The sequence below is a fragment of the Marmota monax genome, unplaced genomic scaffold (assembly GCF_021218885.2).
Source record: "Marmota monax isolate L192 unplaced genomic scaffold, Marmota_monax_Labrador192_F-V1.1 WCK01_AAM20220418_F8-fsc00038, whole genome shotgun sequence".
NCBI lineage: Eukaryota > Metazoa > Chordata > Mammalia > Rodentia > Sciuridae > Marmota > Marmota monax.
Window position 1 is genome coordinate 12267848 of NW_026692498.1, and position 288358 is coordinate 12556205.

Here is a 288358-nt window from a genome sequence, read left to right on the forward strand (position 1 = left end):
AGGAAAGGTCAGTCTATTGTCAACAAATTGTTGAATTTGTTGAACAGCTCAATTAAGTTATACACGAATTCTAGATGAAGAAATTGCATGTCTTCACATTCTCTAGGAATAAAAATGTTTTTAGCTAGATGGGAAAGAGGTACTTTCATTCAGATTTAGCAAGCACAAATTGTGTCTAATGAACAAAGCAATGTTTTTCATTTTCCTGTGTCATGAGTTTTGCTCCCGACACTGCTACCAGGAATAAGGAATCTAGACATAAGACAATGTTCTACCCCAAACTACCAGTTTTTCCCATGGGAGAAAATTTTTTACTTAAAGGAAATAGTCATTTGTATAAATGGATCCCTTTGCATGTCTGTGGTACCCTCTGGTTTGGGCTTAAACAGTATACTCAAAGGCACAAGATTTCACTTGCAGAATGAACTGGGTAATTATATTCAGAGGAGAACCTGAGAGCCAACCCATGAGAAGAACAACTTGAGTTGTGAGTAATTTTGTGTTGGGGAAGCAAGCCACTGTACAACCCAACAACACAGGCAAGCTTTCATACGGTAGCAGCTTTATTATGAACTTGACTTCACATACAAAGTTGCAATGGTAATGTCACTTCCAATGAACTCATTTAAAAGGTTTAAACATCACATTAGAGATGTAGACTATCCAAAATTTCAGAAAGGCATTTAAACAGACAACACATATTGGTACTCATCTTAGGAAGACAGAACAACAGGATTATTGAAACTGAGTCCCAGACGAGGGAACAGCACTTTTTCCTAGAACTCAGGGAGGAGAGGAAGTCTTGATACAGATATTTTTGGTCCAGGGCTTCATGAATAGTTGTTCCTATATGATAAGGGTAACAGCAATTAAAAGTTGCTTGCAAGTCACTCTCATCCAACAGTTGCTCACAGAAATCAGAGATGCTCAACTGGAAATAGTGTGATGAATGAAATTTGGTATTTGTTTGTTTGTTACCAGGGATTGAACTCAGGGGCACTTAACCACTAAGCCACATCCCCAGCCTTATTTTATATACATATTTTTTTAAATTTAGAGACAGGGTCTCACTAAGTTGCTTAGCGCCTCCCCTTTGCTGAGGCTGGCTTTGAACTCACAATCTTCCCATCTCAGCCAGAGCTGCTGGGATTACAGACATGCGCCACCACACCCTGATGGAATTTATACTCTTAAATGCAATCTATAGCATTACTCAACTATATCAAATATATAAGTAAAATATGCTATTGAAGGGGATTAGCATGCATGTTTGTATAAATATATCAAAATAGGTTCTACTGTCAAGTCTATAAAGGTTTTTTTAAAAAGTGATTAGCGTCTAAGTATTGGCTGGATTACTGCTTTCCTGAGACTCAAGATATCAAGCATTTATACGTCTTAATTTTAAGTGGCTATCAGATTCCTAGAACAAAGTTCATTTCCTTACCAAATGTCAATTTCAAAATTGTCTATGCACAAATTGTGTGGCATACTCAAACCCAGAAAAAAATATTTACTAAGAAAGGTGTTTTTCTGAAGGTTTATTATTATGAGAAATACTAATTAGACTTAGCAAATTCCTCCAAATTTTCAAGCCTATTTGGCCTATTTCCTACTTCTATTATTTTTGTTATCTTACACATCCAGACACATATGTATAAAGATACTCCCAAGTCTACAGGGTTCAGTTTAAGACCAAAGCAATTTGAATATCCAGTATTCAAATAGGGCTTTATATTATTTCTTACACTGACATTACACCAAGCAGATCACAGTTGACCATGAAATGATGAATAAACTAAATATCCTCACCTTACTGTAACTGCTAAAGATAGGTTCACATTCTTTGCTTTGTGGGGGAGCTGACATTGGTGGCCTTTCTTTTGTCACTTCAAAGCTATCACCCAACATATTGGCATCATACCCATTCATTCCAAAAGGCATCAGAGATAATTGAAACCTAAATGCAAAGCAAATAAAAAATACATACACATAGGATCAATAGTCTTTTCTATGTCACAAAAACTTTTGTGGGAAATTATGTATACATTTTACATATGTAAATACATATTTATAGATATCACTAACATAAACCTGATTGTATTTTATAAGTAAAAAAAAATACTCAAAGTAACTAACTTAGAGCAAGGCAAATTAGTTTGACGAACCTAAAAAATGTTTATAATAGGATCTTGAATAGGATGATACCTATTGAGCCAGAATTGATCCTAGAGCCCCAGAGTTGAAGTGTCAAATGTCAAAACAATTGTCAGGTGTGACAAATATGCTATGGGACTGAACAGACTGACACTTGGCACCAAGCCAGCCACAGGTAGGTCTCTAATGCACAGAAAGAGATGGGGAATTTAAAATGAGACCCATGTATGTGGGGAAAAGATTCCACCACCCAACTCGTAGCCTGGCAGGAGAGATGGATGCTCCACTCGAAAGTTACAAAGCAGTTAGTTTCTGTCACCTTCAACAGCCATCCCAACCCTTCTCCATCCTATTTAAGGAGTTACAGTGTCCCTTCCCTACTGCTTTCCCCTGCAGAGGAGGGAAGGGAAAGGAAGGGGCTCACCCATCGCCCAAAGCCAGGACTTGGATAGTCGCAGGAGGATGAGGGTGACCAAGCACATGTATAAAGGGAGGCTAAAATATCATTCATATTTTCTAGATCCCTTTGTGAGTATAACAGGCTTTATTTCCACATTTGCTTTTGAAAAAGCGAATCCTTTTCTTGAGAGCTTAGTGGATAAAGTAATCGAGTTGCAACTTGTGCCAAGATCCTCCTTAAGTCCAGCATAAGGAAATAAATTGAAGAATCCAAACTGCGGTTTGTCACAGATCCATTCGTAAAGGCACATAGGGAGGAGAACCAGTGTTTATACTGACCACCAAGAAGGCATCCATGGCCAGTCAGAGTTGGCCAGGAGAGACCTACAACCATCTCAATGGATGGGCATCTCCTCTCCCCGTCTTAACATCATTACCCTACTCTAACACACCCAGAAAAAGAGTAGAGAGACTTTTAAGACCACAAAAAGAGATCACCTTTAGGAATCTACAATCAAAAACCTCATACCCTAGAATGGCTGAAATTGTGGGAAGGGAAAAGAAAAAAATAAGTCACATATGAAATTCTAGTGTTAAATGGTACTCCCCTGTCAACTGACCAGAGATTGAACTTCTCAGGATGCTATCAAGAAGTGGGGAAGATGTTACATTGCAGTTAAAAGCAGTGACTACCAACAAGAACTCCACTTTTTGCATATTTAGATTATCTAATAACTGATTAAAAGATGAACATAGCAATACCAGTCACAAAAAGGCAACTAGAATTGGAATGCATCGTTGCTCATCGTCTTGATTCCATTGCTGTACACCACTCCTATTCACGAGCCAAAAGAGGAAAACTACTTTTCTGAATTGTTATGTTTTGTATTTTTTTAATCTCCTAGCCTTTACCTGACCAGAGGCTGAAAGTTTACAAAGCCTTGGGATGGGGGGACTGACTGGCATTGTTCAAGTTAGAGGCTAACCCCTGGATCAATTCAGTGGGACAGGACATGAAGTTCTTATAAAAATATAGCAATTACTATTGTAGCCACAGGGGTTAAAAAAGAAATTGGAGTCTGGAAGAACAGAGAGTTCCTCAGATTAAAGGAAGTTACCCCAGACACATTTCACATCTATTCCAGGAAGTATAGGCAACTCAGACCAGTTTGTGAAAACTTTTCATGAGAAAAGTATGTTTCTTTAGAACACAAGCTTCAGGGATGCACGTTTTCCTAGATAACTAAAGACTAAAGTATTCGTGCATTCAAACTTGAGGATTTAGTTCCTCTAGCCTCAGGCCTAATGCTAAAAGCCCAATACCTTGTTTGTAGAGAACCCTAAAGACCAGATTTTCAGAGATTTGCAGAAGTTTCAAGTACAATATGGTATCCATCAACAGGTGTCAGATCTTGACCCTAATAAGCAGATCATATAATAGCTAATTGCTTCAATGCCTTCATTAATAAAGACTAAAGATTATAGCACATACTTTATGGCATTAAGATTAAGTGAGATGATTTAAGAAGGATGTTTCCACAGTACCTAGGATGTCAGAAATATTCAATGATGTTCCTCCTCTTCCATTACTTAGTCACCATTTATCCTTCAAATGATTTTATATTTGTTTTCAACTCTAATATGATTATGCAATCTAAATGTAACTAGCATCAAAAAAACACAGGACTCAGGGAAAGGCTATTTAATGTTCAGGACCACATAAAGAAATCTGAATGCTTATGATTAATCAGTAGCTACTGTCCAGTTAGAAATGCTATTTATTCCATTTAGCAACACTTTCCAGTAACATTTTCTGTGATAAAATAATTGCTTTAAATTTGCACCGTGTAACCCTAGCCACGTGCTGTCATTGAGCATGAAAAATAGCTAAAGCAACTAAAGAACTAAATTTTACTTGTATTTAATTTACTTATTCATTTATTGAGTTATTTTGGTACCAGGAATTGAACCCAGGGGCACTTAACCACTGACCCACTCCTCAACACTTCTTATTTTTTATTTTGAGGTAGGGTCTCCCTAAGTTGCTTAAGGCCATCCTGAGTTGCGAGATTGGTTTTGAGCTTGCCATCCTCCTACCTCACTCAGCCTTCCAAGCCACTGGGATTATAGGCATGTGCTACCACACCCCGTCTTAGCTGTATTAAATTTAAATGTAAATATTGCATGCAGTTACCGACTCCTAGACAGCATAGGTTTAGAGATGATGACTATTAAAATCTAAACACAAATTTTTTAAATGTTGGTTTCTTCCAAGGTGCCCCAATTTTGTCAGGAAATATGAGGATATAGTGAGAATATGTGTGAAGGCATCCTGAATATCTAAAGCTGACATTGCTAAGTTGTAAATTAGAATAGGCACGACAGATTAATTAGAACATAAAAGACAGTCCAGAGAAATCCAAACTTATATGGTCATTTACTTCACAGAGGAATCAGTGCAATCCAAGAGGGAACAGAAAGTCATTTAAATTGAGTATTGTATCAACAAGATATCCATATGGAAAGAGAAAATATTTTATCTGCCTCAATGCCTATAAAAATTAAGATGGCTTACAGACTCAAATCTAAAACCACAAAGTTTTTTAAAGAAAAAAATTTGACAGTAGGCAAGAATTTTAAAACAGAAACCAATAATCATAAGAAGTCTATAAATTTCAAAATGAAGTATGTCTGTTCATCAGAAGATACCATTAAGCTGGGTGCAGTGGCACCAGCCTATAATCCCAGTGACTTGGGAGGCTAAGGCAGGAGAATCACAAGTTCAAAGCCAGCCTTAGACACTTAATGAGGCCCTAAGCAACTCAATTAAACTCTGTCTCAAAATAAAAAATAAAAGCGATGGAGATGTGGCTCAGTGGTTAAGCACCTCTGGATTTAATCCCTGATACCAAAAACAAAAAAAAATGGCTAGAAAACAACTATCATCATCTGATAAAACCATCAGAGTCTCCTTCATTCCTAGTATAAGTGCAAACACTACACCCTATTTGAGAAAACAGACATGTTTCTTTCACAACTAAGCTACTCTTTCCCTATGATCAAGCAGTCCTATTCCTAGGTATTAACCCAAAGAAAACATGCACCTGCACAAAGAATTGCAGAACTATGGTCAGAGCCGATTTATACATACCTGCCAGAGCCTGAGAACAACATGTCTTCATTACAATAACAAACATGCAATGGAGAGCAACAGGTTACTGGAATATATATACAAGGCAAAGGAATCTCCAATATTATGCTGGGAAATAGGAGCCAGACAGAGGTACACACTGTGACTCCATTTACATAAAGTTACAGAAGAGACAAGGGCAGTGAGAGGTAGCAGAATCACTCTACAGTAATCATAGTCTGATGAATGCTGATGGGGTTTGGGGCCAAACATATCAATGAGATGACAAATGCATATACTCATGTAACATCTATATGTTTAATAGTGGGTAAATTTTTGTTCAAAGTAAGAACTTTAAGTAAATATTGATCCCTTATTCACGACAGCATGAAGTACTTAAGGGAAATGCACTTGTGTCTTCACTTAGAAATGCATCCAAAAAATTGGTGGATGGAGAAGTGGATGCTGGATAAAGTTCAGGAAAATGACTGGATGTTAGTTATACAGGGGTTCACAAAAACAAAAGTCCTTTCTACTCTTCTATGCATTTGAAATCTCTCCTATCAAGGATTGAGAAAATTTTAGACATCATTTTTGTTCCCTAGGCATCCTCTGAGGCTGTGTTCTTCACAGAAACACCTATCAGCCAAAGGATAAATTTAAAAACATGTAAGGGGAATAGTGGACTGTACGTACCTCTTCACAAAGCAAACCACCTGAAACGAATAGGTGATATTCAATGTTGGTCTGTAATTGATCTTGGATAGTATGAAAACATCATTCCCAGAGAACACCTGAAATGATTGAGAGTTTTAATACTAGAAGCATTGAACTATTTCAGTGGTTGAATAATTTGAAGAGAATGTGTCCTTTCTAGAAAAATCTGAATATGGCATTTTACATTAAGACAGTAGATCTGAGTGAAAACACTTTATCCTCCCTTTGTCCCTATCTCCACAGCCAGATGAGGTGATAAGAGACAAATGATATCTCTGGGACTAGTTTAAAATATATTTGCCCTTTCCAAAATAGCTTGCCAGGTGCACATATCCACACCCAATTCCCACCAAAAAAAAAAATCTTAAAATCTGACAGCAGGTGAAAGGAGAAAAATGGAGATGACATTGTCCATAACTTTGAACATTTTCAAAACCCTTCATCTGAAACATCATCATTACATAAACATATACTTGACCCCTATGTGAGAATTTATGATGCAAGTGTTATAGTTGTGCTTGAGATTTTTTAAAAGAGATCTTTGATACTATGTATGCCTGAATAAAAATGCAGAATATGTTTTAGGAAGAATCATGAAGGCACTTACAAATTTATTGATCCCACAGGAAACGACAGGATAAGAAAACTCATAGTTGAATGAGAGCTTCCTTGTTACAGGACAACCATCTCCCAGGTTAATGTCACCAATTTTAACTTCTGTGTCATTATCAAAGGGCCTTATTTTCATTCTGACTATCAACCAATCATCAGAACAGATTGAGGTCACTGCTAAAACAAAACAAAAATCCAAGAATCAATGTGGTATTAGCACGTCTTTACCTTAAGACATAATGGTGCAGTCTGACAACAGTATAATGCAAGCCACACAGGTATCTTTCAGTTTTCTGGTAGCCAGATTCAAAAATAAAAAGGACCTATAATTTGGGGGATTTAAAAATTATTTTTAGTTATTTGCAACACCAGGATACACCCTGACATAATCATGAAAGCATTTTTAAATTTAATTCATATAACCAAATGTATCCCAAATACAATCATTAACTAATAATAAAACAAAAATTGTGATTTCACTTCTTTCTTATACAGATTTTCTGAAATCAGGGTGCATTGTCTCTTTGTAGCACAATTCACATTCCAAGGGCTCAATAGCCAATGGACAGTGGGGGTAACTTTGGAGCTCTGTATTTTACACTGTCATAAAACCCATCTTAAAAGATAATTTGTTATTTAATTCTTTGCAGCCATTCTACTCATATTTAAAATGAATATAGTGACTATTACCTACCTTTTGAGGTTTGTGCCTAGAACTTAAATGCTCAATAAAGTAAAAGCAATTTAAAGATATGTATAAAAGGGGACTCCCACCAAAAATCCCTTCATATAGATAGACCTGAATCTTAATACTACATAAAAGATTGGTACATGTAGGTTCAGACTCATGTTGACCTGAAGCAGCTGTGGCTATAGACCAATAACATTTTTAAGAGTAAATATAAGGCACATGTTGCCATCTATCCCTAAATATCAAATTGCTTTATCCCCAGCCACATGGCATGCATTTTGTCTTCAATGAGGATTTTAATTAAATAAGTGATGTGTCCAACCACAGGGATAAAACATTAAACTTTTTTCTCAGGACACTTGGAAATATTCAATGATCTATAGACGTCTTTTTGTAAAATGTTGGCTGAGGAAGGGGGCCTCATTTGGGCTAGAAACATGAACTTGAACAACTCAACACTGTTGCTTACCGAGATAGCTAAAATAGGTTAGAAATGCAAGCGCAAGGTGCTTATGTTTTGGAGGGGAACTGTATTTTTGCTATGAACATTAATAGTACAAATTATGTAAGTAGTTTGACATATACTGATAGCACATATAGTGATAACAGTTTAGAAGCAAGATGTGGGATAGGAATGAAACAAATCTGCAGTCCTTGTAGCAACAGGATCATAGTTCAATACTCATGGTCCATATTAGAATGGGAATCACAAGCACCATTCAAACTAAAATAGATGCTATAAAGTAGGCAACCCAACAATGGACGCATTAACTTTAAAAGTAAACCATTCCCAGGCAGGCTCACTATCATTCCGGGGAGAATGTTAGACTACAAGCTTTGTTTTTCCATTGGAGACTCCCAAGTTTATTGTCATCACATTAAATAAGCAGAGTTTTGCTATTGATGTGCCAGTTTCCAGGTCAAGTGTCAATGCACACACATATATTTTTGTTTTTGAGTACAACAGGAGATTTTGGAGACAGGACAGTTAATCCCTTCATTTCCCAGATGAAAAATGAAATGCTCCAACCATCCAATAACTTGAGCATGATATCAAACAGAGTACATAGTGTAGCTGGCATTAGCACCAAATCAGACCAACGCTCTTGGCCATCACTAGTCGACCGAGTCATTACTGGAATCCAGACTATGTTCTCTATCTACTGAAGATCTGTGTCTTAGGAGGATATGGTAGAGTGAAAATTAGAACAGGGAATGCCTGACTCCCTTCATCAGTTAATTATCCTTTTCATAGAGAATCCTCTGTCAGTAAATGATCTAAGGCCTTGTTAAAGTCTGGTCCATGAAGGGGCAACATCAACATCCCCTGAGCACTCATCAGAAATATTGATTATCAGGTCTAATCCCTGACTTATTGAATCACTGTACACTTACAAAGATCTCTGATGACTTGTATATACATTAAAGTTTGAGAACTGGTCTAATGGGTACCAACACTGAGATCTGCAAGATGGCCAATAAATAAAACAGAATCAGGTAAAAAAAGATAGGAAGAGAAATAGATGGGAGACAAGATTTCTTTTTAAGCTATTTGTTCAGTTTTCATTTCACTGATGATCTCCACTGAGGGACCAAAGTCTTTGCCAGAGCTGGATAGAGTCAACCACAAATATGTAGGTGGTACTCGCAGAGCAGGAGCTAGGTTTTTAATTCATTTTACTCCCATTTCCCAGGCCAATCTGATGTGACTCAAGTACACTTAATTTTCCATCCCACCCCCAACCTCACACCATGATTTTGGTCTCATGGAATGGCATAGAGAAGTCAGACCCACGTAACAAAATGTATATTAAGGTAAAAATCTCCAAATAAAGAACGATCAAACAAACAAGGTATGACAGGCAAAGTCTGAAGACTAATAGCTTGACCACCCCAGAGAAGCCGAGTCAGAGCACAAGAGAGGGATCAGAGAAGGATTAGGGTTTCATAGCAGGTGTCCCCACTCATTCTTATTTACTCAGAAACCCACTGGAAAGAGAAAGTCACTGTCCTTAGTCATTAGAAATCAAGATTATCTGAAAGAGCTGTGGTTGGAACTAGTTTCTGATCTGGTTTTGCATAGAAAACAGTCTCACAAACACAGGTCTTAAAGCACTCTAAGCAGAGGTAGAGCACCACGAGGCTAGCTTTCTCGCCTCAGTCCTGTGGACATTGGGTTCCTTTGGTGGTAGTGATCTGGATGCTCTAGACTGTACTCTTGACCAGTCTCCACCAGATACCACTAGGAACCCCAGTTGTAACAACAAAAAAATGCCTCTAGAAGTTGCCAAATCTTCCCAGGAGGAGGGGGGGGATGTCACCCCTGCTGAGAACCAGTGTTATAAAGAGATGGAAGAGGAGCCATGCAGTGGCAGACATGGGGAAGGTCTACCAGCGTCCCCTCTAACCCCTCACTGCAGCATGAGCCTCGCGGACTTCAGGCTGGGCCCAGAGGCAAACCATAGACGGCCTCTCAAATTACCTCACTGAAATACTAAGTCAGACTCGCGTACATCCCAATAACTTCTTGTGGACGGCCAAAATTAGACACATGGACTTCAAATCACTCACCCAGGTCCACACCGCTAACAAGTACCAGAGTTGAGGTTTCTGGAAGCTCAGCAGATGAAGGAAACAATTATGATCTCTCCCAATCCAGCTGCTCACTTCCTTCGGTCAGTATCGCATTCAGTTGAAGAGTTTATACCCTCCCTTCCCAGAAACCCATGGATCTCTGATCCCTTCTTCTCCTGGTTCTTTTATAATTGGGGTTCATATATTTTCAAAGAAATATAGAAAAGGGATAACAATAGAAGATAATTAAACCTGAGGGGCCCTCAAATTGGTTTGTAAAGGCAAAAAATACCTTGAGCAAAGGTTAAAGACACTTTTTAAAAACTGAGTCTAACCAGAAATAGGCAGCCCTTTCTGTTGGTTTATCATCGGGGGTAAGGGGGGGGGGGGACAGGTCTTTGCACAGCTGAGTTTTAGAAAACAATCTTGTCACTTTAAATCACTATCCTCCAAAGACATTTTTTATTTGTACCTGGTTCGAGTCCAGAAGAATTCCAAAATATCAGAAAAAGGAGGAAGGACCCGCCTAGGAGCACAGAGGTCTTCATCATGACAGCCTCCAAGACACTGCAGCCAGGGGGGGCAGGAAGTGGCCAGGAACTGGGCGTCCTCAGGTGTTTATAAACCTTGGCCACACTCAGCTGTCTGCAGTTATCCTCTACTTGGTTAGCACAAGGAAACTCCTTTGCATCTTTGCTCTCAAAGTCAGGTCCATCTCTTAGCAGTAGCTACATGATCTCACCTGTGAGGTGCTTAAATGCTACAAGATCAGTCATAGAATGCATTTCAACAATCGCCAGGTGGGTCATTTGCATATTAAATTTCAGAGACATCTCTCACAGCTTAGTCTTAGTGTGGTTTACCCTAGTACTAACTTTTTAAAAAGTACCTTAATATGAATAGATAATAAAGATAATTATGTTAAAAAATAAGGATACCTATAAAATTTCCTATACATCTAGGTACATGGATGTACCTAGGTGATATCCTACTTATCTGTATGTTCTTATTAATTATATTATAGTGAACAAAAGCTTTAGAGTTTATCCAGCAACAAGAAGCTGACATAGGGCACACATTTCTGATTGGATTTCTCATTCTTTCATTGTGTTTTAGATTTTCTGAACTACTAATGAATAGTTCATATCATAACTTTTTCATATCATAATTTCTGGAGAAATCACATTTATTGACCATGTGGATGTCTTCTCTTAAGAAATGTTTTCCTGTTTCCTATTTAGTCGTATTTTTAAATTTAGTTCGTAAAGATCATATATTCTAGACACGACTCTTTCAATTTATGCTTATTATGAATCTTTTGTGCCGATTTCTAGGTGTGATAGTTAATTTTATGCCAATTTTACTGGTTCACAGGGTTTCTGAATAGTTGGTTAAACATTTTTCTGGGTGTGTCTATGAGGTTGTTTCTTAGTGAGATTCACATGTGACTCAATAATCTGAGTAAAGCGGATTGCCCCTCAGTGTGGGAAGGGCTCACCCAATCCACTGAAGGCCTGAGTGGAACTAAATGGTTGATTAAGGGAGAATCCGTACTCTGCCTCGCTGTCTCCATGCTGGGACATTGGACTCCTCTTCTGACTGGAACTTACACCATTGGCTCTTCTGGTTCCCAGGTAGTTCATGTGCATAATAACTTTGACAGACCTTTCTCAAAATGACTTTGGACTTGACCTAGAAGTAGGGCATCAGTTCTCCTGGATCCCCAGCTTGCCCACATCACATCCTGGGACTTCTCAGGCTCCATAATACCAAGAGCCAAATCCTTATTTTATACATGTATGAAATTTGATTCTGTTTCCATAGAGAACCCAAACTAATATGTATGTAATCCTGTTCATTTTCTCATGGTGCATTCTTTAATTCTTCTGTTAAAACAGAAAAATTAAATATTGATGTGATCTAAGAAATCAATCTTTCCCTTCATAGTGTATTTCATTTCTCTTTTAATATTTTTTATTGATCTGAAATCCATATTTTCTAATATTTCCCTCTAAAAGCTTTATAATTTTATTCATCCTATTTAAGTACTGGATCTACTTTTATTTTTTTAACATTTCAATTCCCCTCTTAAATGAATTCTTGTTAGCTTGAATGTGAGGGAAATGATTAAATTTGATCAGAATTTTTACTGCTATTATTCTATAGACCACCAGCATCCAAGACTACAGATAATGCTTGCACTTCTTGACTCTGGCCCTTACAACCTCATAATCAACAATCAGTAGAAAGGGGTAACATAGCAGAGAGGTACAGAACGTGTAAACAGTGCAGGCCCCAGGACTCTGGTAGTGTGGCCCTTCCATCCTGCTGCCCCTGTCCTAAATTTGTTACCTCTCACTCACCCACACTTCTTTGCCTCTTGCTGTAAGTATCATGCCCTGCGTGATTTCAGCATGACTTTTGGTATGAACTTTTGGAAGTTGTATGACCTCCAGAAGAGCTGATCTAACATAGCTAAAGACAATTTCTAATAGTGCCTTTTTCATTTGGACCTTTATTTAATTAGAAATCTTTGGGTTCTCTCCATCCTTTGTTTTTCTAGAATTTCAGCAAGTGCAGCTAACTCAAATACTTTGGTAGAAAACCCTGAGAAGTAGGAAATATATAATTTTTAAACACAGAACATTTATTTACAAAAGGAATTGCAGCCACTCAACTAGCTAAATCAAATTATCTTCAGTTTAGTCTCCATGGGTGACGGATATTCTAATGATTGGCTCCCCAGAGAAGGAAAAAAAAAAAATTCTCATGAACTGAAATAAAAATGTCCTTATATTCAGTATTAGACACATTCCATATTGTCAGTAAATCCTCTAATCTGTATTTTGTCAGGAAGCAAAAGGGAGCAGAGGGAAAACAAGCAGGAAGAGAGGAGAGACAACAGAGCCAACAGCACTTAGAAAATACATTATGCACTCTCCACTGCCCAAGGAGGAGGTGCATTTGCAACATCATTCTGGGCTTTCTCCTTAACACTTTCAATTGTTCATAAGGGAATTCAGTCCTCGTTCCATTCACAAGTGAGAAGGGAGTCCCTGGACCACTTCATCTGGCTTGCTGGTGGCCTCCCCCAGTTCCTCACAGTGTGGAAATTCTGTGAGCCTGAGGTCCCATCCTATAATTGGTTGATTAAATCCAAGACAGCACAGACTGCAGGATTTTTTTTTTGTTTACTTATGAGAGATTAAATAAGATTCACTTACAAAGCTAACAGAAATTGTGACAGCGAGTATAATTTTTCCCCCTAAAAACACTAGCCTCTTTGTATGAGCAAGATAGAGGAATCTGAAGTTACAAACCGAGTTGAAATTACTACCACATAATAAGATAAGTGATGCAAAAGTGGGGGTGGTGGATTACTGAAAATCCAAGAGTAGCAAATAGAAGAGTCCACTTTCTTTTAGCCTTGTGGGGAGAACTCTAATTATTTCATTTTATTTTACACCCATAAGAAGTGAAATGGGTATTAATCAGAGAAACACCACAGTATAATACTCAAACATTGTCTGTGCTCTTGGGTGGTGAGCACACCCTTTGCTTCCGCAGAATACAGTTGCCTGGTCAACTACCCTACAAGTCAGGATTTCAGCTTTCTTCAAAGAAGAAAAGCAACTCTTCCGATTGTCAAAATTTTATTTTTAAAAATCACTTTCACCACAAATTTAAGTCTGGAAAAAAACTGCATAAATATGTGCAGCAGAGCAAATTCATTTTTAAAAATAACATTATTTAAAAGGTAAAACAGAACATCCATAGACATCTTCTAAGAGACAGTGCGGTCTTCAGATGACTGGAGTTCCAGGGTTGGTAGAGTGTACACCACCGGAATCTATAGCTTAATCCCTCCACTTCACATCAAGCAATAAAAATTAGACAGTGCAAGGGAAAAACTGGTCCTGTAATGAAGCAAAAGACATAGACAGTGGCACTGACAGGAAACTATTACAAAAGTCCCTGAAATATTTCATTGTGGCTCAACAGGAAGGAGGGCATGGACTGTAATGACTCAAGTAGAACCGATGTACTCACTACTTGTATATACTTGTTATTGATTAATAAACGTAGGTTTTACATAACAGTAACTCAAATCTTAAGATGGTTACCAGATACCTGAAATAAAAATTAACAGGGTCTGTCCCTTCTGGGATGCTAAAGTTCAAGGGCTCTAGGTCATTTGAACAATTCTTAGGATCTCCTTCCAATTCAAGAAGGATTTTCTCTTGCAGACATTTATTTAGTCCTTACAGAGCAAAATGTAGATGTTAGAACACACACACATACTATCCTCATAGCAACTCTTGTCAATTACCAGCTCCTTTATTCATGGTAGGGTCAAAGTTTTATTCTGTGGTTGGTTTGGGATCAACCTAAATAGTCATTGAAGCCTCCTCAAAAATGTACATTTTTACCTGAAAGAATAATGAGAAACAGGCCTGATGTGGTGGCACACGCCTGTAATCCCAGCAGCTCGAGAGGCTGAGGCAGGAGGATTATGTGTAAAAGCGAGCCTCAGCAAAAAAAAAAAAAAAAAAAAAAAAAAACAAGGCACTAAGCAATTCAGTGAGACCCTGTCTCTAAATAAAATACAAAATAGGGCTGGGGATGTGGCTCAGTGGTTTAATGCCCCCGAGTTCAATCCCTGGTATCCCCCCCTAAAAATAATAAAAAGAAACACATGACAAATTATATTCCTGATCATCAGAAATGCATGGTTATAACAAACCTAAACTGAAGTCACATGGGTACATGGTACACAATATGCCACTTTGAACCCTTACCTTTTTTTAATAAGTACATTTGAAAACATTTACAGTACTAAGTCAAAATACCTACCCACCTGATATTCCTGGAAGGATCCCCAAATTTTCCACTTGAGATGATGTTGACTCTCTGGTTTCCACTGGCCCTTGGGTTGCTTCCCCAGAGGCGCTACTATTAGTTTCTACCCGTTTTTCTGGAAGGGAGAATGGAAGCTTTCTGTAAAGGAAGGGGGAAGAGGGTACATGGAAATGAGACCAATGCAAATATCACTATTTTCATCACGGCTGGGAATATAAGGATAGAAACTAAATACTACTTTTGGGATAGAAGGGGGGCAGAATGACAAATCAAGTAGTTTAATATAAAAATAGAAATTGGGTATTGCACAGATATTCAAGGAGAAGTTTCTAATAGAATGTGACTAGGACTTCCGATTATCCCCAGAATTACTTATGGTAATCCACAGCTAAAACCAAAGCAGCAGCCAAAGCCAGCCACACTTTAAAAGCTGATGACCCTGCTGCTACTACAACCAGCCCACCCCGTATCTGTAGAAAATGAAAGGAGACACAGTTTTGTGTTCCTGGCCTGGCAGGTGAGGGGGATACTGAAGCACATCTCTTTTTAATGAGGCCAAGTAAAGGTGCGTCAAATGAAGCCTTAAATACTGACAGTACCCACCCTGGAGACTGACATCTGACTTCCCGTATTGCTGTCTGCTTATTCAATATGGACTAGTGTATATATTTCATATGGTATAAACAAAAACAAGTTTGTGGAAAGACTAGAAAAAGGAGAACATACTACCAAACACCTGGTAGAAGATTTTCCTCCCAATAAATACCCGAATTTGAGCTATTTCTCCATTATATCTACCAACATACTTATTATATTTATGTTATTTATCACTTGTACCCAGTCCCCTCCAAAATAAGAGGCTCAATGATCAATAACTAAGTTAGGAACTGGCAGAAGGGAGATGCTATCAAAAGTGACATTTGGCTGGAGCTGGTTAAGCCTTATCTAGACTGTCCCATCAAAATATACCCAATGAGCATCTCTGTGTCTTATAATGGCCCTTAACCCAAGTGTTCATAATTTTAACTGCATTTAGGGTTCATAGTGCACATTTAACTAGTATTACTAGAAACAGAGGACGATAGTACCAGGTTGATGTATTCATCCCTCTACTCTTTCCTCCTTTTACTTTGCATGAGATGATGAAGAAAAGCAGGAGAGAAAGTATTCATAGATTATGTGGCATCCTCTACCTCACCCATCATTGGTACCTGGAGAGGGCAATTGTGAAGGAGGATAACATTAAATTTGATATGACATTGAATTTTTCATTGGCTTAATTTCACTTCTAATGGGTGGAAAAACCAGAAATGTTGTGAAGGTATGAGGGAAGGTTTCACATAACAGAGCTGAGCTCAATTGCTGTAAAATGAATACAACCATTTAATTATTGTGTCTTCACGGATCTCAGATTATTCAAACAATCGTTTAGATCTAAAACTTCAGCTGACCCATAATTGGTGTCAACAACCCAAACAAGGACAAGCTGAATGGCCGCTCTTCAGCACCCTTAGGCACTTGGGTCTCATTCTCTCATGAGAGACCATTTCATCGTTAACAAGTCTTGATTTTTATAACTAAAGATAAAAACTCTTGATTTTTACACATCAGAGGTTCACGGAGCTCTCCTTTTGAAAAATTTAGGAGAAAAACGATAATTTTAACTTCTTAGGCCTTCCTTCTCTACGGGACCATCAATGGCAGAGGGATAGTATGTTCACAAAATAATTTCATTGTTCTTATTTAACCTTAGGAATGGTAGATGTAGAAAAGGAATGCTTTGCAAAGAGAAGGGAAGTTACTAAAACACTTCTGATATATTCTCTTTGCTGACTCTACTATTCCGATCTAATAGGCCAAAGAAGTCTTTACTAAGGGATAGAACAAAATTTGGTGCATGTGTGTGCAAGAGATGGCAAGGTAACTAAGACTCTGAACTCATCGTTTTCGTATAAATCTTTTATCAATTGCCATAATGATACAATGAAAATACAGCATCCAACCCACTTATCTGAGGATTATCAGCATCTTCTTATTCTATACATACACACATATAGAATTGATGGCAAAGTTGAAAATACAGATTCTAGAAATAAAAGAACTGGCTTCTTGATCAAAATTCCTGTCAGTTACCAGTGAAGCCTAAATTAGTAGGTTCATTTTTTAATTAACAAAATACATTTAAAGGATTGATTTGACATATAAATATGCATACTAGACATTTATTGTGTCTACTAACATGACTGAACAGAACCCAGTAATCAGACAATCTCAGAGCTGTACCTCAGCATATTTTCTAACATCTCTATCTTGTCAGAAACACGTAGCAGCCAAAAAAAAAAAAAGTTAGATAACAATCTCCATGGAAAGCTAGACTTACCTTTCAATAAAGCAGGATACTGGCATGTAACCTCCGATATTTAAAATCAGTGGCTCATATGTGATGAAACTTTCAATGAGAATGCCCCACAGGCGTTCCTGAAGGAGGGGGGATACAGTTAAGTCTGACAGTTCAAGTTAGAAAAATTGACAAATTGTCATTTTACATTAAGAAGGAGGACAACAGAACTAAGTGATAAAATGTGAATGTTTAGAATAGATCTCAGCAGTAGTTCCTGATGTGGTGTCAAGGACTTTATAGCTGGCTGGTGACCACCATATTTATTTAGAATAGAGGTCTAATTTTGGAAGAACTAGATTATAGGACCAGCTTTGCAACTTATTCTGAGCCTGAACTTTAACTATTCACTAATTTCAAAGATTCCCTACTGGTAAAATAGAGATAATTATAAGTCAGGGGTCAGCAAACTTTCTAAAACTGGCCAGAGAATATTTTAGTCTTTGCCCTGTACTATCTCTCTTGAAAATAGTTCTGTCATGGTAGCACGATAGCTGTTAAAGAGTGCTGAGATGAATGTGTCTTTCAATAAGACTTACTTTAAGAACATAAATAGCTGGCTAGAGTTGACCCAGTTGGCCATAAATACCAACTCTAGATATGAGTTATTATTTGTAAATGGGAAAATATATAGTACATGCAACATAATATTTCTAGAGAAAAAAAACAAAGCTATGTACAGGCATGCTGACATAGTAGATTTACAGAAAGGGCAAGCCAATAAGTGTGTATCTCATACATGATAATTTAAAATATTCAGATCATACAAGGTATAAGCCAAGATTAAATGGAGATAATCTTTCTGTTCCATGCAATTAGCCATAGCCAAGATTTGGCTATATTTCAACTTTAAGCATATACATTGAACATGTTGGATGTCTGGTATTCAAGAATTCTTGTTAGTACCTCAGATTGCTGAGGTTCAAACACCACTTTGGGCATTTTCTCTTCATCTGACAATAAGGAATAACTAGGCTTAAGCTTTTTAACATATAAAGTGACTGTAGCAAGAATTTATAGGGTGGAATTTCATACAGGACCATATTACACATAAGAGATGCTCCATCTACCCTGACATGAGCACAAGTGAGTCTGTGTGCCTAAGTTTTACTTAGCACTCGTGCAGTCCTTGTCACATGCTGGGCCTTGTTCAAGGCATCAGCAGAATCAGCAGTGAACAAAGGTGTGGGTCACCAAACTGAAGCCAGAAGTAGAATTAGTCCAGATAAACCACATATACTGTAAGTGGGGCGGACGTGGTCCCAAAAGAGGAAAACCACGCTGCCATTGTCAAATGCAGCAAGAATATAACATAAAGCAAAATCAGTATAAGTGTCAGATTTTAATGAATGAAGAGCTACCCCATTCAAATCCCAACTCAGATCCCACCTGCTCCATTTTCTGTGTGACACTGGGACAATTACTGGTTCACTTGGTCCCTTGATATGGTATTTAACCAGAGGATAATATTTAGCCAAGAATGCTACTGTGGAGATTAGATAAGTAAAGTATCTTACATGTGACAACCACTATTTATGACATAAAATAGGAACTGAAGGTCATGATAATCAAAGAACAGTAGCCTCTAAAATGCTTATTAGCATGATGGACACATAATTATTTAGGAAGTGTTATTCTTCCAGTTTTCTTTTTGAGCTAGTGCACGGTCTCTCCCTCTCTCAACTTGATCCATTTTATTCAAGCTAATTATTAGAATTCCAAGTACTTTAGTTTCATGAAAGAGGATTAAATTCTCTTATTTATACAGTAGCTATATAACTAATTTCCCCTATTCTAGTTCAATATTTAGATCAACAACAACAAATGAGTGAGGGATTGTGGTGCTATGCCAAAATAAAATATTTTCTGCAAGTTCAACTATACCCCGCAAAATACAGAATCTCCATCAGGCAAGAGAGAGATGTTGGAGAAATGGAAGTTTAAAAAAAATCATGGCTTTGAAATCCCCACATCATATCTGATAGTTCTTCATATGAAAATCATCAAAAAACTTAAGACAGAGTAGTCGTTATAGAAGGTATAACCTACTGACAGTTACAAAATAGTTGCACAATGCTAATAGTAGAACTTTAACCCAGAAAAATAAAAGTCTTTTATTAAAATAACAAGTACTCTTACAGATTTCTTGATGCCACAGGAGGTGACAGAATACATGAATTCGAAGTAGTCATGCAGCATTCTGCTTACAGGACAGCCAGTTCCTAGGAACAACTCTGAAGACTGGGGTAGCATGTTATCCAGAAAAGGCGTCTGTCTAATTCTGACCCTGAGCCAGAATTCAGTACAATCCACAGATACTAATGGGAGAAACAGAGAAGAGACGTCAGAAAATACAAAATTTTCAACCCCAGAGACCAGAATGCCCAGCCCCAGAGTGAAAACGCCTTGCTTCTATTTCTATTTTTCTACTGTGAGATCTTGCTTCAATATCCAGGTCTGAATGTGGATGGAACCATAGGAGCTACCTCCTGGGAACCGGCAAAGGACTTCAGGAATGTTTAATGATTTCTTGATATTGTCAATAAGAAAATTTGTCTCTTATCTGGTAACAAAAGATGGTTTCTTCCCTCCAATAGAAAACTTGGTTCTCCAGTATGTACATATTGCCCAGAGAGACACCAATGAACAATCACCTTTTCATCAGAAATGACATCCTTTTGAGAGCATTTCCAGCAGTAAATGTGACATAATTTAAGATTACTTTTTATATTATTCGCTTCTCCCTACCCAATGGGACTTTTGAAATGTACCAGTTACTTCGGTTTCCTACAGTCCCAAAACTTTAGGTTTCACTAAGAAAACTCTGTACTAATTTCAATTTTTTTTGCAACAGAGCACATACTCTGAATCCATGGTTCTCCAAGTTTCATCCCTGAACAAACAAACAACATCACCTAGGAACTTCTTAGAAATACAAATAATTAAGTACTCCCAGGCCTACTGTGTCAGACACTGAGTTTGACACCTGCTAACTTGCGTTCCGCGTGGGACGTGCCATTTGACAACCACTACTTTAAAGGATGCTTTAATACCTATTTTATCATAACCCTGTATCGTATCATGTATTCACAAATACACGTATATTTAGATGGCAATAGTCTTTCTTACAGACATTGTTCTCTCTTCTTTCCTCTTATTTGGCCCTGTCTTGAGTTTCTGCTGACCATAAAGCAACTGTTGGATTTTTCTATGTAGACATCCCCATGGCTCCAGACAAATTAATTTTTAGTGGTGTGCTTCTGGTGAGAGGCTCAAGTGGGATCCAAAGAAAAAGAAGAGAAATTGGAGAGTGATACAGATCACTTTAAAGGGAAGAAAAGTGAGGCAGTAACTGGAAGAGGACACAGGATCAAGGAGCCAGAGTAGTGTCACAGATGTCCACACAAACGTGCGGAACTTAACACAGAAATGTTGAGTTTTCACTAGGGCATAAGACAGCTAAAAGCTGAGGCAATTCAAAGCTTGCACGTTGGTTACAATGATGTTATAGGTCAGATTCCCCCACAGGTCATTCAGAAGTAATACAACTTTCACATAGAAAAGGGCCTACCATAGAAAACATGGATCTCACCAGGCCCGGCAGCACACTGCTGTAATCCCAGCTACTTGGAAGGCTGAGGCAGGAGGATTTCAAGTTTGAGGCCAGCCTTAGTATCTTAGCAACAAGCTGCCTCAGAATAAAACAGGACCAGCAATGTGCCTCAGTGGTAGAGTGCTTACCAACCAGAGACAAGGCCCTGGGTTCCATCCCCAGTGCCACAAAGAAAAAAATAAATAAAAATAGCCACTTGGAACAATGCATTGACTACTTTGATTTAAAAATTTTGTTTAGACTCAGATTATTTAAGCAAATTAATGTTAGCATGACATTCTATGTAGATATAAGCTCGGAGAGAAGTGATTTACCCTGACATGCAATTAACTGCTCTGTCCAAACTTCATACCTTGTGGCCAGATAGAGGAGGACCTAAACAACCCCCTTTCCTAGATACCTGGCCAGCTCTCCCGACTTATCAATTCACTAAAAGTATTTCAGCCTAGATAAGGGGACAAGCATCTCCAAGAAAAAGAAAATAAAAACTTTAAAGATGTTTCCAACAAAAACAAAGAAAACCAGCATGGAGAAAACTACCTGGCAGCCCTGAGATGTTAGCGGATGACATCAGAATTTAGTAAAAACGCAAAGTCAAAAATACATAACAGAGCATCCCATTGTTTGAATTGAATCTGCCACCCTCCAGAATTCCCACTTTTTCTTACACTCAAAGCCATGAATCGACACAAAAAGCAGGAGGAGCCCTCCTAGCACGCCAAAGACCTTCATCACTTCAGATTTCAAAGCAAGGTATCACAGAAAACAGGAGATTGAAAGGAGAGGACCTGCACAGGTGTTTATAAATCTCTTAGCTCCTCAGCTGGAATGATTTACCATTCTGGTAAATTCTGAGAAACCCTCAGTACACAGCCAGCATTCCTCCTCACAGCTGAAGTCATTATCATCATCATTTAGAAAAATTAGAGGGGAAATGTGAAAAAAAAAAAACTGGTCTAGACAGCAAGTCCCCCACTCCATGTCTTCCATGAGCTTACAATGGTGCCTGGTATATGTCTTAACATTTGTCTGTTGGAATATTGTCAGGTGCAGGGCAGGCTGAACTAAGTTGTCTGCAGGGGAGGCTGAACGAATGTTAGCTGCAAGATAACCCAGGCACTCAAACCCCCCTCTGTCTGGTCCTTTATCACCTGTTTGGGTCAAATCTGAACATTCAACCCCACTCAAAGCAGAACACTTGACCCCCACCCATCTGGTGCAACAGAAACTCACATCTGACCCCTGCCCCATTTGCCTGAAGGCAGAAGATGACACCCTTAGCAACTACTGCATGATCCAATCACTGTACACCAATGGGGCAGCTTGCAGACCCAAAGACCCCATTAGATTTTGGCTATAAAACTCCCTTCTGCCGGGCCCCTCTTTCTTGCTCTCTCTCTCTCTCTCTCTCTCTCTCTCTCTCTCTCTCTCTCTCTCTCTCTCCTCTCTCTTTCTCTCTCTCCTCCTCCTCCTCCTCTTCTTCCTCCTCCTCCTCCTCCTCCTCCTCTTTCTCACTGCTTCAATAAAGATCTCTTGGTCGCTCTAAGTATTGTGGTCACTTTCCTTTCAAATATTAAAAGCAGGGTTTTGAAATATTATTTGAGGAGCTTCAAGCATATAATACAAAAGAATCATTTATGATTTGATTGAGAATTTTGTTCATCACAATCACTCTCAGGTCCTGTAATTAATGTTTATTCCCCACAGCCAATGACCCTGAAGCAATAAACTCGTCAATCTGGCCTTCCAACAAGCTCCAGGAGATTCTGATTCAGGTAAACAAATTCACAAAAGTATGGTTTACGCTTTGAGAAAATACTGCTTTCTGTTTTAATGTTGCTTTCCCCAAAGTACCTTATCATGAAGGTGTACATTTCCAGTTTGTCCAAGAGAAAGAAGTTCTTGAGAAAATTGTGATCCAATAAAACCTAGGGATGCAAAACCCTGATTAAAGTATTGATGAGGGTGAAAAATCTAACCTGGCTCAACATTTTGGCAGAAACCACCTATTACAGAAGCTCCTTCTCAAGAGTTTAATGGGTTATTTCTAGAAGTTGCAAAGTATGTCATATTCATTATCTTAGCTTCTAAGTGAAGGATACTTGCTGATGAAAATTCTCAAAATCAGCTGCAAGAATCTGCAGCACAATGTGTCGATGTAGCAAAAAACAATTAAAAAGATATGTGGTGGTTGTCACAAACCTCAAATGGGGCCTGATCAAGGATGATTCTCTGCCTCTCTAGGGTCTAAGGCAGGTTCCTTAACCTCAGCACTACTGACATTTCAGGCTATTGCGTAACTTCTTTTTCTTCATGGTTAGTACTTTTTGAGTTTTCTTCTGTAAATCTTCCTTATGCTAAACTTATGAAGAAATGTTCTGCTATTCTCTTCTGAAATTTTTACAATTATTACTTACCATCCTATGGTTCTTAATCCATAGGAATTCATTTTTCTGAATAGAGTATTTGATGTACAAATATTCAAGGGAATGTTCAAATATCCCAGTCCTATGTTTTAAAGTCTGTCCTTATGAAACTCTTTGTAGTCTGTTCATCATAAATCAAGCATCCACATATGTGTCTATTTCCAGACTCTGTTTTGTCTATGGATTAGTTTTATATTCTTATACCAATAGATGCTATATTGATTATTATCAATTTATTCATGTTATACAATAAGTTCCTTTCTATTTCTGTTTGAGTAGACTTGACCAGTTGCCATTCCATGTAAATTTTAAAATGAGCTTGACAAATTTCAATTTTTTTAAATTGTGATGGGGAATTAGAATCCATGTATAACCCATAAGTCTCACAAACTATGAACATATTATCTCTCCTGTCCATTTCCTGAGACCTTCTTCACCAAATAAATAATTTTCTGTTTTGAGTTTAGAGTTCTTGTACATGTTTTCTTAGATTTACTCCCAAACATGAGATACTCTCATCCTAACATAATATTTTCTATTTTCTTACTGTTGCTGGGAAATTCCAGTTGCTTTTTGTAAATTGCTAACTCTTATAGTTCATATACAAAGCGGTTTATATTTTTGTTTTGTTTTGTTTTGTTTTTTGTGACTTGTTGGTGATGCTTGATTTATTCATTAGAAAAAGTTCTTATGTACAAAATGAGCTAATGTTTATTTCCAGGAGTTAAAAGCACTCTTTAAAAAATTAAATAAAAGTCAGGACATGGATTACACGGAGCTGTTTTTCTCATAAGCACTTAAGTGAACAAACACGCCACAAGGAAGCTATCACACGCACATCAGGATGCTCAGGACTGGACCACAGCTTCGCCCAGCAGACGCTCACCCTGGATGGGAGTCTGCACCTGGGCACAGAAGTGGGTTCCTATTTATACCCAGGGGTACAGAAGGTGTAGAAGATTCACATCCTCGTTAGAATACCAACATCACTGGCTAACAGTAGACTGCCTCACAGCTGAACCCGAGTTGCAGAACTTGGGGTGGCTGGAGGGCATCAGTGGCCAGCATGGCCTGTCCTCACAGTGGCCATAGGTACCTTGGTACCACAGGGCAGAAAGTGAGGAAACCAAGGCAGCAGCATCACTTGGCCTTGACCCAGGGGACCAGAGGCCACGACCTACAACCAGTGCCCTTCTGCCCCAAGAGGCGGGCTGGAGGTCATCGACAGCACTGGCTCCGCCACTGGTCTGACCCTGACTGGGGCTTTATATTTTTTGTATATACAATTATTCCTCCATGAACAATACAATTTAATTTCTATTTTATCTTTGATTCCTTAATGTTGCCATATACTCTACCTAAAGCCTATGAAATGGAGTTAGATAAAGGTGGTAATCATGGGTAATTTTGTCTCATTCCTGATCTCAGAGGGAAAGTCATTAGCATTTCACCATAAAAAGTATGTCATCTTCTGCCTTCAGGCAGATGGGGCAGGGGTCAGATGTGGGTTTCTGTTGCACCAGACGGGTGGAGGTCAAGTGTTCAACCTTGAGTGGGGTTGAGTGTTCAGACTTGACCCAAACAGGTGATAAAGGACCAGCCTGGGTTATCCTGCAGCTAATATTCTTTCAGCCTGTCCTGCAGACAACTTAGTTCAGCCTACCCTGCATCTAACAATATTCCAACAGACAAATGTTAACACATATACCAGGCACCATTGTAAGCTCATGGAAGACATGGAGTGGGGGACTTGCTGTCTAGGCCAGTTTTTTTTTTTTTTTTGGTATAGGGTATTTTAGATTTTTCCAAATTAAGGACGTTTCTTTGTGTTGTTTGTTCACTTTTATCACCATTGATGAATTTTGTCGAATATGTTCACTGCATCTACTGAGATGACTCTTTCTTCTGTTAATCTGATACCATGAAGAAATACTAAAAATTTCTCCAATATTTAGTCCAAGTTTCATTATTGAGGTAAACCAAATTAGTTATGCATTATTTTTGTTTACATTTTTCTGGATGGGTTTTCCAATATTTTGTTTAAAACTTAACAAACAAGAACTGGGGGGTGTGGCTCAGTGGCAGAGCACTTGCCTAGCATGTCTGAGGCACTAGGTTCGATTCTCAGCACCACATAAAAAAATTAATAAAGGCATTGTGTCCATCTACAAATAAAAAAAAAATTAAGCTTAATAAACAAAATTATATATATATGTATATAAATTGATAAAAATGACTTGCTATATTCTTCTCTAATTCCTCTTAATCAAGTTTTATTAACAAGATTGTCCTAGCTTCCTAAAGTTAGGTAATAATTATTTTCTCTTAATTTGTTTGAAGATTTTGATTTAGACTGAAACGATCGTCTTCTTCAATGTTTGGAAGAATAAATGAAGCCATCTGAACCTGAAATCTGATTTATGAAAGGATTTTTGATAATTCATTTAATAGCTATAAGATTATCGATTTTTAAAAAATGATTCCAGAATTGTCCTTTCAGTGATTGATGTATTGCAGAGCCTTTGTCAAATATCACATAACACTTCAGATTTACTGGAATAAAATTGCTCATGTTCTTTTATTATTTTCTTAATGTGAAGATACCCCCTCTTTTTTTAATATACTGGGGATTGAACCCAGGGAAACTTTAGCACTAATCTACATCCCCATTTTGAGACAAGGTCTTGCTAAGTTGCTAAAACTGGCCACAAATTTGGTATCCTCCTACCTCAGCTTCCCCAATTACTGAGTTTATAGGTATGTGCCACTGTTCCTGGGCCCCTTTTTCATTCCTGGTACTGAAAGAAACGCAGTTGGCTTTGTTAAGCTTTGTGGTTGGATTTCAGTACTATTAACCCATGTTCTTAATCATTGCTACAGAGTGGCCTATATTTTTGCTGGTCCTAGAATCTGCCTGGCCTCAGGTCCCTTATATCACGGAAATTATGAGGCAGGGCCCTACCCTGTTATTGGCTGGTTAACTAAAGGAAGGATAGAAAATTAAAAAATAAATAAATATTTAACCAGGGGGACTAATCTCTGATTACAAAAGCTTCACCAGGTACTTGATAGTATATTGTGGCTGGACCGGGTGGAGCACACCTGTAATCCCAGCAGTTTGGGAGGCTGAGGCAGTAGGAATACAAGTTCAAGTGTAGCCTGGGTACTTTAGTGAGATATAAGGCAGGACAAGATACTATGGTTAGGCTCCCTGAGAATTCCAGCTTGCTATGATTTAGTGTGCATTCAAGTCATGAACACCCCGATTCAGCATCTGTACTCAAGGTTTTAAATATCTGCTAATGAGCATGTACTCACTTAGCTAACCCTTGGCACTGGGCCTTCTTTGTTTGGCCTGCACATAACAAAGGCCTATGGAAAGACTTGGGGCTGCGGCCTTGGAATAAAACATATCTACAGTCCCAACAGTGCCTCACATTTTTTCAAATGGTAGTAGTTAATCCACTACTTCTAAAGTAAAAGCATTTGGATAAAGAAGATTTACTTTAGGTGTGGAACAATAAATTGTAAAGAACATGAATGGAATTTTATGTCCTCTGTAAATTCTAGGCTTTTCATGAGTAAGATGGATGAAACTAATTTGTCAAACTGACTTGAAATGACTGACATAGAAAAAGGAAAGGGATGCAGCGTAACAGAAAAGATAGGAAAAACTGAATAGTCCGTTTTCTGAATTAGCTATCAAGAAGAGTCTGGAGGGGAAACACTTTAAGACATTGGTATAGGAAATAATTTTTGAACAGGATCCCAAAGGCACAGAAAACAAAGGTAAAAATAGACAAATGGGATTATATTAAACTAAAAGGCTTCTGAATAACACATGAAACCAACAGCGTGGAGAAATATCCTATATTAATGGGAGAAGATATCTGACAACTCTACATCTAATAAAAGAATCCTATCCAGAATATATAAGGAATTCAAAGAATTAACAAAAAAGTAATCCAATTAAATAATGGGCAAATAAATAACCTGAATAGACACATCTCAAAAGAAGAAATCCTAGTGACCAGCTGGGCTCAGTGGTACACACCTGTAATTCCAGCAATTTGGGAGGCTGAGGTAGGAAGAATGGAAATTTAAGGCCAGCCTTGGCAATTTAGCAAGACCCTGTCTCAAAACTTTAAAAAGGTGGGAGGCCTGCAGGTATCTTCCAGTGACCAAGCAACCCTGGATTTGGGAAGAAAGGAGGGGAAAAATGGGCTATATACACAAGGGAATATTTATTTATTCATAAAGAATGAAATCCTGTCATTTGCAGCAAAATGGTTGGAACAGATGGACATTACGTGAAATAAGCCAAACACAGAAAGATGAGTACCACATGTTCTCACTCGTTTGTGGAAACTAAAAAAGTCGACCTGATGGTAGAATAGTGATTACTAGAGAGTGAGAAGGGAGAATGGGTGGATAAAGGAGGGCTGGGTTTGGATCAGTGCACAGTGTAAAAATGTGTTAAAACAACATACTGAACCCATCAATATGTATAGTTAATACATGTTAATTTAAAAAGCATTTATAAAAGGGAATTCTGATTTTATTTTATACATATCATTAGAAGGAAGTGAAATGGGGATTAACTGGAAAATTAGATTACGGTATATTATTCAATTGCCACCTAGAACAGATTATGATGAGCCAACCTGTTCATAAAAGGCAGTTGCCTCACACTTGAAAGTGCCCTGTGACTCTGGACTTAAGCTTTTTTTCACAAAATAGAAATAAATATTAAAGGGGCTGGGGATATAGCTCAGCTGGCCGAGTGTTTGACTCACATGCACAAGGCCCTGGGTTCAATCCCCAGCACCACAAAAAAAAAAAAAAAAGAAAGAAGAAAAGAAATAACTATTAAGAACAGCAAAACTTGTTGATTGATTGTATGTCCTCCTCTGAGAAGTGTCTGTTCAGGTCCTTGGCCCATTTGTTGATTGGGTTATTTGTTTTCTTATTGTCTAATTTTTTGAGTTCTTTGTATACTCTGGATATTAGGGCTCTATCTGAAGTGTGAGGAGCAAAAATTTGTTCCCATGATGTAGGCTCCCTATTTACCTCTTTTATTGTTTCTCTTGCTGAGAGAAAACTTTTCAGTTTAAGTAAGTCCCATTTGTTGATTCTTGTTATCAACTTTTGTGCTATGGGTGTCCTATTAAGGAATTTGGAGCCCGACCCTACAATATGTAGATCGGCGCCAACTTTTTCTTCTATCAGACGCAGAGTCTCTGATTTGATATCTAGCTCCTTGATCCACTTTGAGTTAACTTTTGTGCATGGTGAGAGGAGGGGATTCAGTTTCATTTTGTTGCATATGGATTTCCAGTTTTCCCAGCACCATTTGTTGACGATGCTATCCTCCCTCCATTGCATGCTTTTAGCTCCTTTATCAAATATAAGATAGTTGTAGCTTTGTGGATTAGTCTCTGTGTCCTCTATTCTGTACCATTGGTCCACCCTCCTGTTTTGGTACCAGTACCATGCTGTTTTTGTTACTATTGCTCTGTAGTATAGTTTTAAGTCTGGTATCGCTATACCGCCTGATTCGCACTTCCTGCTTAGAATTGCTTTTGCTATTCTGGGTCTTTTATTTTTCCATATGAATTTCATGATTGCTTTATCCATTTCTACAAGAAATGCCGTTGGGAGTTTGATTGGCATTGCATTAAACCTATAGAGAAAAAAAAAAAAAAGAACAGCAAAACTTTATTTTTAAAAAATTGCCTTTGTTGCAAGTTTAAAAACAGGAAAGGCCATTTTTCCAACCTAAAGACTTCATAAATATGGCCAGTGTAGGAAGCATGTCATTTAAAAGGATCATGTTGAAAATGGTAAAAGAGGATATCTATGGGCATTTAGCCAACTTGTCAGAGGCGGTGAGATCCTCAGGCAGCCTGAGCACCATGGTTAGGTTACTTCACAGTCCAGCAATTACAGCTTGATTCCTACACTTAATAGAAGGGAATGTAGTTTTTAGGATCCAACAAGGGAAAAATGTCCCTGAAAAGGAAGGAAAAGAAACAGTCACAAAGTGCTGATGAGAAACTATTATATGACCTCAGACCCACTGAGGCCCTCAGGCCTCACGGGGGGGAGAAGCCAACAATTTGAAATCCCTGAAGCCATTACAATATTCTGATGATTCAAGTATAATAGGTTACATATAAATATATATATATGTAGACCCACACACAAACAACAGTATATAAGTTCGTAATAGATCTACTATATGATATACATTATATATATATATATATGCGCATATATACACTCATATATATAAAGAGAGATTATTATATTTTACATATAGTGATATATATAGAGAGAGAGATGAGGGAGAGAGAGAAATAAAGCACATGCTATTATCTGGTAAGTTCTCAGTTAACCAGTGTTTATAAACTTTACATGGCCACCGTATCTCAAGTTTTAAATTATGAGTGTCAGCTGATACATTGGAAAAAAAATAAAGGTCTGTCCTTCTGACATAACTAAAGTCCAAGGAATAATTCTTATGACTGATTTAAGAGGAGTGTTCAATTTTGGCATTTAAATTCTTCTAGAACAAAAAGCTGATTAAGAGTTGGCAAACATATCAGTTACCATCTTCATGGAAATTCACAATCCTATTCCATATTTATGCTATAGATGCCAAAGATTTTTTTTTTTTTTGCAGGCGTAGATTGATAATACAAAATGGCTCTCAAGGTTGCAATTATAAAAGTTTGTTCGAAAGAATGAAAAATGTTAATGAAACGTATACCTAATAACCGTAAGAATACATGATTTCAACAATCCTGAACTAAAATCTCCCGAGTATCTGGTATACAAAGTATGGTGTATGTCATTTAACAAACCAATACCTATTTTCACCAATGTAGACATTTATGGCACTAATTCAAAATACTCTCACCTAGATAATGTTCTCGGAAGGTTTTCCAAGTGTTCGACTTCACATGACAGTGAGCATTTCTGTCCCACCGGCCTTCTGGATTCACGACTACTATTACCTCGTATTTTCATCACCAAATTTATTGGAAACTTTCTGAACAAAATAAAAAACAAATATATAGATTTGAGCACTGTTTTAATTAAATTTTTGGAGACAAGGAACATCTCATAAATGGAAAGTTTGACAACAGAACCTCTCTAGTATCATCTCTTTGATGATTGTAGATCAGCCATATACCAACTGACTGAGTATCATCTATTTATTGACAGAATCAACTGATTTTTTTTTAGATCTACTCACTTAACTAACCAGAATTGTATAGATCAAATCAGGCCCAATGCTCAACTTCAGTGTACTGTGCAATAATTTTACTCTGATCAGACCTGGGTGGCCAAAGACAATGTCAGATAACCTTAATCTCAGTGATCTACTACACTTACCTTTGAATGTAGCATGATATTGGGATTTGGCCAATGAAATCTAAATGCACCGGATCATATGTGATTGAACTTTCAATGAGGATTGCTAATGGGTATTCCTAAAGGTATAAAGAATATAACTTCAGTTTTTTTAATCATATCTCATTTTAATGGTTTCAAATTCAATTTTTAAAATGCAGCATATGAAAAACAAGGTAATAATCATGTTTAGCTTATGAAATAAAGTAGATATAAGTACAAGATAAAATAGAACAGAATAAATGACAAAATATGTTTGTAGCAGACATTAATAGTTCCCAGCATAATATATGCCTAATTTTTTAGTTAATATGTATTTATCTAATTGTTTTTCTTCAGTAGAAAACACATAATTTATATATTTCTTATACATGCATTTATCTGATGCTCTGCCTTTTAGTTACAGATATTTGAGATAAATGTATTTTACTATATATTCACTTTCGAGAGATCAAACAACCATCAAGTGATCTCATATTATTATACAAACTGTATAAGATGCTAAATAAATATAATTCTGTCTACAGAAAAAAAATAGTTCCTGGCATAGTCTAAGGAATTTATTTGTTTGACAGTGAGTCTGCATAGACAAATTTGCTCATCACATTTTAAGAATCAGAATCTGACTGAGGCAGAACTAAGTTACTGAGTGTGACTTCTAGTTAAATATTTGAAAACTTACATCCTGCCTATTTTCAAAATAGAGATAATATAAACCAGGAGTTGGCGAATGTTTTCTAAAATGGGCTTAAAAAATAGTCTTTGCAGACCATACTGTATATCACTATACCCATTCTTCTGCCTTTGTTAGCATGAAAGCAGACATACGTAATAACTAAATGAAAGTGACCTTGTTCCAGTAAAACTTACTATACAGGGCTGGGATTGTGGCTCAGCAGTAGAGCACTCGCCTAGCACCTGCAAGGCACTGGGTTGAATCCTCAGCACCACATAAAAATAAATAAGTAAAATAAAGATCCAACTACAACTAAAAATTATATTTAAAAAAATTTACTATACAAACAACAGAAGCTGACAGGATTTGACCATTGGTAATCTAAAGCTACTAACTTTAGACCTTATTTTTGTTGAATGTGTTAAAAATATTTCTGAGAACAAACAATTGAAATAAGAACTTTACTCATTTATTTACCTTCAGAGGGATGAATTCCATTGAGTGAAAAACAATCAGTATGCTCTAATTAAATGCTACAGTTTAGAATACTTACATCCTAGAATTGAAAAACAACTATCAAAAATCACACATTCAATTAGAGAATATCATGCTAAGCAAAGGAAGCCAATCCCAAAAAACCAAAGGCCAAATGTTTTCTCTGATAAGTGGATGCTAATCCATAATGGGGAGAAGTGGAGGAAATTTGCATTGGGCAAAGTGGTTGGGGGATAGAAGAGGAGGGGGTAGGGGAATAGGAAAGATGGTGGAATGAGAGGGACATCATTACCCTGGATACACGTATGATTGCAAGAATGGCGTGACCCTACTTTGCATACTTCTCTGAAGTGAAAAATTGTGCTCCATTTGTGTACAATGAATGGAAGAGCATTCTGCTGTCATGTATTAGAATACTTTTTTTAAAAAATGACATACTCAACTCTTCTATGCATTCAGATACAGTCAATATTTTACATGATTCATCTTTAAACATTCCATTTAGCATCTAGAAACTATGGTATTCAAGAGTGCTTGCTGGTACCTCATATCATCCAAAAGCAAATAAAATGTCCATGTTAAAAACTTTTAGTGTTGAGCATTAAACAGGAAATGTTTATTATACATTAAGGAAGTTCATTTTAACTTGGAGTTCTCACAAACAGGAATATGTGAGTCCTGGGGTCTTGTGATACAATAAATAGGAAGATAATAGAATACAAGTCACATTATCAAATACCTGTTCCTCCTCCTGCTCTTACAACTTCATATCTTTTCCTTTCTCTGAATTTCCTTTTTCGCCGCCCCAGGGAATTTCTCCCTTCCTGGGTGACAAATGGAAATCTCAGCACCTATCTGCTTAAAAATTACCTATCTATGGTATCAGTGAGAAAGAGAGAGTCTTCTCCAAGATGTCCCAGCAAATATCCTAGAAAGGTTCCAGGTGACCTAACATGATTTTCTAAAGTGAAAATTGGCATGGACTCTTCGTTTGTTTCCCAAATATTTGAGTTCCTACATTTTACTAACCAACAATTACACTTGGTAATTGAGTCCGCCATGTGCTAAGTTGAGTGCTTACCGTGTGCTGAGCATTGTTTTAGGTACTAAGGAAGAGAAGCCAAGAAATGATGGGGCCATGCACCCAAAGCCAAGAATAGAATCAGTCCCCCCAAAATCATTTATATCAGGAGAGGTGCAGGTGTGGTTCCAAAAGGGAAAAACAAACTGTCATTACCAATCACAGCCACAAATTAACATAAAGGAGGAAAATTAAAGTTTTCTAATTTCAGAAAAGACTGATTCTTCTCATCAATCAATACAGGGGAAATATAACCTGATAGACCCTATATGTCAGTTGAAATTTTAAGTCAACAACAACAAAAGAAGAGGGGATTGAAGAACTGTTCCAAAGTAAATGTTTCCTTCAGGTTAGATTTTATCACAGAGAACATAAAATCATTCTAGCAGAGGCAAGAGAGGAGGTAAAGGAATACATAGTTTTTTTTTTAAATTACAAGTTCTGTATTTCTCTTCTACTGTGGAAAGAATATAAATTGAGAGAGAGAAAAAAAATCAATTGACAATTAAGTTTCAACAGCTCAGTTTTAGCCAGTAGTTTGTGATCCTAAAATAATTGAAGAATATATTATTTGCTCTTAGATGGAGAGGAAAGGAGGAGGGACAGGAAAGGGGAAGAAATGTAGAATGAATTTGACAAAATTATGCTATATGCATGTATAAATATACCACATTGAATTCTACCTTTAAGTATAACTATAAAGCACCAATCAAAAATAAATGAGTGGGGCTGGGGCTGTAGCTCAGTGGAAGAGTACTTGTCTTGCACGGGTGAGGCACTGGGTTCAATCCTCAGTGCCACATAAAAATAAATAAAATAAAAACATGCTGTCCATCTACCAAAAAAAATTTTTTTTAATGAGTAGAGGGCACTGGGGTTGTGGGTCAGTGGTAGAGCACTTGCCTGGCATGTCTGAGGCAGTGGCTTTGAGTCTCAGCACCACATATAAATAAATGAATAAAATACAGGCCCATCAACAACTAAATATATATATATATATTAAAAAATAAAATAAAAATAAATGAGTGGAAGGTAGACCAATAGAGTAGAAGAAAGGGAATAGGGAGGGGGGTGGGAGGAGGAGAAGGAGGAACAGAAGAATGGGTATAGTGATATACAACAGGAGTGGGAGACCAGGAAGATAATTCATTTTGTGTGTGCTTTATAATTATAATCATTAATTATTTGATTTTTTATAAATTATATTTTATAAACAACATCAAATAATTAATTAAGTCCACAAAATCATTTATACCAGGAGTGGTGCAGGTGTGGTTCCAAAAGGGAAAAACCAAACTGTCATTACCAGTCACAGCCACAAGTTAACATAAAGGAGGAAAATTATAGTTTTCTCATTTCAAAAAAGACTGAATCTTCAGGAAAAGCAAGTATTTTAAAAGATATTGCATTTAAGCACAAAAACAGGGTCTAAAAATAATTCTATTTAAGGAATATTAATCCTGTAGAATGCCTTCAGACTGTGTAGTGTGATTTCTGCCTTTAGATGTTTTTCAGGGATTCATTAGTCTTTAGACACAGTCTTAATAACTCTGTTAACATGGTCCAAGAAAGGTATCCAAATTGTTTTTAAAAATAAATAAACAAATGCCCTTACATAAACCCTGATGCCACAAAAAGCTAGAAGATAAAGGAACTGGAAGAAGTCCTCCTTGACTATGTTCACAGGGCAGCCATACCCAAGGTAGAGCTCATTTGACTGAGGTTGCAGGTCATTTATTATAGGTGTTCGTCTAACTTTGACCAGGAGCCAGGAAGCAGAACAGGTGACAGTCACTGTTGAAAGAAAATAACAAAAAGGGGAAAATATTATATAACATGTGTGTCCCCCAACAACAGCTTGGGAAATTTTCAGCCTGTTCAACTTGGTTGAATTCTCAACTACAGAGTGAAAATGTTTTCTATTTGTATATTTTCCCACTGTAAGATATTGGATCAAATACTTCATCTCTGTGACTCAGTTTCTTCATCAGAATATGGAAAAATCTTAGGAGAGTTATTTACTGAGATGTTCTAAGCCAAAGATCCGACCCCCTCCCCCGGGGTTTAAGAAAGCATTCAAATTTTACCAGTAGGTCTCATGAATATGTTTTTGAAATATTTCCCATTGTAACAGATCTAGACCTGAAATAGGAAAGGAAGAGCTTTTATAATTGGTTACACACAAGTGAAAATTTATCATGTGCTCCTATTTAAATTTTTCAGTTACAGTGTTGGAGCCTGCTAATATTACCTGCCTGATAACTAGATGAAACCAAAGAATTCTAAAATTGCCAGGTGCAATGGTACATGCCAGTAATCCCAGTGACTGGGGAAGCTGAGGCAGGAAGATCGCAAGTTTGAAGTCAGCTTGGGGAACTTAGCAACACCCTATCACAAAATAAAAAGGACTCCAGATATAGCTCAATGGTAGAGCCCTGGGTTTCATACACACACACACACAAACACATACAATAAAATAAAATAAATAAATCCCAAGTTGAACAAAGAATTATAAGATAAATAATATTTCGGTTACCTCAATAACTTTTATGACTGCTAACAAATTTTGGTCTGAGTCATACTTATTGTGTCTCTATGAATTCAAGTTATTATCCCATACTTACAGATGAATAAACTTATGCCCTTACATAACTGCTAAGTGGCAGAGCAGAATTAAAACCAATGCAAAATCTATTCAGAGTCTCAACTCTAAAAAGGAATCATTCACAGCTGAAAACAGCTGACTACTCTCTGACCAAACTTCCTAACACATGGCTAGAACATGCAGACCTAAGGAATTTTCTCTCCAGGGGACCTGGCAATCTCTCCTGATTTTGCCAGTCAGTGCAAGTATTTTATATTCTGCACAGAGACTAGCCAGTCTCTAGACAAAAGAAATTATGAACTTGGAAATTTTTTGAAAGTGTGGAGAAAAATATCTTGAGATCAGCTCAGGGGATAGATTCAAAAGGAAGAACTGTGCTGAAGACAGGTGGTCAAAACCCTAGCTTACTGCAACCTAGCAGTGTTTTAGCAACTGATCACCAGATGATACGAAACAAAACCCAAAAGTCAACAGTATGCTTTAAAAGCACCCTCACTGCTTGAAATTGCCACCTCTGGAATTCTCTCGGTTACTTACAATCAGCAAGACCCTTAACGGACACAAAAAGCATAAGAAGTCCTCTTAGCACGCCTGAGAGCTTCATTGTCACTTCAAGTCTCAGTCCCAGGTATTGCAACAAGCAAGAAACCAAGGTAGTCGGGCCTCTGCAGGGTTTATAAACCTCTTGCCTCCTCAGCTGTGAGTGATGATTTACCATTCTGGAAGACACTAAGAAGCCCTTAACATAGTCTTGGCCTTTTCTCCTGGGAGCCAAAATTACAATTATAAATCAGAAAATCAGGGAAGAGAATATAAAAGTGATCCTGGGTGTATCCCCTATGGTGTCTTCCCCAAGCATGTATTTGTCTTACATATTTTATGTCTATCTATTGGATGATTAAAGCAAGGATTTGCAAGGTTAGGAGAATCCAAGTAGTAATGAAACTCAGTTTTCAGATGGGACTAGATTTCCCACTTTGCCAATTTCCTTTTGGGTTCTTGTCTTGCAGATTTGAGGAATAAAATCCATGGACAAAAAGGGAAGGCAAGAGTAAAATGAAGTAGCATTTATTTAGGTGAGAAAAGACAGAACTCCTGCAATGCAGACAGCATCGACTTGCTAACTTGGGGGCTTACATGGGTTTTGGGTATGAGCATTGATCAAAATCTATGTTAAACAAGCCTGAGAAAGTATCAAGGCTATTGGTTGTGTCCTTCAGCCTGAGTTTCAATCATTCCTATAATTCCCATTGGGGTTCACTCCTTTCTTCCATTCCTGCCTCTCTAAAACAAAGGAGTTGGCCAGAGTGTTTCCACAGGTGAGTCCTATGGTCTTTTTTGAAACAGGCCTTGATGGTACCATTGATATTTCTACCAGTTATCCTTCAGGTGCGGTCTCTGCCTTTAAATAAGACCTCAATTGAGGCCAATTACCCATTGCCTGACCCTTATTGGTATTCATTAATACCAAAGAACCATTTGCAAATTGAATGAAAATACTGTATACCATATTATCAGGTTCACTATGGGATTTTGTGAGAAAAGAACAGGAAAAAAAAAAAAGCCAATGCCCCACGTGCAAGCCAATGATTCAGATCCAGTAAGCCTGGGCCAAACAGCACTAACCACCTCCAGGAGGTCCTGGTTCAGATAAACAAACCAACACAGCATGGTCTGAGGGCCGGGAAAATGCAACTTTTAGATTTCGAGGCATTTATCATGAATATGTACATATTAGGGTGCTGACGAAAGATTCTCTAAGGGATTTTTGGACAACTAAATCTAGAAATGAAAATTCCTAAGAGAAAGGGCTAATGGGAAAGAATAACAATGCTGCCCAGCTCCAAATGTTGGAAGCTTCAAATTTTGAAACCCCTAAAAAGTTCCATCTCAAAACTAAAAGTCTACTGTTTTGCCTTAAGATATTAAATGGCATGTCACGAAGCCTGTGTCAGCTCTGAGTGCAGGATGATTGCTGGTGAATAGTGTCAAATCCCGATACAGATCTCCAGGACGGTGAGCTGACGTGACACAGAACTAGCAAAGAGTTCCATCTGTGAACATCAGAAACCTCAAGGTGATGTCCTCGCTAGTATTTATTTCTATTACATTGCATATTCTTAAAATCAATAGGATTTTAGAGTGTTTGATGCTTAACACATTTAGGAAGGTCAAGGACTATAATCAGTCAATTTTATTCGACAATAATTTTCTGTTCTCTTAATCCGACAGGTGAACATGTTTTTTTACAAAGTTAACAAGAAGCTGGGTATGGTGGTGTGTGCCTATAATCCCATTGGTTTGGGAGACTGAGGCAGGAGGATCATGAGTTCAAAGCTAGCCTCAGTAATTTAGCAAGGCTCCAAGCAACTCAGTGAGACCCTGTCTCTAAATAAAATTTTTAAAAGGGCTGGGGATATGGCTCAGTGGTTAAGTGCCCTGAGTTCAATCCCTGGTACCAAAAATATAAATAAATAAACAGTTAACAACGTAAGAATACATAATTCTGAAATCTCTAATTCTAATAACTTACATGCTTTCTTCCTCTGTTAAAATAACCGCTGAAATTTTTTAGAGGTTAAATTTGCATAAAATTAACCATTTTAAATACACAATTCAGGGTATTTAGCACATTCACACATGTTCAATCATCAGTAGTTCCAAAATATCTTCATCACCCCCGGCCTGAAGAAGCACCTAAAGCAATTAAGCAACTCCCCACTCCTCTCTTCTCCCAATCCCCGGAAACCATTAATCTTTCTGTTCCTGTGGATTTACCCATTTTGAATATTGTATAAAAATTGAATTATCTGTGACTTTTTGTGCATAGATTATTTCATTTAATGTAACTTTGTTCAAGATACACTAAATCCTAGTCTCGGCACATCATTCCTCGTCAGAGTTGAATAAAACCCCTTTGGATGGATATATCATATTGTGTTTTTTTATTATCTACTGATGCACACTTGAGTTAACATGTTTGTGAACAGTGCTACTATGAATCTTTCTGTACAATATTTGTTTGAATATTTGTTTTCAATTCTGTGGGCTGGAGGCCTATATTTTAATTGCCTCTATTCACCCCACTGCTGAGGGAGAGCTTCCCATGCCAGGGTTGCAGCGATCGCCAAACACTTGACAAGTGACACAGAACAGATTGGCTCCTCAGCAGTTCATTAGGACTTGCCGTCACTGCCTGGGGAATGCCCCATGTCACATAGGGCCACAGGGAAGCTGCACTTAGGGTAAAGAAAGTGGGCAGCCAGGTGGTACAAGTCACAGTCCTCACAGTCTGAAGAGGATGAGATGACCCCTGGCTCCCACAGGAGGACACAATGGCCTCCTTTGAATGATTCATTAGGCTGTCACAAAACAGAAACTGCCATTCAGAGATAAGTTTCCACTCACTGGCTTCCACGTATCTGCTCCTCCTGGGGACTTAATCCACAGGAGCAAAGAGGGGAGATATCTGTGAAGTCAAGTCAGTAGAGGCCCTCCCCATCTCACCAGACATGGAGAGCCTCATGGAAATAAAAGCACATAACACGGGGCCTTAATTTTAGTCCTGATATGACGAGTTGATGGTGGAACCCACAACTTACCTCCTCCAGCCATGTACAAAGGCCCCAGTTTCTCCGAATCCCAGCTAACACTGTATATTGTGAAACTGAGAGTTATGTGTCACTGTTTCTCATTGACAGTTTTGTGGTTGGTTGTGAAGAGATTGTCTCATCGTGTTTTTTATTTGCATTTCTCAACTGATTCACGTCTTTTCAGGTGCTTGTCCGGTCCTTTGTAAATCTTTGGAGAAATGCCTACTCAAGTTCTTTTCCATTTTTGATTGTTTGTCTTTTTGCTATTCAGTTGTAAATGTTCTTTAAATACTCTGAATACTAGACACCTTACAGGCTCAAGGTTCACAATTTTTTTTTCCCATCCTGTAGAATATCTTTTCACTCGATTGAGGTTGTTTTAATTTTTGTCAACTCCATTTTTCTATGTTTCCCTTCATTGCTTGTGATTTCAATGCTGTGCCTAAAATTTGACTGCCAAATCCAAGGTCATGAAAAATTTCCCCTAAGTCATATAGCTTCATGTCTTATATTTAGGTGTTTGCTACATTTTGAGTTCGTCTTTCGAATGGTAAGAGGTAGGAGTTCCACGTTTTTTCTTTTCCATGGGGATATTCAGTTGTCTCAGCACCATTTATTGAAGAGACAATTTGTTCCCCAACTAATGATCTTGGTACCCTGGCCAAAAATCTGTTGATCGTGGATGTTTGGGTTTATTTTTAGACTCTCTATTCCATTAATCTATATCTTTATCCTTATGCCAGTCACTATTTTTATTACCGTCGGTTGTGGTATATTGTGAAACTGAGAGTTATGTGTCACTATTCTTTTTCAAGATTGTTTGGTTATTTTGGATTTCCACATGTGTTCTATGGTCAGCTTTTTTCTTTATGAAAAAAAAATGGCATTGGGGATTTTGATAGAGATTGCACTCAATGCATAGATTGCTTTCAGTATTGTCCTCATAGTAATGTAAGGCATGTATGCCTTGTAAGGGTCCGGCGAACGTCGGAGGAAGAGACCACCAAGAGACCGGCTCATGCAACAGCAAAAGGGGATTTATTGAGGATCCAATCCAGCACGCTGGGGCTCCAGGCTCACTCAAGAAGGGAGAGCGGCCAAGAGCCCCGAGCAGAGGTTAAGCAGTGCTTAAGTACACTTTTTGGGGAGTGCGGGGACTTTGCATACATCAGAACAAATCATCATGAGGCGCGGGAAAATCAAACAACAATTTTTAAACATGATTAGTACATTCATTGGCGGGAACAGGTCGGGAGGGAGTGATAGGTCAATCCTAAGAAGGGGGGTACATTCAAACTGATTGGTTTGGGCCCTGAGATGCCTACGTGCCAAGCTGCACAGGGTCCTAGGTTATTAAACAACTAAATGGTCAGGGGGAATATCTACTGGGCAGTCCCGGGAATTGTCCTAACAGCTACAGGAATTTCAGGTTTTGGGTGTAGCATAGGAACTTAACAATACCTGGTCCTTTACATTTTAACTCAGGCTTTGCAGCTTAGAAACTTTACAATACCCAGTCTTTTACACTTTAACTTCAATTTCTTTTACTCTTACAGCCTGAGCACAGGATATATTTGGTATTTATTTAGGCATTCATTTCTTTCAGGAGCCTTTTGCAGTTTTCAGATGGGTTTTTGTCTGCCCTTGTAGCTGTGTCACGCTATCTTGATAATAAATTTAGGGTATGTTTTGATATCTGGAACAGTAAATTCTTCTACATTTCCTATAAAGATATTTTGAGGCTATTTGGCCAAATGTCATTTCATAATTTTTAGAGTTTACACTTGCTTATATTTTCCCTTGTTTTATTTTTACCTTCTTAACAAAATTTTAAGTCTATAGTACAGTGTCATTAACAAGGTTGTACAGTAGGGCTCTAGAACTTTTTCATCTGCCATTCCATAATTTTTAAGGTTTCCCAGTAACAAAAGGAAAAAAATAGAAATGCAATCAGTATTGGAATCAATCTATAATCAATGGATCTTCAGTCCATGATCATAATCTCTTCATTTTTTTATGTCTTTTTAATATGTAAGAGTAATGTTTTACAATCTTCTCTTTAGTATTCTTGCATATTTCCTTAGACTTTTTCATAGGTATTAATACTTTCATGCATTTATATTATTTTTCTTACTCTTGATGGTACAATGAATTGCAGCTGTTTTATATATTAATAACCAAACTTATTTTTCAGTAGGTCACCTGCATTTTACATATATAAAATGTTTCTTCTGTGAACAAAAACAGTATTATTTCTTTCTAGATAGCTGTTTATTCTGTTGTACCTTTATGTTACCATATTCTCTACACAGAACCTTCAATAAAGTCAAGTGAAATGGTAACAGTGAATACCCTTGTTTTATTCCTGATCTCAGTGGAAAAGTTATAGAATGTTTGATATTTTGCTTCTATATCATCATTGATTCAGAAATGCCATCAAAATTTTTCTGCATTTACTGAGATTATACCATCAATTCATCTGATAAGCTGGTAAAATACTTTGATATTTTTCTAATGTTAAGTGCAACTTTCATTACTTATGCAAACCCATCATCCTTATATTTCTGGATAGTTGGACTTGGCTTTTCTAACATACTTTTTAGAGCTTTTAGTTCCATGTATATCAGTGACAATGGTAACTGGTTATTTTCCTATTGTCCTTTTCAGATTTTTTTATCAAGATTATCCTAGCTTCATAAAATGAGGTGGAGATTATTATCTCTTTACCAATTCTCTCAAAGAATTATTTCTTCTTAAATATTTACTAGAGGGCTGGGGTTGTGACTCAGTGGTAGAGTGTTCACCTAGCATGCATGAGGCACTATGTTCAATCCTCAGCACCACATAAAAATAAAATAAAGGAAAAAATATTTAGTAGAAATATACTGGCCTATTTAGAGGCCTTAGTGGATACTAAGCACATAACCGAAAATTTCAATTATGTTATGTGTTCAGAGACCTCAAATCACCAAGTAATTCAGGAACCCTCTGTAGTGAAATGGAAGTGTTACACATAGGATCAGACCAAAAAAATAGTCAAGCTGAGGTCTTGTTGCTCCATAAAGATGTCCCAGGAGTGTCTCTTTTTCTCTCAGCATATCACTCAAGAAGTTCCTGCCTCCACAAACCAGATGAGGACTCAGATAAAGAAAACTCCAAGGTCATGCATGGGCCTGGGTCACTGATGGCCCCTCCAAATAATGTCTACAGGAATGGATTAGAGTGAGGCTAAATCCTGTGTCCTTTAGTGGGCACAGTAAAGGACGTGGCACAGTGTGAGGCTTTGTGCAATATGGATGGCTTTCCTAACTGCCCTACCAAATGTCCTGGTTGTTTGGTCAGATTAGTAGCAAGACTCAGAATGGCATATAAAATAAGTCTGTCTGGAGATGAGACAGCTGGACAAAAATCAACTGTGCAACTAATAAGGTGTTTGTTACCAATATGGACATTCATAGAAAAAGGGAACACAATCAATGAGTAGTCTGGTTGTCAGCTAAATTTAGACACTGAATCATGTTTCATCTCGGAACAAACAGATATGTGACCAATTACCTCCTGGATTTGCAAGATGGCGGCTCATGAAAATTCAGATACTGTTCTAGACTGGGCCTGTGTGCAATAAACTGCTACTATCACCAGAAGATACTGAAACAACATGGAAGAGCAGTCCTGACTGCCAGCTTCTGGATAAAACTAAAGGTACTGCCCAGGGACAAAGCCCTCCCCCCCACAAACAGGACGTTCTTAGCAAACAGATCACACTGGGCCTCTCTTCCCATCATCCCATCTAGACTATCCAGCTGGATCCTGACTGCAGCTGGGACTTGTTCCGGATTTGGCCTAAATATGCTTATACGGTCTACTGATTTAAGCCACACTGTCTAGGCCCTACAAGAACACATTTGTTCCCTCTTTGGGTTCCCTAAAAACATTGTATCTGATAATAGCTTTGCAATGTAGACCACACATCAGTGGACCCAATCAAGGGCCATATTATGGACTCTCCATGCTCCACAGCACCCCAAGTCACTGGTACAGTTGAGCATTTTAGTAGACAATTAAAGAACCAGTTTAAGTGGCTAATGGGAATAAGATAACCCTATCCTATAGTATAGGTCTCAGGTTGAGTAATCTGGGGCTTCACAGCAATTTGCCTAAAGGGTAGTTCTCATTTCCACCACATTTGATCAGGCTATGCATCCTTTTCCTCTTTTACAATTATTTACAGATCAATCTCCATGAGAAATCCTCCAAGAACCTTTTATTCCCTCAGAGATTCAAATCAATGGTAGATCAGGATGCTCATTAGAAAAGCAAGATCTTGGAGAAACTCACCTTCTCCATTTACTTCACTGGTATAGATCATGGATTTTGCCTACAAGGATCTCAGGTATAATGACTATCAATTTGAGGTCTCTGGTTCAACATTTTCCTTCAGCTGGCCCTGCTCCTTAATGAAACTGGCAGGAGAGAACTAGTCTTAGGTTGGCCTCCTAGTTCTCTAGAATAGACCCTAATGAGCTATGGAACATCTTTTCCTGGCTTGCTAATATTTAGGCTTATGGCCTTCAAGCTCATGCCCCTTGGGGTAATGCTGAGTGTAGCACTAGTCTGTGATTTCCTCTGACAGATTAATGATTATGTTCATATCCCCTCAATGTCCAGTTCACTCAAATCCAGGGTCCTAAGGATTAAAGGGTAGATTTGAATGCTCTGGCTCCAGGACTCCCAAGCCAGTCTTCGTCATTTGCATATCTACATTCCTAGTCCAAGTATCTCCATTCAGAGGCCTCCTTGTCAATGACCTTGGCTGGAACAATTTTCTCCACTTTGACTCAGTAGCTTTCCCCTCCTAGCCCTTTCAACTGCTAGGGAGCCAGCACCACTTTTTGCTTCTTGGAAAAAAAAAAAGCTTCATTTCAATGTGGCCTGTCATCCTAATTGACCAATTTGATACTTGTTTGCTCAACAGGTTGTGGACTGATTAAAAGGTAAATTTATGAAAGCCACTTAGAACAGTGCCAAACTATGACCAGTTCTTTTCTGTTTAATTTGTTCCTGTAACTAAATGCATTGTTGGAATGCTTAAGATTAACATAAATTCTTACCTCATATTTTAAGGTGTATGTACAATATTTTTTAATACTGTACATTTTGGAGTATGTTTTCATAAATGTTTTATATAATTATAAATGGAAATTTGGTATTTTTGGATATCTGTATTTCTAGCAACTTAACATGAATTGGGAAAAATCCTGTTTTTCTAGATTCTGAGCATGATAATGAAGCAAACTTTCATTTTTATAATATTTAGTAGACTATGCTATGCCATATTATTTATAAATGTGATGTTTTATAAATGGGCCTCTGATTAGCAGTCTCATATTTTAAATTGAGTTTACACAGTGATTGATGTATCATTTTTTTGGCCTATATACATGCAGATGTTAAACCACAAACACAAAGAAAAGACCACCAACTCCAATTTTATTTATTTTATTTATTTAGCTTTTTTTTTTGGTTCAACTCCAATTTTAAATCAAATTAAAGCAAGCTTGTAATTCCAACCCACCGGGACTCTCTCTCCAAAAATCCATGGGTTAAAAGACAGTATTCCAGCTCTCTAGGAGCACAGTTTTATAGTACAAAAAGTTGCAAAAAGGGGGCTGTCTTGAGAACTTACAGATAACAGGATTTTGACAAGCATAATACAAATGCAGGTAGTAGGTTAATGGTCTAAATGATTCAGCACTTAGGGAGTAAATTTAGATCCCAAAATAAGAATTTATGAGGTGCCATTAGGGTTTCAGAGAGGATTGTTATCTGGTCAGGGAAAACCAGGCATGAGTGAGTTCAAGGCAAGGGCAGGCATTCCAAGCAAGTTTAGAAATTGCAATAATTTATAGTAAAACAGAAATTAACTTTTCATGACTTTGTGATGAAATGGCTCCCAATCTTAAGATGGAATTAGGCTGGGTTCATCAGTGACAACATGGAGAGGTTGTCCAGTAGGTATTACATCAAGAATTTTCCCATAAAACACCTCTTTGTACAACACCTATTTTTGCTTTTCTTTTGTTTAATTTTTAAGACTTCTCTTTAGTTCTTAGTTTTCTAAAATTTCCACCCACATCAATCTAACAGACAGGTTGAAAGGATTGAGGTAGGCAGGACACATACTTTACATGTATGGGGCAGATGTTGATATGAGGAATTGTAGCAATTCCAACTGGTATAGTAGAAATCAGTTCTATTTTCATATCTCCCCAGAGGAGAATTAAGAGTATTTCCTTATGAATTGAAATAAAAATCCTCACATTCAGAGGTAGGTATACTCCATATGGTGTCGGTGACGTCCCTCAGTGGTTTACCAGAAAGGGAAAGGTGGGAAAGTAGAGAACAGGCAAACAGGCAGGGAAGTGGAACTACACAGGAGCAGGACAGCATAGTTGCTTACTGTGTTCCCAAGAAGGAGCAGTTTTTGAAACCTACGTATGGAATTTCTGTTCAACCTTCTCTCATAAGAAAATTCAATCTTCAACCCATTAGTGAGAAGGAACAGTCTCTCCACATGCCTGTGGGGATTTTCACTGGTCTCAGTTGGAATCTTCCTGGCCCTTGGTCTCTTGCATCATGAAAACTATAAGGCAGGGACCCCCCTCCTTGATCTCCCTGATTGGTTGGGGAAGTTAAGGAGGGGCAAAGATCTGGAGCAATTCTCATTTTTCCAGGGGGCTAATCTCTGATGTCAACAACTTTACCAAAAATAAAGAATACAGTGTGATTATGACTCCCTTATAACTTTCATCCATTGGTTCATAATCTATAGACTAAGAGTAAATAGTTTCAAGAAAACTCCTAAGAGCACATGATTTCTTACAAGATTTTTCCAATGCCACTAGTTAATCCACTGCTTTATCAGTAAAGACTTTTGGAAAATGGAATTTAATTTTGGTTCACAGCTAACTGACATAAAAAAATCTCTGCCTAAATTTCAACTTCTTATGAGCAAGATGGATGAATCAGTTTTTACACTGGCTTAAAATTATTATTACATAGTAGAGAAACAGGTAGAAAGAGGAAAAAATAGAAAAGACAGAAATAAAGAGAATAACACAGTTCACTCTCCTTTCAACCAGGTACAGAGACAACTTTGATTTCATCTTGTGTTACACAAGTCATCAGAAGGAAGTGATATGGGCACTAATAAGAACTACATCATAGTGCAGTAGCTACTCAGCTGTCACTCAGAAGTATATGATGAAATGCAGTCACATTTTAGTCTACAACACCACATTAAGTCATGACTTACACTTTTTTTGAAGAAAATAGCTACTAAAAATTGCAAAATGAGGGGCTGGAGTCGTGGCTCAGTGGTAGAGCACTTGCCTAGCACATGTGAGACACTGGGTTCAATCCTCAGCACCACATAAAAATAAACAAAATAAAGGCATTGTGTCCATCTACAATTAAAAAAAGATTTTTTTAATTACAAAACTTTTTAAAATGCCTTCACTACAAATTTAAAATCTCTTTCTCCCCCACAAGAAAAGTTCTTAAATTTGGACTGCAGAGAAAGCTATTAATTTTTTAAAAAAATAGGCAAAAGATGATATCCATAGGAATTTAGTCCAACCTCCAATAAGCAATAAAATCTTCAGACAGCCAAAGTACCAGGGTTAGTAAGGTAACCTCCCCATCTACAATTTATACTTTCATTCATATATTTAATCAGGAATAAAATGTATGTATTCTACAATCCCTATAATGAAAGAAAAAAATCATGAAGCATTATTGATAGGAAACTACTGTATAAGTAGTCATTCAGACTAATCAAGGTGGGAGCATATAAGAGGACATCAATTTTCAATCCCAGAACCCATTAAAATATTTTAATGAATTAAGCTTAGCAGTGACATTATATTTACAGTATCATTAATAAATGTTTATCAATTTTTCCATAAGAGTAATATTTCAAGTGTTGACTTAAATGCACCAGTTGACATATAGAAAGGGCTGGGGGGAGTTGTATGGAATAGATAATCCCTAATGGAACAATCTAGATAAGGTTTTATCTTCCAAAAAATTCATTCTTAACATGAAATGTGAGACTTCAGATATAGGGAATAGTATCTATGGTGCACCATTGTACCATGTGACCAGGAAAACTTCTACCCCTCAATCTTTCATCCTCTATCATACTTGAACACAGTATGGTAAGGGAAAGAACAAGGGAGAAAATATCCATAGATGGGATATTCATAGAGCCCTCTTACTTTGCAAGTCCTTCACACACAGATTTTAAAGTCATTATTGTTTTTTCAATGCATAATCACTTTAATAACAAAAAGAAACTAAAAATCAAAACCTTAGTAAAGAACTATCCAAAAATTGTCTTAAGGAAAATGGCAAATCGGGCTGGGGTTGTGGCTCAGTGGTAGAGTACTTGCCTAGCGTGTATGGGGCACTGGGTTCAATTCTCAGCACCACATATAAACAAATAAATAAAGGTCCATCAATAACTAATAAAAAAATTTTAAAAATGGCAAATCAATAAATAAAGAAGTTTGAAAAAGTGTTTTAATCATGTACCAATTCAGACAATTCAGTATTTTTTGGACTTTATAGTAGGCCTTCAAAAATTGAGGTCTGACAAAGCACATGGTAACCCAGAAATAGAGAAATATCTCATCACAGATTGACAATGCTTCAGAAGAAGGGGATCAAGGGAGGGAAAAGGGGAGATACTAGGGAATGAAATTGATTGAATTGTACTGTTTTATTGTGTGCACATATATTATAAAAAAAATCCCATGGTTATGTATAATTATAATGCACCAATAAAAAGTATAAATTAATAAAAGATTTGTTAGACATTACCAATGTAGAAGCTTTCCATTTTTCACCCACAATCATCTGCATGCGATTAATCCTTTGTTTGGGGTACATAAACATTATTAAAGGAATATGTTAGTCTGGATAGGATGTATGTTAAACCTGAAGTTTCGGTTGCCTGACATATGTTTGTTACTCTTGATATCTATCAACACAAGCAAGGGACTCAGCTCCATAGAGTCACTGAAGGCCCCAAGCAAATGAAGGTTGCACCTTCCTACACTCACTCCTCTGTTTTATCCGGGAAGAGCCTCTCAGAACTTCAGCTCACAGCTTACTGACCAGTGATAACCTCCAGCCTCCCCTAGAAGGGAATGTGATGATCACTTGCATATATAGTGGTCATCAATATCTTTTTCAGAGAATTACACAGAACTGTTCTGATAGCCATCATTATACCACTTTTTTTAAAAAATGATAACCCGTAAACCTACACACATAGGACCCTGGCCCATCTGAACCACCACAGGGCAAGCTAAGGATCTGCTTTGATAAGGGATCCTGAGGTTTTCAATTTTAAATGTTGTAACAAGTTTTGTTTAAAACAGTCAATATTTTAAAGGCCTAAATAAAATATGTAAGTACAAAAAAAAAACAGAACACAAAACACAATACTCATAATTTTTTAAATGCCTATTAACAGATTTGAGGTTTTATAATTATATAAATTATGCCTAGGTCTTTGTATCCTTGTGATAGATTGCTCATAACCACATATTCTTCTCATACAAGTATGTAAATATCTTTTCAGTGAGATTTGACTATTCCTCCCACACACAGGCAAAACAAATTTCCCCAGCCACTTGAATCTGGGCTGTTCTGGGACTCACCTTGACCAACAGAATGTGATCATAATGATGTATAAATCCTAGAGTTGAGGCTCAGCAAATCGCAGTCTCTGCCTCACCCCCTTGAGAGTATTATATAATTAAGCCAATTGAGGTAACAAGAGAAGGAGAGAGGGGTGCAAGTAAATCAAGGCCCAAGTGTACCAGCACTAACTATCCAATATGTGCATGAGACCATCTTGGAACTCCCATGCTACCCAATCTTCCAGCTTAATGCAGCTCTTCACTGAAGCTAGAATAAAAGCCCAACCAACCCACAGAATTATGAGACATGAAAAGTGTCATCATTTTAAGTCACTAAGTATTGGGATAATTTATTACACTACAGGAGTGAACTAATGACCTGTATAAAATAATGTAGTTTATGACAAAATAAATAAGTAAAATTTGCTTTTCCATATTAAGATATTTCTCATGGCTATGCCATACTAACCAAACTATTCATCAGTATATTTTAAATAAAAATAAAACTATGATGAACAGGTAGCTATTTACTTATTTTAAAAATGAATTTGTGTGGAAATTGCCCTTGACATATATACAGGATAAAAATATATTTCAACACATAAAATATGAATTTACAAATGTTCAAGTAAATACAGTAAACATATAAATAAATGAAGACCAGACACTCTAACCCTGGGTCCTGCTCCAGTATCCTCCCTCGAGTCAACTCAAACTTTTAAAATTTAGGAATCCTACTATATGACTTTGTGAGAAAGAAAGATTCCTGGAATGAAGTGAAATTTGTTTCCATCTAAACTCCTGAAACTATTTCTACTATTTATCAGAGGAAAAGGGGGAAGGTTATAGTAAGGAACCAAGTTATCGGCACAGTTTTCTCTGTTGTTTATCTAGAAATTTTAAGGCTAAAGAAACTTTTGTAGCCAATCTGGAGAGAATATATGCAACCAATATTAGTAAAACCTCAAAGCACTTTGTACACTCTATTAACTATGCTAACATATCAAGCTGGGTGAAGTGGCACATACTTGCAATCCTAGTTACTCAAGAGGGTAAGATAGAAGGATCCCAAAATCAAGGATGGCCTAGGAAACAGCAAGATCCCATCTCAAAGTTTAAAAAAGCCTGGGGATGTAGCTCAGCAGTAGAGTGCCCAATTCAGAAAAAATTCCCAACTACAGGAAAAAGAAAATGTTAATAAGAGTTCTCTCTCTGTGGTGGTACTGAGACATATTCTCTTATTTATAGAAAGCAGCACAGAAAATTTTATTAAGAATTTTACAGATAAATATGTTTTAAGAAAACACAAACCTAGACTTTTGGATTATAGGAGGATAATGACAATAGCCTAAAATATCTTCTTGGATGCTCTAAAAAACATACATAACAGAATAAAGCTATTTCCTATGCCTACAGCAAACTGAGAAAATAAAGAGAATGCTGTATTAGTCAGTTTTCCATTACTGTGATCAACATACCTGACAAAAACAACTTAGAAGAGGAAAAGATTATTTGGGGTTTGTGGTTTCTGATATTCAGTCCTTGGTCAGCCAACTCCGTTGCTCTGGGCTTGAGGTGAGGCAGAACATTATGGCACAAGAACATAGTTGAAGAAAGCTACTCAGTACATGACAGCCAGGAAGAAAAGAGACATATCAGGGACAAGATATAGTCCAAAGTCATGCCCCCATTGACCTTCCTCCTCTAGCCACACCCCACCTCCTGACAGTTGCCACCCAGTAGTTCAAAAAAAGTTGTTCATCAAATGGATTAGTTCACTGATGAGATTATAACCTCTAAAATCTAATTATCTAAAATCTACCTCTGTACCTTGCTGGCAGGAAGCCCATGCTTTCAGCGCATAAGCTTTCCAGGGACATCAAACATCCAATCCATGACAATTACTAACTTGAAGCTGCATTCCAGTGGGGAAAGCATGTCTAAAACCAGACCCAGGGGTCAATCTAGAAGCCAGACACCTTCAAAAAACATATACTGTTATTCCCATATTACAGATCAGGAAATTGAGGCCAAGAGAAATATATAAGAAGAATGTGCAATGAGTAACTTCCAAAACTATTTATTGAATTTGATTCCAGTATAATTTTTAAACTCCTTTCTCAAAAGGAGTCATAAAATAAATGTCAATTTTATTAAAATTACATATTTATAAGAACATCTAAAAACACATGATATCAGTAAAAGCTATGCCATTTCAAAAGATTGTTATTGCTTCTCTGTCTTCAAGAGACTGATGTTGCTCTGTGCATCATTATGTAACCCATTTCCATTTCCCAATTGAAAATAAAATGAGGCATGTGGTGGTCAGTGTTCTAATGTTAGGCACTTCCTAGAAGAGAAAAAGAAAGAATTGATAAATGTCTTTCATATTAGTAATGATGGGATAATCTGGCTAAACTAGTTTTCTTATTGGGATAGAAAGGAGGGAAGAAATTGATCTGTATCCTCAAGACTAACCCATGAGAAGACATCACATCAAGAGCTATAAATACTTAAATTTAAAAATGCTCAGGCACAAAATTTAAGTACAATGTATTAAACTGTGTGCAACACAATTCACAATAGCTATGGATGAACATCAGATACCCATCAAGAGGTGACTAGATTAAGAAATTGTAGTATGTAACTGTGTATATACATACACACACAAAAAAAATGGAGTTCTACTCAGACATAAAAAGAATGAAATTATGGCATTTGTCAGTAAATGGATGGAAATGGAGAACATCATGCTAAGTGAAATAAGCCAAGCTCAAACTCAAAGTTTGGGTGTTCTCTCTCATATATGGAGGCTAGAGTCAAATAAAGGAAAGGGGGAGGGAGGGCAGGGTAACAAGGGAAATATCAGGGATGTAGGAGGACATGAAGAGAGAGAGTGAAGGAATGGAAAGGGGAGTAATGAAGAATAAATCCTTAAATCATCTCATGTGCACATATATACTACAGGGAACGTCACCTTTAAGAATAGGTAGAAAGTAACCATCAAATATGAATTAATAGACAAGCAAAAGGAAGTCTAGTAAAGTAGGAGAATGGGAAAAGGGGGAAAGAGGGACATCATGAACTGAAAGCAAATTCCACATATGTATGAGTTTGCTGGGATAGACCCAACTGCTGTGTGTAACTATAGAGCTCTAGAACAAATAAAATGAGTGCAACATTCCAATTTCCTAGAGTAAATGGCTTCATTTCGAACTCTAGCTTTAAAGCAATCTCTGTAGAACAAACCCCTTTCCCTTCAGGGTCATACCTTGTCCCAAGTACCCTAAACATGTAATATTTTTTTTTAACAACTTCCCTTTCACTGCTGATTCAGTGGGAAAATTCCACGAGTAGGGAACATTCTTCTGAACAAGTTTGATTTTAAGAAAGACGATTTATCTCTAAGAAAATGCCAAGTTTGTACCTTTAGTGATTGCTTAGTGACTGACTGCCTTCATAGTAAAACTAAAATATTTCTTGTTACTATATAAGTTTCAGTGAATGTTGAAGTGGCCAACTATGCACACATCAACACCAAGATTACAGATCTGGTCTACTCTACAAAGCCCGAGAAACCCTACTAGAGATCCCCCTATAGGGTCAGATGAATGGGACAATATCATGAAGACTAATTCACAAGATGACATAGTAACACATACATCTTCCATTCCTGAACTGGAAGGCTGGTAAGTACCTGATATATGAAACCACACATTTATGCAATTTTCTTTTCTAAAATCTTCCTTTTATCATAGACCATACCTGAAGAATATTAATAAATTGATATTTAACTACCTTGACTTCATTGATCTTCGTGGATAGAGAAGGATCTAAGTATAGGAGTATGACAACACAATCACAAGTATTTAGAAGGGCACCGGAAGTATTTTTGGAAAAATGGAGAAGCCAATGATTCGATCTGCCTAGAAAATAAAGAAACAAACTTCAAACAAAGAACAAGAGATAAAACATTTTAATGTCTATTTAGGCCCCAGTGTGATCAAACTGAAGTCCAAGTATTATTTCTATTTGCTGACACTAGGATTTTTTTTCTATTTTTTAAATGAGAGGGCCACTGTGTCCCATTGCTGTTTAGACACCAGAATGAGATCATAGATTCTTAGTATAGAATTTAAATATGAAAACATTTATGTAAAAGTTGCCTTAAGAACATCTTCCAGACATATGACATTTTATAACTAGATTAAAATAATGATTGGTAAATAAAGGCTCGACATAAAATTAGACCTATTGAACGTTTCCAAAAGTATAAAAACTGAAAAAGTTCATCTCATGATCCTGAAGGCATATAACTGTCATTAGAAACTAGGAAAATTAATTAAAAATATAATTCTTCTTGCTGACAGTTGTGAACCCTAATGTGCTCATGTAATTATTGCTAGAGAAAATAAGACAGGAAAAATATAGAATGTAGAAATTAAATGGAACCCCAGGTTGATCCTGACATGAAAAATATTTTAAAGAAATTAGAGGAATAATGATCTTCCCATTCATTTACAAATGGCAGACACCTCTTAGTATTTGCAAAGATAAATGCTTGTTCTACTAAACACAAAATAAAAAATTTTAAAAAATCAACTGTGTGTCATCGCAGTCAGATCTTGGTGTGCAAGAAAACATCCTTCTTATTTTCAAAACTATTTAGGAAGTAGAGAGATGATTCAAGATCCATTGAGGATGTATAACAACATGCTTTAAAAGAGAAACCAGGGCTGTCATTAAAGGGGGCTTTCGGGGAAGGCATTTTTCAATACTTTCTCTGAACACAAGTACCTTGGGTGGATGAATAAAAGCGCAGGCCATTTGGGGGGCGGGGCTTCATTAACAGCGCATGTGATAGGCATGATTCCTTGCCTTGGTGATGTTTTCGAGATAAATGATAGTGAGGTCCTAAAAATAACCTTCCCCTTTGCAATCTGAGGGCATAAAATAAATTTTAAATAGATAAATCAACATATTATGTTTAAACAAATTGAACCTGGAACACTACATCCAATACAGGATCCCCTAGTAAGTTTTAATTAAATCTGAATTTATTGCTTCCAAGAAACCACATGATTCCTCAAGGACCTTTATTGGGAAAGCAATTAAGCCTAATTGTTAAAGAAATGGTTTATCTATGTTTAAATTCTATGGTCTTTCTAAATATCTTACTATTTCCCTGTTTTCCTTAAAGTCATGGTTTCCTCCCTAAAGGTGGGACTATGCCAGACTCATACTAACTGAAACCAAAAATATTCATCAATGCATTGGCACATAAGTCAGAACACATTCACCTTAGACTAATAACACATTAGTAAAGGAAGTTAATTGTCAGTCAAATGCTTTCTAAGCACCTCTCTGAAATACCTCATTTTCTATTCTCTTCAGCAGAAAGAATTCTCCTAATTCCTACAGGCAGAAGTAGAAACAAACTCTCTGGATGAAATGAGCATGCACTTAATGACCCAACCAAGTAAAATACCAATTGCTCTTACCCGAGTTTGGATGCCACAGTCACTTGTAGGGTATAAAAATGTGTAAATATCCTCCTGCACATTGGTCACAGGACATCCAAACCCCAGAAACACCTCATCAGGAAGCAGATACCAATCTTCAATTGTTATTGCTTTAAAGTCAACTTGAATCCAAGCGAGACTACAGTTGATCTTCAAGACTGAGAAATCCAAAGAGAACACATCAGTACACCTGTGTCCTAGGAAACAGCTCAGAATTGTGCAAGACGGGGGTAAAGCATCTTCTCAACAGGAAAAAGACCTAAGGTCTGCAGCTTACAATACTGTATCACTATTAATTCCCTAATCTTGATAATTGTGAAGCATATAAGAGAATGTTCTTGGTTTTAGAAAATATACAGTGAAATGCTTAGCAATAAAAGACCCAGGAGAAATCTTAGAAGCAAGGCAGCAAAGTCAGGGTACCAGTATCTGAACAGCAGGAAACTGAGCAAATTAAGAAGTTGTTCCAACTCCAATCGTCAAGCAAGAGTCCTGTGTAAATTCTAAAGCACACAACAGCAGGTACAATGCCATCATATGGGATTCCCACTCCAAGGCAGACCCACCAGAGGCTGCAGCCTTCCCTCAGCAGAAGGAATTTTCCTAATTCCTACAGGCAGAAGTAGAAGCAAACTCTCTGGATGAAATGAGCACACACTTAAAACATGAAGACAAAAGAAAAACAAAAAGTTTTTAAGTAATCCCATGGAAAAAGAAAGCACACAGAATAGCTAGAGGAAAATGTGTATCAATATAGCTACATCAGACAAAGTACAGAGAGGAAAAGGTGGGCCTAACATTTCTGAGGACACCACCTGCTAGAATAACTGGGGGAAAAAAACACATTTGCAGCCACCACATTAATAATTACTTTTGGCCAGAATCATCAATGATGCTTAAAACTAGTAAAAATTTGAGGAGAAAAAAATGTATTTTATGTAGTCTCCCAAGAAAATATTACTGTTGACAAACAACTTTATAATGAATAGTAAATGACTATAACATGGCAGGTACCACCATAACCATGTGATCCTCCTGTGGGGCAAACAGGTACCTTGTACATCTGGACACAAGGCACTGAGAACAACAAAACAGGACTTCTGGGTATTTCAGTCAAAGATGAAGAACCTGGACCCATTCTTGAGAAAATATTAGATAAGCACCCAAATTGACTAGTAATAGTCTACAAACTACATAGCCTGCTCACTTAAAAAGAAAATACTGAATTCTGAGACAGATCGAAAGATTCTAAAGAGATCTGATGTCTATGATACTGAATTTGATCCTAAACTGGATTTTTTCTTTTTGCCATGAAAGACATGATTGACAGAACTATGGACATTTGAACAGGTCTGCAGCTTACAATACTGTATCACTATTAATTTCCTAATCTTGATAATTGTGGATCATACAAGAGAATGTACTCGGTTTTAGAAAATATACACTGAAATGCTTAGCGATAAAAGGTCATACTTTGACTATCAAATGGTCTAGAGGAAAATACATAAGTGCACACAAGAGAATAATTAAATGGTAAAACGTTAACACTGAGAGAATCTTAGGGCAGCTATATGGGAATTTTGTGTACTATTTTTTGCAAAGGTTCTATGAGTCTGCAATTATGTTAAAAAGTTCAAATTTAAAGACTATCTTCTACCTTACCTCAGGTATCTATCCCCAGACCTTTGTCATCACCATCCACCTGCTTCATAACCTCAATTTCATATACCATAGTCTCTCTTCCAAGATTCTAATATCCAGTCGATCCTCTAAGAATTATCACCAATAACTCACTAATGTCTTGAGACATCAATCTTTGATCCTACCAGCCCTCTACTGTTAATTATCTTGTCTTTTACTCTACGTTTGCCTTGCCTAAACCCCACAGTCAAGCATAACTTCCCCTCCCCAAACCCCATGTCATCCTGACTTTGCTGCACTTGCCTGGTGAAATCATAACCTAGCTCACTCCAATGTTCTGCTATCTTGTCATGCATGGGGACGTGCATTGACTTGCATGGGCCTCTTCTAACAGATATGGTGGAACACCTGTGATCTTTCAGTGTTTTCATACAGTCAGTGAACAGCACTGTCTATGTTCACTTAGACATTCTGTTTCTTTTTTTAAATTCCTACTAGATGGAGTAACCCAGGCATGTTGTTTGATTTTTCTTATTCCTTTGCTTGACTTATAATGCACTTATTGTACTGCTTAAGATTTGGGGGAAAATGCTTCAGGAAGAAAACTGTCTAAGCACCAGGCTCACTTCTATGTGCTTTCACCTTAGGAACCTTAGTGCTTCAAGTCCTGAGTGCTTTGGTCAAATGTGATGAATTCTTATTTCACCCTTAAGCCCTATAAGCCACATTCTGCTGGTTTCTCTGCATCTCCCTCCCACCATCATCACCAAAACATTTTAAATATCCTGAGATAAAAAAAAGAAATATGCAGAATATTGAGTTCACTTCTGAGACCTTAGCCCTCCAACTACTGGCCACCTTGCCAGGTCCCCAGTGCCTTCAAAAAGGTACATGTGTACTTTACCTACATCTTCAAGTTGTTCTCAGGGAATATTACCTCCTACAAGCTACTTTCTCCATCAGAACCAAAAACACAAGTTCTTCCTAATGAAATTTTGAGGTAATTATATTGCCATGGAAACCACAACTCTTACTTTTTAAAAGCAGTATAACAGATTGATTTCAAGAGCAACTCCAGACCCCAAATCTGCACTAGGAGAACATATAAAGTAAACACCATGCAGTTGCCCTCAGAGGAGATAGTCCCTAGTGCCCATTTCTGATGAGGCAATATAGAACAACAGATAAGGAATAATCATTCCAGAGTCACAGCTAGTGGCTGTCAGAATATAGCACCAAAGAACTTGCTTTCTGGAGCCATAACCGGGATCTGATTAAGAAACTTAATTTCACTGTCAGGAGAGAAATTCTGTGCAATTACTGCCCTGGAGAAATTGATGTGGAGAGTGCTCATCCCATTTTCCTCCATGAGGGTTTCCATGGCAATAATTCCGCTCCTTCTGAACCATATATATGTATATTTGTATGTGTATGTGTGTGCGCACACACACACACACACCCCCACATAGCTTATATTTCCCCATACATGAGAAACCATAAATAGACAAAACTAAGGTCAGCACATCCCCCAATAGCCTAAACTTCAACTTATTTACTATAACTACTTAGAGCACTTTGGGTAGCTCCTAAATGAAGGTGAATATATCATTATAATGTGGCCAGGGAGATCGACTATGGCAGATTCCCCAGCATATTCCCCAGCACTCATTATTGCCTTTAGTAATAGAATGCTCTGATATTCACCCTCCGGGAAAGGTTGTGTAACTAGAAACCATCTGTAGGAAGCTGTGTAACTAAAGACCATCTTTCCAAACTCTCGTGACAGTAGGTATGGCCACATAACCAGGACATGGCTGATGTAATACATGTATACAATATCTGGGTAATTTCTCTGGAGAAAAACCACTGATCTAGACATCCTCATTTCCCTTTCTTGGTGGCTGAGAAGTGGTATCAACAGAAGCGGTCAGTTGGGGACAGAATTAGGACATTAGTACTAAGGAATGAAATCGTGGAGCAATCATGCTCTGGGCCACCTGACCATCTCTGGACTCATCCTTCAGCAAAATAAATGGCTACTTAGTCCACTGTATTTTGAAACCTGTTACATCAGCCTAGTTTAACCACAGTCTTTATACCCAACAGTGTGGTGGAAAATGTTAACTGATTCTCTGGGGTGGAAAAGCATAAATATGGAGCGTTTCCTCTCTTCCATAGTGTCCTGATCTTTTTGCGCTGCTATTAAAAGCACAATTGGTCCTCAGTACCCTTGGAGGTTTGGTTCCAGTACCCCTGGGGACAACAAAATCCTTAGAGGTTCATTTTATCCTTTATATAAAATGGTACAGTATTATACATCCTCCCACATACTTTAAGTCATCTAATTATTTATAACATCCAATGCAATATAAATTCAATGTTATTAGTTGTCATGTTGTTTAGGGAGTGACAGGAAAAAGTCTGTACATGTTAAATAAAGGTGAATTTTTAAAATTTTTGATCAGACATTAGTTGATGAATATGGAGGGCTGACTATACCTGAGCCTGGGTAATTTATAAAGAGGAATTTGTTTTCCCACAGTTCTGGAGACTAGCTGATCTAAGCTCCAGACCCTGGCAGATTCCATGGCTGGAAAAAAATGTATGATGTGAGGAGGAGGAGGGCCATGTCCTCACACAACAAAACAGAGGTGCACAGGAGCACAAGCCCACCGAAGGCTGCATGCAGCCTCCTCTAACTAAGGGCCTGGATCCCATCAGTAAGGAGGGAACCCTGGGGGCCTAAGCTCCTCCTACAGTCTCCGCTTCTCAATGCTGTCTCACTGGCAGCACTTGAATTCTGGAGGTGAAGCATTCAAACCATAGTATATGTTATAAATCCTCCCAAAAAAACTAATTTCAAGCATTCACTGAACAAGAAGTTGGGAAGAAATATGTACAATTGGCTCTTATGATCTAGAAACCAGGTACATAACAATTATCATGTCTACAAATCTGGAAAATTTATAGAATTCTTTGTTTTTGTTTTTGTTTTTGTTTTTTTAATGGGTGTATTTGTGTGAGAGTGGTGCTGGGGATTGAGCCCATGGCCTTGTGCATGCAAGGCAAGCACTCTACCAACTGAGCTTTATCTCCAACCCTTGGTTTTGATTTTTAAGTAACATCTACTATTTAGGTAAATATCCACAATTATGCTTCCACCTTTTAAAAAAAAAAAAAAAAAAAAAAAACCTCAATAACCAGATTGTAAAACCTAATCAGCCTGGCTGGTTCCAGAGGACTGATTGTGCAGGCCAGCAATCTCTACCTTAATTTTAACCAAAAATAGACTATAAGGAAAATACTTTTAAATTTCCACTAACATTATATTTGGTATCTGTCAAATCTGAAGTTCATGATTAAACCTGATTTAAAATGGAGCACTCCATATCAACTATTATAAAGACAGCATAATTAAGCTAGGAATTGAGGATAAACAGACCAACAAAACATAAACATAAATACCCATGAATTTATGGACACTTGATTTTGTATAATGATGGTATGTAGAGCAGAAAGAGCAAGAGAAATTTTGCAATATCTAGGATTGAGACAATCTGTTGTTATGTATAAGCAACTTGATTCACATGATACACAAGAATAAGTATCAGGCCTAATGTTGAGCTAAATGTTCACAGCAGGACAAAGCTGGGAGAAAGTAAAGACTTTCATTGTTTGGCCTGGACTCAGGCAGGTTTCTTAACCTTCAATATAAAGGAAAAGGTGGATAGAATGAGTGACGGCAACATGAAGAGCTGTGGATTAGAAAGATACCACTAAGAAAGTAAAAAATAAAGCCAAAGCATGGAAAAAATGTGTGACACATAAACAACTGGTTTGCATCCAGAATATTACAGAAATCCTATGATTTCAAGAAAAATTCAGTGGAAAAATAGTTGAATAAGAGACTGGTACAGGCACTTCCAAAAAAAAAAATCAAATGGCAAATAAATTTATGAAAAATGGCCGACTTCATTTTTAACATGAAAATGCCAATTAAAACTACCATAAAATAATACTGAACATTCACTAAATACAATAATTACTGATAAATCCAAATTTGTGCCAAGCTAGGAAGCAACCAGAGCATTCATAAACTTTTCAGAAAACTTTTGTAGGATCAAAAGGTTGAGCCACCCTCCTCTAGAGACAAGCATCAAAACTGCATATGTGGAGATTCACAACCTCTGGGACAGAAGTCTCCTGTGCTTCTTCTTTGCTAGCAAAGCAATAAAACTTTCCTTTTTCTCAAAGCCATGTCCTCATTACTGGATTAACATCGAGGACAAGGACTGAGCTTTCAGTGACAAATTCGCAATCCAGATCGGACCCCATTGCAGCCCCTGCTCCAACTTCCTTGGGCAGGCCTGGCTCTCCAAGCAACCCCACTTCCGTGCTGAGGAGCAAGATGGCTGGCGAACTTGTGGAGCGCCAACTGCTGGAGAGGTAGGAGACAGTGAGTTTGCCTAGTGTCCAACTGGGTAAAGGGAGGCACTTTGGGATCATCCCAGTAGCTGATTAAACTGCTCTTGTTTGCCTCAAGGAAGTCCCAACTTCTCTTAATCCACTTAGAAAAAGGAAACAGAATGCAGCAATGTTGTAACCCCCTTGCCATCTGCATGATCTCTGCCCTATGTATAGCCTTGTCCAGTCACCCACCAACTGCCACAGGGACCCCTGGACTTCCCTGATGCTGAACACCCTTAACTGTCTATGCCCAACCCATGGAGACCAAGAACTTCAGGTCACTTCCCCCACTTTACCCTCCCTCAGCAGGAAGCAGCTTGGAGAAGTCAATCACCCATTTATTCATAGAAATGGAATGCAGAAATTGACAGGAAAGATAACAACGGTCCACTTCATGCTTTGAATATAACCCTTGCTGCTCTGCCACTGCAACTTATTTTTAAAACGGACATGTTTCTTTCTCTTCCTCCCTGCTCCTCCCTAATCTCTCCCTCTCTCTAATCTCAGGGGAAATAGGATTACCTTTCTTCCCCATCTAGGCAGAGTCATCTGTTCTTGTGTTGTGGAAAGCTCCTCCTTATCCCCACGCCAATCCAATAATGAGGACATGATTTTGAGAAAAAGGAAAAACAAGGTTTGTTGCTTTGCTAGCAAAGGAGAAACACAGGGATTCCTGTCCCAAAGGCTGTGATTCTGCCCATCTGCAGGAATTCAGAGGTGATTCAGAGAAAATGAGATCAGGGAGGAGAGATCAGGAAGAAATAGTTTAGGGAAAATAAGATCAGGGAGAAGTCTAAGGGAAAAAAGATCAGGTAGGAGAAGTTTAGGGAAAAGAAGATCAAGTAGGAGTTTGGGGAAAAGAAGATTGGGAAAAAGAAAATATATTATATATATTATATACACATATAATATATAATATATATGTATATGTTTGAAAGCCACAAGGGAAATAGTCAAAACATCAAATTAACCCCTGTTACACTTGGGCACACACCCACCACAGGAATGAAGTAATTCAGATTTGGGGAGGCACCAGAAGATCTCAGAAATGACTACCTCCCAAATTAACAAGTGAATTACAACTCTAACAGAGAACACATGGAATGTACCTTTGAATCACCTCTTTAAAAACCCCTTGTTCCCATTGATGGGCAGAATCAGCCTCTGGGACAGGAATCCCCTGTTTTTCCTTTGCTAGCAAAGCAATATTTTTTTTTCCTTTTCCTCAAAACAAAAACCTGCATGCGTGTGCACTAAAAATGGGTGTGAGCCTACAAAAATTAATTATTGGTTAATGACCTGTAGTATATTTATACAACAGAATACAGAACATAAAAACAAGCTACAACATGCAGGAGTCTCACAACAATCATGGTAAGAGGCCAAAACACAATCATATTTATGAGAGTGAAAAACATACAAAATTAACTCATAAACTTAGAGATGCACACTTAGCATAAAGCAACACAAAAAATGATCATTATAAACTCAAAGTAGTGGTTAAATTGGGGAAGAGTGTGGCAGGCATTACATTAGGAAGAAGCTTCTCCAGGTGTTCTGAGTACTGCTCCTGTTCTTGACCTGGGGATAGTCAGGTGTTCAATTTATAGTAATTCACTAGGCAAAACTTCATGAACTTTTATATATGTGTTTAGGTTAATGTTATTTAAAGTAAATTATTTCAAAGGAACCCACATCTGCTTATTAAGATGTCAGATCTTTAGGATGGAGATGGGGAACAAATTCCTGTAAATTTAAAGTAATTAAAATTCCTTCACCTGAGAAAGCTAGAAATTGCAGTCACCATTGATTCCTCCTTTCTTCCCCCACACATCCGCAACTCCACAAGACCTCAACAAGCCATTCAACTAAGACTGCCAGCCAGTGGCCAGCTTTTTTCAATTCATACTTATAAACATCATACTTTCAGAAATATATTTGCATAACAAATGGCTAGAATTCACCTTACGCTTTAATACTTATTGCTCACTCTCCTTCACAGTACTCTGGCTAGGAGACACAAAAAGCTCATATTTACTGGGTTCCTAGGAAATCACTCCTTGTCTATCTCTGTTCCTAAGGCTGTGTGGTTTTCTTCTTCCTATGGGTTTGTATATTTAAATGATCTCATTCTTTCAACAATGGTTTATCTTAGAGGGTTGACCCCTCAAGATTCAGGTCCACAAAACCATATTCTTATTATGCTCCAACTGTTTATGGCATGCGTGGGCTAGACGTCTCAATTCCAAAATCCCTTTCATATCATCTTCCTTACAAGTGACACACACTGCTGCAGCCATCAACAGAAGTTGTAACAACAAAATCCTATCAATTAAAAAAAAATCAAATAAGGTAACTGCCACTGAAGAAGTTTTGCTAGATATAATAACATTAAAGTCTAATTGATTAATTCCAGGTTTAGTCATTTATTACAAATTATCTCAGGACAAGGGCCTCCTGTCTGTCAAAACCACTTTGCAGACAGATCTGTAAACAAGGTTAGCAGGGAGACCATACACCTCATGGGCCCCTCCTGAGACTTACTTAGGTGTCAATCAGCTTCCTAAAGCCACACAAAGCGTACTGACAGGTACTTATTTCGAGTACAGTTGCTCACTGCCAAGATGACTAGTGATTTCCTGATCTGCTATATGCAAGAGGGGTCAGGGAGCTAACAATGAAATAGCAAAATTCAATTTTAAAAATGTTCCTGCAGAAGCTGGAGGAGGAACAGTATAAGAAAATTAATTTAGGGCAAAGCATGGTGGCACAGGCCTGTAATCTTAGCAATTTAGGAGGCTGAAGCAGGAGGATCACAAGTTTGAGGCCAGCCTGGGGTACTTAGCGAGAACTTGTTTTGAAAAAATAAAAAAGCCTGGGGGGTTTAGCTCAGTGGACAAGGGCCCCTGGATTCAATCAATCCCCACTACCAAGTGAGAAAAAAATTAATTTAAGAAGAGCACTGTGGATGAGAATTGGGTAATCAATTCTGCCCAGTGAGAGATTTCTTGAAAACTCTGCTGGTGTGAAGTTCAAACATGGAAGAACAACATGGCAGATGAGAAAAGACAGAGTTAGAAGAAAATATCTGATGCTTAAAAGTGTTTCATAAAAGTAAAAATAGCATCAATTTGAACTCAGCACATTGATAAAAAGGAAATAGTGCCGCTTATTTGACCCTAACTGTAATTAGAATCAGAAAATCCTTAGTATCAGCTGAAATAATAAGAGTCAGACAGTCAAATTAGAAAACAGTTCATTCAACACACATATGGAGCATGTCAGTGTGCCCAAAGGTCAACAAAAGCTGTGAGCAAAATTCTCTTCTATACCTGCTGGTGCACTGTATCCAAACAAAGTCACAGCAAGGAGGAGAGGAACTAAAGCTAGCTTCAAGGGAGACTTCATGACACCAGACCAGAGACAACAGCCTCAGGACACAAAGACAAAAAGAAGCTGGGCTGCCTTGGGTTGTTTTATAGCTGACAGGGAGCTCAGGTGTTGCCCATGGACTCGTCCTTAGGCCTTTCCTAGCATTCAGCCCAGAATCCTAAATTCTGACCCTTCATCTATCACATGAGTTTCTTTTTTTTCCCTTGGGGGAGGGGTATTTTTTTGTACCAGATATTGAACCCCCAGGCACTTAACCACTCAGCCACATCCCATAACTTTTTATTTTTCGTTTTGAGACAGGGTCTTGCTAAGTTGGTTAGAGCCTCACAAAGTAGCTGAGGCTGGCTTTGAACTTGCAATCCTCCTGCCTCTGACTCCTGAATCACTGAGATTACAGGTGTTTGCCACAACAACTAGCTCACATGGGTTCTAAATTCCAGAGAGTAGGTAAAGTAAGTAAGAACATCAGTTGTGACAAGAGATCTGTTTCTTCTTTAAGTCTATGGTACTGATAGAGAAGAAAGCATGTAGAATTCTCAAACCATGTTTTTGGATTCTAGGATCTTGTTCACTGTGGGGTTAGCACAAGGAAACTCCACCTGCCTCTCAGCTGTGGCTGACCCTGCCACCCGCAGCCTGTACTTAGCATTTTGCAATCCACCTTACTCCTTCCACCTGTACACTGGTTTCTAGCTCCACTTTCCCTAAGAACTACCCTTCTTCTATTCTTACAGTGTTGCTCTCCTAGGGAGAGCAATTCATAACTGCTCTTTTGGGTTCCTTTCTTCTCATCTTCTCTTAAACAGACTTTCGCCCCAACCACTCCACCAAAACTGTTGTCAAACTATCAGAGCCCTCTACATTGCTGGATCCAATGATTAATTCTTAGTTCACATCAGATTTAACCTTTCAGAGATCATTAATGTCATTGACACCCCCATCTATGGGCTGTCAGGAGCCCCTTTATCCTGGTTTAACTTCTACTCTTCCTTGCTGACTTCTCTTTGGCTGGCTTGAAGGTTCTGTCCTCTCTAACTAACTCTTCACACTGGAAATACCAAGACTCAAGCCTTGGACCCATTATCTTCTTTTTCCTTATTTGCTTTGAACTTAGTCAGTCTCTAAGAATATTACATTTTAAGGATGAATCCTAATTTTCTACATCCAGCCTGGGCCTTTCCTCCTGAAATTCAGATATATGTATATTCAAATACCCAGTTGTTCTCTCCTCTTGGAGATCTAACAAGCATCTAAACACAGTATTTTCAGAACAAAGTTAGTTCATGAGCCACACCTTCCACATTCTCATCTGATTTAGAGGCATCTCCCACTTCATGGTAAATCACAGGTCATAAACTCTCCTGGATACCTCTCGTTCTCATACCCCATATCTAACCATCAGCAAATCATTCTCAGATGATGGATGGATATACAGGTGGATAAATAGATCTGACCACCTCCTATGTATTCCACTGCTGTATCTAACACAGGGTTCTCAAACTCAACATTATGGACATTTGGGGCAAAATAATTCTTGGTTGCCAGTGGCAATCCTAAGCACTGAAGATGTTCAGCAGCACCCCTAGCCTGTGTCCTCTAGATTCTCTTAACACAATAGTACCCCACTGTGGCAAACAAAACTGTTTCTAGATATGTCTTCTAGAGGGCAAAATCACCCCTGTATATGGAGCACTGGCCTAAGAGTCATCAGTATCCAACCAATCTCCTCGCTCCCTCTTCATATCTGATGACCCAGCTCATGTAATCTTGGTAAAAACCAACTCAGATCATGTTACTCTTCCATTTGAAGTTTTCCAGTGGCTTTTCCATCTTATTTGGGATAAAAGCCAAGCTTGTAATGTTGTGGTGTGAACTGATAAATACAATCAATAAGTGTAAATTATAGGTTATAGATTAGTAAAAAAATATAGATTATATATAAGATTTTGATAAGTGAGATAAGACAATTATAAAGCAAAAACTGTCATAGACAGGCCTGTCTCCATTTTGCTGCCTTCTATAAAAAACTGTTACAAGAGCTGTTTCTGAGAAACTGAAATGAAAGCTGTTTTCTTATAAAAAATTGTTTTTCTGTACTTTGTACCCCACAAATTGTACCCTACTCAGGATGCAGCAGTGGTCATGGTGAGCTGCATCCTGAGTGTGAATGCCCTTGTGGGTCTACATGACTTTGAAGTAGATTCTCGCCCCACCGACCCTCACCCAAATTCAGGATGAGACTGTCTAGCACTTACTTGAACCCAGGACTGTGGGCAACTGAACTGCAAAGCTAATGCTATTTTTTTTTTTTTTTTGCTTCTGTTTATCACTTGCTTGCTGACTGGAAAATTCCAGTCCCGCTTATTAATGTTCTAATTTCTGTAATTGGCTAGCTTACATGACGATAAGCAAGTCACTGAGTTGTGGTTTTTGGGCTTATATTCTTTTTGGATGGACCAGGAAGCTGCTGTCCTCCCACAGAGCTTGAGTCTCTGTGGTGAGTGACAGTCCCTGGCCAGGTAAATAAAGCTCTCTTTTGATTTGAAATTCAGACTTAGAGTTCTTTCGGAGGTATTTCTCCATAACGCTAAATCGATTTTGGGAAACTAGGTGGTCTACCCCAGCATACTACCATCATTTTAAAGGTGTTTTTTTTTTCTTCTTAAAAACTTCATTTATTGGGCTGGGATTATGGTTCAGCAGTAGAGCACTCGCCTAGCATGTGCAAGACCCTGAGTTCGATCCTCAGCACCACATATAAATAAAATAAAGGTATTGTGTCCAACTACAACTAAAAAATATTTTTTTAAAATATCTTCGTTTATTAAGACTTTCTCCCTCCAACCACACTGATCTCCTGTGGATACTCAGGGCATGCTTTCTTTCCAGATATTTTATATTAGCTATTTTCATAGTCTTTTTTTATACTTCATTCTAAATGACCATAATCGTATGTATTTATGGAGTAAAAGGTGATGTTTTGATATCTGTACCGAGAAATGATTAAATCTGGCTAATTAACAAATATATCATCTCACTTGGTTTTTTGTGGCAAAAACATTAAAGTCACAAAATTAGCCCAGATGTCCATCAACAGGTGAGTGAATATGGAAAATATGGTGTATACATACACAAAGGAGTTTTACTCGGCCATAAAGAGGAATGAAATTATGGCTTTTGCTAGTAAATGGATGGTGTAAGATATGGAAAATGACAAACCCCAGGACAGGAAAATGAAAACCCCTCAAAACTGTCTGACCTGGAGGAAGAGGGAGGAGGAAGGCATCATTAATCCTCTCCCAGCAAATCCTTTCCCAGTAACAATCCCCCCTCCCACCCCGGGGGGGGGGGGGGAAGCAAACTTTCATCTCTTCCCCACCCACCACAGTGGGTCCTGAAGGAAGGAGGCAGATAAGGAAATTCTGGGCCCTGGACTTTCACCCTTTCCCATCGCCAATGAGTCCTGGAAGGAGAAGAGCAAATAGTGAAGCTCTGGGTCACAATGGGTCCCGGAGGAGGAAGACAATCTGTGAACACCTAGTTCCGAGCTTTTCCCAGTCACAATGAGTTTCAGGCTTTTGACAACTTCTTTCCTGACTGTCCAAACCAACATGTCATGCCTCAGTCTCCAATAACTAAACCACCTTCATTGTAACCTATAAAACGCAGACTCCTTCTACGACCGCCGCCATTTTCCACCCAGAAAATGACACTGAAGAATAAAGGAAAGCTTGCTGATCCATTTGAGGTCTGCTTCCGTCCCAGTTATTTTGTTTTCATAACGGTGCCCAAACTGTGTTGGTTATTTTTGCTACAGATGGAAATGGAGAACTAAGTGAACAGCTCAGTGAAATGAGCCTGACCCAGAAAGTGAAGAGCCCGTTGTTTTCTCTCCTATGCAGAAGGTAGGCCAAAATAAGGGTGGCAGGGAGTAAGGCAGGTTGTGGGTGGGGGGAAGCCCATGAAAACATGAGAGATGGGTGGGGTACAGGAAGGAGACTGAGGAGGGAGCAGGGAAAGGAAAAGGGAGGAACAGTGAAATGAAACTGACCAAACTATCCTATGTACATATATGAACATACCACAGTGAATTTGATACACATATACACGTGTGTGTGTGTGTGTGTGTGTATATATATAAAATGCACTAATTTTTTTTAAAAAAACTATAAATAGAAGATCAGTAGAGGAAAGGGAACAGGATGAGGGAAAGGGATATACTGGGGACTAAATTGAAGCAAATTCTATTCCATGGCTGTATATTTTTGTAAAAATGAGTCTCAATATAATGTATAAGTATAATGAACAGATAAAAAAATGAATAAAAATCATTAAATTCTCTTAGCAACTTTGAAATGGAAAATAATTATTGATTATTGTCACCATTCTATACAGTAAACCACTAGAGCCTATTCCTCCTACTTAACTGAACTGTAATCAGCATCTCCCTTTTCCCCAGCCCCTGGGAACCACTATTCTAGCCTCTATTTCTAATCAGTTTGACACCTGTAGAGCCCACAGGTAAGTGAGGTGGTGAAGTCCGTCTTCTGTACCAGGCTTACTCCGTAGCATAAGTCCTCCACAGTCTTGATAACCTTCCCTCCAGGATCTGCATGCCTCACTCTCTCACTTCCTTCAGCTCTTTCCCCACACCCATCACCCACATGCTACATCCAGACCCACAAGGTTTAGCCCAGTGTTCCCAATCCCTCTTCTCTGCCCTACTTTCCCTCGGAAGCAATTTCCTTTCCTAAGATGCTTTGTAACATGCTGTCTTTTTGATTACTGTCACCATTCTATACAGTAAACCACTACAGCCTATTATAGTGTCTCCTCCTACCGAAATGTGAGCTCCACAAGGGCATGTTGGCAGAATAGAAGAATGAATAGGCATCATTCTAGGTCCCCACAACTAAAGCCTTAGCCAAGGGCATGAGTCACCAACAAAGAAGAGTAATTTTATGTTAAAAACCTTTAAAATGGGGTTGGGGATATGGCTCGGTTGGTAGAGTGCTTGCCTTGCATGCACATAGGCCCCGAATTCAATCCCCAGCACCACACACACACACAAAAAAAAATACACTTTAAAATGGGCATAGAAGCTTATCATGACATGCAGATCAGCTCTTTGATAATTAGAAACAGTATGTAATAGAACAAATTTTATTCATAAATAAAACTCCATAGTTAAAAGGGCAGCTCCTTTTTTTTACAAAGGGAATATAAGAAGGAAACATACCATTTTATTTAAAATTGCAAATTAATTTCTTTTTAAAAATGGATCAGAGTTGAGATATCATTCGAGCTCATTTCAACTTCTCACATCTCACACTTCTTAAATCCTCAGTCTAAGCACTCGCTGCAGTCATTCCAAATTGCCTCTCGATGGAGGGGTGAATAGCCCAGTTTCTTCTCTTATGATAAAGGTACATCATTTGGCAAACAAGGGTCTGTAACATTTGGATTGTTACTGAAAAGGAAGAAAGATGGTAAAAAAAACAGGTCCAGATATAAACATTGCTTAGCTACTTCTAAGTAAGGCAGTGTATGTGCCTGAAGTAGGGAGAGAGGTTGTGGATAGGAGACAAGGGGAGAGAAGAATTTGAGAAAGTCAGTGCTCCATGAGAGAGACCACAACCTGAAGTGCATCATGATTTAAGTACAATGCATGCCTAAGTGACTAAATATACTTTTGCTTCTTTAAGCCATGAAGATCATCCCAAATACTTCCTTGGGCACTCTTTACAACATAGCTCCATCCTTTTATTAATAACCAATCAACATGTGGATTTTGGGTAGTATCTGTTGGGAGCCACTCTGGCCAGTAGCTATGTATACACCTTTAAGTCCTGAGTAAAGGGGTACTGAATAGTTACTGCACCCCACAAAACATTGGACTTTTACCCCCGCGCTCCAGGAGAGGGTGTCACCCAGTAAGGTTGAGTTACACTCACCTGTTCTTTTGTAATCCTACCCCTTTGCCCTTTGGGGGATAAAATGTTCCATAGAACCTCCCCTTATGTGTCTTCTATATAAGAATAAAGAATTCCAGTGGCTCTCTCTTTCCACAGACCCTTAAGGTCACAGAGTCATCCCTGGATTTTGAAAAGGTACTTCTGTGTGTTTGCATGCTTTCTTCACTGTTTTCTTAAGTTGTTGAAATAGTCAGATTTTGTGAACCCAGCATAGGTTGCCAGCTCAGATAGATGGCGATAAGTATCCCTTTATATGGGACTTGAGAATAAAGAACCGCATTGCCTTATGGGCATTTAGTAATCCTGGAAGAAGCTGCAACCAAGATTTATGACATTTCTGAGTTTACATCCCCAGGGATTACCAACGAAGCTACTTTGTAGGCTCAATATTAATACTTGCTTTTTAAAATTCAGAATTTTTTTGATATTGGAATTGATAGAAATTCTGTCTTTACATTGATTATGGAATTTCATATGACACCCAAGAAAGACACCTCTTATTTATAAGGAATCTCTACCAGTTAGCAATAGAATAGCAAGAATACTGTGATCAATAATACCTTCTACAAACAGGAATGCATGAATTTGCCATCCCCGATTTGGAAGTCCTTTCAGTACAAAGCGCCTTAGTGCAAATATATGACATTTCTTTGACAATCATCTTGATTCTTGTCTAGGATGTGCCTGGACAAAGTCACAATATGCCACTTCTAAGTGTGCCTACCATGATGGTGTCGCACAAGCAGCTCCCGTGTCTTCATGTGCATTGTTTACTCTCACTTCCACTTCCCACTCAGTAGTCGTGCTGCCATTTTTGTTCCTGTTCCTTTCCAAAAAAATGGAAAGTAAAATGAGAAAAGAAAATCAAGAAACACCACAAGTTCAAAGCCTAATGTTTGCAAGGCTGAACAGGGGGCCAAATTCCTGTTGCTTCTATATGTATTGATTTCTGCTTATTTCTCCAGATCATTGCAAGGCAGTGTTTGTGGCGTTAAGAAGCATGGGTTTAGAAACCCAATATCTGGGTTTACTTTATGGTTCTACCATTGACCAATGAAGGATCTAAGGCAAAAAAAAAAAAAACCCTCAATTTCTCTGTGCCTCAATTTCCTCACCTGAAAATTGGCATAGTAGTATCTACCTCATTGAGTCACCATGAGTAACACTCTCATACAAATAAAGTGCTTAGAACAGTATCTGCATGTAGTGATTTAAAAATATTAGCTGCTAATATAACTAGCACTACCTGTGGGAACAGCACATGTAGGGTCACTTGAGAGGGACAAGAATTCCAGTTTAAGATTTAAACCAGAAAATTTGATGGAAAAATTTCCCAAAGAAAGTTCTTTCAAATATATCAGTTTTGCTAAGATCTGATCAAAGATGTTATTAATCTAGAGAATATCGCAGACTTTTTTTTAAAATCAGTTAATAAGGTACAAAAAAGAGTCAAATCTCCACCCATGGATCCTAATATAATGTGTTTTTTAATCTCACCCCACAACTTCAGCCGGCCCTGGTGCATGCTGATCTTGATTCTTTGATACTTTGTGGTATTATTTGGGTTGAGTTTTGCCTTTCATTTTGCCTATTACCTTCAGGAATCTTGAAAGTGGGCTCAAGTTTAAAGTTAAAATAACATGGTAAATGGCACTCAAATCAGGTTTTCAGTCATCAACACTTGCTTCAAAAACAAATCATTATTATTCTATATTTCAATATTCCTAATGTTCTTATATTCTAGGGGACAATTGCAATAATTTTCAAAGAATGCTGACTAGCAATCAAGAGATTTTGTTCCCATTAGGATCTAGGGCTGTCCACCCTATACACACACTTCTAGTTTTGCCATTTTACTGTTTGGGCTTGGGCATCTTATTAAAACAGAAGGTAAAGATGAAGCTGGGGGCCAGGACAGGTGTCTGGCATACTGTACTCACTTGTTGATGACACATGACAAAGGCATTTCAATTAGGAGAGTAGTGTTTCTTGAAACATACTTGATTTTAGTTTTAAGCACAACAACTTCTTGGAAAATCTAAAAGGAAAGGAAGTTTGGAATGTTTATCTCAATTATCTCAGGAAACTTCAAGGCATTCAAATAGAAATTTACAGATATTTTGAGCACTCTAAAAATGGTCACACCCTCTTAAAACAAAAAACAACATCTATTTATGGGGAACAGGACCATTTGCCTCATGTGCCAGATGAGTTAAAATCTGGCACAATGTTTGTACATAAGAGGCAAACAATACTTGTGAGATGAAACAGGGCGGATCTTTGTGATTCATACTCAAGAAAGTGTTTGCACCTCTTTTTGAGAAACACCATTGTAGCTAGAGTACTGCTTATCAACAGAGAGACAGAGGATGTGAGCTTTCAGATTAGTTGAATCCTGCTTGGAATCTTAGAGCTACCTCTGTTCAATATGAAGGGAATTTTGTTTAAACTCTGTTTACTCATTTCTGGGGATGGTGTGGGAGGAGCACTCATCATGGTGGTAAGGAATAACCTTGATACAGTTCAAATTTCCAATCACTTATCCAGCAGGAATTTGAAGCTCTGTAGGGTCAGCCAAAGCTGCCTTTAAGCCTACATCAATAGCACAGCTTCTCCATTTTACCCAATCTTCTTTATCCCAAGAGCACTTAATAAATAACCTGGAATTGGAGCCATTGTTCAGTGGTAGAACATTTGCTTAACACCTGGTAAGGCCTTGGGTTCAATCCATGGCACCAAGGAAAAAAAATGCATGCTCAACTCCATCTTGAATTTTTCTTTCTGTGAAACTGAATCTATAACATTCATGTAGAATTGACAAAGTTCTAGTATTTCTTTTGGTATTTTATTTGGGATATTAAACAAAAAAATTAATATTATGACAAAGTTTCACTGACTTTTAATTTTTTTAAAATCAAGTCAAAAATCCTAATTATACCTTTAGGAGTGGTATATACAATTGCCCTAAGTGACCTATCAATATGCCCAGTAAGGCATGCCAGAATATCTGGGCTTAGGACTGGTACGAGTCAAACATTTACTTTGAAAAGCTGTCTGAAGCTTACCTCGTGTTACTCCCTTCTTCTGGTAGCAGTTGGCCAAATTTCAAATTATAAAGAATAACTCTTTTGTAAAACTGCTTAATAATCCTTGAAGCACAGAGAAACTACATTCGTCCTTTGAAGATAGTCAATTCTTAACCTGTTCTACCACAAATTGAGCAATATGAATTTTCAGTTACTGCACAAGTTAAAAAAATAGTATTTAGCATCTCCTTCTTAACTTTTGTTGTAAATGTGACTATTAAATCAATCTAACCATACTACAAATAAGAACTTAGTGACTTCTGGTTTGTTGACAGGTTAAAGAAACCGTAAGACTCTCAATTTAGGTGAGAGCGCCATTCCCCTTACTTGAGTTTCGATGCCACAGTCTTGAGGGTGGTATAAAAATTCATAGTAATTATTTAGACAAACGTGGGTTACAGGGCATCCGGTTCCTAAAAATGCTTCATTATGGTTCATATGCACGTTGTAAAATATCGTGGGGGGGGGTTCTGGCGTAGAAGAAATTGCTGGAGCACAGCACGAGAATGGCTGAGAGGCAGAAAAGGGAATCCCTCTGTTAGTAAGTACACATAGAGCAGCTCAGAAAGTTTCAGCACAGCCAATTAATAGAAATGAAGGCATGCTCCCTGACTCAAATAAAACACGTTTTAGAAGGGGGCAAGTCTGCAAAAGATGGTCTCCATATTATTGCTTCATCCCCCAAAACACCCTCATCTACATCCATCCTTCAAAGAGGCTTTTGGATGATTATATGTGAAAAATAATTAATACAAAATAACATCTTTTCATTCCACTGTGTGTGATTTTTTATAGATTCATAAGAATACATCTATATTGTAGCATTTGTGCTAAGTACAGTGCAGGTTCTAGTGATCTTGTTCAATGGAGGCTTCATTTCTATAACCACAGCTTCATGATATATAAGAATAAGCACTGAGGGGCTGGGATTGTGGCTCAGTGGTAGAGTGTGCATCTAGCATGCACGAGGCACTGGGTTCGATCCTCAGCACCACATAAATGTAAAATAAAGATATTATGTCCACCTAAAACTAAAAAATAAATATAAAAAAAGAATAAGCACTGAGAGTTGATACAGCAATAAAGATTTATCCAGAAAAGCTAAAGCCTACCAATCAGTGACATTAGTACTCCTCCTCTTCTTTTAACTCTAAATATCTGTACCACATTTATAATTTTATCTGAGAAAGGGAATTTTTATGGTATAACCTGTTAATTGAGCTAGATGCCAAGGGCAGAGACTCAGAACGACCTAGAAATTATGAGACTGGGTGAGCATAAGGGGAAGAGTGAGGTTGGCTAATTACCTAGACCTCCCTAAGGAAAAATTTTCTCACTTGCACTTAGGGTACTGGAAGGGGCCTGAGGCCTCAGGAGATACCAAAAACTCACAAGTCAAATGCAAACAATATAAATCTGCCATCCTTTCTCTGAAAAGGATATAGAAATTGCAAATAATCAAAGATATTCAAAGATAAAAAAAGATAAAAAGATATTAAAAGATAAAAAGATATTCAACATCATCAGCTATTATGGAAACCCAAATTTAAAAATCACAGTGAATTATCACTATACACCTATTAGCATATCTAAAATAAAAAATAGTAACAGTTCCAAAAGCTGGTAAGGCTGCAGAGAAACATTACTACTTATATTTTGCTAGTGGAAATGTAAAATGAAAACTGAAAAACAGTTTCACAATTTGCTTTAAAAACTAAACATACAACTACCATATAACCCAGGAAATAAGTTAATGGACAATTTATCCCAGGAAAATAAAAATTTATATTCACACAAACTGTATGAAAAAGTTTTCAACAGTTGGTCAAAAACTAGAAACAGTCTAGATGTTTTTTTTTTTTTTTTAAAGAGAGAGTGAGAGAGAATTTTTTAATATTTATTTTTTAGTTTTTGGCGGACACAACATCTTTGTATGTGGTGCTGAGGATCTAACCTGGGCCGCACGCATGCCAGGCGAGCACGCTACCACTTGAGCCACATCCTCAGCCCTAGAGTTTTTAATAGGCAAATGGTTAAATAAACTGTGGTTCACCCATGCCATGGAATAATAGTTTGCAATAAAAATGAATAAACTATGAATACATGCAAAATAAATAGATGAATCTCCATGAGTGGAAAATGCCACACCCTCAAAAAAAATAAGAGAATAAAAAAGAATAAAGATGATCACAAAAGGTTATATGCCATATGACACATTTATAAAACACCTGGAAATGACAAAAATCATAGAAGTGGAGAACAGATTTGTGGTGTTTAAAAATTAAGAACCAGAATTAGAGCAGAGTCCTCATATGATTGTTTTAAGAGGACAGTGGCAGTGAACTCTACAAGTATCTTTATTGTGATAGAAATGATCTGGCTATAATCATACCCCAATGTTATACAGTATTAGAGTTCTGCAAATGTTATTAGTGAGAGAAATGGAGTAATAGTATATTGATCTCTCTCTACTACTTCCTATAACTGCATGTGAATATACAATTCTATAAAAAATAAAAAGCTTTTGGAAAACTCAGTTTCAGTTACTTTTTGTCAATCTCAGTATGAAGCAAGTCATCTGCTAACACCAAATACAGATGAAAATGAAAGAAAGAAAAGTTTTTGTTTTAAGAGGACCCCAAACTGGAATGGTCAAATTAGCAAAATAAACCAGTGTGTCAGTTTTAAGATCAGTCCACCCTGCGATCCCACAATTCCATTCCTAGGTATGCAAAAACATACCCACATCCACATCAATATGTACAACTATAATATGCAAATAAAAAATATGGGGAAATAAACCATCTACATACAAACATTACTTGTAACAACAATGGAAAAATTCTTTCAATATAAGAATAGAAACATTTTGTAATATATTCATTCAATGGAATAACCAAGTAGTAATTAAAATAAACCAATGTTACCAGTATAAATCTCTAAATAATGTTAAAAAAATAAAATTATAGAATGAAACAAATAAAACTTTAGATGCCCACAAAACATATTTATGGATTCATAGATTTGAAGCAAAATTATAAAATCCACAGAAAAATGAGTAATTATCAAGTTTACATACAGGCATAGAGGAAAGACCACAGGATCAGGATATTCACAGGGTCTCTACCTGAGCTTTTATCAGAAAATAAAATTTAAGTAAATGTAGCAAATCATTATGGATTTAATAAAACTGGATAATGGGCCAATGGTTACTTACAGTTGTCTCTTTCAAATGGTCCCTAATAAAGGAAAGGAAAATGTAATAAATACTCTAAAATCCTTACAACTGCCCACACAGCAAGTCTGGACCATGTTATTGAAGGTAACTTGACAAGAATATATAGGCTTTTATTGCCATTCTGAAATTTCAGAATCAGAAATGTCAGAACCCCAAGTTCATACCTGGGGTGGCAAACCATGCAAGTTCACCCAAGATAGAAGACTTGCTAAAAGAAGGACATATTGAGAAACAGTAGGTTAGTCACCTGAGGAGGAGCCCTCCAACATGACAGATCTATGAAGGATAAGGAAGGCAGAGACTGTGATAAGGCTCCCTGCCTGAATGTCACACCCTATAGAATCCTGAGTCCTAGCACAGCTGTGGAAGACGCCACTGATTTCTAGCCTCAAGAATATGATGTTGTTTGCAAAGTGTCAAAAGAGAAGGGGAGTCGGGTGTGGTGGTTCATGCCTGTAATCCCAACCGCTCGGGAGGCTGAGGAAGGAGGATTTCGAGTTCAAAGCCAGCTTCAGCAACTTAGCGCCCTGGGGAACTCAATCAGAACCTGTCTCTAAATAAAACACAAAATAGGGCTAGAGATGTGGCTCAGTAGTTGAGTGCCCCTGAGTTCAATCCTCTGCCCCACCTCCACCACACACACACACAAAAAAAAAAAAAAAAAAAAGAAAAAGAAAGAAAGAAAAGAAAAGAAAGTGAGAGAGAAGGGGAATTAGAGAGAGACTGAAGTTCCCAAGTTAGGACACATCCTTTAGACTCAAGAAGACAAACATGACATCCCAAGATCATTCATCCAAGAGGAATCTCCGTCATTACATCCTTAGTTGTTACTAAGATTTATCCAGACCAAAACTGTAAAGAATCTACAGGCCACATCTTACAGTGCTTGTTAACAAATTCCAGTTCCCCAGGTTACACGTGATACCTGACCAGTCCCCAGCACAAATCCACATCAAGGAAGGGAGGAGAAAGAGAACCCCTAACGCCAGAAAAGTCTTCATTTTTGCAGACTGAAATCCAGATCCCACTGAGGAAACAGGAAATTGGGAGCAGTGAGCAGCCTTAAATGCCAAAACAGCAGAGGCCACATCAGGAGTAAGTAATTGACTACCACTTTAGACAGCACACACATGCCTCAAATATACCATCAAGTCACCAGTTCTAGAGTTAGGCAACTGTATGTTATCTTCATACAACAAGAAAAGCAGAAACTTACATAAATTAGAAGACTAGATAAATGCATTTAACCATCCAGTCTGTTCTAAACATTTTAAAAGAGTTCATTTTCTAAACTTTAACATTTTTATTCAGTTATCAAAGAATGAGAGCAAACTTGAAGCAAAATGTACTATTTGAGTGTTCCCATAGACAAGCCTAAGAAAACCCCCCTGAAACACACACAACTTATAATAATGAGTGACGTAAACGAGGTAGGTCTTTGAGAGGTGATTCAAAGATTAAAAGAAATCTCTGTTTTTGAGTCTGTATCACCTGTTTTTGAGTCTGTATCATCAAAAATAGAGTTATTTTATGCACTAATTTATCTTTATTAAAACTCCCTATCATCCTAAAATGTCTATCTCTATATCTAAGAAGAAATAACTGTGAAAGATTTTAATTGTCCTGTGGACCTGAAATAAGGGATATGAAAGACTGATTTCACCTCTTCCACCAAGAAACTTCTACACCGTGACTCCCAAACTTAACAGATATCAAAATCACCTGGAGGATTTATTAAAATACAGAGGGCCCCAATCAGTTTTCTGATTGGGGCAGGACTTGAGAATTTACATTTCTAACAAATTCCCAGATGATGCTGATACTACTGGTCCAGGGGTCGTGTTTGAGAACCACGGTGTACAGGGTTTTGCCTTCAGAGAGCATGCTGTGCTGATGCCCATTAGCAGCGCTTGTTTATCAAACTTCAAGAAGCATCCACACCACCTGAGGATCTTGTTACAGTGCAGATTTTAATTCAGAAAGTTGGGGTGGGGGCTAAAATTCTGCATTTGTAATAAACTTTCAGGTGATACTGGTGATAATGTGCAGATTACAATTAGAATAGCAAGGTCTGAATATACCTCATGCATACTTAGATTCCTTTCTTCAAAACAGAAGATGCCACCTTACAATGGGAAATTCAAACTCTACTATGACAAAGAGCTTAAATAAATATTTGGTTTAAATGTATTCTGCTTTTTTTTTTCTCTCAAAGTCAGCAGTTACTAGAGTTAAGCAACTGTATGTAATGTTAATACAACAAGAAAAGCAGAAACTTACATAAATTAGAAGACTAGATAAAATCATTTAACCATCCTTGGTATTACTTGAATTTTATCATTACATGTACAGTCTGTTCTAAGCATTTTAAAAGACTTCTTCAAAGCCAGGGACCATTCCATGGGTTTTCACATCTCCAGAGCTTGGCAGACCTGATGCTCAAATCAGAGACGGTAGAACACTGAAATGGAGCAAATTATATTCCATGCATGTATGATTATGTCAAAATGAATCCCAATATTATGTGTAAGTATAATGTACCAATAAAACATTTTTTAAATCCTTGAAAAGAAGAGATGAAGCGTGGGGAACAAAAAGAGAAAAGAAATGTAATTAATTAGCATTTTTTTAACAATTTACCAAATGTTTATGTTCCACACAAACATATTTTCACTTTCATAATTATAACTTTTAAATTTTACGTGTATTAGGATAAAAGGTGAATTAAAACAGCATTTCAGAAATATTGCTGTCCAGGATGGACAATGCTAAAGAACAGTCCAAATGAAGGTCAGAGCCTTGTGCATAGTGACGTACTCTGAGGCTGTGCACAGGTCAAGGTCTTCAACTTTCAGTAACTGTTTCTTAACATCCTGTATCTGCCAATCTACAAAACTACTACTATTGTCATGTTTTTAATAAACTGGTAAGAAAAAGGTGATTTCTGTCTTAAAATTACATGGATATGTGAGATTTGGTTAGCAGTACTTTTAGGATGAGGATGGGGGTGTCGATAAAGTGATTGCCTATGGCTTCGCTTTGGAATCTCAACTTCTAGTTGCTCCATAGTCTCACCAGCACCTGTGGGCTATTTTTTTTCTGTTCTACTGGGTGTGTAGTGGCCTCTCAGTGTGCTTTAAGTTTTCCTAATAACTAATGGTCTTGAACAATTTTTCAAGTGCTTCTTTGCCATCTGTATTCATATCTTTTTTGAAGAGTGTCTATTCTCCCATTTTGCTCATTTGTTATTTAGCTATTTTTTTTCTTATTGAGTTGTACCTACTATTTTTGTTTTGTATAAAAAGGTCTTTTTAGAAGAGTCTTGGTTCATTGTCTTGAGTAAAGATTCACATTCAGAATCTTTCTGATTATGTTCTCATAGGTAGACTCAAACCTTTTTTTGGCAAGAATATATCATAGCCGTGTTGTATCTTTGTAGTAAAGTTTAAAATTTTATGATTTTGAGAACATATTTTTTCATTCTCTTTCATCTGTGATAAGATGCAAATATATTATTCCCAGTCAGTCATTTATCTTTCAATTTTTCCACCAGAGTTTGTTTAATTGTATGTTTTCAAATTTTATTTGGTCAGATTTCTACTTACTGCTTCTGGAGTTGAGTATAATTAGAATAGACTCCCTTGCACCAGTTAATAAAGTAATTAATACAAGCAAGCTAAACACACACTGAGGTGAGACCAGTGCACAACCAGAAATTCACTATTTGCTCCTATCCAACAGATCCCCAAACACCTAACCAATTCATACTAACTCTCAGCTAAGTGGCTAGTAACAGTAAAACCCATCAGCTCTATCCTGTTAATACTTGTATTAAAACAGGGGAAAAAAGAAAAGAATTCTCTTGCTGGCTAAGGTGCGTGGCTAACGTGCCTAATGGTCTCACCCACAAGGCTGTCTCCCTGGTAGAGGAAACAGGACACTTTGGTTTTACTCTCAATAATCTTTGGACCAGAGCCCGGCCAGCCCTCCCTCTCAGAGCCTTAAAGATAGTAATTTTTCTGCATCCTCACCTTCCTGCCTTGGGTTTAGGGAGTTCCATTTCTATTTGGCCAGATCTTTTTTTTTTTAACAAAAAGAATTGTTTAGTTTGGAAAATTTACAGTACAGTTATAGCAGAGAACATCATTCCACAGTGTTCTTAATGGTATGGTTAGTATTTTTTTTTTGTTGTTGTTGTTTTTTAAGCATCCCTTAATGAAAAGAATTGTTACTGGCTCACTTATTAGTTACATCAAAATCAAAATAATTATTTATGCTGTAAAAACTTAGTACCATTTGAAAACATTAAATGCATACATTGAAAAAGTACAATATTTTTATATTATTCTTTAAATAATCACTATTGCTAATGGAATGCATATGCCTGTTCAACACTGCAGTTTCTCAAATCTTTGAACCAGATTGGACTGTGCCATCTTCGTGTCTTATTCCATGTTGATTTTGCCACAGTGGTTGATTTTGCTCTGCATCACAGCAGCCACTGACTCCCCAGCTGCACAAAGGCATGCACTAATAAGAAGGAAAGGCACACCAGAACAGGGCTATCTCTAGCTCACTCTTAGCACAGTGACTGACAGTTGTGGAGTATCACTGTTTCCCTGGAAATATTAACATTCCCTAAGGTACCCCCGCAAGATCACTCTAGTCCCTCTGGCCTTCTCAGCACACAGTGTAGGAACTGTGGAGTTCAGGACACAATGTGTGTGTTTGAAGAAAAATCGACATATTAGTAACTCCTTTAATGCAACAGCAAATTCTCACACACACTTTTTTAGTAAATGAATGAAAATAATAAAATAATGTTTTATATCTCTTCTCACTAATTCAATGAATTTAATTCTTCAATATATCTACTGAGCACTTAATATGCCAGGGGCATATTTCAGAGAAATAAAAATTTGTTTTCACATGAAAACATGTACAGGAATATTTTAAACAGTCTTATTCATAATAACAAAATACTACAAACAATTGAGATATCCTTCAATGAGTGAATGGTTAAATAAACTGCAGTAATTTCTACCATGGAATATTACTCAGCAATAAAAGGAACAAATTGTTGATTCACTGGAACTCAAGGGAAGAATCACTAGAGAAGTATACTGAGTATGAAAGTCGATCCCAAAAGGTAACGAACTGCAAGATTCCGTTTATACAACACTCATGAAATGACCAAGTGGAAACCAAGAGCGTATTAGTGGCTGCTAGGGGCTAAAAAAGAGGTGGGGACAGGAGGGAAGTGGACATAGCTCCAAAAGGGCAATATTAGGCATATGTGATGAAGGAAATGATTGATTGTATCAAAGTCAATATTTTGATTGTAATATAGTGATATAGTTTTGCAAGATGTTACTTGGGGAAAATTGGGCAAAAAGTACATTGGGTTTCTCTGTATTATTTTTTACAACTGCATATGAATCTACAATTTTCTCAAAATAAATTTTGTAACGTTAACAAAAAAGTTCTATAAAAACCAGCTATTATTTTAAGAAATTAAGTTAGAAGAGATCTTTTTCAATGACAAGAAAATCAGAACCATAAAAGAAAAAGAAAACAATCTACTAAGTAATCAATTAAGCAGAAATTGTAGGTGAGCAACTAAATCAGAAAAACTTGAAATGAAAAATAAAAGGATAAAATTGCTTTTATAAAACTGCTCTTACAAATTGTTTAGATCAAACAAATAACTCTACTGAAAAAATGAGCAAAGTCATTTGCATAAATATGTGCAATTCACATAAGACTAATGAATTAGTAGCTTCTCTCTTCCATTAATAATTGCAAACTTAAACAAAAAGGAATCACTTACATTCATTTGGGCGTCAAAATTTAAGAGATTTGTTAGCAGTCAATGATGACAGTTTCCTTAGAAAGTATGCAATATTATTTACTCCTATGAGAAAGTAAATTAACACATCTTGAGGGAAAATTTTATCAATACATTTATACTTTATTGCAATTCCTCATCCAATATTTTATCCTCTAGAAATATTGACATGAGATTTCAATGATTTATCTTAAATTAATTACAGCACTCGGTAATTATATAATATTGGCAAAGTAGATTCAACTCAAAAATTCATCATTTGATATGAATATACCACAAGTGTGGTTATATCCATAAAATGCACTAATGTTCAGCAATTAAAAATAATAAAGTACACTGATACACCTTCAGTGCCTGTGTATGTGTGTATATACAGTGTACACACACATGCACTGGAAAACTTCAGAAAAAAATGCCACAACAGCTACCACTTAGAAATGTGTTAGAACTTTAATTTTACATTTTTAACACTTCTGTATTGCTTGCATTTTATTTCATGGATTTTCTTCAAGTCACCTGGTTAATAGGACTCTGCCTCCACTTCTGACTCAATATACTTAAAACTAGTTTCTGGGTTTGCTGCACTCAATGTAACTCTTTGGTTTCTAAAATTAGTGACGTTTTCAGATCTACCTGTCTAATGCTTCTCAAACTATCTCTGAAATAGAAAGAAAATGAACAACATCACATACAGGGTTGTAACTGGAAGATGCAAGCTTGAAATAGAGTTTATCCTGAGTTTTCAAAAGAATTTTCACCAGTTTTTTATTTGCAATTTGTGCTGTGTGTTGTGTTACTGGGGATCAAACTCAGGACTTCACACAGCTAGGCAAGCATCTGCCACTGAGTTTCATCCCAAGCCCTGTTTGCATTTTAAATGACATTTTAAATTATTTTCCAGATAAGTCATCAAATACTTAATAGACTTTCTAGGAAATTTTGCCACATCCATCTTTTATCTTTGATTGTATTATTGCAGAGTACTAACATATTCTTGAGCTTGTCCAAACCCTAATATTGAAAAAGCAACACTACTGGAGAAACTTAAATTTTCATGGCATCAACTTGAGGAAAATCTAAGCTTTTCATTGATCATGGGGATTTTTAAACACTTTAGATTAAACGTACTATCCAGGAGGCACACATTGCTCACCCAGGAGCACCTGTCCATACCAGTCAGTTCCTGGTATACCACAGTATTTCTTTGGGGATATGGAAAATGTGGTTAGAAAAGAGATCAAAGTGTTAACCACATGACCTCTGGGAAAGACATTAAGAAGTCTGAAGAGAATGGAACTTGTTAAGGTTGACTTTTGCAAAATGTAGAAATGGTCCAAGTGAGGCTGCCTGTCCCTGTTGGCATCTCCTTCCCAGGTTGATAGCATTGGATCAGGTCTCATGCAGCTCCTGATAGCACCCAAGTTATTAGTTAAGCAATTAATATAAATATATGTATCAAAAACGGGGGGTGGAGGGATGGCTCTATCAGTGGATCATGAAATGACACTATCATATCAGAGCTTCGAAGAATCCCTAAATCAGCTAATAGAATTTCAAAAAAATGGCCAGCAAATGATCTCCATTCAAGCACTTCAAAGGTCCCCCAAAAGACAATTCTGTGGGCACTCCATAATGCTTCCTTGTGTTCACCTTAAAAAACATTATAGTTTTCTATGCCCAAATAATAAAGACAGGGTCAGGAGCTGGAGATGACAATATGTTAAAGGTTTTCTTTTTCCTCTCAAGTTGAGTTAATTGAACACATCTGAGTGTGCCCTCCCATATAAAAACCCCTCAGGCTTCCCAGCTCCTCTCCCTCGCTGTTTCCTGAGAGGATCTTACCCTGAGATCCAGCATGATGAAGGCCTTACTCATGCTGGAAGGACTTTTGCTGCCACTTTTTTCCTGGATGTGGATGTGCGCTGGGCAGAACAAAGGTATAGGGGGGACATTGACTCCTGGTGTTTTCAAGGGGGAGTTTCTCAATGGCTATGAGTCACAGGGCTTTTGATTGCCAGCACTAAATTTTCCAATGCTAACAATTAAGAACTAAATAATTCTCATTAGTCCATGCTTTGGTCTCCCCTTGGGTCCAGATAATCCTGGTGGGTGAGTGAGGGAGAGCTGCACTCAGGTTGCCATGAGTTTCTCCTCTTCCTCCCTACCACTTCTTCCTCCTTGGGACCTACTGGAATTTCCCACTAGATCATCCTTGGACCATCTGCTTTTCCATATGACTCTTCCCATTCCTGGTAACTCATTGTTCTTTCGCCACTTCACACCTGAGTTACTCAACCATGCACTCCTAATTGGCCTCCCTTATGCAAGTGCCCCACCTCCCCGCTACCCCCAGAACATCACTGTGTAAATTTTTAAAGATACAACCTTGAACAGACCCCCTCTTAAACACTCCAAGGCTTCCCTGCAACCAACTAGGTATAGAGTAGCATCCTATAAAGACTGACTTAAAGCTACCCTCAGATCCCAGATGTCTGATGGCTTCCCAAAGAGTCACAGAAGGGACTTTTAAGATGCTTGCTTCTCCACTGACATTGTACAGCCTCTCTCCTGCTCCTGGTAAGAATGTGGTACAGAATTCTCTAAAACATCTCACACCATTCAGAATGGAGATTTGCTCAACTTGAAAGAGATAGGGGTTAATTTATAAGTCCTGCAGATGTATAAACTGCTCTAACTACTTAGAAGGAAAATGACGAGAGATGAGTATATGAAATAAATAGAATTAATGTAGTTCTTTGGGGAGAGATTCCCTGGATTTCTAGGTGGGATAACATTGTCTTTACTTAGGGAAAGACTTGGGTGTTGGGGAACTAGAAACATTAATTTTTGCCTTAAGCTAAAAAGGCTTGTGTGTGCACACAATACCTGTGTTTCCAAGATAAATGGAATACAACCAGATTGGGGGGGAGAAGGAATGTAAGCAGACTAAAGGGGCGGACAGGACCTTGGAGGGCTGTGAGATGGTAAAGGGGGGGGTGGAATATAAGCGAGAGGACCCCTTCCTTTGTACAAATGGTTCTCTAAATTAGTCTTGCAGATCCTTAGGGCAGAGTGCTGTCAGTGATTATTGGAGAGCTGGAGAAAAATATATAAGTGATGTCAGAGCTACGAATGGAGTATTTGGTTTGTGACTGAAACACTAGGACTCAGAATTGAGGAGAGTAGAGAGGGAAATCAAAGGTGACACAGTGAACAGCACAGGGTCTGCCCGTCTCGTCTCTCTGCCCTCCAGTTCACTATCCCAAGTATGAGGGCCTGCGTTTGCTTCTGATGCAGGGGGCTGACTGGGCAGAGCCTTGTAACTCTTGTTAAGGACTTTGGTCTTTTCTTAGAAAGGAAATCCTAATCGGGAGAGTCCCGATATTTAGGTTAAGACATCAACTACCCTACTCAAGATGGAGGATTGCGGAAGGCAGAATTCTAAACAGGTGATCCTTATAAACATGTTGCCTGATGTGGCCCAGCCCAGCCTGACTCTGCTGACCAGTTTTAATTTGCACATCTGAAACCACTTGAGTTCCTCTTTTCCTTTTCTACAAAAGGCAAAGAATGCTTATTCAATTTTCCAAGGATATAAAGAAATTCAAATTTAAAATAATGATGGAAATGTGAAGTTCCAAGAAAAGAAAATATGTGGGTGTTTTGTCAATATAAACAACTCTCAATTCTTATAAAATGGAATTTTGAAAGTTGGGTTTCCCTCCCCCCGACGGAGATATATACTTGTGGAAAAAGAGGCATATGAGACTGCTGGAACTTACCGTCAAATTTCCATTAAGCTTTAAAGCTGTCAATGAGTAGCTTTAGTACAGTTTTTACACACTGTTTACCCTAAATACTGGATCTTGCCCTGGTGAAATCAGGCAGCTTTATTTGGGTTCTTTTGTATTTTTTTTCATTTTATAGTAAGTTTATTAATTGAAGCAACACATCTACTAGGGATTTAAATATCAGATATTTTCTCAAACAATTCCACTTATTGATAATTAAGCACACAGACACAATTAAAGAATAAATTCAGCAGTTTCAATGATATATTTTGTTCATAGTCATAAAAGAGCAAAATCTTTAAAGATAATTAATATTTCCTGGAGTATTCTCCCACAGAAACCAAATCAGTGTTAGATCTGTTTTAACACTCAATGTGTGCATGCTGTTAGGAAGTACTTCTGCTCCCAAAATGTGTGCCCTTCCTCCTCGGGACGTGTTGACAGTTATGAATACAACTTGATCAATTCTTTATGCTCATAGTCCTAATTCCACCATAATATTTCAGGTTCCTCACAAGGTCTAAACCATGACAATAATCTTGAACAAGATCTTTCCCCCTTTTCCACAAGGAAAATCCATGTTACCCATCTGCTCTGTCCTATTATCAGTATTTAGCACAGGTAGTAAGTAGAGAGTATCATCAGAATTCTAGATTTCCATTTAATATTTCCTTCCTCATCCATTTACCAACCACATGTCTGACTTGTTGGCAGAAAAAAACAGCAGTAAATAGTCACTACGTGTATAGCTCTTGAACCCCAGTTAGGGAGAAAAACCCTATAAATAAGTAGTATGATTCCAGGTTATAATGAGGGCTTTTTTGTTTGTTTTATTTTTATTTTTTTATTTGTTTTAATTAGTTATACATGATAGTACAATGATCTTGACATATCATACATTTGAATCAAATGGGGTAAAATTTCTCATTATTCTGAGTGTACAGGTTGCAGAATCACATTGGTCATGCAGTCACGTATATACCTACAGCAATACTAGTGTCTATTTTATTCTGCTGCCCTTCCTTTCTCCCCTTCTCCTCCCCTCCCCTCCCATCACTTCTCTCTATCCAATCTAATGTGACACACTTCTTTCCCCCCACCCTCATCATCATACATGTAATCTGTATAACGATGAGGGTCTCCTTCCATCTTCTGTGCAATTCCCCTTCTCTCTCCCTTTCCCTCAACCTCTCTTCCCTATTTAGTGGTAATCTTCTTCTCATGCTCTTCCTCCCTACCCCATTTTGAGTCACCTCCCTTATATCAGAGAAGACATTCGGCTTTCGAGAAATGAATAGGGTGATGTGAGACAGGAAAAACTGAAAGAGAAAAGCCACTTGAATAGGACCCTCAGCATAAGGTCTGCTGAGAAAGTGACATTGAACTGGGACATGGAAGAAGAGTTAGCAAGCCAGAATCCCAGAGGAAAAGCCATCTATGTGCAAGGAGCTGTGAAGAGGGTGTCAACCTCATTGAGCCAAAAGGAGGTCGGTATGGCTAAGGTGGCTTCAAAAAGGCCTTGTTTCCTGCTCCCTGGGGCATTTTGGTAATGTATGCCACTTTGCTTTGAACAAAATTGGAAGGAAAGAGGGTATGCCACATAACCTAAAATGCAAGGGACAATCCCCAAAGCAAATAATTCTCTGGTGTCCAATATAAATTTCAAATATTTCACCATTCATTTATATATATATATAGAAATCTGTTAAAACAATCTGAACCTAGAACCCATCCTTCATTTATATAGAACCAGGTTCTCCCCCAGATTTACTGAGCTCAACAACCATATATATTATATATATGAATGATGTATATATGTTTATATATTAAAGGACTACAATGTGGTTTCTTTGTTAGTGTATCAGTTATACATAATGTCAGGATTCATATTGCTGTAATCATACAAGCAAGAAATATAATTTGTTCCACTTCAGTGCCCAGTACTTTCCCTTTCCCTTCCCTCCCTCCTCTTCCTCTTCCCTTAATTCTACTGGTCTTCCTTCCATTATTTATGGTTTTTTGAAATTTGCGTTATGGATATACATAAAGGTGAAATTCACTGTAGTATATTCGATAGAAGGATACATTGTAAAATGATTACCACTATTGACATAATTAACATATCTATCACCTCAGTTTCTTTGTGATGGGGATACTTGAGACCTACTCTTGGAAAACCTCGAGTATACCAGGTGCTCTTAATTATAGTCACCATGCTGTATGTGGAGCTCCAGAACTAATTCATTTTGCAAAGATGACAAAGAGACTTCTTGTACAGTTTGTACACGTAACCCAAGGGAAGTTTGCACATCATTGTTGGAACTTTACTAAGTTGTTTATCTTCCTGGAAAAATCTCACTACTGAATGGAAAGCCACTCTGGTGCTTGAAATCTCTGTTGGTATTAGCCTTAGTCTTGATCAAGGTAAATATTATGTACATGTTAGAGTATTTCAACAGGTCTGCCTGAGTATCTTTTTATTGATATACATATTGTTTCAGTATATTTTTTTCATTTTATAGTGCAATGAATAAATTATTATTTTTTAAAGTGTAAATAGGTTATCTCTAAATTTTTAGGAATAAGACAGTAGGCATTAAAATTGCTTATTGTTAAAATTGGAGCTTGTTGTTAAAATTTGGTCAAATGGTTGAAACTCACTGGACTACGACTTAGCAAATCAAGCAAAGTTAATTGGAGATTCAGTGACGAGGTCAATATAGACCACTAGGATCTCAGATTTTATACTAATCACAATAGGAAGCAGTTAGAAAGCTGTATGCATCCTGGTGAAATGATCCTATCTGCATCCATCCATCTTTGCAGCTGACCTAGAAAAAGAAGGAAACTGGAGACGGGGTGCTCCTTCACAAGGCTGCAAGGGTAGTCCAGGGGAGAGGCAGTGGCAGATTGGGCCAGAGTGTTGACCATGGAGAAGTGAATACATGTGATATAAATTTCAAAGGTCAAAGTGAAAAGGTTGGGAGATTGGATGTAGGTATGAAGATAAATTCTAAGGTGTTCTGGCTTGGATGTTGGGTGGATTGTGGCACTATTGGATGAGATGGGGAGAAAATAAATTGAAAACAGGGTAAAATCCTGAGTTTCACATTGAACAAGAACATAATGAGAGAATATTTCAAATATCCTTTTGGAGAGATGACCCTAAAACTCAGAGGAGTTTAAGCCAGGTGTAAATTGAACATTCTGATCTTCCAGTGTAATGGTATATAAAAAGCAACAAGCCAGGCTTGACTTTCAGTTCCAAATCTTTACTTCCTTAGCCCTGAAAGACTTGCTTCTTTCCTTCCACATGTACTGCACTGTGCTACTATGTGGCACATGACCAAAGCTGGAAACCTAAAACAATTTGAACCTAGAACTCATCCTTTATTTACATAGAACCAGGTTTTCCTCTAGATTTACTTAGCTAAATAACCATAATAACCATACACACACACACACACACACACACACACATTTAAGGACTACCATATGGTTTGTTAGTGCATTAGTTATACATAATATCACGATTATCAAAGGGCTCAAGTTTTACAGGGACACTAGGTATTGGGGAACTAGGTACCCAGTATGAGCACCCTAATGAAGATATAGACCTTTTCTCTTCTACCAAAGACAGCTATATATGGTGTTTCTCAGAAAAGAATTCCAAGCACATTGTACACTGATTCTGGTTATCTGGTTCTGGTACCAGGAGGGGACTGGTACTTTTACAAAAGAAGGGAATCTTTGGGTGGTTTTTTGTTTGTTTGTTTGTTTCCCAGCAGTACTTGGTATTTAATACAACAGTAGTTGGTGTTTATTAAACTTGGTGTTTAATAAAATGCTAGGCAAGCATTTTACCACTACCAAAGCCTCAGGCCCCTTTGTATTTTATTTTGAGACGGGGTCTTGATAAGTTACCCCAGATGGCCTCAGACTTGCCATCCTCCTGCCTCAGCTCCCCAGTAGCTGGGATTACAGGCGTGCACAACCATGCCCAACTGGGAATCATTTTTACACAAATCTCTAAGCTTCGTTTGCTTTAATTAAAGATGGTTTTCCTTCATGCGATCTAATACTGCTCAGATTTCTTTGCTTGTCCACTGAAGCAGAATTGCTAATTTTTGTCTTCTCTTGGCAGTACTGGTGGAATGCAGCCATCATAATTTCCGTGTAGTAGTTAACAGAGCACTATTTTATGAAGATGAATTGATAGGCCCTGATGAATTATTTCTTGGGACTGGCTGTGTGGCAATTCATGTGCGACCAAATGAACTTGAGTTTGACTATCCTGTCAGCCTCTGTGGAATCGTACCACAGGTAAGAGCAGCAAGCACTGCGCCCAGTGTCATCTGTAAAGTGGTGGGAAGTGTTGCTTTGTCTTTTTTCTAGGTGCCAAGTGCAGGTGGAAGGCAAGAACACCAAGAACCTTTTTTTTTTATGCTGAATTAAATTTATTTACATTTAGAAAATCCATTATGACAGTTGAGGTCATGTGATTTTATCTTCTTTGACCTTTCTACATGCACATAAAAGATTTCAATTGTTTTCACTTTAATCTTTCCTTTTTTTATATACTGAGGATTAAACCTAGGGGTGCTCAACCACTGAGCCATATCTCCAGTCTTTTTTTTATTTTTATTAATTTTTTATTGTTGGTTGTTCAAAACATTACATAGTTCTTGATATATTATATTTCACACTTTGATTCAAGTGGGTTATGAACTCCCATTTTTACCCCATATACAGATTGCAGAATCACATCAGTTACACATCCATTGATTTACATATTGCCATACTAGTGTCTGTTGTATTCTGCTGCCTTTCCTATCCTCTACTATCCCCCCTCCCCTCCCCTCCCCTCCCCTCTTCTCTCTCTACCCCCTCTACTGTCATTCATTTCTCCCCCTTGTATTATTTTTCCCTTCCCCCCTCCCCCGAACCTTTTTATCAATTCATTCATTCATCAGAGTCTAGTATGTGTAGGACACTAAGTATGAGTAGGAAACTCCAAGACACCTCTCTCAAGAAGCTCACAGTCTGTTGGGGTAGTACAACTCCACGCATAGCATAATGTAGTATCCAGCATTGCCACACCTTCCTAATCCCCATAATCCTTGATATTGGTGCTGTCCCAATTTATTTATATAAAAGAATCAAGGTATAAAGGCCAGAAATGTGACAAAACTTGTGAAGTTGGGATATAGCAGAGCCAGGAATAGAAACCAGGTTTGCTGATGCCTATTCGAATATACATTTTTCTTTGTTTTCAATTATGACTCTGGGATAAGCAGAACAGAATGCATAACATGATAAAAAGAAATTTCCAGGGGTATTCAGAGGAAAGAGTGACATGGGACAGTCATGAACTCAAAACAGACTTTTCTTGTTCTTCTCTGATGAAAAAATATTGAAAAATATGTTCAAGGTATCCCAATGTCCAAGAAGGGAATGTATGAGAAGGTTTAGATATAGGTGGTTTCTGCCATGCCAAAAGCAAGTACAATATATGAATTTAGTCTGTCTTAATGCTCCCTGCTTTAAACATGAGGCTAAGTGTGCTGTGCCAAGAACCTAACCTTATCATTACAGAGAAAAGATAACTTGGACATATTGACATGTTCTATCACAGTATCTTCTTAACAGACCGGTAGTATCATGGTCTGAGAACAAAGTGTGTTTGTCTAGAACATACTATTATACCTGCCTTGTGTGCATCACAGCAGGGAGCTAGTGACACAGGCTCTGTTATACCTGCCAAGAAGAAATCCAAAGTATCTCGAGATGCTCTAAGTTATTAAAAGTAGCTCTCACACTAGAGTCTTTGGCACATTTAAGAAATCTGGACGGAAGTAACCCCCTGAGTAGAGGTTGCCTGGGCTAGCATGTTAGGAAAAGCTAAAAGTTTAGATTGTAAGAAAAGAAAACAGAAGGCATGTTTCCTGTATTACAGGAACTTCATCAGTTTGTAAAACAGGAGTCTAAAATGACCAGCACTTTGGTTCTTGAAACATATCTGAATCGTGTGCAGTTACTTGAGCTAGTAGGTCAGGATCCCATCCTGAGACAAGTGAAAGATAAAAATCTAGTCACAATATTTTCTAACAAATGAGATGTGGCAATCAGAGGACAGTGACATATACCAAATGGGTGATATTGGCCAAAAGACAACATGGCACAGTATCAGTGTTCCAGACAGGCCTTAGAGATATGGCATATCAGTCAGTACATGCAAAAGGAATCTTGAATTGATGTAAAAGGGAATGTAGACTACAGTGAATTATGTGGATAAAAATAATGTGAGGCAACAAGCAACAATAGTCAGAGCTGATAACGTTATTTCTGAGGGGCCCGACAAAAGAAAAGGTGTAGAATGCATGACTCTTCTTTGGCATTGTTTGGTACAGTCCCATTTCTGAGTCATGTATAGTCTTTATAATTTCTAAGGAGAAGATTTAAAATGCTCTTTTATATAAATAAAATTTTTCCTGTCACTGCCTCCTCCCTTTTTGTGGTAGAAACCTTAGTAGCTCCTATAATATATATATATATATATATATATATATATATATATATATATATATATATATATATATATATATATATATATATATATCCTGGAGTCAAATTTAGCTGCCACAACTGGAGAGGAAAGGAGTGTACTGGCATCTGGAGAATAGAGGCCAGAGATTCTGCCAGGTACCCTGTAGGCACAGGACACCCCCACAACAAAGTATCACCTGGCCTAAAGTGCCAGGAGACTCAGGGTTGAGAAACCCACCCCTAAACACACACATTCACCTTTTCTCCTGGCCCCTCGCTCTCACTTCCACTCCACTCAGAAGTTTAGAATCATTGCAGTTGAAATGACCTAACCCCTAACAACCAGGAGCATCCAGGAGAGTGCACTTCTTTCTTTCTTTCTTCCTTTCTTTAACTTTTTGGCCCTTTTTAGTTACACATAACAATAGGATTTGTTTTCACAAATCATAAAAAGCATGGAATATAATTTGCTCTAATTCAGTCCCCAGTACTTCCCTTTCCCTCTCCTCCTACCTCCCCCTGTTCCCTTACCTCTACTCTACTGATCTCTCTTGCTGTCTACTTATGTTTTTAATTATTTTTTTAGATGGACACAATACCTTTAACTTATTTATTTTTATGGGGTGCTGAGGATTAAACCCAGTGCCTCACATGTGCTAGGCAAGCATTCTACCACTGAGCTACAACCCTAGCCCAAGTTTTTTTTTTTTTTTAATTGGTGTCTTGTAGATGTGCACAATGGTATATTCATATATATACATGGGAAAGTTAGGTCAGAAACATTCCACTGTCTTTCCTAATCTCATCCCTCCTCCCTTCCCTTCATTCTCCTTTGTCTAATCTACTGATCTTTCTTTGATTCTTTAATTCCCTACCCCTTATTTTGGGTTGGCTTCTGCATATCAGAAAAAAACATTCAACCTTTGACTTTTGGGGACTGGCTTATTTCATTTAGCATGATAATCTCCATTTCTACCCATTTAGCAGCAAATGCCATAATTTCATTCTTCTTTGAGGCTGAGTACTACTCCATTGTGCACATACATCACATTTTCTTTATCCATTTATCTGTTGCTTTGGCTATCCTGGATCTCACATTTTTCCAAATAAACTTCATAACGCTTGTTCTATTTCTGTGGGAAAACATTGTTGGAATTTTGATGGAAATTGCAATGAATCTGTATAGCACTTTTGGTAGTATGACCATTTTGACAGAATTAATTCTGCCTATGCAAGAACATGGGATATCTTTCCAACTTTTAAGTTCTTCAATTTCTTTCTTTAGTGTTCTATATTTTTTCATTGTAGAAGCCCTTCATCTTTTTTGTTAAATTAAATTGATTCCTGTGTATTTTTTAGGCTATTATGAATGGAATAGTTTTCCTAATTTCCTTTTCAGCAGACTCATAATTGGAATATAAGAATGTAATTGATTTATTTGTCTGTCTCGTCTTACCTCTTGAATAGCTGAATGGGATAAAGCATTTATACCCCAGGAAGCATATGATCCATTCATCTAACAGGATATTATGCAGCCAATCAATTTATACTATGCTTTAATGACACTGAAACCTCTCTATTAAAGTCAAAATATTAGAAAACATACATACATAATATATAATATGACTTCAATTACATAAAGAATGGAGACCCTGTGGAAAATCCATACAAATAGTTATGAAAAATGAGCTTGGGATGATAGGAATGTAGGAATTGTATCTCATCTGCTGACCACCAAACATATTTCAAATGCTCCTAATGGGGGTATATATTTTATGTTCAGAAACCTCAATTGGTAGCCTAAATACATCATTTTAAATTAGCTCTCCTCCTTTTGGTCTAATGTTCTAGAGGTAAAAATCAAAAAGAGAAAATATATTTTAATCCAGAGATACCAGCTAAAATATTTTTAGAATTCCACCACAGTTTCTTTGTCCTTTAAGTCCTCCTTACAGAAAGATTTTTATCCTAAGGACCTGTGGAAAATTTTTCTTTCCCAGAATTTTGATTAAAGAAGACCAATAGAAAATCTTCAGGGTCAACTGACACTCATTTGCCAATTCCATTTAAAAATCCTACACCATGGGTTTCTGCTTTATTTTGTGACTAAGCTAAGTGCTTCCCCTTTGCCAGAGAAAAATTTAATCACCTTACTTGGGCTAATACTCTGATCTCTTGAGATAAGTGGCCATCTTTTATTTTAATAAAATACACTGTTGTGACAAATTAGCTTGCATTATCAAAGATCTCTTTTCCCACCAGGTTTTCTACGATGGTTCTGTCTTTCATTCCTGGCTCACCTATAGACCAAGGAATCAAGTGATTTCTACTGAACTTCATTTGCAGTGTTTAGTTCCCAGGTCGGTCCAAAATATCACTGGCTCCTTGCCTGAATACCAGTAGCTTTTTGCTGAAATGTATCCTCACTTATCCAGAGTCCTTGAAAGTCCTAACTGGTTTGTCTAGCCACTGGGCTTCACAGCATGTGAGCACACGCCTATTTAATCTCTACAGCAGTTCACTTCAAAGGCCAGAACTGCAAAATTACAAAGCTAGAAGTGGGCCTTGCCTCTTCATTGTAGACCCTTTTTTCTATCTACTCTTCTACAGATAGGAGGACACACTGCTAAACCTCAAGCATTACACCAACATCTGACACACAGTATCTACAGGTTTCCTAAGTATACAGATTGGCTTTGATCTTCTCCACAATGCAAGAGGCTGTAGGTTGTGCAGAAGAGTTGGGATTTGAGAAATTAAATAACAATCTGTTTCTAAATTTTAGATCAAAACAGTAATAAGCTATAGAAGATACAGCTCAATTTGAATAAAATCAATTAGCAAATGAGTCTTTTGGCCACAGCCAAAAGTCCACCTATAAACCCACCCAGAAATTAATTTGCTGGCCCTGGAATAAAGAGTTGTACAGTTCCAGGACCCCCCTTGAATACAAAAAGCCCACCTAGTAAGCTGACCTCCTGGCCTCAGAGGCCAGGATGTGGCTCCCTGAAGACAGCCTAGCTCCAAAAATCCAGGAACAAAAAGTGATCAGTTCTTCCAAATTCACCTTCAGCTAATGCTTTCCTGTTCTGAAATAATTGAGGAAGAAGGCCTAGAAGAGATAGAATTGTTCCTCCCATAGCTTACTTCTCTCCTGAAGGAGAACAAAAATAAACCTTTTTTCTCTTAAAATTTAAAAATTTTTAAAGGAGGGGGGAGAGGAAGATGGTGGCGAGGGGAGTGCATTGCCCCCGTGTGCTGCTTCACTGTGTGGGAGTATGACAAGTCAGGACGGCTAAAGGATATCTTGTTAGGAATTTCCAGCAATAGTGGGGTGCTCCGGAACCTGGAGGAAGGATTTCCATCGCACGGGGATCGGCTACGGGGACTCAAACGCGAGAGGTTTGTCGCACGGAGGGTAACACTGCTTATTCAGCAAATCGCCCCGCGGCTAGAGTCTGCAGCGCGCGCTGGGATAGAGACGCAGGGTTACAGCGCTGCAGTTTCTGCCAGCCGCGCAAGCACCGTACTCAGGGCTGAATTCTGGGTTCGAGACGGGGGAAGGAAGCGGTCCATCTCGGTTCTCCACACCGGTCAGACCACAGAGGAGGCCAGCAGCCACCATGTTGGAAAGCTGACGTCACCATCCCTGTTTTCGACTGACCTCAGCTCATTCAGCCATAGAACAGGTAATTTCAGGCTGCAATTCGCCTGCGGCTTGCAGACAGATTGCTAGGGTTCAGCGCCTGGGGGCTTCTTAGAATCTGATCTTATCGGAGCGAACACCGAGCGCGGGGCGGCCGAGTTCCGGCTCCCGGAACCGTCCCGGAACCGCCCTGGCTCAGGGCTGCGGAGCCTGCGGAGGCTGCTTCTTGGACCCTGCTCCTATCAGAGCATACACCAAGCACTAAGCGGCGGAATTCCGGCTCCCGGAACTGAGCCCGCGGGGACTGCTTCTTGGAGCTTACACTTATAGGAGCTTACACCGAGCACGGAGCGGCCGAGTTCCGGCTCCCGGAACTTCCCTGGACCGGGGCTAGGAGCCCACGGAAACTGCGTCTCGGTCCGGGTCCTGCTGAGGGCCGGTCAGGACTCACCCGTTGCTTTGGTTGCCTGGCAAGGGGAACGAAATGCTGCCATTCGCATAGGATACCAACATGGCAGAGATCTGATGTCAGCAGAAAGCGGTGGAGGAGAGATCTTCATCAATACCAGCGGTGACATAAGCAGTTGGTCTTCTGGTAGGGGGGGTGAGGCACAGACACCTGAGTCTCCTCAATTTGTCCTCGAGCCAGAGGGGAGGAGCTGGGCCGCCGCCAGCGCCCGGAGCAGGCCCAGCGGCTCGCAAGCGTGGTGACCGCGTGACCCCAATTGGAGAGGGGGCAGAGCGGAGCCGCCACCCGCAACCGCAAGGTGGGCAGACCCGCGACCCAGTGGTACATGGGCGTGGTAGGAGGGGCAGGGCAGAGCCGCCCTTCGCGCTTGCAAGGTAAACAGACCTGTGACAGCCTGGCGGGTCAGGCCCAGTGGCCTGCCAGTGTGGTACACACGTCACCCCAACTGGAGTAGGGGCAGAGCAGATCCTTCTAACACGCCCGGATCAGGCCCTGCCGGTGTGGTGGTCACGTGACCCCAATTGGAGTGGGGGCGGAGCGGAACCGCCACCCGTGCCCGCAGGGTGAGCAGACCAGTGATCAACCTGCAGATCAGGCCTAGGGGTCCGCAGGCGTGGTAGGAGGGGCAGGGCAGATCCGCCGCCCGCGCCTCCAAGGTAGGCAGACCTACAACAGACCGGCGGATCAGGCCCAGGAGCCTGCCGGCGTGGTACAAACACCACCCTAATTGGAGTAGTGACAGAGCAGAGTCGCCTCCCGTGCCAGGAACAGGCCCAGCGTCCTGCAGGCGGGGTAGTCACGACACCCCAATTGGAGTAGGGGCAGAGCAGAGCCTCCACCCGTGCCCGAAAGGTGGGCAGATCTGCGACCGACCAGCGGGACAGGCCCAGTGGCCTGCCGGTACGACAGACACGTCACCCCATTTGGAGTAGGGGCAGAGTAGAGCCGCCGCCCGCGCCTGCAGGGTAGGCAAACCTGCAACCGACCGGCGGATCAGGCCCGGTGGCCTGCCGGCGTGGTACATTAGTCACCCCAATTGGAGTAGGGGCAGAACAGAGCAGCCGCCAGCTCCCAGAACAGGCCCAGTGACCTGCCGGCGTGGTAGCCACGACACCCCAATTGGAATAAGGAGAGAGCAGAGCCACCGCCCGCACCTGCAGGAAAGATACGCAAGCAGTATGAAAAGACAAGGAAAGAAAGGACCACAAGCAATGCAGGTCAACGCAACTTTAGAAGAGGTAACAGCTGCAGCAGATGGAATGTCAGATAAAGAATTCAGGATATACATGCTTCAGATGATCTGGAGTATCAAGGAAGACATTAAACAGCAAAATCAGACAATGAAAGATCACTTCGACAACGAATTACGCAAACAAATCCAGGAAGCAAAGGATCAACTATACAGGGAGATAGAGGTTATAAAAAACAAGCAATCAGAAATCCTAGAAATGCAGGAAGCAATAAACCAGCTTAAAAACTCAATGGAGAATACTACCAGCAGAGTAGAACACTTAGAAGATAGAACATCAGACAATGAAGACAAAGTATTTCAACTGGAAAAGAACATAGACAGCTCAGCAAGACTGTTAAGAAACCATGAGCAGAACATCCAAGAAATATGGGATAACATTAAGAGACCAAACTTAAGAGTCATTGGGATACAGGAAGGTACAGAGCTCCAAACCAAAGGAATGAGCAGTCTATTCAATGAAATAATACAAGAAAACTTCCCAGACTTGAAGAATGAGACAGAATCCCAAATCCTAGAAGCCTACAGGACACCGAATGTGCAAAATCATAAGAGATCCACACCTAGACACATTATAATGAAGATGCCCAACATACAGAATAAGGAGAGAATTTTAAAAGCTACAAGAGAAAGGAAGCAGATTACATTTAGGGGTAAGCCAATCAGGATAACAGCTAATCTTTCAACACAGACTCTGAAAGCTAGAAGATCCTGGAATAACATATTTCAAACACTGAAAGAAAATGGGTTCCAACCAAGAATTGTGTATCCAGCGAAATTAAGCTTCAGGATGGAGGATGAAATTAAAACCTTCCACGATAAACAAAAGTTAAAAGAATTTGCAATTAGAAAACCATCTCTTCAAAACATCCTCGCCAAAGCATTACAGGAAGAGGAAATGGAAAATAACAATGAAAACCAACAGTGGGAGGTAGGACAGTAAAGGGGGGGGGAAATAATCAAAGAGGAAAACAAACCATGTTTAGTAACAGAAATAAACAAATATGGCTGGAAGAACAACCCATATCTCAATAATAACCCTAAATGTTAATGGCTTAAACTCACCAATTAAGAGACACAGGCTAGTAGAATGGATCACAAAACAAGACCCAACAATATGCTGCCTACAGGAGACACATTTGATAGGAAAAGACATACATAGGCTGAAGGTGAAAGGTTGGGAAAAATCATATCACTCATATGGACTTCGGAAACAAGCAGGCGTGTCCATACTCATATCAAATAAAATAGATTTCAAGCCAAAGTTAATCAAAAGAGATAAAGAGGGACACTACATACTGCTTAACGGAACCATACACCAACAAGACATAACAATCATAAATATTTATGCCCCAAACAATGGTGCAGCTATGTTCATCAAACAAACTCTTCTCAAGTTCAAGAGTCTAATAGACCACCACACCATAATCATGGGAGACTTCAACACACCTCTCTCGCCACTGGACAGATCTTCCAAACAAAAGTTGAATAAGGAAACTATAGAACTCAATAACACTATTAATAACCTAGACCTAATTGACATATATAGAGTATACCACCCAACATCAAGCAGTTACACTTTTTTCTCAGCAGCACATGGATCCTTCTCAAAAATAGATCATATATTATGTCACAGGGCAACTCTTAGACAATATAAAGGAGTAGAGATAATACCATGCATCTTATCTGATCATAATGGAATGAAACTGAAAATCAACGATAAAAGAAGGAAGGAAAAAGCATACATCACTTGGAGAATGAACAATAGGTTACTGAATGATCAATGGGTTATAGAAGACATCAAGAAGGAAATTAAAAAATTCTTAGAGATAAATGAAAACACAGACACAACATATCGGAATCTATGGGACACATTGAAAGCAGTTCTAAGAGGAAAATTCATTGCTTGGAGTTCATTCCTTAAAAAAAGAAAAAAACAACAAATAAATGATCTCATACTTCATCTCAAAATCCTTGAAAAAGAAGAGCAAAATAACAGCAAAAGAAGTAGAAGGCAAGAAATAATTAAAATCAGAGCTGAAATTAATGAAATCGAAACAAAAGAAACAATTGAAAAAATTGACAAAACTAAAAGTTGGTTCTTTGAAAAAATAAACAAAATCGACAGACCCTTAGCGATGCTAGCGAAGAGAAGAAGAGAGAGAACTCAAATTACTAGCATACGGGATGAAAAAGGCAATATCACAACAGACACTTCAGAAATACAGAAGATAATCAAAAACTATTTTGAATCCTTATACTCCAATAAATTAGAAGATAGTGAAGGCATAGATAAATTTCTTAAGTCATATGATCTGCCCACATTGAGTCAGGAGGATATAGAAAACCTAAACAGACCAATATCAATTGAGGAAATAGAAGAAACCATCAAAAGACTACCAACTAAGAAAAGCCCAGGTCCGGATGGGTATACAGCAGAATTTTACAAAACCTTTAAAGAAGAACTAATACCAATACTTTTCAAGCTACTTCAGGAAATAGAAAAGGAGGGAGAACTTCCAAATTCATTCTATGAGGCCAACATCACCCTGATACCTAAACCAGACAAAGACACTTCAAAGAAAGAAAACTACAGACCAATATCTCTAATGAACTTAGATGCAAAAATCCTCAATAAAATTCTGGCGAATCGGATACAAAAACATCTCAAAAAAATTGTACACCATGATCAAGTAGGATTCATCCCTGGGATGCAAGGCTGGTTCAATATACGGAAATCAATAAATGTTATTCACCACATCAATAGACTTAAAAATAAGAACCATATGATCATCTCGATAGATGCGGAAAAAGCATTCAACAAAGTACAGCATCCCTTTATGTTCAAAACTCTAGAAAAACTAGGGATAACAGGAACATACCTCAATATTGTAAAAGCAATCTATGCTAAGCCTCAGGCTAGCATCATTCTGAATGGAGAAAAACTGAAGGCATTCCCTCTAAAATCTGGAACAAGACAGGGATGCCCTCTCTCTCCACTTCTCTTCAACATAGTTCTCAAAACACTGGCCAGAGCAATTAGACAGACGAAAGAAATTAAAGGCATAAAAATAGGAAAAGAAGAACTTAAATTATCACTATTTGTAGATGATATGATTCTATACCTAGCAGACCCAAAAGGCTCTACAAAGAAACTATTAGAGCTAATAAATGAATTCAGCAAAGTGGCAGGATATAAAATCAACACGCATAAATCAAAGGCATTCCTGTATATCAGCGACAAATCCTCTGAAATGGAAATGAGGACAACCACTCCATTCACAATATCTTCAAAAAAAATAAAATACTTGGGAATCAACCTAACAAAAGAGGTGAAAGACTTATACAATGAAAACTACAGAACCCTAAAGAGAGAAATAGAAGAAGATCTTAGAAGATGGAAAAATATACCCTGTTCATGGATAGGCAGAACTAACATCATCAAAATGGCGATATTACCAAAAGTTCTCTATAGGTTTAATGCAATGCCAATCAAAATCCCAACGGCATTTCTTGTAGAAATAGAGAAAGCAATCATGAAATTCATATGGAAAAACAAAAGACCCAGAATAGCAAAAACAATGCTAAGCAGGAAGTGTAAATCAGGCGGTATAGCGATACCAGACTTCAAACTATACTACAGAGCCATAGTAACAAAAACAGCATGGTACTGGTACCAAAACAGGCGGGTGGACCAATGGTACAGAATAGAGGACACAGAAACCAATCCACAAAACTACAACTATCTTATATTTGATAAAGGGGCTAAAAGCATGCAATGGAGGAAGGATAGCATCTTCAACAAATGGTGCTGGGAAAACTGGAAATCCATATGCAACAAAATGAAACTGAATCCCTTTCTCTCGCCATGCACAAAAGTTAACTCAAAATGGATCAAGGAGCTTGATATCAAATCAGAGACACGCCGTCTGATAGAAGAAAAAGTTGGCTACGATCTACATACTGTGGGGTCGGGCTCCAAATTCCTCAATAGGACACCCATAGCACAAAAGTTAATAACTAGAATCAACAAATGGGACTTACTCAAACTAAAAAGTTTTTTTCTCAGCAAAAGAAACAATAAGAGAGGTAAATAGGGAGCCTACACCCTGGGAACAAATCTTTACTCCTCACACTTCAGATAGAGCCCTAATATCCAGAGTATACAAAGAACTCAAAAAATTAGACAATAAGAGAACAAACAACCCAATCAACAAATGGGCCAAGGACCTGAACAGACACTTCTCAGAGGAGGACATACAATCAATCAACAAGTACATGAAAAAATGCTCAACATCTCTAGCTGTCAGAGAAATGCAAATCAAAACCACCCTAAGATACCATCTCAGTCCAGTAAGATTGGCAGCCATTAGGAAGTCAAACAACAACAAGTGCTGGCGAGGATGTGGGGAAAAGGGTACACTTGTACATTGCTGGTGGGACTGCAGATTGGTGCAGCCAATTTGGAAAGCAGTATGGAGATTTCTTGGAAAGCTGGGAATGGAGCCACCATTTGACCCAGCTATTCCCCTTCTTGGTCTATTCCCTAAAGACCTAAAAAGAGCATGCTACAGGGACACTGCTACATCGATGTTCATAGCAGCACAGTTCACAATAGCAAGACTGTGGAACCAACCTAGATGCCCTTCAATAGACGAATGGATAAAAAAAAAATGTGGCATTTATACACAATGGAGTATTACTCTGCATTAAAAAATGACAAAATCATAGAATTTACAGGGAAATGGATGGCATTAGAGCAGATTATGCTAAGTGAAGCTAGCCAATCCCTAAAAAACAAATGCCAAATGTCTTCTTTGATATAAAGAGAGTAACTAAGAACAGAGTAGGGAGGAAGAGCAGGAGAAGAAGATTAACATTTAACAGGGATGAGAGGTGGGAGGGAAAGGGAGAGAGAAGGGAAATTGCATGGTAATGGAAGGAGACCCTCAGGGTTATACAGTGGAGGAGGTAGAGAGAGAGGAGGGGAGGGGAGGGGAGAGGTGGGGAAGGGGGAGGGTGGAGGATGGGAAAGGCAGCGGAGCACAACAGACACTAGTATGGCAATTTGTAAATCAATGGATGTGTAACTGATGTGATTCTGCAATCTGTGTATGGGGTGAAGGTGGGAGTTCATAACCCACTTGAATCAAAGTGTGGAATATGATATGTCAAGAAATTTGTAATGTTTTGAACAACCCACAATAAAAAATTTAAAAAAAAAATTTAAAGGAAAAAAAAATACTATGCAATACTCCATTTTACAAAAGAAGGAAAATTCTATGGTTTAAGCACTAAGTGTATAATCTCTTATAAGCAAAATGAAATCAAATAAGGAAAAAAGACTAGAAAGTTTAAGTTATGATTCTGCTGGACATCAGTTTTTGAGCAAAAATGCTGTTTGACACTTGCTAATAACAATAACCTTATTTATTAGAGCCTCACTATGTTCCAGCCACGTGTTTCCAAGAACTTCAAGCATCTTAATCCTCAGTATCAACTATATGCCTGAATCATTAGTATTGTCCTTGCTGAATAATTTAGAAACTTGGGCTCGGACACATCAAATGATTTTCCAACTTCACACAGCTAGAAAGTCCCAGAGTTGACTCCATGCTAAATGACCTGAATCCAGTGGTTTACATCATTATCTACCACTCTAAACCTACTAGACCCTCACCCACAGCCATTCTTTGACATAAAATTCATCAGCCTGATGAGTTCTTAGTACCTAATAAATGAGCTCTAAGAGATTCTAGGAATATCTCTCCCTAGACTAGTTACTATTTTAAGCAAAAAAAAAAAAATTACTTCAAAACATTGTGAATGTTTTCTTTAAACATTTTTTCCTTAATTTAACAGACAACAGTTTTTCCATAATTCAGTATCCTACAATGGAGGGCTTGATGAGGGGCAGAGCGTATTGGACAAGAATAACAGTTATGTGATATTTTAAAACAATGAAAAGTTACAACTTTTTAATTGTTAAATATACTAAGCTATTAAATCAAGGATATTGAACCATTAAGCTTTTGAATCATAATAAAATACCTGAGCCAAAATTCAGCCCCAGGGATGATAACTCTTAAGACTTTGTTTTGCTTTTTGTTTTCTTTCTCTGTCTTGCTTTTTAATTCCTCTTTCTTTTTTCCTTTGAAAGTTTCCATGCCCCACTTGATGTCAACGAGATGAGCCAGTTGCCCTCGAGTCTCGAGGTGGCCCCTCCTCTTCAACAGTGGTACTTGGTACAGTACAGATTCTGTTCATCCTGTGGCTGCATCCACTTGAGAGATGACTGGGTAAGGATACAAGGCCCAACCAGAAAAATATTATTTAGGGCAAGTAAAAACAGCCAAGGTACAACCCCCCCCCACACACACACACATACACACTGAAGACAGAATGGCACACATATTAGTAGTGGAGGTAAATGTGGAGCTCTCTTGTACCTTGTTCACACCAGGCTTAGTGTTAATTCAAGGAAGACCCTACACTTACCCGTCCTAGAGTTCTCTCCTTATCCTGGGATTTTTCCCCCTAGGCAGTAAGAATTATTCCACTTTACAAAATTCAGAACTGAATACGTCCCTCCAACATCAATGATTGTGAAGGAAGGAGGAGTCAATCAACTCTGGAATGGCCAGTTTGGAACATTTTCTTCCTTTCTTTCACAAGAAATTAAATGTCTTAAGATGTGGAGAAAGGCCTTTGAAGGAAACATGGGCTAAAACATTTGGGTTTTAATTCTGGGTTCATTTCAAACAAAATTTCAAACATATACAAGATTCCTTTGTGGGTTTTTTTTCCCTATAATCTTTATGACACAGCATCTGTATTGCTCCCATTCTTAAAATCTAGATTATCCCAAAACTGTTTGCAATCTAGTTCATATCTTGGAGTTATTTTTTTTAAATGTCCTAAAGTTAACTGGTTCTATTCCCAAGGGAAGGAGCTCAAAAAGTCTTCCCTTTCTTTTAGTGCCATGTTTTAGGAATGTTGTTTATCTAGCAAATATTATGATAATGTTTACAAATTTTGTTTCTTCTACAGTCGACTCCTTTTTATGGGACACACAGTCAGTCACTGCAAAGGCCTTTCTATTCATCGCCTAATTTTGTGAATTTTAGAGGCTTGTACTCTTTGATGTACAGCAACAAAACAAATTAACTCAGTGGAAGGTTATGATGTGATCTTTTATTTGTATGTATCTGCATGATTTTAATTCATTTTAATCTATTGTAACCCCCTTTTATGATGCCTTTGAGAAAAGGCTATCAAGTGTTTTTATATTTCAATGTGGCCACAAATTTATAAATAAAACTTGACATTTTATATCTGTATTGCATTCCTAACTTAATTTCTAAGCTGTTGGGCTGAGTCACTGGGAAGATGGAAATTGGTGGGAAGATTATTACCAACCTTGCTAATAGGTATTTAATACCAATACACAGCTGTTGAAAACAGGTCCTAGTGGTATGCAGTAACATGGCCAGTAAGCCCAGCTGCAAGACAGAAGGGAAATTCAAACCCACCAGAGAAGCAGGAGGAAGCTCAGAAGGGTAAGTGGGCATGATGTCTATTAAGAGTCTCCCCAACCAAATTATAACCTAATATAAATCCAAAGAGTTGGAGTTTTTTCCCCCTTCTCTTGACCTGTTGCTGTATTAGTTACTACTGAGCAACGTCAGCAACCTTTCTGTTCTTGGGACCAAAGATTCTGTGTTAACAAGATTTGTTGCACAAAATGCTCTGAAAGTTCTGATCAACCATCCATGCCTTTTCATATTTATTTCTGCCAAACTATTACTATCATTTTAAGCTTAGAAGCCATGTTACCATCAGGAAAATCTCAATTGCATGCTCTGTGGTAATGATCCATGTACCTCTTGGTAAAAGGGGCACAATAAGACCCCCAGGTGAAGGACAGAGTTTTTCCAAAGTTCAAACCAGCCACTGAGTGCCTGTCTCTAACCTGGGTGGATTTTTACCTGCCAAGAGTTCAAGTCACCCTGCCCATGTAATTACCACATTTTCTGCTCAGGCTTTAGTAACACGATGTATTTTCTGTTTGCATATCCATTTAACTTTAATTCAGCAAGGGAAACACCCACTCCCTGAAGCTACCATGGTATCAGTCCTTTCTACAAGGAGCAGCTTCATTTCTGGGTGAGGGTACAGGGCATCTTGGTCTCAGTCTGCCTAGGGCAAGGCCAAGACTCTCTAAGCTTCCCCCTGTAGGGGGATCAGATGTTGAGAAACTTGCTTTTTGAGCCTAGATTCTTCTATTATGATTAACTTTTTACTTTGCAAGGAAAGAAAGCTTCTTCCATTTCAAAAGTTTTGGGACTGCTGTAGCCTCAGAGTAAGTTTCCCTTGCTTGAACCCACTATGTCAGGCCCAGGTGCTTTCCTGGGCTTCGTAATACCAGCTTATGGTATAAAGTGAACCCTCAACATGACCTTCCTATATTCCCAGTGCAGAGTTCTTGATATTTGACCAGTTAACTCTGAAACTGTCCTCGAAACATTATCATTTTCCTACTGATAGTATTATTTACCTACTATCTCCCCATCCTTGCAAGCTTTCCTTATAAAGATCTTTTATTATATTTTTATGGCTTTTACAAATGAGGGAGTAATCAACTCCCCAAAAAAAACTTCAGAAAGGAACACAAATCAAGAATCTAAAATAAATCTCTCCCCACCACAAAGTGTGTGCAGACAGATGGGTGGACAGATGGATGAAGGTACATAGATAGTAATATATATATGGAAAGATTTACATATAAAAATACACATGTTTTCTCATATTATTAAAGACACCCAGGACATTACACTGGAAGATTATCTTATACTGTGTTAATTTCTTACTAAATAGAAGCACTTGGTTAAAGCAGATGGTTTAGACTTTTCCTAAAAGTTTAGTTACCAGAGCACAAGTTAGCATAGGTCATTTTTGATTCAGCTTTTTTGCCATAGTTGTTAAAAAAATACATGCTTGATGAACATTTTAACTCTTTCCCTCTTTCCTTTATCTGATATACCTACCCTGCCTTGCTCCTTCAGAGGGTTCAAAATCAGTGTGGTGGTTTTGAGACACCACTGGAGGTTGGATAGTGACTTTGCCAGTTTTCTTATTTTGCTATAATTCTTCTGTTTAAAATGGAACCTACAGCACAAAAGAACTCAAAGCAGTCATTCCTGACTTTGAGTTCATGACAATGTTGAACAAAGCTAAAGAGTTCTATAGTCCATCCTGTTATTCAAACATCCAGACAAACTGTCATAAGCCATCCTCCCTGCAGATGGCGCTGTTTAATAGGTTTAGAAGTGGAAGAAGTCTATACCATTTATAACATCTATTTGAGCATCTGCTCTTGCTTCCCATTAAGTCTAAGACGCCATTAACTTTAGATACACTGTTTTTTAAAACCAAGATAAAAGAAACTTTTTTGTGACAGAAACTAAAAATCTGACAGTTTACCATTTAGTTTTTAAATAATTTTATAAAAATTCAAAGAGCTCTATGGATATTTTAAACCATATCACCTTGTGCTGTATAAAAAAGCAAGTATGAACAAAATTAATGCAATCCTAAAATGTTGTCACAGTGAGTCTGGCTCTTCTACATAACTGCTTGGTTCATAGTCATCAATGTCCCTGGTTCCCCACACATTTACCACTCTTTGAGCCATCAGGATCATTGACAATGCAACATCTCTTTAAAGAATGTTATGCTCTTATCTCCAGAACTGCCTACCATCTAGTGACCCCCATTTCTCAAGTATTCAGGAGGTGTCAGCAGAAAGTGTCAGACCAAGTTCTCCATGTGCAGGCAAGAACAGCTACAGTATAACTGTCCACTGGCCAATCTTAATAAGTTGTTGATTGTAAGTCCTCTAAAATACTGATGAGTCTTATTATGTGAAAGAAATGTGCATGTTAGAATGTGAATTATATGTGCCTGTTCTGTTCCAGGCCCTAGAGATGCAGAAATGTGCGTATGTTGAAGTGGTAGTTATCTTGTTCAGGTAACATAATAAAGGGATACAGAAGATAAAAGATAAATAACTATCATGTTAGGTGGAAATAAACACTATGAAAGCATAAGGCTTGTAAAAGGTTTAATGTAGTGAGGGGATAGAATTTAAAATACTTTTTTTCAGTAAGGAAGGCCTCATTGACGAAGTGACATCTCAGCAGGGATCTGAAGTTGTCAGGGAGCTGATCACAGGGCATGGGGGCAGTAAGACCTCTAGGCAGAAGGGCATCAGGATGCAAAGGCCACACAGCAGGAGCATACCTGCCTGCTCAATGACTGGCAAGGACACCAGGGAGCTAGAGTGTGGAGACTGGAGGGGCATGGAGAGAGATGGGGAAGTTGCCATTTCCTGGCCCTCTTCCCCATGAAGTAGCCAAGCCACTCTGCCTAGGGCCTCACAGGCCATAACAAAGACTATGACTTTCATTGTGGGTCAGATAAATACAGTGGAGGGTCATGAGCAGAGGATTCTGAGAGGGTGTGGCCTGAGAGGGTATGATGAACTAAACTGTGTCTCCTAAAATGACACCATGAAGCACTACTCCAATGATGCAGAAGGTGAGCTTATTTGGAAATAGGGTCATTGTTGATGTAATTAGTTCTTAGTCCTGCTGACACCTTTACTTTGGATTTGCCTCCCAAATTGAGAAAATAAGTTTCTGTCGTTATAAGCCATCCCATTTGTGGTGCTTTGTTATGGCAGCTCTAGGAGACTAAGGCACTAGTGAGTGTTAGCAGAATGACTCTAGCTGCTGGCTGGAGAACAGATTCTCCAGAACCAAGGACATAATCAGATGCCCATTAAGAGAAAATGCAGTTATCTAATTGGGAAATACAGCATCTTGGAGCAGTTTGACCAACAGAACTTAGAGACTGGTTATGGTATAGACAAGAACAGAGGGCTGCTGTTTCCCGAGATGGAAAAGCTAGTGGAGGAGCAGACTGGAGTGCAGGGGCAAGAGTATACATTCAGTTCTGAACTTATTACTATATTATTGGACATCTGACTGGAGATATTGACGAGGCCATCCCCTTAGGGCTTCTTCTATTATCGCTGCTGGTCCACAATCAGAGTTTTCTTCTCACTCTGGACTGTAAGTGTTCTTTGCCCCCATTCAGACTAGAAGGTCTGCTGATGACACTTAGAGGAACATTACAACAGGATCAAAAAATCATGATTGGGGGCCAGGCACTAGACAGATGGTTACTTGTTATTTATGGGGTATGCCACTTTCAAAGTAAGCTAAAGGAAAATGACCTGTGTTTATGCCACCACTCCCTCTACATAGGAATCACCCCACCCCTTTTTGCACTGTCTACTGAGCAAGTCTCATGACAACTCCGCTTTCTCTCCATGACCCCACAAGGCCCCTCATCTTGCCCCACCTCACACACGTGCCACCCTCAGGGCTTTTGCACCTTCTGTTCCCTCTGCCTGGAACTCTCCCTCCCCCCTACACCTCAACCTGTTCACCTCCTACTCATGCTGAAGATCTTAACTCATCACTTCCCCAGGAGAACACTCCCCCAGAGTGCATCATCCCTATTTGTTAAACTGTCTACAGCTTCCTGTACTCCAGCCATTAGCAATTTTACATATGCAGGATTTCGTTAACCTCCATTAGGTCTTGAGCTGAACACACTTGAATGACACCTGAATTCTGTCTTAATAAGTTTCTCCAGGTACCTGAGAGAGGCCATTCACATTTTATCAGATCATAAAGAAGCAGTTGGGTGTTTTGTGTTAAAGAGAAGAACAAAGTAGAGATTTGATAAGAGCATTACAAAGAAAATCTGAAGCAAGGAGCTCAGTGAAGAAAGTCACTCATAAGAATTAAGGAAAGTGTTTAAAAGGAGGATGTAAAAGAAACCAGATAAAGTAATAAACCAAATAGAGAAAAAATAGTTTTCCAAAGGCATTTTAAAAAGAGAATTAACCGGTTAGGCTGAAACTCATCACCCTTTAATATAAGCAGCAAATAATTCTGTGAAAGCCACCAGTCTGGAAATCCTATCACTTAGTCATTCAATCAAACTACCATCAACCCAAGATTTCTTGCCTAAATGACAATATTAATTCTTAGTATAAATCAAGGAAATGAGGACATGCAACTCTCTTACCACAGAGTGGCTTGCGCCTTGCTAACCTCACAGCAGGGCCTGTTGAGGAAATAGGAAGTGAAGGTTTGGGATGTCTCACAGGATTTTATGCTGTGGCTGTACTAAGGTGTAGCAATTATCCCCCCTGTAGCACGCCGAGTGGGAACTGTCATACCACCATCACTTAGCCTCCAGAAAGTAACATTTTAATGACAACTCTGGTAGTAAAAAGTGCATGTTGACCCATGCAATTAAACATATCTTTTCAATGTCCATGCACCTGAGTCTTCCTGGGAACCTTTAAAGTTCCTGAGAGGATGTCACACACAGATGAGCCAACTTACAGGGGCCTTGGAGGGTGAGTTTAGGGGTAACACTAACTTTGTCTTAACACACAGAGTTCTTTGTACATTTGAAATTATTATTTCAGATGTAAGATGAGTCCTTCAGAAAGCTCAGCATGTATCCACCTCCCTCTGGGCACTGAAATAAGCAGCTACAGCATAATGAAGGCCTTTATCCATCCCAAAGGGCAAGTCCAAGGGGACTTAGACCTGAAGAATCATCCTAACCTGCTCTGGAAGTAACTTTGGTAGAATCCCACCTTTCAAAGTGAATGCTTAGTTAATTAAGCACAGAAATCAACTCTGAGAAGACATTTCTAAAAAATAAATCCAAAACTCCTTAGGACTACCCCCTCTTTACTTATTTATGTTACCTACCTAAACTGTACTCACCTATAAAAGTTGTGATTTTTAATAGTCCCCTCTTACAAAACTAGCAGACATGTGAAAATGAACAGTATAAGAACAGCTTCCCACAATGGGACCAACGAGGGACAAAAATCAATGGAAATGCTTTTTCCCTCTTCAATATTTCAGGTCCTCCTAGGAATGACAATGACTCTGAGACACTGATTAGAGCCACCACTGTCTTACCATTCCCTGGTTCCCATTCTGGAGTTGGTGAGCTTCTGACCTTTTAAAGATGGTGGAAATAATAAGAAATAATCTTGTATGAAATTAATTCATTCCAAGTGAATGCTAGATTAAAAAAGAGAGAAAATAAATATACAAGTTGTAATCACTTTTACCCCTCATACAAAACTCTTTCCATATCTCCATAACTTAAATGAAAACTATACATTAAAGCTGGGCATGGTGGTACATGCCTGTAATCTCAGCAACTCAAGAGGCTAAGGTTGGAGGATTGAAAGTTGAAGGCCAGCCTCAGCAACTTATCAAAACCCTCAGCAATTCAGTAAGACCCTGTATCAAAATTTTAAAAAATTAAATATAAAAAAGGACTGGGAAAATAACTCATTGCTAAAGCATCCTTGGGTTCAAACTCTAGTACAAGAAAGAAAAAGGAAGAAAGTCAGGAAAGAAGGGAAAAGGAAAAGAAACTATACATTAGCACACCATTTTCTGAAGTTACCATTCCCTGGATTATATTCCTAAATTAGTTTTTTCTTTTTTAAGGGATGAGAAAAAATGGCAGGAAGAAATATGTCCTATTAAAAGTAGCAGGAATTCATTCCTTGCAGATGAATGCTAGATATAAAAGAGGAGGAGGATGAATAAGCAGACTGTAACCAATGTCAATCCTAATTAATACATAAATCCTTGCTGGTCCCCATTGCTATTACAGAAAGCAGTGCCTGTCTTGGCACAGGAAGCTCAGAAGTGTGGCTGACCTGTTATCTCAGTTCCTCAGGTGCCCTTGTGCTGTGCATTGTGGGAGCTGAGAGTTCAAAAATTAAATTCTCCAGCCTCCCTCTCAGGCTCTTCCGGCAGAAAACACTGGCAGAGATGAGAAGACCTCCATCTGCACCCTGGTGTTTTCTAATGATGTGCGCCCAGATTCTCCCTAGTAGGGCTCCTTAATATCAGGTGAGGCACAGGATTGCACTTGAGGAATTCTGTTCGATTTCTCCAAGCATCTCCTGATCTGCAGAGCAGAAACAATGTGAGAAGTCGGGCTCAAGTTCTGACTTGCCATTTCTTAGCTCCCTGATCATGAACACATCAACTTCTCAGCCCTAGTTAACCCATTTTTCCGTGTCTTAGTTGGGGTTCCCAGCGCAGAACTTGATAAGGGGATTTATAGGCAGATGACTTGTTATGGAAGTGTTCCCATTAAGGGAATGAGTAGGCAGGCCATGGAAAGGAAAGGCAACCAGCATGAAAGCTACCTACTGAAGGCACAGTCCTAGCCTCCGCAGGACCTCCAAAAGAGCTCCCGCATTAAACCCTGCCTCCAACTTCGTCTCTGATTCAAGCAACAAACCTGAACTTTCATGTTGGCAGCAGGTCCACCCTGGCCCCTGGAGCCCTACCTCCACTAGTTTGTTCTGCATGCCAGTGTGGCCAGCTCACAAGGCCATGGCGAACTTGCGGTTTTTCTGTTCCTGCTTGTCCGTCTGAGACATATGTATCCCACGGGAATGCCTTGACCTTTTCCGGTCTGATGGACTTCTTGTTAAGGGAGGTTTCGGTACCTGACAATAATAGATGTTGAAACTAAATTTCTCCCCCCTCCCTCCTGCTTTTGGGTAGTTTTCCACTTCTGCTGCTTGGGGTATAAAAAAGGTGTGTTAACAATAAAGGGTATTGACTCCTGGATGAAGAACCTTGGTGTCCTGTGTGTCTTTTAACCTCGCCGTCCCTCGTCGGACTCGGCTCCCTTGGCCGGACGCAGCACTTTCACACCCTTGCATCACTTAAGCATAGGGGTGGCAAACATTTTGTAAATTTTCAGGCTTAGCTGGAGTCATTTGACACCAAACCAGACACTGATCAAATGACATGGATCTGTACAAACCCACATTATTGCAGATGTCAGAGGAAGCTGAGCTCCATTTTCCAAATGTTTTACTTGTTTTCCTTAGAAGGTGAACTGCAAACCAGCTGGTCAGTTAGACTCATTGGAATTCAACACACCTCACAGGAATTTTTCCAGCAGTTCCTTTGCATGTTACAATGGAGGGCTGAATAAACCCACGGGGACAAAAGATCTTTTTAGGTTGAAGTACGTCATGTTACACAGCAGTTTTTTGAACGTGATACTGATATATTTATATGAATTAAATGGTGCATTACAGTCATATATAATAGTGAGATGGGTTATACCATCATTATACATGCACATGACATAATTTGATCAATCTCATCCCCCAGTACCTATTCTTCTCTCCCTTCCTCTCTCACCAGATCTGCTTGCTCTACTCTACTTATCTCCCTTCCATTATGGTTATTTTTAATTAGTGTATTATAATTACATATATGCAGATTCACTGTTCATTCATGGACATAGCACAGTTGGGAGATTTCATTCCCCAGTATTTTCACATGCTCTTCCCTCCTCCCTCCCTCTTGACCCCAATTCCCTTCCTCTATTGGTTTCCCTTTCATTTATTTTTGTGAGATTCCCTCCTTTTCTTTGTTTATTCTTTTCTATCTCTCTTGCTCTCTGTTTCCACATATGAGAGAAAATATTTAGTCCTTTATTTTGAGTCTGATTTAGTTCATTTAGCATGATGCTATCCACTTTTATCAATTTACCCACAATTGGCATAACTTCATTCTTCATGGCTGAGTTAAACGTCATTGTGTAATATACCACATTTTCTTCATCCATTTGCATGTTGAAAGATCCCTAGTCTGGTTCCATAACTTAGCTATTGTGAATTGTGCTGCAATAAACATTGATGTGCCTGTATTACTGAAGTATATTGATTTTAGTCCTTTTGGATAAATACTGAGGAGTGGGAGAGCTGGTCATGTGGTGGTTCCATGCCTAGTCTTTTCAGGAACCTCCATAATGATTTCCAGAGTGGTTGTACTTTGCAGCCCACTGACAATGTATGCGTGAGTACCTTTGCCCCACATCCTCACCGGGGTTTAATATTATTTTTCTTCTTGAAGACTGTCATTCTAATTGAAATGAGATGAAATCTCAGGGTAGTTTTGATTTGTATTTCCCTGATTTCTAGGGATAATGAACATTTTTTCATATATTTGTTGACCATTAACTGAAAAACTTCTTCTCAGCAAAAGAAGAGGTGCATAGAGAGCCTACAGAATGGGAGCAAAATTTTTACCACACACACATCAGCTAGAGCACTAATCTCTAGTGTACATAAAGAACTCAAAAAACTTGACAGCAATAAAACAAACAACCCAATCAGTAAATGGGCTACCTAACTGAACAGACACTTCTAAGAAGACGATATACAGTCAATCAACAAATATATTTTAAAAAATGTTCAACATCTCTAGTTATTAGAGAAACGCACATCAAAACTAAGATTTCATCTCACTCCAGTCAGAATGGCAGCTATTAAGAATACAAACAATAAGTGTTGGCGAGGATGTGGGGGAAAAGGCACACTCACACATAGCTGGTAAGACTGCAAATTGATACAACCAATATGAAAAGCAGTATGAAGATTCCTTGGAAAACTGGGAATGGAACCACCATTTGACCCAGTTATACCACTCCTTGTTTTATGTCCTAAGGACTTAAAAACAGCATACTACAGTGATACAGCCATATCAATGTTTATAGCAGCACAATTCACAATATCTAAATTGTGAAACCAAGCTAGATGCCCTTCAGTAGATAAATGGATAAAGAAACTGTGGTATATATACACAATGGAATATTACTCAGCATTAAAAGAGAATAAAATCATGGCATTTGCAGGTAAATGGGTGGAGTTGGAAAATACTATGCTAAGTAAGCCAATCCTAGAAAAACAAATTCCAAATGTTTTCTCTGATATGAGGATGCTGATCCATTATGGAGATGGGAGGGGGAGCATGGGAGAAAGGGAGGAACTTTAGATAGGGAAAAGAGATGAGAAAGGGAAGGAGGGGGAGGGAGGGGGTATGGGGGTAGAAAGAGATGGACATCATTACCCTAAGTATACCTATGAAGACATGAATGGTGTGACTCTACTTTGTGAACAACCAGAGACATGAAAAATTGTGCTCTATATGTGTTCTATGAATTGAAATACATTCCACTGTCATGTATAACAAATTAGAGTAAATTTTCAAAAAGAGATTCTCAGCTGAGTTCTACAAGACCTTCAAAGAAGAACTGACATCAATACTTCTAAAATTATACCATGAAATGCAAAAGGAGGGAACACTTCCAAACTCATTCTATGAGGCTAGTCACCCGGATACCAAAACCAGACAGAGACACATCAAGGGAAGAAAACTTCAGAACCAATATCCCTAATTAACATAGATACAAATATTTTCTCAATAAAATTCTGGAAAATCAAATAAAAAATATTAAAAAGATAGTGCAACAAAGTAGATGCCCAATAAATGTTTATTATTATATTTACATAGCTAATTAATTACCTTGTCTATAAAACTTCCTGACTGTGAAACTCAACATAAATGTAGGTTTTCTTTTAACTTGCTCTACTATTACTTTTACCTTCTTTTTATCTGATATGTTGATATTTTACCAAAAAAACAGCATGTTTATCCTGGTTTTTCCAGTTTGTTAATATATAACTATACCAAACACAAACTTATAGTTATTAATCACTTTATCTGTAATTAAATTTTATTTCATCCAAATAAAGTTTGTATCCCAAAGTATATACATTTAAAAAAAAAAAGATAGTGCAGCACGTTCAAGTGGGGTTCATCCCAGGGATGCAAGGATGGTTCAACATACAGAAATCAATAATATAATTCATCACATCAATAGACTTAAAGACAAGAATCATATGATTATCTTAATAGATGCAGAAAAAGCATTTGACAAAATACAGCACCCCTCCATGTTCAAAACACTAGTAAAACTAGGGATAAAGGAACATATCTCAACACTAGAAAAGCTATCTATGCTAAGCCCAAGGCCGATATCATTCTAAATAGAGAAACATTGAAAGCATTCCCTCTAAAAACTGGAACAAGACAGGCATGCCCTCTTTCACCACTTCTATTCAACATAGTCCTTAAAACTCTAGCCACAGCAATCAGACAAATGAAAAAAAAATTAAAGGGATATGAATAGGAAAAGAAGAACTCAAACTATTGCTATTTGCCAAAGACATGATTCTATATTTAGAATATCCAAAAAAATTCCACCAGGAAACTTCTAGAACTAATAAAGGAATCCAGCAAAGTAGCAGGACATAAAATCAATACCCAAAAATCAAATGCATTCCTATACATAAGTGATGAATCCACTGCAAGAGAAATTAGGAAAACTACCCCATTCTCAATAGCCTCAAAAAATAAAATACTTGGGAATCTAACAAAAGATGTGAAAGCCCTCTACAAGGGAAACTACAGAACACTAAGAAAGAAATTAAAGAAGACATTAGAAGACAGAAAGATCTCCCATGCTCTTGGATAGGCAGAATTAATATTGTTAAAATGGACATACTATTATTCAAATTTAGTGCAATTCCTATTAAAACCCCAATAACATTCTTCATAGAACTAGAAAAAGCAATCATGAAATTCATTTGGAAAAATAAGAGACCCAGAATAACCAAAGCAGTCCTTATCAAGAAGAGTGAAGCAGGAGGCATCACAATACCAGACCTTAAACTATATTACAGAGCAACAGTAACAAAAAAGGCATGACATTAGCACTAAAATAGAAATGTAGACCAAGGGTAAAAAATAAAAGACACAGAGACAAACCCACATAAATATAGTTATCTCATACTAGACAAACATGCCAAAAACATACATTGGAGAAAAGGAAGCCTCTTCAACAAATGATAGTAGAAAAATGAAATCCATATGTAGCAAAATGAAATTAAACCTCTATCTCTCACCCTGCACAAAAAATCAACTCAAAGTGGATCAAAGAGTTAGGCACTAGAACAGAGACCCTGAGCCTAATAGAAGAAAAGTAGGCCCAAATCTTCATCATGTCAGCTTAGGTCCTGACTTCGTTAACATGACTTCTAAAGCACAAGAAGTACAATTAAGAATCAATAAATGTGGGCTGGGGATGTGGCTCAAGAGGTAGCGCGCTCGCCTGGCATGCCTGCAGCCCGGGTTCAATCCTCAGCACCACACACAAACAAAGATGTTGTATCCGCCGAAAACTAAAAAATAAATATTAAAAAAATTCTCTCTCTCTCTCTCTCTCTCTCTCTCTCTCTCTCTCTCTCTCTCTCTCTAAGAAAAAAAAAGAATCAATAAATATGATGGATTCAAACTAAAAAGCTCCTTCTCAGCAAAGTAATCAATCAATAACATGAAGAGAGAGCCTACAAAATGGAAGAAAATCTTTACCACATTCACCTCGGATAGAGCATTAATCTCCAGGATATATAAAGAACTCAAAAAACTTAACACTAAAAAATCAAATAACCCAATCAATAAATGGGCTTAGAGGAACTGAACAGACACTTCACAGAAGAAGACATACAATCTATCAAAAACTATATGAAAAAATGTTCAAAATCTTTAGCAATTAGAGAAATGCAAACAAAATTACTCTTAAGATTTCATCTCACCCCCCATCAGAATGGCAATTATCAAGACTATAGACAACAATAAGTGTTGGCAAGGATGTGGGGAAAAGGTACACTCATACACTGTTGATGGACTATAAATAGTGTAACACTTACACATAGCTGATGGGAATGCAAATTGGTGCAACCAGTATGGAAAGTGGTATGGAGATTCCTCAGAAAACCTGGAATGGAACCACCATTTGACCCAGCTAATCCACTTCTCGGTTTATACTGAAAGGACTTAAAAATCAGCATATTACAGTGATGCAGCCACATCAATATTTCTAGAAGTTCAATTCACAATAACTAAACTATGGAACCAAACTAGGTGGCCTTCAACAGATAAACGAATATATGATGGAATATTACTCAGCCTTAAAAAATAATGAAATTATGGCATTTGCCAGTAAATGGGTAGAGGTAGAGAATATTATGCTAAGGGAAATAAGCCAATCCCCAAAAAAAACAAAAGCTGAATGTTTTCTGATATGCAGATGCTAACTCACTCAGTCTCCATTTATTTAAAGTTTGTGATTTTAAATAAGAAATATGATGTGTCTAGGGATCACTCATTAAATGGCATCTCTGATGGTTTAAAGAAGGTAAAATAAGACCAAATCCTATTTCCTATCATACATTTCTCCTTAAATGACACAAACTTAGCAAAACATTTTTGCTCTCTTTTCTAATAATCATAGTTTTTAAGGATCTGGAATGACTTTTTAAAAAGAAAAAAAAAAAACAGAAACCAGTCCAACTCTCATGATGTTGACCCAGTTTCCAGAAATCCCTTCACCCAACACATCATTTCATACCTCCCTCCTACTTTCACTTCCTCTACACACTTATACATTATACCAGGGGAAAAAAGAGAAAAAGATGAGACAAATCAGTTTGCTGCATGCCGTGTTCTATCACCCTCAGGTCTGGGAAGGAAGGAGCTCTGCTCAGGAACTCACACTTTATACAGCTTCACTCTGGCCTTCTCCACTGGCACGCCCTTTTCTGGGGGAAAGAAGTGTGCTGGGCCACAGGAACATGCCACTAAGATCTCAATTCCCCAGAATTCACTGCCCAAATAGCCCTGAGCTTACACACAAGGCCTGCCTGAGCCCCACTGAGTCTGTCCTCCCAGGTGTGTGTAGCCCTGGGCCCAGGGGCAGCCCAGGGACAACTGTCTACTGGAAATATGGATGCAACTTGGACACACCTGCACGGGCAGGCCCCATACAATGCAAGTGAGAGTGGGATTAGAGAGAATGGATTTAGCCACATCCATGGACAAGGGAAGGGATTTGCGTGGTGACCATTGCTGGTTCTTACCACAATGTCCCAGAGTAGAACTCTGGAATTCTAAATTAAAATCCGCCTTTCCGGCTCATCATGAAAGTTGGTTGTCCAAATAGGAGGGCAAAACTTATCTTGTTTAACAGTTTTTTCAATTAATTTATAATTTTTACATGGGTCTGCACTACATGTGCCTCCACTTACACCATTAGATAATCAGAGAGACCAAGGAACTGAGGGTAATGGAAGGAAGTGTTTGTAGCGAATCTTGGAAAGTTATCTAAATATAGTCAGAATTGAGGACATGAGTGGAATAAGAGTTAGTAATAAAAAGGGGAGGGCAATATCATTGGCCCTAAATGTGGTAAGGGCCAAAGTATATTGATAAATTTAGATGAGACAATTAAAAAAAAAGGATGATGCCATTTGTCCCACACTTTGTAGAAATCAGTCTATACTGATAAATTTAGGTGAGCTAGTAAGAAAGGGACAATACATTGATCCTATGCATGGTGGAGGTCAAACTATATATTAAAGGTAAGTATGAGATTATCCCCACACAAAACCTAAACTTCTTAGAAACCTGAAGAATAGTTCCCATCTTGGGGCAGGGGGAGCAGAGGGCAAATTCCCAGGAACCATGGAGGTATCTTTTGTCATGACTATTGGGATGAGGGATAGTTTTTACCTGCCAAAGATACCGATAAATAACATTCAAGGCACAGGAAGACCTTACACAACAAGGAATTATTTGGCTCAAAATGTCAACAGTGTCACTTTTAAGAAACCTAGGCCTTGAATCTTTGCATATTTGCCTTGTCTTAATATTCCCCAGCTTCCATGTGAAACCTTACATTCAATGTGTGTCTCCTGAATGTCTTCTATGGATTGGACCATGTGCTATACAAAGAAATTGTATTGTCAGTGTTCTCCACAGAAACAGTAGGGGAAAGAGAGAGAGACAGAGGGACAGAATGAATGAATGTGGAACTGATTCATACAATTAGAGAGACTGAGAAGTACCACAGTCTGCTGTCTGTAAACTGCAGACCCAGGAAAGCAAGTGGTATAATTCAATCTCAGTCTGAAGTCCTGAGAACCAGAGAATCCAATGGTATAAATCAATCCAAGGACTTCCCAGGAGAAGTGAGAAGTCCCTTCTAATCTTATATGGCTATACCCTCACAGGCACATCATAAATAATGTTTCATCCAGGCTCCCCATGGCCAGTCAAGTTGACACAGAAAGTTAACCATCAGAGTGTTACAGTTGGATATGAGCTGTCCCCCAAGAGTGACAATGCAGGAATGTTCAGGGTTGAAATGGTTCGATTGTGAGAACTATAACATAATCAGTGGGTTAATCCACTGATATGGATTAACTGGGTGATTACTTGCAGGTGGGGTATAGCTGGAAGAGTTAGGTCACTGGGGACATAACTTTGCAAAGCACTTCTCCCAGCTTCCTAGCCTTCATGCCCTCACCTGCTTTCCTCCATCACGTCCTTCCTCCATGATTTTCTGCATTACCTTGTGTTAGGGTTCTCTAGAGGAACAGAATCAACAGGAAGTATAATTATAAAAGGGGGACTAAATAGGTTGGCTTACATGACCAGAAGCTGGATGATCTACAATGGCCATCTTCACACTGAAGAGAGCTGGGAGAACCAGTAGCTGCACAATCCAAGAGGCTGAAGCCCCAGAACAAGAGGGATCAACAGTGCTACCCTAGTCCCAGACCAAAGGCTTCTAGAGAATCACTGGCAGAGCCTGCTTTGCAAGAGTGAAGAAGGGAGAGTCCAATATCCTCAGACAATTGCAGCAGCAACCAAGAACCCATTCAAGAAGAATTAAGCTTGCATCTGCTGCTGCTTCCTTGTTCTTCCAACTTTTATTCCACCCAAACCATCATCCTATTGGTCAGTGCTGCCCATGCTTAGGGAGGGTCTCAATTTCAGGTGGCTATCCCACATGCCAATCATTCCTGGACACACCTCCATTAACACACCTATAATCCTAGGCATCTCTTAATCCAATCAAGTTGACAATTCAAATTGACGATTATACTTTGGGTCCAGAGCTTCAGGCTCAGCTGACCACCAACTGAACCTCTGAAACTGTGAGCCAAAATAAATCCTCTATGTTGTTCTTGTCAGGCCTTTTGGTCCTTGCAACACAAAAGCTGACTAAAACACAGAGATACGATGCCAATGATATGTCACAAGTCATGAGGAAGTAGATTGACAATATTTTCTAATAGTGCTTAAAAGAACTACAATAGGCAACACAACTCACATATAGCATATAATATGTAGCAATTTTTTGGCAGGCTGAAATTGATATTTGATGCATATCTCTCTGGTTTTTCTCTTGGGCAAAGAAACTCTCTGGACATCATGAACCCTAAGAGAAAATCTTAGCTTAAAAACCACCATACCAAAGACTGCCTCATAACCCTGCTTCCCTAATCTTGCCTGCTCCAATTTTTGACTTACAATTTCTACTTTCTTTTTTTTATGTTATATGCCCTTGTCCCATCAAATCTGATTTCTCAGGAAAAATAAATCAAACAAAACCAAAGTAGAGTGGAAACGATGATAATGAAAACTAAGTCGAATGTAAAGGACTGATTTATGTCCATCAGGCTGAAAACAAGTAATAAATGTGAATCCTGAAGGTGTGGAACAGGAAACAAAAAAAAATATTTCCTCATTCTCCCTGACCATACCTTTCAAGTCTTCTTCCTGATTTGTCACATTACTTGACAAATACACTTGACCACACCTCCTGACATTGCTCAATATTTGCTTGAGTGAGAGGGGCTGAGACAACTGGAGAAGGAGCTCTCATTGCCCTCTGCCCATCATCCAGCCAAGCCCTCAGTTTTCCAGTACTCTGCTGGAGAGATGAGGCATTCATACCAGCTGCCCTTAGTGGGGCTCCTACTGTTTTCTCTTATTCCAAGCCAACTATGCAAGATCTGTGGTAAGTACAATTTCAGCTAAAATTATTCCAGTGTGATAGTCTTCTGAAAGCTATTATCAGGGCACTCTATGTAGAGGTAACTAAGAAAAGACCCTATATCAGGTCTATGTGCGTTTTGACTCCATGCGGAATGGAAAGGGTAATTAAAAAATGATGAGAAAAATTCCACAAGAGGGATCATAGATTCTGTATTAAACTGCCTGTTCTTCCTAAGCTCCAATCCTCTCTACCACAATACCCCTACCAAGTAACTCTCTACTTTGTTCATTTCCAGTGATGGAAAATTCATGATCTCAGAAACTTTTCAGGATCATAGAAAGTGATCTTCTGATTTTGAAGTGCAATCTATTTCTGCAGTTCAACCCATGGCTTTGGTTTAACCCTTTGTAACTCACAGGAAAAAAATAATGATGATAAGCTCTTTCAAACAATGAGTCTTCTCTCTTGTCATTGTTTATGTTTAGATATTTTAAGCTGCGTATCTTCCATCCTTCCATTCTTTCTATAGGACATAGGTTAGAACCTCGTCATCTCTGAGTATTAGCTCCAGAGACTGCAAAGTTCTATTAAAAAAAAGTAAAGTGGGAGAAAGGAAATCCAGGCATGGGTCTAGTTTGACCCCTTAAGTGGAGGATAATGAAGGACAATTGTTGAAACACTTGATCTCTTGAAGTCTGGAGTAGACCTCAGGTGTATGATTTCTCTTTTGTGAATCTGTATTCTAGAATTTAGCTTTAAACAAATCCAAGGATGACTAGATTGTGCCATCTGCAGCTACGTACTCCTTGTACTCTAGCCAGCAAGAGGAGATCAACACCATAGGAGACAGACTTGTATTCAAGCCAAGGCTAAAACACAGAATCTTCCAACTCACATTTTTCTTCCTGTACTGTCAGTTTCCCTACCGGATCCAGAGAATAGGAGACTTCCAGGGAGGCTTTGAAGTTCAATTCATTGCAAAGAATAATTAAATTTGTCTTTAGTGATCAAGGAAGTTGATTAGAGTTGTTGAACAGGAACTAAAAAGTCTGCTTTAATGCCAGAAAATCTGCTGAACTGGATGCTTCCACAAACCTCAGAAATATGATTCACAATTGTCCTATTATGCCTGCAACAAACTGTGACCTTCCTACAATCACTCCATTCAGATCTTCTTGAGTGTTTATTACAGTGAACAAAATGTGCAAGAGAAATCACATCTCCTGTCTCTAAGTATGACAATAGGAACTCCAGTTGCACTGTAAATAGGAACATATGGAGCATTTTACCATGTGTTAATATCCACAATTTTTAAATGAAGAAACCAAGGGTCAGGAAAGTTACATAACTTACCCATGGTCATAAATTAAGGAGCAAAGAGACCATCAAAAGGTGCTGAACACAGGACTAGTTTTCTTCTCACTGTCTTACCAACCCATGAGACTATATGGAGATGGGAAGAATCTGGGGATATTTCTCAATATTGTAAACAAAATGTCTTATGTTTTAGGTGGCAATTAACTCTACTTATTTTCCTCCAGATCTTTGGGGCCTCTGGATTCTCTTTTACCTCCGCAATAAAATGAACTTCCTTTCATGTTCTCCACTGTAATTTGGGGATATAATATATAGGCTAAAACTAGAGGACATTCCAAAGGGAGTGTGCTGCTAAGTAATGATCTTGATGCCTGGCCAGTTGGGCAATCAGATAATGCAACTTGGGGGTCAATCATCAATGTAATAGAATTTTTGCCTTAGAATGAATGTTCTCAGGATTAACCCAATAAAGTTAGAAGAAAGAGAAGAAACTAGATAGAAAAAATAGAAAGAGCAATAGATAGGAGTCAGAAGACATGTATTCTAGTTTCAGTTAACCTTCCAATTATGAAAATTTCTTTAAGGACATTTCTCCAGGGAATGATACTAGATATCCCAGGCAGGACTGATATGCCAGTACCGGATTCACAAGCTGTTAAAATACTGAAATACTACAATGCTACTTGTCACAGAAGTAATGAAGTGGAGGAGGGCTCCAGACCCACCTCTGTATTATTTCACCAACATCTAGTAACTACTGGGTTGACTTTGGTCTGGGCCATAACTATTAGTAAATATTTTAATATAACCCTTGTTTCTAGTCTTAATGTTTTATGAGCATTAATACTGTTACATAAGTTTGCTAAGTTCAGAACCAAAGAGGGTTGTGGACCACAGCTGAGAAAGTTGATGTTAGAGAATCAACCACGGAGCAATAGAAATTTGGATTGGGTTCAAGTCCCCATCAAGGCTTGGTCCAGTTATGTCAATACGGAACCTCCATTTTTAGTTAATGTAAGGGGGAAATGAAGCCACCCTGATCTACCTCATAATAGTATTGCCACATTATTTCTTCCTTTCTGTACTACAGAGGTCAATAAAGAAAACTACTCTTATCTGAACCATCTGTTGAATACAATGATAAATTCAGAATACACAAGCAAAACCCAATCTGCAAATGTCCTGTTGTCCCTCAGCCTTGTTGGAATTCAGGACAAAACCCTAAAACAACAAGTTGAAAGAACTATGGAAGGGAAAGGTGAGTGTTATATTCTATGAAATATTTAAGAAACGATCTACCTATCTAAAGAGATTATCTCCAACAAATTCTAAAAATTACGTGTCCAAAGTACCTCTGATGCATCAGTCCCAGCTGTATAAAACCTGAAGTGACAGTGCCTAGCAGCATCAAATCCACTCACTCTAGAGCTAGGTCATGCTTCTTTGGATCCTTCAGAACCACAAAGGAAAGCAAAATATATAGACTCTTAATATGGTGTTGTAAACTAGATGAGTTTACACATAAGGATATGAACCACAAACAAAAAAGCTCACAGTAGAGCAGCATCTGTGGAACAATAAAAATTTGAAGTGGGTTCAAGTCCAGGATTATCCTTGAGCTAGTCACATTAATACTGAGCCTCAGGTTTTGAGTTGATATAAGGGGGAAATGAAGCTACTCTTTCCTCTTCATATTATTATAATAGAAGTCTGAAAGTTTTGCTACTCTATTAAGACAGAACATAAAAATAAATTATTACTGTCCTAGAAAGATGGCAATATGAAGATAGAAAATCCAAAGGTTTTAGTATTTATCTACTTTTCTTATCTTTTTTTCATCTTTTGTAAATATTGCATGATTTCAAAAAGATCCCATTATTTCATGAAAAAGACTAAGACCTAGCTTGCACTGATACAGCAGAGCCTTAGAAGGCTCTGCTTTGGGGATTAAAAAAAAGAGAACAATAAAAATTTTAGTGTACAGTAGAATGGAGAAAAAGAAGTTATAAGCAATATAAAGCCACAAGGAAGACAGGAAGCAAAAAAAAATCACAAGCATGTGTCTCGTTAAACTTGAACACTTTTCTTTTCAGATCTAAATTTAAGCTCGGGACAGCTTGCTGTGATTATACTGGCTTTGGAAGCATGTCATACCACTGGTGAAAACTTTACATATAATGAATATCTGCTCAGTCATCTAGAAAAGAAATTCCAAGACGAAATTGAAAATATGAGTAAGAATCAAATGTTCAGAAACCCTCAACAACTTTGACTTCTCCTCTACTGATTCAGAACTGAATAATGTCCCTCCATTGTGTCCTCCTTCCTCTTCATCCCATTCATCCTGTGGCATCCCTGCAGGTCACTTCCCCCTCTTCCCTCTTTCACTGTGCAACCTGCATTTTTTTCTTTCCAAATTGTGTTCAACTGAGCACTGCCATACCTATGTCAAGGTCTCCTTCACACACACACACACACACACACACACACACACACAATTCTTTAGTCCTCCAGGAGCTTGGCTTTTAGACAAATAATGAGTAACACCAGAAACAGCTGAACAACACAGGACACTGAGTTGTAAGTAACAAAGCATCCAAAATTAATATAAGAGCTAAAAGTGACCAGAGTACTTTATCACTGGGAAAAAAAGGGTTGACAGTCACGGCTACTAGTGAAATGCATTATTTTTTTTAAACTCCCACCTAATATATATCCTATTATTTACTAACTTCCTCCAATCCCACCTTCTTTGAAGTGCCTCCAACCCAAGCCTCTCAGTTTACTGTTACAAGTGCAAGAGGCTTGGAGGTAGGAAATCTATGTTCTAGTCGTAACTCTGTAACCAGCTGAATATCTGGATAGTCCTTTAATCTCTTCACTGTTGGCTCTCCTCAGATTTAAAATGAAAGGAGTTAAGTCAGATTTGGTGGCCTTTAAAAGTCTTTACATTTCTTGGATTTGCTCATCCTATGGGTGATCTCTACCTTCTCTTACTTACCTCTCTTTAAATATACAGAATGACAATAAAGAAAGTAGGAGTGTGTTGAAAGGAGTATATTTACCCAGTACCATGAGTAAATATTTATCCTTTTCTTTCTGCCAGAAGCACACGATGGCAATCCACTGACCAACTTCTACCAGATCAGCCTGGACGTTTTGACTTTGTGTCTCTTCAAGGGGAACTACTCAACCACCGAAGTTGCTGAATTATTCAATTATACAAAAAACTATTATTTGGGTGGTCAGTTCTCAGTAGGTGAGTGTCACTTAACCCAATTCCCTTGGCTCCAAGGATACAATCACCAGTAGTTCTTGCCCTTTGGGGTTTTGTACCAACATTAATCATATTTTTTTCCTATCTTCTTTACCCTCAGAAGAGAATATTCTTTGGGGAAAATCATGGATAATGGTTGGCAGTTAAGCCTCTTTCCAGATGTGTGGTACCATAAAAAGACCTGGCTCCTAGTGTGGCTTAATATTACAATCTGTAAAATAAGGATGGAACATGAGAATATACATACAAAATATTTTAGAAAGCATAGAGTTTAAGAAATAAAATTCAAGGCAAGTCATTTAATTTAACACTTCCTCTTTCTCTAATTTACTGAGACAATGTGGACATGTTGGTTGACTTGAACAACACAACCTCTCCTAGGGAAAAGTCCAATATTTTGATCAAGTAAAGGAGAAGAACCAATTTCCCACTGTGTCAGTTTAATCATCCAAAAGAAGTCTCCTCTAGATAACTAGTATTGGTGCTCAGCTCCTATGGATCCAGATACATGGGCTCATCTTCATCTAAAAGTTCAAAGCAAAACACCAGTCAGTATTTCTGGACAGAATGTGAGACTTCCCATATTCCTTTTCTTGTAAGAGAGAGAAGGTGCCATACCAAGGAGCAATCAAGCATCAAAGAAAGAGTCCTTATCCTTCCTTATTCCCGTCTTTTGCCTCATCCTGTCCCTTGAGGGGATTTACTGGGGAACAATTCTGTTAACTGCCATTTTTATTCAGTGTAATGGACTGATTAGGAACACACAAAGATATTTCTTTTGTTTTATTATCCTGGATTTTCTCAATTCCCTTACCAATGTGGTTGAAAAGTTGAAGAAAGATTTAAAAAGATGAGAGCAATCAAGATCTAAAAGTGAAAGCTAGAAAGGAAAAAGCAGGCAGAGGATTTCATAAAAATGAAAGGGAGATCAGTAGAGTAGAGATAAGGATGGGAAGGGGAAGAACGGAGGAAATGGGGAGGTTCTGGGCAATAAAATCCTGCATTCCTGGAAATCCCTCCGTCCAAGACAAACTGGAATGGTTGGTCAACCTATCACCAACGTTTTGTTCCCTGACAGACATTGGTGCAATGGCTGAAAATAGACGGGAGATCAGTAGAGTATAGAGATTAGGCAGAGGGAAGAGTGGAGGGATAAGGGAGGTACTGGGCAATGAAATTGATCAAATTATGTTATGTGCATGTATGAATATATCACAACAAATCCCAAGATTTTGTATAGTTATGATGCACCAGTAAAATAAAACAAAAATGGAAAACTGTTCATGAATATGGACTTACAAATCCATATATGGTTTTATGGCTATAACATAATATGTTATATATGTGCACATGACAACTCAACATAGGGAAGAAATCTTGAAATAAATTTGAGTGCATAGTCCTAGAAAGATGATCAGCCATATCTTAAAATCCTTCTCTGCTGTCATCAATCCGAATGACCAAACATTCTGGTTTTTCCAAATTTGTCCATTTAACTGACTCTAAGCCCTATCTCCCCAGAAATCCCTTAGTCTAAGACAAAGAATGGTTGGTCAACCCATTACCAATGTTTTGTTCCCTGACAGATACTGGTGCAATGGCTGTCCTGGCTCTGACATGTGTGAACAGGAGTCTAACAAATGAGCAGATCAAAGCAGAAAAGAAGTTAACAAAAATTGATAAGTGTATAAGGTTCCTGGTAAAAAAAATTCTGTCTGAGAAAAAAGAAAATGGTCTCATTGGAAACACATTTAGTACAGGAATAGCTATGCAGGTAAGTCAGAGGGTAAAAATAGGAGACAGAAAAGGGAGTCACAGAGAACAATACCTTGATCCCTTATTGTTGACCCCTAAGATGATGATGATGATATTATTATTACTATTATTATTATTTCTTTTTTATTACTTTTTTATTTATATGACAGTGGGATGCATTACAATTCTTATTACACATATAGAGCACAAATTTTCATATCTCTGGTTATATACAAAGTATATTCACACCAATTTGTGTCTTCAAACATGTACTTTGGATAATAATATCCATCATATTCCACCATCATTGTTAACCCCATACCTCCTCCCTTGCCCTCCCACCCCTCTGCCCTACCAGAGTCCATTTATTCCTCCCACACTCCCCCTCCCTACCTGACTATGAATCAGCCTCCTTATATCAGAGAAAACATTTGGCATTTGGTTTTTTGAGATTGGTTAACTTCACTTAGCATTATCTTCTCTAACTCCATCCATTTACCTACAAATACCATGATTTTATTCTCTTTAACTGCTGAGTAATATTCCATTGTGTATATATGCCACATTTTTTTATCCATTCATCTATTGAAGGGCATCTAGGTTGGTTCCACAATTTAGCTATTGTGAATTAAGCTGCTATAAACATTGATGCGGCTGTGTCCCTGTAGTATGCTGTTTTTAAGTCCTTTGGGTATAGACTGAGGAGAGGAACAGCTGGGTCAAATGGTGGTTCCATTCCCAATTTTCCAAGAAATCTCCATACTGCTTTCCATATTGGCTGCACCAAATTGCAGCCCCAACAGCAGTGTATGAGTGTATCTTTTTCCCCACATCCTTGCCAACACTTACTGTTGTTTGTATGCAAAATAGCTGCCATTCTGACTGGAGTGAGATGAAATCTTAAGAGTAGTTTTGATTTGCATTTCTCTAATTGCTAGTGATGATAAACATTTTTTCATATATTTTTTGATTGATCGTATATCCTCTTCTGAGAAATGTCTGTTCAGGTCCTTGGCCCATTTATTGATTGGATTATTTATTTTTTTGGTGTTAAGTTTTTTGAGTTTCTTTATATAATCTAGAGATTAGTGCTGTATCTGATGTGTGTGTATAGTACTAGTAGGAGGAGGAGGAGGAGGAGGAAGAGGAGTATGTTTCCTACACTATTTTTCTTACATGATTTCCCAACACCATCTGAAATATATTCTTTTCACCTTCAATCTTTACCTTTTCATATCCAATGCTTTTATGAAGCTTTTCCTAACTACAATTTCTTTATGAAATTAGAAATTTTGCTACAACCTATCTTGTTATATCACATGTAATTTCACACTTTACCACATACTGTTGTTTTGTGTGTTCATCTTTCTTCCAAATTATGTTACTGCTGCATTAGTAGTGATAGTAGTAGTAAATAGTGTCAGTATTTGTTGTGTCCTATTAAATAAATTAATGCACATAACATCATGAGGAAAGGATTATCCTAAACAGGAGCATGAGTCAGAGTGTCAGTAAACTTGCCAAATTTTATAAAGCCAGAAAGTGTTATGGATGGGGATGGACCTCAACAGTTGTTCTCAAAACTCACTCAGTACCTATACTGTCATGCACACATTCCTCAAGGTCTGGCACTTTTTCTACATTCTTTCATTGACTTACTGAACTCTAAGTGGTAGATACAAGAATAGAAAAAAAAAAGGTTTGAAGGGGAAAAACGCAGAGTCATTAGGATGAATAGTTATTTGCCAGGCTGACGTCGGGTGAGAGGACTTTCAGAAGCATCCCTTGGGGACTGGTCAAAATGCAAACACTCTCATCATTTCAAGGCCATGTGCTCCCCATTCCTACCTTAGGCCTTTGCTCATGCTGCTCCCTCAGCTCGGAGTCCCCTCCTCTTTCCTCCTTCCAACATGCCTCATCTGCCAAGCTGCCAAGGCTCACCTCCAATACCACCTCCTCCAATGAAGTTTTCCTCAGACTCACTACATATATGTGAAACCCTCTCCATTTTTGAAAGACAATGTCACTAGGCACTTCTCTTAGGGCATTCATTTAGGGCACCTTTTACAATAGTTTGTTGATTATGTTTATTGAGTGCATCTTTATGATAGGTATTATTCTAGAGCTAAAATACAGGAGTAAATATGGCAGAGAAAGTCTATTTTCAATGGAATCATTGTACCTTGCATTACACAATTCCCCTGCACTCAAACTAGTCTATAACCTTCCATATAGTGGGAAAGATAACTTAAAGGTGCTTCCTATGTTGTCAATGTTCAGTAAATTCTTACTGAATTAGTTAGGTGCCACCTTCCACCCTATTTGAAGTGTCTCTGACTCTCTTTCTTTCTCACTAGGCCCTCTTTGTGTCATCAAAGTATTATGAAGAAAGTGAATGGAATTGCCAACAAACTCTGAATACAATATTCAAGGAAATTTCTCGGGGAATGTTCAATAATCCAACTGCTGCGGCCCAGATCTTACCTCCCCTAATGGGAAAGACCTACTTGAATGTTACAAACTCTCCTTGTGTCTCTGATTTAGGTATAAGCACGGAAGGAAGGGTAAACTCTTTTGCCTTTCAGCCTAACACCCAAAGGATGTGAGAGGCAGGAGTCTTTAGGGGCTGAAAGTGAGAGGATAAGCCTCTAAGCCATAGAAGTTTCTAGACAGAATTCAGTTCTCATTACATCATCAGGAATTACAACCACCTGAGGACTTGTTCTCAGGGTGGCAGACCTTATTCTTGATTGAAACATAGATAAGTGATGTCTGTCTTCAAAGAGATGTTTTCTGATTGTAGATACAGAAATTCCCATCCTAGACAAAGCATCATTCCCATTCTAAACGAAGTATAGAAGGTGAATATTATATTTCTGACTTTTCATTATTCACACAATAATTTCCATTATTCCTCTGTGAAAAAATACATGGTTGGAAAGAATATGGCAGTATTCTTAGACAAATGTAGTATGAATTATTTATTCAAACAGATTATTTTGAAATAAGGTAGAAAGGAGTCATTTTCTTCTATCTCCCTTCATTCCTGGTACAGCCACTTATGGATTTAGGGGCATTGGGCAAATGTTTAACCTCTAAGCTAAAGTAATTTCTAATGTAGAAAATGGTAACACTACCTCACACAGGTTTTGTGAGAACTGATTGAGCTAATTCATGTAAAATGATTATTGCAATGGCTGGCACTTAATATGTTCTTAGTAAATATTAAGAAATAAAAAGAGGAAAGATAAGCATTGCTGGATTCTGTACCAAAGGGGAAAAAAATCAGGACTGTCTGGGGAAAACGGGCATTAAGCCAACTGAATTGTTTAAACAGCTGGGAGCTGAGCCCAATGCCAGCATTCACAGGCTGGGTAGTCTCTGTTTTCATTTCTGTTTAGTCACATGAGAGATCTTCCCCTTGATGACATTTGCTCCTTGTAGCAAATTCATCTCTGTATAAAGGAAAGGAATCCTTAGACAGGGGTAGAATGGTATGCAAACTCTGACACCATATTTATTCTTCTGCATATCTATCTCTGCTTTTCTGTCTCTGTCAGATAAATTCAACATTTCCAATGATGCACCTGAATCTAACACACCTTCTAACTCATCCTCATCCATCCTCGTCCATTATTCTGTGGTAATCAATGAAACATATCCTATCAATATCACCGTGCCAAATGGTTCAGTCTTCCTAGATGTGATGAAAGAAGCTCAAAAACAGAATTCGACGGCATTTCGGTATGTCTGACCATAACCTAATGCTAATGTATTTACTGTAATTTTGAAAGACTCATTAAGAATATATCTGCACCTGAATATAAAGTGTATTTAAGACACTTCTGTACTGGTACTTTTGTTATCCATGTATACCTCACAGCAGGGTTTAAAAATACCTATTATATGCTAGGAAGATTATTTCACCTCAAAGCACATAATATGTATTAAGTTAATGTTCACTTAATGAATGAATGAATCCCAGGATTCTTTCTTTTTTCAGCAAAACTTGAATAAATAGAACCTTTTATATCAGACATCTGTGTCTAGAAGAGTGGTTCTTAACTACTTTTGAATCAATGACTCCTTTGAAAATCAGATGAATGTAATGAAAGCTCATCTCAGAAAAATTAACACCAAAAAAATTGACATTTCAATTGGTAATTTCACAAATGCACTTAAGTCTCTCCATTTCCCCCTTTCAGGAGATGTATGGACCCCTAAATTAAGGTTCCCTGGCCTAGAGAGGTCAAATAGCAAATTTAAGATATTTGTGCCCCTGAAAAGTATGATTTATTTGACTCCTTAAATCTAGTTGAAAGTTATTTATTGTGTCTAGAAACATGTACTGTAGAGAAAATCTGAATAATTGTGTGTGTGTATACATATGTGTAATATATATATATATATATACATATATAATAAATATATTTAAAAGACTGATTTCAAGAGCTTCCAAGCAGATAATGAAATATGACTAAGGAATGTGAAATAGATAACAACCTTGTCATTTTGTAATACACATCACATGAAATATCAATCCTTCCTTCCTGATTGTCTTTTCTAAAAGAAAACCCACTAATTTGCAGTGCCTTGAGGTTAACATGAGGTTAACACTTTCTTCTACTTCTCCAGTATCTTCAACAGGTACTATTCCAGGGTGGAAGGTTGAAGAAGTTAATTGCAAAGTGTGTATAATGGCAGTGGGGGAAGACAGAGCCATGGGCATCACATTGTCACTTTGACAGAGTGTGAAGTGCCTGCATCAGAATCCCTGGACTTTTGATAAAACCTGCAGCTTCCCGGTCCCCAGCCCAGACCTAAGAATCAAATAATCTGAGTATAGGGCCAGGAAATCTGTATTTTGGGTTACATCTCCAAGTTATACTTAAAAACATTAAAGGTTCTCCTTTGAAAATTCTAAATTCTTATAACTCATTCACTGTCCCCACAGTTTCACAATGGAGCAGAGCGCATGGGGCCCCTACATTACTTCTGTCCAGGGTCTGTATGCCAGCAACAATAAGAGAACCTACTGGGAACTTCTGAGCGGAGGCAAATCATTGAGCCAAGGTAAGAAGAGATGTACCAAGAAGATCCATGGAGTATAAATGCCCAAAGTTCTCAGATGGGAGGGCATAAGCTTTTGTTGGAAATGGGCCAAAGTGTTGGGCAAGATGGCATCCAATGGATTCAGTGGTCAAATCTTTTGACCTCTCTTTCTTCCTCTTTTCAGGAGTTGGTAGCTATGTTGTTCATAATGGAGAAAACTTGGAGATTCGTTGGAGCAAATACTGATAAGCCCAGACTTTCCTCTTATGAATGTACCTTTTGGAGTGGAATTCTATGAAGAAATTAGCCCAACACTCCCCCCTCCAATTCAATAAAAGATCAATGTCTGTACAAGAAGAGCATGTTCTAATCAGTTAATTTTCAAAAGGATTTTATAAGTTATTACAGGGATGATCACCTAAAGAAGAATAGATTAGACCACATGTCCAATAAGCTGGGTTCTGCTCAAGCTTCCCCAACTATCTGGAGGATCTTCGGCAATTGGGGAAAATTAAAGTCTACATCTAGGGCTGGGGTTGTGGCTCAATGGTAGAACATTTGCCTCACATGTATGAGGCACTAGGTTTGATTCTCAGTACAACATATAAATAAATGAATAAAATAAAGGTCCATCAACAACTAAAAAAATTATTTAAAAAATTCTAGGGTCTAAAGTTGCAGCAGCAACCATGAGATCAATGAAAAGCTCACAAGGAGACATCTCTCTGAAGAAAGCAAGGGAGGAACCCAAGTGTCATTGACTTCACACAGGCAGTGAGTAGAGAGAAAAACTTGTGTGGAAAAGGAAACATACAGGAGAAATCAGTCCATAGTTTGAGGAACAATACTATCACCTCCTCTGTTTGTCTCCCTTGGTTCCATTTGTTCTTCCCCCACATTTATTTTCCATTTAGTTCCCCATAAATTCACCCTAGTATTCATGTTAAATATGCATGCAAAAAAATCACATCTGATCAGTAGTGGAAAGAGAATAGCAGGAGAGAGGAAGGGGAGGAAAAAAATCACCTCTGATGTCCATTTCCACCAAATTAAAAAAAAAAAAAAACATTTTAAAAAGGGGGTGAAAGGTGTCTAGGCAGCATGAACTGAATTGTACTGTATACCAAGTACCTGAGTTGCATACAGATACAGTCAGGAGCCAGAAGTACCTTTAAGATGTCAAAAGGCTTCAGTCTACTGTCATATATAACTAATAAGAACAAATAAAACTTTAAAAAAAAAAAAAAGATGTCAAAGGGTGGAAAGTGCTTCACATATCACACAAATAGCCCATTTCAAGTAACTCCCAGAAGAAAGATATCCTCAGGTAGAATCAAAATATTTTAAATTACTCCTCATACTTTCTTCATGATAATCTTCCTCTCTTCCACCTGCAACCCTGCTTCATAGAGGCTGAACCCTACTCCTACATACCACTTTCTGATACTGATTCTCAACTCTCAGTTCAATTCTCCCCTGTCCTCTTTTCAGGAGTTGGTAGCTATGGTGTTCATAATGGAGAAAACTTGGAGATTCCTTGGAGCAAGTGGGACACATGTCCCCATTATTAGACTGCAGTGGATTCTATCCTCTTGCTACTGTGACTTACCTTGAAAGCAACAGTAGAGACAGGAGAAAGGTGTAAGACCTTCCAGGCCCTCGTGGTGCTGCTAGTACAGAGAGCAATTGTCAGGTCTAGACTATACACTGAAGATAGTAATTTGAGAAGACAAATCCAAAAAAAAATGTTAGAACTGGCACACTATCCCATACTCTGTAGAAGGGAATTGTACAAGGGCAGGAATAGCAGGAAGTGGAGACACCGGCTCACGTTAGACATTGTCTAGCACACCCCAATATGTACCCTGTGTTCTCACCTCACAAAACCACCAACATTCCCTGAGAAAGTAGTGCTTTAGAACCCATGTCTTACATTAGTTCACTAATTCACTCATTCAAGTCACAAGTGCTGGGGATTGAGGAGTGAGAAAAACAAACCAACCCCTACCTCCTTGAAGTAGTTATTCTAATGGGGAGGAAGACAGTAGACAACTGTACACAGTGTGACAGCCATAAGTTACAGCAGGGAAGGGTGTGGTGACGCTGGTGGGGGTGAGGTTAATAGGGGATGGTCTGGAAGGCCTCTCTAAAAGCTTCCCTTGGACAAAAAGATGAAGGAAGTGAGAAGCCACCACAAGGATATCTAGAAGAGCGTCCTGGGTAGGATCCTGGAGGTAAGGACTTAAAGGAAACCCAGAAGCCACATCTTATAGAGCCTTGTAAGTCATAAAGACTTTGAATTTTATTTTAAGATGAGAGCCACTGGACAATTCCCCCCAAAAAGCAGCTACTTAAAATGCAGAAAAGAATCAGCCCCTTCCTTCATAATTTCAAAATACTAGTTCCAGTTCTGTATTATAGAGGAGTTTTCTTTGATTTATAAAATGGGTACATTTCTAATATATATATACACACATATATATATATGTGTGTGTGTGTATATATATATATATATATACTTAATATATATATATATATACTTAATATATATATATATATACTTAATATATATATATACTTAATCTAGTTAACTGATGCCTTATTATCTAATTACTTGTCTGAAGGGCTTGGGTGTTGGAGACTGTTGTCATCCCCAGGTAAAGAAAGATAAATTTAATTTTTTTTTTATGAAACAGAGGTCTTGTTTAAAAATCTTCAAAGAATCTGGGCCAGAACCAGGTCCAGGTTAACTTGATTAATTGCATAAAGCCAAACTTCACCTGGAAGATCCCCACCTGAGAACCAAAAAAGGGGCCTTGGACCATAAATGAGCTCATGTCCATAGATCAACCAAACCTCAACAAAGTGGCTGCAGATAAACATTCAGTAGGTTATTCGACTGATGCAGTAAGGAATAGAAGTCTTGTTTTATACTCACACATTAGCCAAACTTTCTAATGTAATGACCTAGAAACTTGGTAAAGGCGACTTTCTTGTCACTGTCTTTGTTACACCTAGCCCCAATTCTCTGTATCACTGTACTACCTAGAAGTCACCTTCAGACACCATGGAGGGTCTATACAGTGGGTAAACATAGATAAGCCATGGAAATTGGTTATATCAGGAAAAGTCAGCATAAGTAGTTAGGAGTGGCTGGGTCAGGAGCAGAGTGTTTTACAAAGATAAGCGTATATAAAAGAAGGTAGAATAACACTCCACTTGCAAACACTGGTATCTGTGGACAGGGAAACGTGGCAGGACAGGAGAGTGAAATGGCTTGGCTTGCCCTCTACCTCCTAAACCTTCTCTGGGCTATGGCTGGGACTAGTACCCAGACCCGAAGCTTGTGCTGTGAGTATGCTGTTTATTCTGAGATGGCCAGGGAAGCAGTTACCCTGCGAAGAGGCAAAGACCTCAGATAAAAGTCTGCTGATGAGAAAGTGATTGGAATAGCAATCACTGTAAGAGTTCCAAAGTGGGTGAGTCAGGGTGCAAGTGTGTGCTGTTCATCATTCCTGACTCAAAGAACTTGTGAGCCAAGTTGATGCATTTTTTATTAAGATGAGCTGAAGTACTATTGCAGGAATGATGCTTGCTGCTACAAGACAGACACTTAGTGGCCATTGAGACCTGGTACCACTACCAGGGAGGTAGTGGGAGGTTTTGGTAATGACTGAGGACACATACTGTCCCAAATCTTTAATATTCTTCATGGAAGAGTGGGGTGAACATAGATGCAAGGCAAACAGTAATTTTAAGAAGTTACCAGAAGTCATGTGAAATGTCCATGAGCCATATCACTTAAACATAGTAAATGAAAAATAACTTTTACAACCCCAAATGTGAGTTTTTAAGAAAATCTAAGGACTAAATTACATTTAAAAAAATCAATGTTTTCTGCATTTCTCTTCAATTATTTAAGTTGCCAAAGCTAATCAAATCTTCTATTAAAAAAAAAACACATGGGAATCATGTTTCTGAGGAGAGAGAATAAGGGAAAGAGGTTTGATAAGTAGTTTTTCTCTTCTCAGCTGTCCCCTCAGAACAACAGCCTTGGGTTGATGGCCTACAAGCACTCATGGAGAACTCAGTGATCTCATCAGCCTACCCAAACCCCAGCATCCTGATTGCCATGAATCTGGCTGGGACCTACAACCTGGAGGCCCAGAAGCTCCTGACCTATGAGCTCATGGCCAGTGACACTGCGGGTGAGATATGTGAGCCCCTTGCCCACCCTCACAATCACACACACCACTAGCCACTCTCAGATACCAACTTTATGTCACCCCATCACCACCTGAATGCTGCCTTTGACTGTACCTTGATCACTTTTCCTTACACACTGATAAATACCTGGAAAGAAATGTGTGTGAAGTGAGAACATTAATGGAGGAAGACGGTGAACCAGAAAGAGCTCCCAACTAGACGCACAGAGAGCAGGCTTCCAGTTCTGAATATGCCACTTACCAGTTGTGACCTTGAGTTTGAGTTTCTTTTTCTTTTATTTTCTTTTTTTGGCGGGGGGGGGGGGGGCACTGGGGATTGAACCCAGAAGTGCTCTACCACTGAGCTACATCCCCTGCCCTTTTTTAAGACAGGGTCTAAGTTTCCCAGGTTGACCTCAAACTTACAATCCTCCTGTCTCAACCTCCTGAGTCACTGGTACTACAGGCATGAGCCATCACATGCCAGCTACTCTGTGACCTTGAACAAATCACTGAATGTGACTCAATCTCACCTCACCCTCTAATAACAATAATGCCACAACTAATAGCAATGACAATGACAATACAATGTCTCTTCTGCCTACCTCACAGGAGTCACCTTAAGGCCCAAGTTCAATAACAAATTTTAAATTATTCTGCAGTTCCATATTTTCATAGAGAAACTTGTGTGAGTGTTCTTGCTGCTTTTTAAACTAGATACCAGGGATTATTGGCAGAGTCATGGATCACACAAAAGATACTAGATTCAATACTCCCTTAAGTATTTTTCCATATATATTTCTTCAGAAATATCAAAAAATTATGTGAGTACATAAGTTTAAAAAATCAAAATGACCTGGATATGCTCAGCCCTACCCCTGGTGATCCCTCCCCTGAGGATGCCTTATGTCACTGCTCTGTTTGCTCCTCTGCAGACCTAACCACTGGGCAGCTCGCCCTCACCATTATGGCCCTCACCTCCTCCTGCCGAGACCCTGGGAGTAAAGTGTCAGTTCTGCAAAAGCAAATGGAGAAGTGGGCACCTTCAAGTAAGACCTCATGGGAAGGGAGGGGAGAATGAGCACAGAGTCTCTTTCCTGAAAATTTTAAACCCAGAAAGGAAAAGAGTAGAGGTGGGGAGAGTTACACTGTCACCTTCTCTGATAATTCCACCAGTGCCAGATTCACTCCTCAGTCAAAAAAAAAAACTAGAAAGTCAACAGACTGTTCACACTCATTGGAAACAGCATCATCCCATCATCCCTTTTATTCTGTTCAATTGCCAGATGATATTCTGAAAAACACTGAAGTTACCCTTTGCCGATACTCTTTCTTTAGGGAGAAGTGTTCTATTTTAAAAATTCAGTTTTTCCTTCTTCATAAATGTCTCGAGCATAAGGAATGTTAGTCTAACAAAGACTCTTTATTCCCTCTTGAGGCCCTAATGACCAAGTGACAGCTTTCTATGGGCCCAGTCTGGCAATCTTGGCACTGTGCCAGAAGAACTCAGAATCAACCTTGCCAATAGCAGTCCGCTTTGCCAAGACCCTGCTGTCCAATACCTCTCCCTTCAACGTGGGTAAGTGGCCACCATCAGACACTGCCCTAAGCTGAGAACATCACAGGCACAATGTGCTTAGTGATGGAGCTGGACAAGGAAGTAAGGACCTTGAAGAACCTGAGAACCATGCAAGCTTGTGCAGACGGGAGACATTTAGCAAAGTTTGTTGGATATGTGAGTTAGGGAATAATGAAGGAAGGGGAGATAGTAACACGTAGAAACATGTTACTATATTTGAAATGTCTAGCAGCTACAGAACCTCCACTGGGAACAATAAACATGTCACCCAAGTGTAGGGGTTACTTCCAAAGTGACGCATTGCTTCAGCCCTGCCCTGCACCATCTTTAATTGCTGCTAATGCTTCCACACTCAATTTTCCTAATGCTTCTCCTTATTACATCCAAATATCCTCTTTCTATTAAATAGCAACTGTCTAACCCATAATGTTCCCGGCCTCAAGAAACACTGGGACCATCTTATTCCTTCATTCTGAAAGCTTTCAGCTGCTAGTGCATGGAAGCTTTCTCCTTGCACATCCTTCTTTGGTACATTCCTCAGGGTGTAATGATCTCTTCTCTGTAGGGGTCACCGTCATGGCTCTCTGCCACTCTCTCATCAGTAGCATTATCTCAGGCTTTGCCCTTTATTCATGCCTCATCAGAAACCTGTCGAATATCAATTTCTATCAACAAGCAGGTAAATGTACTCTGGGCCCTTCTCTGGATCAAGAACAGACGCATCTCCCTTTTCATCCTCGAACTTCACACATTTCTGGGGCATCTCAGCCAATCCAGAAACTCTGGACTTCTTTGCCTCTGGGTTTTAATAACACTATCACCCGGAATGAAGTTACATGACTTTCAGGTGGAGATTGGGGTAGGAGGAAAAGATCAGTAAAATAAAAAAATGTTATCTGGCAAGTTTTCCATTTGTTCTGGTCTTGTCACATCGGAGCTTCCTCATTCAGTCCACACAGGTTTATCACACACTAATAATGGCAAAGTCCCTGTGCCGAGTGCTCTGGGGGATGCAAAGTTCCCATCATTCAAGTGTTCACAGAGCGTAACAGCCACAAAACACAGCAGAGGGTGCTGAAATCGCAGAACAGGCAAAACAACAAATGCTAAATGAGTTCAGAAAAGAGGCTGCAACTGACAGAGAAGACTTCACTGAAATGTGGTGATGGTCAGATTTTCAAAAATGGTGGATTTTTGGAAAGATAAAAACTGGACAAAAAGCATGGGATTGAACATACCACCAGTCTACATTAATGGAAAGTATGAGCTGTAAAGGTGCAGAGATCTAGGTTCAAGTTGTGGCCCTGCTGCTTACTGGTTGTGTAGGATTGGGCAGTTATTTAACTTCTCAGACCCCCCATTTCCCCATCTCTTAAGGAAGTTAAGTACAGTTTCCTATTCCACAGATTATCCTGAGGACTAAGTGAAATCATGTAACTAGAACTCCATGAGCACATGTAAATGTTAGCTGTTCAAAATGCAGTGGTGGCAATGATGGTGGTAGGTCTGTCCCCTCTGTGATTTACAGACACGGGAGCAGTGGCAACCTTGGCTCTGACCTGCATGTACAACAAGATCCCTGTAGGTTCCGATGAAAGCTATAGAGCCCTGTTTGGTCAGGTACTAAAGAATATTGTGGAGAACATCAGCAATCGGATCAAAGACAATGGCATCATTGGAGACATCTACAGTACTGGCCTTGCCATGCAGGTAAATACGTCTTGGATGCCCTTGATCGAGTCCAAGCCAATAAGCCCAGATTGTAGGATCAAGAGATCAGATGTCTGCTGACATCTCTGGAAAAGCCCAACTTTGAAGTAGATTTCTAATGGCACCTGTGCCTCAGTTTCTCCACTGGTTAAATGCAGGTAAGTGTTAATTCTCCCTTATCTCATAGATAAAGTATGAAAACAAACCTATATGAATTTATTTTCCTTCCTTGGGAAAAAATGAAATAAATAAATTCAAGAAATGACAAGTTTACTAGTCATAGTAATAATGATTGAAAGTTTGATGTGTACATAATAATATTAAATCAGGTCCTCAAAAAAATTGAATTTTCTGATTCAATCTTGCCAGCCAAATGCTCTTTTTTGCCCTTTGTCTTGATCCAAAAAAGGTCAATTTTCATTTTAAATGGTTAATGAAAATAATCTAAAATTGACTCAAAAAATTCCCTCATACATGGTAGAGCCAGTCTATCTGTTACCAAGCCCACACTCAGTCCTACACTCCCTAGTATATATTTCCAAACTTGGGTTTGGTAAGATGTTGCTTGATAGCTCCGACAACACCTTCTCCCTATCCTAGTTGATTAAGGCAGCATCCTCTGTGGAATGCAGATGTACTCAGGATATTAAAAAGCCACCTGTGGCTAAATCCTCTGATCTATACTGAGAAATTTATGCTCTGAAGTCTCAAAATATCTTATGGGATTAAGAGAAAAGCTGCACATGAACTCTCCAAGTCAGGAAAGGGAGAATGCTGGAGTTAGGATGCCAGCACTAAACCTAATCTAGCTCTGGACTGCTACTAAAAGGAAACTGTCTCCTGAGAAAATAAATGCTGATATTGGTATTCTCCAGACATTAAAAATTAGTAAAGGACATAAACAACCTAAGAATCAGTTAATGTTAAACATAAGAATAAAAACAAATTCCCATTCCAATGTTTAGTATTGACAAATAAGAATCAAGTCAGTTTTCATGTCATGGTTAATAAGAGTCTGTCACTATACAAAGCACTGGATATTTTCCATGGTTGCGTCAATCATACAAGAGAATCCCCAGTACTCAGGTCTAGAAAACTCCTTGAAAGAAAACAGGTAGTCTGAAAGAAATGAGCATAAGAATTGGTGGGGGTAGAGGGAAGAAAGTCATGACTCAACTAAAATAATCTTGCTTCAACCTAATGCCTGATAGAGAAGTGTTTATTTTGTAAATTTGCCTTATGAATTCTGTTTCAGATCTTATCATCTGTTAGTTATACTCTGATAAGCTGTACCTGGGAACTAAAGCTTTTCCTGTGGAAAGGCAGGACCTCCTCCAAACCCAAACACCACAGACCATGTGGGTTTCTCAGTTAAGACGCTGCCCACCTGGAGTTTACTCAGGCAGTGACTCTATCTGAAGTCAGCAGATATCTAATATATAACCTCCATCTAATCTAAAATGTTCTGGTATTGAGATCAAAGGGTTCTGCAGCTATAACAACTTGGGTTTGAATCCCAGATCTTCCCACTATCTTGAACAAATACTGAATTTCTTGGAATTTCATTTTATCTACAATAGCGAAATTGCAACTAAGTTAAAAGAAATGTGATGTACAAAAAAAAAAAAAAAATCACAGATGCAATTTCACGCTCGCTCACTGTTCATGGTCTCTCCCAGAAGAACAGCAGTGCTAATAATATTAAATCTTTTTAGCCTTTGTTCTCCCTCTTCCAAGATGATGATTCCCTTCACATTGCTCAAGCTACCCTCTCCCTTCCCAGTGGCACTCTCAAGGCATTTCCTCTGTTCCAACATTTCTCTCTAAATGCTATCACTTTAAGCTTCCTCAGATAGAACTTACACTGATAAGGGATCTCATAAACCCCTTCATGATAGTTATTAATGACATATAATAGCTTAACAATATAGAGTATTGGCATTGGTGACTCTTACTTAGCAGAATTTGGGGGGATATTGTTACTGAGGAGTATCTATCTGATACTTCTTAAACCAAACTGCTTTGTAAAGTCACCTGCAGCAAGATCTATGGTTCATGCTTGCCAAAGATAACAGTATGGTCATACACGTCACAACTGTCTAAGTGTCCATACCACTCTCTCTAGCTGAGAGAACCATTTCTGACTCATCTCTACCTTCTTCCATTCCCCATAACCAGCTCCAGGCAAACCAGTCATCAGCAATCCCAGCCCTTTAACGTGCTCTGGTGGCCCTAGCCAGCACAACTGTAAAGGAAGGAATGTGGTAATGATAGTTTGTACATCACATTACAAAATCCTTTTAAATATTAGCCCATAGAATTTCAAATGTCAATTTGAAATTGTCAAGCAGGAATTATGCTTTTATTTAACCCATTAGATAAAAAACTCAACAATGTTAAGTGAATTGGTTGGTCTGTTAATCAAGACTCATTTTTCAGTAAACTGAACTACAAATCATTTTGCTAAAAAAATGGGAATATCATATACACTTGAAATTCCAAGGCTACATTAGGTGGTCTCAGGAATAATCAGAATAAAGGGTTCAAACCATGATATCATGGACCACCTTTTTTTCTCATCTCAGCATGGTTTCCCTCATTCTCCCCTACTACATGGCTTCTTCAAAGTATTTCAGGAAGATGATGACTCAGTGTGCACTCACACAGTCCCAGCTGAAAAACCCCAACAGGAAAAAGAAGTGTTTCTCTCCCCAACTACCTATATGTCAGAGAAAGATTAAATAGTTCATGTATCACCAGTCATCGGGAAAGTCCACCCGAGGGTGCACATGACAACACAAAACAAGGGAAGTCGGCTACATGTATATGGCCAGGTTTTTCTAAATCACAGCTCCCAATGGAGTTGGCTTTGCCCACTCTCACCCTCACTTTACACCCAAAGTCTGCTCATAAATATGGCAGCCCTACTGGTGTTCCTTGAATCTGACCATCTCACCGGTCTTTGTTTTGTGACTAATATGTGACAGATACTGCGCTAAGTGGTAGAAGTGTAGCACTGAGGAAGAAAAATATAGTTCCCAGAGCTGTGTATCCCTTACAAGGCATGTAAGTAAAGCTATACCTAATCTTTCTCTCTCTCTTTCGTTCTCTCTTTCTCCCCGTGTTCCTCTCTTCCTCCCCTCTCTCCCTCTTGTCCCAGGCCCTCTCAGTGACACCTGAGCAACCTAACAAGAAGTGGGACTGTGAGAAGACTATGAATATAATACTGGATGAGATTAAGCAGGGGAAATTCCAAAACCCCATGTCCATTGCCCAAATCCTTCCTTCTCTGAAAGACAAGACATACCTAGATATACCCCAAGTGACCTGTGGTCCTGGTAAGAACTCTTAATATCTACCTCTACTTATGTCATAAGTCAGCACCTTATGTCAAGATGAAATGTAGGTCAAAGTTAAGTGGCATGTAGGCTTTGTATGTCTTCCTCCCACATGAAGAGAGCCACATCTGTCTTAAAATTCCCAAAAGCATATGTTAGCATACAGCCATACCATTCAAACCTCAGAATTCAGCCCCATGTCTACTTCATTCAGCATACATTTATTGAAAACAACTCTGGACAAAGCATTTTGTGGGATGCTAGAGAAGGGAGGGCTATAGTCTGAACAACCAAATAGCTTCACATTCATTTGACAAATGTACCGCCAAACATTATGCATATCTTATCATATCTGCTTTTTACAGAGTAGGAGACAAATACACAAAAACTATAATATTTGGAATAATGAAACAAATATTAAATAGAAATTAAATCCATACACAGTGCAAAAGCAAAAAAAGATGACCAATTATTGATTTTATTTGGGAGGCCTAAGATAAAAGAGTTGACATTTTAGCCATCTAATTATGAAAGCTTGATGCTCACAGAACACCAAAGGGATGGAGTGGAAACATAGCATGCTACTTTTTAATTTGAAATATCTTTATTTTATCCAATCATAAATACAATACAGAAATACATAAATTCAAATATTGAAGAAATGTGTGTTTAGAAAGTAGGGATCCTTCATTAAAATTGTATACTCCAGAGATAGTACTGGTATGGATTTCTAGCTCTTCTTTCTAGTCAAATACCAACATAAAATATTATTCTCTTAAATTAACTTCCTAAGAAGAGATTATAAACTTCTTGTCCATTTCAACACAGAATCTACAGAGACCAAAATTAAGAAAACTGTTCCCAACCATATTGAATATTTACACTCACCTAACTCCTTGGGCTGTTTCCCAATGATTTCCCAACTTTAACAAGTTGGCCATAGAGTCTTTGCCAGGATTCTACACTAGTTGTCCAAGTACCTTGTTAAATGGTCTGAAACTTATTACTTGCTTGAAATGTTTCTGGGATAAGTTGTCAGTAACAGACTTCACACCAACCACAGAAACCCCATAAACTTTGACGTATTTTATATCTTCACTCTTCACAGATCATGAGGCGCAACCAACTCTACCCAATTACCCTTTCCCTGTCCCAACCTCAGCATCTAATATCACTGTCACATATACCATAAACAACCAGCTGAGAGGGGTAGAGCTGCTCTTCAATGTGACCATCCCAGTTAGTGTGAGAAATGGATCAGTGTTACTGGTTGTCCTAGAAGAAGCACAGCGCAAAAATTCCATGTTCAAGTGAGTGCTGTGAGTGTTGCTTGCCATTCTCCTAGTCCTGCCCTCAAATACCTTCTCTTTCTCTCTCTTCCGTATCCTTACTTGTATTCCTTCTGCTAATTTAATATGCTTTTATAATAGCCCCTTGAGGAGCTCATGAAAATTTAAATCATACATGTCAATATAAGTCAAATGAGTCAATGTTAAGTCATACAGGTCAAGGAGAGTCCACTGTGGATTAGAAGACTCAGACTCCATGGCTTTGTTGGGCCCCAACAACTAGGTACTATTTAGGAAGATGTGGAATCTGTGCTATAACAAAGCATTTGAGATAGGAGTGCACAATCTGGGGTTAGTGAATAGACTAGTGTTCATAGAGGAGAGAATACAGGGCTAAATTAAGTGTTTAGGTTGAATAACAGTGTAAAAAGTCTGAAGTCCCAGGCTAAGGAGATCAGCTTTCATATTGTAGATATTATAGATAAGCATTACAAGTTTTTGTGTAAGGAGACCCGTGTTGTAAAATGGTCCTTGGACTGTGAGAAGAGGAGGCAAGCACAAAACCTATGATAGCTACAGTAATGAAGTGTGAAGTAACATTTACCTCACCTAGGAACCACACCAAGGAAGTTCCTAGGTGAACTTCCTTGACATGAACCACACCAAGGAAGACTGTGCAGTGACAGGGAGTGGAAGGCAAGAGAATGCCCCAAAACTATTGATGGGAGTGTCAAAAATAATATCTTCCAGAAAAAAACCAGACTGGTTTAAAAAATATGTGTTCCAACTTGAAACACTGGAGACATTTAGAGGAAGTCCTTGGAAAAAGACACCAAGATAGGCAAAAGAGATCGGAAAATAATCTTATAGAGACGACAAAGTTAAGGAACTATGCAGTGGGTGGCAGACACATGCCCCCCAAAAAACATGAGGCAGCTCTAATATTTCCCATTTTACAGATGGTTACTAAGGAACATTCCTAAGATCACATAATGCGTAACTGGCAGCGTGGAGAGCTAAGCTCAGATGTGACTGGCTCTGAAGCTCATGTTCTTTCCACTCTCCTGTCAGGGAAGAGCAGAATACAGGAATAAATCATGGAGGAAAAAGTTAAACTTTGGGGAATGCTTATAGTTTGCAAAGAGAAAACAATAAAGAAAAATAGGTAAGTCTGTTTAGAATGAGCCAAGGGAAAGTGCCCACTCATGGAAAGAAAAAAGGAGATTGATTTTCAAACCTTCTGAATATACTGTTCTTCTCTAAGCTTAGCTTTAATGTTGCCTGACTTTTCTTTTTCTGATTGTAAATATAATAAATATACATAATAAATTTAGGAGGGAAAAAGCATAAAGAAGAAAACAAATCTACAGTCCGTTCACAATATAACCACTGTTAATATTTTTTATAATTTTGTTTTTTCTATGCATATTATAAACAGTTGTAATCATCCTATAAGTGGAACAGATATTTCTATAAAATATGAATCCCATATTTTCATTTAGCATTATTTCTTATTTTCCCATTTTGCTGAAAATTATTGAAAAATATTATTTTCATAACTTTCAAATATACAATCTCAGATATTCATTCCATCATTCATGTAATTTTTTACCCATTGTGGGCATTTACACTTTTTAAATTTGATTTTAAAAATCCATTCATTTTAATTTCATTTGATTTCATATTCATTAGTCATCTGCATCTTTTTCTTTTAAGCAGGATTTTATCTGATTTTTAAAAGAACTCAGAATTTCTCTGTCCCCTCATCTTACCTCCACTTATTGCCTGACCTAAAGTGAGGTATTAATTATGTATTATTTTATTCTTAGATTTGAAACCACAATGACATCTTGGGGCCTTGTTGTCTCTTCCATCAACAATATTGCTGAAAATGTTAATCACAAAACATACTGGCAATTCCTCAGCGACAAAACACCTTTGAATGAAGGTGAGAGAAGAAAAGGGATGAGCATATCTTCTGTAGTTGGGATGCTACATCCATTATTTTATTTCATTCGTTCATTCATTTAATCAATAAATGTGAGACTACATATGTATTTATAATAATTTATACAGTAATTACATAAATATAGATGATATGTATATCCATAAACATATATATATATATAGATACATTAACTCTTTAAGTATTAGTGGCCCTCTTTTTACAGTGGGAGCAACAATCTTAGTGACATTAAAAGGACTTGTGCGAGGCAGGCATCTAGCATGTGAGAAAGAAGACAATCAAACCCAGGTTTCCAAACTCACACTCCAGCAAAACCTTAACATTAGTTAGTCTCCAACTTAAAGAGCACTGGTGTATGGTTTTGTCTAAAGATGATGTTACCTGGTTAAGCTAATGTTCGCTGTCAACATGCAGAGCGATGGAAAGCCAAAGTCACAGCAGTGCTAAGGCTGTGGCTTGATAAGAAGGCTTTGTTATCCAGTATCACAATGGGAAAGCTGTTGTTCTTAGCATCTGTCATATAATTAACAAAATCTGGCCAGTCAGAATTTGTAGGACTGTAGCATAGCATATAACAAAGATCCTGGAGCTGCACAGGCCTTGGCAAGAATCCCCTTCTTTTATTTAAGACATGCATTAGGCAAGTGATGAATCTTCTCTGGACCAGTCTCCACAGTTATAAAATGGAAATGGCTATAACAATTTCTTAAGTTACTGTGCAGATTACGAATAATGTATTTAAGTACTGGGCCTTTTGTATGACATGTATTCAAAAGTGGTAATTATTATTATCAATTCTCCTACCTCTTTTATCTCAGAAAATTGCCCTGAGAACTAATATTAGACTAATTTTTCTGTCTACCAATAGCTTTCTTTCTCTGAGAGAAGGATGACAAAGGGAAAGGTCTCTGAGATTCAAAAAAAAATGGGCCTGAACTTGTCACTGTTTCTGTTGCCTGAACTACCTGGAAGATAATGATGCACCTGGAAGATAATGGATGCTGTCATTTTTTATCTTCCCTGTCCTAAAAGACAAAATTCTCAACCCACTGTCCATCCCTATTTCTTACAAAATCTTCCCCCAAAAAAGTGAAATACTTCTTGAATGCCCTAATTTTGGCTGAAATAAGCCATTTTAATAATAACTACCATTTGTTGTTTAATTATTATGTGTTGGGTCCTGTATGAGGCACCCAGCAGTCACTATTTCTAATCCAGAAGATAACCCTTCAAAGAAAATATTATTAACAAAATTTTCTTTGTGGGGGAAAAAGAGGCTGGCACATCTTAAGACATGCTCCACAAAATACCAAATTGGAAACTAGAAACAAGAACTCCCCAAATTCCAATTCCATATTTCTTCCAGACTAACAAAGTGCCCACTTCTCACTAGGGTTATTTTATGCCTCAAATAAATTTAATGGGCTGATCATTTGGGAAGTAGGGGTGATTACATGCACCATGATGACCCCATTTTATTCTTTTCTTTCCAGGAGTTGCTGACTATATTCCCTTCAACAACGAGCACATCACAGCCAATTTCACTCAGTATTAAGAAGGAGGTGAGCTTAGTTTCTACTGAACATCTTCAAAGGCTAGGTGAATTTTTTCCACTTTGTTTCAGAAAAAAAAATGGATACCTATGCTATTCTTATTTCTGGTGAAAACACAAAAGAACACTCTGTGGAATAAATGATGCAAAGTTCTCCAGAGTCTGAACATTCCTGACTCATGAAAACAAAATGTCCCGTTTCCCAATAAAATGACCACCAGCCCTCACTTAAACCTGAGGAGATAGGAAGGGTCCAGCTGACTTTTCTTGGAGATCATTCTGATTTTCTTGATTAACTAAATAATGCACTCCCTATTCTACAAATGATATGTTTTTACTTTATTTTTCTTTATTTTTTATTGGTTCTTTTTAGTTATAAATGACAGCAGAATCCATTTTGACATAACTATAAAATCATGGAATATATCTTGTTCTAATTCAGTCCCAATGCCTCTCATGATATATTTTTAAAACGTCCTATTTGTGTTTCTAGTACCAAATGCTCCTTTTCAAATCACCTAATATAAACATACACCTGTAGGTACAGCAAATATACATGAAATGGCCAAAATTGTTTCATATGAAAACTCTCAGATGGTTCAGAACTCCCCTTCCGTTTCTATTACTTGCTCTGGGTAAAATCAGGTTCAAAATATATGTTTTATATAATTTTATATATTTAGTATATAGATATAATTCATATTTATAACAACATATAATATAAAAATATATAACATATTATGTGACGATAATAATTCTATCCTCTGCTTATAGGAGTCAACACTGGTACAAACTTTCTAGAGAATAAAAAATTTGTATTAAAAGGCCTAAAATATACAATTGGCCCTCTATATTCACAGGCTCTGCATTTGCAGAGTCCACCTATTGCAGATTTAAAATACTTCCAGTTGAATTTGTAAGGAATATGTACCAACTCTTCTTCCCTAAACAACATAGCATTAACAACTATTCACACAGCATTCATGTTGTCTTAGGTATTATAAGTAACCTGTACAGGATTTAAAGCATACAGGAGGATGGGAATAGATTATATGCAAATATCACACTATTGTATATAAGGGATTTCAGCATCCACAGATTTTGGAATCCCTGGGGTCCTGGAACCAATCCCCTGAGGATATTGAGGGCCAACAACTGTACTCAAACTTGACACAAAATCCCAATTGTGAAATTTATGCAAAGAAAAGAATCATAAGAGGACGCAAAGATACACAAGAATCAAAATATCAACTGTGACTGTTGGAGAACAACACTTAGGTGCAGTCACAATGCACTGCCTGACACTGAGCCCCAGCATGAGACAGACTGAATTTCCCAGCCACAGTCCTCCTGTCCTGGCATCTTAAAAACAAGTAACTGCTCACTGGTAACAGTGTGGCTCCCAGAAGAAAGAGATGTGAACCAACCACACAGACCCAGGTCCTCATCCCCAACGCACCTGTTAAGTAAATCACTCTGTCCCAGAAAAATGCCAGGACAGTCATTGTAATAGAAGGAAACTTCAGGAATGATGAATAAAGTGTCTCTCTTATCATGTAATGTACATAAATGAAAAAAGTAGAGGCTATCTATACATCCAACAATAGGGTCGTGGACAGACAAACTTTAATAGGACACATAATAGGATACTAAAGGTTACTATAATTCACCTTCAATACTTGCTGACTTGAAAAGACATTCATGATATAGAGCCAAGTGAATGAAGCAGACTATACAACATTATAGAATCATCCATGCCAGTGTTTTGGTGGCTCTGTTTGATACAATTACTAGTTATTTGGAGGTTTTGTTTTTTGTTGTTGTTTTACTGTTTTCTAAGTTTTGGCTATTTAACACATAATTGAGCAACTGGAACCTAGGAAAAATATTTTAAGCAAAAGCACCTTTTTTGCTTAACAATAAATTGGGCAACCAAAAAACCCTGTGTGTTTGTATGTGTATCTGTGTGTGTGTGTGTATTGGCAAGACTGGGAGCAGAGGAATGAGTTGAATCTATCACAAGTTGCAGCTCTGCTTTGACAAAGTGCTTTAAAATGTACACATGTGTATATTCACTATAAAAATAAGGTGACTGCTATAAGTAATGAAAAGTGTGAAAATACTGTGAAATATATTCACCTGTGAGTACTTGAGACAGGAAGTCATATAAATTTAGTTTATAAAATACGTCGATTTTTCAAGACATTTCAGAGGTCTTTTCTAGGTTGCCAATGCATTTTCTAGTTGGTTTCCATTTGTCATTATCTCACAGATGAAAGAGTTCTACTCTTATTCCTTTGGAGATAATTATTCAGCTTAAGAATTTTTCCAAGCAATGACGCTCTTGTCTTCTGTCGCTGATTCCTACCTTTTGGTCCTTTAGCACTAGTAAATTACCTAAGAAGAAACAGTTAATCAGGGGATTGACTAGTATCCCTGATTTTTTTTTTTAAAAAAAAGAAAGTAGCACAAAATTACTGAAAAACCTAAACAAAAAAATCAAGACTAGATGCACATATACAGAAAGTATCTAAAAGGGGAAAACCTGACATTTCCTCCAAGGTTCTTCTATTTTACTATTCCTACTCACACATTCTCACAGTGCCACGAGAAAGAACCACAATATATCTCCACCAACTAGCACAGTTCCTGGCATAAAAATATATATTGATTATTTCAGATCAGAAAAGATAACTTCCAGTTGGAAAAAAAATAGCCTGAAGATATGGTGTGAGAAGAAATCTGGACATGGAATCAAAATATTTTTAGCAATCATTCTGTACATGCTAGCAAGTAAGCTGAGTGACCTGGACAAGACAGATTCTCATTAACTAAAAACTCAATTTCTTCATCTATAAAATGGGGAGTCTGGCCTAGAAACATCTCAAAAATTCTCTCAGTTCAGAAAAGGTTTAAGAATTGTATTCCTGAAGATATGTATATTGTTTATAAAAAGCTCCCTACCCAAACACACTAGCTGTATTAAAAAAAAAAAAAAAAGAATTAAAAGTAACAGCCCCCTCCATTCATAATCACATGTGTGTGCTCTTTAATGCTTTAGGTTAAGTTGCAGTGACTATAAAAAGAACTTTTGTGACCTCTATTGGCCACCAGTGGTAAAGCCTGAATTTTTTTCCAATGCATTTTGACACATCATACATAAATGGAGTATAACTATTCATTCTTTTGGTTGCACACGATGTAGAATCACACTGGTCGTATAATCAGATATTCACATAGGGTATTAATGTCTGACTCATTCTACTATCCTTCCTATCCCTTCTCCTCTCCCCTCCCTTCACTCCCCTCTCTCTAATCCAAAGTACTTCTATTCTTCCCTAGCCCCCGCCCCGAATTAGCATCTGCATATTGAAGAAAACATTCAGTCTTTGGTTTTGGGGGATTGGCTTATTTTGCTTAGCATAATATTCTCCAGTTCCATCCATTTACCAGCATATACCATAATTTTATTCTTATTTAAAGCTGAATAATATTCCATTGTGTATATATACCACATTTTCTTTACCTGCTCATCTGTTGAAGGGCACCTAGGTTGGTTCCATAGTTTAGCTATTGTGAGTTGAACTTCTATAAACATTTATGTACAGATGGGAGAAATCTTTACCGCCTACACCTAAAATAGAGCACTAATCTCCAGGATATATAAAGAACTCAAAAAATTTAATACTAAAAAACCAAATAACCCAATCAATAGATGGGCTAAGAGGAACTGAACAGACACTTCACAGAAGGAGAAATACAACCTATCAACAAATATATGAAAAAAATGTTCAAAATCTTTAGCAATTAGAGGAAAAAGATAAAATCAAGTGTTAACATGCAAACAAAACTCCTCTAAGATTTCATCTCACTCCAGTCAGAATGGCAATTATCAAGAATACAAGCAACAGTAAATGTTGGTGAAGATGTGGGGAAAAAGCAAGGGTCAACTATTTTCTTGTATGTGGAAGTTAAGAGATAAATAACAAATTTTAAAAAGTAGGGGAGAGGGGAATCTCATGAAAATAAAGGTGAGAACAGTAAAGTAAAGGAAATGGAACAGAGAGGGAAAGGGGAAGAATTGGACAGGGGAGGAACGGCAGAATGAAATAAACCAAATTATGTCATTTGCATTCATAAACATGTCACAATCAATTATACTTTTATGTACAACTGTAATGCACCAATTTAAAACATCAATTAAAAAGATAAAGTCAACTGCTAACATGCATAAAGGTCTATAAAAGACCTAACTCCAGCAGATTGACAATTTTGTAAAGTAAGGTTTTTACCCATTTTTCCCTTGTCTATCCTTTTTCTGATTATGTTGAGCAATTTTTCATGTATTGTTGTATATGTGTTATGAATATCATTTTCTGCACTGTGAATGGGTTCCCCTTTTTACTTTTCTAATGGTTTCTTTTGATGAAGAGAAGGGTTTACTTTTAATTTAAAAAATTACATCATGCTCCATAAATACATACCATTATTTTGTGTCAGTAAAATAAAATCTGTAACGCTTGCAGAGGTACAATTCCTGGAAGATCTTACTGCAGAAAAAGAAATGGTCATACCTTTAAAAAAAAAAAAAACTAAGTCATTTTGCAGACAAAAATGAAAAGAAAATTGGAATATGCACAACCACACAGAAGATAATATATTTAACAAATAATAAGCAGTTTTTAACTGATAAGAAAAAATATGAACAGTATGACTAAAATATAGACAAAACATACAAGCAAGCAAATTGCAAATGCAAAAACTACAATGGGGATGTAGTTTAGACATAGTGTACTTACCTAGTATGCTCAAAAGACCTGGGTTTAATCCCTAGTATTGCAAAAAAAAAAAAAAAAAGGTGTGTGTGTGTGCGGGGGGGGGGTAAAATCAAAGACATGAGAAAAAGCTTGATATTAGTCATCTCTAAAAAGGAAAACTAATCTATAACCAATTTGTAAATTAAAGTAAATGGGACTTAGAAAATGCTAACGAAAATCAACTTCAGTGTACTACTTTTAGCCAACCATCTCTGTGAGGCTGGTTTCTGTTGCTGTGTCTTGCCATTTTCTCATTACTCCACAACTTAAAATTAAACTTTAAAATTGTTTTTTTTACTTTTAGTCAAGGAAAACTTTCTCATATCAGTACCTAAAATGTCCAAAAGTGTAATATTCTTAACTATGAATTCCATTCAAAGGCAGAGCTCCTACCCTCTCCCAGCTCAATCCTGCTTTAGGTAGAGAGTAGTGAAAACAAAATGGGCAAGGGGTGTCTATTTCCCCCACTTAATGCTTTTATCAGTCAAGGAAAATCTTGTCTGCCCCTGTGATCTCTCACCATTTGTGACTTCCGAGGAATGGCATCTGTTGTGGGCTGAATTGTGTCCCCCAAAAATGTGCTCAAGTCCTAAACCTCAATCCATCATCGGAATGTGATCTTATTTGGAGACAGGGTCTTTACAGAAGTAATCAAGTTAAAATGAGGTCATGGGGTGGATGTAATAAAGTCTGTTAACTCTTTGGACACAGATTCAGCGTGCAGGTCCATCAAACTGTGAATAGAGTCCTCTCAATACTTCCACAGGCATGACGAGTCTTACCTGCTGCTATTACTTGAGACATTAATTTTCAGGGGAAGGCGACACGCAGATTTATTATGATTTAAGCACAACAGACATCAGTCTCCATTTGCTAATCCCATTTGTGTCCTAGGAGCTTGGATAAGGATCTTCTCTCATTCCAATTATTAGACAGCTTCGGGCTCGTAAAAATAATTGACCCAACACTCTCCCAGAACGGTGACACGTTATTTCACCGTAACTTGACTAACTTAAGCTACTGTCCTTTCCCTGGGATCGCTGGGCTCACAGATCCTGACTCGGCTGTTTTTCTGTGGTGTGACCCCGAGAAAGGCAAATCCTTTGACTCTAGGGATGGAATCGGCAAAGCAAGGATGACTTACTCGTCTCGGGGAATTGTTGGGAGGACTAATACAACAGGATGTCCTCGTCTGACACACTGCAAGACCCTTAAACGGTAAACCAAAGACCGGTCCCTGGTATCTTCCTAAGGTGGTTCCCCAGGGTTCCCCTCGAGAAGGGGCGTAACGCAGTAAGTAGTAAGGAGCTGACTGCTAAGCGAACCCCAGGATTGAACGGTGAGGTACTCAAAGGAGAACACTCAGAGCCCTTCCGCCTTCGGAAAAGACGCGGGATTGGGTAGAATACCGCCACAAAGCCAAGAAAACGCGCGCAAGTTGCTGGACGAGACTCATATTGACCCGCAGACAGCAGCGCCGGAACGAAGCTCCCGGGCTCGGGTTTCTTCCCTTCCGGCGGGACTCTGTGCGGAGTGGACCTGCGTGGACACAACTTCCGGTAGGGCTAAGCAGTATCCTGAGCACATGAACTTGGCGCTAAGGCGCCGCTCCGGACCCGGGAGAACGAAACTGTGGTGGTAGCGGAGGGAACCTGGCTGCCCGCGACCATGTGGAGGCTGCTGTCTCGCGCCAGTGCGCCGCTCCTGCGGGTGTCCGTGTCAGGTCAGAAGTCCCTTTGGGTCCCTAAAGAAGACTTCCCCCTTCTCCCCCGCCCCCCCGCGCCCTCCAGTGTTGCCTCTTCCAAATCCAAAAAACTGCTAGCTACGGCTGGTTGGGGGCTGCCCTTTTCCGCCGCCACCTCCGCTCTAGGGTTCCGTACCAAAGGGGCACAGCCATGTGGCGGGGTGGCTCCCGGTTGACTTCTTCAGGGAAGCCTGAGCGCCCATTCAATGGAACCCTCTAGACGATGTTAAAAGTACCTTTGGCCCTGCCTTTGTCGCCTCGTTCAACTTTATTTGTTTTTGTAGATCCTAGGGCAGCCCTGCCCGCCAGTGCTGGCCTAAAGACTCTGCTTCCGGTGCCATCCTTTGAAGGTGAGAGTTTGTCCATCACTTTCCTCTTGGTCTTTTCTCTGATGGAACCCAGTAGAAAATAGAAGACATTGGGTGTCCTTGTGCCATCTGTCCCCATTCACTCATTCAGTAAATAATGCGTTGAAGGCATACTATATTGTCGGTGTTCTAAACACCAGAGGTAAATAACGAGGGGCCATAAAAGTTCCCTGCTCTTAATGGAGCAAAAAGCCAGTGGGTGGTTCCCCTATAGCCTATTCTTGGTATGTGGCCCATGGTCCAATCAGCCAAAACTAATTGGCCTCAAATTTGGACTTTCGATGTTCTCTCCAAAGGTGATTGCATGTATGCAATCATTTAACAATATTATGTAAAGTGCTAATGTATTAAATATAAAAGTTTACAATAAGCCTCAGTTTTGTAAACTAATTTGCCATTCTTTTTTAATATACGGAAATCTCAGAACAATTAAAGGCATGTGGCTATCTGAAGGTCTTCAACGTGTAATTGTTAAACCACTTTATGTTCTGGGAAGTACATACTGACTTGCAGTCAAAAGCATTACCAAGTTCATTTCTAGCTGCATGAGAAAGCTGGGAGGCAGCTTTTATAACCTGGAATAGTGATAATTTTATAATTCCACTGATAATTATATCAAATATCATTCTTTGAGGTCTCCTCTGTTTTATGATTCCATCATGGAGCCATACTTGTTTTACTACTCAGATTTTTTTTTACATAAATGACAAGATGTTTGATTCCCTACCCCTCAAATTGCCAAGGAAAGAGGATAAAGAAGTCAAGTGTCTGGTCTGAGGTTGTGCCCATCCAACCTCACCCAGTACACTGGGGCACAGATTAGGAATTGTGCAGGTCTCAGCATAACAGCCTCTACATATATCAAAGACAGTACATTGATTGATAAGATTCCTAAGTTGTAAGTTTTCCAACAAAAACGTGGCAGAGATGAAGAACTTAGTTATTTTTATATGCAATAAAATATGCTTTTATCCCATTAATATCCAGAGATGCAGTAAACTATTTTTTTAAAAAAGAATCATATTGTCTGGCTTTGCTGTTTTAATTGGATAGTCTAGACCAAATTACAAAACATCTCCAGGCCTAAGGTTCTTCATCTATAAATTAGAGATTAAAAACACTTTCTACCTTAAATTATATTTCTTGACCTGGGTGATAGTGATGTATTTGTCTCATGCATTCACTTTCAGATAGTTAACTGACCTTTATGTGTGTTAAATGTTTAAAAAAAAATACCAAGGCTATAAAAGTGTTGTGAAGATTAAGAGAAATAATGATTTCCAAACAGTTCCTTTAATAGGTGTTAACCCCTGAGTGGGGTTAAAAAATGCACATTAGCTTCAAGGTTAAAACTTTGCTATCTTCAAAGACTTAGAAGCAATTGTGTTAACCATTGTCAATAGCTGGAAGAATGCAGTTTTACTAAATGCATTCACAAGAAGAATGTAATATTTCTTTGGAATTATTATCCAAAGGTAACTCCTTAAGAGTTACCATTTACTGTTATAACTCTTTCTAGAGATATGTAGCTTTACTTACTCTTGGTTGTCTGTGTTCCTTTTAGATATTTCCATCCCTGAAAAGTCCAAGCTTAAATTTGTTGAAAGGGTACCACTTGTGCCAAAAGTAAGAAGAGAACCTAAAAATTTGAGTGACATACGGGGACCTTCAACTGAAGCTACTGAGTTCACAGAAGGCAATTTTGCAATTTTGGTGAGTGAAGGAAGCTACAGATTAAAAACAAACAAAATTTTCAAAGTCTTCAATTCTAGTCTCTTCCTCCAGTCTGTATTAGAAGTGCCTCACAGGGATGCCACATACTAGCTGCCCTTTAAACAGATGTATAGAGGCTACTAGGTACCCTGTATACATATATCTTTTTAAATGTAGAATGAAAATACAGTGGTTCTCCCTTATCTATGAAGGATACATTCCTAGTATCCCACTGGATGCTTGAGGCTATGGATGGTGCTGAACCCTATGTACAAGCATTGTGATACCATGACAGTGCATCTAATAACCTAGAGGGCTACTGAGTGACTAATAGATGGCCTAATTAGCACAGTTACATACTGGACAAAAGATAATTCATGTCCAGGTGGAATGGAGTGGAAAAGGATATCTTGATGCTCAAAACAACGTGCAATTTAAAAACTCATGAATTGTTTACTTCATATTTTTTCATTTAATATTTTCAGACTGTGGTTGACTGTGGATAACTGAAACCACAGAAAGAGAAACTATGAAGGAGTTGGGGGAACTACCATAATATAAAAGCAGGAGAGAGACTAATTTGCCCAGCCAGACCATGAGATATCTTCAGACTCTTAGTAAAAATAAAACTATCCACAACTTCAGCTATGAGGCAGCTGTTCCTTTATTTGTTGAGTAACTTCCATAAAAACTAATTGAGTAGCTGTACAAACAGGTGCACTGGGCTTTGTTTCATCCAGCAGGGAGACATTTCAAAGTTCATCAGCCTGCATGAATAGCCCCTGCTGACCTCTTAGAACCTCATGCCCACTTCTCCAGCCACCCTGACTTTTACTCCCATTCAGCAAGCTCTTCACTTTGTCAGGTCTTTACATAAACTGTTCCTCTACCTGGAACTCATTCTCTTGCCTTAAATAGTTTTTATTATTTTGTCCTCAGCTTTAAATGTCACTTCTTCAGAGGCCTACCCTGGCTTACCACTGGAATGGGTCTACCATACTCTTTTATTACCATATGCTAGTCTTTTCCTCCATGGTACTTCTTAGTAAGAACTTACATTTTCATATGTATCTTTGAGGCATGGTTTCTAAAAAAGGGAGACATAATAAAACCCACTAAAGACATCTAAGTTCCCATGTGTTTCTAATTCTCTCATTTACTTTTAGGCATTGGGAGGTGGTTATCTCCATTGGGGCCATTTTGAAATGATGCGCCTGACAATCAACCGCTCTATGGACCCCAAGAATATGTTTGCCATATGGCGAGTACCAGCCCCTTTCAAGCCCATTACCCGCAAAGGAATTGGACAGCGCATGGGGGGAGGCAAAGGTGCCATTGATCATTATGTGACACCCGTGAAGGCTGGCCGCCTCATAGTCGAGATGGGTGGGCGATGTGAATTCAGAGAGGTACAGCATTTCCTGAACCAGGCTGCCCACAAGTTGCCCTTCCCAGCAAAGTCTGTGAGTCGTGAGACCCTAGAGAAGATGAGGAAAGATCAAGAAGAAAGAGAACGTAACAACCAAAACCCCTGGACCTTTGAGCGTATAGCCACTGCCAACATGCTTGGGATTCGGAAAGTACTGAGCCCATATGACTTGACCCAGAAGGGGCGATACTGGGGCAAATTCTACATGCCCGAACGGGTGTAGTGAGAGCACAAGGAATGTATGCACGTGAGCTGCTGAGAGGGGGATCTGCACTTTTCTTCTCTACAGCCTGACCATTAAAGACTCCGGGTATGTCTTAGGTTATATCTAAGAAGCAGTGTGTTATCTGTTTTTTTAAATTAGAGTGTAACCTGAGGGTATAACTTCTCATTGGTCACCTTTAATCCCTTAAGAAATTAAGAATGATTATTAAAAACAAAGTTCTTGGTTCTCGTGGATTGTGAAATAAATGTCTTCAGGAATGAAACAGATGTTCGCATTTCATCACTCATGAAAGTCTGACTTAAAATGTCCGCCCTTGCTTTTCATGTGTACACACTTCAGGAACTAGTTTCCATGACATTTACTAGTTAGAGATACAAATGTTTTTGGAGTAGTAACAAAGAAAATAATGACACTTAATAGGTTAATGGATTCAAGAGATATTTATTGGTGCCATCTACCCATCTTCTTTGAATCTGGAAAGAGGGGATGTTGGACAATATGACAAGGAACATAGCTTTTAGCAAAGGAACTTAAAAGTTGAAATTACATGGTGCCTCCTAGTCTGGAGGTCTCAAGGAGGGGAGTGTTAGGCTCTTTGTGTCTCTGCAGGATTAGCACAGTGCCATATGCCATCTGGCACACAAATTACCACTGCTGGGTGAATGAGGACCCCATGTGATTCAAATTCCCACGGTTCCAGCACCCTGTTTATAACAAGATTAATCCATATTTCAGAGCTAGCCAGTTATAGCCCCTATTCAAACTAAAGGAAACACAAATTACAAGAAATGTTAAACCATTTGCTTTTGAAAATTAATAGAAAGCACACTGATAAAAATGTCATTTTTATCCCATTTTCTTAAAAAAATTACATCTCCAGAAAAGAAAATAAGAATTTATCACCGACTTTCAGAAGTGCACATCTGCACAGTTGGGTGGTCCTCAACAAGTCATGTACTATGAATTTTTAGTGATCCTTTTGCAGTGTAATCACTAAGTAAATCATTCATATTGGAACTCACATATACATAGTTTTTAAAGGGGAACAGAACAACCTTGAGTTGGACACAGCCTCTGGACCACTTCTGTGCTGGTGCATTCCAACCAACAGTTTCAGCCTGCGATACATACCACGAAGAAGTAAAGCAAGCGACCACTTACTCCTCCTTTCTTACCTCACACTTCACCTGTTTGTGTGGACTACAGAGCATGGTATGTTGACTGTTGGAGGTTCAGTCTTGATATAAACATGTTGCTTTTGTTGGAGGTCTATTAGTGAACTGCCATCCTGCAACCAACCATCTTCTTTACGGAAAGAGGCTACTAATAGGACTCCACCATCACCACCCACCCACACACACAAAAAAAAAACGGGGTGGGGGGGGGCTGTTAAGTGTATCAGCCCAGTGGCTGTCAGCTTTCACAGCTTCTGACAATAAAAAAAATAAGTAAAAAAAATTTTAAAAGGTTCCCATTGATGCCTTTAAAGAGTCAATCCCAAGCACTCATCCATGAGTGGAATCACAACTTAATAATAGATCGCTGAGTCAGCAGATATTTGAGCACCTGTGAGTGGCAGGCACTGTGCTAAGCACTGGGGACAGAGCAGTGAGCAAGACAAGGCCTGGTACCTCCCAATTTGAAGACTACTGTTGGACCCTGAAGAAGGAAGAAGATATATAGTTGGTCAAGGGTGAGACCTAGAAGAGCCTTAAAAGCAGAAGTAACAGATGTGCTGATCTTAGTTCACAGAAGACCCTGTTGAACTGGGTGTGCTACAGGAACTGCCTCTCCACAGCCATCCTGTTGGTGTGGGCTCCAGTCGTCATCTCCTAAGCAGGTACCCATTATGCCTATTGATGTACCCTGCAGGCCCTTCCTTTAAACCATTTGCCTAACCAACTACATATTGCTGTGCCCTCTGTTCCTTCATTCCTTCCCCCTCCCATTTCCATATTTGCATACATTCTCCCTTTGCATAACGTAATAAGTAGTTGATTGATGCTTTGTGTCATAATAAGTTGCCTAATGGAAAGAGGTGTAGCTGATGAGGAGTCTGCAGTGAAGTGATGACCCCACAAAGGTGGGAGAAGGATTGGAAATGCCACGAAGATCCATCTGTGAGGGCAGAAGGAAATAACAGAAGAATGGAGGGGGAAAATCATAGATTGTAGAGCATGGTATTTTATTTTCAAATAACTCCCTCTTCAGTAGGGGTAAGACAATATTCACAAGGTTATACTATCTTATCCTAACCCCAGTTCAGGGTCCACCTAATGCAAGAGCTAATTCTTTCTCATTCTGCCATTCCCAGACACCAAGGCTCAATTTTTACAGCAGGAATCAACAATTTGACCTGTACAAAGCATTCTGCTCCCAGGTGCAGTTATGGGACAGATTTCTGCCTCCTTTCTTCCTTGCTCTCCCACTGACTGCTACCAGCTCCACTCATTTTTATCTGAAACATCCTTTTCCTTAGTTTACTCTTTACCTATTCTAGCACCTCATCACACACAGATTAGGGAAACTGGCAACAAACAGTGAATGCTCCCGAACACAAGAGTGTTTAGTGAAAGCAGACCTGACCCTCCTCCCCGATGACAGCTCACCTTTTTCAGGAAAATATGCTCCCAATGGTGGAAGCCAAGATGATCACAAGGATAACACAGCAGATCATGATCATGATCTTCTTCTGCTCATCCAGACAAGGAAAGAAAAAGCACATGAGCAATGACATCACTGTGAAGGAGATAGTTCTGACTAAAGGAAGACTGGTGCCTCTGAACATGGAGGAGGGTACAAAGGGAAAAGGAGCAGCAAAAGGGAAGAGTGATGGATCTGGCTTCTGGAACCCGGAGTGTTCACAGAAAAATAGCAAGGTGCTCTGAACGAATGAACAAAGTCTTTTGTGGGCAGGACCTCAACTCTGAAACTCAAGTGCAGTTACACTGCATTCTTTGGGAGTGAAGCCACTTTCAAAAACTTGAACTTTCTAAACCACCAGAGTCCCAAAACCTGAACAGAAACCACCACATGGTGGCACCAGATCACCAAGTGTTTGCAGGGAGATAAGAGACAGAACTGATTTGCAATCATTAGAAAGTCATTTATTTTTAAATTAGCAATAAAATAATCAAATTTACATTTAAAAAATACAAAAACCCTTCATGTGTTGCATTCCAAACTTTAAGCCCCAGGCCTCAGTCTCAGATGACAGTAAAAGCCTGAGATTACAGCCTGTCTTCTAACATCATAGCCATGGGGAGAAAGGCATCCCTGTGGCTCTGTCTGAGTGCTGGGTAGTGAGAAGTGAGGAGCCTTTGCACAGGAAGCTAATAGGCAGTGTCTGGATCAGGGTGCTTTCTCTTCCTTAGAAAGCATTACTGTCAAAGCTGAAATACAGCTAGTACCCAAAATCAGGGAGACTGACAGGGATCTAAGGGGCTACCTACAGCTTAGCAGTCACTACACGAAAATTTCCTGGCTGTTGCTTCCTCTGTGACAAGAACTGGGGAAAACAAAGAACCTGTCAAGCTCATTCACCCAGTAGCAGGTAGTCTCCGGTCTCTCCCAACTAACTCCATCTAAGACAGGACATCCCATAGGTCATGTGGATTGCTGTGGGATGTTCTCAGGGAAAGCCTAGTGGAGGCAGCAGATAGGGAGAGGTGTCAAACCATTACACCTGTACCTGCTGCACAGAAACCAGAAATCAACTCAGTCCTCAGTCTGAATATCTCATTTGATTCTCCCAGTTCTCTTCTAGAAAACAACTTTGTTGATGACATAAGATGATCATATTTCTACAATGATTCATTTGCAGGTAAACAAAAGCAACTTATCTAATTTTTAGTCTAGCTCAAAAAAGTTTTTTTTTTTTTAATTTTTGAGGTTATAGTATCTTTCTTTTCTAGTTTCCTATTTCCTGAGAAACAGACACATATATATATACATGCATCTCACATACACACTTTTAAAAATACACCTGAACACATGAGTGACTGAACACTCAGCCTCATGAAACCTTTTCAGAGTCTGAGACTCTAGCACCTTGTCCCCAGCCCAATTTTAAATCCCTGGTTAATTTTGGCCTCAGGGCAACAGCTTCACAAAGAGTCACTCCAAAGGTGAAAAGCCAGTTTCCAAAATTCATAGGGAAACAAATATTCCAAATCCTCAGCCTTTGAAAATGGCAACCTCAGATGACTATCATCTTGGTCCCGCTTTGAGTAAACATGAGAACACAACCTAGAGAAAGACCAAATTGGCCCCCAGGTTGATCTTATTAAAAGCTTAATTTGAAGTTGAATTTCAAGCAAGTCAACTTTTTGGACCAAAATGGCATCTGCCAGTCACTCATGTTTTCAGGACCGACAGGACTGGCATCCTGCCATGCAGAAGTCTCCCATCTAAACCCTATTGTTGCCAAATTTAGAAGAATCCATCTGCTTTGTTAAAGATACTACCCTAGAAAAATACACTGTAATTTCTGGGAGTATACTCCATGAGGTAGAAGATGCAGCACCTTGGGATAGTCTCACATGGGATTTCCAAGGTGCAAGGCATAATTTGACACACCACAGAAGGGAAAAATCTGGGTCAGTTCATATGGTCCAGGAGGAAAGGTACTTCAGTTGCTGGGGCAGGAGTTGGTTTTGAGGAGAACTTGGGGTTGCATCAGGAAGGTTAGATTCCTCCAGGGCTAGATTGATTGCTGAGTCAGGTCCAAGGATGGTTACAAGGAAACAAAGGAATGGGTTCCCTTTGCTCTCAGGAAGGCCATTCAGACTCCATTCCCATCTGAAGATAAAGGTGGTCCCACCAGGCTGGAATGAAATCAGGTTCTAAGAGAGGCGGGGAGAGGAGCTGATCAGCGTACCACATGAGGAGGAGGAGCAACAGGAGAAACCACTCACAACCCTGGAAGGTACAATGATCAGAAGCAACTGCAAAAGAATATAAAAAATACAAAAAAAGAAAGCCAACCAACAAACCCAGATAGGGCCTGGGATTAAATATTCCACTGCAAAAGAACAAAGATCCCAACTAAGGGAGCAACAGAAAGCAAATTCTGTGGGCCTTGTATAAGTCTGTGTGAGAGAGACAAGCTGTCACAATATTGGGAAGACTTGGGTGGGGGCAATCACTGCTGGCTAAAAACATCAGTTCTCTGGCTCCCCTCTTGAATACTAGGTTCCAGAGCCTTCTGGTACTCAAATTTCTATGCCCTTTAGAAAGCAGAAGGGCAAAATGAAAAGAATATGGGAAAGTTCTAATGTCATATTATGACTGCTCCACCTTATAATCTACGTAAGCTTGGCCAATTTCTTAACTTCACTGAGCTTCAAAGAGTTTCCCCATCTAAACTGGGGATATTGATAGTATCTTAGAGCTATAGCTGATGTATGTCCAGGGAGCATAGTCCCAGCTTGCCTTCATTCCCTCCTATTCAGAGACCTCGTCCCCTCAGGTGGCAAGGATGAGGGTGTCCAAACCTAGGTAATGTAAGTGTTGACTTTGTTAGGGAATATGGAATGAACCATGAGGAGCAACTTTTCAGCAAATTAGCATCTTATAGAAGGGGTTAGTCAACTAGAAACAATGTATTAGTCTCCTATCCATGAGGAGTCACCTCAAAAATGATTCATTTACATTCAGGACTCCTGGAAATGGGCATGAATTTGCAAGGGGCACCATGAATTTGGAAGGCATCTATCAACCAAGGATATGGGAAGATAGCTATCACACCTTTTTTTAAAAAAAAAAAAACAAAAAAAAACATCTTTTCCAATGAGATAGTTAAGATTCAGGACAAAACTCAATATCTTTACAGTCAAGAAGCCATCAAGGACTACATGGCACATGTCAGAAAAAAGGAAAAAAAAAACCACCAATAATTAAGTGCCTCTGAGAAGCCGGTCACCTAGCTACTGTTTCTCTCTCAAGAAGAGGTATGTTTAGTGATATGATTAATAATCTGACTTTCAGACCTGCTCGTCACAAGGGAAAAAGAGGAATGAAGAAACACACTGGAACTAAGTACAAAAACACGAAGGGGCAGCTCTGGGTCTCAATAAGGAAGTATGCATCAAGTCTGAAAAATGTTTCTCTCTATTACCTCAGAAACTCAACTTCTGTGAATTTACAATGAGGAAGAAATAAAAAGGGGGGAAATGTTACATAAGGTTAGTCACACTGCGTTATAACAAAAAAATCAAACTCCAATGTTGAGAAAGTGTTAACTATTTGAAAGCATATCCACAATCTCATGTTGAAGATTAGATTTACAAAGAGATTTGTGTGGGGGACGATCCTTATGATTTTGTCACTGGGCACAAATAATAGATAATATAGTTTGAACTGTATAAAACTGAGTATGTGTGTGAACATGCTACAGGGTTACTAGCAATAACATTAAAGCTATTTTCATTTCTTCTATACTTTATAGGCTTTTTAAAAAACTACACATGCTACATTTTATTCAGAAAAAAAATCTTAAAAGTCACAGAGTCTTCATAACTAGATCATTCTGTCATGCTAATTGCTACTTAATGATCAGCCCTATCTTTTAAAAACAAATTTTTAAGAAAATTAATAGCACTGATTTTAAAGTCACTCTGAAAAATTCTCTAGACTTTGTAGACAATGATAAATAGCTACCTTATTTTACAAAGACAAAGTAAAATGTAGTAAAGAATAAAGAACTCTCCTAGATCCACTATTAGCTGTGTGAACTTAGTGCTATTCAACTTTACTTCTCTTTAAGACTCAATTTCTCTAAAATGTGCACATTAGCACTACCTATCCCATGAGAGTATCCTACAGATTCAATGATCCACGGACAAGTTGTGTAGTATATTGTTTGCTACAACTCAGTACTTGGGAAATGTTAGCTATAACCTCATTCAAGATCAGACCAGTCAGCCACAAACAAAACTACAGGATCCAAACCCCAATACAAAGCTTCATTCACAGTGACGAGGATATAGAAAGCAAAGCCCAAGAGCTGTGTAGGAATTCAGAAGACAGACCCCAGATCCAAGACACAGACTCCCTCACATCCACCTGGGTGTTAATGGGATGCTCAGGTATGCCGGGAGACACTCAAGAGAAAACAGAAGACAGGGACAGTTTAAAGAACAGGAACAAAAGGAGACCTGACCCATCTGATGCAGCCAGATCTGAGAAGAGAATTTTAAGGAGATGAAAGTATCCACAGGCTACCAAAAGTTTTAGAAAATTCATTATGCCCAAGGACAGTCATTAGAGGAAGGAAGAGGAATGTGAAGTCCCAGGCCAGTTTCCTCATGGGAAGCCAGTTCAGAGTCCCTGAGAACCACCCCTTTACTTACATTTCAGTGCAGCAGCCCCGCAGGCCACTCATTACAGCCCAACGGAAAGTCCAATAATCAATGCTAAAATGCCCAGCAACACAACTACTATCACAATGATAATTATCAATTTCTGGAGAAGGGAATAAGACAAACAAAAACAAATCATTATTACAGGAAAAAAAAAGCAATTCATCTAAAACCCAACCCCTCTCATCTCTGATAGAAAGCATCTATCTTATCAATCCAAATTATCAGCTTACATCTCAGTAACACAGCCTTTGGGACAGGAGTCCCCTGTGTTTCTCCTTTGCTAGCAAAGCAATAAATCTTCTTTTTCCTTTTAAAAAAGAAGAAAGAAGAAAGAAGCAGCAGCAGCTTACAACTCTATATAAGGATATCAGTTAGGATATCTTAAATTACTTCTAGACTAACAATGCCAGCAGATGGAAATATGGAGCTTGTATTAGCTCTCAGTTCACACTACAGTCTTATAAATGTGGACAAATGTAGTAAGAGACACCACCATGGGGTCTCCAAGTAGCAATTATCCAAGACATAAAGTGACTAAGCATTCCTTTTTAAGGAGTATAAACACATTTTTATAGAGTCCTAATTTTTCTTTTTTAATACTAGGGATTGAACTCAGGGGCATTCAACCACTAAGTCACATCCCCAGCCCTATTTTGTATTTTATCTAGAGACAGGGTCTCACTGAGTTGCTCAGTGCCTCGCCATTGCTGAGGCTGGCTTTGAACTCGAGATCCTCCTGCCTCAGCCTCCAGAGCCACTGGGATTACAGGAATGTGCCACCACACCTGGCTTAATCCTAATTTCTAACTTCTTTTCATCTGTCCCCTAAAGTCCACCTCTACCTATCAGACCCAGTATACTGAATGGGTTCATCACATAAAATAACTTCCAGCTCCCTAAGTACCAGCATAAGCAATAGATGCAGTTGGAAGAAAAGGCATTGGAGAACAAAAATATCAGAGCCTATGAGAAATAAAATTAGTAAATGGAAGAAGCTCCCCAAACTGGATACCCACACTCAATGAGTAGAGCATCTTATAAGTCCTTGAGCAGCAAAGGCCCAGAAGAGAAGGCAAACACCAAGGTTTAGTGGAAAAAGCATGATTGGGATCTGAATCTGAGACCCAGCTCCTGTATTTACTAGATGACCTGAAGCCAGTTACTTAACTTCTGGCCCTCAATTGTTTCATCTAAAAGTAGAAAAAATAGACACCTCCACAGCTATGAGATATGTACGTAGCAATTAGCACAGTGCAAGGTATGAGACAGAGAAAAAGAAAAGTGGGCCGGGCTTGGGCTACTGGAGTGGAAGACAATGAAAAGAAAGAGTCAGAAGAACAGAAGAGGCAAGTGTAGTGTCTGAAAGGTTCATGAGCTACATCCAGGACAGGACTAGCAGCAAGACCTGGACCATGCATCTGTCCTGCAGAGCTGCCTGCTGAGCATGTTCTTGGGTAGAGAGCACGTGAGCCAGATCCATGCAAGGCACACTAGGAAGGAAGGGTGAGCAGCTAGTCTCTAGGAAAGGCTGAGGGAAGGAGGGTATGATGAGGCAAGGACAGAGCTCAAAGGCACGGGCCCAGAGACACAGGTGGGGGTGACCAGAGAGGAGAGGCAAGTACCACCAGCAGAGGATAAGGCGCTCACCCTCCGAGCTTCACTTTGATACTTGACAGCCTTTTTGGTATCTGCCACGGCCCGCTCCACAAAGCCCACTGATTGGTCCATGTTGTTCTCAATCCGGTCAATCATGGTTCCCTTTCCCCAGGTGCAAGAGGAGGCAGAAACAGAGACAGGAGGAGGGAAGAGAGAAAGAGCGAGAGACAGCAAACAAAATGGACCCTTCTCTGAAGGTAGCAGGAGAATCTCACCTTTCGGGCCTGACCCTGATATTTCACAGCTCTTTTAGTTTCGTCTCGTGCCTTCTCCACATGGTCCACTGTGTGCATGACATTCAACTCTATGTTATCTAACATCTCGCCCTGCAGAGAATAGACACTAGTCACACCCAGTTAACCTGTCCAGAACAGCCCTAGCCACTTAGAACCTTTAGGGAAGAGGAGCATCGAGAAACCTTGAAACTCCACCTTCTGTAGGTCACATCTTGCATTTCCCATGTGACTACCTATACTTCGCAGCCTTGATGGGGGTCACTCATTCAAGGGACGTTCATTGAACTACTTCTCTATAACCAGCACTGTGCTGGACATGTGCAGCAGACTGTCTAGATGCCTGTTAACTACATATGAATATACTCTTGAGGGATCCCTCACCCATATCTCTCTCTCTAAATTAAGTATATGGGGAGGAGCTATATATCTCATGTTTTCAGAGTATCACCAGGGTACTGGCCTCTTCCTGGTCATTCAGACCTGAAAGTTCATTCAGCACACACTGACCTTGCTCAATATTGTAGAGTAGTGCCTGGCACACAGTAGGTATGCAATAAGTATGAGGTTGGAAACATTTGCTTTCTCCAAGAGAAATCCCCAGGTCCCTAAGGTCAGACAGCGGGTTTACCCAAGCTGTTTGGGTATATCTTCCTTCCTAGATGGTTGTTTCATAATAAGATTCTCAAATGTTGCCCAACTATTACTTCCTGACATGGATGTTTGGCCATTCTGGTTAATTCCTGTGTGTCTGAGAATGGAAATTCCCCTCATTTCCCCAGGACTTCCTCAGTGTAACCCCATCACGTTTGGCCCACTGTGAACAGAGCAAGGCACTTACCATCACTTGAATCTCAAACCCGTTCCTCGGCAAGGCAGTGTGGGGTGAAAAAAGAAAGTGGGGAGGAAGGGACTTGAGAAATGGTCTCAAAACCAGAAGGAGGTGGGGGTAAGAATTAGGCCCAGAGCAGAGAACTGATGTCAGAAATAGCTAGACACACTCAGGCTTCACCTAGGTTTTGCACTGTCTTCCTAAGAAGCAGTCTCCAATCCTATCCAGGTGGCAGAGCATCTGGAAATTCCTGGTAAACGTGTCACAGCACTATGACCCTGTGGCATATATATCTGTGTCCTAAGAGTTCGGGACCATCTGGTGCTGTGACACTAACCCCACATGCAGGTAATACAGAATTCAATCCTCAGCACCCTACCAAACTCAGCACCCTGAGTTTTCCAAGATTTTCTGTTCTTATTCTTTTACTATTTTTTCCCTTATGTTTGTTCTTGTTCCTTAACAAAAAAATTGCCAAATTTTCAGAAAAACACAGGTTAAAAAAAAAAAAAAAAGAACAAAATCCTCTTTAGGTTTCACTAAATTGTCACTATTAACTGGATAAAAGAACACATTTTCAACGTCATTAGTCTCACATGAGGAGACTGTTTAAGCCATCACCAAGAAGCCCTATCTCTAATTTGAAAAAAAAGAAGAAGGAGGGGCTGGGGTTGTGGCTCAGCGGTAGAGCACTCGCTTCGCACGTGTGAGTCTCTGGGTTCAATCCTCAGCACCACATAAAAATAAATAAGTGAAGTAAAGGTACTGTGTCCAACTACAACTAAAAAAAATATATTAAAAAAAAAAGAGGGAAAAAAATCCTGAGGCTGGGTGAACTAGGCATTTGATATAACATATCAGACTCTGTGTCAGCTAGCAATGACTGTGAAGTCAAGTAACGGACAAGAAAGATAAGGCTGAGGCGGCCCAAGGCGCCAGCATTTGATGAGAATGCGCACCTCCTTGAGCTATGGAATTCTGCTCCTGTTATGCAGTTCCCTGGTTCACCCTTCCTCACCTGACTTCCACTACGCCTTTCCTCCGCTGTTCTCAGGGGAACCTGAGCTTTCCTCTCCTCCGTCCCTGCCAGTTACCTGGTTCTCCACCAGCATGGCGATGTCCATAAACATGTCATGAAGTTCTTTAATGCTGCTCTCCAGCCTCACAATGTCCTTATGCCGCCCCTCGATCTCACTGAGGGCTTGCTTGGAAATCTGCGAGTCGATGATCTGCAACAGGCCACACAGACAGGCCATCAGCCTCCCCTGCAATCAAGGCTGCCCCTGCAGCTGCCCTCATACACACCCAGGTGGGCTCCTCACATCCCCTATGTCCCTGCAGCTGCAGCTTATCCTGTGTTTGCTAGGCCAGGTGAAGCTTCCCAGGCCACATGACTCACCCCAGAAGTGAAGATGGCAGGGTTGCCACTCTCTAGCATCTCCTCCAGCTCCTCATCTGTTGTCTTTTTGCCAGCTTTATAACAAAAGAAGTAGAGCATCAATTTCAAGATCAAAGCACAACTCCATTTTTAAAGTTTCCTGAAAATTAAGAATCTGGTTGCTTCATTCTAAAGACCAGGATCTCTACAACACTGCCCCCAAAGCCTCCCGATGTTTTTCTTCTGATTCCTCCCCTCATCCAATCCATCCATAACAGAAATAGCAGCTCCTTTCCTAAAGTACAGATCATGGTGCTCACATCACTTCCCAGTTCGGGCTGTGTACTAACCTCATGCTCTACGCTACAGACTACAAGGCCTTCCTTACAATGTACAGTTCACGGGAAGCCTTCCCTCGACCATCTTAACCTTACACTGCCACTCCAAACACACCCTTTTTCCCAGACCCCGGATGGCCTACAACCTAAACACACATGCATGCCTGTTCATACAGTTCATCCCACTTGAAGCACGCTCACCCTGCAGGGGGCCCTGCCTTCCATATCACAAGTTCCTAAAGGGCACAGCTTTATGCATGTCCTTATTCCTCATGGCAACCTGCACCACGCTCTTATTTCACAAATGTGCTTTGCTACTTGACAGCAAAAACGAGGGGAAGCAGGTGCGTGCTTCCCCTCTAGGATGAAAAAGTGCTGGACTCCACTGGGATAAAATGACTTGGACCTGACAACCATGTGCCACCTTTCCCAAGATGCAGGATGTGCCAATGCTGTAACATCTGCTCTGAGATTGGGCACAAAATATCAAGCAGAAGCCACAAGCAGGGGTGCTTGCTGCTTGTTCTCCTATAGTGTCACAACCTGGAATGGACAATCACATAGTAGGAAAAGAGGGAGGAGGGTCACACGCCAAACCTTAAACACATACTAATTTCAAGCTGCCGCTGGATTCGCCCTTTGCTGCGTTCACGAAAGTCCACCTGAGCCTCATTGTACTTGGTCATCACCTCCACAAACTTCCGAGAGAGGACGGAGTGCTGTGGAAACAATGTTAGATGAGTATGTCCCCCGGAAGTGAGGGAGGGAAAAGGTGCACAACTGCTATAGAGCTTCTTCCCTTCCCCACCCCACCCCCCACAGCCTCGTCTACAGCAGCACTAGGCTGGGACTCAAAAGACCAAGTATGATATTTTTTTTTACTTCCTAGCTTGGATCACTGGATAAGTCTACTGCTATTCCAAAGCATGGTTGCAGTATCTGTCTATCCTCCTGACCTCACATGGTAATTAAGAGGCAAAAGGAGACCATCTCTGGGAATCCTGGAGCCCTACAACTACCTGGACTAGTAGAAGTTTTCTGGCACACCCCTGGCTTGTTTTCTAAAGCTGTCAGCCTCCCTTCCCACAGGTCATGCTACCGAAGATCCTTGAGTTCTTACTTTAACTTGTCACCTCAACTTTCTTTACTTATTGGTAGATACATTCTCTAGTAGCCCTGGATGCTTCAGCTCAAACCTTCATAACAACTTTTACTCCTTGCCTACCTCTCAGAAATACGCCTTATTTGTTTGCCTTCTGCAAAATCACCATTATCTCTATTTTATCCAAATCCACTACCACCAGGCAAATTCAGTCACGGTAAAACTGACTAGAGATTCACCAGCCTCTTGCTCTTCCTCACTTGTTTCCAGCTGGATACTTGTTCCACGGCCACTTGAATGTCATGCAGCTCCTGAAGGATACAGATGATCCCCCAAGTTCCTGGCTCCAAACTGAACTAATGACTAACAGTCTTTTCAAAAAAGACCTCAGTTTCTTTGCCTGTGAAACAAGGAGGCACTAACATTGCTTTGGGGAGTCTTGGGAAGTTCTTAAGGCCCCCCTTAGAGAAGGAGAGTGTGAGAAAAGGGCCCAAAGGGGCTGGACTCTAGCCATGACCCCTGCTTCAACCTGGATAGTTCAACTTTAGCAGTTTTTCATATCGAGTTCCAAATAAGAATTGTAATTTTTGTTAAAAAAGACTCCACAGCTTAAGAAAAAGAAAGAAAATAAGAATTGGAGAAGATGATTGTCAGATCAGGGACAACTTTACCTGAGATTTCCGAATCCGAAGGTCTGCTGATGAGCGGACTTCATCTTCTTCAATATGCCTCTCCATGCCTGGAATGAGAAGAAGGTCATTCCGGCAATGCAGCTCCTCTTCTTTCTAAGAAACATACCTCCCCCGCATGCTCACACACAACACCCATGAAGGGGGAACGACAGGGAGGAGTAATCCTCAAGGTCAGCTCATGTGAGCCACAGACCTGCTTTCATTAGCCTTTACCACACAATACCAGGTCTGAGTCTTGGTCACCAAGAGACTAGCTCAAATCCTTGCCCTGCTGCTGACCAGCTCTGTGACTTTGGGAAAGTCACTTATACTCTCTTATGTTTCATTCTCTTGTTTATAAAATGACACAAATGCCAATACTAGTTGAGTATCCCTAACCTGAAATGCTTAGGAGCAGAAATGTTTTGGATTTCAGATTTTTTGGATTTTGGAATATTTGCCTGCACACAATGAGATATCTAGGGGTTAGGACACAAAATTCTTTTCTCTCTTACACACCTTATAAACACAGCCTAAAGGGTTTTACATCATATTTTTAGTGCATCTGTTTTTGGACTGGGATCCTTCACATAAAGTCAGGTGTAGAATTTCTTACTTGGGTCATGTCAGTGCTCAAAATGTTTCAGATTTTAGAGCATTCTGGGTTTTGGATTTTCAAATTAGGGAAGCTCAACTTGTACATTCCTCACAGGACCAACGTGAAGGCTAAATGAGAATGCACATAAAGTGCTTATTAGCACAGCGGTAGCCACACTATCATTATTATTTTTGGAAGCTGCTTCCAACAACCCCCTTTCCACACCCATTACAATAGTTACTGTAATTTATTTGGGGGGAAGAAATGACAAGCTAGGCTCAATGATTCTGATTTCTCATCTGAGCAAGTGCACGTACTCACCAAGTACTTTGAGCGAGCATACAGACTGCAGCCATGGAACTGTGGAAACCCTTTGTTCCCCAAAAGAATTGGATCTATGCTCTGAAATAGGTGGTGGGCAGCAATGGGAGGTGCCCACCAAGAAACATCTGTGAACTGAATAAATCCTGCGTGTATGTATGTCTAAAATTACTACTCCAATGTCGGCTGGGTGCTGGGGAAACAGAACCAATAAGAATACACCCATGGACTAAGCAAAAGGACCAGGCCAGTAGCTGAAGCACATTCCAGCTCCCATCTCCTAACTTCAATTCTGGACTCTTTCAACTACAGTCAAGATTCAAGAGAAGGGGACTTTCTGGGGCTGCCATAGGTCACTCCAGGGACAGTGCCCAAACCATAAGCAAACATGGACAAGTGGTCACTTCATCCAGGTGACTGTCAGTTCAGAGGAGGTACATGCAGGGAGCTGAGTGGATGGTGGCAGGGGTCAGCTTGTTCCCCTGTTCCCTTCTTACTCTTTAGTTTGTTCCGGACATTGTTGGCCCTTTTCTTGATCTCGGTTGTGAGCTGCTCAAGGTCATCCTTGGTTTCTGGGTAAACAGAGGAGGTAGAAGCCATTAGAAAAGGAAGGACTAACTTCTTTTACAACCATCAGCAAAGGGTGTGGGAGCTTAGGCACCCACTGCTCTCAACAGTATCATCCTAATGTGTTTCCCAGAGTCTATCATTAGAATCCGAGAGCGTGTGTTTAGAAAGCATTTTCAGGCTGAATGCATAGCTCAACGCTAGATCCTATGCATGAAGCCCTGGGTTCAATCCCTTGCAACCCCCAAAATTAATATTTGATTAAAATAAAAGGCATTCTCCAGTTACCATTTTCCAGATGTACAGAAGAAAATACCCAGGGTTTAAGCCCCAGAATCTGCTTTTTCAACAAACCTCCCCAAGTCAGTTTTGAGAACTTTTCTTTTGGAGGAAACCACCTGGTTTATGATGCGGGCTTAATCTCACAGGGTAGGAGAGAACTCTGCGGGAATTCTAGGTGAAAGAGATATCAGTCAAGGTTCATCAACTTAGAATGAAGCAAGTATTTTTGATACACCTACTCCATGTCCAGGACTATCCTGGGATGGATGGAGCAAAATAGATGTTAGCTATAACCATTCATTCAAAAACCGTCCTTGGCACCCCACTACAAGCTTGGAATGGGGCTAGAAACTAAGGAATCAGAAAGAAGATGCAGAATCCGCCTCCAAGGTGCTCGAAGTCCAGAGAGGGGTGGGAGCAAAATAAACTAACAGTCCTGACATACAGTTTGGAGTAGGCTGCAGTTCTGACGAGGTGGTTATAAAGGGCTCCCTGGCACAGCTAGGGATTGATAGGGATCTGGGAAAGCTTCTAAAGATGAGGAAAGTAGGACAGAGTCTCAAAGAAGGACTAAGGGTTAACCGGGTACTGAAGGTGATTGGCATTGGAGCCCCAAGGAGCAGGCACAACATGCAAGAGGGAATAACAAATATTTGGAGAACAGAATTTAGTCTGACTAAAGTATAAGTAACATGGGAACATGCAGGGTGGGAGAAAAGGTGGAGAGGAGGGCAGGAACCCGACCAGCACGACTCCCATATGCTCTGCTAAAATGTTCCAACTTTAATCTTGAGGTAATAGTCATTGAAAAAAAGTAGAGTGAAATGACAGAATTGGGCTTGCCCCTGTTCTTAAGGAACAGGAAATGGAGCCCTAAATTTTACTCTCAAAATGTATTCCCCCTACTATTAAGAGGAACAAAAGTTTGCCTCTGTGGTGGTTTAAAAAAAAAAAAAAAAAAAAGCTTAGGAACAGGAGTCCTGTGAAACTGAACCCTACGTGACCACCTCATGGGAAAGGTGGACTTGATCTGGTGGGATTGAGAAAGGGGGCTGGGAAAGGCATTTCAGGTGGAGGAAATAGTATAAATGAAGGCAGAGACGGGGGACAGAGCATGGAGTATGTAGGAAGCAGTAAGAGTCACTGCCAGCCACAGGAGGGTCCAGCTGGAAAGCAGAGGAGAGACTGGGTAAGTGGTTCAAGAGGGACCATAAAGGGAAGAGCTGACGGCTGGGCAGTGAGAACTCAGATAAGGTAAAGAAATCAAAGAGGTGATATGATGTGGACATTAGTCCAGGGTGATGTGGACACCTCCCTGCTGTTCACAGAGGTGAGGAAAACAGGAATGCCTCTGCCCCGATGCAAAAGGTCACCACTGGGTGACTCAGCTGAGTAAACACTCACTTGGCTCTGGAATTGGTGCAGAGAGAATGATACTGTAGAGTTTCTTTGCTTCCTCCACATGCTCTGAGATCTTGTCAATGTTGAGCCGAGTCTCCTCAATCTACAATCAGAAAGACAATAGCCTTCATCATCAAAGAGAAAGACTACATCCATGGCTGAGGTGAATGCTTAGCAGCGCTTACTGGTGACACTGTCACCCGGTGGGCTTGGGGAAGGAGATGATGACTTCAAGTCTTAGCTGCCCAGTGAGCACCCTTTCCATAGAGAGAGAAACTAGTCTCAACAGAACGGTCATTAAAAATCCATCCTCCTTCTCCCTGAAAGGGAAGTGTTCACCCCTCTTGAATGGCATGGTTCAGGCCAGAGTCAAGAAGATCAGGAAAATCCATGAGAACATCAGAGGGAAGATACCAGCAAACCTCATCAGGCAGATCCCTCCTTAGCCCAAAAAGTGAGGACAGAAAAGGGTGGGGGTGGGGAGAAGAAAAGGAAGAAGCGAAGGGCAAGGAAAATACTTTGAGAGAGAAGAAGAGGAAGAAAAAGACAGAAACAGATAAAGATAACAGATGGAGAGGGGAGAGAGAAAGAGAATGAACGATGGTTGTCTCAGGAGACAGCAGAGGTTGTCCTGGGCACGGGTTCCAGTGAAAGATCTCTCAACCCAATTCCCGCAGCTGATCAGGGCTCAGAAGCTAGGACCATGGACCATTTCTGTGCATGTTAAAGTTCTAGATTGTTCAACGGGGTGTCATGAAATATTTCCGGCAGCACGTCACTCCTGGACAGAACACCATCACCAGGCACCGCCGTGTGCACAGTAAGTGCTAACTTAGCTCCCTCCTCAAGGTACACAGCCCCTCTTCAGTGCAGGGAGATGTACAGAGAGCAGCACCCACAGGGTCTATCTACCTCATCCCTCAGCATGCAGCAACCAACAGAAAGCTTGTAAACTGACAGGCAGGAGGATCTTAACATCTGGATACAACGAGAGAACAACTCCATGTACATGCAGCTCCCAGTGTCCCTTTCCTCCAGGAGATGATTTGCCCCTTTTTTAAAAACCTGATCACAGTTTTCCAAATTGGACAGAAAATAGAAGAAATGTAACTTGAGCTCTAACCCTTAAATTCATTCATATTTTTGCCACTGAAGCAAGGAGTATTCCCCTCCATGAATATTTTGGCTCTAATGTATCACAATTTGACAACAGAATCACTTGCTTAAAGATGAATAAAATTTCAATGTAAGATCATCATAGTGTAGATGTACATTTAGGTAGCTACCTAAATATTTGTGAAGATCTTTAACAGCTGACTAAATAACTTACAAGACTGTATTAGTAGCATTATTCAAATGAGGAAACTAATGCTTAAAGAAGTTACAGGTCACACAGCTGGTGGTAGAGACAGCACCCAACAGTTCCCTCCAGGATCCATCTGGGATCTTTGTCCATTTGATCTCAGACCTTTTTTAATTCTCTACACTGTTCTAGTAGAATCTCAAGCCTACTCAACTTTAAAAAGGGCCCATGTTACCATCATGAATACTGGTGGTTTCTAAAGTTATAATCACATCCAGAAATTTCCACCTGTTCTTCCTTTTTCTGTCACTCAAATGCAGGCTCCTCCTACAGCTCATAAAATGGCACAAGTTTCCACTTCCATCACATGGATGTTTGCGAAAGAAACTACACGGTACTCACGGGACTGAGAAAGACGTTTTTCTAGAACAAAATGCGCTAACCAATTTAAAATTAGTTTAACAAAATTTTAACAAATCACAATACCTTAGATTTGCATGGCCAATGGACCAGTTATCTTACAAAATCTCTTCTGGAAAAATCACTTAATGAACTTAAGAGTGCCCTGGCCCAAACATTGGTCAATAGTTCAAAGCAAAGACAGGACTTGGGAAGTTGCTGGAATGAGTCTGCAGAGCCTCAGGTTCAGAGTCACTTCAGGCCTACGGAGACTGGATGGAAGATGCTCATCCAGCCCTATGGACAGGAGTGTTGGGTCCTGCATCCTCCGTCCTCTCCCTGCCTACTGGACATCCCAGGCCCCAGGAGCATACACCACGCCCCCCCAGTCCTCACCCACTGCACTGCTCTCTCTTCTATCCTCATCAATTCACCATTTGGAAGCATTTGATTTCACAGCGCTTTAGTGAGTTCACCAAGTAATCACAAACCTCTCTGGGTCTTCAGGATGTGACTAATCCCAGAGGATTTTTTTGTTGCTGTTGATTTTTCCCCCCTGAACTGAGTGTCATTGTTTTTTCTTGGAAGTGCTGGTTTTTCTCAAAGATGACTTTCTGGGTATTTCACAGAAGCAGCTACATGTGATTTCCTTTTGTGCAGTTGCCAGATAACCAGAAAATTATGAGGAGAATGGGGGAGAGGAGAGACCTAGTAGGAAATTGACAAGTGCCAGATCTAAAAGCCTAAGAGCTCTTTGTTTGGAGTTGAGCATGCTGACATTCCCTGCATGGTCATGTACTTATAAACTAGAATTGACTGAACACACGCTTATCAGAAACAACTCTGGCCCTTCACAGTACTTCTGTGAGGTCACCATCACTATCTCCTTTTCATACACAAGAACTGAGGCTCAAAGAGGTAGAGAAACATACTCCAGGTCGTGCTACAAAAACAGGCAAAACTAAGGTTTAAACCCAGCCATCTATTAGGTACCAAACCCTGTCTCGTGAATCAGGTAAGCCTGCAAGAACCACTATAGAAGGCTCCTCTTCTCTCCCTGGTCCACGTGCATTCCACTTACATCAGGTTAACATGCATGTTCAACCCGTGTTTTGTGAGACTGGTTCAGCCACATTTCACAGACATCATGTGCCTTACTTCTTTGTCCTGAAAAATTCATTATAGAGAGCTTTTTACACAATGAGCTTTCAAGAAACACTGCTGATGGAGGGAACCAATCCAAAAGTGGGTTTGTTTGTTTGTTTTAATCACCATGTTTTGGTTTTTGATCACCATGCTACAGCTAATACGTTTCCAATGCCTTCTGTCAGTAATATGGGACTCCAGATAACATAGGATTGAAGAAAATAAGTTATCATCAAACAGATTAGGTTCAAGTTTTGGCTCCATCTTTCAGCATTTTTATGACCTTGACCACGCTTAGGTCAAATTCTTAACACAAAATACACTCCCACTCCCACACCATGCTCAATAAATGTTAGATGATGACTGATATTTTACAAAAGTTGCCAGCAATTTCCGTATATTTACTATATGCCAGCCACAAGCATGTCTCGTTTAATCCTTTAGACAATCGTAATGTTAACAAGGCACTGATGTCATCGATAGCCACTCAAGGAAATCTAAAGGCAGCAAGTCAATCACTTGTTGGGTGTTGCCAATTGTAATAACCATATTATACTAACCACTATCATCTAGCTAAAAGGAAGTACTTATTTTGAAGGCATGGATGGCCTTTCTCTGGACTTAATTAACCAGTAGGATCCAGGTAGGCGATGAAAAGCAGAGGAAGTGCTGCTTTGGAAACTAGCAGGTTGCATGGTGGAAGATGAAGCAAAAAGCTTTGTTTCTGGTCCTAGAATTAGTCTCTACTTCCCCTAAATGCCCCTGTATCTTGTACCTTTAGGTGGGTATTAATTCATGCATTTTTATGTACTGAAAATTTAACTTTGTACCCATTCTAAGATGACAAAAGTAGCATGGCTGTAGTCAAATAAATGATCCCTCCTTTTTACAATTCATACACCTTTACTTTTCCTCAAAAATAATGGCATAAACCAGGTGCAGTGACGCACGCCTGTAATCCCAGAGGCTTGGGAGGCCAAGGCATGAGGATGTCAAGTTCAAAGCCAGCCTCAGCAATGGTGAGGCACTAAGCAACTCATTGAGACCCTGTCTCTGAATAAAATACAAAACAGGGCTGCGGATGTGGCTCAGTGGTCGAGTGCTCCTGAGTTCAATCCCTGGTATCAAAAATAAAAGGCATAATCCAAAACAATCCTTATATTTGAGCTTCTCAGTCAAGTCCTCTGGATTTGTTAAGTTTGATTGACTGACTGACTGATTTTTGGTACTGGGGACTGAACCATGGGGTGCTCTTCAACTGAGCTCCATGCCCAGCCCTTTCTTCCATTTTATTTTGAGACAGGGTCTTGCTAAATTGTCCAAGCTGGGCTTGAACTTATGATCCTCATGCCTCAGCCTCCGGGCAGCTGGGGTTACAGGGTGCACAACCACGCCTGGCCTTGCTTCTTTGCTTTAGAAAACAAACACTGTTGAGAAGGGAGGGAGAAGTCACCTTAGTCAAACAAGCAACAAACAGTCAAGTCCCGAGGGGGTTTTATAAAGACTGGGACTAGTGTTTCAACTTGTTTTTTTATGAATGAAAAGAAAAGAATGATCTCAGAGTTATATTGACCAGCAAAAACAAGTTTTCTTAGACCATAATCTCAAATTAAGTATATCTGGGGTTTGCGTTACTCAAAATTCAGTCAGGAAAACAAAAACTTATGTAATTATTTGAGCCAAAATAATACAGGGAGTTTTTCACACTGGGAACAAAGGCTAAAAAGCCCAACAGAGGATGGTGAGGCACTCTGAAAACAAGCAGCAACAGCTGGAGGCACAAAGAAGGTGGGGCCACGAGAGCCTGACCTTGGTGGAGTCCACCAGAACTGGGGCCATGGAGGCAGAGTCTGGGGAGAAGACACAGCCAGCACTTCCCTGTCCAACCTATTAGTATTCCTATAACAAAAATGCCCTAGACCTGATGACTTCTACAACAAGCACACACTTCTCATAGTTCTGGAGGCTAGGAAATCCCAAATCAAAATATGAATGGGGCGAGCACAAATATTCACTCCCTAGCACTGCCCTCGGTCGAACATACCAAGAGCAAGTTGGTGAAGGAACCTGCAAAACATAATTCTCTGCAACAGAGAACAGAGCACAGGAAGGGTGGGTGATAGGCCTGAGAGCACACAGGCAAATGCCTGGCCGGGGCTTCCTGCCTGACTACAGAAAGAGACCAGAAACGAAGAGCGTGCCCGCTTGCCTCGTTTGGTCCCTATCATCCAAATATCCTATTTAAAATGCTAAAAATATTTAACCTGCTGAGTGCGATCTAATGCTTAGATTTCTTATTCCAACCACTTGGAGATTCTTAGTTCTAACAAAAATCAAGCTTACTAGCAAATCCCTATGTTTCAAGACTGGTCACCTGGCAGATCCTCTAGCCAGGCATTGCTCCAGTTTCCCACCCCACCTTGGACCCCCCTCTAGGCTCTGTAGCACTTTGCCCACACTCTCTAATCCTGACTTGGACCTCCTCCAGAGCTGGGACGTTGGGTTTCTCATCTTTGACTACTTGATATCCACCACTGTGTCTGTCAAGCATGGATGTCACTCAGTAGATGTCTGTTGAATAAATAAATGAACATAAGCAACCTCAAGAGACAAACATGCTTCATATACTCCTGTAAAACAGTCTCCAATTTTTTTAAGTGCACCTATTTTGGATTCACTGTTTCTTTTATACACACACACACACACACACACACCAGTGAATTCATGTTGGTGCCTAACTAATGTGATCATATATGGGGAGGGGGAGGTAATTAGGTAATGAGAGTGGAGCCCTCATGAGTGAGACCTTATAAGAAGAAGCCAAAGCTAGCTTTGCTCTCTATCACGTGAGGATACAACAAGAAGTCAGCAGTCCACAGTCTAGAAGAGGGCCCTCATCAGAGTCCAGTCATGCTGACACCTTGAGCTCACACTTCCAGGCTCGAGAACTGTGGAAAATAAATTTATTTCTTCCTTTTCTTTATAAACCACACAGTCTATGGTACTTTGTGACAGCAGCCCAAGCTAAGATAGAATCCAAAAAAGAAAACTCTCTAATAGCATTTTCCAAAGTGTATTCATTCATCCTTGTTAACAGAAGTTCCATGTCACAAAGGGTGAAAAACTCAATGCTGGGCTAGCCAAGGTGAGCAGGTTTCCTCACAACAGGACTTCATGGAGGCTTTGAAAAGTTAATGTGCATTTTAAATTTCTAAGAGAGAAGAACAGGAATCCCAAACACTCTTCATCACAGAGACTTTCTGCATCCCACACTGTGTTCCAAGACAAGTACTTTGACCCACCAAAGAGCGAGCCCCTCGACTGCTGTTCTTTTTCTTTTTAACAGAATTCTGATTCTGTTTTGGCCGCTATGCTGCCAGCCCAAGATGATGGATCTTGACCTGCACTACAGAGATCCTAGTAATCTTATCCCTTTACTAAGTACATATTTTCCTGGCACCCTTCCAACTAGGGATGGTCATGACCACATGACCCAGTGATAGCGAGTAAGCCACAGAGGAAGTCAGTTTGACCATTAGATAGCTCTCCTCCCTGATAAAAAGAATTCTTAGACTTTTCTAGCAATTCCCATTTTTTTTTTTTGCTAGTGATGCTGACGCTGGGTGATGTCAAACAGAGCTTTGACTCTTGGGTAGTTTTATACAGGGGCACAAATTCCTTAATGCTCTTCCCATTGAGAGGTAGGATCCCTGGGTTTCTCTCTCAAATCTGGCAGGCTTGTGACTGCGCTACGTAAGTTTCATTGCCAGAACACTGGCCCTGCATCCCTGAACCCCATGTCACAAGTCCAGCAACCCTGAGTGCTCCATGCTATGAGGAACACTAGACACAGAGGCCACGGTTGAGGGCTTTGGTTGACAGTTTCTACTGAGCTTTTCTTTTTGGTCACCCCAGTCCAGGCACCCACTATTAGAATACTGAAGTTTCTATTAGATTCTAGCCTCTGGTAGTTCAATTCTTCCCAACCAATGCTCCACGTATTGTAGAACAGAGATACACCACCCACTGTGCCCTAGACAAATACCCAATCAAAAGGATCTGTCAGCATAACAAAATAGTTGTTTTACACCACTAAACACTGGGGTAGTTTGTTATAAAGCAATGATAATCAGAACAGACTTGTTCTCTTAACCCTAAGGGAAAATCCCAAAGGATCACAGAGATGCTGGCCTGAAGCCCCAGTACATCCCTAATAGGAAACTTCTTCATGCGTGAAATAATTACATCTCTTTACTGCTTAAGCCACAGTTAGTCAAAACATCCCTAAATGATGCCCCATGCTACTGCTCAGATTGACAGATCCAGACCAAAGCCCGACTCTTTTCCCCATGCTTTGCTGCATTGGCCAATCTGCTGGTATTTCTGTTTTTGGAGTTTCCTTTCCTCCACAAACTGCCATAGATTGATTTGTCTAAAACACACTCCGATCCCATTATTTCCTTACTTACAACCCTCCAAGTCTCCCCACCACTCTGCAGTTGTCCGTTGCTGCAGTAGGTGGCAAAATCAGATGCAAGAAATGAAAAATCCAAGTCTGAGCCATCCCAGTCTCTATGAATCGGGCATGGGTGTGTATAAGCTCCCAGGCAGATCTGAGGTGCAAGTCTAGATAAGAGCCCCAGAAGCCCACCTTCCTCCAGGCAGAAGGCCACACTCCTTCTTCTGTGCTCCCACAATGTCTTTTTGATATTTCCACTACAATATGATAACTTTTTTAAAATTTCTATCACCCTCACCAGGTAGAAACACACCAGAGAGCAAGGACCTGTCACACAGAATACTGCACCCCAGCACCTACTACACCATCAGGAGGTGGTCAGCATGGTTGGATGAACACAGAACAATAAACCGCTGCCTTCAGAGGCAGGTCTATTTCCTCCAAAACTTTGCTTTCTCTGCCAACTGAGCAAACGACCACGGGAAATACAGAAAACTGCAGATTAGACAAAGTCCAGGGTTTATAATTTACGAGGCCTGGGTTGATTGGCCAAAGTAGCCTGAAAACCCAAGGGCCAATTCTTTAACAACTGAGAAGACAGAGAAGCCATTCAAATTTTACACTGCAAAGCACATTCTGAAAATATATTTTGAGGTCCATGATTTCATCTGCATCTTGCATGTGCCTCTATGACCAACCCATGACTTGCACTATGAGTTCTCAGCAAAGGACCTAATCAAAGGTGTCCTGTTGGCACCAATCCAAAAAGCAAAGTCTATCACAAGAGTGCTATCTTTGTTAGCTATGTCTAACTAAGGTACACTGGGCAGGTTCCTCAGTCATACACAGAGGGAAACTCCTTCACTTCCCCAAATCCCTATTATCCAAAGTATTTTATCCCAATATGAAGGATATTTCCAAGCCATGCTCTATAAAATGAACTCTATGGTCTGCTTACTCATGAGTATATGGGGACAAAAGGATGATGAGGACTAAAATTTGGTGGCACTGTGCTGGGTACATCCAGATACTTTCTCATTTTATATTCATAACAACTAGTAGATTGCAGTACTATTCCCATTTGAGAGAAAACTGGAGTTTAAAGTAGCTACACAACTTTTCCAATGGGCAGAGCTGAGATTTAGAGCAGGATCTGTTCACCACTGCCTGCAGGATCTCTTCCAGTGACCATTCCCTCTCGCCTCTGTGCCACCCCCACCCCCCAGCATCTTTCCTCTCTGGGCTCTTGCAAATGAGAAAGGAGGGAAGCAACACTGCCTAACCCCATTCTAAGCTCTTTCCCAGTGTCAGCTCTTCTCATGCCCAACAAAGCTTGGAATATTTTTCTGTTTCACAGATAAACCCGCTGAGACATGGAGACCTTATGGAACATGACCAATATCACACAGTTCATGACACACAGTGCTCTTTTCACCTCACCACGCAGTCCCCTTCTCTGCCCTAAATATGATGAGGTTTCCTTGTTTTTTGTTTTTGTTTTTTTTCTCCTAAGTGATCAAAAAGCATTTAACACAAAGAAAGCAACAGGAATCCAAACAGCCCTGGAGGTGGTCACACTACCTCTCTCAGGGGCCTCTTCCAAACACCTTTCTTCCACATGGGGCACTTTTCTGTCCAGAGAATGTTTGCCAGATTTGTGAGCTCATGTGACTCCCAACAGCCTTGAGAGGGACAGGCTGACAAGTCAAGGGACTTCCAGAGCAGGAAACTAAAGCTAAAACGGGTTAAGTATCTTAACCAAGGTCACACTGCTACAAAATGCTTGAGGACAGACTCCAACCATGCCTCACAAGTCAAAGCCCACCATCTTCCCACCTCATAAGGAACACTGACTCCCAGGGACCCACCCACCCACTGAAAGAGCAAGAAGTTACTAGAGGAGATTCTTCATCTTAGGGAAGACATTCTTTAATATGTGTGGCTCTCCAGGGCAAGAATTAGGGACAAACTACAGAATCTGCAAATGTCTCCTGAAGGCTACTCCTCTCACCCAACCCCCAATGAACAGAGGACATTTGCCCTCCATGATCCACAAGTGGAATAACACTGGATTCACAAAAGCCCAGCGTTGTTTGATCTCACCATGACTTCCTCGACCAAAGGGACAGACCCACCCACAAGTTGGGTGTGGAGCTGTGGAGGTTTACGGCACACTTCCCAATCAGGTCAGCACATACATGCTCAAGTTTGCTCTTGAGCCTGGTTATTACTCTAGCAGATGAATGGGCATGACTGTCAAGCCCCACTCCACTGCATTTAGAGGAAATCTGGAAGCTACGTTTCCACATCCACAATCCAGATGATGGGCAGTGCCCAAATTTTCCCTGCAAAAAAAAACACAATGCCTCTTCTTTTCTTTTGGGGGGTGAGTGGGGGGGACCTAAATAAAGAAACCATTATACAATGGCAGAAACTTCAGCAACAATAAGCTTTCTGGTTTGTTGGGTTTTTTTCCCTCTTCTTTTTTAACATACTATTCATTGAGCACACATAGGCCTGATGATACTCTGGATGTTTTCTAAGCATTATCTCAATTGTTATGATAACCCTATAAGGAATTATGATATTATCAATGTCAATTTATAGATGAGGACAGACTCCAACCAGGGTTCAGCATGTTAAGGAAAGCTCACAAAATCAACAGTTGGACAGAAGCAGACTGACATTTGAGCCCAAGTTCATTTGGCTCCAAAGCCACTGCTTTTCCATCACTACCTAACAACATCCCTATAAGGCCTTCAAGATCAACAAGCAGGTGAATTTGTAGACATGGGCAACCCATTTTGGCCCCTGTTAAACTTTACAAAAATAAACTGCTAGATTCTTGGTTTCTCTGTTACTGCTAAAATTAATTAAATTAATTTTATGGTCAAAGGGACCATAAAAATGTTTAGAGACAACAAATTTGATTTATCAGAATCAGGCCTCGAGATGAAATTCAATTTTAACACTCATGGCTGTGAGCCTATGGTTGATGTATTTAAATTATGTGCTTTGGCAAGAAAGGATATCATTAAAATGCTGTCATGTAGCATACAATTTTAAAAGCATATCCTCAATTACATGTAATTTACCCTCTGATGACTCGAAGATTCCAGTTTCTCACAAGAACTGGAGACTCCCCTCTAACATTTTCAGCCCTCTCACCCCAACAAAAGACTGCCTGCCACCCCTGAAAGAGCCCAGATTTTTTACTCTTACTGAGGAAGCTGTGTTTCCTTATGTATATTCACCCCCTCCCCCCAAAAAATGCAGGAAGGTTGCCCACCTCAGAAAAGAACTCATCCATGAAAGCTGTGTTGTCAATAGCGATCTCCACCTCGTCGGCATCATCATCCTGTGTCAGCTGCTTCTATAAAAGACAAAAAGGAGCCGAGTGAGAAGAAAAACACAGTAAGTAGTGAACACTGAATGCTCACTAAGGCCCAAGAGCTATGTTAAGCTTGTTATACATCATTTCCTTTAAAACTTACAGCAGCTCTATGAGGTCTTAAAACTCTGGTGTAGTACTATCTGAAATCTACTGACTTTTTGCAGGGGATGACAGACAGGGAGAAGGGAAAAACAAGTAAGCTACTCATCCTGTTAGGCATAGGTTGCCTTATCGGTTAGATGCTGATAATAACAATACCTAACTCACAGAATTTAGGGATATAAAACACTTTTGCACAGGCCTGACACACTGAAATGCTAGGGGTTTTTGCTATTTTGATGATTTGCTACTTTTCTGGTGCTGGGGAATCAAACCCAGATGGGATAACCGAACCCAGGTAGGGAACCAAACAGGAGCCTCACCCATGCCAGGGGAGCACTCTACCACTGAGATGCACCCCCAGCCCAGTGCTAGGTCTTGTTGCTACTGCCAGTGACGGTATGAATAATGGCATTTGAACAACTCACTCTAGTCGAACCTAAAACATACGAAGGCTTAGTAACTTGGCCAAAAGCCACCCAGCTACCACATAACGACAAGCAGATTCTATCTAACCCATCTACTGGTTCTGGACCCTTTGAGAAAATTCTAGCTACAGTTCCTCCAAAGCATGAACTTTGGATTCTCATAGCTGGAGTAAAGAAAATTTTCCTGTTTTTAGACACCACCTATTACAAAGGAAATGGTGCTACGCTGTCCCCTGTCAGCTATTGTTCAAAAGGAAAAAGGAAACTCTCCTCCCTTCCCCGGCCCCAGCAACCTCTGGGGACCCAAGATTTCTCAATTTTATTCACCTTCCTCTGCAGAATCACCAAATGGCTAAGGAAATGATTACATTCCCACCCCGCAACAAGGGCCCGGGCTATTTCTACATTCTTCGGGATTGTTCTCCCCAGTCCACTGCTGAACTGCACACTGCAAACTTATAAACACAAAGAGCAAACTGGATACTGAGGGTGCAGGTGGCGCAGGGGAATCCCCTATGCCTGCTTCTGCACAACCTTCAGCAGCCTATGGCCCAAGACACGTCACCCAAACACTCAGAACTCCACAGGCAAAGAGACCACCAGGAGCCTTTTTCCTGTACCCACTACCATCCCCCTACACACACACAAGGAGTCACTGGGATTTCCCATAGATATATCGGGTTCTCCAACCTTGGAGAAGTCTCGTGACTGTCTCTTGCAGCATCTCACTCTCTGGCTGCTCTGCAAAAACCAGCATCCCTAGATTAATAGGCACTTTGAAGGGAGTAGGATCTAATACCTCCACAAAAATCTTCCTAAAACGAAACTGATCACATCCCTCTGCCACCTAAAGTTATTTAATGACCACTCATCTGCTAGAATTATAACTCCCAAAATGCCTACGAGAACACACAGGGCCCTTTAAGATCCAGCCCCACCCACATTGATGGTCTACACATTTAGAATTCCTTGTATTTCCTGCACACATTCTTTTTCACATCACTACTGTCACCCAAGGGCTTCTTCCTGAAGGGCGTTTGTCCAACTGGCAAAATTTTACTCTGCCCTTAAAACTTGGTTCAGACAACCTTTGTGTACCTTACCTGACACATGCCTCCCCCATGCAAAATTTACAACCTCCCTAAGCACTTTGTACAACGCTTACACAGCAACCGCCACAGCCTATTATTTTTTATTCCTTTATTTATCTATTTTTTCTAATGATAAACTCCTGGTGGTTCAGAATTGCCTTATGTATCTTCTAAAGTAGATTCTTTATGTGTGTTTGAGGGGGAGGTGTCTGTCTGTCCATTCAATAAATCTTCCTCTAAATCACATCCCATGTGATTCTGGGGAGGCCATCAATGGTGACCTGAGCACCCAGAGGAATGTCACTTGTGAGAGGAGTCTGAAGTGAATAGAGCTGAGCCAACCGATGGCAGCATGCAACAGAGCCACCCTCCTTCCTGTCCAGGGTGACCCCTGGCTTTCAGCAGGGTCTGCAGATCTTCCACAGTATCCTCTCAGTGAGTTGAACAGGATCCTCCCAATGCAGTCATTTTGTTCATTAGCCAGAGCTGGCTTTGTCCCTTGCAATTAAAATTCAGTACTGTAGTTGTCATGAATTAATTGATCCCACATAGTCCCTGAGTACTTAACACATAGTAGGCACTTAACAGAAATTGCATTAATTTTAACTGAATAAATAATTAACTTCAGCAGAGTTCAGCAGCCTGGACTTACCCATCATTTCTAAAGTTTGAGACAAATGTTCCCTTGGTCAAACATCAACACTCAGGCTTCTCATCAGCCTCCTCAGGTTCCTCTACCAATAAGATCTCTACAATTCTTACTAAAAAGCAGGAACCTGTCTTCCTCTGGAAAGGAAAGTTAATAAGCTTTTGCTGAGTGTCCTTTCTTCCAAGGTCATCTGGAGACGCACACAGAAGGGGAAAACCTCAAGTATGTGTCAGTAAGATCCATTCCAAGGCATTGCTGCCTTGTTACATGCTGGTCACTGAGACTTAAACACATGGTTCTGTATCTGAGTCTCCATTTCCTCATCTGTGACACAGAAATAATAGCATGTCACTGGACCTTGACTGAGCATTGGGCCCCACACCATTGCAACAGCCTCCCACCCATTTGGTTATCTCTCTGTTCTAATCGCATTATATCCCCATATATGATAGTTCTTTCTCCATATATGATAGTTACTTGTCAAGTTAAAGGCCTCAGCCTGCCTTTCAAGATTCTTTGGAAACTAGCGTTTTTATGCCTTAGAGTCATACCCCTGCTCTCCACCAGGAGCCTTCTCCCTCCACCTGATCTCACTGTATTCTGCACCCATCACACCCATTCCTGCTCCTGGGCTTTCTGTGCACCCTCTCTGCCACTACAAATACCCAGTGGCTGGAACATCTCTTAGCCTCCTCTGCTAACCAAATTCTATCTTCACAGTCTCTCTTTGATCACATCTACCCCACAAAACTGCCCCCGGATTTTCATCTAAGAGTTTTATGGGTTGCAATCTCTACTTCTGACCTCAATTTTAAGCAGCTTGAGGTCAGAGACAGTATCTCTTAGGACTTAGTAGCTACAGGGCACCTGGCACAAGGCTGGCACATAAAAAATACATATCCATCGACTTGTCACCTGCCTGTCACCTTCCGCCTGCATGCCTACTAACACTGCCAAAACTTACTCTTGGGTTTTATGCCAACAAGGAGGAATCACTGAAAAGCCACCCTCCTCTTCCCTGCCTCTTTCCTCTATTAAAATTATATAGCATACGTACATATAAGTACACACATACATATATAACTTACATATATATAAATGTGTATTTTAAAAACAGCCTGCCAGGACTTTTTTGAGGATTAAATAATATTTTAAAGTTCTTACCCAATGGACCAAACAATGGGTTACTGACACACACAGAATAGCTTCTATCTTCTCCTAGAGTTTTCCCCCTCACGCAGCATGCTATTTCCAAAAGTAGAAAACAACATTTAATCCAGATCAGATGTGCAGGAAGAGGCCATCATCACTTGTTATCTGGAGTCACATGAGCCTGGAACTACCCCCAGGGATCCCCTACAGAGTGGGCTCTACCAGATCCCAGGAGGGGCTCCTTCCTTTCTGACACAGGTGGCTCTTGCAGACCAAGGGGCATTGGGGACCCCAAAGGCAAGGAAAGCACACAATGCCCTTTATCCTCAGGCCTATGACTGGGCTTAGCTGAGAAGAGAACTTCAGCATCATTATCAAAGAATCGGAGTATGTGGTAATAGGAACGTTACAACAGCTGCAAGATCAGCCACGAGGGGGTGGGGGTAAGGGGTCAGTACAGGGGAACATGAGCCCAGCACCCATTTCCTCCCTGCCCAGCCTCCTGACGCCTCTCATGTCAAGAGATGGGAGATATTAGGAATGACTTAGGCAACACTGGGCTCCAGCTGGGGATGTGTCTCCCCACACTTGACCCTCAAATGTACACCAAGTTTGAGAATTCACAGCCAAGGTTATGACCTTCCCTCTGCACAGAAAGTGGGAAGAACTGAGGGGCCCAGAACTCAAGCTCAAGCAATTTAACCTGCAATCCTCTCACTCAGTGCTGCCTTTCAAACTGCCTTCTCCATCATCCTCAGTCCATCTGACCACAGGCCCCTTTTCACTAGCTCAGTTAATAAAAAGAGTTGCCACCTGTAGGGCCCCTACAAAGTGCTGGGTAGTCACAACACCCTCCTTGCTTTCTGTACACCATGTCATCCAATCCTATCTGCAGTCTACAGTGAAGCAACTGCAGTTCAGAGAAGCTGTAATTTATTCAGGGTCTCCCAGCTGCCGACAGAGTCAAGGTTCAGGAACAGGTCGCCTGTCTCGGGGCCTCTTAGGGCACTGTACCCCGCACAAAGCCTATCACAAGAGCAGCCAGGGGCCAGGAGAGCAGCAGTCCAGCTCTGCAGAAAGAACCCTGGGCTGGGAGACAGGAGCTGTGGGCCTTGGGGACAACACTTGTCTTTGTTAAACCTCAAGTTTCTTAGCAAGTCAGGTTAGCTTTCTACTGTGGTTTGGGGAAACCCCAAGATGCCTCAGGTGTGCCTCAGAAGCCACCCAGGGGAGTCAGGGGGAGGGGAGGCCTACAGGCAGGGCTCCTGGGTCTTCCTCCCTCTCTAATCTGCATAACTTCACTTTTACCTGTTTATACAGTGAATACAAGATTTCATTCTAAGAAAGTGTCCGGTTGTCAAAACAAGGAAGAAAGAAAGAAAACAGAAAAACCACTGAAGCAGATAAATAGGAGCCCTCCAGAAGAGAGAAGAGGAGATGAACTCCTGCCCCTCCCTAAGTGAAAGCAGGGCTGCCCCACAAGTCTAAATCTCCAGCATTTCATTAAGGATTTTACAAATCAGAGCAGAAAGACAGGACAGGGACAAAGAAAGAAAAAGGAAGTCACCCCACAAGAGGAATACCTCCTTCACCAGCTATCTGACTGCTTCTTCCCATCAGTGCCCTGACCCCCAGAGGAGAGGGTGGCAGGACAAGCCAGAAGGCCACGAGTTCCCAGGAAGGAGTCTCTGGGTGAAACAAAGGACACAGGGGAGGGGACATCTGGTCCTTCACATCCCACAGCAGGATAGTAAAGGACTGTGAAGTGGTAGACGGGAACCTCCCAACCCATGTGCAGGTGACCAAAAATGCTGTGCCTTCTCCTCCCCACCCTGAAACAGTTCTTCACTCTGGAAACAAAGACTTATTTATAAACCCAGACTCTCCTGATAGACTTGATTCATAGGGACAACAGCATCTGCTGCCCACACCCACCACCTGCCTTCTCTAGGATGAGGGTCTGTGGGTCAAAGACAAGACACCACGCTTCCTTGCACGGGTTCCAACACACATGGACACACGCCATGCACACACTGCCTCTGCCTTACATCTGGGATTTCCAGTCCCTCTTCTTTGGTCTATAGACAAGAATTCTGAGTGAGCACGTGGGCTCTCAAAAAGCACCGGGTATAATCCATTTCCCATTTAAAGAGTCAGATGACCTTTCTCCAATGCCCAGTTCTCCCCATGACACTGTTTTCTGTTGCAGTGAAACCCCCTCCCCAAAGGAACACTTCCCCTTTGTGCTGATCTTACCGTCCACAATACCCTAGTCAGATGAACCAAGAGGAAATGACAGACAATAGGACCCTGGTGAGCCAGCTTTGGCTTTGAAGATTCTGTTCTAGCTGAGAGACTGAAGGCAAGCAACTCACCCTGCGTGGGAGAAGATGCTGAGGAATAAACTCATTACCAGATTAAGTCAGTGGACAACTGGATGCGGGCCAGAGTCCCTGAGGACTCCCTCCACCCATTCTGCCATAACAAATCATAGCAGACAGAGTGTGGGGTGGAGGTGGGGGTGGGGGCAGTGGTTTCAAATAAATTATTTAATTCTCACATCAACCCTATGAGGAACAAATTTTAATTTCCCACTTACAGATAAGGTAATTGCTTAATTAGGTTAAATGATTTATCTGAAGTGATTCAGCTACTAAATGGCATCATTAGGATTCAAAGGCTGCTCTGTGGTAGCCCAGGGCCCCTGCTTACACCTTTACATGCTACTTGAAGGCACCTCCCAGTCTGGCCAGGTAACACATCCTAGCTTATTTCAGAGGACGCTGCAGCGTCTACTGATCTAAACTGAATTAATCTACATGAGTGAATGAAAAAGATACTGATGCATATAATCCTATAAATGAGCATGTATGTAGAGATACATCTGACTTTGAGAGTTCACAGCCTGACTCTGACACTCAGGAGCTGTGTCCTCTTGAATGAGTTACTTAATCACTCTCTGACTCAGTTTCCTTTTTTGTAACAGGATCAGAATAATCTGCTCATAGAATTGTTGTGAGGATTAAATGAGCTATTAAATGTGAAATGCTCAGAGCAACTCTGGGCACATAAACTCTGTTAAACGTCCAAGTTCACACCACCTTAAGTAGAGAATGGAGCCTTGCTTTTAAAACTGCCAGTTCTCAAAAGGTAATAGCCAGTGTCTCAGCAAGAGGGAAGTTCACATAGTTACTGGAATTTACTTCATTTATTTTGAAACTGTCATTTTAAAGAACTAGAGCTCCCTCCAAATTCTGCTTTGGCTACATTCTCACCACTTGATATTTACTGCTCTCATTAGCATTCACTTCTAAATAGAGTGTCACTTCTATTTTGATTCATTTTTAAGCCAAGAGTTACATGGGAAGGTGTTTTGAAATTTCCAAGGTGGGTAAGCTGGGAAGGATTATTATTGTATTGTGATTCCTAATTACATCTCTGTCCGAGAATACATGACTTGTAGTCTATGCATTTTCTTTGTCTTAATACAGGGTCATTATTTCTTATTCTTCTATGTGTCTTTTGAAAGAACTTCTATTCAGCCAGGTGTGGTGGCTCACACCTACAATCCCAGAGACTCAGGAGACTGAGGCAGGAGGATCACAAGTTTGAGGCCAGCCTCAACAACTCAGCAAGGACCTAAGCAACTTAGCAAGACCTTGCCTCAAAATAAAAAATAAAAAGAGCTGTGGACATAGCTTAGTGATAAAACATCCCTGGATTCAAAACCCAATACCAAAAAATAAAAAAATAAAAAAGTTCTTAAACTTGCATTATATTTGTTATATACAAATTCCATCCCCACATGTCATTTAGTTCCTACCTGCTTTTGCTTCTCAATACGTGAGTTAGATTTGGGTAGAAGCAGTGAACACAAGGAAAGAAAAGATTGGGAGAGACCCTCTGGGTAGATGTCATCTTTACCAACAAGGAATCTGGGTTAGGAAGGTTAATCCAACCAGGATTACCCAGCTCATGAGGGGAAAAAAAGAGCTGATTTTGGAGCCTCTTGGCCCAATCCAAGATTCACTGCTACATCAACTTGGAGAGGGAACTCAACCACCACATCCCCAGTATTCACTCACAGGAAGGTTCCATGCCAAGTAACAGATTCATGTGTTTGTTCACTCATCCAACAGTATTTATGGAACATCTAACATTTGTTAAGCCATACTATAGACGCTGGAAAAACACAAACACACTCAAACACCCTCAAACACCCCCAGCTCTCCAGGATCTCACTGTCTCAGATGGCAGATGGACCGACAGGCCCTTCCAGCACCACCTGGTGAGTGATGACATCACACAGTACAAGGAAAATATAAGCACACCCAGGAGAAGACAGGTGCCCAACCTCACCTGGACACAAGGCATAGCCAGGGAAGATGCAAGCCTATCAGAGAATCCTTGCAGAGGTAGCTCCTTGGGGAAATTTTGAAAACTGGATGGACTTACTCCAAGAAAACCTACAAGAAGGCCATTGCAGGTAAAAAGACCACATCTTCTTTCTGCCTTCTCTCTCAACCTGTTACAGAGCTGAGGGCTGTCTGAGAAACTGAGGCAGTGAGAAGATCCCTCTTCACACCCCGATTCTTACGATCAAGTCAGAAAGATTCCAGGTATGTCTTTCAGAGTAACAGGCATGAATTTACTGAAGGCATAGTAAAAAGGAAAAGGGACCCTCTAAAGGGAGAGAGTGGGTCCTCTCAGAGAGGAAAGGGACAACATGCCTCTCCTACATTCCAGTCTCACTGGGGATCCCCAAAAAATTTCCAGAGAGTCCTACTCATGTCCAACTCTTGACTTTTGACTGAGAGCAAGATGACATCAGACTTTCAGGTACCAATTGCCATGACAATTCTAGGTCACCCTGGTGGAGGCTGAACGGCTCTAACTGGATTCCTAACCATACATTCTTACAGATTTTATGGTCAGGAGGAATTATCCTGATCTCCTAGAGTTTCAGGATCTGGTCACAAAAGTCCCCCTCCAGGGTAACTTGGGTTCCTCTTTATCAACTTATCTCAGGCCTACATTTCTCCTGGAGTTAACAAGTAGTTTGCTGAGCAATATGACCTATTCTGTTCACTTAGGCCAGGCAGGTAAATTGCTCCTTGGGGAAAAAAAAAAAAAAAAAAAGGCATGTGGGGGTCAGCACAGTGGGCCCTGTTTACAGAATTATTCTCCTAACAACCCCTGGAGCCATTCAAACAAATCCAAATAATATCTTCTTTCTCCTCCTGGAGAACTCAGCTTCCCTTTAGTTTCTTCCTCCTCCACCCTCCAAACCTGGCCCCCCCAACGCCTCCTCAGCATTCAGCTTAAGGACACAGAAGGAGGAAGGAAGGAACACTGTCTTACACCCTTCTCAGACCTCTCCTCAAACCTTCCTTTCATCCTGTCCCATAACTCCCTTCCCCACATGGCCCTTCTAGAATACTTAAATCACAGTTAAAACATGAAGCATTCGTTGACAGCTCTCAGTAAGCTAAGGATCCTTATAAGACGTGCACTTTATATTTACCAGGGCGTTTAATCCCCAAGCTAATCTTCTGGGGACACTTGCCATCCTACAGCTGAGGAAACTAATGCACAAAGATGCCAGGTATCCTGTGGACAGCTGGGAGAGGGCCCGGGCTGCTGGCCCCAGAGCCTTTGTTCTCAACCATCAAGGAGTGATGACTCTTAGCAGCTAACCCACCCCCACCCCAGCTGCAGCAGCACTGGCCCCAGGAAATGCACTTCCAAAGCACCATAAAACAGTGCCACACTGACAAGGTCATGAAAAAACAAAGGACAACTGAGAAACTGTCCCAGGCCAGAGGAAGCTAAGGAGACATGACAACCGAATGCAATGTGGTGTCCTGGATTGGATCCTAGGACAGGAAAGGGGCATTGGTGGAATAACGAGTGAAATCCAAATACAGCCTGGCATTTAATGAATAATAATGTACCAGTTATAATAGGGGAAACCAGCTAGGGGTAGACAAAAACTTCTGAAGTATCTTTGTAACTTTTCTGTAAAACGAAACATAGTCCAAAACAAAAAGACTTAAAAAAAAAACAAAAAAAAAACACCGGCACCTGATGTCACACCAAGTCGCCCTGCCCTAACCCAGACAGCAGAACATACCCAAATAGTGCACGCTTCACCAGTCTCTTTAGGAGAGGGCTGAACTTCAGACTGTCTCCACACAAAGACTGCAGAATGTTCCTTTGGAAATAGCCTGTTAATGCCTAAAAGCAGGGGTCAGGGACCTGAAAAGGGGCCATATATAAAATAAAAGGGGGTTGGGGATTTATCTCAGTTGGCAGGGAGCTTGTCTAGCATGGACAAAGCCCTGGGTTCAAGTCCCAGAACCACAAAATAATAAATAAATAAATAAATAAAGGAGGCTGGAGATAAGGCCCCTCAGGGACTACAGAATCTGCAGGTAAATCCACTGACAACATAACCCCGTTCATCCCCTGAATGGTCTGGTTTTCAGTCTTCCAAGCTTTGGGCTGGAGAGAAGGAGGCGTGTGGGGGCTGTGCTCTGTTCCAGAGTCCTGGACCTAACAGGGCAGACAGCTTCTGAACTTGCAATATCAATGAGGCTGTTTTTATATATCAACAAAAAAATCAAGTGGGGGTCAGGGAAGGTATGGTCAATGTGGTCAGCCTGGGAAACGTCCATACAGTGATGATACTGGAACCCAGCCTTAAAGGACAAGTAGGATTTTGCAGGGGAAAATAAGATAGGGTAGATTTTCACTGAGATACCTACATCTTCTCCTTCATTGTCTTTCCAATAAGAGGCAACCCTCCATGTCATCTTGGGCTGAGGGTTTAGGTAAGGGTAGGTACATTGGAACTCATTCATCCCTGGGGATGGACAGTGACTTCTGGCTTCATTAGGAAATTTATGGGTTCCCAGAGTAAATGTTCCACTTTAAGCAGGTAAAGTTTCACCAACCCACAGGGAATAGAGCACAAAAAACAGTCCTAATAATGAATAAGAGGTGCATAAGGCCCATAAGGGTGCATAAGCTGCTGTTGATCAGCCAACAAACGAATGTTTAACACGCGCCTACCAGGAAGAGAGCTAGGCCCTGAGACCCAGGGGGATATCATTATCTGCCACTGTACTGAGGAGCATAAAGTGCGGTGAGGGAAATGATCATAGTACAGCACAGGGCATGATACAAATATATAAGAGAGACTCACTCAATTATTGATCCCACCACTTTCCAGCTGGGGATCTCTGTCAAACATAAGCCTCAACTCCCTCACCTGTAAAATGGGAAGAATACATAAGACTGCCTTGCCTTGCTGGATTGAGAGGATCAGGTAGGCAAGGCACCTAACACAAGTGCTGCCCAATAGAAAGTAGCTGCTCAATAAATTATAATTATTACTGTAGTTGATATGGTGACAACAAAAAGAATCATTGATCTTCAACACAGAAGATCAACTGTTAAAGACAGAGTCCAGATCTTTAAAAAATAAAAAAAAAAAAAAAGTAGAAGGTGGTTTTCAAACCCACTTCATGGTAGTAAAAACCAGACTGACTTCAAAGTATTTAATTGTAAAGCAACATACAGTCAACACAAACTGCAGGACGGAGGGAGAGCATTCTAGGCTGCAGTTAGGGAGCACTGTCTATAAGAATGAATTTGGGGAGATGGGTATAAATGCTGACCAAAGAGGGGAAGGAAGTGCTGGAGGGAAGAGAGGACAAGATCCTGCATAACATCTCTGCCTTGGCGCCTGCCAATCCCTCCCTCCCCCACACTTACAGGAATAAAAATAAAATTAATCCCCTTCTCTCATCCAAGCATTTTCTCTCGGCCACGGGCTGATGGGTCTGTAATCCCTTCTCAATCCCCGTCAGTCACCCTCATCCCAGCTCTGCTCCCAGCAAAACACCTCTCCCAGAAAATGAATCCTCCCAGGTTGACAGAGGAGGGGAGGAAGGAATCCTGACTAATAAGAAATCTTATCACTAAAGGACAGAATCCCAACAAAGGGGTAGGTTGGTATGTCAAGACTAGGTGATGATCCGAAGCACCTGGCGCAGAGTAGGGGCTCAGTAAGCATGTACATGAAGAAGTCAGGTAGAGGGGAAGCACAGCTTCCTGCTTCTAAGGGATCAGCACCATCCTGAGCTTCACTGGGGAAGGACGACAGCACAGCCCACTAGAAAGGGGCAAGACACAGGACAGGACAGAGAGAATAAAAGTAAATCTGCCCTTTAGAGCCCCAGGGAGTTGATTTCATTAGTGTGCCCACTGGTGCTGATCTTGGAGGGTCCAAGGCACTCCACAGATCAGTCTCCAAGGGGATCCAAAGTCCCAGACCTCTTTTCCATACATCACTGGCTTCTCCATTATCTACCTTTGACTTTTTTGGGTTTTGTTCTCTTTCACGAAATACATTTCTTTGTTTTCCCTTTATGGCCATTTACTCTTTAAGACAAGGACTTTGTACAATAATTCTGCTTAATGTCATATATAGCAGGATGCAAAGCACATAAAGGTCAAAAGGCTCTGACCATGGCAGTCAGTGGCTGCCATACACAGGCACCTGTGTGAATGCTTCGTGAATTTTTATGTTCTTGATGGTTTATACATGAAGCACTCACCCATGGGAGAGTGGTTGAGAAAATACAGTCTCCTGGTCTTTCTTCCTAAAGGACTCTACATGCATCTGAAGATAGTAGATTACACGTGAAGAAGGACCTGAACTCAAAAGCTTTACTTCTGGAAATCCCACCTCCTTGCTCATCCCCATCTCAGAGGCCAGCCAGTCAGGTCTTCCTGTGGCTGCTTCTACCACAAGGATGGTGTATCACAGTGCCTATTTCTTGTGCGTCTCCCCACCTGACCATGAGCTTGCTAAGGGCCAGAAATAGGTGTTAGTTGCCACTCCACTCCTGCACCTAACTGCAGGGTCTGGAACATAGTGGTGACTCAGTGAATGTTTGCTGAGTGAAAAGAGGACCAGACAAGAAGGTCCCTAGACTGGGAATTGTCCAGACTCAGCAAGTTCAAAGTTCACCTACAGAGAAATCAGAAAAACCACTAAGAAAGGCTGGATGTGGGCATTGTACATTCTTGGCAAGCCTCTCCCAGGTCAGAAGCAAGCTCCTGAGGGAGCCCATCAGGAGGGGCAGCGCAAGAGATAAGGTACACCAAGGCTTGTGACCATGGCCTTAGGAAGGTATGCCCTAATTTAGTGTGGATGTTACTCTCAGGGGGCCTAGTACAGAGAACTCACATTTACTGTGGTTGGTGATTGTCATGGATTATCTCATTTCACCCCCACAATGACGCTAGGGAAAAAGGATAAAGGTCCACTTTATAGGTGCCATTCTGAGGGAAAACCCTTATGGTCTCCAAAGCCTTGAGACAGACTCACATCACAAACAGTGAAGCTCAGGACAGGCTCACAATAAAATATCTTATGGGATCATACATTCTCAGGGTTCGTGGAGGCCTAAATCTCCTGGTTCACCTTCTCCCCTTCAAAAAGATACTCAAATTCCTGCAGCATTTATCATCCCAACAAGCTTCTTAGGAAAGAAACCCTGCTGGAGGGTTTGCCACCTCTCCAGTCAGCCTACCCTATCTTTGAACAGTAAAATTGCTCTTACCAATTCCTGACTTCTACCCACCCACCCTACACTTTCCCCTGGTATCTACACAGAGCAAAGCTAATCTCATTCACATGCCAACCTTCCTGCTATCTGAAGGCACTTACCACCTCCCTTCCTGGGGTTTAGAAAGACATTGCACAGGCTACTCTCGTTTCATGAAGATTAGCAAACACTTTTGGTTGAGAAAAGGAACCAGAGAAAGACACTGACATATCTTGTTGCAGTGAAGGTGATTCTTGGGGCAGCGGGTAGAGGAGATGGACTCCAGACCAGAACACACACAAATCCTGACGGTCTCCACAGAGACCATTAATAATGCCAGGAGGGTCTTCTGGGATCAACTAAAGTCCTCGTTTTACAAAGGAAGCATCAAGAAGCAGAAGGGTAAAGTGGCAAAAGCAACACAGCTAATTAATAACATGGTCACAATTAGAAGGCTTTGAACCTGCAACCCAGTCCCTCTTAGCCCTGTGCTGCCCGGCATCTCTCTACTCCAAAACCTAACAGCAACAACCCTGTGATTTCAGAACAATACTCCCACAATAACAGCACCTTCTACAGTCTCACTTTCACTACACTCCCAACGGTTTAAGGGAAGAAACATATCATTAGCTTCCTTTTATAGAGGGTAAGAGGAAGCACAAAGCACAGAGGCAAAGGGACCTGCTTGGATTCACTAGCAAACTGCATTTATTCTTGGAACTCAAAGCTCAGTTAAGACTCTTTACTCTGTTGACAATGAGCTATTAAAGGGCCAGGGGGCATCTTCCTCTGGAAATGGATTTCCTGAATAAGGAAGGGGGTCACCTCTGTCTGCAGTTCAGTTTGGCACTTTTTTATGACATACAAAACTCTTCAAAGCCTTCTTTCCTTTCTGCCTCTTCAACCAGCATGCTTCAAAGGAAAGAGTATCAGAAGTCTGGGTTCCTCGCCTGGTTGTGCCCTGACCAGATCTATGACCTGGGGCATCCCTCCTACCCAGGGCCAGCTCCAGCTTCTCCATCTATAAAATAGGGACAATAAATTCTGCCCTGTAAGTAACCAGGATGCCCTGAGGCTCAGATGACAAAGAGCAAGTCTGGGGCAGGGGCGAGCTCACACCCACAGCTCCCACAGTATGCAGCTGTTCCCCTGTTCTTGCTGCCTGGCCTCCTCTGCAGCCCTACTGCCCAGTGCATGTGAAAGGGTCATGAAGATCTCATCCAAGCAAAGGTGGAGGAGAAAAAAACAAATGCAACACCCTAACACTTCTATTTTCCAAAAGACATTTACACTTATTAGCATAATACTTACCATTTATAAATTCTATATGCATGCACCATACAAAGGGTGCTTCTGCATACTCTCTTGCTTTTAGTTTTCACAACTACTCATTTTACAGATAACTTAGGCTTGGACTTTAAGCAATCGCCAGTAAGCGGGGGGGGGGGGGGGGGGGGGGGGGGGGGGCAGGAGAAAGCCCCACTTATCACCCAGTTCAGTGCTTTCCAAACTTTAATGTGCTCATAAATCACCTGGGAAGATTCATAAAGAATCAGATTCTGCAGGTTTAGACTGAAGCCTAATGTGCTGCTTCCAAGTAGATGGACAACACTGTATCAAGGGAAAGATTTGAAATTCCATTAAGGTAGAGCCTGCGTCACTGAATCTCCAAGGTTTAACACGGGGCCTGTGCTATAGAACGCACTCAATAATTATTGAATGAGTCAGTGAATATCTGACTCCAAAATTCATGTTTTAATGCTTCTCTATATTGTCCCATTATGATCCTCAAACAAACTTCTAACATTCCCACTTGACACACAAGGAAACAGGCTCAAGAGTCACCTGGTTTCAGTTTTTGTGAAGCAACGCCCATGGCGGTTAATCTTAGGATCCTTTACTCTGACCACAGCTGTCCCAAGGAATGGGGGCGGAGGGTGGGAGTGCCGCGGGGTGGGGGGGGGGGGGTAGAGCCGGGAGGTGCGGGTTAAATACAGACCACCAACGGATGGCTAGGAGCTGGAACTGGCCCACAGCTGGAGAGGTCACCGGAATATCTGAGCTGCTCCCAGGGAAGGAGTCAACATGGTCCAGTGTCCCCCAGGAGGGAATCAGGAAGGCGAAGGAGACCAGTTATGGATATGGTGCCTGACACTTGTGGGGTGACCCCTCAGGACCTCTCCGCGAGCCCCGCTCGGCCCGAGCACCCCCCGCCAGTCCACCTGGGGGTGGGAAGGTGAGAGGCGGTCAGGGAAATCGCTGCTGGACGATGAATCACGGAGCACATGACCCTGCAGGACCAGGAAGGGTGAGGAACCTGCGCGGGATGCTGCGGGGGCTGGAGAGGGCAGGCCTCGCGCTCGGCGGCCCTCCAGCCTGGACCTGGGGAGCAAAGAGAAGCCCCCCCCCCACGCAGCTCCACCTCCCGGCCGCGCCCCGCAGCCCCCGGCTTCGCGGGACTTACCGCCTTCAGCTGCTCCAGCCGGTCCTTCATCCTGCAGCCCAGGTGCCCGGAGGCAGGTAACGCGTCCCAGGTGAGCGCGTCCCAGAGGAACCGCCGGAAGTGGCGGCCGGTCCCGGCCGGGGCGAGGGAGCTCCAGGTGGAGGCGGGCGGCGGCCCTCCCTAGGAGGAGCGTCCCAGGCCACCGAGGCTCCGCCGCGCCGCCTCCTCCGGCCCCCGCCGCCGCCGAGCGCTCCAAATCCGGCTCCCGGGCCGGCGCCGGCGCGCAGCGCTCATCCGCCCGCAGGCCCGCCCCTTACCTGGCCGCGCCCGCGCTCCTAGTTAAAGGGCCCGCGCCCGGCCGCTGCCCGGCCCCCCTCGCGCCTCTCACTCCACCTCTAACTCCAGGTCCCTCAAAGAAGTGGAGGCTCTGGCGCTGGTGGACCCTGCCGCTAGGAGAACCGTGGGGGTGGCCTCGATTGCGTCTTTTCTACTCCACAGCCATTCATTATCTAGACTGGGATCCAGCCCCCCCCCGGCTGACTCATTGCTAGGGTGGGACAATCTCCTGGAAACTAGCAACTAAGACAATGTGATTTGTGCCACCGTCGGTGGGAGGAAAATGTTCTGATGACACTCAAGAGATATTCCCCCTGGAGGAAGGGCATTCCAAGCACCAGAAGCAGCGCGGCCCGGGCTGGAAGGGGTGTCCCGGGGTGTCCCAGAGGAATAACTAGAGATGAGGTGGGGAGGGGGAGGCTGCGGCCAGGAGTTTGGGTTTTTACGCTGTTAGTAGTTGAGGTCTGACACCTGCCTTTAATAATTTGTATACCTTTGGGAAAGCTCTGTTTCTCAGGAGGATCCGTTTCCATATCTGTAAAGTCAGAGATAATATCTATTTGGCAGTTTAATATCTACTTGGTCTACTTGTGAATATCTACAAGTCTACTCGTTTCCTACCAAGTGTAGAGGTTCCCGGGTGTTTTATGAAAAGATGGACCTGTTCTAATTTCCCCTCCCTCCTTATCCCTTCTCTTCCCTCTCCCTCTCTTCCCTTCGCTATTTTTTGGGGGGCGGGGGGGGGGGGTGGGAACGGAAGACCAATGACAAACTGAGCAGAAGAGAACTCAGTAAATGGGACTAAGGAACCAAAGATGTAATTCTCAACTTAGGGAAAGAAGTTCTCTATGCATTCAGTTTAAAAGGTTATAAATATTTTTGCAATTCTAACAGGACTTTGCCCTCTTCTGCGACATGCATGCTTCACGCTGACTTCATCGACTGCCATAAAGATAGTCTGTATGACAGGGGTTGGGCTGTTTGAACTAGCCCTGCGGTTCAAAGCTCTAATCCTCTCCACGACGTCCAGCAAATATTCTTCTGCCTCCAGCGCTCTTTAGGTGGAGTCTTGTTTACCACGAAGACTTCCATGCCCCCTGGTGGTCATAAAAGGAAAAGGTGAGTACATCACAATACAACACCTCCTTCCTTTGATTTTTGTTAGTGGGGATAGCAAGGTTCCTGCACTTGCGGAAAATTGGGTCTCCTACAGGAGACAGAGAGATGAAGAACTCTACACTGGAAGTTTGAAAAGGACCATAGTGGTCAAGAGTAAGGATTCCATTCCATAGCAGGAACCAAGAAGTGGCCATGCATCCTCCACCATAACACATTCAAGGCCTCTTGTTAAAACATAATTGCTTTCAAAAGAGTGAAATCATGGCTCTTGTACAAATATAAAATGAACACGCAAATATTTTATTTAGTTCATTAATTAATGAAGGAACCAATAAGGACTTAAACTTGTGTAGAGGAGAACTCAAAAAACAGATACACAGGCAGTAGGGAAGCTGAAATGAATATAATAATAAAGGCATAACTGTCTCTGTGGTGGGGGATCAGTTGTACTTCTGCCTGATAAAATTTATTTGCATATCTATGGACAAGAATCATTTGCATTACTATCCATATTTTTAACTTACAGAATTGGAAAATAGCTACATAACCATTCAAGGCATGTACCATTATAAAAATCAAATAACCCAGAAAAGTGCATTAGATAAGTCCATCACAGGATACATGCCATAGAACACTCAATAATCTTTTGGGGGGAGGGCATTTTAATTTTTCCAGTTCTTGCAGACACTCCCAAGGTAACACCTTCCATGGTGTTACCTAACACTAATTATATGTAAAATTCTTTGTTATACTGAACAAAAATTTCTCTCCCTGTAACTTCCATTATTTCTTGCTCCTGGCCTTTGTGCAAACACTTAAGAAATTCAATCACATGATGGTCTTTCCATGAAGGGAGAGTTGCTATAGGAGAGGAGCACAATTCCCAGGCACATGACCAGGAGGCCTGAGTTACCACGAAATAGCTGTCACTTGACATCACACAGCTTATTTTCTCCTCTGTCAAATTAGGGTACTGACCAAAACTAATAATTCCCAACTGTTCAAAGTCAAGACTGTCATATGATCATTATTTTTATTTATAAATCTCTCATTTTAAAAAAATGCCATATCCCCAGAAAATATATATATACCATATAACAAGACTCTATAATAAGAAGCTTGGCTTCTTATAAAAGAATGTTTCCATGATGGGGGGTAAAAACAATCTTTTTGGTCACTCTATGTGGCTATAGCAAATATGTCTATATTTCTCTGAAAGTTTTTAAACATTGAAAATACCACAAAGAGCCCTCTTAACTGCAATTAAAATCCAGAAACCCAGAGAGAGAAGCCCATTGGCACATGTTTTTTTTTTTTTTTTTTTTTATGGCATTCTATTGGAAGGTAGTTATCAAAAACTTGGACCCTTCCCTACAACTCCTGCTAGGCATGAATTCTAAGTTGTTAATTTTATATTAATACTTGTTCTTTCAGGCAGAAGTGTGGATTCCATTCCACTGTCTGTGCAAGAAACTGAAAAAAAAAGTAATTCTGGACAAAGTGGCTCAGGCTTGTAGTCCCAGCTATTTGGGAGAATGAGACTGGAGGTCTCCCAAGTCTCTCTCAAGTTTGAGGCCAGCCTGAGCAACTTGGCAAGACCCTGTCTCAAGTTTTTACAAAATGGAGAGGGCCCAGGGTTGGGATATAGCTCAGTGGTAGATCACTTAGCTAGCATGTGCAAGGCCCTGAGCTCAATCCCCAGTACCAAAAAAAAAAAAAAAAAAAGTCAAGTAACTGTGGGACAAGGGATGGAGGAAGGGGTCCACGGACCGGTCAGGAAGACTGATAGTGCACCCAGCTGGTCCACAGGATCTTGGAGTAGGGAGTGCTCAGTAGGAGCTCCCTCTCTTGGATGTATTTGTATTTTTCTGCCCTATGATGGTACTTGGTCTCCCACCTACTGGGTCTTAGTGCAGCTGTTTCCCCACTGGAAAAAAAAAATAGTCAGGATTAATTCAAGTGTTTGCATTTTGATTCATAAACCATCAATATTTAATTTCACATTTACAAACAAACCCAAGAGAGCCTCTTGAGTTTGGGGACTCCACTTTCCTCTCTTCTCTTCCTGCTGAGCCAATGTCTTTCCCACTGAAGAAAAGGACTGAACCTAACCCTACCTGTACAGCCACAGCTGCTGTGAGACAGGTGAGACCATTTCTGTCTGGGGTGTCCTGAGGCAGTGTCTGCAGGGTTTGGTGCTGAGTAGAAAGAGATAAAGGGAGCTGGAGAATTGAAGAAGAAGGTCCTTTCTCTTCCCCACTGTAGAGAGGAAGAATAAACCTCCTGATTGACAGTCTCCTCCTTCTTACAGTTTGTATTAGTTGTCAGATGCTACCTAAGAATTTGCTCTAAAACCTAGCTGTTTAAAACAACAAACATTTATTATCTCATATTTTCTGCAATTGAGAAATCCAGGTCCAGCTTGGCAGGATGGCTCAGCCTCAAGGTCAAGGACCTGTTTCCAAGGTTATTCATATGGTTGTTGGCAGAATTCAGTTCCTTAAGTGCTGTTGGACAGAAGGCCTTGCTGGTGATTGGTTGGAGGAGTCCCTCAGTTCCTTGCTACATGGTCCTCTCCATAGAGCAGCTCACAACATGGCAGCTAGCTTCTTTCTACCAGAGTAGGAAAGTAAGAGGGATAAAGAGAAAGAAAGAAAAGCCCCAGAGTTGTTGAGACCTACTCTCAGATATGACATTCCATTACTTATGCTGCATTCTATTATTAGAACTGAGTCACTAGCTTCAGCACACACTCAAGGCAAGGGGATCATACAAGGGCATGAAGACCAGGAGCCAATTCAGTGGCTGCCTGACATAGTTCAAATCCCAAATGAATGCCAGAGTTTTGCAACTTCACCTCTTAGAGCTCTCTTCTCCCCCATATCTAACCTGGACAACTCCAACCCAGTCCCCAGACCTCAGAGTAGAATGCTCTAAAGAAAAAAACACCTTACTCCCCAGGAGGAAGTTAGGTGTCCCTCGAATGTGCTTCTCTGGCACCCTAGATTCCTCCATTGCACCCTTCCATATTGGATAATAACCTGGCCACTTGTGTCCACAGGAGAGCAACTTGTCTTTCTTGTTCACTGATGTGGAATCTGACCTGAACAGAGGACCAAAACGTACTAGACACTCAGTAAATGTTTACTAAACTTATTAAATGAAACTTCTTAAAATGTGGTTCTCATCTTTCATATTAAAAACCATTGTGTTCTCATTACCAAGAGAGAGTCCATACTCTTCTTGGAATTGCATTCAAGGTCTTGCCCAATTTGGCCAAGGCCTTGCATAAGGTCACCCCAGACACACAGCTCCACCATCAGCCTCAGCAAACCATCACCTCTTCTCTTAACCTAACTCATCCTTCCATGAGGTCCCACTTCTCTCTGCCTCTTATGTCCTTCTTCCACGTCAAGTCTGACAAATTCCTACTCCTCCAAGACAGAGGCTCTCTGCATTTTACCCAGGTGGTTTCCATACTTGTCTCTGTACACAACCTCCCAACTTGTTCAAGTCTCTTTTAAAAAAAAAAAAATCTTATGTTGTCTTGAACCTAGTTTTTCACATAACCATTTCTCTAGATTGACCGTGAACTGCCTGTGAGTAACAACTGGATATTTTTCCTCCATAGCTCTCATGAAATAGGTCTGGGGATCCTTCCCCTCTCCCTAAGGAGGAAAGAAAAACCCTTCCTGGATTCTGGCTCTTAAAACCAAATGCAATTGCAACTCCACACAACTTAAAGGATGAATTTGGTGTTGCTGAATTGAATTCTAGATTTAAAATAATATGCTTTATTGACAAAGATGTTTTATATCATGTTGTTCAGATGTTTCCCTTACATAAAACATCATATACTATAGGTCTGTGTCTATGAATTTCAATGTAAATTATTTGTGCCACAATTTGCTTTGTGTTTTTACATAAAATCCTCAGACCCTGCATCCATAAAGCCACAAAGTACTACACCAAAGAGGTTGGTAGGGAAAATGTGAAGACTTGGTGAGGAAGACTCTGAACAAAAAGCCTATAGTTATTTCTGACCTGCTGAAGACAAGATTGTTTCTTATAGCACTTTGAATAGATGTCAAGACTAGCAGGATAATCGTAATGAAGCACAGGAAAGAGGCACTGGGATAATTTTACTAATTAAAAGGGTAAGTCACATAGTGTGAGTACTTCTCAACTTGGAAATTTGAATAGCTATGCTGAATCTTTTACTTTACTTTTAGTTCTCTTGGTATCTCCCAATAACTTGGGGGTGAGGTAGAGTGGATGTTGTCCCCATTTTATTGTGAACTAAATTAAGTATGGAGAAATAAGATGGTTTTTCCAAGCTCACATAAGGTACTTATAGCATGCCATGAGAGCTCGTGATTGCGTGCCCAGGCTGTGGGACCAAACTGCCCAGGTCAAATCACAGTTCTATTATTACTTGCTCTGTGATCTTGGATTTACTTAACTTTCCTAGGCCTCATGTTCCTCATCTGTAAGCAAAGATAATAGTCATACACATCTCATGGGGTTTTTTGAAGACAAATGTGTGAACAGTTGGAAATCATCACTTCCCTTATTCAATCCCTGGAATAGACCACACTAACTAACCCATTATAACTGCACTACTTTCTCAAAGAACATGAGGAATTGAGAAATGCCTGTAATACTTCAATCAAGTATGAAATAACCTTCTTAGTATTGAAAAGTCAACAGCAGCTACTAAAGCACTTTTCATAAGAGGTTTCAACAGGATAATACACTTAAAAAGGCACTCAAAGAAAGTTAAAAAATAAGGTGAAATGCATCCTTCATTTTTTTTTTTTTTTTTTTTTTTTTTTTTTTGGTACCAGAGATTGAACTCCCGGGCACTAGACCACTGAGCAACATCCCCAGCCCTATTTGGTATTTTATTTAGAGACAGGGTATCACTAGTGTCTCCCTTTTGCTGAGGCTGGCTTTGAACTCATGATCCTCCTGCCTCAGCTACCTGAGCTGCTGGGATTACAGGCCTGTGCCACTGAGCCCACCTCTCATCCTTCATCTTTGAGAGTCATGACTCAGGTTTTCATGCTGCAGTCTCTGAGAAAACCTGCAGCAAACCCCTAATAGTAGTTTGATCAGCACAATGTCCTTCACACTAGTTGAACACATAACATTTATTCCACCTAAAAACCTAATAGCCAAAGAACTAGTGTCCTAGCAGAGTATATTATATATTAAGTATATATAAGTATATATTAAGACCTTAAAAGAAGCAGCAAATGACTACAAATGAAACAAAAGGAGATCCTTTAGGGTTCGTGTCTATCAAAGGAAGAAAGCAAAATTTCAGTTCCATGTAAAATGAATTCTGGTCATTGTTTTTTATTGATCAAGCTTATGAACCTGTTACAAAAAATAAAATGTTGCAGCACATTTTTTATACTTTTCCAGATAAGGAAACAGAGACCCAGGGAGATGATTTCCCATCCTTGTGCCCTGCCAGTTCCCTCCTTCAGAAATGCATTTCCTACTCCAGAGATCTAGAAACTTGTCATGATGCAGTTCAAACACCACCTCCCACCATTATTGCCGTTTCTCCCTCCTGTCCCTCTTCTGAAGTCTCAAAGTAGTGTATTACTTGACCCTTGGTGTAACTGTCCCTTGAGTTCTTCAATCACATTAGATTTGCTTTGAGACAGAAGCTGCTTCTTACTTACCTTTCCATTTCCTGCTCTACTTGCCACAAGTGGATGCATAGTATATTGTAGAGAGCAATAAACAGTCGGTTACTGCCTTGTTGCATGAAAAAAAAAATCATCAAAGAGTAGGGGAAGGAATGCATGCCCCATAACTATGAAAAAGATGTTCTGATACATCTGTGTTCTGACACTGTTGTCTTGAGACAAGTGGTCATCTGGTAAATGACTACCACCCCATAAAGAGACACACCAAAGAGCTCCTCTCCCTCCTCAATGTGTCCAGTCTGTTTCTCTTCAAAAATTATCTTTGCTCTATGTGAATCTATTTGAATCAGTATTTCCCTTCTTCTACCCCCAGAGAGGTTCAGTTAATAAAACAAATTTATCCTATTGTGCATACATAGCTAGGGAGAAACAAAAAGAAAGGAGAATATGGAATATGAGAGAAAGAGACTAGAGATGGTACTGAACAGCCCAGAGGACAGCATCCAAAGGGCGACTAACAGAGTTAGAGATAGGGATGAGCAGCTTGGCTCCAGGATTAAAAGAAGCAAAGTGAAACTGCTAGCACTGAAATTCCAGAGCTTTCCCCAGCATCGTTCCCTGGAAAATAAATTGGGTGAAAATTAATATTTTTTAACAGTTCAGAGTTTATGCCACATCAAGAGAAAGGGGCTACAATGTTCCCAGTGTGATTTGCATCTTATTGCTGGTTGTACATCCCTCCCAGGATGTACAGCGTTTGAGATTGTTGACAACCTAATAACTGGATATGAAGATAAGTCCAAGGTAGGGCTAGACATGGGATGCTAATAACCACATTCACGGCAATCTCTCCCTTTAAAAGTCATGAAGTATTTTCACTTAATGTATCTGGGGATTCTTCAACATAGCTACATACTGTGGGGTTATTAGTCCTCATTCTGGATATGAAGAAACTGAGGACGACAAAAAAATAAAAAAGATATTTCAAAGTACTGCAATCAGGAAGCCTAACAGTATGAAACCACTGCCCTGTCAGCCCCCATCTCCTCCTCTTGCAGTCAACTTGTGGTCTTCCCTGGGGGGTGTTGTGGAGGAACAGTCAGAGTGCTCGCTGTGCTAGAGCACAAGGAACCTCATCATTGCTCTCTTCAAAGCCTCCTTAAGCTCCCTGCTCCTCATGCTGTAGATCAAGGGGTTCAGCACAGGGGTGACAAATGTGTAAACCACAGACACCACCTGGCCCCTGTCTGGAGAGTACCTGGAGCTGGGGCACAGGTAGATGACACTTGTGCACCCAACTGCAGGAGGACCACAATCAGGTGGGAGGAGCAGGTGGAGAAGGCCTTGTGCCTCCCCTCTGCACAGCGCATCTTCAGGATGGCAGCCACAATGAAGACATAGGACAGGGTGATGAGCAGGGAGGGGATGGTGAGCACAATGACACTGACCGCAAACAGGGTGACCTCGTGGACGTGGGTGTCGGCACAGGCCAGCCTCATGACAGGGAGGACGTCGCAGTAGAACAGGCTGATCTCCTTGCTGCTGCAGAAGGGCAGCCGGAAGATGAGCACAGTCAGCTGCAGGGCCAAGGCGAACCCCAGCACGAGGGACCCCACGGCCAGCTGCACACACACGCGCCAGCTCATGATGAGGGTGTAGCGCAGAGGGTGACAGATGGCCACAAACCGGTCATAGGCCATGACGGCCAGCAGAATGCAGTCCGCGCTGCCCAGGAAGATGAAGAAGAACATCTGGGTGCCGCAGCCTGGCAGGGAGATGAGGGTGCTCTCTGTGGACAGGACGCTGGCCAGGGTCTGAGGGGCGATGGTGGAGGAGTAGAAGACCTCCAGAGCTGCCAGGTTTGCCAGGAAGAAGTACATGGGGGTGTGGAGACAGCGGTTCATCCAGATGGTGAGGAAAATGGAGAGGTTGCCAGTGATGCTGACCAGGTACATCCCGAGAAAGGTCACGAAAATCCTTATACTCCAATAAATTAGAAGATAGTGAAGGCATAGATAAATTTCTTAAGTCATATGATCTGCCCAGATTGAGTCAGGAGGATATAGACAACCAAAACAGACCAATATCAATTGAGGAAATAGAAGAAACCATCAAAAGACTACCAACTAAGAAAAGCCCAGGACCAGATGGGTATACAGCAGAGTTTTACAAAACCTTTAAAGAGGAACTAATACCAATACTTTTCAAGCTACTTCGGGAAATAGAAAAAGAGGGAGAACTTCCAAATTCATTCTACGAGGCCAACATCACCCTGATACCTAAACCAGACAAAGACACTTCAAAGAAAGAAAACTACAGACCAATATCTCTAATGAACCCAGATGCAAAAATCCTCAATAAAATTCTGGCCACTCGGATACAAAAACTTATCAAAAAAATTGTGCACCATGATCAAGTAGGATTCATCCCTGGGATGCAAGGCTGGTTCAATATACGGAAATCAATAAATGTTATTCACCACATCAATAGACTTAAAAATAAGAATCATATGATCATCTCGATAGATGCGGAAAAAGCATTCGACAAAGTACAGCATCCCTTTATGTTCAAAACTCTAGAAAAACTAGGGATAACAGGAACATTCCTCAATATTGTAAAAGCAATCTATGCTAAGCCTCAGGCTAGCATCATTCTGAATGGAGAAAAATTGAAGGCATTCCCTCTAAAATCTGGAACAAGACAGGGATGCCCTCTCTCACCACTTCTGTTCAACATAGTTCTCGAAACACTGGCCAGAGCAATTAGACAGACGAAAGAAATTAAAGGCATCAAAATAGGAAAAGAAGAACTTAAATTATCACTATTTGCAGATGACATGATTCTATACCTAGCAGACCCAAAAGGGTCTACAAAGAAACTATTAGAGCTAATAAATGAATTCAGCAAAGTGGCAGGATATAAAATCAACACGCATAAATCAAAGGCATTCCTGTAAATCAGCGACAAATCCTCTGAAATGGAAATGAGGACAACCACTCCATTCACAATATCTTCAAAAAAAATAAAATACTTGGGAATAAACCTAACAAAAGAGGTGAAAGACTTATACAATGAAAACTACAGAACCCTAAAGAGAGAAATAGAAGAAGATCTTAGAAGATGGAAAAATATACCCTGTTCATGGATAGGCAGAACTAACATCATCAAAATGGCGATATTACCAAAAGTTCTCTATAGGTTTAATGCAATGCCAATCAAAATCCCAACGGCATTTCTTGTAGAAATAGAGAAAGCAATCATGAAATTCATATGGAAAAACAAAAGACCCAGAATAGCAAAAACAATGCTAAGCAGGAAGTGTGAATCAGGCGGTATAGCGATACCAGACTTCAAACTATACTACAGAGCAATAGTAACAAAAACAGCATGGTACTGGTACCAAAACAGGTGGGTGGACCAATGGTACAGAATAGAGGACACAGAAACCAATCCACAAAACTACAACTACCTTATATTTGATAAAGGGGCTAAAAGCATGCAATGGAGGAAGGATAGCATCTTCAACAAATGGTGCTGGGAAAACTGGAAATCCATATGCAACAAAATGAAACTGAATCCCTTTCTCTCGCCATGCACAAAAGTTAATTCAAAATGGATCAAGGAGCTTGATATCAAATCAGAGACACGCCGTCTGATAGAAGAAAAAGTTGGCTACGATCTACATACTGTGGGGTCGGGCTCCAAATTCCTCAATAGGACACCCATAGCACAAAAGTTAATAACTAGAATCAACAAATGGGACTTACTCAAACTAAAAAGTTTTTTCTCAGCAAAAGATACAATAAGAGAGGTAAATAGAGAGCCTACATCCTGGGAACAAATCTTTACTCCTCACACTTCAGATAGAGCCCTAATATCCAGAGTATACAAAGAACTCAAAAAATTAGACAATAAGAGAACAAACAACCCAATCAACAAATGGGCCAAGGACCTGAACAGACACTTCTCAGAGGAGGACATACAATCAATCAACAAGTACATGAAAAAATGCTCACCATCTCTAGCAGTCAGAGAAATGCAAATCAAAACCACCCTAAGATACCATCTCACTCCAGTTAGATTGGCAGCCATTATGAAGTCAAACAACAACAAGTGCTGGAGAGGATGTGGGGAAAAGGGTACACTTGTACATTGCTGGTGGGACTGCAAATTGGTGCAGCCAATTTGGAAAGCAGTATGGAGATTTCTTGGAAAGCTGGGAATGGAGCCACCATTTGACCCAGCTATTCCCCTTCTCGGTCTATTCCCTAAAGACCTAAAAAGAGCATGCTACAGGGACACTGCTACATCGATGTTCATAGCAGCACAATTCACAATAGCTAGACTGTGGAACCAACCTAGATGCCCTTCAATGGATGAATGGATAAAAAAAATGTGGCATTTATACACAATGGAGTATTACTCTGCATTAAAAAATGACAAAATCATAGAATTTACAGGGAAATGGATGGCATTAGAGCAGATTATGCTAAGTGAAGCTAACCAATCCCTAAAAAACAAATGCCAAATGTCTTCTTTGATATAAGGAGAGTAACTAAGAACAGAGTAGGGTCGAAGAGCATGAGAAGAAGATTAACATTAAACAGGGATGAGAGGTGGGAGGGAAAGGGAGAGAGAAGGGAAAATGCATGGAAATGGAAGGAGACCCTCAGAGTTATACAAAAGTACATACAAGAGGAAGTGAGGGGAAGGGGAAAAATAATATAAGGGGGACAAACGAATGTCAGTAGAGGGAGCAGAGAGAGAAGAGGGGAGGGGAGGGGAGGGGAGGGGAGGGGGGATAGTAGAGGATAGGAAAGGCAGCAGAACACAACAGACACTAGTATGGCAATATGTAAATCAATGGATGTGTAACTGATGTGATTCTGCAATCTGTATATGGGGTAAAAATGGGAGCTCATAACCCACTTGAATCAAATTGTGAAATATGATATATCAAGAACTATGTAATGTTTTGAACAGCCAACAATAAAAAATTAAAAAAAAAAAAAAGAAAATCAGCACCTGCACCTCGGGGAGTCGGGAGAAGGGGCGGAAGTGGAAGTGGATCATCCCAGTTTGGTTTGCTTCCTCCATGTGTCCTCTGCATTGGGCCTGCTGATAGCCCAGGCGCTGCCCCTGAGGACAGATCAATGTCAGGACAGAAGCTACTGCTGCATGATTCACCCAAGTCTCGGCCTCACCATCCTGGATCACAGGTCTGACTGTCTTTACAACCAATCTGAAATTAGTAACTCTCCTATATAGCTTTTCTGTTGTCATCACCCAGAAGTACTTGACTCCTGAACTATGTCTGGATGATTCACCTTTGTATCGGGATTATATATAATAACAATAGAAATATAACATGATTATCACATTAGGGATTTGTAGGTGTACAGTCCCATTGTATTAAGTGACAATGTCATACAACCATGGCCTCTTCTTCTCCTCACCATCCAAAATTCTGTGCCCGTTATACTATAACCCCATTATGCCCTTCTCCCACCCCCTTACTCATCTCTACTTCTATTTCTGTCTCTGTGCACATTCCCATTCTGGGTACCTCGTGTAAGTGAAATCAGATGATTTATGTCCTTCTCTGACTGGCTCTTTTGAGTGTGCATAATGCTTTCTAGGTACATCCATGTCTTAGTACATATTAAAATTATGTCATTTTTATGGCTGAATTATATTCCATTGTCTGTATATGCTGCATTTTGTATATACACTTATCAGTTCATGGACAATGTAGCGTTTCTACTTTCGGCTATTGTATATCCTAAACCATAGTATACCACTCCTAAGCCACAGTCCCTCTGTTTCCTTGAAACCTTTTCTCTGGTCACACTATTGGGGTTGGAGAATCTAGGTTCTAATTCCTGATCTAATTGGCCAATTCTATGACCTTGGGCAGCCCTTTGAAGCTTTCTTTTTCACTGAATTCATCTGTAAAGATGACAGTAAGACACCACTTGACATTGTCAGTAGAATGTACGTGCCTGACCCCTTTCAAACTCTGATGAATGCTAGTAATCCTGAAAACCACTCTTCTTTCCCCTCTTCCAGATCACCTTGATGCTTCCAGCTTCCCCAAAGAAGTCTCCTTTGGATGATATCCTCATCCCTTCTCACCAAGACATCCGACATCTCTTCCACTAGTCTTCTACCAGTGCCCACCATTTTTAGTTCCTTGGACTTCCCTCAGCCCTAACACCTGCTGTAATGTCCCCTGTCTCTAATCCTAACTGATCATGACTGAAAAAGACCACGAAACTCTGTCCCCTGGTGCCACAGCAGAGATTGGCATTCTCAACCCCAGCACCCTCCCCAAGCCCCCGAGTCAGCCCCTCTTTCCAGTCCTCACCAAGGCTAGTCCCTCACCTCGTTGCCCTTCTCTTCTACCCGCCCCCTTCCCTCATGCTCCGGCTCCAACTTCACACACACAAAGAAGGAACAGAAGCCCCCGAGGCAGCTCTCCTTCATGCTCACCAGCTCTGGGCCTGCAGCGGTCTCTGCCGACCCGGCTGCCCATCACACACTCCCACCTGCCTCAGTGGGAGTGTCCCTCCTCCTTGGCCTAAATACTGGCCTCAGTCTCCTGCTGGGTCCTCTGGGGTCTTGCTCCACAGATCCACTGCTCAAGCTCCAACACCTACCTCTGCCCCCCACTCTAGAGCACCCTCAGCTCCCCCAGTATAAAGAAACTGCCTTCAGGGTTTTGTCATCCTCCTGGCTCCTCCCAGAATGGACATCTGCTGTCCTTCCTTCATCATGGGCCGTGAGCTTGCACCTCACCCCTCCAGCTCCCTAGACCACTTTAAAGAAGACCACCAAGGACTTCCAAGTTCCTGAATCCAATAATCTGTTGCATATATACCTAGTGGCGCTCCCTTTTCCTGAAAATTCCTCAGTCCTTGGCTCTGAGATGCTATTCTACCCTCTAGACACCCTATTCCCCAAATTTGGAGAGGTTGCTGTTCCTGTTGGTGATTCACCAAAGGAAGGTTTTGCTGGTTATGCGACAGTTACCCCCAGATCCATTCTCTGCCCAGCTCTGCCCTTTGGAAGGGTGGTCCCCAAGCACTGGCTGCCTCCTCACTATGTCCTTATATGGCAAGAAGAGGAAGCTGTGGTGCTTCTTCCGCTTCTATGAGGACACTAACCCCTTCATGGGACATTCATGCTCATGACCTGGTCTGAACCTGATTACTTCCCTTAGGCCCCACTTCCTACATCCGTCTCATTGGAGGGCTACAATTTTTACATATGATTAAAGGAGGGGAAGGCAAACATTCAGTCATAAAACACTTTGCACGTAGAAGGGGAAATACTACTTTGGACTTTGCTTCTGAGGTCACCCAGCAAACCAAAACAATCACCTCCAGTAGAATGCACCTTTGTTTATTTTTTTCCATGTGGATGTCTGCAGAACCTGTGTGCACAGGATAATCACATAAGGGCATTGTTGCCTTTCAGAATGAGGCAAACAGTATTTCTGCTGGTTGCAGTTTTTCCATTAAACACTTGCTATACTTTTGTGTCCAGCAAGCCAGTCCTTCTAGTGTTTGACTCTTGCCTAATTTGCAAGTAAATATTTTCCTTTCCTTTTCTAAATGCTTCTACCTCTGTGCTATTGTCTGATAACACAGAAGGTTTTAGAACATAGGCTCCTTCATGGATGGTCAATTTCGATCTGGAAGTTTCTAAGAGTACATTGTTCCTTTATTGTTGAAATTGCCTTCCTGGGAGTAATAGCAGGATCTCGATCTCTCTCTCTCTCTCTCTCTCTCTCTCTCTCTCTCTCTCTATCTATCTCTATCTCTATCTCTATCTCTCTCATGCATGTGTGTAGAAGTAAGTAAGGAAACCCAGCGTGCCCTTAACCCCTAATATTTGACCTCCATGAGTTAAATATGAAGAGCAAATTCAAGGACTAGAAAGAGAACTGTTGCCTCTAATAGGACCCTTACTGCTCCTTCAGAGCTGCATTCACTCCTATGCTCAGTGTTCATTACTGTGACCTCCATGGTCTCCAGGCTCCCTTCAGGCAGCCTCTGACTTCACTTCACCCTCATTGATACCCAGGACTGAAAACAGTGGCTAGAATTATAAAATCATGCTCTGACATGCACAAAGATAAACTGTCAGAATATAGAGTTTAAAAAAAAAAACTCAAAATTTAAAAAAAAACAAATAAGTGGGCAAATGAACTCAACAGACACTTCTCAAAAGAAATACAAATGGCCAACAATTATATGAAAAAAAATTGTCCAATATCTTTAGCCACTAAGGAAATGCAAATCAAAGCTACACTAAAATTCCATCTCATTCCACTTAGAATGATCATCACCAAAGATACAAACACCAATAAATGCTGGCAAGAATGAGGGTGAAAGGAACATTTATATAAATTAATACCATCTTGGAAATCAGTATAAAGTTCCTCAAAAAGCTAAAAATAGATGTACCACATGATCCAGCTATACCACTCCTTGGCGTTTATCCAAAAGAACTGAAGTCAGCTTATTTTAGAGGTACATGCATACCCACATTTACTTAGTACAGCACAATCCACAATAGCTGGTTTGCAGAGTCAGCCTAGGTGTCCATCAGCAGATGAATGGATAAAGAACATGAGGTCTAAATACACAGTGGAGTTTTATTCAGCCAAGAATAAAAAATTATTGGGGCTGGGGATGTGGCTCAAGCGGTAGCGCGCTCGCCTGGCATGCGTGCGGCCCGGGTTCGATCCTCAGCACCACATACAAACAAAGATGTTGTGTCCGCCAAAAACTAAAAAATAAATATTAAAAAAAAAAGAATAAAAAATTATTATATAAGAAGAAAAAAATTCACCATTTTCAGGAAAATGGATGAAACTAGAGACCATACTTTTGAGTAAATTAAGTCAGACTAAGAAAATTATTGTGTTTTCACTCACATGGGAAAGACAGAATAAAGAAATAAAGGAAAAGGGGTTCCATGAAAGTAAAGAGAAGACATGAGAGTAGAGGAGGGGACCAGGAGGGTGGAAGGGGGGCGTTGAGGTGTTAGGAAGTGAAATTGATCAGATTATGTTTTTATGGACACACGTATGCCACAATGAAACCCACCGTCCTATGTAATTAATATGTAGTAATTTTAGGTTCTACTAAGTGAGACTGATAGGACCAGTGACTCACATTCAGTCCTTTCAAAGTGGAAAAGACCATTTTAGAGCTCTGATACCAGTGGGGCATCTCCCTTCTCAAGAGAAAATCAGCAATTTTCTGGAATAGTTTTAAAATGTTAAATGCACTGAATATCCACTCCACATTAGAGAAGTTATTCTAAAGGAATAATCTGGAATTGGGCGCAATGGCACACGCCTGTAATCCCAGGGCTCAGGAGGTTGAGGCAGGCGGATCGCCAGTTCAAAGCCTGCCTCAGCAACCGCGAGGTGCTAAGCAGCTCAGTGAGATTCTCTCTAAAGAAAATACAAAATAGGGCTGAGGTTGTGGCTCCGTGGTCAAGTGCCCCTGAGTTCAATCCCCAGTACCCAACCACGCTCCCCCAAAAAAAGAAAGAATCTGAAACGTGAAACCAAATATATAAAGGATATGTGCAGTACTGTTCAACATTTTCTAAAGGGAAATAATCAAGTATTCATATCATCGATTATTATATTACCATTGAAATGATAATTAAAATTATAATGCTTTTTTTGGTTGGGGATGTGGCTCAAGTGGTAGCATGCTCGCCTAGCATGCATGAGGCACTGGGTTCAATCCTCAGCACCACGTAAAAATAAAGATATGGTGTCCACCTAAAAAAAAAACTAAAATAAATATTTAAAATTATAACGCTTTTGAGAGAAAAATGAGATTTTGATTGTCTTCATGCTTTTCCCTGTTTTTCTTTTTTAATTTCTTGTCAGGAACGTATTTATTATTGAAATTATGAAAACGTCATTGGCTTACGATTCCCATTGAGAGCCTAGGCTAGTGCAATATATACACCACCAGGTGTACAAGCTGTTATAGTTGGAGTCAGATTTAACACCTAGATATGGCCACAGAGTCCCTGTAGTTGGCAATCAAGCCATCCATGAGCAAACTAAATCTAGATAATTTTGATATTTGTATTTATTTATGGATACAAGTTGATCTTGGCCTTGGATAAGATTGTAGTTGTGGTCTTGTTTCTTCCTATTTTCCCTTTCCCTTCCCTTCTAACTTTTTTCTTTACCTTTACTTCTCCTTACAATGAACCCTTAACGTTTAGCTTACTATTCCAGATCCTTCCAATCTTGTAAAGAATTCTAAACCTTTATTCTAGCAAATAGCAGTTTTCTTCCCATTGGGTCTGTTGATTTAATGAACATGTTTCCCAAAGTTAAATCAGTGCATTGCACCATAGCTCCAAGAAAGCACATCCCTCAAACATTCTACCAAGTTTCTTTAGAACAGCAATGAGGTTTCACACAACATTCAAAATGAGGGAGAAGGCTCTCTGTGTGGAATATGTCTGAATTATTTGAAGAGTGCAGAGTTCTCAACACACTCTCCACCCCAGAAACACACATTCTTCTCTCTGAATGGACACACAAATGTCATCCCACCTGACCAGGCATGATACACAGTCCCTGCTTCCCTTTTTGCCTTAGCTGCTGGGAAGCCCAACACAGCTTTATGCTCAGCTCCAGTATCTCCGTTTCTATTTAACTTTTGCCTTTTATCCTGTGCAGTTAATGTTGATCTCATTGTGACTCAAGCTTTAGTGCAAGGTATTCTGTTTTTAGTAGCATTCAAAGCATAATAAATATATTAAACAAAAAAAAAAGTTCTTCTTGCCTTTTTGGTCTTCATCCAAGGCATTGATGAGTGAGTGAGAACTCTCCCCACTGTCCACTCTCAAGCGTGCTCCTCCTCTGAGTTCTCCTCAGTGGATAAAAGTGACAATGCTGGGAACTTCTGATGCAGCCAGCGGTCCCTTCCCTGTGCACCTAAGCTGCCTCTGCTGCTGTGCACTTGCTTGATACTTGGGTTGGTCAACTCCAGGTCTCTTCTTACCCAGGAAATGTCAGGCCTCAGGAAGGTGACATCCTCTAATTAGTCACTTTTGTGGTTCCAGAATTACCCGCAAAGACTTGACCAACATCTGTGCAGAGAGCCCTTCTTTTCCCAGAAGGACCTTCCCATTTCTCCTTTCCTTCTTCCTTCCCTCAAGAGGGGAAAACAGTACAGTTGTTCATACATTCAGTCATCTGGGGAATGCTTATTGAGCATCTACTACTATGTGTGCACTGGGTGTGTAACTTAGAAATTGAGACGATCACAGAGTATTTTCTGGTGGTTCCAACAAAACAAATATTCTTCCTATAAGACACTCCTTTCTCACTACCCACAGGCAACCTAGAAAACTGGTCACCTTTCCAGGGAGACAGAGCTGTCCTCATCCTCAGCAGGGGGAACGTCTGCTAGTGTGAGTATCATTGGCATAAATAGTGACACCTCACTGGCTCCAGAGCTAACCTGCTGCCCCACTCCCTGTGGGACTCAGTGCCAGGAGCCCCTCCCAGGATCAGGAATCCCCAGGTGGTAGCATCCCAGGCCATGCCCCAGGCTCCAGAGCACACAGCACTCCACTGGCAGGTCTTCCTCATGCCTTTCCTCCCTCCTGCCCACAGGGGCTGCAGCCACATCTTACCTGAGACTGAGCAAAGCCCGAGCTGTGATCATCTTCTTACCATCTAGGGAACCCTGGAGCTGACTCTCTGAGAAACCCCCTTCCCTGGGAACAGCACACGTTTAGACACAGTCACCCCTTCCCTGCGGCCTCTGCACAAGGGAAGAGGGCCAGACCTGGGGACCTGCAGGCTGGGAACTCTGGGCCTCACCCTGCATCTCCTTGCTGTGAATTCCCTGCCCACTCCGACTCCACCAAGTCCCAGGAGGCTGACTTGGCTTTCAACTGGACCATCCCCAGTAGGACTTTGAACACAAGGGGACATGATATTCTAAGCTGTTTTCATTGTTACTAGCTGTAGCTGTATTTTAATCATTGCTTAAAATTTTATTCTCCAAGTTTAACTGAAGTTAACAAGATACTATTTATTTATTTATTTATTTTGGCACTGGGGATTGAGCACAGGGGACTTTATCACTGAACTGTATCCCAAGTTCTTTCAATTTTTTTCAACATTTTTATTGGTGCATTATAGTTGTACATGTTGAGGGGCTTTGTTGCTACATATTTGTACACCCACACAATATAGCAATACAATTTGTCCAGTATCACTCCCCAGCACTTCCGCCCTCTTTCCTCCCCTCCCACCTCTTGGTCTCTTTCTGCTACTGATCCCCCTTTGATTTTTAGGAGATCCACCCCAACTTTGTTTTCTTTTATCCCCTCTAGCTTCTGCACATAAGAGAAAATATAGGATCCTTAGCCTTCTAAGTTTGACTTATTTTGATTAACATGATGGTCTCTAGTTCCATCCATTTTCCTGTAAATGCCATGATTTCATTTTTCTTTATGGCTAAATAAAACTCCATTGTGCATATACACCACATTTTCTTTATTCATCCATTGATGGATACCTAGGCTGGTTCCATAGTTTGGCTATTGTGAATTGTGCAGCTGTAAACATGGGTAGGCATGTATCATTGTACTATGGGGACTTTAATTCTTCAGGGTAAATACTGAGGAGAGGTATAGCTGAGTCCTATGGTGGTTCCATACCTAGTCTTTTGAGGAGCCTCCATATTGATTTCCACAGTGGTTGTACTAATTTACAGTCCCACCAAGTGTTCCTTTTTCTCCACATCCTCTACAGCATTTATTATTTCTTGTATCCTTGATGACTGCCATTCTGAATAGGGTGAGATGAAATCTCAGTGTAGTTTTGATTTACATTTGCCTTAATTGCTAATGATGCTGAACATTTTTTCATGTATTTTTTTCCATTTGTATTTCTTCTTTTGAGAAGTGTCTGTTGAATTCATTTGCCCATGTTTTAATTGGGTTATTTGATTTTTTGTTATAAAGTTTTTTGCACTCTTTATATATTCTAGACATTAATCCTCTGTCAGAGGAGTCCTTTCTATTTTTTATTTTAAGACAAGTTCTTGCTAAGTTGCTGAGGCTGACCTCAAATAGACAATCCTCCTGTCTCAGCCTCTCAAGTAGCTGCAGTTACAGGTGGGCATCAAAGAACCGAGCTAAGATAGGCATCTTAATTTATTCAAGTAAAGACTAAGTTTTGTACCTAGGCAAATCCTTATAATCCTCCAAATTTTAGCTGCCACCTGTTTGATGAAGCCTTACTCTGATACCTTACTTCTCCCACTTACCTCTAGAAAGGAAAAATCACTCCATACTTCATGCTTCATGGTGGTTTTCTGCTATCCCAATTACAGCAGTCATCACTCTCTGGGGTTTTTACTGTGCATCTCTTCTTCCACCCCTAGTAGGAGGGGTCCTGAGTGACTGGTCCAGACAGGTATTGCATCAAAGCTCCTCGTGTGATGCTGAGCACAGGGCATATCTCCAGTATTCATTGATTGTACTCCTTTATTCATTCACCAAATGTTGTTCCAAACCCAACCACATCCCTTATAAATGAAGTGATTTAGGTTTGGTTATTTGTGGGGAATTTTGTTTGGCAAGGAAAAATCACTGGGGAGAGCGTCTAGAGCCTTGCACATCCTAAGCCTGCCCTCTACCACCGAGCTGCCTCCCCAGCTCACTCCCCAGCAGTGCATAGGCAAACTGCTGATATTGATTCTGGCCAAGGATTGTCTAAAATGGACAAAATAATTTTTTCCAGCTGGGCATGGTAGCACACACCGGTAATCCCAGCTGCTTGGGGGGCTGAGGCAGGAGGATCGCAAGTTCAAAGCCAGCCTCAGCAAGGTAGGCAAACTGCTGATATTGATTCTGGCCAAGGATGGTCTAAAACAGACAAAATAAATTTTTCCAGCTGGACTTGGGATTACAGGTGGCACACACCTGTAATCCCAGCTGCTTCGGGGGCTGAGGCAGGAGGATCTTGAGTTCAAAGCCAGCCTCAGCAACCGCAAGGTGCTAAGCAGCTCAGTGAGACCCTGTCTCTAAATAAAATACAAAATAGGGCTGGGGTGTGGCTCAGTGGCAGAGTGTCCCTGAGTTCAATCCTCAGTACCAAAACTTTGATTATCCATAAACAAACTTCATGATTTATATTTCATCTGAGTAATGGATATACATTTACCTAATATGTTTATTGACTTAAATTCAGCTCACTCACTTTATATGACATGGTAATGTGTATAATTCTTGTACTAGTCATATATCTTTATCAGTCACTTTTATATAACTACAAAAAAAATGTTGAAATGCTCATTCATCTATCACCTAAAACTCAATTTCAGTATATTTACTTACTGAAAACTCTGGAATCTTTGTTGAAGAGAAGGCCTTCAGGGTGTGTGTATATATGTGTGTGTGTGTGTGTGTGTGTGTGTGTGAGAACTTGGCAGTTTGTCAGAGTCATCTTGAAAGAAAAACACAGCCCTTTTACTGAAGAAATAGTTACCAGCCATATGAGTGTCTAATTATGTGTATCCTGATCTGGAACATACTTCAGGAAAATACAGGTAGTCAGGTGTCCATGTAGAAAGACCAGAAACAATGGTTGTATTGCCCTAGAGTAGTAGTTGCAAACTGCTGGTCCACACGTTCACACATTACAAAGAAACTGTGGATGGGTTTTCAGATGGTTTGTTAGCAGACTGATGGTCATTCCCAGAGCTGTAAGATGCTACGTATAGCAGCTGATGGGCTTGAGTTGGGACTCCATTTATATGGACTCTAGAACGTTTTCACTACAGCAAGACCAAGTCTCCTCTGAGTGACACCAGTTGCAGTAACATGCAGTATTTTACTGATTTCATCCAAACAAAATGTTTTTAACCTTTCTCTTTAAGGTCTTCAGTTTTCTCCTACCACTTCCATTTCCCCTCCCTCTTTCTATCCATTTCTTTCTCTCTTCTTTTTCCCACACCCCTGATTATGATTTTTCACTGAATTTCATATGCCTCATAAGTTATAGGTGCTAGGTAAATATCATTTTGTTAGAGTCTGTAAACAAGTCTGGATGGTGCCTGGCAAAATGCCAGAGGGAGTGGTTTGTGAAGTAACACCAGCGAGCCATTAAGTGTGGAGATTTCTTATTGGTTGACTGCTGTATCTAGTTTATGCTAATTAAGATAAGTTGTGTGGAATGGATAAATACCTCTGTTGTCCTACAATAAAAGGCTCCCACTCCTGCTGTATCAACGTACACAAGTTGTTCGTAACCCCCCCCCCCCCCCGGTTATTTTGCTGCAGCCGGACTGCGACATCATGTTTTATAGCTTCAGGAAGAAAAATCTACTGACTCTTTAGCAGGTGGCACCAACCTACAGTCATCTTCTGGTCCATCTTCTAGAACCAGGTTCTAATGAGTTTGCAAGAGAAAGTGATGGTGCCCAAGGAGAACGTGAGGATGTTTCTAGAACAATGCACCATTGTTCTCCCAGGATGCTATCTCCACATTGTCCACTGGCTCACTGTATGCTTCTGACTGACCCCAGCATTTCAACCTGGTTCTCCCAAGTTCGTCTGCAGACCACATTGTGCACAGTAGGCATGTATGTGCTGAGTCCCTGTGGCCTGGGCAGGATCAGCCTGTCTTGGTGTTGACAGATGAAGCCTTAACCAAAACCCACTTCTCTCTTCTCTAGGAACAGTAAACAGAGAGATGCTGCAGTAAATGTTGTGCATCCACAAAGATCCTTGTTTTCCTTGCTAAGAGGATAGATCAGAGTAGTGAGTGCAGAATTTCATTACAAAAAAAAAAAAAACAAAAACATGAGGGCTGGGAGAATCACTTAGTGGTAAAGTGTGTATTTAACATGTAGGACACTCTAGGTTCAATCCCTGCCATGAAAAAGAAAATCAGCAAATCATTACATTTTTACTATCTTTCTTTGAACCCTTAAATATATATGAAAGGATTTCTGTTCAGCAAGGGGAAGAAGACCAGAATCTAAAGGGCTGCATTTTCAAATGGCTTACATGTTGACTGTTACAGTCTGGTTTCTATAACAACAGACTCATTTCATTTGGAAACAAAAGTTTTATCCTATCTATAGATGATCCCCACTTAACCATGGCTCCACTTACAATTTTATGATTGCATGAGGAATGCTAGAGCTCCATGCATCTGGGAGACACCCTACTTCTAGTTTTGAATTTTGATCTTTTCTGGGGCCACTGATGTGCAATACAGCACTCTCTGAGAAAGATGGGCAGCAGCAGCAAGCCTCAGCTCTGAGCTAGCCACATGACCCAGAGGGTAACCCACCGCAGCTCTACAATGTACTGTTGCTAATAGATGCTGTTTTGTACGTTAGGTGTATTTCAGCATTTTCAACTGTGATATTTTCAACTTCAATGGGTTTATTGTGATGCAAACACGTTTTAAGTTGAGGAGCATCTATAGTACCATTTCTCTAAATCTTCTCTTTTAGTTCCTTTGCTCATAAATAAATAGGTTATTTTGGGGTTTGGGTGTTATGTTTTTTTGTTATATATATATATATATATCCTAGGTCATAATACTCTGTAAGAAGAGTAACTTGCAAGGATATTCCCCATTCTGTAGGTTTTCTTTTCAAATTCTTAATTGTTCCCTTCACTGGCACCATATTTTTTATACTTTAACAGATAAAGAATTAGAGACCCAGGGAGAGAATTTCCTATTTCTGTGTCCTTCCAGTTCCCTTCTGCAGAATGCCCTTCCCTCTCCTCTGTGCAAGTCCAGAGGCTTGGAGACCTGTGACGGCACTGATCAGATACAGCCTCCCACCATCAAAATCACCTCAATGCCCTGTCTCTCCTCTGTGGCATCACAAAATTTATTATTGGTAATTGAGCGCTGAGTCCACAAACTCCTCCAGACCTCTAATTCCTTTAAACAGGGTTGCTACTGGCTTATGTCCCCACTTCCTGCTCCACTCATCCCACCTGGGTACATGGTACATAATACAGAGTGGAGTCCAATAAATACATGATTGCTGCTTTGCCAAACCTTGCTGAAAGAATAGATCACTAAATACCAGTAGGTGGAAGAATGAATGATCTTGCCCCACCTTAGGAAATGTTGTTAAGCCGTCCATGTTGGGAGGCAAATAAGACTCAAACAACAAGCATCGTTCTATTCAGGCCACACAGAGCCATGGTAGGGACTCCTTTCCCTGCCTCGCACTTTAGTCAGTGTCATCCCAGAATTAACTCTGGCAGACCTGAATCCAGACCAAACCACACGCTCTTTCTGCTACCCACAGAGGCTCCATTACCAAAGCAACATTGCCATGTCAGGCACACTCATCAGGAGAAAGGATAGGCCCATGAGATGTATTATGAGACAGAGAAAGAAGAATGAGGAGAAGGAAAAAGGAAGGGGAAGGAGGAGGAGGAGGAGGAGAAGGAGGAGGAGGAGAAGGAGGAGGAGGAGGAGGAGGAGAAGCACACATGCAGAGAATTTGAGAAGCAGAGTGATAGTCAGAGATGAACATGGACACACATTATTTCCAGAGTAAAGATCAAAAATCAGAATCTATAAAACTGTTAAACTCTAGTGCGTCCCCTAGAACATCTTTGTGAAAGATAAATTAAGATTCAAGATTAATAATTGATGGGAGTTCATAACCCACTTGAATCAAAGTGTGAAATATGATATATCAAGAAATTTGTAATGTTTTGAACAACCAACAATAAAAAATTAAAAAAAAATAAATTAGGCACAGTAAGAGATTAATGGCAATACCTAATAATAAAATAGAATAATTATAACAACATGCTATAATAAAACTTATTTAAAATGTAAAAAAAAAAGATTAATAATTGAAAAACAAACTCAGTATTCATAAGAGGATTGTGGAAATGTTCCGAGATTGATTTATTGATTTACATATTATTCCTGGTTTTGCTCTGTTCAACAGTATGATGTTTCCACTGTCTTTCCTACCCCCATTCCCTCTCCCTTTATCTCCCACCCCTTAGCCCTATCTAGTGTTAATCTAAACCTCCAATACCCGCCCCCCAATCCCATCATGAATCACCATCCTTATATCAGAAAAAAACATTCAGCATTTGGTTTTTTGGGGATTGGCTAACTTTACTTAGCATTATATTCTCCAACTCCATCAATTTACCTGCAAATGCCATGATTTTATTCTCTTTTATTGCTGAGTAATATTCCATTGTGTATATGTAACACAGTTTCTTTATCCATTCATCTACTGAAGGGCATCTAGGTTGGTTCCACAGTTTAGCTATTGTGAATTGTGCTGCTATAAAATATTGATATAGCTGTGTCCCTGTAGTATGCTGTTTTAGAGTGAGGAGAGAGACAGCTGGGTCAAATGGTGGTTCCATTCCCAATTTTCCAAGAAACCTCCATATTGCTTTCCATATTGGCTGCACCAATTTGCAAGTACATGTATGAAGACACGAATAGTGTAACTCTACTTGGTATACAATCAGAGATATAAAAAAAAAAGTGCACTATATGTGTACTATGAATATTAATGCATTCTGTGGTCATATATAACAAATTAGAGTAAATAAAAATAAATAAATTTTCAAAAAGTGTGTGTTTGAGATTGCTGAGAACCTGAGTACCACAACAGGAGATAAGTCCAAAAAAGGACAAGATTTTATATGGGGTGGTAATAACCACATTCACTGCAATCTCTCCCTTTAAAAGTTATGAAGTATTTTCACTTAATGTATCTGGGGATTCTCCTAACATAGCTACATACCGGGAGGTTATTAGTCCTCATTCTGGAGATGAAGAAACTGAAGGCGACAAAAAAAAAAAATGATATTTCAAAGTACTGCAATCAGGAAGCCTAACAGTATGAAACCATTGCCCCGTCAGCCCCCATCTCCTCCTCTTGCAGTTGACTTGTGGTCTTCTGCGGGAAGCCATGGTGAACTGTGCATGAACTAAAGCTATGTTGAAGCCATTAGGCAGGAAAGCCTGGTATCAGGAACTCCCAGTAGGAATCCTGCTGGTTTGAGAATGCCTGGTTCATGTAGCATCCTGCCTAGCTCCAGCTCAAATTCTTGCATAGCCCAGGAGATGGGAGTGCCCCCATGGAGCCTCCCAGAGATGGGTGTGGCTTGCCAAATGCCAATCAACCTTTTTACAGCAAGACCCCTGCCAACGGGAAAGCAATCACCTAGCCAAGACTCCTCCCCCTGAAACCTTCTCCCTGCCTTTGATGTACTCCCCCTTAAGTAATCAGAACCTTTTTTTAGTTGTTCAGTTCCATCTCCCATCAGGACTGGAGGACCCATCAGGCACTCCTCTTTGAATCTAATTTCTGGCTCTGTCTTTATTTCTTACTAACTATTTCAGATTTTTTATTTCCCAGGCAGCTCCTGCCTCCTCAGCAGGAATCTTCCCTGCCGGGGTGCTGGTCACCTGTCAATCTTCCCTGGGAGGTTTTGGGGAAGAACAGTCAGAGTGCTCACTGTGCTAGAGCACAAGGAACCTCATCATTGCTCTCTTCAAAGCCTCCTTAAGCTCCCTGCTCCTCATGCTGTAGATCAAGGGGTTCAGCACAGGGGTGACAAATGTGTAAACCACAGACACCACCTGGCCCCTGTCTGGAGAGTACCTGGAGCTGGGGCACAGGTAGATGACACTTGTGCACCCATACTGCAGGAGGACCACAGTCAGGTGGGAGGAGCAGGTGGAGAAGGCCTTGTGCCTCCCCTCTGCACAGCGCATCTTCAGGATGGCAGCCACAATGAAGACATAGGACAGGGTGATGAGCAGGGAGGGGATGGTGAGCACAATGACACTGACCGCAAACAGGGTGACCTCGTGGACGTGGGTGTCGGCACAGGCCAGCCTCATGACAGGGAGGACGTCGCAGTAGAACAGGCTGATCTCCTTGCTGCTGCAGAAGGGCAGCCGGAAGATGAGCACAGTCAGCTGCAGGGCCAAGGCGAACCCCAGCACGAGGGACCCCACGGCCAGCTGCACACACACGCGCCAGCTCATGATGAGGGTGTAGCGCAGAGGGTGACAGATGGCCACAAACCGGTCATAGGCCATGACGGCCAGCAGAATGCAGTCCGCGCTGCCCAGGAAGATGAAGAAGAACATCTGGGTGCCGCAGCCTGGCAGGGAGATGAGGGTGCTCTCTGTGGACAGGACGCTGGCCAGGGTCAGAGGGGCGATGGTGGAGGAGTAGAAGACCTCCAGAGCTGCCAGGTTTGCCAGGAAGAAGTACATGGGGGTGTGGAGACAGCGGTTCATCCAGATGGTGAGGAAAATGGAGAGGTTGCCAGTGATGCTGACCAGGTACATCCCGAGAAAGGTCACGAAAATCAGCACCTGCACCTCGGGGAGTCGGGAGAAGGGGCGGAAGTGGAAGTGGATCATCCCAGTTTGGTTTGCTTCCTCCATGTGTCCTCTGCATTGGGCCTGCTGATAGCCCAGGCGCTGCCCCTGAGGACAGATCAATGTCAATCAGATGCTTCTTCATCTATAAAGACAGGACAGTATCATTCTCAAGAGCCTCAGGAGACTAAATGTGGCGGCTCCCTAGTAAGCTCTCATGAATGCTAGTAATCCTGAAAACCACTCTTCTTCCACCTCTTCCAGATCACCTTGATGCTTCCAGCTTCCCCAAAGAACTCTCCTTTGGGCTCTATTCTCTCTCATCTAACAAAGATGTCTGATGCTTCTTTTCCACTAGTCTTCCACCAATGCTCGCCATTTTCACGTCCTTCTGTGAGCCCTAACACCTGCTGTAATGTCCCCTGTCTCTAATCCTAACTGATCGTGACTGAAAAAGACCACGAAACTCTGTCCCCTGGTGCCACAGCAGAGATTGGCATTCTCAACCCCAGCACCCTCCCCAAGCCCCCGAGTCAGCCCCTCTTTCCAGTCCTCACCAAGGCTAGTCCCTCACCTCGTCACCCTTCTCTTCTACCCGCCCCCTTCCCTCATGCTCCGGCTCCAACTTCACACACACAAAGAAGGAACAGAAGCCCCCGAGGCAGCTCTCCTTCATGCTCACCAGCTCTGGGCCTGCAGCGGTGTCTGCCGACCCGGCTGCCCATCACACACTCCCACCTGCCTCAGTGGGAGTGTCCCTCCTCCTTGGCCTAAATACTGGCCTCCTGCTGGGCCCTCTGGGGTCTTGCTCCACAGATCCACTGCTCAAGCTCCAACACCTACCTCTGCCCCCCACTCTAGAGCACCCTCAGCTCCCCCAGTATAAAGAAACTGCCCTCAGGGTTATGTCACCCTCCTGGCTCCTCCCAGAATGGACATCTGCTGTCCTTCCTTCATCATGGGCCGTGAGCTTCCACCTCACCCCTCCAGCTCCCTAGACCACTTTAATGAAGACCACCAAGGACTTCCAAGTTCCTGAATCCAATAATCTGTTGCATATATACCTAGTGGCGCTCCCTTTTCCTGAAAATTCCTCAGTCCTTGGCTCTGAGATGCTATTCTACCCTCTGGACACTCTATTCCCCAAATTTGGAGAGGTTGCTGTTCCTGTTGGTGATGCACCAAAGGAAGGTTTTGCTGGTTATGTAGCACTCATCCCCGGATCCATTCTCTGCCCCGCTCTGCCCCTTGAAAGGCTGGTCCCCATGCATTACGTCATCAGGGCTCCTTCACTCTCTGGCTTCTGGTAGGACAGAAACAGGCAGAAGAATGAAGAACAGTATGAAGACAGGCAGGGTATTTATCCCATGCATTCCATGCCACCTCCTCCTCCCTCTTCCCTATTGGTTCTATGATAGCAGTTCTGGGTGGGTGGCCTGACCCCCATAGCACCAGGTACAGCTGGGCTCAGTTCCCTCACAGTGTCACTTCCACCACTGCTAGCCCTGAGTGCCTCATCACCCCTTGTATATTCCAGGAATTCTGCCCTTACCCCCGTAAATGGTCCCAAACTGATGCCTGTCCACAACTTGTTACATACAGTTGGTTTTAACAATAGTTATTTAATGCTTAAAGGGAAAAAAAATATTGTGTTTTAATTCATTCTAGAGTCTCTTGTGTATAGTGGTTTACACCTATATCCCAGAAGCTGAGGCCAGAGGATCACAAGTTCAAGACCAGCCTGGGCAACAAAGAGAGACTCTATCTCAAACTAAAAAATAAAAAGAGCACTAGGCAGGGTGGTGCATGCCTGTAATCCCAACACCCCAGGAGGCTGATGCAGGAGGATCAAAGCCAGCCTCAGCAAAAGCAAGGCTTTGCTAAGCAATTCAGTGAGACCTTTTCTCTAAATAAAATACAAAATAGGGGTGGGGATGTGGCTCAATGGCCAAGTGCCCCTGGGTTCAGTGCTGGTACCCCCAAAAATAAAATAAGATAAAACAAAAAGGGCTGTGCATGTAGCTCAGTGATAATATCCCTGTGTTCATTCCCCAATTCCAAAAAGATAAAATCTCTTCTTTTTTTTTTCTTTGCACCACTTATGATCAATAGAAATGCATTTCTAAGCAAGTTTTTATGGGATCTAAAACAATTAGACACACACACACACACACACACACACACTCACACACAAAAACAAACATACAGACAAGCACACACCATATCCCCTGGAGAAAACTAACCTGACACTTATCCTTGTTCTAAAGAGTAAACACTTGTTTTAAACAGTTCAGAGTGTTATTTTAAAATAGCATAGACTGAGTGGCTTAGACAAGACTTTCATTGCTCACAGTTCTGGAGGCTGGTAACTCCAAGTTCAGGGTGCTACAAAACTGGCTCTTAGTGAGGGCCCTCATCCTGGACAGCAGATGCTGCCTTCTCACTGTATGCTCTTATGGCAGTGAGAGGAAGCTGTAGTGTCTCTTCCCCTTCTATGAGGACACTAAACCCTTCAAGGGACATGCATGCTGAATCCCCTGAAACTGATTACTCCCCACATGCCCCACTTCCTAAGACCATCACAACGGGAGCTACAGTTTTAACATGAGTTTGAGCAGGAGAGACCGCAACATACCTCACATGACATGAAAGGTGGAAAAATGTTACTTGGCACTTAGCACCCTGCAGTGACCAGATCATCCCCAAAAGACTGAATTTTGCTCTACTCCTGTCTGAAGATACGCCGTGACCTTTGTACACATAATGATCCCTTAACCTCTTTGTTGCTTCTTCTCACACAGAATAAGTCATGCTTGGTATTCCTGCTGATGGCAGCTTTTCCTCTAAATACTAGCTCTCAATGCCCAGTTTGCAAGTAAAATGTTTATTTTTCTTTTTTTCCGAAGTGCTTCTAACTCTGTGCTCTCATCTGACGATGCAGTGTTTTGGCACAGCCTTACCTGGGCAAGTGGGATAGAATATCGGCTCCTTCATGGCTGGTCAATTTCCATATGGAAGTTTGTAAGAGTATGTTGTTCCTGAAGAGGTGAAATTGCATTCCTGCGAGCAATGGCAGGAGCACATTCCCCCTCCCCCTCCTCTCTCTCCCTCTCTATCTCTATCTCTATCTCTATCTCTATCTCTTACTGTCTCTGTCTCCAGGGTAAGTAAAAAAGCCCAGCAGACCCTTTACCCCAAACATTTGACTTCCATGAGTTCAACATGAAGGGAGAAGTCGGGGACTAGAAAGAGAATCGTTATCTCTAACACAGTGCTGCATTCACCTCTGGGCTCACTTCTTTGTAATTGTCCCCTCCATGGTCTCCAAGCTCCATGGGGTAGCCACCGACTCCACTTCACCCTCGCTAATACCCAGGACCCACATCAGTGCCCGGCACTTGATAATTATGCTCTGACGCAAACACTGAGGTTTTATTGAGATTAGTAGTACCGGTGACTCACATCAGTAAGTTCAAAATAGAAAAGGTCATCTTTATTTTCTACCTCTGAAACTATTAGAGCATACCCTTTCTGAGGAGAGAATTGGCAACTTTCAAGAAGAGTTTTTGAATGTTCCATGATTAAACCAACGCTCCACATTAAAAGTTGTCCCAACAAAACAGACCAGAACATGGACACAAATGCATTAAGATGCGTCCAAGATGGTTTAACAGTTTTTATGGTGAGTTAAAGTTCAAGGCAATGGTGGGGTATTCATATGATCAGCTCCTACCTTCCCATTAAAATTGTTCCACTTAAGAGGTTTAATGAAGTAAGTGCTGATAACGTAATGCTGAACGAGGAAACAAAGTGGCACATAGGGTGTCGGCAATGAGGTCATCCCTCCAAAAGGAAACCCACCCTCCACGCTTAGCATTTTAGAGAGAATTAGGAGATTGATATTTTCTTTATACTTTTCTCTATTGTTCAAATTTTCTGTAAAGAACATTTGTTTATTTTTTTAAGTCATAAAAATGTTATTGACATTTTAAACTCCCATTTGAGCAAGGGACACAAACGTCCCAGTAATTGCAGAACCATTAATTGTCAGAACCAGAATTAACATGGAGATATGGCCACACAACCTGGATGATGATGAGAAAATGATGCCATCCAAGCTGCTGCTTATAATGTCCCTCCCTCCTCCCTCCCTTCCTTCTTTCCCTCTCTCTTTTTTCTTTAGCCTTACCTCTTCTTTAAATGAACTTTTTTGAGGTTTGATTCACCACTCCAGCCTTTTGAGATCTTGCGAAGAATTCTAATTCATCACTCTAAAATACCAGTGTCTGTCCATGGTCATCTGTAAATACAATGAACCTGTGTCTCAAAGCTCACTGTGCATATTGGACTATTGCCCCAGGAAGCCACATTCCTTACACTTACTTCTCTAGAGAGTCAACCAGATTTTCTTTAGAACATCGACAAGTTTTCAAGTATGTTTCAAATTTTAAAAAAAAATTCTGTGTAGAATATGTCTGAAATGCTTGAAAACCTCAGTGAATTCCATTTGTTTAAACCAGTGCATTGTTTACAGAAGGGATGTGATCCTGAGTTCTTAACACACTGCCTCCAACTTCAGCCCCCACACATATATGTTCCTGTCTCTGAATGGAGACATGGATATCATCCTTCTTGACCATGAATGCTACATGTTTCCCTTTATGCCTTAGCTGCTAGGAAGCCCAACAGTAAGCTTGATACTTAATTAATGAATAATCCTCAGCCTCAATTTAAAAATTAAATAGATGTCACCATTTGTATTTAATTTGTCCATTTTATTCTATGCAGTTGATTTGGCTCTTAGGGCTTTATTATAAGATATTGTACTTCTTCTTGCCATTTTGGTCTTCATCCAAGGCATTGATGAGTGAGTGAGAACTCTCCCCACTGTCCACTCTCAAGCATGCTCCTCCTCTGAGTTCTTCTCAGTGGGATAAAGTGCCAATGCTGACAGCTTCTGATGCAGCCAGCGGTCCCTTCCCTGTGCACCTAGGCTGCCTCTGCTGCTGTGCAATTGCTTGCTACTTCAAGATTGGGTGGGTCAGCTCCAGGTCTCTTCTTACCCAGGAAATGGCAGGCCTCAGGAAGGTGACATCCTCTGATAGGTCACTTTTGTGGTTCCGGATTACCTCCAAAGACTTGGTCAACATCTGTGCAGGGACCCCTTCCCAACCCAGAAAGTGCTGGGGTGTCTAACTTAGAAACTGATTATCTTACAGGATATTTGCTGGGTGTCCTAACCCCTGCAAGAGATGGTACACATCCCTTTCTCACTACCCACAGGCAACCTAGAAAACTGGTCACCTTTCCAGGGAGACAGAGCTGTCCTCATCCTCAGCAGGGGGAACGTCTGCTAGTGTGAGTATCATTGGCATAAGTAGTGACACCTCACTGGCTCCAGAGCTAACCTGCTGCCCCACTCCCTGTGGGACTCAGTGCCAGGAGCCCCTCCCAGGATCAGGAATCCCCAGGTGGTAGCATCCCAGGCCATGCCCCAGGCTCCAGAGCACACAGCACTCCATGGGCAGGTCTTCCTCATGCCTTTCCTCCCTCCTGCCCACAGGGGCTGCAGCCACATCTTACCTGAGACTGAGCAAAGCCCGAGCTGTGACCATCTTCTTACCACCTAGGGAACCCTGGAGCTGACTCTCTGAGAAACCCCCTTCCCTGGGAATAGCACACGTTTAGGCACAGTCACCCCTTCCCTGCGGCCTCTGCACAAGGGAAGAGGGCCAGACCTGGGGACCTGCAGGCTGGGAACTCTGGGCCTCACCCTGCATCTCCTTGCTGTGAATTCCCTGCCCACTCCGACTCCACCAAGCCCCAGGAGGCTGACTTGGCTTTCAACTGGACCATCCCCAGTAGGACTTTGAACACAAACAGGAATTGTTTGGGGACATGATAGTCTAAGCTGTTTTAATTGCTACTAGCCTTAGCTGTACTTTAATCATTGCTCACATTTTTATTTTCTAAATTTAAGGTCGTTTGGCAAGATAGTAACAGTTGTTTGTGAATGAATATTGACAGTACTTTATTTATTCCAACACAAGTGTGTGTGGGTGTGTGTGGGGGGTGTGCTTTCTCTTCTTTAAGTCCTTCACTTTTTCTCTCCCAGGAATGCTATCTCTCTCCCCCTCCCATTTCTTTTGTTTTTCTTTCCTAGTTCTCATACCACTAAGTATGGTTTTACATTTGTTGAACTTAATTGCCTCGTACCTTCTTTTTTTAATTAATTTTTTTATTTGTCCTAATTTGTTCTACATGACAGCAGAATGCATTTCAGTTCACAGTACACAAACGGAGCACAACTTTTCATGTCTCTAGCTGTACACAAAGTAGAGTCACACCATTCCTGTCTGCATACATGTACCTAGGGTAACGATGTCCATCTCATTCCACCATCTTTCCTACCCCCATAATCCCCTCCCATACCCTCCCTCCCATTTGCCCTATCCAAAGTTCCTCCATTCTTCCCATGCTCCTCCCCCACCCTTATTATGGATATGAATTATGGATAAGCATCCACTTATCAGAGGGAACATTCGGTCTTTGTTTTTTTCAGACTGGCTAACTTCACTTAGCATTATCTTCTCCACCTCCATCCACTTACTGCAAATGTCATGATTTTATTCTCTTTTATTGCTGAGTAATATTCCATTGTGTATATGTAACAGAGTTTCTTTATCCATTCATCTATTAAGTGCAGCTAGGTTGTTTACCTCATACCTTATTGATGCTGAGTAAATATTCATTTTTAAAAGCTTTGGGGAGAAAAATCTGCTGACTCCCTAGCAGGTAGTAGCAGCCTATAGCTATCTTTTGGTGGATCTTCTAGAATCAGACTCCAAAGGATTTGCAAGAGACAGTGACAGTGTCCTAGGAGGCCATGAGGCTCTTCCTATAACCAATGCATCCTTCTCCCCCAGGATGCAGTCTCCACATTGCCCACTGGTTCACTGTGTGCTTCTGGCCAATCCCAGTATTTCAATCTGGTTCTCTCAAATGCAAACTGCAAACCACGCTTGGCACAGTGGGCAGAGTAGATAGGTGTGTGCTGTATCTCTATGACCCAAGGAGGCTGGCCAATGTTTCTGTTGCTCCTTGAGGCCTTGAGCACCTACCTACCTCTGTAGGCTGAGATGCTCCATAGAATGCCATGTTCCCCAAAGCTCTTTGGTCCCCTTCCTAAAAGCAAAAATCAGGAATAATGAGCCCTTAATTTCACTACAAAAATGATTACATCATTGGAATTTTGCTATGTTTTTTGCATGTGTTTTTAGTTTCTAGGTCAAAGTTAGCTGGGACACAACTCATCTGACAGATCATTCAACCTAGTGCCACCCCCACAGGTCTTCTCTGTTGTCCTTCCTGTGAGTGTTTCCAGAAGGTTGTCTTCATTGGGTTAAGACAGTAAGTATTAAAGAAAGAAAACTTCCACGTGATCAAACGCCTTCCTAAGATTGTTCCACTTTAGAACCTCCAAGGTAGTGCACCTGCACGTCTTCAAGAACACAGTGGAGCCGTCGCCTATTCAACTCTTAACCATGGAATTCATTTTTTCATGACATCCAAACGAAGTAGTCTTTGAAAATCAGCCATTATTTTAGGAAATGCTGGTGTCTGCTATTGTAGAAGAAATGACACCATCTCACGTGATCAGCCTTTGAGAACTCTGCAATCTTTGTGTCATTGGAACTTGGCACACTGGTTATCTTAGCTTGTAGCCATCTAAAGAATGTAAATAAATTTTAGGAAAAGCAAGAAACAGATTTGGTTTCTAGGGAGAAATATTATCAAAAGGAGATCCAGATTATCAAAGATCAAATGCTGCAGTTGACATAGCACCTGATGTCAGCTGCATTACAATCTCACTTCATGATCCTTTAAACAAACCCCACAAGCAGGCACTTTTAGCAATGAAGGACTGAGTTTGCACAGCCAGAAAACGCAACCACAGCAGAAAAAGAGGAGAGACAGAATTTGCAACAACTCCTGAAACTTAGCAGTTTTTTTACCCCTTGGCTTCTAGACTTTTGTATAATCCATCCATTTTTCTTTTCGGTGGAAAAGTAGCTACTTTATCAACACTCTCCAGAAACAGCCATTGTGTTCTGAGCAGCAAGAATCTTGTGATTTCTTCTTTTTCTAAGAGCATCCTTAAGCTCTCTATTCCACATGCTGTAGATCAAGGGGTTCAGCCTGGGGTGTTGAATGTGTAAACCAGACACTACAGACCCCTCTCAGGAGAGTAGCTGGAACCAGGGCAAAAGCTGATGCGACTGTACATCCAAACTGGAGGAGGAGCAGAGTCAGGCAGGAGGAACAGGTGAAGGTCTTGTGTCTCCCTCTGTAGAGTGGATCTTCAGGATGGCAGCCACGATGGAGACATAGGACAAAGTGACGAGCAGGAAGAGATGGTGACAGTGGTGACACTGATCATATAATTTGCTTGATAACTTAATGCTTACAAAGTTTCATTTATATTTCATGTTAATTTTATAATACTGTAATGAATACATTGGGCAGTGATTGATAATTGATATTAATAATTAATAATTCTTCAGATGATGAAACCACAATTCACAGAAGTAAATCAGCTTGTCCATATTTGCACAGCTGGTGGGTAGCTAATCCAGGATTTGAAACCAAGCCTTTGGCTTTATATTTCATCCTTCTCCAGCAATATGGATGACCAGCAAGAAGAGACCTTGGGTGTCAACGAGGGCCTACTTAATGCTGAGTTACAGCCTGCCTGATGCCTTTTGTTTAAACAGTTTTGATAAATATCTATCTCCTATAAACCAGTTAGCCAGTATGTTATTTCCTTCACATAGCTAATGCCACTGAGAGTCATTCCATCAGGCTCAAATAATAATTTTATTTATGAGTAAATTGAATCAGTACATAATGACATTATTTTGCATTGTTCAAGTGTAATTCCATTATGATTCCATTATGAGTTGGAGCATGCTAATGGATGTGTAATGAAATAATAAAAACCAATCCTGTCCAAGTCTTGTACAGTAAGTGTGAAATAACATGACTTGTTATTTTTACAAAATATTTGTATTCCAATTCTCAGATGGAAACTATAATCAGGAACTTTCTCTACTTTGATTCCTATGAAATGCCTCTTGGGTAAAATAATATTTGTTGAGCAATTCTGGAAGACATGCTGTCTAATTAGGTGCTCATGGTTTAGTTTTATTACTTAATATCTCTTTAGAATATCAAAGAATTTTATCCTTTTATTGATTGTGATGGGACATGAGAACTACTTGAAGTGGCTCGCATATCAATGTCACACCATCAGCCTATATTGAATTCGCCCCCAAAAAATTCCTTTCATATTTTCTGTGCTTTGTGGTGATTAAGGTCACAGGCTCTAGGGTGCAATGTCTGCACCAGCACTTCAATAGATAGGTAATGTCGCAAAATTATTTAACCACCCTGAGCTTCAATTCTTTGTGTCTAAATTGATGATAACGATGGCACCTACCCCATAAGACTTTGTGGTTATCAAGTGAGATACCATGTACTAAGCAGCTAAAACAATGTCTGGTACATAGTTTAATGCTTAACAAATGATATCTAATGTCATTATAATTGTCAGTGTGTTAATACATATGCTGTATCCTCTTTTGAAAATTATAGGGAAAAGATCCTTTTAAATATAAGCCCTAACCAAGAAAAATATGGTTGTGTATTGTTACATGAACTCTGTACTCTGTAAATTTAATTATATTGCCCTTGACTACTAGAAAGCTCAGACACCAGCAGACAGGTGATTTCTACAAAACTGCAGAGAAGCTTTTTTAAAAAATTATAATTTTTAGTTGTAGATGAGCATAATACCTTTGTCTTTTTATTTATTTTAGGTGGTACTGAGGATTGAACCCACTGCCTCACATATAGGAAGCAAGCACTGTACCACTGAGCTACAACCCCATCCCGAGAAGCATTTTTGCATAGCAATCTTGTTACTATATCTTTATAGTCCTGTCTGAATTTTTTATTTACCCCAATCTTCTTGACTCTGTGTTTTTAAATTTTATACTAGATGTATTTTTAAGTTGTTTCAAATCTTCTGTGTAAGGATATTGCGTTAGAGTAAATTAAAACAAATAATTTATTAATTTCAACAAATACCATTGCTACCAATAAAATATTTACTAGATCTCCTGCATAGTAACACTAATGAAAATAGTTGTATGGTCCTGTAATTCTTAATGTTACGGCCTGGCCAAAGACCCCAAAAGTTATTCCCATTGAGTTTCCATATTGTTCTTCATTCTTCCACTTTCTTATGTGTTGCACAATCAAATAAGTGACAGAGTGTCTTTTGGTACCTACTATACCATTGCATTTGCAACATCTAAAAGAGAATGAGATTCTTCACTTTATCTTTTTAAGAAAAATATCTTGGAAATACCTTTCTCTGCTCACAATCTTCCATTCAGTCCTCTCCACCAACCTCCAATGGTACCGCTCATTGCCTCTTGTGATTTGGGGACTCCCCTGCAAGGATCACAGGACCCGAGGTCTTGCAATGAGAAGCAGCTGACTCTACTATCTTTTTGGGGGAACAGCTGATATGACTATTAAAGAAATCGGACCTGAAAAACTCAGTGAGAGCTGCTCTGTTGCAATGACTAAGGACCTCCAAGAAATATATGTGTGTGTGTGTGTGTGTGTGTGTGTGTGTGTGTTTTGAGACAGGGTCTCACTATACCCAGGCTGGCCTCAAACTCCTAGGCTCAAGCAATGCTTCTGCCTCAGCCTCCCAAGTATCTGAGACTACAAGCAAGTGCATTTTTCCTGGTTCCAAGGAAACATATATACATTTACACATTTGCAGAAATGTATTATGGCTTTTTGTGTACTTTCCTATTATAGTTTTGCATATCCTTTATCTCATTTGACTATCATTCCAATCCCTTGAATTCGGAGATCTGTCAATATCATTATCATCCCCTTTCAACACAAAGACAACATTAAGGCTCATGTTCATGCCCCAGATCCTAAGGCTAAACACTTACTCTTTGCCTAGCATTGTGTCGGAAGATGCAAAGAAAGAATGAGGTAATACCAAAACGTATGAAACTCTGTTGCATAAAAAAGAAGAATGATTTCACTGAAAAGAAAAAGTTCACTGTTGGGCAGAGTGGTCAGATGGATTTTACAAAGATGGTTGGACTTGAGCTGGCCTTACATGACAAAGAGAAAGGTGAGTCCTTTGGGTCTACGTGCCTTACCTGCCATCACCATCATACATTTGTCCCTTCTTTTCTTCGCTGATTTTCCTGCGCCACTCCTTATTCTAAGCCCAAAGGGAGCAAAGGAGGCTGGTTAAGGTGGAAGTAATCAACTCAGGTCTTCATCACTAGAATCTCATTAAAAATGGAGGAATTAGCGCTGATGAGCATTCCACCAGGCGAGGTAGACATGAAGATGGTCACTGCTCCGCTCCTTCCTTAATCTTTTGAGTTTCCTCTCCATCAGATCATGTCCCTCCTCCTGGTTCGAGGATTATTTTTTCAAGGAAGTGACATTTTTGGATTCCTGACCCAGAAAATTTTTGCCACAAGTCTCTACTGCATTAGTCACCTCTTGGTTCCTTATGCTGTAGATCAAGGGGTTCTGCACTGGGAAGAAAAGGAGACAACAGAAGTTGGGGATTCTTTTGGGGAGTAGCTATAGAGGGGGGAAATGTAGATGAGGGTGCAATATCCTTACTGAAGGAGAACTGCAAGGAGGTGAGAGGAACTGGTAGAAAAGTTCTAGCACTTTCCATCTGCAGAATTCATCCTCAGGAAGGTGGCCACGGTGCAACCATGAGAAGCAGGTAAGGAGAAAGTGTCGGCCACAGTGGCCACACAAATGGCAAAGAGAGCTGCCTCGTGCATGTGGGGTGTCTGCAAAGGCCAGTCACATGACTGTGGGTATGACACAGAGGTGACAAATTCTGTTGTGACCGCAGAATGGAAGGCGGCCGATTAGAATGGTCATAGGCAATGACAACAGGAATCCCAGCCAACTCAAGATGAGGTTGTAATGCAATGAATGACAGCCAGCCACATACCTGTCAGTGGCCATGAGAGCAAGCCAGACACATTCAACTCTCCCCAGAAGGATGAAGAAGATCATCTGGGCCCCAGAGCCAGAGAGAGAGAAACAAACATCTTCCCCACAAAAAGCCAGAGTAAATGAAGCAATGTTGATGGAGTAGCTAATTGCCAACTCGGCCCATGCAAAAAGTGTTACCGTTGTTGACCGGTGACGAGTTCTTGCTTCCCCAATGTTGAAGAATAACACCAAAGAAGCACGCCGAGGCAAGGTCAGAGTAGAAATTAGAAGTTTATTAAAGGACAGCAGAAAAGACTTCTCCCGGAGGAAGAAGGGGACCCAAGAGGTGGAATCCGTGGAAGGGATGTTGTCTCCCCTTTTTATAGTTCTTTCAGTGATGGAATGTAGGTGGGAAGGCCCGAGGGGTGGGACACAGGTGGGCCAAAGAAGTAATCTGGTCAGGAAGGACTTCTGAGTCAGCACCTTTTTGCTGGGGGCTGTTCATTAACATTTCTTTGGGGTGGACTTTGGCCTAGGGCCTTTTCGGGATTTCATTAACATTCCATGAGTTGTCCTGTGTTTTCCCTGAGTCATTCTCCGCATGGCCTCCATTTTAGATTTCACTCGGCATTAGACCCGATTTATCTAACTACACTGACTACCTAACTTTAAATCTGGCTTCAAAAGGAAGACGTGCCTTGAGGTATGGAGGGAGGGGTCTTGCCAAACTGTGAGCCCAATGGTGAGGTTTCCAATGGGGCTTCCCAGGCCACAGCAAGAATGCCACAAATACAAGGGATTCCACTGTCAGATCTGTTGAAAAGGGCAAGAAGAGGAAGTGTAGCACCCCTATCTAGTTTTCCTCTTCCAGTAGACCTGGGCAAAGTCACCCTCCTGTGTCTGAGCCTGGAACAGGTCCACTGTGTTAAAACGCAATCCGCAGTCACTGAGGTCTTCTCCTCAGGCTTCTGTGGGAGTTCAGTCAATGTTACTTTGTTTCCCACCCTGCTTAATCTACTAGCCATGTGACCTTGGAGAAGTTATGGACTTCAGCATTCTCCCTGTAATGGTGGGAAGAGGGTAGCACCCTCCTCGGGGTGGTGGTTAGAACAACATGAGAACCCATGTCTGAAAGCAGCAAGCCCAGTGTCAGGAACACTGTGGTTTCCCATGTTTCCTTCCTATTTCCATTCTTTCCTGGATCTTCATTCCTTTTTTTAATAGCAAATTCCCCTGATCATGCTTGTATCCCTTCTTTATTATGATTACCCACTGACACTAAGAACAGCTGAGGCATTTTTGCAAAAGTCATATGATTCTCATGGTGAGCCCAGAAACAGCCCACAAGGCTCCTCTTTCCCCAGGTTACAAATGTGGAAGCAGAAAGCCCCCGAGAAGTTGCACAGCTCCCACTGTTGTCCTCCACACTCTTCAAACTCAGAATTTAGGTTTTGGGGGGGTTTTTTTGTTTGTTTGTTTGTTTGGGGGGATTTTTTTTTTTTTTAATACTAAGGATCGAACTCAGGAGCACTCAACCACTGAGCCGCATCCCCAGCCCTATTTTGTATTTTATTTAGAGACAGGATCTCACTGAGTTGCTTAGTGCCTAGCCTTTGAACTCCGTCCCAGGCTCCCCAACCGCTGGGATTACAGACATGCGCCACAATGACCAGCTTCATTTTTTTGTTAAACCTCAATAATCCAATTTTGCTTTGTTTTCTATTGTTATATCAGATATGAACCCTACCTTATTTCACCTTCTTTGTATGTACACCTTCCCTTCATTTGTGCAATCATAGTATCCAATTTAGGATTTTCATCCCCCTCATGCATGGCTCCCCTCTCACCATCCCTTAATCTCCCTTGGATGCTCCTTTAAGTCACATGACGCACACTGACCAAAAGCTTAAAAAGCAAAGGAGTCTCTTATTCAGCCAGCATCACCTTCAATGATTATAGTCTGATTCACAAAACAATGTTATAAGTGAAAGTAGCACAACCTGCTGGGGGTATGACTTCAGGAAATGACTCACTGCCTCAGGTCACTAGCCACACCTCTGTTGATCTTTAAATGTGATTGAGCTTTAATCTGAGGCAAGATAGACTTGTCTGTGAATGCAAACACTATCCTGTATGTTTATGGGTCACCTTCTCTGTTAGGGTCAAATGGACAAAGGTGGTATCCACAGTGGTCTTTGTATTGGTATTTTCAGAGGATGCTGAGACCAGGCCAGTCCAAAAGCTTTATTGTGCTGAAGTAGAGGGACATGATTTGTAGCAGCCACAAATAAAGCATAAAAGCACCCTTTTTGTTTATTGACCAAGTAAGCCAAGTTTTAATTCTGTGCACCTTTAGAAATAAAGATCCTCAGTGCTGGTGAAGCTGAGGAGAAACAAGCATTCATAAGCTCACTGGTAGAGGGGGAAGGATCAAGGCTTTAGGAAAATTACTTTGTTAAACACTCCTATTTTGTCAATAGACTGGCGATTTTAGGTTAGGAAATGATTGCATTCAGTATACCACCCTTTAACAAATGTTGAGCTTTTGTTCATGTAGGTTTGAGATCTTCCCAAATAAGAAGTTAGCATTTTGACTTTAAATTTGGCCATTACAAGTCAGAAGTCTAAGCTTAGATATGAATCCAAAATATAACAATGATGACAAGGTTAACAAAAGCATTACACCCAAGGTAAAAAGCACACCATGACTTTAGTAGGGAATAATGAAAACAAACCAATATACTGGAATAAGTTGATTAAATACTGTGTAATTGTTTAAAATTATACTTAAAAATTTTGACAACACAAAACATGAAAATGTATGACATGATAGGAAGCAAAAAGTGAGATTATAATCACACTGTCACAAGACTCCAGACTTCAAATGATAAGCCTGATAGATATTTCCCTGTTTGGTATTTTTCAATATTCTTTAATAAATATCAATACTTTTATAATTTTAATTCACTACAAACATATGATAAAAAGATAAGAAGTGTTATCCTCAAACTATGAAGTATGGCATTTTGCAAATTTTTAGAACAAAGTAAACAAATTACACAGAATCCTTTATATTATTTAGGATTAATTTAACATTAGGATTCATTTTGACAAAATTATAAAAGCATGAAATACAGTTTGTTCTAATTCAGTCCCAGTGCCTCCCCTTCCCCTTCCTTCCCTTGTTCTCTTCCCTCTACTCTGCTGATCTTTCTGCTATTTACTTAGTTGTTTTTTTTTTAATAATTCGTGTCTTGTGGATGAACATGATGGTGCGATTCAGTGTGGTATACTCGTATATTTACATAGGAAAGTTAAGTCAGATTCATTCCACTGTTCTTTCCTTATCCCTTACTCCACTGATCTTTCTTCTATTTTTTTTAATCTTTAAATTTAAAAAAAATCGCAGTTGTAGTTGAACAGAATGCCTTTATTTTATTTGTTTATTTATATGTGGTGTTAAGGATCAAAGCCAGGGCCTCACACATGCTAGGCAAGTGCTCTGCCCCTGAGCTACAGCCCCCTTTCTGCTATTTTTTATCTCCCTCCCCTTATTTTAGATTAGCTTCCATATATCAGAGAAAAATATTTGATTTCTGACTTTTGGGGACTGGCTTATTTCACTTAGCTTGATAGTCTACCAACTTTATGGCTGAGTAATACTCTGTTGTGCATATGTACCACATTTTCTACACCATTCATCCATTGAGCACCTAGGTTTGTTCCTTAGCTTGGCTATTGTGAATATGCAGAATCTATTTTAAAAAGCATTCTTCTACTCCACAATTAACCACTCTATTTTCAGTGAGAGAAGTGTCACTGTTGGAATGTACAGCTGGTTCTTCATTCAAGTAGTTTATCACCAATTATACCTGACATGGAATTGAAGTTTATTTTCGAGACAGCCTACTTTCCCTGAATAACCACTACAGAGCAATAACCCTTACATTCCAACTCTTTCAGGGAAACTGCCAGACCAAAGCCACCATAGCACCATGCACCTCATATAAGAAACTGACATGGAAACTTAAAACTGGCTATTTGACACTCGGCACATGGTCAGCATGTCCCTGTCACTCTCCCTGTCACTCATGCATGCTTGAGTCATTGTATACGTCTACATCTCCCCAGCTATATTTTACACTTTTACATTCCTTAAGAAATGCTTTTGTATTTTGCCTTTATACACGATCACACACTGTTTGCATATACTAAGTGCGACTCAATTTTCTTTCAATAGTTATATCAGCTCAACAAAAACCAGTAGGGGAAAAAAATGTGAAAAATTCTACTAACTTACATATTGAGTGTCTGCTGATGTTTCATGTATTACAAATTTACTGCTAATGTTTATGGATATCAGACACCATTTCTGCCACTTAACTCATTCACTTCTCATAATGAACTCATGAGGTAGGTGTTATTATTACCCTCATTTTACAGGTGAGAAAACCAAGTCACAGATTCTCACTCCAGCCACAGACTGCAGATTGTGACTACTCCACATTGGTTTGACATAATCACATCCCCACATCTGTCACCTAGGCAAGGTTCAGCCTCATGCACATGGACTTGCAGAAGAGCAATGACTTACTTAGCACATTTTGTCTACAAGAAAAAACACATCACCTACCAGCTGGGAACAAGAAATCTAAAAAAAAAAAAAAAAAATTCATGCATTGAATGTTCCTATGTCTGGGAACCAATTCTAAAAAAGCAAGTGAAGAGAATAAAAAGTATTTATATAAGGCTATTTCTAGCTGCAATTCTATATCTAAAAGAAAGAAGCAAGTCGTATGACACAGAAAAAACTAAAATATCCAAATGCTAAGGAAAAATTAAATATACATGGTGCCTTAATTCAGTGAATGAAAAGGCAATCACAAAGAAAAGAAAAAAGAAGACAGAATGAGACATGGGAAGTGTAAGTGAAAGAATTTCAGTTTAGGAACAAGCCAGGAAAGCTGAATACTAACCACAGTCATAATGATGTGAAACATCTTTGTAACTAAGTCAAGGATGTAAGAGGCCACAGACAGTTATGAGTATGTGTTGTTAAGAGAAGTAAGTACCTATGCATGTACTTACCTTTGTATCATAATTATATATAGTGATTGGGTTCATTTGGACAAACTCATAATTGCCAGGAATTTGACTTCAGTCCCCACTTCCTTCCCCCTATTTTCCTTCCTTTGCTCTACTGAACTTCCTTTCTTCTACATATACATAAAGGTGGAACTCCCCGGGTACCTTTATATAGAATCTCCCATGATCTTGCTAAATTCATTGCATCTTTCTTCCCCTTTCCCTTCCTTCTGCCCTCTCCTTCTCCTATTTCTACTCCATTGATCTTCCCTATATCTTTATGATATCCGACCCCTCCCCCACTGGCTTCTTTCCCTTACTCTGCTCCAGCTTCCACATATAAGAGAAAACATTCGACCTTTGAGTTTGAGTGTGACTTATTTCACCTTAGCATGATGTTCTCTGTTTCTATCCATTTACCAGCAAATGCCATTATTTCATTCTTCTTGATGACTGAGTAAAAGTCCATGTGTATATATACCACATTTTCTAGATCCATCCTTCTGTTGATGGGCATCTGGGTTGATTCCATAACTTGGTTATTGTGAATTGTGCTGCTATTAATACTGCGGGGGCTGTATCGCTATAGTATACCGATTTTAGATCTTTTGCATAAACACCAAGGAGTGAGATAGCTAGGTCACAGGGTAGTTACATGTCTAGTTTTTTGAGTAATCTCCACCCTGCTTTCCAGAGTGGTTGTACAAATTCTTTGCATGTATTTTTAGTAATTTTTTGTAAATTTGTTGGATAGCCTAATTAAAAAAAAAATGGGTACCTATCATCAGAGAGGCTTTTTCCAAACAGAAACTGAACCTGCCTCAGGCTGGTTAAACATCACAAGGAGGTTAAGTTGACAGGTGGCTTTTTACACATTTATTTCCCTCAGAGATTGGGCACATTGCATACTATCTAGGGGACCTGGAGTCTCTGGAAACATATCCTTGCTGAGGGCCGCTTCAGCCTGCCGTTAGCCACATCTTATTTTCCCTTCACAGGAATCTCCACTGCGTTCATTTACTTAACATTGATTCATTGAGACTTCATATTCCTGGTACTGATCTTGGGAATAGAGATAAAGAAGTAAACAGGACATAAAAATTCCTGGACCTGATGAAGCCAATTTACATCCCAGTGAGAGAGAACTGATAATATGTAAGAAAAATAAATTAATAACATAATTCTAGGCAATAAGGATGGTGTAGAAAATAAAGCAGAGCAATAGAATGGACAGTGATGGGATGGAGTGGGGGCCACCTTAGCAAAAGGAGTTGGGGGATACCTGTGGAGGAGCATGACTTTGAACAGAGACATGAAAAATACAAAATAAAAGAGCCAAAAAAGAGCTGGAGACGGACCAGCCTGTGCAATGGTCTTGAGGCAATCATCATTGGTTGGCAGTTTCACAAACCAGGGGAAGAGCAAGGTAGATGGAAGAGAGCAGGCAATGGGGAGAGATGAAAGAGAGGAGGGCAGCAGAGGTCATGCAGGACATTGAGGGCCATAATTAGAATTCAGGAATCCATTATTAAGTGTTATGCAAACCACCAGAAGTTTTAAGAAGAGCAATACATTAGCGCCTGTGGTGTAAGGAGGCCACTCAACTATGGTGCAGAGAAGAGAGCAGAACAGAAGTGAGGCAAGGAAACAGGAGGCCTGACACCATAGGGAAGATTGGTGGCCCCAGAATCAGACTTGGCCTGCTCCTCACACCCACCTTTCCACCTCCCCATCGAAGTTCAATTATATGGAGGTCTGCATACAGGCAAGAAAAAATATGTGTGATGCTCCTCTATAACAGATTGCTGTCTAACTAGGGTTGTAAAAAATGCAGGTAGTTTGGGTGTTTTCTACTGAATTCTTCATTTCCTCTGATTGCCAACAGAGAAATCCAAAGGAAATTTGACCTGTCAGAGGTATTAATAGAGCTGACAGCTACTGGGTGCTATTTATTATAGGCAGATCTGTGTAACATGCCACCTGTATTATTCATTATTAATTCCATGTACTTATTATCACTTATGAAACTGGGGCTTCCAGAGTCAAACTACTTGATCAAAAATAGTAAAGTAGGAAAAAAAAAGCAATAGAGAATTCTATGATGAAATTCAAAGCTACACTCTAGACCACCTTTTTGCAATGGACACACTTTCTATTCAAATTATGCTACAAGGACCAGCAGTATTGTCATCAGCTGGGAGCTTGATACAGATGCAGAGTCTCAGTCCTCACCCAAAACCTACCTAATTAATAAATAAAATGGTTCTTGATTAAAATTCCTATTTCTTTCTAAGTATAAAATCGTATCATCTGAGACCAGTGATTCCCTTTTCTTGGCTTACTGTATTGTTTAGATTCTCTAAAAGCGTGTGGACTAATCATGGTAATGAAGGGTATCCTATCTAGTACCTGATGTATTACAAGTATGGTTTGGTTATTTCCCCATTGAAAGCAAGGCCTATCCTGAGATTTTAACACAGTCTTTCCAGGATGAAGAGTCCACACATAACAGAGGGTTGACTCTACAGCAGGGGTCAGCAAACTTTTCTGCAAAGTCCCAGAGAGTAAAGATTTTAAGCTTCATAGGCAATACCGTCTCTGTCACAGGTACTCAGCTCTGTTGTAAATGAAAGCAGCCCCAGACAACAGGTCCAGGAACGACTGAGGTTATGTTAAAACCTTACCTAACATGCAAGCAGTCTGCAGATCTGGCCTGGGGGCTGTAGGAAGCTCACTCCTTCTTCAGAGTGGATGGTGTAGCTTTTAATTTTGGTGCCACTATTTGTAAGTTGTGTGACTCTGGACAAGTTAACCTCGGCATCCTCAACTCCCTCATCAGGAGGATGAGGGTAAGTACCTACTTCACAATGTAATCATGAATACTGGATGATAATGAAGTCCTGAGATGAGTCCTTGTTTAGGAGAAGCCATCAATAACATAAACACAAGCCAGGTGTGGTGGTGTAGGCCTTTAGTCCCAGTGGCTGAGGAGGCTGAGGCAGGAGGATCTCCCGTTCAAAACCAGTCACAGCAACTTAGGAAGGCCCTAAGCAACTTAGAAATAACCTAAGCAACTTAACAAGACCATATCTCTAAATAAAATATTTCAAAGAGCTAGGGATGTGGCTCAGTGGTCAAGTGCCCCTGGATTCAATCCCCAGTATAATAATAATAATAATAATAATAACAACAACAACAGAAGAGCAGAAATCTTTTTGTAAGTACTCACCATTGCATTTCCAGTTTGGGGCATATAATAAGCACTGGATAAATAATTTACAGAATTGACTATAAGTCAACCATTATATACTTAAATGGTTTATTTCTATTTCTATTTTATTCAGAGCTTTTGTAAAGAATCTTCACTGAAATAGATTTTTTCCATATCTCTTCAATATTTTATTCTGAGAGTTTGTTGATATAATACATTTTGATGGATTGATTTCCTGATTCAAACAAACTTGCATATTGATAAATTAAACCTAATGTGTCAGAGACAATTAAATGTATACCCGAAGTTGTATTTTTACTTCCATAGGATGAAGTCTTTGCTTCCTCCTAATTTTTTCTCTGTGGTTAATGATCTAGTGTAGTTGATTTCTACCTGTCAAAAATATTGGGAATGAAGAGACTTATTGTTACTGATGTTAAACTAGATCAGCACCTATCAGCATTCTCTGCACCATTCAGACTTGACGGTAGCTTCTCTGTGAACCCCACATTAATAGTGATCCAGCTAAGAAACTGTGAGATACTGTGATAAACACTGCACATGTATCATCTCACTCAACCTCCACAACTGCCCCATGAGTGAAAAACAGTACTATTACTCTCATTTTGCAGATCAGGATACCGAGGTTAATTAATTTAAAAGCATACATCCACTGAGTGGCTGAGACAAGGTCTGAATTTAAATCATCCTGAATTCAGACCAGGGATTTTTGCCATTCTTCTACATTGCTTCAAACCTCTGTGTTCTTGAAAATTGGTCTTCCTAATAGAATCTTTTTTTGGTCAGGGGTAGTACCAGGGATTGAACTCAGGGGCACTCGATCACTGAGCCACATCCCCAGCCCTATTTTGTATTTTATTTAGAGACAGGGTCTCACTGAATTGCTTATTGCCTCGCTTTTGCTGAGGCTGGCTTTGAAATCATGATCCTCCTGCCTCAGCCTCCCAAGCCAATGGAATTATAGGTGTGCATCACCGCACCCAGCTCTAATAGAATCTCTTAAACAAACAAACAAACAAAAAAGCAAATAATAATAAGTATTGTACGTACTTATATCTTTATCTCAGGAAAATGTATGACTGTATTAGTAGTTTTTGAACTAAAATTACCTTGAAGAGCCTAATAAATTCTTAATAATATTAAAGATCTTGTAAAATTTGGAGATCCAAGGTGGCAATCACTAGATGACCTCTAAAATTCCTTCTAATTCTATGATTTCATGAATGACTTAGGAAAGGGGGGGGGGAGATTAAGATGATCTATCATTTCTCCAAGAAATACTGAAAGAAAAACTGCCTCTCCGAATCTTTTCCATAAAATTCTATGAAATTGAATGAAGCATTAGTATTCATTAATTTTAACTAACAAATTTATTTGGAGATGACTTTCGGGATTTGAATGGCCCAATACCTAACTCTCAAGGGAATAATGGATTTAAAATTCTACTTCAGTCTGTTAAATGGGAGATACTGATTAGTAACCCAAGTAGGATGTCAGATGGACAAGTTCACATACAAGCTGGAGTCCATGTATGAGGTTGGCAGAAGAAACATGTATTAGTTATATTTTAAGCCAAAAAAAAAACTAAGTTGAATCACCTACAAACATATGCAAGTAGAAAGAAAGACCCTGGACCAAGCCCCGGCTTGGGTAGAAATTACGAAAGTAGGACAAGCCAGCAAAGCAGACTAAGAAAGAATATCAGAGGGACAGAAGTAAAATTAGGAGGAAATTATTTCCCAGAGTGTGGGAGATACTGTGGTTATGACAAAATAAAATAAAATAAGGCTATGTGTGGAAATTTCCTTTTAAAAATTATTTCTAGATAAGTCAAATGAAAACAATATTTTTTCTTTCCCCCAACTGACCTTATCACTGAAAACATGAAGAACTTACTAAAATACAGCCCCTAGGGAAGATGTACCAATGGAATAATCCTGATGCAATTTTAACTCTTAGGTACACTGTATTTAATCTTGTTGATTTACACTTCCCAAACAGAGCTCAGTCACCTCAGGGGACCAACAATGACTCATTGTTCAGGTTAGTTACAAATGTCATTATTTGATGATAATTTTAAGTCTGAATAGCAGTGCAACTTTAAAGGTTAAGTTCCAAGCTACAGAGAGATGATAAGTAAAACCTGCCTGTCACTTTGTACAAAGAAGAAAAGGGTAGAATTGATCTAGTAGGAATCAGATCTGGTTGAAGAAGCATTTCAACATAGTACCCTGAATCAGCCATGTGAGATCTAACAGTAATCAACATGCTCAACCTGGACATCTCCTAAGGACAGTAGGACCTTGAGGCAGGTCCCTGGAGGCCTGCATTCAGCAAAGGATAAATGTAAATCTGCAATGGCTTGAAGTTCATGTGGACCCATCCAAAGGTAAGAATTTACTCCTAGACCTCAGATCATATTAGAAAAATCCTCTGTAATTAGGCCAAGGTTTGGGGTAGGCAGATAGCAGAGGCTAAGTTGGAATTTTTGTAGTAAGAGTCAAAGTCCAGCTCCTATTTAGGACCAGAGTTTGATCCAGAGAGTTCAAGGGAAATTCAAGAATACATACTGTGAAACCCTCTTCCAACTTGATCTTCAAACTATTAACATATTAACAGTAAAGGGATGTGAGGCAGAGAAAAGTCTGTTCAGAAAGGTCAGAAGAATCACATTCTAAATCAGATAACCAGAGCTCAATACTAATCAGCTCTGATACAGAGATATGATTCTAAGGACTCTTCAACTTTTTAAAATGTAACCATCATTCCAAATTTCAACTTTGTAGATGTTTAAAAAAAACAAAACACTATCTACTTCTGTTATAAAAGGAAGGACCAGAAGTTTCCTTCACGTGGGAAACTCTATGCATTAAAAATAATTGTAGGGCTGGGGTTGTGGCTCAGTGGTAGAGCGCTTTTCTAGCATGTGTAAGGCACTGGGTTCAATCCTCAGCACTTCATATAAATAAATAAAATAAAGGTCCATTGGCAACTAAAAGATAATAATAATGATGATGATTGTAGGGCTGGGGTGATGGTTATTAGTGGTAGAGCACTTGCCTGGCAGGTATGAGGCACTGGGTTTGATCCTCAGCACCACATAAAAATAAACAAATAAATATAAAGGTAAAAAAATAATTGTAATGTTATATGATTTTTCAAAAGGCATTATTGCCTGTGTTCTCCTAGTACATCTTTGTTTTATGGCAGCACTTAACTGAATTCAACTTTATTACCGTATTTCTCATTCAAGTTGGAGCCTTCTGATTTTCCACATTTCTCCCTCTTCTCCCAGAAACAAAGGATATGCTTTGTATAGAGTAGGGCCTTCATAAAGCTTTGTCAAAGGTATATATTAAAATAAATGTCATTGATTGCGTATGTGGTGAGAAAGGAAGAAAAAGGAACAAAAAAAAGATATTACAAATTGGGGTGACTTCATAGTGATTCAGGGTTGTTGGTGGCCCACCCCATTTGTAGTGACAGTTTGTCCATAAAGGACAATTGCAATTAAAGAATTTTCTCTCCCTCAGACATGTATCATTCAGCCTTGCACCTGGTGCATTGCTTAGTGAGACAGTTTATTTTAGTGATTAAAAGACTTGTCTAGAGAGAAAATTGGAGAAAAGATCAGGTTGGATGTCATAACAATATGAGGGAGACCATGAGAGTAGAGGAAGGGGAGGCAGAGGGGAGGAAAGACAGGGACAAGACTGTGTTGTGTGCACATATAAATATGTCACATTTAATCCCACTATTATGTATGACTATAATGCACTTCTTTAGAAATTAATTTTTAAAAGAAACGGACTTGATTTCAGACTGACTTAGAAATTAACTCCTTCTCTGTCTTTAAACACTAAAACTTCATCTGAAAAAAAAATATGAATAATGGAAGTACCTGTTTTGTAGAACTGAAGAGCCACCTTAAGGGAGATTGTGCCTGTAAATGATTGGCACACTGTACCAATGCTAGTGAGGGCACAATAAAAATGACCATTATTATTGCTGTACGAGTGTGGTAACTTTTTTGAACATCTGAATGTTTCACATGATACATTCAGAGTTCACTTGTAGAAGTCTCCTGTTGAACCATGTGAAATCCCCTGTGTGTTGCCATTGTTGGCCTTTGGAAAAAAAGAAACTTCTGATGATTTAACATATTAACAGTAAAGGGATCCAGCTTTGGCTCTTGTTTTTTTTTCTGGATGCCGTTGCCCAAAAATGTTCACAGGAGTTTCTTCCAAAAAGTACCCAGGAGAGTCACTTTACACATGTATAAAAAGTTATTCAAGAATGACTTGTGGGGCTGGGGTTGTGATTCAGTGGTAGAGCACTCACCTAGCATGTGTGAAGCACTGGATTCGATCTTCAATACCAGATAAAAAAATAAATAAAGAGAATAAAGGTACCCTGTTCATCTACAACTAAAAAACAAAATTTTTTAAAAGAATGACTTGTAAGGAAAAATGGTTTTTGTTTGCATGCATCTGATATTGGAGTCTGTTCTTTGACTAGGTATCAACAGATCCTCCCTGGTTCTGCTACAACCAGTGTGAACATCTCCAGAAATCACAGATACGTGTGCTCCAGGCAGAGCCTCTGCCTGTGGATTATAACACTGTTCTTCTTTCTCTGTTTATCCCATAATCAAAATCCCCAAATTAAGATTTTATTCGGCTCTTCAGGCAAGCCAAACAGTTATACCACATGGGTCCATCAGGCCATGCAGATGCATCTATAGTCAAGATGTTTTTCATGAACCATCTTTTAGCAGTCACAACTAGCTTACAAATTAGATGAGAATCGCCACACTTCACCCGACTTAAAGAGGAAATCTAGAGGAATTCTGATGTATGAGGTAATGTAGAAATGTAAAAATAATTTTTTTCACTCTCAGGACAGATGAGGAAGGATTTTTCAATCTGTGGGACTTGGGGCGGGGAATGGAGAGGAAAGATGAGGAAATGACAAATGTGTGGATCATAAGGTGAAATGACCTCCTCTAACATGAAGGTTTGCCTGTCGTTGCCAGGGTCCCTTCAGCAAGTGCTCTGACACGGAACAGCTGAGAAAACTATGAAACAAGGGACGCCTTGACACTCGTGCCATCCTCCCTTAGGTGGGTCCCACACACTACCCATGGAAGGGATAAATAAAACAGCAGGAATAGAATTCTTCTTTCGCCCGTTCTCACCTGACCCCAAAGTGCAGATGGTGATTTTTGTGGCTTTCTTAGCCATGTACCTGACCAGCCTCGGTGGAAATGCCACAATTGCTCTCACTGTCCAGATCAAGCACTCCCTCCACACCCCCATGTACTTCTTCCTGGCTAACCTGGCTCTCCTGGAAATCCTCTACACGTCTTCCATTGCCCCCCTGGCTTTGGCCAACCTTCTTTCAATGGGCAAAACCCCCGTTTCCATCACTGGCTGTGGCACTCAGATGTTTTTCTTTGTCTTCTTGGGAGGAGCTGATTGTGTCCTACTTGCGGTCATGGCTTATGATCGGTTTATAGCAATCTGCTACCCCCTGAGATACACCCTCATCATGAGCTGGTCCTTGTGTGTGGAGCTGATGGTGGGGTCCCTGGTGCTGGGATTCCTGCTGTCACTGCCACTGACCATCTTAATCTTCCATCTCCCATTCTGCCACAAAAACGAGATCTACCACTTCTACTGTGACATGCCCGCAGTCCTGCGCCTGGCTTGTGCCGACACACGTGTTCACCAGACGGCCCTGTACGTCATCAGCTTCATGGTCCTAAGCATCCCACTGTCACTGATCTCCGTCTCCTACGTCTTCATCGTGGCAGCTATTCTACGGATCGGGTCCACAGAAGGGCGCCACCGAGCCTTCTCCACCTGCTCCTCTCACATCCTCGTGGTCCTCCTGCAGTACGGCTGCACCAGCTTTGTCTATTTGTCCCCCAGTTCCAGTTACTCTCCTGAGATGGGCCGGGTGGTGTCTGTGGTCTATACTTTTATCACCCCCATTTTAAACCCGTTGATCTACAGTATGAGGAACAAGGAACTGAAAGATGCCCTAAGGAAGACACTGAGAAAGTCCTAGGTAGAACTTTCGTTCTTAAGCAAACCCTATGATTCACTTAAAATAGAGATACTTTTGAGAGTGAAATGGGATGTTATCAATAATTATGCTGGGATGATGTGTGTAAGCCAGCAATGTCCTCTTAAGACTTATGACCTGTTATGCTGGGACTTTCAGAAAAAAAAAACAAAAAACTCATACCACTGTCTTATTGAAAACAAAGCCAGCCTGATGTCCAAGATGTCCAACATGATGTCCAACATTTGTTTGAAAGCTAGTGCATACTCTGCACTTTATAGACGAATCTCAACATAATCCAGAGTAAGTATTATGGTTTGAATATGAGGTGTCCCCCCCCAACACTTCTACTAATGCAGGGTTATTCAGAGGTGAAATGACTAGATTATGAGAGTGGTAACCTAATCAGCTCATCCTAGTTTGAATGCATTGGGTAGTAACTGTAGGCAGGTGGGTGTGGCTGGAGGAGTTGGGGAGTGTGACCTAGAAGGGTGCATCTTCCTCGTGGCTCCTTCTCCTCTTTTTCTGCTTCCTGAATCTCATGCCGTGAGCACCTTTCCTGCAGTGAGCCCTTCCTCCATGAATCCTGCCTCACCATAGCCCCAGAGCAATGGAACCCACTGTCTGTGGACTGAACCTCTGAAACCACGAGCCCCCAATCAACGTTCGCTCCTCTAAGCTGTTCTTAGAGTCATTTTGGTCATAGAGATAGAAAGCTAACTAAAACAAGCATCGTCGTTGTTTTTGAGAAAAGAAAACTGAAGTGGCTAACGAAAGCTATTTCAAGGGTAAGAACATGAGCATTTGGCAATCTCAAGGCTGAGCTTTCTCTGCGTCATCCTGTTCTCCTTGCTCTGGCTTGTCCACCTGTGGGAGTGCACCGACCCTCAGGCAAGTGTCTCTATCGCTCTGGGCTCCAGCTCCCTTGTATCTGAAGGGCAGGCTGAACTAGAAGATTCCAAGGGTTCCTTTCAAGGTCATAGGTGGCAAAGAAGAGTTTTTAGCCCACTTTTAAATTAGGTTGTTTGATTTTTTTTTTTTTTGGTGCTCATCTTTTTGAATTCCTTATACATTCTAGATGTCAGAAGTACCATTTGCAAATATTTTCTCCCACTCAGTAGGTTGTCGGAATCCTGTTGATTATTCCCTTTGCTGTGCAAAAGCTTCTTGGCATGATGTAATCCCATTTGTCTGTTTTTATTTTTGTTGCCTGTACTTTTGGAGTTCTGTCTAAACAATCATTGCCAACACCAACATCTTGAAGTGTTCCACCTCCTTTCTTGTAGAAATCTGGCAGTTTCTGGTTTAAGGTTCAGGTCTTTGATCTATTTTGAGTTGATTTTTGTGCATGGTGAGAAAAAGGGGAGTCTAGTTTCATTCCTCTGCATATGTCTATCCAACATTACCAGCACCATATATTGAAGAGACTGTCCCTAAACAGACACCTCTCAAAAGAAGACATAAAAATGGCCAATAATCACACACACACAAAAAAAAATACTCAATTTCACTAATCATTAGAGATAGTTAAATGAGATATCATATCATCTCAGTGGATCACAAGTTCAAGACCAACCTCAAGTTGGCAAGACCCTGTGTCAAAACAAAAAATAAAAAGGTCTGGAGATGTAGCTCAGTGTACCCTGAGTTTATGAGAGAGAGAGAGAGAGAGAGAGAGAGAGAGAGAGAGAGAGAGAGAGAGAGAGAGAATAAATAATAAAATAAATGCTGGCCAGGATGTAAATAAAAGTGAACTTTTACACACCACTAGTAGGAAAGTAAACTAGTACAGCATTATTAAAAATTATGGAGATTTCTCAAAACACTGAAAACAGAACTATCACATAACAGAAATTTCACTACTGGATATGCCACAGTCTGGCTGGGCACAAATGCCGCAGTCCGGCTGGGCACACAATCACGAGCCACCACACAGCTTGTAGATTCAAACAGCAACTCTTTATTCCCGAACTCACACCAGCCGTCTACAATCACGTTCTGGGGAAATCCACGTTCTCTTCCCAAATCCTCCTTCTCTCCCAAATTCACCTCCACTGGGCTTCTATCTCCAAAATATACTGTCTGAATCCCGTGAGAACTCAAGGGGAACTCAGGCAGCAGGATACGCCCTATTCCCAGCAGGAATAATCTTAAACCTTAAACCTGGAACCTAAACTGGGAACGCCCTAAACAAGATTATCTTAAAACCGGGAACACCCTAATCTGCCTTGGTCCTTGAGCAAGGTTAAGTACATTCAATGTCACTGCAACATGGGGTACGCTGGCAAGGAAATTGTCATACTTACTTGGCTAATGGCTCCCAGCATCTCCCCCCTTCTGATTAATTAAACAACAAGCAATGTGGCTTAAGGACCGTGCCTGGTAGGTTGTCCAATTCAACATATGGTTCTTACCCGTCATCGGAAAACTGACCTTTAGGCGTCAGCCTCCTGTCTTAGGTTGATACCACTGCAATTGAATCATACCCGTCACTGACTACCGGTCCAGCATACAGCCATACTTGTGGATAGGTCTATGCACCAGTGGGGGGGTGAGGTTCTTTGCCTCACCTCTGTTGGCCCCCAAATTTGGCCTTGGTGCCAGTGGGGGAGTGAGGTTAATGTGGCTTATGGACCGTGCCTGGTAGGTTGTCCAATTCAACATATGGTTCTTACCCGTCATCGGAAAACTGACCTTTAGGCGTCAGCCTCCTGTCTTAGGTTGATACCACTGCAATTGGATCATACCCGTCACTGACTACCGGTCCAGCATAAGCCATTGGCCCCCAAATTTTAGACCATCACTAGCAGAAGGGAGGAGGATACAGAAATGCCACGACACCAAGCCAACTGACGGCTCCTTGGGAAAAATTGCATCACTGGTGACACCATCAGCAAAGATATGCCAGCACTACCACAATTAACATGGGGTGCGCTGGCAAGGAAATAAAAATTGCATCACTGGTTAATCACTGTCGCAGATGTAAGAATGGCCAAGCTGGAGTTCTGGATATCAGCTGTTATGGATTTGAGTCAAATCATCTTCTTTTCGATCTGTAGAAACTGTTTTAGTTAATCTCTCTGGAATCCAAATGGGCTGCTGTTCTCCCTGTGGAAAAACACAAACAGACCCCCGACTCCAAACAATCACTGGGTCAGGACCTTTCCATTGTCCTGTTAGAATATCTTTCCAAAGTACTTTAGGCTTATGTACATTTTTTGGATACATATGCCTTTCCGCAGCACTAAGTCCTGATGAATCCAAATTTAAAAAGTTTAGAGTAAAAAGCGTTATTTTAAGTTTATCTTTGGGGGATATATACCCCCTTCCAATTCCCTCTTTTTGCTTTAATAAGTATGTTTTAATAGTTTGATGAGCTCTTTCAACTATGCCTTGTCCCTGTGGATTGTATGGGATTCCTGTTATATGAGTAATACCAAATGATGAGCAAAATTGTTTAAAAGAGGTAGAGGTATAGCCAGGACCATTATCGGTTTTTAACTGTTTAGGAACGCCCACAGTGGCAAAATTTTGTAAGCAATGAGCTATAACATCTTTAGTTTTTTCTCCGGCATGAAGGGAGCCCATCAAAAATCCAGAAGAAGTATCGACTGTAACATGTAAATATTTTAATTTTCCAAATTCTGGCAAGTGTGTGACGTCCATCTGCCAAATATGGTTAGGTATCAGTCCTCTAGGATTGACTCCAAGATTAACTTGTGGTAAAAATGTCACACAATTTTGACATTGTTTTATTATATGTCTGGCTTGTTCCTTAGTTATTTTAAAACGCTTTTGTAAAGTATTAGCATTAACATGAAACCTTTTATGAAAATTTGTAGCTTCTTCAAATGTAGAGAAAATATGTATGTCATGTGTAGTTTTATCTGTTAAATCATTGCCTAAACTAAGGGCTCCAGGCAATCCTGTATGTGCCCTAATATGTCCTATAAAGAATGGATCTTTTCTGTCCCAGATTAGACTTTATATAGTGGAAAACAAAGAGAAAACAGTAGAAGAAGGGGAAATCCTACCAGCATCTTCAAGAGATACTATAGCATTAACTACATACTGACTATCAGAAAATAAATTAAATACAGAATCTTTAAACATCAAAAAAGCTTGTAAAACTGCATTAAGCTCTACCTTTTGAGCTGATTGTTTGGGTACTAAAAATGTAAAAGTTTGATCAGGGGTAACTACTGCTGCTGTACCATTATTTGACCCATCAGTGAATATATTTGGAGCATTCATGATAGGTGTTTTTCTTGTCATTTTAGGAAAAACTACAGGATGCTTAGACCAAAAAGACAACAAAGGATTAGATGGTAAATGATTATCAAATGAAACATTAGATTTACACATGATTATTGCCCAAGTATTTAACTCATTAGCTAACTCATCAATTTGATCCATAGTATATGGAGTAATAATTTTATTGGGAGAAATTCCAAACACTCCCTTCGCTGCTTTTATTCCTTTGAGTATTAATTGTCCTACAGCCTCAGGATACCTAGTAAGAATAGTGTTAGGAGAATAAGGTAAATGTATCCACAATAATGGACCTTCTTGCCAAAATACTCCTGTAGGAATATTTTTTGTTGGTAGTACAATAAATAATAAAGGCAAACTTATATCAATTCTATCCAAATGTATGTTTTCCATATATGTTTCAATAATTTTTAATGCCTTTCTTGCTTTAGGAGTTAACATGCGGGGTGAATTTGGATCTGATGGACCTTTTAGAATATCAAATAAAGGTCCCAACTCTCCTGTTGGTATACCTAGATAAGGCCTTATCCAATTTATGTCTCCCAATAACTTTTGAAAGTCGTTAAGTGATTTGAGTTGATCTACTCGTATTTGAATTTTTGGTGGACGGACCATGGTTGAGGATAGTAGAACTCCTAAATAATTAATTGGAAAATTTAATTGTACTTTATCTATTGCTATCTCTAGATTATAATTTTTTAATAAGTTTGTAAGTGTGGCATAACATTCCAGCAATATGTTTTTATCTTTATGTGCCAATAATACATCATCCATATAGTGAAATATTTGTAGTTCAGGATTTTGATTTCTAAGTGGCTGGATTGCTTTGTTAACATATATTTGACACATAGTTGGACTGTTAGCCATCCCTTGAGGGAGTACTTTCCATTCATATCTCTGATCAGGACCTTCATGATTTAATGCAGGGATAGTAAATGCAAAACGTGGACTATCCTCGGGATGAATTGGAATTGAAAAAAAACAATCTTTAATATCTATAGCTAAAACATGCCAGGTTTTTGGCAAAGCAGACAATTGAGGAATCCCTGATTGAGCAGGTCCCATAACAACCATCTCATTATTAATGGCTCTTAAATCTTGCAACAATCTCCATTTACCAGATTTCTTTTTGATGACAAAAATGGGAGTATTATGGGGAGATATGGAAGGTTGTATATGTCCTTCCACTAATTGTTGTTTGACCAGATCATGGGCTACTTGTATCTTTTCTTTAGTCAGGGGCCACTGAGGAACCCACACTGGTCTTTCTGATTTCCAAGTAATTTTGATTGTCTCAGTGGCCCTTTCTGAAAATCCAACCCATGTCTGTCTGTTCCTTGATCTATTTGTACTGGTGCTGCTATACCTTGCCCTTGTTTTCCTAATCTTTTTTCTTTCCTAAAGCCTTGTCTAGCCCTAGTAGTGGGCGCATTAGGATTGATGTTATTTGTTAACGTCAAACCTAATTGATCTAGGACATCTCGTCCCCACAAATTTATAGGAAGATGATCCAATACATATGGCTGTATAGTTCCTTCACATCCTTCAGGATCCTTCCAATCTAATACCATTGCACTTCTATGGGGATTAGTCGCCACTCCTAGGCCTCGAAGCGTTTGAGTGGCTTGTTGTAATGGCCAATGTTTTGGCCATTCTTGACGAGATATGATGCTAAGGTCAGCTCCTGTGTCCAGTAGCCCATTAAACTCATGACCTTGAATATTTAGTTTTAGCATTGGGCGAGAATCTAAATTTAAAGACAACATAGCCCAATCTACACCTGTGGAGCCTAATCCCCTGGAACCTCTTTCTACACTATGACTAGGAAATTTATTATGTAGGCTGGGTATTATTAACAACTGTGCTATTCTATCTCCAGGTGAAATTACTGATATACCTCTTGGAGAACTAGCTATAATTTTTATTTCACCTACATAATCAGGATCAATTACCCCAGGACTTATCATAAGTCCTTTTAATGTAGATGAACTACGTCCCAATAATAAGCCTACTGTTCCTTGGGGAAGAGGTCCTTTTACTCCTGTGGGAATGATTTGAACTCCCATCTCTGGAGTTAATACTGCTCTGGCAGAGGCACAGATGTCCAACCCTGCGCTCCCTCGGGTTTGTCTGATGAGGGATTTAATGGACAATGTGTCCTGGGCACTACCCTGATGGTGTTGCTGGGATCCTCCACTGCCCCGTATATTTGTGGTTGTGGGCCCCGGAGCATTGGGCCCCCCTGTCCGTTTTTTGGCAATGGAGCCTGATGCCTTTCTCCACGATATCTTGGATAAATACCTGGTCTTTGTCCATTTTTTGATAAGGGAGTACCTTCTATGGTGGTTTGAGAATGGCATTCATTAGCCCAATGTCTCCCTCTACGGCATCGTGGGCAAATACCTGGTATTCTATTCCTTTGATACCTACTTTTGTTAAACCCTCCTCCTATGGGGCAATTCCTTTTAAAATGTCCTGTTTGTTCACAATCATAGCATGTTTTTGGCCTGGCATCTAAAGCCTGTTGTACTGCAGCTGCCAAGACTTGCCCTTGTTCATTAATATCTCTACATAATTTAATATATGTGTTTAAATCTTCATGTCTCCATGGTCTAATAACCTCTCTGCAGCAACGATTTGCTTGGTCATAAGCCAGTTGTTTTATTAATGGCATTGCTTGTTCTGTATCCCCAAAAATTTTGGCAGCCGTTTGAATTAGCCTATCTACAAAGTCAGCGTAAGGTTCATTAGCTCTCTGTATTACCTTAGATAGCTGACCTTGTAAATCTCCATGTCCTTGTAAAGTCTTCCATGCCCTAACTGCGTCTGCAGCAATTTGTGCATATATAGCAGGATCATATTCAATTTGTTGCCGTTGACCCTCATAAGGTCCTTTTCCTAACAACATATCTAGATTTCTTTGAGGGTAACCGGCTGCTGCATTTCGCCTAGCTGTCTCCGTGCAAAATTCCTCATTGGCAACCTTCCATAACAAATATTGTCCTCCATTTAGTACAGATTTACACATGCTAGCCCAATCTGCTGGCGTCATGTCCAAGTTAGTAATGGACTCAACCATGCTTACCGTGAAGGGAGCTTGGGGACCATAGGTTGTTACAGCCTCCTTTAACTGCTTCACTGTTTTAAAATCTAAAGCACGGTGAATTCGCTGCCCTCCTGCCTGTTCAAGTACAGGGCATGCTAATCTTTGAGGTCCTGTCTCAGGATCCCATTTATCAACTACGGGGTTTGAGGGCCACTCAGCTGTCTCCATCGGTGGGGCTGTTGGTTGAATTACGCCCTCTTGTGATAAAATGGAGTTAGTAACAGCCTCCTGTTGTGGCCTTTTTCCTAACAACCCCTTTTCCTTTAAATTTTCTTCCTCTGTCTGACTAGCTCGAGAGACCTTCTCTTTTGCTTGATCTAAAATGTCTTTCTCCATGGTCTGAACCTCTAACAATTTACTTAACATCTTTTCGGTTTGTTTTTTACTAATTTCTAATCTACTATAAAGATAACGCAACCCAATAAGATAGCACAAAACAAAGCCGAAACTGAATGAAACAAAAACGGAATAAAAAATCGTTGTATCAATTTTCTCTTCCTCAGGGCCGACAAACTTCAAACCTTTAGTCAACCATTTTTTCCAGTTTGCCTGAGAAATTTCTAGGGATAGGCAGCTTGAAACAAAAACAAGATAAATCAAAACAATAACACATTGTTTTTTGAGTTGGTCACCCATTCTTTCGCTCTTCCTCAGGGGCAAGCAATTTCACTTACCTCTAAGCTTCAGAAGTTCCCCGTACGGGCCACCAAATGCCACAGTCTGGCTGGGCACAAATGCCGCAGTCCGGCTGGGCACACAATCACGAGCCACCACACAGCTTGTAGATTCAAACAGCAACTCTTTATTCCCGAACTCACACCAGCCGTCTACAATCACGTTCTGGGGAAATCCACGTTCTCTTCCCAAATCCTCCTTCTCTCCCAAATTCACCTCCACTGGGCTTCTATCTCCAAAATATACTGTCTGAATCCCGTGAGAACTCAAGGGGAACTCAGGCAGCAGGATACGCCCTATTCCCAGCAGGAATAATCTTAAACCTTAAACCTGGAACCTAAACTGGGAACGCCCTAAACAAGATTATCTTAAAACCGGGAACACCCTAATCTGCCTTGGTCCTTGAGCAAGGTTAAGTACATTCAATGTCACTGCAACATGGGGTACGCTGGCAAGGAAATTGTCATACTTACTTGGCTAATGGCTCCCAGCAGGATATATAACCAAAGGAATTGAAATCTTTATACCAAAAAGACACTTGCACCTCCATCTTTATTGCAGCACTATTCACAATAGCCAAAATATGGAATCCACTGGGATGCCCTTTAACAGGTGAATGATATAATTTACACAATGGAATACTACTCAGCCATAAATATGAATGAAATCCTGTCATCTACAGTAATGTGTATGCAACTGGGAAACGTGATGTTGAGTGAAACAAGCCAGAGGCTGAAAGAGAAATGCAACACATACCATCATTCATCTAAGGAAACCAAAAAGTCAACCTGGTAGAAGTGTGGAATGAAACAGTGGTCACTAGAGATGGGGAAGAGTGAAGGGGGACAGAAGGAAATTAAGAAGGACTCAAGCCCTGGAAAGGCTGCTGAGGAAGAGGGGTTTGAGAGTAGAAGAGTAGTGAGGTTGGACATGATTAACCCTCACTATCCTCAATATATATGTATAGAAACACCACGGTGAATCCCACCGATTTGTACAATTAATATGTGATAACTGTATAATTTCAAAAGAGGCTTTAGAGTTAGCAACAGGAAGGGGAACTATTCTTTACACATTTTGTTTCAATAACCAAAATAAAAACTCATGACAGTATTCATAGCTTTTAAAGAGTGCTACAGTCATAAAAAGATGATAACAAAGGAAAATGTCATTTAATAAGTGAAGATATAGGAAAAGATGAAAGTTGGTATCATTCAATTGCACATTTGTCAAGAATCTCTTCTTCGGCTTCTTGGATAGTCACCCAGACTCCTCTTGGACTTTCAGGGGGAGAGGTCATTAACTCATAAGATGTCCATTCCTTGTTAGCCCATTCAAGTTGTTAAAGTACTCTGCTTTACCTTGAGCCAAAATCTACCTGCAAACAACTTTCTTCCACTGGTCCTATTTACCCTCCAGAATTCTCTTCTACAGAAAATCTTTTCAAATGTATTAGAACATATTTTGTATCTTCTACAAGTCTTCATCTTCTTCTCCAGAGCAAGTACTCCAACTCATATATTTGAACCCTGTTTACTATTGTAGTCAACTTCTGGATTCTCTAGTTTCATACCCTTCTACGTTTTCACCAGAAAATAGCCATAATGCGCAGAACATTTTGTTCTGGGGAAACATCACTGTTCATGATCTTAAACTTAATTTTTCTTAATTCATTTTGATCACTTTAGACTCATAAATTTGGTCTCAACTGAAATTCCATACAGTGTTTTTAAGTAACTTTCTGTTCTGCCTGACCATAATTTGCTTTTTAGTAGCATAAATTTAGGACTTGTTATTTAACATTGATAAATTGGATCTTCTATTGTTTGGGTGAAGTAATGAAAATTGCCAGAGTTATCTTTATGATGGATTTTATTCACCCTAGCTCTGTAAAAAATAGCAATGGTATTTTATTTCCTTTGTCCAAATCACGGAGGAAAAAAAATTGTAGAGTGGGACAGGGTGAAGGTAGAGTAACCTGGTTGTCCACCTCTTTGAGAATCGTTCAGTTAGACAGACATCTGCTCCATGCCACCTGCGATAGATTGTTGTAACTATGGCCCCCAAAACAGATGTTTCTTTCTCTTCCTCTTTCCCTGCTCCTCCCTAATCTCAGGGAAAACAGGCTTACCATTTTCCCCATCCTAGGCAGAGTTCTCTGTCCTTAAGTGCACACCCACCACAGGAATAAAGTAATTCAGATTTGGGAATGGCACCAGAAGATCTCAGACATTACTATCTCCCCAATTTACAACTCTGGACAGAGAACCAGGGAGTGTAGCCTTTGAATCACCTCTTTAAAAACCCGTGTGTCCCCTAATGACAGAATCAGACTCTGGGACAGGAGTCCCCTGTGTTTCTCCTTTGCTAGCTAAGCAATAAACTTCTTTTTCCTTTTTGTCAAAAAAAACATATATTTTCATTAAAAATAACAATTTTAGGGGCTTGGGTTGTGGCTCAGTGGCAGAGCACTTGCCTCACATATAAAAATAAATAAACATTTTAGTACTAATTGTTAATGTGTTATTTGAGTCTAGTATCTATAAATGCTTTGTTCCCTAAGAAATTTAGACAGTGGAAAATACAAAGAGGAACAATAAACTATTTAAGAGGATTGGGTCTTATATATCATATATCACATTAATATCATTGTCACATATTAAAGGAAGATCATGTATGCTGCTACCTTTGTAATCAAAAGCTCAGTCCTTGTCCTCAACACCAACCTAATAATAAAGATGAGGTTAAAAAAGGGAAAAAGAAGGTTTGTTGCTTTGCTAGCAAAGGAGAAACACAAGGAACTTCTGTCCCAAAGGCTGTGATTCTGCCCATCTGCAGGAACAGGGGGCTTTTATAGAGCTGATCAGAGAAAATGAGATTAGGGAGGAGAGATCAAGAAGGAGAAGATCAGAGAGGAGATCGGGAAGAAGTTGTTTAGGGAAAAGATCAGGGAGGATAAATTAGGGAAAAGAAGATCAAGGAGAAGTTTAGGGAAAACAAGATTGGTAAAAAGAAAAAAAATGTAAGATTCAAAGCCACAAAGTATACAGTGAAAGCATCAAGTGAACCCATTACACATTTAACCCAATTTTAGCAGGATTTTTAAAACTTCAGTCACTCAGAAAGTTTTGAGAATTTGTAATTCAGGGCTGCTTTGGAGCTACTGTCATATATATGCCACACTCTATTCCACTAATTCTAGAAAACTAGGTCGACACGCACGCTATGCTGTCACCGCCAAGAAAAACGTCTGAAACAGACATCCTCTCCTTCCTGGTACTGAAGTATTTGGAGGGAGAAGAGAGGAAACAGAAATTCTACTAAGCAGGATGGGAAGGAACAATGGTAAAGAGATGAGTCAAAAGATACTCGAAAGAATAAATTTGGTAAAGAGATGGATATAGGGTGATAGAGGAAAGCAGATGTTTGGGGAATCTCTGATACGTAACTGCTATGGTTTAAATATGTGTGTCCCTCCACCCCAAGTGGGTGTCTTTGGGGGAAATGATTAATCATGAGGATTCTCAGGAATGGATTAGAGCTATATTTAAAAAAAAAAAAACTGGAGGGAACTAGCTTGAATCCTTGCCCTCCCATCCCTTCTACCATGTGAGACATCATCTTGGAAGGGAAGACCAGGCTCTTGCCAGACACCAGTCTGCTGGTGTCTTGGTCATGAACTTTCCAGACTCCAGTACAGTACAAAAAAAATTTTCTACTTTCTACTTTCATAAATACCCAGTCTCAGGTATTTTGTTATAGCAGTGGAAATGGATGAGGCATGACAAAATGAAAGAGTTATGGGTTATTCCAAGAGCCAGCTTGGATTTTATTTTATTATTTTTTTTACGGGAGACCATATTTATTCTTTTTTTAATTTTTATTTATTTTTTTAGTCATACATGACAGTAGAATGCATTTTGACATATAATACATACATGGAATGTACATACATCAATCATATTGTCTATTCTATTCTGCTGCCCTTCCTATCCTCCCTACTTTTCCCCTCCTCTCCCATCCTTTCTCTCTATCCAATCTAATGTGACACACTTTTTTTTCTTTTTCTCATTACAACATCATATATGTATTCTGTATAACAATGAGGTTCTCCTTCCATCTTCTGTGCAACTCCCCTTCTCCCTCTTTTTCCCTCCCACCTCTCTTCCCTATTTAGTGGTAGTCTTCTTCTCATGTTCTTCCTCCCTATCCCATTTTGAGTCACCCCCCTTATATCAGAGAAGACAGTCGTCATTTGTTTTTTAGGGATCGGCTAACTTCACTTAGCATAATCTGCTCTAATGCCATCCATTTGCCTGCAAATGCCATGATTTTATTATTTTTTAGTTCAGCTTGGATTTTATTGGACACTACAGCATCTGATTCATCTACCATTGCTTCTCTGGATGGGACAATATAGGACTAACATGCAGGAGAAATGGTTTGTAGGAACCATAATGCTGGGAAAGTCACTTTTATTCTTTATGGTTGCTAGGTCTGTTTTGTATATTGGTCTGTTTTCTTTTGCTATTAAAAATACCTGAGTCTAGGTACTTTATAAAGAAAAGAGGTTTATTTAACTCATGATAGGGTCAAGATAGGGTAACCCCATCTATTTGGCTACCTATGCGGTTCCTCCTTGCTACATCACAACATGGCAGGTGACATCATTGAGGGAGTGCACAGAAGGTGGGCAGATCACACAGCAAGGCAAGAAGCCAAAGACCAAGAAGGGACCAGTCTTGATGTTTTATAACAGCCCAGTCTTGGGGATCCCATAGGAACTGCATTAATCTCTTCCAAAGGTGATGCCCTCATGTCCTAATTACTCTGAGCAAGGGTCCATGCCACATGCCCCACGTGACCACACTGGGGACCAACCTTCTGACCCAAGAACCTCTGGGAACACACTCAAACCATATCCAAATCATAACAGGGTGCCCCAGACTGAGTGGCTTAAACAATAAAAATTTATTTTCCACCGTCCTGGAGGCTATAAGTCCAAGATCAAGGTGCTGGCAGGGTTGGTTCCTCCTGATGTCTCTGTCTTTCACTTGTCCTTCAGCTGTGTTCCCCCTCTGTCTTCACACTGCCTTTCTGCTGTACTTCTGTGCCCTACTCTCCTCTTTTTCTAAGACGGGTCTTATTGGATGAGGGCTCACCCTAATGATCTCACGTAATCTTTATTACCTCTTTAAAGGCCCTATCTCAAAAACACCTTCTCATATAGTGAGGGTTAGGACCTCAGCATATGCATCGGGGGTCACTGTTCAGCCCATAACAAAGCCTCAGTCTCAGTAACTAGGAAACGAGAGGGTTGTGTTTGCTAATACTTAAGCTTATCTCCCAGCACTGACATTGATTTATTAACTTACCTCCCACTTTTTATTTACTTTTGTCCAGGTGTTGGCCAGTTCTAAGGAGGCTTCTATGGTGTCACCAACTCTGATGCAATAGCTCCTTAGCTCCTTCTTAATCAGCAAGCAAAACACAAAAGAGAACAACTTGGGTATGAACAAAAGGGGCAGCAGTAACCCTTCCCTTCTCATAAGTAATGGCTTAGGCATCTGACTTGGAAAGACACTCCCTCCCAAAGTGGGTCCATTCTGAGGTGACAAAAGAAAGATGGCCAGGGTGTGTGTGTGTGTGTGTGTGTGTGTGAGAGAGAGAGAGAGAGAGAGAGAGGATCTGAGGGGAACTGATTCCAGGACCCCCTGCAGACACCAAAAGTCCCTTATAGAAAATGGTATAGTATTTGCACAGAACTTATATCCACCCTCCTAAATACTTTAAACCATCTCTAGAGGACTTATAATGCCTAATACAATATTAATGCTATGTGAATAGTTCATATTGTACTGTTTTGTGGAAAACTACAAGAAAAAAAGTCTGTACATACACAATCTTTTTCCAAATACATTTGATCTGTGATTGGTTAAATCCATAAATGCAGATCCCATGGATATGGAGGTCTAACTGCATTCTGCATGTATTTGACTGGGTTGCTGTGATTTTCTGATCTGTAATTTTCCAGACCATTAGACCAACAGCCTAATTGGGGGTATGATATTCAACAGTCTTTGTCATTTGAGGTCATTATGCAATTTATGCAGGCTGTGGAAAACCTGGTGCATACATAAATTTCTCAATCACAACTGTTCCAAAACATGTGAATCATTGCATATTCGTGGACCCAAAATCTGATTTAAAACCCCTCAAATTTCCAACTACCAAGCAATGTAGGATGGCATTTATCTTCTACCAATTGTGCATATTTCCTCGAGACATAAATTAGAAGAGTAAACCGAGAGAGAGGTGGCATGAGTGTGAGACGTCCATTTATTGCTGAAATTCTGGCAGATAAAGTGTGGCTCTGGAGCCCAAAACCACATCAAAGATTTCTTGATTCCCCAGACTCTTTCAGGTCAACGTAGCCATTTCTCTGGGTGGACAGTTCAATTCTGTTCTTGTAGGAGCCATTCCTGAAGAGCAGCCTAAATAGATCTGCTTCTCCATCCCTTTCAAGGATTTGGTGAGTACCTACTTACCTGCATTAAATTATTTCTGTTTAAAATAAGAATGAAAAAAAAAAACCTAATCAATACATCACCATTCTTTCCTATGACAGATATTTTTAAAGGAAATATTTTCATTGAACTGTTTGGCTCAAAAATTTTTTTATTTTATTATAAATAAAACTTTTTCTTAAAAAGGCTTTTTTGATCACTATCCTCATTCCAAGACAAGAGTTCACACTGTCTTCTATGTTCCTTTGTACCTTCTGCACCTCTCCAAGATAGCATCTGAAACACTTTAAGTCCTCTTTAAGTTTCAAGTACTCTGTGACCTCCTTGGAGAGAGAAACTACTTGTTAGTATGTTGCCTAGAGATTTCAAAAATATTCCATTAATTCATTTAATCATCAATTCATAGTTATCCTTGCAGGGACAGCTCATTGTTTGCTGCCACCATGAAGCCTGCCTAATTCTGATAACATCCCTTTCAAGAGAGAGTCTCCCATCGTGGCTTACTTAATTTTAGGGAAACATTTAACATTTAGGGAAACATTTATCTCCCAAATCAGATGCTGAGTTCATTGGTTGCAGGGACCATGTACAATGTGTGTTTGACTATCTCATGAAACTTGCCACAAGGAATGGTTGATACTCAAAACAACATTGTCTGAAGAAGGACAGGTAAATGAACCAGTGAGGAAAAAAACAGGACGCACCAATCAAAACACAGAAACAAGCCTGGCACAGTGGTAAACACCAATAATCCCAGCCGCTCAGGAAGCTGAGGCAGGAGGATTGCAAGTTCAAAGCCAGCCTCAGCAAAAGCAAGGCACTAAGCAACTACAGTGAGGTCCTGTCTCTAAAGAAAATACAAAATAGGGCTAGGGATGTGGCTCAGTGGTCAAGTGTCCCTGAGTTCAATCCCTAATACCAAAAACAAAAAAAAAGTTTGAGACCAGCCTTGGCAACTTAAAGAGGCTCTAAGCTACTTAGCGAGGCCTTGTCTCGAAATAAAAAATAAAGTGGGCTGGGAATGTAGTTCAGAGAGAAGAAGAAGGGGGGAAGGGGAAAAAGGGAAGGGAAGAAAAAAAATAAAAGAAAGAAGGAAAGGAATAGAAATAAATATAGCCCAGGTTAAAGGCACTTTCTCTTTAGAGAAAGCAAGAAACATTGTATTATTATAATTCATTCTGCTCCATTTATAATGATCCTACAAGTCTTGGTAACAACCATCGATAATTCCTTCTTTCGTTCACAGTTCAGTGGTTATGACTGGGTATCTGTGTGTGGAAACGTAGACCATACTGGGAATGCAGCAGGAATGAGACAGAGGAGATTCTTACCCTCCTGGACTTTACCATCTAGTGGGAGAAATGTAGTCAACAAATAAAAAATATGACTATGCACTGTGATAATGGCTGTGAAGTCAACAAATGTGATAACTCAACAGAAAGTAATTGAGTGAATAATGTGTGCTTTAGATAAGAATGATAGTATACCCTAGGTGTTTGATTTTCCACATTGTTAAAATTACTGTATGTACATCTGCCACAGCTGGTTAACCTGTATTGACACTAAGCTCAACGTTGGCCAAAAGGAAGAAATAATAAAGATTAGAGCAGAAATAGAGAACAGAAAAAAAAAACAATGAAACTAAGAGTTGGTTTTTTGAACAAGTAAACAGAAATGATAAAAGATTTAAATACAGTAAGACAAAAAGAAGACTCAAAGAAATAAGTATCCAAAATTAAAGAGCAAACATTATCACTAATGCCACAGAAGTAAAAAGGATCATATGAGACTACTATGAACAGTTATCTACCAATACACCAACCAACCTAGAAGAAACGGACAAGTCCCTGGAAACATACAACCTCCAAGACTGGATTGTGAACAAATAGGATACCTGAGCAGACCTGCCACCAGTGGAGAGATGGAATTCATAGCCAAAAACCTCCCAGCAAACAAAAGCTCAGGATGATGGTTTCCCTGGTGAATGCTATTGAAGATTTGAAGAAAATTAACAGCAATTCCTCTTCAATGTCTTCCAAAAACTGAACAGAAAAGACACTCCAAACTCACTTTATTAAGCCAGCAATATCCTGACACCAATGCTAGGCAAAGACACCACCAGAGCACTGCAGGCCAATGTCCTGGATGGAAACAGTGCAAAATCTTCAACAAAACACTAGCAAACCAAATCAACAGCATATGAAAAGGACCATACTTCATGACCAAGTGGGATTCATCTCCAGGATGCTAAGATGGATAAATAAACAGATAGAATGGAAGACAAAAAAAAATGATCATCTCAATAGATGCAGGAATAACATTTGACAAACTTCATCATTTTCACAATTTGTCTTTTGTTGTTTTTTTAAAATATACATGACAGTACAGTGTATTTTGACATATTATACATACATGGAATATAACTTCCCATGCTTGTAGTTGTGCATCATGTGGAATTACACTTCTTGTGTGTTCATATATGAACATAGGAAAGTTATATCCAGTTAATTCTACTGGCTTTCCCATTCCCTCCCCACTTACTTCCCTTTATCCCCCTTTGTCTAATCCATTGAGCTTCTAGCCACCCCCTCATTTTATGTTAGCATCCACATATTAGAGAGAACATTTGGCCTTTGGTTTTGAGGATTGGCTTATTTCACTTAGTATGATATTCTCCAGTTCCATCCATTTACCGGAAAATGCTATAATTTCATTCTTCTTTGTGGCTGAGTAATATTCCATTGTGTATATGTACCACATTCTCTTTATCCATTCATCTGTTGAAGGGCACATAGGTTGGTTCCTAGCTTAGCTATTGCAAAATGAACTGCTATGAACACTGATGTGGCCGCATCGCTATAGCATGCTGATTTTAAATCCTTTGGGTATAAACCTAGGAGTGGGATGGCAGGGTCACATCGTGGTTCCATTCCAAGGTTTCTGAGAAATCTCCATACTGTGCTCCAAATTGGTCCTCTTCATAATAATAATAAATAAAATCCTCTCAACAAACTAAAAACAGGGTATGTCAATTAATAAAGTCCAATGTATCAGAACAGAGAATTCAGAAAGAAACCAAAACATATCCAATCAGCTAATTTTTTTAAATGGCACCAAGAATACACAAAAGGGAAAGATTTACTTTTCAACAAATGGTGTTGAGAAAAGTGGGTATCCACATGCAAAACTATGACATTGATAAAGATCTTATACCATATACAGAAATCAATTAAAAATTGTTTAAAGTCTTAAACATAAGCCCCCAAACTATTAGATGCCTAGAAGAAAACATAAAAGAAAATATTGGCCAGGGAAATGATTTCAAGGATATAATACCCAAATCATGGGCAACAACAACAAAAAAAATAGATAAGTGGGACTACCTCAAACTAAAAACTTCTTCACAGAAAAGCAAATAGTTAACAGAGTGAAAATGCAACCTTTAGAATGCGAGAATGTATTTGAAAATCATGTATCAGTTAAGGGATTAATTTCCAAACATACTTGGAACTCCTACAGCTTAATAGCTGAACAAAAACAAACAAAACCAAAAAAAAAAAAACATGAAACAAAAATTTAAAAATGAGCTAAGAACCTCATTAGACATTTCTCCATAGAAGACATAGAAATAGCCAATAGATACATGAAAAGATGCTCAATGTCACTAATCATCAGGGAAATGCAAACCAAAAGCACAATGAGGCATCACTCACTCACTGTATGTTCAGATGGTTATTATCAAAAATCAAAGACAACAGTGTTGTCAAAGATATGGAGACAAGGACACCCTTATATATTGTTGATGGAAATGCACTGTAGCGCAGCCACTGTTGAAAACAGTAAGAGGATTTCTCACCAAAAAAATTAAAAATAAAGCTACTATATGACCTAACGATCCTATTTCTTTGTATTTATTCAAAAGAATTGAAATCAGTTTCTGAAGAATCTTCACACTGATTGAAGCACTGTTCACAACAGCCAAGATGGGGAAATAACCCGAATGACCATCAAGGACGAATTCCTAGAGAAAATGAGGTTTATACATATGATGGAATATCATTTGGCCATTAAGAAGAAGGAAATCCTTCAAAAGCAACAACATGGATGAATTTTGGGGACATCATTCTAAGTAAAATAAGCCAGTCACAGAATGACAAATACTGCATGATTCCTTATAGGAGATACTCAAATAGGCAAACTCACAGAAGCAAAGAACAGAACCAGGATTGCCAAAACAGGAGAGGGAGGGAAATGCTAATCAATAAGTATACAGATTCAGTAATGCCAAGATGAATTATCTCCAGAGACCTGCTCCAGAGACCTGCTGTACAACATTTTGCCTATAGTTAATGATATTGTATTATACACCTAAAAGTCTGTTAAGATGTTAAATCTCATGTTAAGTGTCCTTATCAGAATAAAAATTTAAAAATATTTAAAGAAAAGTAGTTGGTCAAAAAAAATTGTTAAGGAACAAACTAAAAATGTCATGTCTGTACATAAAAGAAAAACTATCTCTTGAACCATTACTCCAATACTTGAAAATTAGCATCTCCCCACTCCCCTCAGTGCTAGGGATTCAACCCAAGACCTTGCACATGCTAAGCAAGCACTCTACCACTGAGCCACATGCCTAACCCAAATTAGCACCATCTCTGTTCTAATAATTGTATGAATTCTACTCATTAGAGTTAATTTAATAGAAATCCAACTTTATTCTTGAGTCTCATAATTATGCCTGAAGGCCATACACTGTCATTTGAGAATTCCTCTATCATGCCCACATAGATGTCCCTAAAGGTCTTGACTTTGTGTAATAAGACCCAGGGTAATGAATTTGAAAAGTGCTTATTATTGTGCTTCAGCCTTGGTCTTTTGACAAATCTCTTGCTCCGATGTCAACATTTAAAACTCTAGCTCCCATTTCTGGTTAGTGTCCAAGTTTTCAATCTAATTATTTCTTTTGTTCCCTTAAAGGAAAAAAAAATACCCCTGGCCTTTGATTATTCCCTTCACAAGCTTCACTCATTAAGATGAGTAGAAGCTGGATTGGTGCATGCCTGTAATCCCAGCAATTTGTGAGGCCAAAGCAGGAGAATTGCAAGTTTGGAGGCCAGACTCAGCAACTTCACAAGACCCTGTCTCAAAATTTAAAAATATAGAAAGGACTGGGGATGTGGCTTAGTGGTGATATATATATGAATCAAACAAATGATGTACGTGTGGGTGACACACCCTTGAGCAGTGAAGTAATGACAATTCACAAGTGAACAATACTGTCCAACATTTTTGTCCAGAAAGCCTCTCCACTATTTCTGGTCATTAAATTCAGAGACAAAGTTACAATGCTATTTATTTTAGGTAGCTTATGAAAGGTTTTTGCATATGTATTCTAAAAAGGAAAAGGCTGAAATTAATTAGAACAAACTCTTTCGTTTCTCAATGTCAGAAAGATTATGAATGTAGGTTTTGTTTTCCATCTTGACACTCAGAAAGATTCTTTCCTGTTTCACATAGGGTTTGGTAAATGAAGACTCCTCTGTTATTGGAATACAGCAAGGAGAAAATAACAATGATTCATCTCTATACTCTCATTCAACACTTCTGGCCACCAAATATGTAGGCATGTTTTTTTTTCCACCAGTAATTTTCCTATTTTTAGTGGACACCAACTGAATGTCCTACAATTTAATTCAACTGTGACACTATCTACCTGGAGATAGTATCAGATGCCTCTTCATCCCCCACTTCAGATGCCAATCACAAACTATGAAAAAATCAAAGGATCTCAGGGCCTCCTGCTCCTTCTCTGCTTCAATTATTTGCTAGAATGGCTCCCAGAGCTGGGGAAACACTTTTACACTTACCTGTTTATTTTAAAGGAACAACCTCTGAATGAAAAGATGCATGTGGTAAGGTATGGGGAAAGATGCAAGGAGCGTCTGTCCCATTTTGGGAAAATTTCCAATTCCTGTATGTGTTCAGCAACCTGGAACCTCTCTGAATCCTGACCTTTGGAGGGAATGGGGTTGGAACTCAAATTATGTAGGTATGCTTGATCAATCACTGGACGCTGACCATCACCTCAAGTTTCAGCCACCTTTCCCCAGAGGTGGGCAAGGATCTGAGTGTTCCAAATCTCTAATCACACGGTTAGTTCTGCTGGCAACCAACCCCTATTCTGAGGCTTCCCAGGAGCCCTAAATAACCACTCATCTCATGAGCACACAAAGATTTGCTTTCCACTTTGGAAAATTCCAGGGTTTTAGGAGGCATATGCTGAGTACTGAAAGACCAAATATATATTTTCTTATATATTTATTTATAAATAAATAAATTGCAATATCACTGTTATTTTTATCTCTCTTTCTCCACAAATCCTGATGGTATACTAGGGATATCCAGAGAGTTGAGGTTTAATTTCCCAGAAATTAGAATCTCTGCAAATATACTTTGAATGTTCATATGAAAATATTGAAAATTTATTACTGAGTCCCATACATAGGTTCATTGTTCACCTGGAAAATTCAGGAAGATGTGGCCTAATATGGAAAAATACACTAAAGTATGTGCAATGGGTGTCCAGTCTTGCAACAGCTCATGACTAACAGAAGACTAATTCTGTGATCTGAGTCATCATTCTGATGAGAATTATAATTGTTCTGATGAAAATTCCAACTGCATTTCGTTACTATCATATCTCAGAAAAGGAGGAGGTACCATATAGGGGGAAGGGAAAGGGAAAAATGGAAGAGAAACAAGGGACAGAGAGGGAGAAAGAAGAGTTGTTTTTCCTGGAGGCCTGGAAATGATATTTTTTCAATATTTAATATATTAACGGCTAGATAAAATATGAATGAGAAAGGAGGAAAAGGAGAATATAAGACCAGATGAAAAAACAGAAGAGCAAGTGAAAGAAACAGTTGTTCCTGGAGGTTAGGGCCAAATTGTTGGGGGTGGGGGGGTGCTGTGTTGTGTTTTCAGTATCTAACACCTTTGCTGTGATATTCAGATATATCCCATATGTGGTCCACCAGGGGCCAGTTTGTCACCTGGAAAGCTAAAAGGTGATTTATCTTTTAATACCATTTTCAAAGTCGTTAGTATATATTTTAGAGTTCAGTTCAGGCCTTGCAAAAACAGAGGGGGTTAGAAGAGGGGTAATAATATTACCTTTCAGATCCCTCGAATAGATGCTCCAAGCTTTGGATCCAATTTTTATGGCTTCATTCAGGGGGAGAGATGGAGGGATTATGCCTACATCATTTTACTTGGAACCAGAATCAATCTAGATAATTCTTCAAATTGAACGGAGTTTTTACTCACTATAATTTTTCTGCTTCTGTTTTACAGTCTAGGGCTCACAAAATAAAGCTGCTTTTTATTCTTCCTTAATGTCCCTGCATCTCTGTTTCCTGTTCTCAAAACTAAAATCAGAGGTGTGGAGGTTTTATCGAGCCCAGATTTCTTACAGCGTGTGACTATCATCCAAACACAGGTTGACTTGGCAGGTACAGTTTATGCAGTAACCAGATCCAGTTGCTTTTCTGACTACCTCTTGAAGTCAAAAAGTAGACATTGCCAAAGTTGCATTTCTATCGTGAAATATATCAGAGTTGGCAGGACTCCTGCATTTGGAGCTTAACCTTAGATCCTCCAAAATCCCTCTTCTTATCTTTGCTTAGAGATGGATCCCACAATCATCCACTGTCAGACTCTAAGTAAGGTCAGCAGCAACACCAGTTCCTGGGTGCTGCTCTCTTGGAAAGAGACAGTCTGTATTCTTCATGGTTGTAGGTGTATATAAAGACATTACACTGACTTAAATCACTACTGGAAGCTTCGTGGGCTCTAGCCCTAATTTTTTCAGGTTGCCTAAAACATTTACTAGCTGGATTACTAGTTGTTCTGATTCATCTGTTAATTTGGTATGTTCATCTTTGGTTCTTTCAAAGGATCTACACCTGGTCTCTCTAGACTCTCCTCCTGTCTCTTGTGTTCTCATTAACTGGTGCCATTTCCCCCCTGAAGTTCACTACTTAAAATCTCCTCTCAGAGGGGCTGAGGATGTGGCTCAAGAGGTAGCATGCCTACCTGGCATGCGTGCGGCCCGGGTTCGATCCTCAGCACCACATACAAACAAAGATGTTGTGTCTGCCGGGAAAAAAAAAAAAAAAAAAACTAAAATAAATAAATAAATATTTTAAAAAAATCTCCTCTCAGAACTGTGGAGTAGAAGAAGGGGATTGAAGGGAAAAGGAAAGAAGAGGAAACACAGAATGAAATTGACCAAGTTATGTTATGTACATATATGCATATGTCACAGTGGATTCCACCATTATCCATAACAATCATGCAGCTATTTAAAAAACACAATAAATAAGGAAGACCAGTAAAATAGAGGAAGGAGATCAGGGGAAGGAAGAAGAATGGGGAAACTGGAAATACTGGGAATTAAAATGGAGCAAATGATGTTATATATTTACGAATATGTCAAAACGAACTCCAAGGGCTGGGGATGTGACTCAGTGGTGTGGTGGAGTGCTTACCTAGCATGCACAATCCCTAGCACTGAAAAAAAAAAAAAAGAATGCCAATATCATGTATAACTATTATGTACTAAAAAGACATTTTAAAAATATCCTCTTGTACATCTATGGTCTTGATGATGGTGATGGTTTAACTAGCGTATACTTATCACCAAACTCATTAAGACTTATATACTTGATATGCATAGCTTTTTATATGCCGATATGCCATAATAAAGTGGTTTTAAAAGTATCTCACCAAAAGCAGACCCCAAGATTTTTCTCTTTTAAAACTTTTCCCTCTTCAAAGGAACAGTTCCTAGAGGTTCCTGTTTATTGTGTCCACTTTCCTTTTGGAAAATGGCTTGCTTGATTAGAACATAGAGTAAAATTGGATTCTATCAGGAGATGAATTGGAAAGTGAAAAAGAAAATAATTTATAAAGGGTTTTGAAAAGCAAGTGGAGATTTTGTTTGTTTTCAATAAAAATCACAGTTTTATGTGATTGATGGGTTGTCATACATATTGAGTTGATGACCAGAATTAAGACATGGCCAACCCAGGCGCAGTGGCCCATGCTGTAATCCCAGTGGCTTGAGAGCCTGAAGCAGGAGGATCACAAGTTCAAAGCCAGGCTTAACAATTTAGCAAGACCCTGACTCAAAATAAAAAATAAAAAGGACTAGGGATGTAGCTCAGTGGTAAAGCACTCCTGGGTTCAATCCCCAGTACAAAAAAAAAAAAAAAAAAGTTATCCATACATGCTCAGGTTGTTTCCGGGCTCTCCATTCCATTCCATTGGTCTGTATCTGTCTTTATGCCAACACTGTATTACTTTGGTTACTCTAGCTTTGTGCAGACATGCTTAGAAATCAGGAAGTGTGACGCCTCTTGCTTTGTTCTTTCTCATGATTACTATGGATATTTAAGGTTTGGAGCAGCGGGGGTGTCTACTAGATTTGTTTTCTCTATCACTGAAAATGGCACAGAAATTTTGATAGGGGTTACATTGAATCTGCATTGGGTATGAACACAGGACATTTTCCTGCACATTTATATGATCTTCAGTTACTTTTTTCTATGTCTTATCATTTTCAGGGTATAGATCTTTCCACCTCCTTGGTTAAATTTATTCCTAAGTATTTTGTTATTTTTTTTAATGCTATGATAAATATGGTTGTTTTCTGTATTTCATTTTCAGATTGATCATCAGTGGTGAGAAGAAATGTCACTGGTTTTCATGTGGTGACTTTGTAGCCTACAACTTCATTGCTTTATTCTGTTTTTAATAGTCTTTACAGTTTTCTACATATAGAATGATGCCATTTGCAAAGAATATTTTACCTCCTTCCTTTTGATTGGATGTCTTTTATTCCTTTTCCTGATTGCTCTTGCTAATACTTCCCAATCCCCACTGAATGCAAGTGGTGAGATAGACGTCCTTGACTTATACTGGATCTCAGAGGCAAAACACATCATTTTTCCCCATTAATGATGATGTCAGTTGTGAACTTTTCACAAATCGTATTTAGTCTGTTGAGAAAATTTCCTTCTATAGTTATTTTTTTGAGCAATTTATAATAAATGAATGTTAAACTTTGCCCCATCTGTTTTAATCTATAGAAATATATTGAAACTATCCTTGATTTTTATCATTCACTCTGTATATGAATTTGCTTGCATATGTGAAACTGATTAATTTGCATATGTGAAACCAGCATTGCATACTGGTGATAATCCCATTTGGTGATGTATAATCTTTTCTTATATTCACTTTGCTAATATTTTAGTGAGGATTTTTTGCATTCATTAGAGATATTGGCCTACAGTTTTTATTTGTTATCTTTGTCTAGCTTTGGTATCCGGTTGGTTGTGGTCTCCTAAAAATTAGTTTTCAAGTGTCTCTGATAGTTTAATTTTGGAGGGGTTTAAGAAAGATTGGTACTAATTCTTTGAAAGTTTGGTAAAAGTGTTTATAACTAATCTCTTGTGATTGTTTTTTAAAGCATGTGTTGTAATAACTCCTCTTTCTGTTTTCATTTACATGAGTCTTAGCTCCCTTTTTCTTAATCTAGCTATGGATTTGTCAATGTTGTTTGTTTTTGAAAATCAATTCTTGGTCTTGTTGATTTCTTTTCTATAATTTTTCTATTCTCTATATGATTTATTTCTGCCCAATCTTTAATACTTCCTCTCTCTGTTAATTCTGGGCTTAGTTTGTTCTTTTTCTGGTTCCTTGAGGCATAAAGCTCAATCTTCCATTGAGATTTTTCTTTTTTCTTCATTCAGATGTTTATCATGATAAATTGCCCATTAGTATGGCTTCTGGCATATCCCATAAATTTTGATACATAGCATTTTCATTTTATTTGTCTTAAGATACTTTTTGGAAAGTTATGTCTTTGTTTTCATTTGTCTCCATATTTTTTAAAATTCTCTTCTCGTTTTTTTCTGTCTTTGACTTGTGTTCAAGAGCTTGTTATTTAACTTCCACATGTTTTTGAATTTGCACATTTTCTGGCTGGTGTTGATTTCTAGTTGTATTTTTATTGTTGCCAGAAAAGATACTTGGTCTTCTTAAGTTTGTTAACACTTGTTTGGGGACCCAGCGTGAGGTCCCGGGAAATGTTCTGTGCATACTGGAGAGTGTGCATTTTTCTGCTTTCATGTTCTGTAGCTGTCTAGGAAGTCCACCGGACCTATGACGTTGTTCATGTCCTCTTTTTTAATATTGATTTTATGTCTAGATGTTCTATCCGTTATGGAGAGTGGGGTATTAAAGTCTTTCCTAATTGTTGCAAGGTCGCCAATTTTTCTTTCCCAATCTGTCAATACCGGTTTCATATACTAGGTGCACTGATGTTGGGTGCTGATGTTGCTCTGTTGATTTGGCCCTTTTGTCATTATGTAAAGACCTTCTTTGTCTCTACCGACAGTTTTTTACTCAAGTTCACTTTGTCTGATGTAAGTGTAACCATCCCTGCTTTCTTTGGGTTTTCATTTGCATGAAATAGCTATTTTTATTCCTCACTTTCAGAATGTTTGCCTTTGGATCTAAAGTGAGTTTCTTGTAGTTGGCCAGGGCTGGATCTTTTTTGGGCCCTCTGTATTATTTTATTGGGTATTTTAGTCATTAACATTTAAATTAATTACTAATAGGGAAGGGTTTACTCCTGCCATCTGTTAGCTGCTTCTATTTTTCTTATAGTTCTTCTGTCCCTCTTTCTTTCTCTTGCTGCCTTCCTTTCTGTTTCATTGTGGGGGTTTTTTGTAGATTATTTTTCATTTGTTTCTTTTGCTCTTTTGAATAATTTCTATTGGTATGTGGTTAATTAGGGATTTACATAAACAGTATGATTTAAGCCAATCATAACTTAACCTAAGCAGCCTTCATCACCCCAACAAAAAACAATTAGCTATCTACAAATACAAGTAGCCCTGGGAGGGCTCAAGATGCCAATTAGGAACCTACTACAACACAATGGACCTAGACAAAGAGAATGGGGAGAAAATACAGTATGGGAAAGATTGCTTGGGAGCTCAGCTAACTAGAGACATCTGTAAATGACTAGAATCAAAGAAGTAGGCTATCTGTATGGGCCATGAGGCATGCTAACAGAGTACCCTATCACCTCCTCTTTAGAAGACCCACTTAGCATTTGCCACCAAGAAACTCAATAGCCCTGTGACAGCCGCAGATTCACTGCACATTTCAAGGTCACTGGAGGACCTTATGGTGTGAATTGGCACCACCTCCAGTGTCCTGCTCCAGTGTCAGCCACTGGCAGCACTGACTACCTAGGGATGGAGACACTACTCACCCCATGCCAAAGGAGGCGCTGTTGCACAGGGAGGGAAGAAGGTGACCACCCTCCCTGCAACCCTGCACAAGCCTTGCACCCATGCCTTGGACACATACCTTGGTTATTCTGTGTTCATCCACAGACCCCCCCAGCTCCAGTGCCACTCTACGTATACCTTCACTGCAACCCCTGGCTCTGTCACTGCTTTGTGTACACCTCTCTCCAGACCAAGGCGTGGATGCCCCACAGGCACATGTACATCAGATGCCAGTATCACCACCAACGAGAAAAGGTTAAACTATCATAGCAAAGTACTACAGGGTAAATTCCAGAGTAATCAATAAGTCCCATGTAAAATTGCAAAGATTAAGCAGCAAAGACAAAATGAATGAATATGTTCATGATTTCAGGATAACATTTCAGAATTTATTTATTATAAAAATGGAATATCACAAGGCAAAAATTTGAATACATAATTCCATATGATACATATCTATGAATAAGTCTATAAAATCATTAATGAATTCTCAAAATATACTCTACAAATATTACAGGAATTGTTGACATACAATACAAAGACTTAAAGGTCAATCCTAAAATTTTAAAATGCCTTAGAAAAATACACCAAAAATTACAATGGCTATAAAATACATGAGAAGATCCATTTAATTAATAAACAGATGCAAGTGAGACAAACAGTTGTCATTGTAAAACCTTCAAATTAATGAAAGGGAGAGAGAGAGAATAGGAAGAAGGGAGGGAGAGAGGAGGAAGCAAGGAGAAAATAAAGAAAAAGAATGAGAAATGTATTTCTCATTCAAACGAGAAGGAGTGAAAATGTTGTTTTCTAACTGTGAATTTTGGAAACATTACAGTAAACATTCCCAAGGGTCACTCAACAGAGGAGAGGAAAAGAGATTATGAATGGAAACTTGAAAAATCATTAGGGTTCTTAGATATCTTTCAGTTATCCTCCAACTATTAGTTAAATGTCTATTACAGCAAAGCTCTATATATGGTTCTGGGAATATAACAACAACAACAAAAAAAAGCCAGTAAAGTTATTTGCTATAATCTTAATGAACTCGTTAGCTGAAAAAATATGTACTCAGTATCTATAGCTAAGAACTAGGGATGGATTAGTGTACAAAACACACAAATACCTGCCCATTGAGAGCTTCCTCTAAGTGGTGAAATCTTACCTTCAGGAACTTGCTCTATCTTTGGGAGCAATAAAGAGAAGAGGGAGCAGGAGGAAGTAGTAAATATTTAAGTCATCTAATACTTCATCGTGCCGTTTCCTGCCATTTGCACCAGACCAGAAGCCCATTTCCTACTGCAATAAATGCCTTCTCACTACTTTGTTCAGAGCATCTTTCAGCTCCTTGTTTCTCGTGCTGTAAATCAAAGGATTCAAGACAGGGGTGACAAAGGTGTAGACAACAGACACCACTCGGCCCATTTCTGGGTTGCAGCTGGAACTGGGGCGTAAATAGATGAGGCTGCAGCAACCATACTGCAGAAGAACCACAGTCAGGTGAGAAGAGCAAGTGGAGAAGGCCTTGTTCCCTCCCTCGGCCGAGCGGATCTTCAAAATGGCAGCAATGATGAAGATGTAGGAGATGGAGATCAGAGAAAAGGGGATGGTGAGGATGATGACGCTGACGCTGAAGATCATGGCTTCCTGCATCCGAGTATCCCGCATGCCAACCTCAGGATGGGCAGCACATCACAGTAGAAGTGGGTGATTCTGTTGTGCCGCAGTCCGGCTGGCTGCAACAAAATAACCCGGGGGTGAAGAACAACTTGCGAAGATTGATACAGCAGGAGTGGGAACCGCTTATTGCAGGACAGGAGCAGTATTTATACATTCCACACAGCTTATCTGATTAGCATAAACTAGATACATCAGTCAACCAATCAGGAATCTCCACACTTAATGGCTCGCTTTTGTTACTTCTCTAACCACTCCCTCTGGCATTTTGCCAGGCACCATCCAGACTTGTTTACGAACTCTAACATTCCCCTGGCAAAATGCCAGGTGTTATTTTGACTTGTTTACAGACTCTAACACTGTTGTGGCCACGAAATGGCAGATGGAAGATCAGAACTGTCCGTTGTAAAGCTAGAATGAAACCAAGGACCAGAGCTCCCAAAGCCAGCTGGGCACACAGCTGCCGGCTCATGATGAGGGTGTAACGCAAGGGCTCCCGGATTGCTACAAACCGATAGTAAGCCATGATCCCCAAGAGGATACAGTCAGCACTACCCAGAAAAACAAAGAAGAACATTGGAGTGCCACAACCAGCGAAGGAGATGGGAACCCTCCCCATAGTCACGAGGTTGACCAAAGCCAGAGGGGCCACCGTGGAAGAGTAAAAGATCTCCAGCACTGCCAGGTTGGCCAGAAAAAAGTACATGGGAATGTGGAGCGAACGCTCAGCCCAGACAGTGAGAGAGATTGTGGCATTACCAAGGAGACTCTCAATGTACAACAGCAGGAACAGCACAAAAATAAACATCTGGACCTCCAGGATGGGCGAAAAGGGGTGGAAATGGAACTGGATCTCTCTAGTTTGGTTTTCATGCCCCATAAAAGTGGTCCATTGTATTTTCCAGGACAAGAGAAGACAAGTGTTTTTAGGAAAGAAAGTGGCGTATCTTTAGGATGAAACTGAGGATACTGTTTCACCACCTGTGGTTCTAATAATTCTGAACATGAGCTTATTCAAGCTGGGCAGGCCACTTTCCTTCTTACTGGTGTTTGTCATTTCACATTTTCAAGACATTTGGCTGAAGTTAAATATAGAAGTCGTCACCGTGAAAAGGAGTCATGGTAATCTGTCCCATGTGGTATCCAAGCTCAGGACATTGTTATTTTGCAAAAAAAAAAAAAAACAGCTGAAATAATAACCTCTCAGCTTCTGAACTTACAAATGGCGCTGCAATACGGTCTTGATTCAATGACATATAGTATGTATAAGGGGCATACTCACAGAATGCTTCATTTCATCCTGAAGAATTGTCTTCCCAGACAGAAAAGGTCAGCTGTGCCAGTTCATCAGGACCAAGGATAATGACTCCCTTACTGGCTTTTGGGTTTTCATAATCACCTAGGGGCTCTTTTAGTCCATTGGGCCATAAATGTCACCCCAATCTTCTCATAATTTTCATGCTACTATAACATACTATCACACATTGGATAACCTGTAAAAAAATAATAACTTCATTTCTCACAGTTCTGAAGGCTGGTCAGTCCGATTTCATGGTGCTGGGCCTTAGCAAGGACCTTTCTGCTACATCATCCCAAAGTGAAAGGTGAGAAGATGAGGGGGGGAGAGGGAGAGAGAGAGAGAGAGAGAGAGAGAGAGAGAGAGAGAGAGAGAGAGAGAGATTTTTTAAACAAACTCATTCATACAATAATAAAACCACTCCTATAATAACATTGATCCATCTGTAAGGAAAGAGCCCTCATGACTTAAAAGTCCCACCTCTCAATTCCATTGCACTGGGGACTAAGTTTCAAATGCTTGAATTTGGGGGGATATGATTCAAACCATAGCGTTCTTAACCTAGATCCCAAAATTCACAGCTGTCTAACATGCAGAATATTTTTACTTGATCCTAATAGCCCCACAAGTTTTAACTCATTTCAGCATCAAAACTCCAGAATCTCTGTAAAGCAGTATGAAAATTCCTTAGAAAACTTAGAATGGAATGACCATTTGACCCAAGTATCCCAGGTTTATACCCAAAGGACTTAAAAACAGCATGGTACAGTGATTCGGCCACATTAATGTTTATAGCAGCACAATTCACAATAGCTAAAGTTTGGAACCAACCTAGATGTCCTTCATAGATGAATGGATAAATATACACAATGGAATATTACTCAGCATTAAAAGAGAATAAAATCATGGCATTTTCAGGGTAATGAATGGAGTTGGAGAATATCATGCTAAGTGAAGTAAGCCAATCCCCAAAAACAAAGGCCAAATGTTTTCTCTGATAAGTGGATGCTAATCCATAATGAGGGTGGATGGAGCATGGTAGGAATGGAGGAACTTTAGATAGGGCAAAGGGGAGGGAGGGGAAGGGAGGAGACATGGGGTAGGAAAGATGGTGGAATGAGATGGACATTATTATCCTAGGTATACGTATGAAGACACAAATGGTGTGACTCTACTTTGTGTACAATCAGAGAAATGAAAAATTGTGCTTCACTTATGTATTATGAATTGAAATGCATTCTGCTGTCATGTATAACAAATTAGAACAACATCAAGAAGAAATGTCCAGAATCTCATCTAACTCAGGTATGGGTGAGAGCTCAAGGCAAATGTTTTACTAAGACAAATTCCCTACCAGCTCTAAAACTGTGAAATCAAAACCAGTTATAGGCCTCCAGAACACAGTGGTGGAACAGGCACAGGATAGAAATCCCCATTCCAAAAGGGAGAAAGGGACAAGAAGAAAAGAATAACAGCAAGTCCAAATCCTTCTTTTGCCAGATTTTCCAGCTCATGGCTCTTAAATTCTGCCCTGCACAAAGCTCTAGGGCACAGACCATTCAACCAAGTTCTCTGCAACTGTATAAAAAGGATTTGTCTTTACTTCAGCTTCCAACAGCTTATTCCTCGGTTCCACTTGACACCTCATCAGAATGGCCTTTCTGTAAGGGTCCGGCAAACGTCGGAGGAAGAGACCACCAAAAGACTGGCTCATGCAACAGCAAAAGGGGTTTATTGAGGATCCAATCCAGCACGCTGGGGCTCCATGCTCACTCAACAAGGGAGAGCGGCCCAGAGCCCCGAGCAGGGCTTGAGCAGTGTTTAAGTACACTTTTTTAGGGAGGGCAGGAACTTTACATACATCACAGTCTCCTTTAACAAATCATCATACACCACGGGAAAATCAAACAACGATTCTTAAACATGATTAGTACATTCATTGGCGGGAACAGGTTGGGCAGGAGTGATAGGTCACTCCTAAGGGGGGGGGTACATTCAAACTGATTGGTTTGGGCCCTGAATGCCTACGTGCCAAGCTGCACAGGGTCCTAGGTTATTTATCTACTAGACAGTCCCAGGAATTGTTTTAACAGCTACAGGAATTTCAGGTTTTGGGTGTAGCATAGGAACTTAACAATACCTGGTCCTTTACATTTTAACTCAGGCTTTGAAGCTTAGAAACTTTACGATATCCGGTCTTTTACACTTTAACTTCAATTTCTTTTACTCTTACATTTCCTTGCCATA

General features: G+C 40.0%; 9 protein-coding genes, 2 long non-coding RNA genes and 2 pseudogenes across 14 annotated transcripts; 6 read left to right on the forward strand and 7 right to left on the reverse strand.

Annotated features, from left to right (window-relative positions):
* Positions 1 to 783: 783 nt before the first annotated feature.
* Positions 784 to 10828, reverse strand: Oosp4b (oocyte secreted protein family member 4B). Its single transcript, XM_058579637.1, has 5 exons — positions 10807 to 10828; positions 7011 to 7192; positions 6383 to 6480; positions 1813 to 1960; positions 784 to 846 (listed from the first exon to the last, which is right to left on the reverse strand). The coding sequence occupies exons 1-5, from the start codon at positions 10826 to 10828 to the stop codon at positions 784 to 786; spliced, it is 513 nt and encodes a 170-aa protein (XP_058435620.1).
* Positions 10829 to 29540: 18712 nt separating this feature from the next.
* On the reverse strand, positions 29541 to 36457 carry Oosp4a (oocyte secreted protein family member 4A). Its single transcript, XM_046444523.1, has 5 exons — positions 36391 to 36457; positions 34864 to 35042; positions 30979 to 31076; positions 30500 to 30631; positions 29541 to 29589 (listed from the first exon to the last, which is right to left on the reverse strand). Exons 1-5 carry the CDS (start codon positions 36455 to 36457, stop codon positions 29541 to 29543), a joined length of 525 nt encoding a protein of 174 aa, XP_046300479.1.
* A 51051-nt stretch (positions 36458 to 87508) lies between these two features.
* Positions 87509 to 95121, forward strand: LOC131424215 (oocyte-secreted protein 3-like). Its single transcript, XM_058579638.1, has 3 exons — positions 87509 to 87608; positions 90262 to 90440; positions 94926 to 95121. The coding sequence occupies exons 1-3, from the start codon at positions 87509 to 87511 to the stop codon at positions 95064 to 95066; spliced, it is 420 nt and encodes a 139-aa protein (XP_058435621.1). The 3' UTR covers positions 95067 to 95121.
* Positions 95122 to 100875: 5754 nt separating this feature from the next.
* LOC124093275 (uncharacterized) lies at positions 100876 to 155342 on the reverse strand. 2 transcript variants are annotated; one of them, XR_009226886.1, is made up of 4 exons: positions 154306 to 155342; positions 153453 to 153542; positions 111107 to 112118; positions 100876 to 104322 (listed from the first exon to the last, which is right to left on the reverse strand). It is a non-coding gene; the product is annotated as an uncharacterized LOC124093275 (long non-coding RNA). The 2 variants fall into 2 exon arrangements; XR_006851898.2 differs by lacking the exons at positions 100876 to 104322; positions 111107 to 112118 and adding an exon at positions 126463 to 127046.
* On the forward strand, positions 121776 to 133686 carry Tcn1 (transcobalamin 1). Its single transcript, XM_046445667.2, has 9 exons — positions 121776 to 121949; positions 124336 to 124503; positions 125339 to 125479; positions 126352 to 126504; positions 128109 to 128296; positions 130635 to 130821; positions 131838 to 132021; positions 133232 to 133350; positions 133514 to 133686. The coding sequence occupies exons 1-9, from the start codon at positions 121871 to 121873 to the stop codon at positions 133573 to 133575; spliced, it is 1281 nt and encodes a 426-aa protein (XP_046301623.1). The 5' UTR covers positions 121776 to 121870; the 3' UTR covers positions 133576 to 133686.
* On the forward strand, positions 136602 to 149088 carry Cblif (cobalamin binding intrinsic factor). Its single transcript, XM_046445668.1, has 9 exons — positions 136602 to 136680; positions 137361 to 137537; positions 138470 to 138583; positions 138973 to 139113; positions 140642 to 140823; positions 143984 to 144161; positions 145270 to 145471; positions 147280 to 147398; positions 148910 to 149088. Exons 1-9 carry the CDS (start codon positions 136602 to 136604, stop codon positions 148969 to 148971), a joined length of 1254 nt encoding a protein of 417 aa, XP_046301624.1. The 3' UTR covers positions 148972 to 149088.
* On the forward strand, positions 155325 to 159527 carry Mrpl16 (mitochondrial ribosomal protein L16). The gene is made up of 4 exons (XM_046445673.2): positions 155325 to 155508; positions 155814 to 155879; positions 157462 to 157610; positions 158777 to 159527. The coding sequence occupies exons 1-4, from the start codon at positions 155454 to 155456 to the stop codon at positions 159260 to 159262; spliced, it is 756 nt and encodes a 251-aa protein (XP_046301629.1). The 5' UTR covers positions 155325 to 155453; the 3' UTR covers positions 159263 to 159527.
* A 159-nt stretch (positions 159528 to 159686) lies between these two features.
* Stx3 (syntaxin 3) lies at positions 159687 to 202440 on the reverse strand. Of its 3 annotated transcripts, XM_046445669.2 has the most exons (11): positions 187237 to 187413; positions 186605 to 186688; positions 176012 to 176111; positions 174256 to 174330; positions 172840 to 172907; positions 171677 to 171785; positions 170750 to 170823; positions 170445 to 170579; positions 168501 to 168611; positions 166618 to 166729; positions 163973 to 164109 (listed from the first exon to the last, which is right to left on the reverse strand). In XM_046445669.2, the coding sequence occupies exons 1-10, from the start codon at positions 187396 to 187398 to the stop codon at positions 166649 to 166651; spliced, it is 999 nt and encodes a 332-aa protein (XP_046301625.1). In that variant the 5' UTR covers positions 187399 to 187413; the 3' UTR covers positions 163973 to 164109; positions 166618 to 166648. The 3 variants fall into 3 exon arrangements, with proteins under 3 accessions (XP_058435575.1, XP_058435574.1, XP_046301625.1); XM_058579592.1 differs by lacking the exons at positions 166618 to 166729; positions 187237 to 187413 and adding an exon at positions 202213 to 202440 and having other exon boundaries at positions 159687 to 164109; XM_058579591.1 differs by lacking the exon at positions 166618 to 166729 and having other exon boundaries at positions 159687 to 164109.
* An 874-nt stretch (positions 202441 to 203314) lies between these two features.
* LOC124093274 (uncharacterized) lies at positions 203315 to 216867 on the forward strand. Its single transcript, XR_006851897.2, has 2 exons — positions 203315 to 203646; positions 215379 to 216867. It is a non-coding gene; the product is annotated as an uncharacterized LOC124093274 (long non-coding RNA).
* On the reverse strand, positions 210423 to 214406 carry LOC124093273 (olfactory receptor 10V1-like; annotated as a pseudogene).
* A 10594-nt stretch (positions 216868 to 227461) lies between the features above and the next one.
* On the reverse strand, positions 227462 to 229815 carry LOC124093271 (olfactory receptor 10V1-like). Its single transcript, XM_046445672.2, has one exon. It carries the CDS (start codon positions 229801 to 229803, stop codon positions 228865 to 228867), a length of 939 nt encoding a protein of 312 aa, XP_046301628.1. The 5' UTR covers positions 229804 to 229815; the 3' UTR covers positions 227462 to 228864.
* Positions 229816 to 255173: 25358 nt separating this feature from the next.
* LOC124092649 (olfactory receptor 10V1) lies at positions 255174 to 256369 on the forward strand. The gene has a single exon (XM_046444474.2). The coding sequence runs from the start codon at positions 255263 to 255265 to the stop codon at positions 256190 to 256192; it is 930 nt and encodes a 309-aa protein (XP_046300430.1). The 5' UTR covers positions 255174 to 255262; the 3' UTR covers positions 256193 to 256369.
* A 27327-nt stretch (positions 256370 to 283696) lies between these two features.
* On the reverse strand, positions 283697 to 285948 carry LOC124092864 (olfactory receptor 10V1-like; annotated as a pseudogene).
* Between the last annotated feature and the right edge of the window lie 2410 nt (positions 285949 to 288358).

Bases quoted from the DNA above. Each gene is read 5' to 3' on its own strand.
- Oosp4b (XM_058579637.1), bottom strand. From the start codon at position 10,828: ATGAAGACCTCTGTGCTCCTAG. The intron at 6,481-7,010 runs GTAAGTGCCTTC...CAATCATTTCAG, and splicing joins CCTGTGGGATCAATAAATTT to GTGTTCTCTGGGAATGATGT. The intron at 847-1,812 runs GTGAGGATATTT...CTTATCATATAG, and splicing joins TCTTTAGCAGTTACAGTAAG to GAACAACTATTCATGAAGCC.
- Oosp4a (XM_046444523.1), bottom strand. From the start codon at position 36,457: ATGAAGCTCTCAGGCGTGCTAAGAGGACTTCTTATGCTTTTTGTGTCC. The intron at 30,632-30,978 runs GTAAGTGTAGTA...TATTTTGTTCAG, and splicing joins ATATCATGCTACATTCAAAG to AAAGTTTCCAATAAATTTGG. The intron at 29,590-30,499 runs GTGAGAGTATTT...CTTCCTTTTCAG, and splicing joins CTTCCGAGAACATTATCTAG to GGACATTTTTCCCTTGTTGG.
- LOC131424215 (XM_058579638.1), top strand. From the start codon at position 87,509: ATGGAAGAAGAGTTAGCAAGCCAGAATCCCAGAGGAAAAGCCATCTAT. The intron at 87,609-90,261 runs GTATGGCTAAGG...TTCTCTTGGCAG, and splicing joins ATTGAGCCAAAAGGAGGTCG to TACTGGTGGAATGCAGCCAT. The intron at 90,441-94,925 runs GTAAGAGCAGCA...TTTTCCCACCAG, and splicing joins TCTGTGGAATCGTACCACAG to GTTTTCTACGATGGTTCTGT.
- Tcn1 (XM_046445667.2), top strand. From the start codon at position 121,871: ATGAGGCATTCATACCAGCTGCCCTTAGTGGGGCTCCTACTGTTTTCT. The intron at 125,480-126,351 runs GTAAGAATCAAA...TCTTTCTGCCAG, and splicing joins AGACGAAATTGAAAATATGA to AAGCACACGATGGCAATCCA. The intron at 132,022-133,231 runs GTATGTCTGACC...CTGTCCCCACAG, and splicing joins CAGAATTCGACGGCATTTCG to TTTCACAATGGAGCAGAGCG.
- Cblif (XM_046445668.1), top strand. From the start codon at position 136,602: ATGGCTTGGCTTGCCCTCTACCTCCTAAACCTTCTCTGGGCTATGGCT. The intron at 136,681-137,360 runs GTGAGTATGCTG...TTCTCTTCTCAG, and splicing joins CCAGACCCGAAGCTTGTGCT to CTGTCCCCTCAGAACAACAG. The intron at 139,114-140,641 runs GTAAGTGGCCAC...TGTGATTTACAG, and splicing joins TACCTCTCCCTTCAACGTGG to ACACGGGAGCAGTGGCAACC.
- Mrpl16 (XM_046445673.2), top strand. From the start codon at position 155,454: ATGTGGAGGCTGCTGTCTCGCGCCAGTGCGCCGCTCCTGCGGGTGTCC. The intron at 155,509-155,813 runs GTCAGAAGTCCC...TTGTTTTTGTAG, and splicing joins CCTGCGGGTGTCCGTGTCAG to ATCCTAGGGCAGCCCTGCCC. The intron at 157,611-158,776 runs GTGAGTGAAGGA...ATTTACTTTTAG, and splicing joins AAGGCAATTTTGCAATTTTG to GCATTGGGAGGTGGTTATCT.
- Stx3 (XM_058579591.1), bottom strand. From the start codon at position 187,398: ATGAGAATCCAAAGTTCATGCTTTGGAGGAACTGTAGCTAGAATTTTC. The intron at 186,689-187,236 runs GTGAGTTGTTCA...TGTCTTTTATAG, and splicing joins ATGTTTTAGGTTCGACTAGA to AAGCAGCTGACACAGGATGA. The intron at 170,580-170,749 runs GTGAGTCATGTG...GGCCTGTTGCAG, and splicing joins CTGCCATCTTCACTTCTGGG to ATCATCGACTCGCAGATTTC.
- LOC124093271 (XM_046445672.2), bottom strand. From the start codon at position 229,803: ATGGAGGAAGCAAACCAAACTGGGATGATCCACTTCCACTTCCGCCCC.
- LOC124092649 (XM_046444474.2), top strand. From the start codon at position 255,263: ATGGAAGGGATAAATAAAACAGCAGGAATAGAATTCTTCTTTCGCCCG.